Below are 232822 nucleotides of genomic sequence, written 5' to 3' on the forward strand. Positions count from 1 at the left end.
AAGAGGCACAGAGAACTCCCTTCAGACGTAACTTGAATCGATCTTCGGCACGACATATCATAGTAAAACAGGCAAAATACAAGGATAAAGAGAAAATTCTGAAAGCAGCTAGGGATAAACATGCTCTAACATATAAAGGGCGATGGATAAGACTACTGACCGATCTCTCTACTGAAACTTGGCAGGCCAGAAAGGAATGGCAGGAAATCTTCAATTCAATGAACAGAAAAAATACACAGCCGAGAATTCTCTATCCAGCAAATCTGTCATTTAGAATACAAGGAGAGATAAAGGTCTTCCCAAACAAACAAAAACTGAAGAAATTCATCACCACTAAACCAGCCCTACAAGAGATCCTAAGGGATTTCCTGTGAGACAAAGTGCCAGAGACATCACTACAAGCATGAAACCTACAGACATCACAATGACTCTAAACCCATACCTTTCTATAATAACACTGAATGTAAATGGACTAAATGTGCAAACCAAAAGACATAGGGTATCAGAATGGATAAAAAAAACAAGACCCACCTGTTTGCTGTCTACAAGAGACTCATTTTAGACCTGAGGACACCTTCAGATTGAAAGTTAGGGGATGGAGAACTATTTACCATGCTACTGGAAGTCAAAACAAAGCTGGAGTAGCCAAACTTATATCAGACAAATTAGACTTTAAATTGAAGGCTGTAACAAGAGATGAAGAAGGGCATTATATAATAATTACAGTGTCTATCCATCAAGAACTAACAATTATAAATGTCTATGTGCTGACTATGGGAGCCCCCAAATATATAAAACAATTACTCACAAACATAAGCAACCTTATTGACAAGAATGTGGTAATTGCAGGGGACTTTAATACCCCACTTACCACAATGGATAGATCATCTAGACACATGGTCAATAAAGAAACAAGGCCCCGGAATGATACATTGGATCAGATGAACTTGACAGATATATTTAGAACTCTGCATCCCAAAGCAACAGAATATACTTTCTTCTCGAGTGCACATGGAACATTCTCCAAGATAGATCACATACTGGGTCACAAAACAGCCCTTCATAAGTATACAAGAATTGAAATCATACCATGCATACTTTCAGACCACAATGCTATGAAGCTTGAAATCAGCCACAGGAAAAACTCTGGAAAACCTCCAAAAGCATGGAGGTTAAAGAACATCCTACTAAAGAATGAATGGATCAACCAGGCAATTAGAGAAGAAATTAAAAAATATATGGAAACAAATGAAAATGAAAATACAATAATCCAAATGCTTTGGGATGCAGTGACGGTAGTCCTGAGAGGAAAATACATTGCAATCCAGGCCTATCTCAAGAAACAAGAAAAATCCCAAATACAAAATTTAACAGCACACCTAAAGGAAATAGAAGCAGGACAGCAAAGACACCCGAAACTGTGCAGAAGAAGAGAAATAATAAAGATCAGAGCAGAAATAAACAATATAGAATCTAAAAAAACTGTAGAGCAGATCAACGAAACCAAGAGTTGGCTTTTTGAAAAAAATAAACAAAATTGATAAACCTCTAGCCAGGCTTCTCAAAAAGAAAAGGGAGAGGACCCAAATAGATAAAATCATGAATGAAAATGGAATTATTACAACCAATCCCTCAGAAATACAAGCAATTATAGGCAATACTATGAAAAATTATACGCCAACAAACTCGACAACCTGGAAGAAATGGACAAATTCCTAAACACCCACACACTTCCAAAACTTAAACAGGAGGAAATAGAAAGCTTGAACAGACCCATAACCAGCGAATAAATTGAATCCGTTTTCAAAAATCTCCCAACAAATAAGAGTCCAGGACCAGATGGCCTCCCTGGGGAATTCTACCAAACATTTAAAGCAGAGGTAATACCTATCCTTCTCAAGCTGTTCCAACAAAAAGAAAGGGAAGGAAAACTTCCAGACTCATTCTCTGAAGCCAGTATTACTTTGATTCCTAAACCAGAGAGAGACCAGGTAAAAAAAGAGAAGTATAGGCCAATATCCCTGATGAATATGGATGCAAAAATTCCCAATAAGATACTAGCAAATTGAATTCAACAGCATATAAAAAGAAGTATTCACCATGATCAAGTGGGATTCATTCATGGGATGCAGGTCTGGTTCAACACTCGCAAATCAATCAACATGATACATCACATTAATAAAAGAAAAGATAAGAACCATATGATCCTGTCAATCGATGCAGAAAAAGCATTTGACAAAATTCAGCATCCTTTCTTAATAAAAACCCTCGAGAAAGTCGGGATAGAAGGAACATATTAAACATCATAAAAGCGATTTATGAAAAGCCCACAGATACTATAATCCTCAATGGGGAAAAACTGAGAGCTTTTTCCCTGAGATCAGGAACATGACAGGGATGTCCACTCTCACCGCTGCTGTTTAACATAGTGTTGGAAGTGCTAGCATCAGCAATCAGACAACAAAAGGAAATCAAAGGCATCAAAATTGGCAAAGATGAAGTTAAGCTTTCACTTTTTACAGATGACATGATATTATACATGGAAAATCCAATAGACTCTACCAAGAGTCTGTTAGAACTGATACATGAATTCAGCAAAGTTGCAGGATACAAAATCAAAGTACAGAAATCAGTTGCCTTCTTATACACTAATAATGAAACAACAGAAAGACAAATAAAGAAACTTATCTCATTCACATTTGCACCAACAAGCTTAAAATACCTAGGAATAAATCTAACTAAAGATGTAAAAGATCTATATGCTGAAAACTATAGAAAGCTTATGAAGGAAATTGAAGAAGATATAAAGAAATGGAAAAACATCCCATGCTCATGTAATGGAAGAATAAATATTGATAAAATGTCAATACTACCAAAAGCTATCTACACATTCAATGCAATCCCAATCAAAATTGCACCAGCATTCTTCTCGAAGCTAGAACAAGCAATCCTAAAATTCATATGGAACCACAAAAGGCCCCGAATAGCCAAAGTAATTTTGAAGAAGAAGACCAAAGCAGGAGGCATCACAATCCCAGACTTCAGCCTCTACTACAAAGCTGTCATCATCAAGACAGCATGGTATTGGCACAAAAACAGACACATAAACCAATGGAATAGAATAGAAACCCCAGAATTAGACCCACAAAAGTATGGCCAACTCATCTTTGACAAAGCAGGAAAGAATATCCAATGGAAAAAAAGACAGTCTCTTTAACAAATGGTGATGGGAGAACTGGACAGCAACATGCAGAAGAATGAAACTAGACCACTTTCTCACACCATTCACAAAAATAAACTCAAAATGGATCAAGGACCTGAATGTGAGACAGGAAACCATCAAAACCCTAGAGGAGAAAGCAGGAAAAGACCTCTCTGACCTCAGCCACAGCAATTTCTTACTTGACACATCTCCAAAGGCAAGGGAATTAAAAGCAAAAATGAACTATTGGGACCTCATGAAGATAAAAAGCTTCCGCACAGCAAAGGAAACAATCAACAAAACTAAAAGGCAACCAACGGAATGGGAAAAGATATTTGCAAATGACATATCGGACAAAGGGCTAGTATCCAAAATCTATAAAGAGCTCACCAAGCTCCACACCTGAAAAACAAATAATCCAGTGAAGAAATGGGCAGAAAACATGAATAGACACTTCTCTCAAGAAGGCATCCAGATGGCGAACAGGCACATGAAAAGATGCTCAACGTCGCTCCTCATCAGGGAAATACAAATCAAAACCACACTCAGATACTACCTCACACCTTTCAGAGTGGCTAAAATGAACAAATCAGGAGACTATAGATGCTGGAGAGGATGTGGAGAAACGGGAACCCTCTTGCACTGTTGGTGGGAATGCAAACTGGTGCAGCCGCTCTGGAAAACAGTGTGGAGCTTCTTCAAAAAAATTAAAAATAGATGTACCCTATGACCCAGCAATAGCACTGCTAGGAATTTACCCAAGGGATACAGGAGTACTGATGCATAGGGGCACTTGTACCCCAATGCTTATAGCAGCACTCTCAACAATAGTCAAATTATGGAAAGAGCCTAAATGTCCATCAACGGATGTATGGATAAAAAAAAATGTGGTTTATATACACAATGGAGTAGTACGTGGCAATGAGAAAGAATGAAATATGGCCCTTTGTAGCAACGTGGATGGAACTGGAGAGTGTTATGCTAAGTGAAATAAGTCATACAGAGAAAGACAGATACCATATGTTTTCACTCTTATGTGGAATCTGAGAAACTTAACAGAAGACCATGAAAGAGGGGAAGGAAAAAAAAAGGTTAGAGAGGGAGGGAGCCAAAACATAAGAGACCCTGAAAAACTGAGAACAAACTGAGGGTTGATAGGGGAGTGGGAGGGAGGGAAGGGTGGGTGATAGGTATTGAGGAAGGCACCTGTTGGAATGAGCACTGGATGTTGTATGGAAACCAATTTGACAATAAATTTCATATTTAAAAATAAAAAATAATAATAAAAAATAAAAAAAAATATTTAAAAAAAGAACCGGAGTTAAAGAACTCAATAAATGAAATAAAAAATGTACCCAACAGAATAGACAGACTAGAGGAATAAAAAGAACAGATCAGTTACCTGAAGGACAGGGGTACTGGAAAGCAACCAATCTGAACAGAAAAAGAATTTTAAAAATTAGAGTAGGTTAAGGGAGCTCAGCAACATCATCAAGCATAAAAACATTTGTATTATAGGAATCCAAGAAGGAGAAGAAAGAGAAAAAGGACAGAGAATTTATCTGAAGAAATGACAGCTGAAAACTTCCCTAATTAGGAAAACAAACCAACAAACATCCAGTCTTGCAATCAAGACTACTCTATCCAGCAAGGTTATCATTCAGAATAGGAGATAGGAAAGATAAAGAATTTTCCAGACAACCAAAAGTTAAAGGAATTCATTACCATTAGACCAGCCTTACAAGAAACATTAAAGCGAATTCTCTGAATGGAAACAAAAGCCTATAATCAGAAGTAAGAAAATTAGAAAAGAAAAAAAAGATTCACAGATACATACAAACATAATAAATGTGTGGATTAATCGTGTATAAAACCAGTACAGAGATTAAAGCACAAAAGCAGTAAAATCAATTTTATCTATAAAAATCAGTCAAGGGATTCACAAAATAAAAGGATGTAAGGTATGACATCATATACATAAAATATGGTTGGAGAGGAAGTAAAAATTTAGTGCTTTAAGAATGGGTTCAGACTTAAGCGATCATCATCCTGAAGTAGGCTGCTACATGCATAGGATGTTACATATAAACGTCAAGGTAACCGTAAATCAAAAACCTGTAATATATATGCAAAAAATAAAGATACAGGAACATGCTGATTAAAAGTGAAGGGATGGATATTATGCAAATGAAAGCAAAAAGAAAGCTAGTTACCAATACTTACATTGGACGAAACAGACTTTGAACAAACACTGTAACAAGACACAAAGGATACTACCAAATCATAAAAGTGACAATTCAACAAGAAGTTATAATAATTGTAAATATGCACCGAACATGAAAGCATCCAAATACATAAAACAAGTATTAATAGACATTACCAAGGAAGAAATTGATAGCAAAACAATAATGGTAGGGAACATTAACATCCCACTAGATCAATGGATATTTCATCCACACATAAAATCAATAAGGAAATAGTGGGTTTGAATGACACATTGGACCAGATAGACCTAATAGACATACTCAGAACATTCCATCCCAAAACAACAGAATATATATTATTTTCAAGTGCACATGGAACATTCTCCAAAATAGACCACATGTTAGGCCACAAAACATGTCCAACAAATCCAAAAAGGTTGCAATCATATTGTGCATCTTTTCTGACCACAATGGTATGGAAACTAAAAATCAAACACAAGAAAAAAGTCTGGAAAGAATGCAAAGACAAGGAGGTTAAATAACATGCCACTAAATAATAAATGGGCCAACCAAGAAATCAAAGAATAAATAATAAAATACATGAGACAAATGAAAATGAAAACACATGATCCAAAATATTTGGATGCAGCAAAAACTGTTCTAAGAGGGAAGATTATAGGGGCACCTGGATGGCTCAGGCAGTTAAGCATCCGACTTCAGCTCAGATCATGATCTCATGGTTTGTGAGTTCAAGCCCCACATTGGGCTCTGAGCTCACAGCTCACAGCTCAGAGCCTAGAGCCTGCTTTGGATTCTGTGTCTCCTTCTCTCTCTGCCCCTCCCCTGCTTGTTCTCTCTCTCTCTCTCAAAAATAAACTATAAAAAAAGATGGAAGATTATAGTAATACAGGCCTACTTTAAGAAGCAGGAAAAGGGCACCTTGTTGGCTCAATTGGTTGAATGTCTGACTTTGTGAGTTTGAGCCCTTTATCCAGCAGGCTCACTGCTGTTTGAGCACAGAACCCACTTGGGATTCTCTGTCCCCTTCAATCTCTGCCCCTCCCATGCTCTCACTCTCTCAAAAATAAATACAACATTTTTAAAAAGCAGGAAAAATCTCAAACAGCTTAAACTTATGCCAAAAGGAACTAGAAAAAGAATAAACAAAGCCCAAAACCAGTAGAAGGAAGAAAATAATAAAGATTAAAATACAAACAAATTAAATAGAAACAAACAAACAATGAAAAAAAAAGCCCAATAGATATCAATAAAACCAAGGGCAGCTTTCTTGAGTAGACCAACAAAATTGATAAACTTTTAGCCAGATTCATAAAAGTTAAAAAAAAAGTACTCAAACAAAATCGGAAATGAAAGAGATGGGGCGCCTGGGTGGCTCAGTGAGTTAAGCATCTGACTCTTGATTTTGGCTCAGATAATGATCTCACGGTTCACGAGATTGAGTCCCACATTGGGCTCTGTACTGACAGTATAGAGACTCCTTGGGATTCTCTCTCTCTCTGCCCCTCCTCCACTCCAGCATGCACGCTCTCTCTCAAAATAAATAAATAAACTTAAAAAAAAGAAATAAAAGAGGAGAAATAATAATCACCACCACAGAAATACAAAAGGTTATAAGAGAATATTATAAAAATTATATGTCAACAAATTGGACAACCTAGGAAAAATGGATAAATTCCTAGAAATACATAACCTTGCAAAAATGAATCAGGAAGAAATATAAAATGGAAATAGACTAATGAAATTGAGTGATTAATCAAAAAATTGCCAACAGACAGAAGTCCTAGACCAGATGGCTTCACAGTTGAATTCTACCAAACATTTAAAGAAGAGTTAATAAATATTGTTTTCACACTGCTCCAAAAAATAGAAGAGGAAGGAAAACTTCCAAATTTATTCTGACACCAGAATGACCCTGATATCAAAACCAGATACAAAAAAAGGAGAACTATAGACCAATATTTCTGATGAACATAGATACAAAAATCCTGAACAAAATATTAACAAACTGAATCCAACAATATATTTAAAAAAAAAATCATTCACCATGATCAAGTGGGATTTATTCCAGGGATGCAAAGGCGATTCAATATTTGCAAATCAATCAACATGATACATCACATCAACAAGATAAATGATAAAAATCACACGACCATTTCAATAGATACAGGAAAAGCTTTTTACAAAATACCATATCCATTCATGATTAAAAAAAAAAACACTTCAACAAAGTAGGTTTAGAGAGAACATACTTCAACATAATAAAAGCCTTATATGAAAAACTCACAGCTAATATCAGATTGAATGGTGAAAAACTGAGAACTGTTCCTCTAAGATCAGGAAGACAAGGATGTCCACTCTCACCACTTTTATTCAACATAGTACTGGAAGTCCTAATCACAGCAATCAGACAAAAAAAAAAAAGAAATAAAAAGTAGTTGGTAAGGAAGAAGTAAAACTTTCACTACTTGCAGATCACATAATATATATATATATATAAAACCCTAAAGACTCCACCCAAAAACTATTAAAATTGGCAAATTAATTCAGTAAAGTTACAGGATACAAAATTAATATACAGAAATCTATTGCATTTTTATACACTAAGAATGAAGTAGCGGAAAGAGCAATTAAAAAAAACGTCCCATTTACAATTGTAACAAAAAGGATAAAAAACCTAGGAATAAATTTAATCAATAGGGTGAAAGATCTATGCTCTGAAAACTATAAAACACTGATGAAAGAAACTGAAGATGACACAAACAAATGGAGAGATATTCTATGCCCATGGATTGGGAGAACAGATATTGTTAAAATGTCTATACTACCCAAAGCAATCCACAGATTTAATGCAATCCCTATCAAAATACCAACTGCATTTTTCACAGAAGTAGAACGAATAATTTTAAAATTTGTATGGAAACACATAAGACCCCAAATAGCCAAAGTAATTATGAGAAAGAAGAACAAAGCTGGAGGTATCACAATCCCAGATTTCAAGATATACAACAAAGCTGTAGTCATCAAAACAGCATGATACTGACAAGAGCACTAAAAGAAACACATAGATCAATATAACAGAATAGAGACCTTGGGGCGCCTAGGTGGCTCAGTCGGTTAAGCATCCGACTTCAGCTCAGGTCACGATCTCACGGTCCGTGAGTTTGAGCCCCACGTCAGGCTCTGGGCTGATGGCTCGGAGCCTGGAGCCTGCTTCCCATTCTGTGTCTCCCTCTCTCTCTGCCCCGCCCCCGTTCATGCTCTGTCTCTGTCTCAAAAATAAATAAAACGTTAAAAAAAAGTTAAAAAAAAACAGGATAGAGACCCCAGAAATAAACAATTATATAGTCAATTAATCTTCAACAAAGCAGGAAATAATATCCAATGAGAAAAAGACACTCACAAATGGTGTTGGGAAAACTGGACACCAACATGCAAAAGCATAAACAAACCAAAAAAAAAAAAACACCTGAAAATATAAAAACTGGACCACTTTTTTACACCATACACAAAAATAAATTCAAAATGGATTAAATACCTAAATATGAGATCTGAAACCATAAAGTTCCTAGAAGAAAACACAGGCAATAATCTCTTTGACATCAGCAGTACTAACATTTTTCTAGGTATGTCCCTTTTGGGAAGTTAAACAAAAGTAAAATTAAACCATTGGGACGGCATCAAAATAAAAGGCTTCTGAACAGTGAAGGAAACCATCAGCAAAAGAAAAAGACCACCTACTGAATGGAAAAGATATTTGCAAGTGATACATCTGGTAAGTGGTTCATATCCAAAATATATGAAGAACTTGTACAACTCAACACCAAACCCATAAATAATCCAATTAAGAAATGAATAAAGCACATGAATTAGATATTTTTCCAAAGAAGACATACAAATGGCCAGCATACACTTGAAAGATGCTCGACATCACTCATCATCAGGATAATACAAATCAACCACAATGAGATGTCACCATCTCATTGGCTAAAACATAAGAATGGCTAAAAACATAAGAATGGCTAAAACATAAGAATGGCTAAAAACATAAGAAACAACAAATGTTGGTGAGAATTTGGATAAAAAGTCACCACCGTTCACTGTTGGTGGGAACGCAACATGGTGCAGCCACTGTGAAAAACAGTATAGAGGTTTCTCAAGAAACTAAAAATAGAATTACCATATGATCCAGTAATTCCACCACTGGTTATTTAACCAAAGAAAATGAAAATATTAATTCAAAAAGATGTACACACCCCTGTGTTTATAGTAACAGTATCTCTAATAGCCAAGATATGGAAGCAACCCAAGTGTCCCTCCATAGATGAATGGGTAAAGAAGTGGTATATGTATACAATGGAATACTATTTTCAGCCTTAAAAAATAATGAGCTCTTGCCATTTGCAAAAACATGAATGGAGCTAGAGAGTATAATGCTAAGAAAAGAGTCAGAGAAAGACAAAGACCTTATTATTTCACTCAGATGTGAAACTTAAGAAACAAAACAAATAACTCCAGGGAAAAAAGAGAGATGGGGCACCTGAGTGGCTCAGTTGGTTAAGCATACAACTCTTGGTTTTGGCTCAGGTCATGGTCTCATGACCAGTGAGACTGACCCCAGTGTTGTGCTCTATGCTGACAGCACACGGAGCTGCTTGGGATTCTCTCTCTCCTTTCCTCTCTGCCCCTCCCCCACTTGCTCTCTTCTCTCGCTCTCTCTTTCAAAATAAATAAAATAAACTTTAAAAAAGAGAGATAGAGAGAACCCAAGAACCAGACCCTTAACTATAGAGAACAAACTGATGGTTACCAGAGGGGAGGTGGGTAGGGGGAAAGGGTTAAATAGATGATGGGGATTAAGGAGTACATTTGTCATGATGAGCATCTGGTGTTGCATGCAAGTAATGAATCACTACAATGCATACCTGAAACTAATATAACACTGTATGCTAATTAACTGTAATTAAAATAGAAATTAAAAATAAATAAAAAATAAAACAAAGGAACAAAAGAAGGGAAAACAAAAATAAACTTTTAAATATAGAGAACGAACTTGTTGCTATAGGGGAGGTGGGCAGGGACATGGGTGAAACAGATAAAGGAGATTAAGAGTACACTCATCTTCATGAGCACTGAGTATTGTATAGAATTGTTGAATCAATATGTTTATATCTGAAATTAATATAACACTGTATGTTAATTATACTTGAATAAAAAGAATTCCAACTGGCTGTTTGGGAAATTTGATAGTACATTATTTTCAGCCACCCATGTGACTATAGATAGACTGAGGTCAAAACCCAGTTAACTAAAACAAAAGCTCTGTGGACAAAAAAAGTTCTCAGAAAATATGTCAACATACTCCCCCATCACCGTTTTTTCTTTTCTAATTCAGTTCCTGAATCCTCTAAGGGTCAGCTCAATTTTCAACACTTTCCTGAATTCTTCCTTATCCATCAAAATTAGTAATGATTATACTAGGCTATCTTATACTTGATTTTATTAAACATCTATATGTTGAGGGCAAATCAAGACACTCCAAGGTAACTAAAACCCTCAAATTTATTCAAATTAATAGCCTTTAAATATGAATTTAGGATTTACCTTGGAGGGAGGAATCCTGATTTTTTTAATGTTCATAAATGTAAAAACCTTTCATTTTCAGAGTAGAGGATTTATTACATGTATAATATATGAGCTCATTTGGATTATATTTCATTCTACATTTTTCTCATCAATCACAACGGACTCACATTCCTCACAGTCAAAAAAATTGAAAGTAATGTACAGAAATATAGTGCCAAATTCTTTTACAAAATACGTGGGGTTTTTTTCTGTCTTTAGTGTTAGCAAAACATTTCCAAACTGTCTATGGTTTTTGCTAGAGTTTTCCTATGCAGTATCTTGAATAAGAAATCTTTGGGAAGCATATTAAAGAGTTAAACTTTTTTGTATTCTTTTTTTGTACCCTTGGATTTATCATTCATTTTATAAAACTTCAGCTTCCATGACTGCTGATATCAGGTGACTGTCAACTGATTGGCGCAGAGTTGGTAGCATGGCCTGCAGTTGCCCTCTGAACCTTGAATATCACTTGTTCAGATGGGTAATGTTTAAGGGCAGTGTTTATTTTGAAGTGTTTAGTTGTAGAGGCTGAATGTATCACGAGGAAGGGTTGCATAAGGAGTCATATGGGGAACTCCAAAGTTAGTTTGGCTGCCAGGACATCTAGCCCCTCCCTCTAACTCTTTTAAAAACGTGAATTCCTGCTGTGCCTTATGAATTGATCCAACTAACGACTTTGAAGCTCTCAAAATAACAAGTGGGTGAGGTGAGTGGTAACTGATTCAAAATCATCCTTATGTGACACCTACCCTCAGGTCCTAATATAATCCTCTAGGAGCAGTTAATTGAAAAATCCATGATATATGTCATTATGTAACCATCCCTACTGTTTAAAACTCATTATCTGAGCATATTAACAGAATATTCAGCTATAATAGGCATTTGGTATGGATCTGTAGGTTTCATAAGGACTTTTCATGAATCTATAATGCTTCTTCCCTATCTTAGATTTCTTCCTTTCTGTAATAACACATCTCCATTCTCTGCCTCATGGCAAGAGTCATGTTTTTCAGTAAGCCGTATATTGAGGTACTTCCTAATATATATCTTTCAACAATTTCAAATATTATCTTTTTGTTTCTTGGTTACATTAGTATTTTTCAAAAACTAAACTTTTATATACTCACACTATGCACTTAGTAACTTTATTAAAACCAATAGTGCATTCTATTCTGAGCTGATTCATTGGCAGCAAAGATTTGACAGAAATATACCGCATAGTACAGTATCACTTTCACCTGAATCCAGATTGACCCAGTGCATTTATATTAAGAGTTATTCACTGAAAGCAATGGAGCTGAGCCCAAATTAACAATGCTCCCTTGCTTTCTAAGAAGTCTCATCATAAAACTTCTTTGAAATCGGGGGCCTCTTTTATCTCCTACCTCCCTATAATGGTATGCACACTGTCTTTTAACCCAAGAAACTTGAATACCTTTTCTTGTTCTCATGGAGTATTTCTGAAATATATTGCGCAGTAGAGGTCTGGTCAAAAAACAGGTGATTGTTGCAAATAATAGTTAACATAAAAGAAAGAAATTGAAAATGCCTTTTGTTGCTATTATGATTTTTTTGGTAAGGCTCTTACAAATCTGACAGGTCTACCGTCTCACTCGTGTGTCACAGTCCAATGGCTGAGATGATATTGTAGGACTAACATTATGGGGGGAAATGTAATAACTTAGAGTTGTTATGGTTGTGTGGGTTATACCAAGCTGCTCACCACTTGATCCTCATACTCCCTTGTGGCAGGGAGCACACATTACTGGTTGAAAGGAGATATATGATTGGAGAATGATCAGAGAAATAAGTTCTCTACAAAAAATACCCAGTTTACATAATGTGAAAATCAATCACTTAGACCTAATTAGCATCATATTTGAATGAAATTAAGTGACAGAGTTGCCTATATTTATTAAGTACTCTCATATGTATAGCAAGAAGCTCTTAACAACAGGCAAAAATATAGCCAAACAATATACTGAAGAGTCAGAGAATCATTTGACTATTTTAACTGAAAATGTCTTTAAATATCATCTTGTCCTAATATGTTAACCGGTCTTTTGTTCATGTGAAATCAAAGAATAAATAAATTCATGGCTGATCAAGGTGAGAAGAGTGAGCACTGTTTTAGGGCAGTTCTCTATTTTATGGTTTTTTGTTTTTTTGTTTTTTTGTTTTTTTGTTTTTTTTGAGAGAGAGAGAGAGCACCGGGGAGGGGCAGAGAGAGAAAGAGACACAGAATCAAAGGCAGGTTCCACACTCTGAGCTGTCAGCACAGAGCTTGACGTGGAGCTCGAACTCATGAACCATGAGATCACGACCTGAGCCAAAATCAGATGCTAACTGACTGAGCCACCCATGAGCCCCAGGGCAGTTCTCTTTTTTAACAATGACTTCTTCATTGAAAGTGTCACATATCATTGCTTAAAAGAGATTTTTTTAAAAATACGTATTGAATTTTAAAGTCAATAATAAGAAATATCAAATCTTATTAATTCATGGTTACAAAAAATATTGCATTATAATGGCCACAGATGTAACTTGTATTAAAATTACTTTCTTCATTTTTCAGGCTTCAATAAGCATTACCAAAATTAATTGTAATTAATTTTAACCCAATCTAAATGTAGAGGCTTAGGAAATCTTAGTATTGTGTTTGATATATTAAGAGTCTCAAAACCTGATTGCAGTTTTCTATATATAGATAAATATATTATATCTTGTTATTCCTCTCAAGTCTAACAGAAACAAAATATGGTCCCTTGGCTAGAGACTTTTGGATTCTGATGATGGTTAGGCAACCAACCTGAGTCTGACCAAACTTTAAATAAGCAATCCTGCAAGAAGAGACTTCATAAAATAGAAAGTAATGTGAGAGATTCCAATATTACTATAAATTAGGAGCAGTTGGTCCCAATGTATAATGGACCCGAACAGCATTGGCCAGCAAAGAGGAAATGATAACTTCGACCAGAGACAAACAGAGAGCCCAGCACAGTTGGCAGTCTTGGTTTTGCCTGTCCAGTATTCCTTCCAACTTCTTTGGTATGCAATACTACCATCTTGTTTGGAGGTTTATTTTCTTTCCACTGAGTGTGGTCTTGGTATGATGTCAGTTAAGGGGATTTGACTTAATCTGGCCAAAGGGGAGAAGAAGGCACAGACCAATCTAGACCAACTCCACATACACAATAACTCTCAAGAATTTCACTCTGTTAAGTAATTGAGCTCAGAGTTGCAAGGGTAAAAAAAGATATGGAGCTGATTCTTTCCAACTGTGAGCAAACAATCCACTAGGCAGTTCCACTGCCTCTAGCCTCAAAATTGCTTTTTCTATGACTTGATTCGATAGCTTTTAGTCTGTGTGTGACATACAGCTGTATTCTTCCAATAAATATATCTGTATCATTATTACAATTAGCTCAAATAAGTTTCTATTACTTTTATCCGACTAGTCTAAGTGTTTCGCTGAGGAGCTGGCTGAGTCCAGTACTGGCCTCCAAGTAGAGGGAAGGGCTGCTGATAGCCAATGTCAGTGTTCCAAGAACCATATCAAAGTGATGAAACCAAGTCAATCTTGGTTCTGTCAAGTCTCAACTTCTTCAAAGAAGTTCACTCCAGGAAAAAATGCACATTGAGAAGAGAACAAGTAGGAGGATCCACACTTTTATATGAGATGTATTGCCCTTACAGAAATATCAATCTCTTCAAAATAGTAGGCCTGGCAGAAACAAAGATGCTGCAAACAGGCCTCCTAGCCAGAGGACAAGACTGGCAGAATATTAGTGATGCCATGGGCTGAAGTTTAACACAAGGGATTAAAGAAGAGGCTAGAGATGGTGTCTAGATTAGGTGGGCCCTCCTAATCATCAGGGGTCATGTTGGCATAGCTACCCTAGATCTAGATTAACAGGACTGATTCCAAACTCTGTTTACTGGGACCAAAGTAGTCAACAAAGCCTTTTGCTCTAGTCAGAAATGGCCCAAGGGCAAAGCTGTACCAGCTCTTCTATCTGGGATGACAAGGCAGGGCTGGGTTAGAAGAGGATAAAGATGGTTTGGTAAGAGTGGAGAAAGTCCATGATAAACTGTGCTTTGAGCTGGAAAACAAAACGTTTAAATATGTAATCTAACACACTTCTTGCTGTTTCCCAAAATACTACCCCCCTGCATTTGAACTCTTCTCTTTTCTTGGGATGTCCTTTCTTTCATTCTTACATGGTAAGATTTTATTTTTTATTTTTTTGTATAATAGATCCAGCTCAAATGCTATCCTATCTTCCAGGGAGAATTCTTGGCTCTAGAAATAAGCTTATGGTATTTTTACATAATTCTAATTTGAATTATTTATTCCTCCTACAGGAAGGCATGGACGATTTCTAATTAATACATGGATTTGTGCACTGTGCCCTGCACATCACAGGCATACAGAACATAGTTGTTGAATGAATGAATGCCAAGTTCATGAAAGATGTAACTCCCTCTCTGGCTGAAATTATTTATATCTCTCTTTAATGTTTTAAGTATTCATGAGAAATGTTTCAGCTAGAAATTAAACTCCATTAGCATTGGAGGCACTGTGTGCCCTCCTTTACACACAAAATTAACTTTATTACTTATGGAGAAGAAATCTCTCCAAAATAAGGAGAAAGTGATAGGAATAAAGTGGAATAAAAATAAAGAAGAATAGAGGGAAAACAAAGTGTATGTTTCACAACCCAGCTGTGGAATGTATTTCCATTTTTCTTGGGTCTTCCTGGGATATAGGTGGAATAGAACAACAAGGCACTTTAGTTTGTATTTGGAAAATATGCATAAGAATATCAGTTGCAATGAAAAAGAAAATGTGCTTAAATACTCCAGAACCAGCTATGGGGGAGGGGGAATCTAGATTCTCTGTGGTTGATGATCATTCTCTGCTTCCTTCAGATAGCTCTTTATTCCAGATCAAAGGCTTGAAAAGTATCATTTCTTCTCTAATACCCGAAATCCCAGCTTTCGGTTTCCAGCATCATCAGCATTATCTTCTTAGGAAATAGTTCTTCCTCAAGGATGAAGAATAATGAGTACCTTGTAATATACATACCTGAAAGTATTCCATTTAGAATTCCTTGTTTCCAAAATACAAAATAAAGAATGCTTTTAAAAGGAGTGATTGAAGCATCATTTAACTTTTTTCTTTCCTCTCCATACAGAACCAGATTTACTCAATGTAAGTGAATTTAAAAATGCAATTTTAAAATAACCATGACAGCCTATTTGCTGCTAATATGTATATGAATTCAAGAAACAATAAATAATCAAGAGATCATTTGTTTCATAAAATTTCAGATAAATTTGTTTTTAGCAATTTAGAGTTCTGAAAAATATATCAGTGTATAAAGCACATTCGTGCATCTCCCAAAAGAGTGGCCTTTTGAAAGAAATCAAACCTTGTTTCCTTTTACAGGGATAATCAGGAAGATGTCCAAACAATTGTTTTCAGTGAGCTTATGAACTTTTAGAAGGTTAAAGTCTCTATTCCTAGTTCTTTGGGGATTCTTCCTATGTCTTTCACAAGCCTGATACAAGCTTCACTCATCACATGTGTTGGCAGTTTACAAGACTACTGTGCCTGCCAGAAACTAAGCCTACATTTTCACTCATCTTGAAGAGTTTGGCATTAAAAAAAAGCCACTTACTTTTTCTATCAAATGATACTGCTCATTTATAAAAGTGAGAGGTCTGATTCCAAAATCATAGCAATTTGAAGGATCTCTCTTTTCAAATATCAGGACCTCAAAGCATAAATGCTACAAATTAGAACTTATACAGTGACAGATAAAACTTCCTGCAAAACTGTCTTTTTAAAATTAAAACCATGATAATTATGTAACACTAAGCACAAAGGAATGTTCATTTCCAAAATGCACAAAGGAAAGCACAAAGAAATGTTCATTTCTCTAAATGTAACCTGACTCATGTAAAATTTTTGAAGAAAGGAATGATCCTAATTAGCAGAGGGTCATCCTAATGATACAGTGAATTTTTTCTCTAATTTACTTCTTGGATTTTTATTGTGTCCCTTTAGAAATGCAATACCACCACAAATCTTCAAATGCCCCAAATTCCATGGAGATACATGATACAATCAAAATCCTGCTTCCCCATAAATGGAGAACAACAAGGTTCCCAGTGCACTGCAAATATCTTCAAACTCTCTCCTCAGAAAAACCCCTCTCTCTCTCTTCCAAAGCTTTTTTCTTTTTAGCCTTCAAAACCAGTGTTGATTCATTAGAGTCTATATTAAAACTGAGAGTCTCTGGCCTGGCTATCTATAGCAGTGTAGATGTCTAGGCCATTGTTAGATGAGGGGAGAAGGTCCAACCATCTCTCTCCATGGTACGTAGATTGAAAAAAAGTGCCTTCCTTCCAGAAAGCTAGGAAATGTTTTCCAATCCTTAATTACTTTTCCACATCCCCTTATTCTGGAGACCAGTGCAGAATATAATCTCCAGCCGCCCTGGAGCTGGATGAATCAATTATTCTAGGGATCTTCCCATTCTGGGAATGGAGAGAAATGGATTCAGCAGAAGGGTCTGCCTCTTCCACTTCAGACAGTGAAACCATGACCAGTTATAATCAATTTCATGGTTTTACTTTACTGACCATCACTGCAGAACACCCTTCAAGGGAAGGGAATAAAAGGAAAAAAAGGCAGGCAGTCATGGCTAGAAGGGGAGGGTTTTCCATCTCCTTTGCTTTATAAGGCAGGAGAGTCTCAAGGATTCTTTGAGCAGAGGAATCCAGCAGAGGAGTAAGGTAACAACAATAATGTGAAAGGGAGCGTGTCAGCTAAAGAGAGCCTGTTCCACAACCTGCGAGGTCATTCCACCTGCTGTAAAATCACAGGGATTGCATACTGTTTGTACAATGTGACACAGTAAGTTGTCAAAATCACCTGAAAAGGTACTTAATTCCACCCCTAATTCTTATGTCCCTTCAGTTTTGATCAAAATTGAAATGAGCTCATTTGAATAAGCGTGCTTTCCATATGGTGGTTTATACAAAGCACAAGTATGTTTATAAACTTTTAAATTTTGTCAAAAGGAAAAATATAAAATAACTCAACAGTCTCTGTGATTTTGTGAGCTAGTTATAAAAATAGAAGTTGATTTTTATGTCTTATGTACTTGACACAAATTAAAATGATACAGCAGGAGTCCAGCATCTAAGCCTAGAGTTTTCCCCATCTTTCTCACCAATGTCCTTCTCCTCCCACTGGCCCACTGCCCCTCTCTTCACTCAGCCTCTGATACCCCAAATCCAGTGTTTCTCAAGCTTTAGAAATGTAGTTATCTCCTTCAATGGAAAAAATAATCTTTGAGGATTTCTGGTGTTGACAAATTCTTCTTTATTATTATGTTTGTTAAATATGTATAAACACAAAACTAAGTATAAACTCCTTATGCTTAGAGCTTATGTTTGGAACATTAAGTCTACAACCAAAACAAATTTACCAATGTATACAAACAAAATTTAAAAATCAATAAAATTCAATTAACATCAATTAAGTGAGACAGATGATGCTATTATGTTGCAACTAAACGTAAATACGATATTTAACTGCCTCTGCACACATCTGTCATCTTTGTTCTGAATGCTTACAGTATTTTCTGATATCTTTCAAGTGTTCTAAGACTTTTCTATTAAAACTATTGTAAAGCCTTAAATTGTCATGTGATGCCATTTGGCCTTTACCTGGTATGAAATGCATCATTTATGTATTAAGTTTCGCCTCTACTCTTTCCATAGTATCGCACATTTTAAGTGCCACTTTCCTTAAACTCATTCTTAGACACGAATGCACACAGGCTCTCCATGGGGGCAATTTTGTCCTCTAGGGGATATATGGCAACATCTGGAGGCATTTTGGGTGGTCAGCTGGGAAGAGGGAGTACTGGCATCTAGGAGGTAGAATGCAAGGATTCTTCTAAACATCCTAAAAGCACAGGTCATGTCCCCACAAGTAAGAACCATCTAATCCAAATGTCAGTAACATGGGGGTTGAAAACTCAGGTAAAGCAAGTGTCAGCTGTTAAAATCCTTTCTCAGGACTTGGTTATAAGTGGTCCTGTGGATAATCCAAAACATGCTTATGTCAATTAATTTTATATTTTTATTTAAAATTTAAAAATCAGGGGGTCCTGGGTGACTTAGTCAGTTGAGTGTAGCACTCTTGATTTCAGCTCAGGTCATGATCCCAGGGTCGTGGGATCAAGCCCCATGTTGGGCTCCATGCTGCTTAAGATTCTCTCTCTAAAATAAAATTTAAAAAAATAAAAAAATTAAATTAAAAAAAATTTTTAAAGACTATTCCTTCCGAAAAATTTCTGAACTCTCCATCTGTTTGATGAAAACTAAAACTGCAATAACTTAGAGCTTCCATTCTGAAGAAGTTAATTTTCTTATATTATATTACAAAATTCCCACCAAGCTTTTGGATTTCTGAATCTTGATCTATTTATTTTATAGCCTGAATATTTATACACATGTAGAATTACTCTTGAATGTCAGTAAATTACATCACCAGAAAAACATTTGCTGGCCCATAATTGACCACAACACCATACAAAAGACACACAAAATTTACTTCAGAATCAATACTATATTATAACCAAAGATCTGGATATACATTCCTACAAAGGGATGATGGGTATGAGAAAGTTTGCTAAGTATAATTATAGATCAGTCTAAAAATGAGATAGCATTTTAGAATTCTAATACCATCTTCAGTCTATCAAAAAAGTATTTATTGGATACCTGTTATGTGGAATGGTCTTTCTACAGTTTAATCTTAGGTCAAGTACAATGTATGTTTTCCCTTCGAACCAATATCCAAGTTTAATGGGTTCCAGCCAGTATGCCTGGAAAATAAATTCTTGCCACGGATAAAGAAACCAGAATGCTTTTGAAGCCAAATTTTTGTTTGTTGTAACAGTAAGTTTCAACACAGTGCACCTTTCAGTTCCTTTTCAATCTCTTCTAGGCAGTTGCTGCAGATCGTGGAACATGTTCAGCATGTGCAAGGGCATATCCACCCTTCTCTAAGAGGCAGTATTAAGACATCAGCCTAGGAACTTCCTCTGACTCTGTATTGTCCTGACAACTGTGACTCCTGGACGTTATCTATCCTCCCATTTCCTCATTTGCACAAAACAGATAAGAAAATGTTTTCATTAGTATTTTGACGACTAAATGAGGTAATATGGAGACAGCTGAAAACAATACTTGACACTTGATAAACTCTCAGTAAATGTTAGCTGTAATTATTTCTTTGAATTATAATAAGAGACAAAAAGTTTATAAAAATAGCAGAAGATTGCTAAAGGCTAATTTTTTATTTTAATTTTTAAAAAAAATTTTAAGTTTATTTATTTTTGAGATAGCACATGTGCATGAGCAGGGAAGCGGTAGAGAGAGACAGAGAAAATCCCAAGCAGGCTCCGTGCCATCAGCGCAGAGCCCAACATGAAGATTGATCCCAAGACCATGAGATCATGACCTGAGCAAAATCAAGAGCTGGAAACTCAACCTGAGCCACCCAGGTACCCCTTAACACCTCTGGATGTTTGAAATGAGAAGCATTATTCTGCCTGAAGTAAACCATTCTCTTAATTCCTTCCAGGCATTCGTTCCACTAAAAATGTGACCATTTAGTATTTGTGAGTCCAATTATTATTTTTTCATCAATTCAAACAAATAAACATTTACTGAGCACCTCCTATGTTCCAGGGCAGATGGAGTCCAGTGTGGAGTTTCAAAGATGAATAAGGCAGAGGTTCTTCACTCCAGAAGTTAATGAGCTAAAGTAAAACTGATATTGGCACAGAACCAAATATCACAAAAAAAATTGTTTCAGCCTGCTACCTGCTTCACAGGCTTGTTTAAAAATGTGTTAGTGATCAGCCCAAACTCAATGATAATGCGGAAAAAACAAAGAGCAAAAGAACTGTATTTGCCTTCCTTTTGTTTGTCAAGAATTCTCTTTATGAAGACAGATGTTGATTACAGATGTGAGGAAATCATTCCAAGCTTCTATGTGCACTGATAGAAAACTCAAACACTCATGTGCACACACACAGACTCACACACACAACACATAACGAACAGACTTTTCCTTTTAATCTCATATGAGGTTCAATAAAATACTAAGCAAAGCTTCACCTCAGTATGTACTCCACTGAAATAGGTGATGGATACATCAGCCCCAAGAGAGATAAAACAGAAAAGAGAACTGAAATTACAAGGACTGCATTACACTCTTGCCGTTTGCCTGATTCCCCACAGAGTTGTGGATGAGGCTTGATCTGCAAGCACTCTGTATATTTTTGGTCTTACCTAGCTTCTGTAAAGTTCCTAGGCTTTGCCTGTTAAGAATCTCAAAAGCAATAGCATTGTGAAAGAGCGAAAATAATAAAGCAGAGTTCTGTGTGGAAGATGAGGAGCTTAAGAGTTAACTAAAAAAACAACAACAAAATCCACACGTAATGATCCTATTGTAATATTCCCTGGGGGAGTATTTCTACCTGCAGCTTTCAAATCACTGTCCTTGTTTCTGCCATATTTATAACAATAACAGTAAAAAAGTCATGTGACTTTTGGGAAAAAAGAAACAATTTAGGATCATGTCACAGATTAATAATGACAGATCATCCACATTTCAGCATCATTTGGTTCTATAATAGGAAATCAGCTCTAACATCTTGTATCCGTCAAGAACTGTGAAAGCTCAGATTTCTACCATACTTGCAAGCTTCCAAGTTAGTGTACCACAATATCATAGGCATAGTTTCACAACACTATACTCCTAATCCAGAAAGAAAAGCACACTTCGTTAGTCAAGCCCTAGCTGTAGCCAGAGCATCATCACTTTTGCTGCAGGTCTCTGAGCCTCAATTGCCATGGGCCACCGCAAAACAGGCCAAGGAACACCTGTACGCAGGGGGCGGTACTCACAGGAAAGGAACTCGAGGTTAGCAAGCCCAAATCTTTTCTAATGGGCAGTCCGCCTGCTTTAATTTTGCCCCAGAGGCAGACATGATCTTCATCACAGTGGAGATGAAACCATCTGCCCTTTGCTCTCTAGTGAGAAATTTCCCTTCCTTTCTTCCTAGAGGGTTTGCTATAAAAACACCCTTAAACAGATAGTCTAAGATGAGGCAGGCAGTGCCTTAGTTTGTAAAACATGTAGCAATGCCAAAGACCCACAGAGAATTACTGAAATACAAAAATATAAAACATCAAAACCCCAAAAGAGCTAATGACTATAGTTTGCGTTTTTGGGGTCAATGTAACTACTGAACCATGCTGATTCCCAGTGTCTCATTAATTTAAATCCAGAAAAGGGTTGACAGATACTTCCTTTTTTTTCCAGATCTTGACTTAGAGCATCAGGGATTTCATATCCACTACATTGGATTTGTTGTTGGGAGTAAGGGCTTTAATTCATTTCATATTCCTTCCCACCCCAATGATAACACTAGAATGGAAATAGCTTTGGCCAAAAAGCATATATATATAAAGCCATTTGGGTATAGAATTTTTGTGTGTGGGTGAGAGAGAGAGAGAGAGAAAGAATGAAAGCTCTGGAATACCAAAAACTATCAGAACTCATTTCTCCTCCCCAACTCAGAGAGGCTACCTTACTTTCCACACAATCCACACAGCAATAATTATTGTATTTCTATCATGCTAAACTCCACTACAGAATACGTGCTGAATGTCATGCAATACAGAGCTAATCAAGGCAAGATTTCAAAGATTCCTTTTTAGAAAAATTAAATGGACTTCCAATCCATAATTAACTATCGCCCCTACTAGACAACCGGGACTTCATTTTATCTTTGTATTTCAAATCCCTCACAAAGATGTTGAAAATGTAAGCACTCAAGGAAGTGCTATTAAATAAGATGAAATTTAAAAGATGCCCTGTCAGTATTCACACGACTACATCGAAATAAGTTCAAGGGACTCAATATATTAACAAAAACGTTTTTTCACCTGGACTAACAGTTGCACTATTGAGATAGATCTCACATGTAGTTGTTTTGACCCTACTAAATGAAGCAGAGGAGGTTAATACTGTGTAGAAGTGGCAGTGATCCAAAAATTGGAAATTCATCTCCAGCCATCCAAAAGCTACCATAGCAGGTGGTTAGGGAGAATATAGCAAGTATACACACACCTTAACACAAGTTAGAAGAAGAGAACTACAATAAAGAATACATGTTTATATAAAATATCAACTTCATTCTAAATCAGGCTAAATTCGCAAATACTTACTTCATAAACTTTGTTAAAAATTAAGGGTTGAATTTCCACTCCCTAATGGCTAACTGAATGCAAAACCTTACTTATTTCCCCTCCTAAAATTTTCAAGATAACAGAAAAACATAGCAGTCAGGTCATGTAACAAGGAACTGGAGCCACAGTAGTCAGAGTATAATTTCAATCTACTGTTATTCTTTTTCAAGGCTGCCATTTGAAAGGTTCTAGCTACTTGACTATCAGAAACACAACAGTATTCTGACAAAATTAAAAATCTCTCTGCTCTTCAGCCCAGATCTGAGAATATTTTTTTACAGTAAGTTGGAAATTTCAGGGTGTCAAAAGATACAGAAGATACAAGCCCAAAGAATTTATACTATACCTTTATTTCCTTTCCAAGGCAATGCCAAGGGATATTCCAAATCGATTCTTGCTCTTTCCATCCTTCTCCCAAGGTTGTGAGTTGTCAATCAGCATTATCTAGGACCATCAATTCACTTAGCTCGGGGGGGGGGGGGGTCATAAGGACAACAGAGAGGTGTACCAACCTCCTAGGCAGGCTCTGTGGTCAAGTTTGGTGACTGTCTTAAAAATAGAAAGTTATTTCCAAATGTTTTTGTTACCTCTCTGGCAAAGACTGTACGATCTGGGTGACAATTCAATTATAACCTTCTTAAATCATTTCAGGTAGGTTCACAGGTCTCACCTTATTTAGAGCACTGAGAGGAAATATCATTTCTGATCTATGGTAGAAATTAAATTGGAATCTGCCATCATTTCTACACAAAGGAACGCTCCTCAGAGAAATTTTGAAAACATTACACACTATACCCCCTTGTTACAGTACGCAGAATAATTCTACCCATGGAAAGATACACACCAGGCTTTAACTAGGAAAAATAGTTTGGCAAACTCATTTGTCTCCCATGAGAAAGATGAATCGACATGTCATCTTGGTAAAGAGCCCAGAGCTTTTTCCAAAGGTCTCCTACAGAGCTGCAGAGCGTTATGAACGTGACACAGGACACTGGTCCACAGAATACAGTAAAGGAGAAAGAGTTCTCCGTCCCTATTCCAGCTGGCCAGTCCAGGCCCTAATACTTCATGACTGTACCATCTCAATAGCCTCCAAACTAGTCTGATATCCTTCAAATCGTTCTTCACATGCTAATAGCCTCCCACACGGCTGGCAACATTTTATTTCTAAAAATGTAGTTCTAAGAACATTATTCATCAACTCAGAATTTTCTCAACTTCTCACCACCCTTAGGATGAGTGTAAACTCCTTAGAATGATTCCTTTACGCTCTGATATGAAGGTCTAATTCGCCCCTCTAGTTCCATTCTCCTTCATTTCCCCTCCGCCCAAGCCCATCAAGCTGAACTACTCACCTTTCTTCATTCCTTCAAGTCTCCACTCCTTTTCCAATATTCCTCTCTATTTGGAAATCATGTGCTACAGAGAATTTATCAAGATACGTGACTCTGTGCTGCACAATGAGACTGGAATGCGAGTACAAGTAAATCAGGTATTTGTATGTCGCCAGGGCTGGGTATTGACAAAGCAGGACTATGAAAAGTTTACAAGAGTGAGGGCACATGATATGGTCTCTAGAATAGTCTGGGTTGAATAGAGAGACAGGTGAGATCTACAAATGGCTGCAGGACTAGGAGTAAGGCAGTGAAACAACTGATGGTCAAGGGAAAGGAGCTAACAGTTTCCATTGTAGAAATAAAAGAACAAAGACATGAAATCTCTGAAGTTGAGCAGCTCTGCATGATGGCAAATTGCAAATGTTGAGTGGCAAGTACAGACAATAAACAGAACTCCAAGATTTTTTAATTGGGAAGGTCAAGGGCTATGAGGCTAGGGTTTCAAAAAGCTTATACAGATGAAATCAGCCAAGTGAAGGCAGAAGATGAAGGAAAAAGGAAAATCTTGTTTTCACTGCCACAATTCTTCTCCAGATGGGTTGTCCTCTGAAGGAGGGGAAGAAGATGTCACTGAAAAGGCATATAAACCATCATACAACTAGATGGCATGGGCCTCAGCTCACTGAACAACCTAAAATCAAACTAAAATACATCTCATTTAACTCCTTGAAATAAAATAGAACTTAAGATAATGAACATTTAAAAACAATTCCTCAAAAAAGTACTCAAAGAGTTTATTTGTATTTTTATAGTTTATTGAAAAAAGGAAGATAGATTTTTTTCTAAGCAAACAAACACTCAAAAGGCACATGTCCTGGACCAAATGCACACAGTAGAGAGAACTGAAGTTTAATTATAACCATGTAAAACCTCCCAGAGTAAAAATATTGTAATCCACGTTAAGATAACTAAACATTTCACTTCCTGACAAGATTTAAAGTGTAGTAATAAAAATGGCTTGCTAGATTCCAGAAGAGAAAAGAGAATCCTGCCCCTGATGTTCAACCAGTTTTTCCCCAGGAACTCTGTTACCAGAAGAGGCACTGCTGACACGGAGCACTACTTCCTGCTTGGCTGTACCAACCCACAGAGATGTGAATAGATTTTTTTTTTAAGTTTATTTATTTTTGAGAGAGTGAGAGAGCAGGAGAGGGGTAGAGAGAGAGGGAGAGAGAGAATCCCAGGCAGGCTCTGCACCATCAGCTTGGAGCCCGACTCAGGGCTCAAACCCATGAACTGTGAGATCATGACCTAAGGCAAAATCAAGAGTTGGACACTGAACTGACTGAGCCACCCAGGCGCTCTGACATGAATAAATTTTTATTACACATATAATAGATACCCTGAAAATAGTCTAGGTTGTCTATCAAAGAAAAGAAATTTGTCATAAACCATCTGTTACGAGAAAGAAGAATGTTATTTCAGTAGACACCTTAAAAGTGGATGTACCTTTCAAATCAACATTCAAGTGTGCACATGGTAACCATATTTTATTCCTATGGTTGTTTGCCTTTATCTTAAAAAGAGAATAATATTGATTGAGAAATCAGAAAGTATAACAAATATATTTTAAAAATCTAAATTTAGCTATATATAGTCAAACTCAGAGACGGTTATTAAATAATCAACCAACCTTTACAAGGTACTCCCCATTAACTGAATCACTGTAATGTGTTGGAGATATTCATGAACACTGGAAAGTAACATATCTTTCAAGTTGAACATTCTCAAAATCTGAAAGAGAAAGGAAAAAAGGCCATTACAAAATGTACTGGTGATGTCAGAAAATGGAAAATAAAACAATAGCATCAATTTGGTGACTTAACATTTTCAAAACCAGGTTTTATGTAATATGGTGATGTTCTAAGTGACCACCTAATGTTAGAAAATGTGCTGTTCCTGGGGCACTTGAGTGGCTCACTCAACTAAGCGTTGGACTCTGGGTGTTAGCCCAGGTTGATCTCATGATTCATGAGATCAAGCCCCACGTCGGGCTCTATGCTGGCAGCGCAGAGCCTGCTTGGGATTCTCTTTGTCTCTGTCTCTGCCCCACCCCTGCTCATGCTGTCTCTGTCTCTCCCAAAATAAATAAATAAACATAAAAAAGAAAGAAAGAAAGAAAATGTGCTGTTCCCGCTTACCATTATGTAGTCACTAATAAGTTAAAAAAACTATGGTATTCTCATATGATTTCTCCATCAATAAATTGCTGTTTAGGGTGCTATATAATTAGAAAGATATTTTAAATATGGCATATAAAGAAGTATCAACTTGGTGTTTTTATTCCTATTCACTCACATACTTTTTATTTGTAGCCTAAGAAATACTATGATTATCCACAGATGATTAAGGTCCCCTTTGTGCCTTCTGGCGCTGTGAGACATATCTCACTGATGCTTCACAATAACCGGTAGAGAAATACATGAGACATAACCTCAAAAGAAATCATGGCAAAAAGCAATGCCTCCACCACTCATAAGCAGTGAAATTGAGGGCAAGTGTCTTAACCTCTCTGAGCCGCTATTACCTCCTTTCTAATGCCTACCTCCTAAAGCTGTAAGCAATCAGTGAGATAGTTTGTCAAAACTTGAGTGCAGTGTCTGACTTTGAGAAAGTGCTCAATAAGTCACAGTTTGTATTACCATTATTATATAAAACCAGTAAGTAAGACAGGATAGGCAGAAAAGGAGATAAAATGTAACGCATCAAAACTGAGTGTCAGCAATAGAAGTGAGAAGCATTGCAGGAGCCCATAGTAGAGAGACAAGACAGGAACAAGGCAGTTTCCCAGAGATGCTTTCCTTGAGATCTTGCTGCTTGGTTTGGATTCAAAGACAGAGCTCACAAAAGAGACAAGAGACAAAGAGTACAGCAGGCATGACAGAGGGCCTGTGGCACACGCAAATGTTAGGAACTACCTCGGTGTAGCCAGAAGGATGCTCTTGGGGAAGATAAGGGGACCTTCAATTGAAGTTTAATGCAGGAATAATATTGGAGAAGATATAAATACCAAAGCAAGGAGTTTAGATATACTCGGCAAATAAGAACTGAACAAAGTTCTCTAAAGCCTGAATTTTTATAGGGATGTATTTATGTACACTGATAAGTTAATTGAAGTACATTGTCAAAAAGTACCTCCTGAGCTTTCTCAGATTGGGCCTTTATTTAAAAAGTCAAAAATAGGGCGCAGTGCGGCGGTCAGTGGCTGCGGTGATACGTTCTCCACGTCCCATAGTGTGGCCCGAGAGCAGGAAAGATGGTGCTGGATCTGGATTTGTTTCGGGTAGATAAAGGAGGGGACCCAGCCCTCATCCGAGAGACGCAGGAGAAGCGCTTCAAGGACCCGGGACTAGTAGATCAGCTGGTGAAGGCAGACGGCGAGTGGCGACGATGCCGATTTCGGGCAGACAACTTGAACAAGCTGAAGAACCTATGCAGCAAGACAATTGGGGAGAAAATGAAGAAAAAAGAGCCAGTGGGGGATGAGTCCATTCCGGAGGATGTATTAAATCTTGATGACCTCACTGCAGACACTTTAGCTAACCTGAAAGTCTCACAAATCAAAAAAGTCCGGCTCCTCATCGATGAAGCCATCCTAAAATGTGATGCCAAGCGGGTAAGGTTGGAGGCAGAGCGGTTTGAGAACCTCCGAGAGATAGGGAACCTTCTGCATCCCTCTGTGCCCATCAGCAATGATGAGGATGCAGACAACAAAGTCGAGAGGATCTGGGGTGACTGTACGGTCAGGAAGAAGTACTCTCACGTGGACCTGGTGGTGATGGTAGATGGCTTTGAAGGCGAAAAGGGGGCCGTGGTGGCTGGAAGTCGAGGGTACTTCCTGAAGGGGGTCCTGGTATTCCTGGAACAGGCGCTCATCCAGTATGCCCTTCGCACTTTGGGGAGTCGGGGCTACACTCCCATTTATACTCCCTTTTTCATGAGGAAGGAGGTCATGCAGGAAGTGGCACAGCTCAGCCAGTTTGACGAAGAACTGTATAAGGTGATTGGCAAAGGCAGTGAAAAGTCAGATGACAACTCCTATGATGAGAAATACCTGATTGCCACATCAGAGCAGCCTATAGCTGCTCTGCACCGGGACGAGTGGCTGCGGCCCGAGGATCTGCCAATCAAGTATGCCGGCCTGTCCACCTGCTTTCGCCAGGAGGTGGGCTCCCATGGCCGAGACACCCGCGGCATCTTTCGAGTCCATCAGTTTGAGAAGATTGAACAGTTTGTCTACTCGTCACCACACGACAACAAGTCATGGGAGATGTTTGAAGAGATGATTGCTACCGCAGAGGACTTCTACCAGTCTTTGGGGATCCCTTACCACATTGTGAATATTGTCTCAGGTTCTTTGAATCATGCTGCCAGTAAGAAGCTTGACCTGGAGGCCTGGTTTCCGGGCTCCGGAGCCTTCCGTGAGTTAGTCTCCTGTTCTAACTGCACAGACTATCAGGCTCGCCGGCTCCGAATCCGATATGGGCAAACCAAGAAGATGATGGACAAGGTAGAGTTTGTCCACATGCTCAATGCCACAATGTGCGCCACCACTCGCACCATCTGCGCCATCCTGGAGAACTACCAGACAGAGAAGGGCATTGTTGTGCCTGAGAAATTGAAGGAGTTCATGCCGCCAGGTCTCCAAGAACTGATCCCTTTTGTGAAGCCTGCCCCCATTGACCAGGAGCCATCAAAGAAGCAGAAGAAGCAGCATGAGGGCAGCAAAAAGAAAGGGGCAGCAAGAGATGTCCCCCTAGAAAGCCGGCTGCAGAACATGGAGGTCACTGATTCTTGAACATTCCTTCCTCCCGGTTTGTCAGGCTTTCGTTTCTGTCAGCTGGGATCTCAGAACCTGCCCACGGGCAGGGAAGCCAAGCACCCACTCGTCCCCGCCCCATCTGACTGCATTGCTAAAAGGGGAACAGTCTGCCGTGTACAATACAACGTTCCTGTCTCTTTGCATGGGCATAGGATCCAATCACTGATGACTGATGAAACCATGTAATAAAGCATCTCTGGGGAAGGCTAAAAAAAAAAAAAAAAAAAAAAAAAAAAAAAAAAAAAAAAAAGTCAAAAATATAAAATTAAGCTTATCTTTCCTGGCTCCTGAAACAGCAGTTAATGTGATCCACAAAACCTAGTACTCAAAACATGGTTTTTACATTTTAAATGAATATTGTTATTGATGGTAATGGAAAATAAGGATGTGTGCATAAAATTTCATCTTATAACCCCAAGCATTACGTTGTCCAATAGTTTAACCTTTCCCTACTGTAGCAGCCGTCAAGGAGGAGCAAAATGAATGATTAGAATTCATCTCCTCTCTCTTCTACCATTGGACATGCTAATGAGCATAAGAATTAGCAAAAAGCAGGAATGATGGGCCAGAGGTGAAAGCAGTAAATGACAAAAAAGCAAGTCACAAAAATGAAGAATCACTCTCTAAGTAATATAAAGTTGATTATGCGGTATTATGGATAATTACCCTTCAAAAGCACTTTAACAATGAAAATCATTTACAAACAGCTATCACTTGCATACTCCTAAAGGGCTCACATCCTAATTGCCCCTAACTGCACTTGTTATTGCTAAACTAATGCATGTACAACGTGGGGCCGGGGTCTTTCTTTCATGTCAAGGATAACACCGGGGTACATGAAAGCCCATCCAGTGTTCAATACTGCGAGGCACTAAGGAGTTAAGTGGATAATCATACAGGCACAGGAGCCAGATTGCCTGGGTCAAAGCCTGACCCCACCTCTAAGGAGCTTTTTGATCTCAGGCAAGTGTTCTTAACTACTCTGTGCCTGAGTTTCTCAGCTTTGAAATATGTGTTATAACAGTGCTGTCTAATAAAGCATACATAAGTCCATACATACAAGACACTTGCAAGAGTATCAAGAACATGATAAAAGTCAACAGAAGTTAACTAATAATTAGCTGTGTAAACAAAATGATAAAGAATTTCCAGAACGGAAGGAATTACGTCTACATATGACAAGTGGTGGGAGTCAAGGAAGGCTTCAAAAGGAAGATACTAGTTAGACCTGAAGTCTTGGTATGAAGGAAAATGGAGAAAGGACAATTTAGAAAGAGAACAAACAAGACTGAGGAACATGGAGGCACCTGGTGGACTCCAATGGTGGGAAGAAGACCTGTCTTCTAGAAGTGGTGGGAAGTGAAGCCAAAATCTTGGACATTAGGATACACACTGGTAAGGAGGTTCTAAAGCTTGTTAAGGTTAGGAAAGACTTGGCTAGACATAAGATTTAGAAGGAACTCAGCAGTGTGGTAGGGTCCCCCAGCCTAAGGAGAGAGAATAAAAGGGAGAGAAAACTTCAAGGTAACCTGGCTATGTGCCAATGTGACAACATCCCTCATGACCTGTAAACTGAGACTACTTAATCAGACTACATGCTTGTGTGTGTTACCATATATGGAAGACAAAGAAATAGAAAATGTATAAAAAACTATGCCACATGACATTCAGGGCTCAGTTCTTCGGGTACTAACCCAACTGAGCGATGCTGGCATGAATAAAGTTGCTTCCTGGAAATTAAAAGGCCTCAGTGTCATGACTCTGGGTGAGAATCCTGCTACAGCAGCAGCCGAAAGGCTTCTTGAGCTAACGGTGAGATAACCCAGATTCACTGAAAGATAGTATACTGTAAGGCTATCACTGCAGATTATTTAAATCCTAAATCCATCAGCCACTGCACATATACATATATGTATATATGTATGTATGTATGTATGTGTGTGTGTGTATATAATATATAATCTTTAACAAAACTTTGTGTAACTACTTGCCGTCATATGGTGCATATACTCGAGATCAACAAATTTAAATGATCTGCTCAAACAAACACAGCTAGTAAGAGGCAGAACTGAGTCTTCAAACATCCATGTCTATTGGGTGCCAGGGCCCTCGTTCTTTCCACAACATCTAGCTCCCTTCCCAGTCTGTTCAATGGCATTAATCTAACACAGCCAACAGTAAGGACCTATACATGGCTATAAGCAATGTAGACGAACAGTGGATGGTTGCTTCCCAATGTCTTGACCATGAGCTATGAAAGGGGAAGGTAGCAAATGTAATTCTCAATTCCCTAGCATGAGTAATCAGCCTCTGAGTGGAAGAAAGATATTTTATGAGAAAGGTGACAGACTTAGTTTAAATATGTGGTGAATTTGAAGTGCCTTTGAGACATCCACTTGGAAAGATTCAGTTGGCAGGTAGAAAGAGAGCTTGAAGCTTCCCAGCAAGGCTAGGCTGCAGACAGACTTAGGAGATATCAAGGATTGGGTGATAGATGGTAATAAGAAAAAGAGAGATTTGTACAGTGGAAACATGTAAAGAAATAAGAAAATGAGAAAGAAGATCTTTTGTTTGTGATACTGGCTTAAATCATTAGTCCTTGAGAAACCAATAATTTTAAGCCCTGTAATAGTTACTCCACTCTGCCAAACTATTGAAATGTGATAACACTTATTAATGACACACATTTTTCAGCTCTTGTCAAATGCATTAATGCAGTCAAATGCATTAAAAGCATGCAAAGCATTGTTTAACTTTACCGAGCACCCCCTTACAGAAGTCATTAACCATCAAAATCTCTCTACAAGAAAAAGGCAAGAATTGCAATAACAGCTATAGATTAAAATTTGTGACTCGAACTAGGAGCTCAGCAAAATTATTGATAAAGCTGAACACAGACTCAGCTCTTCTGATTTACACTCCAGAGTATTAGTCAGTGGAGTGACTGCATCTGTTGTTATAATGTGCATCTGTCCCTCCTTGGGACTGAATTGAAACTAAATCAGTTCACACTGTTGTCTTAATAACTCTAAAATTATAATTGCTATTTAATCACTACTAAATTGGGCTTGGCCTTGATTTCTTGGCAAGTTTTATTTCATTAGTAATATATTGAGTTTCTTTCTCTATTTTTTCCTATCTTCTTGCCAAACATCTCTTTCTAAAATGATAATATGCAAAGTCTCATTTTTTAAATAAAATTATAACCACAGTGTAAGGCAAATACGATTACAGATAAGTATCCTTTTCCATTAATAAAAAAGAATGCTACCATTAAGCATCATAAAAATATGACAAGTCCAGAAAATCTTTCTCAAGCACAAATTTCCTTTTACATGGCAGATCAACTTCACTAATACACAATACGTAAACTATGAAACTGAAATACGTCTCACATTTGTGTTTAAATTAGATCAAATTTCATCCCTAAAAACACATTATGTTGATACCAGCTTCCTTGGTAATTACATTCTTGAATCCAGTTCAGAGAAAGTGTCTCCAATAGTCTAATAAAGAAAAATAAAAATTGTGACTTGATTGTGCTTTTTTGATACCTACTTAGGAATAGTTAGAATGATGCATGCACGAAGTTAAGAGGTATTTTAATAGCATTAAAACATAAAGAATTAAATTGTATGCTTGACTGAATCACTGTAACTTCTTGCCCTTGGTTTTCTCAACTATAAAATGAAACAGCTAATCTTAAATTATTTTGAAGTCTTTTCTAGTTCTAATATTTTAAGATGAAGTGACAGTACCAAGGGCTAAGTGTAAGAGAACCTCTAGACCAAATTTCCCATGGCACTCAAGACCCCTCCCAAATGAGCAGAGCAACAAAGTAAACACAGGGGATTATTATATAAGGGCAGCCTGATGCCAACTCACAACCCTCCCACCCAACAAGATGGCTGGTCCCAACCTTCTCTGATAGAGACATTTTAGAGCTAAATGGCTCATACTCTTGATTCTTTTAGTTTCAATAACTATTACATGTATTCATTGACAAGTCTGGAACCAGAACAAGTATTTGTCAACCAAGGGACATCGTTAAAGCATACCTTCATAATTAGGAAAGGTAAAGAACATTTTGTTTTCTTTCCTATAATCCAAGATAACCTAAAATAAATGTCATAATATTCCTTCCACTACGCATATTTTGGATTTCATCACACCAAAACTAGACCCACGGCTGTAGTTTAAAAGTTTTAGTATGTTTCCCATGAGGATGCAGGAGTTCTGCTATTAAGACTTTCCTTTCAAGGTCACTGACACATGCAACTGAAGCACTTGGGAGATAATCCTATGTTTGATTTAAGAGACAGAAGTTGAACTAAAATAAGCATATTGAGAAGCACTAGATGCTAAATTATTCGCTCAGGTTCTGTAACTAGAAAACTGGAATTAGCTTGTGCCTTGGGCACTAGTACATTAAAGTTTTAATATAAAAAGTTCTGCTTATGACTTTGCCCTGATGACTTCTTGTCACTTGTATGCCAAAAAAAAAAAGCCATATGGAAAAGCACATCAGGGCATGGGCAATAAGTAATTAACTGCTCCTCACTTAAAATCTTTTATCATACAAGGCAGAAACTGTCTCCTAATGACATTAACTTACTTAAAATGAATAATACATGGCAAAAAATGGGTCCCTGAAGTTCAGAAAGGGGATTTGACTCTCTTTTAGTGCATTGTACAGACAAGGCAAGGGCAATTCTCATTAAAGTGTTGAGCATATACTCATAGACCAATGAGGCACAGAATAATTACACATACCTCCCAAAAGACAAAGAACATTAATAATGTTACCTCATACACACCTCAAGGATCAGGACTGAAGGAAGTGATTACAGCATAAAGCGATTGTTTCTAAATGTTCCTGCAAGGGATCTGATTAAATTTTCATGATATTCTAAGAGATTCTTCCTTTCATATATCTTGAAAAGATGCAGAGTATATAATGAGTTTAGAGGAGAAATAATTTTTATTCTTTTCTAGGTTAAATTATTCATTGATTTATTAAATATCTAATATATTTATTTCATCCTTAAATATCTCATCTATTTATTTAAATAACATCAAGATCATTCTTTTCATGGGCAACTAGTAAACAAAACCAAACTTAATAATTTCAATGATAGGCTAAACTGTTTTCTTTGAGCAAATTTTAAACATCTTGGGCAAGGTTTCAAGGATGTCCACAATGACAGTGTTTTATAATGCCACTGTAATGTTTTAGTATATCTAAGCAGTTTACAACGTAACTCTATTTTTTATTGAGGTCTTGAACAATTACTCAGTAGTTAAAACAGAACATATATGAAAAGCAGCCATTTATCACAAATTCATAAACATTTTAACAGGAAAAATATGATTTCTGCTTTTAGAAAGTTATACTCTTTTAGTATAAAAATAAATGCACATAAAAAAATAAAAGGAAACTGTCTACAAGAATGTTTTTAAGGGCGCCTGGGTGGCGCAGTCGGTTGAGCGTCCGACTTCAGCCAGGTCACGATCTCGCGGTCCGTGAGTTCGAGCCCCCGTCAGGCTCTGGGCTGATGGCTCGGAGCCTGGAGCCTGTTTCCAATTCTGTGTCTCCCTCTCTCTCTGCCCCTCCCCCGTTCATGCTCTGTCTCTCTCTGTCCCAAAAATAAATAAAAAACGTTGAAAAAAAAATTTAAAAAAGAATGTTTTTAATAAAATTCAAATTTTTAATGAAAACATTTCTTAGGTATTCTTTGTCATTTACTCAGTTTTTCAAAGTGGATCATCTGATTTTGCCATGATAACAGTAATACATTTTTAGTCAATAATCTCAATGAGATAGCTAAAACTTCAAAATATAACTTTATTACTTTTTTTTATGAAATCAAAAGTGAATAAGACATAAATTTCTCACACAATCTCTGGAAGGCAAAGACCTTCCACAGTTTTACACAGCAATTATACCGGTAAGGATATTTAACATCCATTTGTAATAGGAATGGACATATTTTTGAAGAGATAAGATTTTTATTTTTATTAAAAAATACATTTTTAAATAGGAGGGAAGGACTCTAATTTAAGTAAATACATAGATAGATATAAGCATATGTGTTTGTGTCTGTGCATGTTGCGGGTTTTAAAGCTAGTTCTGAAAGCTTTTTCCACGAATGGTTGAATTAAATTACTTTTTATTAAATTACTTTCAGGGTTTTTTCCCCAATTGAGAGACCAAAAGAAAGGATTACTAGGCCAAATGCAGAAAAATTGCTTTAGAGAATACTGTAAACTGCAGGTCAAGGCATACATAGTCATCTAACCATACTTCCTGCTAACTTAACCTCATGTAAAAACTACGCTCAATCCAGGAGTAAAGACTTGCTCTCAGCTTCATACTATGCAATGCTTCAAGGACAGTTAAAGCCAGGTGGTTTATGGACTATACAAATTAATGATATACACAGATAGAATGTTTTGTCCTGAAGAATGGAATCCTAGTACATTCCATTCTTCAGATATGTGGTGATAGAGAAGGGAAGAGCAGCTTATTAATATCACATAGCACCCAGGTTAATAGCTATTGGTTCCTCATCATCAAAAACTACCATCAGAAATTCTAATACCTACTTATGGAACTGTTTCTTAATATCAAAAACAAAACAGAAAGAATGGTTGTGCTCTCTTATTATCGGGTATATTACTGTTTGAGTTTAAAATATTGAAACATGGTAAACAACTCACTGAACACCAGTAAGTAAAAGGAAGCCCTGGTTAGTTATTAAAAAGAGATATGCCAAATGTTTATGTGTGATCATATTCCCCCATTCCAAATTGGCAATGTTTTAGTAGCGACTGGGAAATGATAAATGATAATTGTTTCCTTTTGAGCATCTGGACATATATCACATCCAGGTTTGGTTCATTATGGCTGAGTTTAGCACACATAGCTCATGCATTTTCTCATTTATCTGAAAAAAGGTACAGAATGAGGCTTCAGTCATCGGAATCAACAGCTTTGGGGTTAGATAAGTAATTTCAATTTGAAATTAGATCAATGAAATTCCTGAAAAGGTCTCACTCTTATAATCTTAGTTGTACAGATACCTGTACCAGTGCTGAAATACTGATCTATTTCTAGAGACAGCTAGCCTTCAGCTAAGATAGTCTTCTCTCTCTGTACAAAAAGCATATCAGCTATATATTTACTCAGCTTTGAACTCTAGGTGAAGTCATTTTACTGAATTATCACCAGGGAGTTAACCCAAAAAAGTATAGTTTTCTGGGTTTTACCCTGAGAGATTCCGATTCAGCAGATGTGGGACTGGATCCAAGAATTTGCTTTTAGTAAGTCTTCAAGTTGCTGGCAGCTTGGAAAGCATGCTCTGAGAAACATTTACATAAAAGACTGGAAGCAAATCTTTATGACTCTTAACAGTATCAATCTATATTGTTCAAACAATTGCTCAGATTAAGAGTCACTGGAGTATATTAAAATTATGAAAAACTTGTGTGGAAAGCATAATCTATCCGATGTTTACTCTCACACGGATTCAGAGTCTTCGTGCCTTCTTTTTCCTCTCTCTTCTTACACGCTCAGACACAAACACACATATACACACAATTTTTTAGATTGATCGGATGACTGATTGATTGTTCCATTTAAAATTTTAAAAACCATAAATCACAACTTTCAAAATTTGAAGTGTAAAAGGAGCACCTGGCTCTGGAAGTATTGGAACATCTGACTTCCTTCAACTAAAGTGTGACCTAGAAAATGTAAACTGTGAAAATATGCTTTGGAAACTAGGAGAGAGTAGTCATCAAATATGAAAACTTCAGAGGGCCATTATTAGTTAATGAGAGGATAAAATAAAGAATTTTATGTAAAAAATGACTAAGAGAAATGAATAAATTCATAGAAACAAAATTTACAAAGATTGGCTTAAGAAAATAGAAAAACTGAATAGTCCTATTGTAGATAATTGCACACTTTTTCACAAAGAAAGCTTCAAGCACAAAAGACATTGTCAATTAACGCTAAGAGACATTTAAGAAGAAATGAGGCCTATCTCATATAATCACTTTCAGAACAGAATAAGAGAACACTTAGGTTTATAATAGCATAACTTTGATGGCAATCACTGAAAGTCACATCAAGAAAATAAATTTATAGGCAAATCTTGCCCAAGAACATAGGTACAAACATCTTAAATAGTGTATTAGCAAAATGAACACAGCAGGATATAAAATGTGAAAAAAAAAAATAAAACCCTGACATTGCATTTATTTCAGGAATAAAATCATTTGCACTTAACACTTAAAAATCAATTTATCAATTTATTTCATAACATTAACATTCTAAAGAGAAAAAAATACATAATTATCCCAACTTAATACCCATATGTGTCAAAAATAAATAAAATTAAGAGAAGAAGGACAATTAATATACTAATCAGAATCTTTTTAGAAAATCTATGTTGCACTGAAAGGTGAAATATTGAAAGCTTTCCCATGTGAAATTGGGAATAAGTGTGATTATACCTCTTTCTAGCTTGTAGTTAAGATCTTGACAGTGCAACAATATAAGAAAAATAAATGATTAGAAAAGGAGTAAATAGTTATTTGCATATAGAGCCAATAGATGATTGTGCACACAGAAAATTTAAAAGAATTCACAGAACTATTATAATTAATATGTAAATTTATCATGGATGTGGATTAAGTCAATGTTCAAAAATCAATTGCATTTCTGAATAACAATAAACAATGAAAATTTTTAAAAATTAAATGTTACTTTTACTACAGCATCAAAAATAACAAATACTTGGGAAGAAATCTAACAAAAGATTGTGGGGAATAAGCTTAGAAATTCCCTGACCCTGCACTGATGGGTTAAAAAGGCATAAAGAATTACAAAGCCATAGCATGTTCACACCCAAGTTTGGGTAAACAAGATTAGGTAAATAGATGTAGAGAGGGTGGGGCCGAGGCCCCAATACAAAGGTACATGAAGTAAATAAGATTAGGTATTCAGGGCAGATACTCTCCCCTCTCAATTTAGTACTATAGCAGAAAGCTGCTTTTGCAGGAAGGAAGGACCAAATTAGGTAAACAGGAAAACAGGGCTATAAACTGCTGCAAGGTGAAGTTGCCCAGAATGGAGCTAATTAACAAAAGAAAGGTGCCTTGTAGACCCTGAGGTTACACACTCTGTCTTATCCCCTAGGCTGGCTAAGTTAAACAGACATGGCGCCCTCTTGTCTGCCGTTAACATCCATCTGTCCCGCGCCAGGATTTTGGTTTCTATTGACCCAAACCCCTAACATGGTATATCTTCAAAACTCCCTTTCCCTCAGCCCATGAGTTCATGTTACAGATTCATTGTCTCTTTGTGCATGCCCATCATATTTGTAAGCCTTCGGATCTTAATAAATATGGAGCAGGAAGGACCCTTATTCGGGGCTCTTATCTTTTCCCGAACATTAGCCGTCTCTCGCATTTTAATCCTGTGTCCCGATTTCTTGCTAGACAAGAAAGAACTTTAGACCCAGAATCTATGACAAAAGATGTGCCAGATCTCTATAAAATATTATGGAGAATAATTAAAGAAAATCTAAATAGGGGTGCTTGGGTGGCTCTGTCGGTTAAGTGTCTGACTTCGGCTCAGGTCATGATCTCACCGCTTATGAGTTTGAGCCCCACTTTGGGCTCTGTACTGATAGCTCGGAGCCTGAAGCCTGCTTCAGATTCTGTGTCTCCCTCTCTCTCAGTCCCTGCCCCACTCATGCTCTGACTCTCTCTCTTTCTCTCAAAGATAAACATTAAAAAACAAAAAAACCTTTTAAGAGAGAGAGAGAGAGAGAGAGAGAGAGAGAGAGAGAGAAAGAAAGAAAGAAAGAAAGAAAGAAAGAAAGAAAGAAAGAAAGAAAGAAAGAAAGAAAGAAAGAAAGAAGAAAGAAAACCTAAATAAATGGAGGAATATAACATATTAGTGGATTCAGACTTAATATCCTGAAGATTTTTATTTGCTACAAATTGAGGTACAGTTTAAATTCTGTCCCGTTAAAACTCCCAATAATTTTTTGTGTGTGTGGAAACTGAAGAGTTTATTTTGAATTATATATTAATATGCAAAGAACCACAAGTAGCTTTCCAGGATTTCTCAACCAGATTTCCATGAGAGGATTAAACCCTAATGACCTAAAACTTCCATTTCATGATTTAACTTCTCTTCTATGCTTTAAGAATGGTGCCATAATTGAAAGAATTGAGAAAAATTATCATTCTGGTTTTTTTACATTTTCAGTTCAGATGAAGAACATTAGTTGAGAAAGCCTAGCAGAAAATTTTGAAGAAACAGAACACAGAATGCTATCACTAGATAATAAGATTAGTTCTGAAACTGCAGTAATTAAGTCAGTTGGGTATTGCAACAAGAGATAAACAGACTAATAGAAGAAAATTTTCAGGAACAAGTCTAGATATTTATGTCCCTTAATGTATAACAAAGACGCCAGTGCAGAGCAGTAGAAAAGGATGAGCTTTCAATGAACGCTGCTGTGTTAACTGAATGTCTACCTATGTCTGTGCATCTATGTCTATAAACAGACAGACAGATGAAGCAGAGAGAGACATGGATGGTTAGCAGGAGGGAGAAGATAGATAATTTTACCCCTACTTTTTCTATTAACCAAAATCAATTCTACGTGGCATACAGATCTAAATTTAGAAGATACAATAACACTTCCAGTAAGTAACGTTAAGAAAAAACCTTCATTAACTTAGGATAGACACAGAGTTTTAAACAGAACTCAGAACTAGCATGAATAAAAATTTTAATAAATTAAGCTATATTAAAATTAGGAACCCATGTTCATCAAATACCATAAAAAGTATGAAAATACAAGCCACTGAGAAGATATTTACAACACCTATAACTGCAGAAGGATCCTGTTAACATATGCAAAGATGTGTATTCATCCTCTTCAAGAAAGGACTCATTCAGTTATTAAGAGTGTGGTTAGCTGAGAGCCTCCAGCTATTAACACCTTTAGAGTCTCCAACTTTTGAGCCAAGGCCCCCCTATTTTCAGGATGACAGTGACCAAGGAAGTAACAGCCCAGGCTACGTTCTTCATGGTGAGGCCCCTAGCTACTGCCATGCCTTTACAATAACCTTTCTGCATTTTTAACTCTTTATCAGTGTCTGCTTCCCTCAAACACAAACTGACAGATTCATGTACAAAACACACACACACACACACACACACACACACAAACACACACACACACACAAACTTCTAATAATCAACAGGAAAAGGACAAGTCATTTTTAATGGGCAAAGACATGAATAGGTACTTCACAAAATATAATATCCAAAAAAAGATGTTCAACCTCATTACTCCTCGGCAAGTGGAAATTAAAACCACACTGATTTACCATTACATACCTACCAGAATGGCTAAAGTTTCAAAGACTGAAAGAACCAAGGGTCAGTGACCGTCACTTTGGAAAATTCTCTGGCAATATAAGCTAAAACAGAAAATACACACATCCTATGACTTAGCAACTTCACTCTTAGGTATATACCTGAAAGATGTGTGTGTGTGTGTGTGCATGTGTACATAACAAAAGACATAGGTTGTGCATATGAAAATGCTCTTCATAAAAACAAAAAGATTTAAATGAATAAATAATTTGTACTACACTTATCCAACAGAACACCTTACAGCAATGAAAAAAAAGTACTACTACATGCAACAACATAAATGAATATCACAATGTTAAACAAAAGAAGCCACACTTGGAGCATGTGGGTGGCTCAGTTGGTTAAGTGTCCAACTTCGGCTCAAGTCATGATCTCATAGTTTGTCAATTCAAGCCCCATAGTTTGTCAATTCAAACTCTGCACGGATAGCTCCGAGTCTGGAGCATACTTAGGATCCTCTGTTCCTCTCTCTGCCCCTCCCCTGCTTGTGTGTGTGTGTGCTCTCTTTCTCTCTCTCAAAAATAAACATTTTTTTTAAAAAAGAAATATTCAACAACAAAAAAAGAAGTTACACTTAAAATAATCATGTTATGCCATTTCATTTATATAAATGAAATCAGGAAAAACTAATCAATGTGATATAAGTCAAGGTAGTGGCTACCTTTAAGAGATATGGGAATGAGGACAAGATCTTTTGGGGTGTTAATTTTCTTTTGCCTGATCTGAGGGGTAGTTAAATGGATATGTTCACTTTATAAATATCCTTTGAACTATATGTTCATGATTTGTATAATTTACTGAATATATTATATACCTAAAATTTAAAAAATATTTTTAAAAGATTAGAATGTTTTTGAAACTATTTAAAAATTTTTTGAGGTTCATTTAGACTTGACTCTAATTAATTCAGCCCCTTCTTGTATTAACATTGCAGCCTATATGAATGAACATTATTACTTCATACTATTATGACTATGAGGTAGTTACATTCATAAGTATGGACCATGAAAATCAGTTTAATAGCTTTGCAGTCATATCACACATTGTGGATGTTTACAATATAGCTGCGTAAGGAAGTACTCGAGAAACCCCATAATGATGGGGTTATGTCAAAGGGACAACAGGTACCAAGTGGAAAAGCCCCCAGTGGCCAAAGTTAAAGCAATTTGAAAATGAAATAAACAAAGTAGTATTATATTACAATCAAATGCATAAAACAAATATCCTGGATTCATACTGACAAAAATATATTATTTTAAAAAATAAGTAGAACAGAATAAATATCCCATACATAAAAATTCTAAATAATTTGTGTAGATACTCTGCTCCCAAGAAGATGGAATATAATTCTCCACTCCTTCATTGTGTGTACATAATGATTTGCTTCCAAAAAATACAGTATGAGAAGGGGTGGAAGGATGGGAAAGTAACTTCACAGTGAAGATACCTAAGAAACACTACCTCAGTCAGATGAACAAGGTTACCATCAACAGTGATAAATCATGTAAGTAGTATGTGCCCTTAATACAGTTTGATGAGAACTGCATTTTACCTTTGTGGTTTTCCAATCAAAAATCAATAAACCCAGTTTAATGAGATCAAAGAAATCCCAATCAGGAAACTTCAGTAAAATATCTGACCAATACTCTTCAAAACTGTCAACATCATCAAAACCAAGAAAAGTCTAAGAAACTGTCAAATTCACAAGGAGCTTAAGGATATATGACAGTGTAATGTTTTACCCTGAATCACCAGAAAGGCATTAAAAAAGATTAAGAAAATCTGAATAAAGTAGGGACTCTAATTAATAATAATGTATCAGGGCACCTGGGTGGCTCAGTCTTTGAGTGTGTCTGACTCTTGCTTTTGGCTGGGATCATGATCTTATGGTTCCAAAGATCAAGCCTCACGTCAGGCTGCACACTGATAGCATGGAGCCTGCTCGGGATTCTCACTCTCCCTCTCTCTCTGCCCCTCCCCTGCTCGCTTGCATGCTCTTTCTCTCTCTCTATCTCAAAATATATAAACTTAAAAAAATAATTTATCAATATTGGATAATTGTGACAAATGTTCCATACTAATGTAAGATGCTAATAACAGGGGAACTGGGTGTTGGGACTATGGAAACTCTGTACTCTCTTTGCAATTTTTCTGTATATCGAAGACTAGTCTAAGATACAAGTTTATGTGAAAAGAATGAATGTGATTAGAAAACTAGTTTGACATGTGAAATTATTTCTAAAGGAAAAAATGGCAACTTACACATATTAGTAAAAGTTTTTTCTCGTATCTTTATTGGTTTGGACTAATTCTCAGTGCTTCCAAATAGTGTCTATTCCTTCATGGTCATCGTCCTCAGTACTCATCCATGGAGACATTTAATTTTCTTTTATGGGATTTTGATTAGCATGAGTAGTATAAGGAATCAAAAAGATCTGGAATTCAGTGCCACCTTTGACACCAGCAATAAATGTGACTCAATAACCTCCTTATGTCCTCATATTTCTCATTTGTAAAACTGTGATCTAAACTACATTTTGTTAAATGCTAATATTTCTACGTATTAAAAATACTCTGTACATACTGTCTTTAGTAATGACTAATGAAATCACATCTTATCTACAAAATCTTCTATAGTTTATAGTAGGCATAACAAGCTATTAATAATCCCTGATGGTGGAAAAACAAGAAAAATAAATGAAATAGAAAATATAAAATGAGTCTACTGCCTAATAGATTTTGTTGAGCCTCTCAGGAATTCAATTATTGCCAAATTTTCTAAAGATTCTATAAACAAGGGCTCAGTCAGTTAAGTGTTCAACTCTTGGTTTCACCCAGGTCATGATCTCACAGTTCCGTGGGTTTGAGCCCCACATCAGGCTATGTGCTGGCAGTGTGGATCCTGCTTGGGATTCTCTCTCTCTCCCTCTCTCTCTGTCCCTCCTTCACTCACACTGTCTCTGTGTCTCTCAAAATAAATAAACTTTAAAAAATTAAAATTAAAAAATAAAGATTCTGTAAACAACTTGAAAATCTAGGAGTAATTTCCTTATTTATACCATTTATTGATGCACTATGTATTCTAATATAGTATCATACATAGCAAAGCTGCGGAGATTTGAATGAAGTTTGCAAAGATTGCCTCAATCCTGTTCCATAGCTTTTTAAACCAGAGATTTCATAAATACTGAAAAATATTTTTGATGAGACTCTTGTCTTCATTAATACTATGCTATACATCTTAACGTAAGCAAATTAACATAAATAAAAATAAATGAAGTATTTTTCCTTCCAAGTAGGTAGGAATAACCTGACATTATAAATAATAAACCTGAAATAAAGGGTAGACACATGTATTTTTGAAGTTGGCAGTCATATCTCAGTAGGCCACTGGAAATGTTTCAATTCCTTAGAGATTAAGGAAGAAACTGTTTGTCAGATATAAATGAAAATATTGAACATTATATGTGCAAGATACCTCAACATTCTCTTACCACTGCAGTTCTCCTGCCAAGAATCCTAGAAGATATATACACTTCACTCCCATTAGCATAAATTAAACTCCCAGGCTATGGAGCAAATACCTTATTAATGTCAGAGTTGGGGTGCCTGGGTGGCTCAGTTGGGTAAGCATCCTACTCTTGATTTTGGCTCAGGGAACGATCTCATGGTTCTTGAGATCGAGCCCTGAGTCAGGCTCCGGGCTGTTACCATGGAGCTTGCTTGGGATTCTCTCTCTCCCTCTCTCTCTGCCCCTTCCCTGCTCATGCTTTCTTTCTCAAAGTAAAAAATAAATAAATAAATAAATAAACCTTAAAAAAGAAGAAGAAGAAATGACAGACTGGTTGAAGATAAAAAAAAACCCAAGTAAAATAAATTTTGAAAATCAGTAAGCCTAACAACATAAACAGCTGAATGTCCCAGGTTGGGAGAAAGTGGTGTTGAATTATGGAATCTTTCTAAAAAGGTCTCTGAGTTACCATGTCATCACTCAAGAAAGATATAATCAGAGATGTGATATTTAAGAAGCCATGATTTTCCAAAGAGTCAAGGACAGCTTGACATTCTAGACCAAGGAAAAATATGTGCACATATAAGGTATACTCTAGAAAATCCATGCAGTCCCAGATTGATAGATCAAGGCTGGGATAGTGGTCTTTGAATTTCTTGTAAGTAGTGGGTATAGTATGGGTGGAAGGTTATTCATGTGGTTAACCTTGGCTTCCAGGCTTGCTAGCAAAAGAATGAACATAAGAAAAGAGCTGTTAAAATGTGAGAAAATGAACAACTCAATACTGAATCTGAGAGTAAACACATCAAGTTGAGGTTTGGTGGAAGTTAAGGAAATAAAAGAATACTACCTTTAACAAAAGGGAAGTTTTCCTTTCTGTCATTTAAAAGATATCTAGAAATAAATAGTACAAGTCTGATTCCACCGAATCAGGGAGTCAGTCGCCTTTTATCTTGTCATTCAGTTATTTTCAGCTCATACTTTAATTCTCATAGTACAAAATGGCAGCTGGAGCTCCAGATATCACATTTGTTGTCAGGCCAACTAGAAGGAGGAAACAGGGTAATCCCTTCCCTCAACTCACTTCAAGGACACTTTTACTCAAAATGTTGCTTACATATTATTAACCAGAAAAGACTTAGTCACTTGGATAAGATCAGCTGTAAAAGAAGCTGGAAAGTACAGTATTTGTTTCCAGATAGTTATGCTTACCACTATTTGTGGGTTCTATCCTTAAGGTGGAAAGAGAAAGAACATCAGCGATAGGTAACTAGCCTCTCTGCCATGGTTCTTCCAGCATTTAACATTTCAGAGGTTAGAGACATTCTGGATGATAATAATGTCCAAGAGTATTATTTTGTTCAAGTGGAGAGAATATAAAAGATACTGATACTGAGGAACTTGGAAATACTTGAGGTGCAGAAGTTGGATACATTATGCACATGCACACGAATCACTCAGAACAATAGAATATTCAAAGAATAAATACTGAACCAGATTCAAAACCTTCACTGGATTTTGGGGAAAAGTGGGACTCTATGAACAATTATATAATCAGAGTGTGTGATTTTTCATAGGAAGAGTATTTTTGTAACAAGATGGGAGAATCATGATATAGAGTTCCTAGACTTCTAACCACATCCCTCCAAGCCAGGAGATGCAGAAGATAAGGATGCATGAGAAGCTTTGAGCAACAATGAGAGTGAGTCCCACAGATTTTGGGCTCAACCACAACTTTGTCATTCACTAGTTTTGTGATTACTGGCAAGGTATAAAAGCACCTTGTTTCCTCATTTATGAACTGGGAATGATTCCTACCTCAAAAGAATATGGTAAAGATTAAACAATATGATATTAAAACAATGCTGAACTCCTAGTAGATTCTCAAAAAAATTTAGCCACATGTTCTCCTCCATCCAAGAGTCCACAATATTTCTGAAGCAGTTGTTTTTGTTTTTCAGGTTACAGTCTTTTCTACAAAAACTTAGGACAGAATATAAGAACACCATGGACTGAAAATGCATAAATAACCTTTAATTATGAAGGTTCGTATTAGACTTAATTTATGATAAATGCGGACCCTCTGTTAGGTCATAAATTCAGCCACTTATTTCTCTCAGTACCCTCTATTAGACATTAGGAGAGAGAGGGTGCTGTGAGTCTCAATGCCATGTAGGGAGAATAAGCAAATATCCTCCCAGGGTGCCACTTTGCTAAAAGCCTGCCATATGTCCATGACGCACTGAAGCATTAACAGCACATTTCATTTTATATCCCCACTTGACAAGCACAACTTAAAGCGAGGAAGAGCTTGCACTACATGTGCTTGTCTAATTCCCATTACTGCTAATTATGTGCACACAGCGGGAAGACCACATCTCTTCAGACTAAGGTTTACTTTTCAGGGGAGAGATTATGAAAAGTCAGTAAACTTTCAAAGTCGTGAATGATTTATGACATTTATTGGCACTTTATATGCCTGTGGATATTTAATTCGATGACCTTAATTGTTATTTAGTGGTGATCACATACTCTTTAAAAAAATAGTATTTTCTTTATTTTAATTTTTTTTTATAACGTTATTTTTAATCTGTTGCCTGGTAAGACCTAGTGAAATCTGTCTTCATCAAGAACCCTGGCCATGCCATTTTCTGATTGCCAAGTAGAAAAATTATCTCAGGACTAAGAGGTACTGGTGAAAGGAATGAAATACATAAAAATAAAAACCTTTATCTTTTTATTTGAATATTACTAGAGTATGCCATTTTTAAATGAGTTAAGGAAATTTTATACCAGTTTTCCACGTGATTTCCTATTTTAATCTTTCTAATTATACAAGGAAGTATTTATGAAATACTTTGATAATAGCACAATATATGATGTTATAGAACACACTACTAACATTCTTCTCTGTGCAGTTGCCCGCAGGATAATTACAATGCAAAGAAAACTTTAAATCTCACAACTTTTCAGCCTTTTACCCTGGCTTATGTATTTTTAAAGTGTTTATAAACCATCAGAGAGAAAGTATAATTTGATAAAATGAAACACTGACAAAGCTACAAAGCCTTACCGTCACTACAATAAACCAAATTCGGCATACTCTTTCATCAAGATCTGCCTACATTTTAGAGAAATCTATTTTATTATGAAACATCTAATAGTCAAATAAAATCCATTCCTACATAATAATGCAGAGAGCGAAATAAGCCAAAATCCACTGCTTGGACATATATGGAGTTTAAACTTAACTTCTTCATCCCTAGTTGAGGGAACACATCACTTTATTTTTATCCAAGTCCTGATTCAACTCCAGATCTCTGAAAATTGCTTAATGTTAATATGCTTTTTGGCAAATGATCTTTCAGCAGATTTTGTTTGTGGAACTTCTTAAGATTTCATATCATATTTTGAGCCTCTCCTTTTAAAATTATATCTTCAGGAGTGTTTGAAGCATTTTTACAGAAGGCAAACTCTATGTCTGTCAAGTGTTGCCTTTAAAGTAAATTTTCATAAAGGTGTATCTTCAATCAAGTGAAGCATGATCATTACACTGAGCTCACAGAGAAGGTAAAAAAAGTGTCAAAGAGGGAAGAGGAGAGATACAGGCTCAACTTCATGCACGGTAAGGACTAGACAACTTTTCTTTGTAATCTTGCCCTATCCTCTTCAAATTATACATTATTTCATCTGCGTCATCTTAAAAATGGAAAGATAAAAAATGCATGATTTATATTATTCAGATGGTTTAAGTCTTTCCACTGCTGTCAACACACGACAGAATGGAAATCTCCATTTAAAAGCAGGTCTATTATGAATATAAAACTGATCCAAAATTTCAATTAATTATAGCAGCTGTATTTTTTCTTTGAAAGATTCAAAAGATACACTCTTTTTTCCTAATCTTAGAGGAAAAGTTTTGTGATTCACCACTGAGTATGATGTTACCTGCAGTTTTGTTGTGCTGAGGTATAATCTCTGTAACCACACTTTGAAGAGAATTTTTATCACCAATGGATGTTGAATTTTGCCAAATGCATTTTCTGCATCTGTTAAGATGAAATGATTTTTGTTGATGTGATGCATCACAATGATTGATTTGCAAATATTGAACCATCTTTGCATCCTACAATAAATCCCACATTGGTGGTGAATGATCCTTCTAATATATTGTTGAATGTGGTTTGCTAATACTTTGTCGAGAATTTTTGCATTTATGTTTATAGGAGATACTGGCCTGTGGTTTTCTTTTTTTGTGGTATCTTTCTGGTTTTGGTATCAGGGTAACACTGGTCTCATTGAATTTATTTGGAATCTCTCCCTCTTTTTCTATTTTTTGGAGTAGTTTGAAGAGATAGGCATTTACTCTTCTTCAAATGTTTGATAGAATTCACCTGAGTGTCCATCAATACCAAATGGATAAGGAAAATGAGGGGCATCATGGAGCTGTAAAAAGAAAGAGATCCTGGGGTGCCTGGGTGGCTCAGTTGGTTAAGCATCCAACTTCGGCTCAGGTCATGATCTCACAGTCAGTGAGTTCGAGCCCTGCGTTAGGCTTTGTGCTGACAGCTCGGAGCCTGGAGCTTGCTTGAGATTCTGTGTCTCCCTCTCTCTGACCCTCCCCCATTTATGCTCTGCCTCTCTCTGTCTCAAAAATAAATAAACGTTAAAAAAAAATTAAAAAAAAAAAAAACAAGAAAGAGATCCTGCCATTTGCAACAACATGGATGGACCTGAGTGGTATTATGCTAAGTGAAATAAGTCAACTGTGGAAGACAAATATCCTATGAATTCACTCATGTGTGGAATCTAAAAAAGAATGAATAAACAAACAAAAAGCAGAAAGAGACCTACAAACACAGAGAACAAACTGATCGTTGGTAGAGGGGAGAGAGTAGGGAGATGGGGAAAATGAATAAAGAGGAGTGGCAGATACTGTCTTCCAGTTATGGAACAAATAAATCACAGGAATAAAAGGCACAGCATAGGGAGTACAGTCAATGATAGTAGCACTGTATGGTGACAGATGGTAACTACACTTGCACTGCATAATGTATATACTTGTGAAATTACTACTTGTACACCTGAAATTAGTGTAAATTGTGATCAATTATACTAAGAAGAAGAAGAAGAAGAAGAAGAAGAAGAAGAAGAAGAAGAACCACCACCACCACCACCACCACCACCACCACCACCACCACCACCACTCTTCAGTACCCAAGAGAGCATCTCTGATTATTTGGCCTCATACATCTACCCCAAATGAGTTCCAGAAGCTGCTTCAAGGTAAAACTATCGTCATTTATTCTTCCAGGACACAAAGACATATGCTGGAAAGGAGAAAATATCCAACTTTCCTCCCCTTCAAACATTCTGCCCATCGCCAAATGATCAGAATCAAGTCTACTTTCTGGACCAGCTTTCTCCCATCCAGCAACTAAGAGGCGATTCACTAAGCAACTTCTATTAAAGATAAAATGTGAACTCAGATTGAGTGAAGATATTCACTCTGTCCATACTGTAGAGTGGGCAGAATAAGACTGCTAAGAATGAACAAATAAAAATCAATTGTGGACTAGCAAGACATTCTTTGTAAATTGTATACGTGCAAAATAAGTTGTTTTTTTTTTTTAAAGAATTGGAATTATTTCAACCTAGCTGGTTATTCTAGGCAGGAATAGGATTAGTTGATCTTTTCTTCTTTTTAAATTAATTAGATAAACACTGGGAAATTGATTGGGGTTACAAATCAAGCTTCTGGAAAGAGAATAAAGAGGCCACTGTAAATGTGCATGAAAATGTCTCATTAAAGGTATAGTCAAGTTACCTGGCTCCAGCCGGGCCCTTTGATTCACACTATTGAACCAGCTGCCAAGCATCTCCCTGGAGGGTAGCCATTAGAATGCTGGCTACATGGCAGAAATTACAATACAGCCTTCCTTGCATGTTTCTTCCCTACTTTTCAACAGTGGTAAAGTATTATCAGTAGTGAGAAACAAGGGGTGGGGGGGTGGGGTGGGGTGGGAGGGAGAGAAGTTAAAAAATGAATACGATTTCTAGACTAAAAAAATTCCTATTCTTTTCAAATAAGGGCAATAACAGAAAAAAACATTTTTTTTCTGTATTTGTATGAAAGATTTGTCACATGAATTTACCCATCATTTCTGCCTATTAGATGTTAATATTTTCCTTCAAAATAAGCAGTTACTAGTTTAAGTTCACAAATCACATTAAGTTCATAAATCACATAAACTAGTGATCACATAAATCACTAGTTTAAGCTCATAAATCACTAGTTAAGTTCATAAAAAGAGTAAAAATTTACTCTTTTTTAGCATGTCCTCTAATTTTGACATTTGACATTGGCCCCAAACAACCATCCGGATGCAAAGTCATGATGTCACTTTTGCTACTTCATTCACCCTTCCATCTAACCCTATCCCTCCTTCCGTTTTACCACTGGAGTTGTTCTCGCTCAGACTGCTCTCAGTTCCAGTAACAGCCTCTACCCAGCTTTTCTAATGCTGATTCCTTCCTGCACAAAGGCATAGTGCAAATTCCTGAGAGAGTCTTCTTCCTGTGGCCTGTTTTTGGTTATATCCCCTGCTCAAGTGGCTTAAATAATTCCTGAAAGCCTCCTTTAGGCCAAGTGCCTTGGTAAGTATTCAAGGAAGGCACTCAAGTCCACACTCTGATCTAACCCGACTTCTCCCATACTTTTCCCCACTGGTCTCCCTTCAAATAATCCTAGGATCCAACAATTAGATGGCTCTCTTGGATCTGCCCTGCAAACCCCTCCTTCTCTCGCCAAGTCCACCAAATCCACTGCCCAACAGGCGTCTTTCCCTATGGTTAGCCTCCTCGACAATGTTGGAAGCAAATCCCTTGCCAGTTTCATAAGGCCTCCTTCAGATCTCAAATTCCATCTCCTCAAGAAAGGTTTTGTTGACAACACATAAGAGGTTAGGACCTCAGTTTTATACACTTCTGACATCTGTTTCTCCGTTAATTCTTATAGCACGTATCATTAATTAAATATTTACATAATTACTTGAGTTATTCTGTTTCTGCTACAAGACAGTGAGTGACCTGAAAGCAAAGAGTGATATCTGTTTTTAATTCTGTACTCCCAGCACCGGGGGATGTAGTGATCATGCCCTCTTGCCACCTATGTGCAATTTTCTGTCCCTGTCCTAGAATTGCTCTCAGACTGTGTGTGCACTGCAGCAATGTGTCATGATGATGTGTGTATGCATCTTATCTGGAGCCTTCAGGCTTTATTCACCCTTTGTCTCCCTGACAGCACCTTGCACAAATCTTTGCAGTGTTCAGTAAATGTGTAACGTAGTTGAGTCGAAAAATAATTAAATGAAGGCTTTGTTTTGAAGGGTTTAGTGGGAGGCTTTTTGTTTGTTTGTTTGTAAAACCTACAAGTAAAAATTGACCTTTGGAAAATTGGGATTATTGGCTCTGACTTCCGATCGTGTAAAGTCTTGTCTAAAGGAGAATAAATAAAGTTTATACTTTCTGCCATTAAAGAGGTCTTAAACCTTGACCCTTTAATCACTTTAGATAGATTCATTTTTATGTTTACCATGTTTACACTACAAGAAGAATTTATTTCACATCTGTATGATACAAATTCCTCTCAAAGTCTTTTAAACTTTTTCACATGTATGCATATTCAACAACTGCGTACAGAAATATCAGTGTGCTAAAAGGTCAATTGTTTTAGCAACATGAAATATTTGCTACGTCCATGAGTCTCCCCATGTCAAAACCATTCAACCAGCTTTTCTTGAGAGTGAATGTGTCAGCAGCTCTAGCATTTCCACAGCAGCTCCAGAATTTCTATCAACAAATTGAGCAATATAGTTATAGCTATATAGTATCACTGGAGGACTTGTCTTTAAGGTGTAATTTCATAATAAATGTGCTATTTCTATTAAAATTCTATGTCCACTTGGAGTGGCCTGGATGGAAGCTAATGTAGATTATGGGGAACATATTCCCACACTAACAACTGATGGCACCACTGGCCAGGTCAAATAAAACCTAGTATTACTATAGTTACAATTTTTCATGTTGCTTTAGAAACAAAAATTTTCCTTTCTCTTTTCAAACTTTCTCTTTCCTTTCTCTTTCCAAACTTAATTGAGGAATAACTGACAAATATAATCATAGATACTTGAAGTAGACCTTGTGAGGGGTGCCTGGGTGGCTCAAAGGTTAAGCATTTGACTTTGGCTCAGGTCATGATCTCATCATTAGTGAGTTTGAGCCCCATGTCAGGCTCTGTGCTGACAGCTCAGAGCCTCAAGCCTGCTTCGGATTCTGTGTCTCCTTCTCTGACCCTCCCCTGCTCACACTCTGTCTGTTGGTCTCTCTCTCTCTAAAAAATAAACATTAAAAAAAATTTAAAGTGGACAATGTGATGATTTGATATACATATACATTGCAAAATGATTACCAAGATCAAGATAACGAACACATCCATCACCTCACATATCTTTTTTTATTTTTGTGTGGTAAGAATGTTTAAGATCTACTCTCAGCAACTTTTAAGTGTACAATACTGTGTTTTAAACTAGTTACCATGCTGTACATTAGATCTTCAGAACTTATTATCCTTATAACTGGAACTTTGTACTCTTTAATCTACATCTTCCCATTTAGCTCCCTGGCAACCACCATTCTATTCTTGGTTTTTCTATGAAATCAGCAGGAGGTTTTGGGGGCGGGGGGGGTTGTTTGTTTGTTTGTTTGTTTTTAGATTACACACACAATCTACTATTTATCTTTCTCTGTCTAGCTTATTTTACTTAGCAGAATGCCTTCCAAGTTCTTTCTTCTTTTTATGGCATACTAATATTCCTGTGTGTGTGTGTGTGTGTGTGTGTGTGTGTGTACTTATAGTCTTTATCCGTTCATTTAGGTTGTATCAATATCTTGACTATTGTGAATCATGCTGCAATAAATATGGGTGTGCAGATATTTCTTCAAGATAAATGACTTCATTTTCTCCAGATGTAACCATTTTTCATTCTTCCACAGTCAACAATCTTGCAAAGGGGGTAGTATATTTACTGAGGAAACAGGTGCTCTATTACTTTGAGTAAAAAATGCTAATTTATGCAAAGTTCAAATTTAAAATAATTTTTATTAGCAATAGTTGTTCAAGTCCCCTCAGCATATGAAACAGGATTTACTGCAGACAACGACTTTCTCTTACAAATGAATCAGTCTACTTATTTATTTGGAGAAGTGCTTTCCCAATCTGCATCAAGAAATATCATAGAGTAAGTCATCCTGTAAAATATATGGCTTCTGTCATTCCTACCCACCTAATAAAAACTTGTATAAGAGAAAAAGGAAACTTAACCAAAGCTGTCTGCATCTGCTAACAAAAGCTGAACCAAAATGAGGGAGAGAGAAGCAGGCAGAGATGGAGTCCGTGTCCCGCCCATGCTGATTATATTTCTGCTCCTGCCATCCTTCATTACAATCAGACTGCCCAGAGCAGTGTTTTCCAATTAGGGCATGTGAGTTACAATGAAGATAATTTTTAAAGTTTATTTATTTTGAGAGAGAGAGCATGCAAATGGGGGAGGGACAGAGAGAGAGAATCCCAAGCAGGCTCTGCAATGTCAGTGGAGAGTTGATGCAGGGCTTGAACTAATGAATTGGAGGATCATGACCTGAGCCAAAGTCAGATGCTTAACTGACTGAGCCACCTAGGCAGCCCTTTAGATACTTTTTTTTTAATTCCATGTGTTTATTTTACTAACAATCTAAGATTTTATACATAAGCACATTCTGGATATCTGTCAGTACTTCAGTGTAGCTTCATCATTTCAGTACCCATGTATCTGTCTTTCCTACCATACCGAAACCCAACAGTTCACCAATTTGCTGAAGCTCATGACAAAAAGCACAGATATGAGGTAAATATAAAAATAATATTTTCACTCTGCACGAATGTTCGATGGATATCAATAAACACTCTCAAAACAATGGTTATATAACTGTTTCCATGAAGACAAGTGAAGGGACTTTTGAGTTATCCCTGAGCGAGCAAAGGGAAGGTAAAAGATAGGCCAAACTTAAAAGAACCTGCCTTGTGGCAGCCGGTTTCATATTTATATTTTGAGCACTGATTCAGTTTTAGCAAACAACATCATCTGTCATAGTAAAACAATGTTTTTAAATAAAAATTTCTGTTCTCTTTTCATTTTGTTTGCATTGATTGAAAAGATTATTTTGGAGATTATGGGGGGAAAGGCTGGATGGAGATTATGAGGAACCACCCTCCACCACCAGCTACCAATTGACAGCACCACTAGGAAAGAAAAACAGGAACACAGTATTACTGTACCATCAACATGTAATTTTTTATGTTGTTTTAAATCAAGACACAAAAATCAGTCATTATTTTTTTACTCTTCTCCATTCAACAACCTCATAAAAAGGAGTAGTATACCCAACAATAAGCCAAAAATCTTGAACCCTTAAAAATATTGAAAATAAAGAAGAAGAAAAATAATTTTAAACTACATTGAGGGATATGATCATTTTTGTTTTCATTTAAAAGGTGCCATGAACTTCTCAACTTTGAGAATCAAGGCTCTTACCTACCCAGCATCTTTTGTCCTAACTTTAGTAATAGCATCCCATTCATGCCTTGGAAGACCACTCCTCTGTTCCACATGGTTGAAGTAGAAGAATGAATCATGCTGCTGCTTTGTCCCTTATCCAACATACGGGCACATGACTCACATTAGTGAAATCAGATTCTCCCTCCCAGGATTGTGACTATGAGATGGAGATATATAAAGGTATCAAATGGATAGAACTGAGTTACTTCCAAGGAACATGACTACGAGCCCTTGTTACTGAGATCAATGGAACTCTAGTAGGTTTCTCTTCTTTCCTGGAAACGTGTTGTTGAACTTACTATCCTGTATCATGAGTAATACATTGTCCTTCCTATAAATTCCTTTTCTTTTTTTAAATTTAACCAAATTCAGTTTCTACTGGTCACCTAGAATCCTAACTGATGCATTCATCTAAACAAAACTAATCCACATTCACACAAACATCAAAGAAAAAAACTAAAATAGCACTCAAGAGTTTACAGAAGGATAGAGAAGAGAAAAGCAAGACTGTACATAGTATTTTCTTCCTTTTTCTGACTAGCTCCAAATTAACTTATTAATAAATTTTAAAGTTGGCATGCATTTGGCTCTATAATGTATCACACACAACTAAACATCTCTTGAAAGCAAGAACTAAATCTTATTCATGTGCTGTTTCTAACATCTTATAAAATACCTGGCATACATAGTAGAGTCAACAAATATGTTTGAATATATTTCATATGTCAATACACAAAGAGGGTTTTTTTGAAGTTTATTTACTTTCAGAGAGATAGAGAGAAAGAGTGGAGGAGGGGCAGAGAGAGAGAGAGAGAGAGAGAGAGAAACCCAAGCAGGCTCCCCGCTGTCAGTGCAGAGCCAGATGCAGGGCTCGAACTCACAAACTATGAGATCATGACCTGAGCAAAAAACCAAGAGTCAGATGCTTAACCACCTGAGCCACCCAGGCACCCACAAAGAGTTTTTAAAATTCATCGAGTTTAGGGCGCCTGGGTGGCGCAGTCGGTTAAGTGTCCGACTTCAGCCAGGTCACGATCTCGCGGTTCGTGAGTTCGAGCCCCGCATCAGGCTCTGGGCTGATGGCTCGGAGCCTGGAGCCTGTTTCCGATTCTGTGTCTCCCTCTCTCTCTGCCCCTGCCCTGTTCATGCTCTGTCTCTCTCTGTCCCAAAAATAAAATAAACGTTGAAAAAAAAATTAAAAAAAAATAAAATTCATCGAGTTTATTGTAAAGAGAGGGACAGGTCACTTTTGCAGTTATTTGGAGAATGACCTTTAGAAAGGTAATTATTAGTACCACAAGCATCCTTCACTCTACAGTAAATTCCTTTAAGTCAGAAAATGTTTTTTATCTTTGTATCTCCAGAGTCCTAAAAGCATCTGGTATATAAGTATCACTCAGTAATGGTTTAGTAAATTAATTTATATTAAAATTAGAAATATCACTCAGGAGCATTCATGATATAAATTAATGTGACTTGAATTTGAAGACGCTTTTTATGTCCTACTCTAGTTCACGCCTAAGTCTCTATCAAACTATCTGTATTACTTACCAAATTTCCTCCTTAAGGCTATCAAGTAGGCTACATAGCAGCACCGATTATTCCAAATTCTCTAATAATTCACTAGGTCTGTTGAGGTCTAAAGCGAGAACCATGGAACAATGAATATTAATTTAATCGGTAGTACGGATTCTGTCAGGAGTACTGCCATTCTCAACAACTTGATTAATATATTCTAAGTCCTTTTTGCTGAAGCACACTATATAGAAATCACTTTAATGCATGCAAAACCTCTGTGACCTAGCTTGTTCTTTCTCAGAGCTTCAAACACCAGTTAGCTTTACCTTTACTTATAGTCCACCCTTATTTCACCTTTCCAATCCAAATTTTTGTTAGACACTCAGCAGAGTTAAGGCTTGGTCTTATGTAGGTTATATCTCACTTAAAAATGGATTTTGGTAAGAAGAGTCTAAAGGAAGTGGTCTCCAAATTTGAACAAAGATGTGATAAGCATACTGTACATCAGGGAAATCACTACACTCCTTGGAGCTGTGGGATTTGAAATCCACAATAGAAAATGAAATAACTCCTTGCCTGAGATATTTAATTATCAAAACAAAGCAAAAGACAACAGTATGGTCAATGAATCTTCAACCAAGGAGGCAAGAATATGCAGTGGGAAAAAGTCTCCTCAACAAATAGTGTTGGGAAAACTGGACCACTTTATATACCATATACAAAAATAAACTTGAAATGGATTAAGGACATAAATGTAAGACCTAAACCATAAAAATCCTAGAAGAGAGCTCAGGCAGTAATTTCACAGACATTGGCCATAACAACATCTTACTGGATATGTCTCCTGAGGCAAGGGAAACAAAAGCAAAACTAAACTATTGGGACTAGTTCAAAATAAAAAGCTTGTGCATAGCAAAAAACAAACAAACAAACAAACAAAAACAAAACAAAAGAAAACAGCCACCAAAATTAAAAGACAACCCAGTTAATGGGAAAAGATAGTTGCAAATGACATATCCAAGAAAGCATTCGTGTCCAAAACATGTAAAGAATTTACACAACTCAACATCAAAAAAAAAAAAAAAAATCTAATAATCCAATTAAAATGGGCAGAAGAGGGGCGCCTGGGTGGCGCAGTCGGTTAAGCGTCCGATTTCAGCCAGGTCACGATCTCGCGGTCTGTGAGTTCGAGCCCCGCGTCAGGCTCTGGGCTGATGGCTCGGAGCCTAGAGCCTGTTTCCGATTCTGTGTCTCCCTCTCTCTCTGCCCCTCCCCCATTCATGCTCTGTCTCTCTCTGTCCCAAAAATAAATTAAAACGTTGAAAAAAAATTTTTTTAAATGGGCAGAAGACATGAACAGACATTTCTCCAAAAAAGACATACAGATGGCCAAAAGACACATGAAAAGATGTTTAACATCACTCATCATCAGGGAAATGCAAATCAAAACCACAATGAGATATCACTTCACACCCATCAAAATGGCTAAAATTAAAAACTGAAGAAACAACAAGTGTTGGCGAGAATGTGGAGTAAAAGGAACCCTCTTGTACTGTTGGTGGGAATGCAAACTGGTACAGCTACTCTGGAAGACAGTATGGACGTTCCTCAAAAAATTAAAAATACAACTACCATATGATCCAGTAATTGCAGAAATGGGTATTTACCAAAAGAATAAAAAAATATTAATTCAAAGTGATATATGCACTCCTATGTTTAATGCAGCATTATTTACAATAGCCAAATTATGGAAGTAGCCCAAGTGTCCATCAGATGAACATATAAAGAAGATGTGATATATATGTGGTATATGTGTATGTGCTGTGTGTGTGTATATGCATGCACACAGACAACACACAGAGACACAGGGTTATCATTTAGCCATAAAACAAGAATGAAATCTTGCCGTTTGCCACAATATGGGTGGATCTAGAGAGTATAATGCTAAGCAAAATAAGCCAGTCACAGAAAGACAAATACTATATGATTTCACTCATATGTGGAATTTAAGAAACATAACAAATGAACAAAGGGGAGAAAAGAGAGACAAAGCAAAAACAGACTCTTAACTACAGAGAACAAACAGGTGGTTATCAAAGGGGAAGTGGGTGGGGGGATGGATGAAGAAGGTGAAAGGGATTAAGAGTACACTTACCTTGATGAGCACTGACTGATATATGGAACTCCTGAATTAGTGTATTGTACACCTGAAATTAATAGAACACTGTATGCTAACTATACTAGAATTAACATTTTTAAAAAAATAAAATTTTAAAACTTTGTTATAATCCTCTCTCTCTGTCATTAACTAGCTTTATGTCCTTGATCAAGTTATTTATTCCTTCCAAACTTCAGCTGCCATGTTTATCCATCTATCCACACCTATACTTTGAGAAAGAACTTTTTTTTCTTTGACCATATCATGCTCTCTCTTATCTTCATACTTTTGTACATGTTAGAAATGTTCTTTCCTCATGATCTCCTTATTTGCTGCAAATCAAGTTTACTTTGTGCAGCAGAAAGAAAGAAAGAAAGAAAGAAAGAAAGAAAGAAAGAAAGAAAGAAAGAAAGAAAAGGAAAGAAGGAAGAAAGGAAGGAAGGGAAGGGAAAGAAAAAACAAAAGAATTCTTGCCTCCTGTTAACTGCCCAACTTTTTATTTATCAGCATATACTCAATCATTACCTCTTCCTAGAAGCATCCAAACTGCTCTAGTGTACCCTCTCTGTGCTCCTATAGCATCCTGGGCGTGTCTCTCCCATAACTCTCATCACACTATGTCATTACTGTTCTTGCTGATCTATACATCTCTTCTCTTGGCCTAAGAGCTCTTTGTACAGGTTGTGTCTTATTCCTAATGCTACTCTTATTACTTAATATAGTCCTGTGCATATTAAGAGCTCAATAAGTGAACTAATGAATGGATGGACAGATGAATAAAAAAAGATTCTGTTCTAATACTGGTGTTTATGACAACCAAATGGCATATTTGGTAAATATTATTCTACAGATACAAAAACCTCTGGAATAATGCTTAATCTCATTAAAATACAAACTGTACATGAAGGAAGGAAATCTAGCTACATCCTTTCCTGCTAAAAGAGGACTACACGGTGGAATCTATTGTTTTTATGGTCCATAGATCAGCTTAATTGCAACGCAGGTATTTATATAAACACAATAATGCTATTTATAGTCAAGTCACTATAAATGCTTTCTTTTAATGATTTCAGAAGTTAAAGGAGAAAATGAACATCATCATTGACACAGCAGTTTTTATAATTGAGTTTTGAATAATAAATGAATAATGTATAAGAATGTAATATAAAAGAAGTTTAGGAAGTACATGTTTCTCATGATATAAATATATATTATTATATAGAAAATCTCCTAATTTTACTGATAAGATAGTATTTAATATTATATAAGAAAAAAAATGCCAGTGTTAATAATATCACTAAGCTCATTTCAAAACATATTTTAATACAATTTCGTTTCAAGTTTTCTTTACTATCAGTGTAGTGAAATCAAGTATATCTTATTTTAAGCCTAAAAAGAAATCATTAGGCTGGGGCGCAGTCGGTTAAGTGTCTGACTTCAGCCAGGTCACGATCTCATGGTCCGTGAGTTCGAGCCCCGTGTCAGGCTCTGGGCTGATGGCTCAGAGCCTAGAGCCTGTTTCCGATTCTGTGTCTCCCTCTCTCTCTGCCCCTCCCCCATTCATGCTCTGTCTCTCTCTGTCCCAAAAATAAATAAACGTTGAAAAAAAAAATTTTAAAAAGAAATCATTAGGGAGATTTCAAATGTTTGTTAATGGCATAATTTTACTGTAACAAATAAGGCACACCATTCATATTTATGTTTGTTTTTCATTTATATTTTACAACTACAAATGCTTCATGGTCTAAGCCCCAAACTGCACTATTTCTAATAGCTCAAAAACACAAATATCTAGAAACCAAAGCATGTTGACAAGATGCTATTTTATTTTTGACAATTATTTTTAATTGTTGTAAATGGGGAAAAAAAGGAAAACTGCAATTCTGAGAATCTGAATTTCATCTTTTATATAGATGAAATTCAGATTCTCAAAATTGCAGTTTTCCTTTATGATGACCACTGTTCTAAAAGTTCAGTAGATTGTTTATAAATTCCCAAAAGAGTAATACATAAGGAGAAAAAAAGGGAGAAGACGCACAGTCAAAAAGTTTATTTCTTACAATCATTCAGTTTCTCTGGAGGAGCTGAATAATAGTATAGATGCATCAAAAAACCTGTAAAAAGTAGTTGATGCAAAAAAGTATTCAATCACAATTTTTTCCCTGACCTTGTATACTATCCATATTTGTGGTAATTCTCATTTCTTCATATTTGTTTCTTAAAATGTATCAGAAAAAATGAATTGATTTAGGGATTAAATACCATTTTTCTCTAACATGTGGGACACTCAGGGCAACTATAAATTTTAGGAGAGGTAAAAAGGCAGCAAATCTGACTGTACACATGATGTGAAAAGAAAAGGTCAAGAATGAACAGTAGGGGTGCAGTGAGCCATCATTAACTTAGAACACAATATAACTGACCACTACAGAACAAAATACCATTGGGTTGTCATCTGAAAAAACTTGTAGCCCTCAACTTAAAAATAAACACAATTCAACTGACCCCTATAGAACAAAATGCCACTGGGTTGTCATCTGAAAAACTTGTAGCCCTCAATTTAAAAATAAAAAGCTCACTTTTACCTCTTCTAAATAATCAACAAAGAATGTTGGTAAGTTACACAAACTGCATTGTCACCATTTGGCTTTCACAGCGCTGGGGACCTCCAGCCCCCAACAAGGAAGAATCTATTTCCCTGAAAACTGAATGGTTTAGACCCACTGCTAGTGAATTTTCAATATGGTAAAGATCATCTTAACTAGGAACCTCTCTTTAATTACTTATACAAATTTTACACTCTTAAAAATTTTTTTTTCTTCAACGTTTTTTTTTATTTATTTTTTGGAAAGAGAGAGACAGAGCATGAACGGGGGAGGGGCAGAGAGAGAGGGAGACACAGAATCGGAAACAGGCTCCAGGCTCCGAGCCATCAGCCCAGAGCCTGACGCGGGGCTCGAACTCACGGACCGCGAGATCGTGACCTGGCTGAAGTCGGACGCTTAACCGACTGCACCACCCAGGCGCCCCAAATTTTACACTCTTAAATCATGTCATTGGTTTTGGTTTACATTCATTTTCACTATTTATTATTATATTATCATTTAAAGTAATAGGTTTTGTGGAGTGCTTACTCTGTCCCTAGCATTATGCCAAGAACTTTATGGAAATTATCACATTTCAGCTCCACGAGAATCGAATTCAAGAGGTACTCTTATGATCTTCATTTTATAGATGAGAAAACTGAGGCTTAGGAAGGGTTTCTTGGTATGGTTACCAGAAGAATTTAAGCCCTTCCCAGATCTGATTCCTGAACTCATGCTTAGCTACAAATTTAGACTGCTTGAATAAAAAACATGATGATACCACTCAAAATCTCATTTTAATGACTATTGTTGATAAAATATTAATTTTAAGTTAAACAATAAACAGGAAAATGAAATTCCTAAAATGCAGAAAGATGATTGCTTTATTGAGCAAAACTATTGTTAAATCTTGACCCTTTCAGAGTATTACCATCAGCAATTTACACCAGATTCATAAACATCCTGTACCAAAGATCAGAGCAAATTTTTCTATTCAATCTCAGCTTATTCTATAGTAATAGATGCTTTATGGAAGATGGCGGCATAGGATGATGCTGGGCTCGCCTTGTCCTGCTAATCGCTTAGATTCCACCCACAACGGCCTAAACAACCCAGAAAACTGCCAGAAGACTAGTAGAATGGACTCTCTGGAGCCAAGCATAGACAAGAGGCCAACGGAAGAGGGTAGGAAGGGCCAAGAGGCAGTGCATGATACTCCCTGGGCAGTGGAGGGACAGCCCACCCAGCAAGGCAAGCCCCCAAACTCTGGCTTGCAAAAGTGGAGAGGCCAAACTCCATGAGTTCTAACAGCCAGTGAGACTTACCATCTGGAACATTAAAAGTCAACAGCTCTGCACTCGGGAGAGTGGGGAGGGTGAGAGGACACCAGGAGGGAGAGTTGTTGAGCCCCAGAAGACAGAGGTCAGCTCAGCAGGGGAACAAAGGCGCTGGCAAGCGCCATCTCCCTCTCCCATCCCCCAGCCGAAATTCCAAAGGGAACCAGTTCCTGTCACCGAACTTGCTGGCACCGCGCAAAGGCCCAACACTGTGCTTCTGTGGATCCATCCCTCTGACAGGCCTACCTCCCTCCCTCCCTCCCAGTGCTGCAGAGCCCCTCCCGCAAGGGACCACTCATGGTGAAGCAAGCTAAGCCTGCCCTTCCCACCCCTGTGCACCTTGTGGATCCATCATCTAATATGCCAGATCTCATCAAAGCAGCACCAGAAGCCTGGCAGTGCGCAAGTAGCCCAGACAAGGGCCACACCACTCCACAGTGAGTCCTTCCCCTGGGAGAGGGGAAGATAATGTACACACCAGTCTGACTGTGGCCCCAGTGGTGGGCTGCGGGCAGATATCAGGTCTGACTGTGGCCCCGCCCACCAACACAAGTTACTCCCGACAGCACAGGGGAAGTGCCCACAATTTGGAGCCACCACAAGGACTACCCAAAATGACAAAACAGAAGAATTCTCTTCAAAAGAAACTCTAGGAAGCAGCAACAGATAACGAATTGATGAAAAACAATTTAAGCAATATAATGCAAAAAGAATTTAAAATAATAGTCATAAAATTAATAGCTGGGCTAGAAAAAAGCATAGAGGACAGCAAAGAATCTATTGCTACAGAGATCAAGGGACAAAGAAATAGTTATGAGGAGCTAAAAAATGCTATAAATGAGGTGCAAAATAAAATGGAGGCAACCACAGCTCGGATTGAAGAGGCAGAGAAGAGAATAGGTGAATTAGAAGATAAAATTATGGAAAAAGAGGAAGCTGAGAAAAAGAGAGATAAAAAAATCCAGGAGTATAAGGGGAGAATTAGAGAACTAAGTGATGCATTCAAATGAAATAATATCCGTATCATAGGAATTCCAGAAGAAAAAGAGAGAGAGAAAGGGGCTGAAGGTGTACTTGAACAAATCATAGCTAAGAACTTCCCTGATCTGGGGAAGGAAAAAGGCATTGAAATCCAAGAGGCACAGAGAACTCCCTTCAGACGTAACTTGAGTCGATCTTCTGCATAACATATCATAGTGAAACTAGCAAAATACAAGGATAAAGAGAGAATTCTGAAAGCAGCTAGGGATAAACGGGACTTAACATACACAGGTAGACACATAAGGGTAGGAGCAGACCTATCTACTGAAACTTGGCGGGCCAGAAAGGAATGGCAGGAAATCTTCAAAGTGATGAACAGAAAAAATATGCAGCTGAGAATCCTTTATCCATCAAGTCTGTCATTCAGAATAGAAGGAGAGATAAAGGTTTTCCCAAACAAACAAAAACTGAAGGAATTCATCACCACTAAACCAGACCTACAAGACATCCTAAGGGAGATTTTGTGAGTGGAATATTGCAAGGACCACAAAGTACCAGAGACACCACTACAAGCATGAAACCTACAGACATCACAATGACTCTAAACCCATATCTTTCAACAATAACACTGAATGTAAATGGACTAAATGCTCCAACCAAAAGACACAAGGTATAAGAATGGATAAAAAAACAAGACCCATCTATTTGCTGTCTACAAGAGACTCATTTTAGACCTGAGGATACGTTCAGATTGAAAGTGAGGGGATGGAAAACTATCTATCATGCTACTGGAAGTCAAAAGAAAGCTGGAGTAGCCATACTAATATCAGACAAACTAGACTTTAAATTAAAGGCTGTAACAAGAGATGAAGAAGGGCATTATATAATAATCACAGGGTCTATGCATCAGGAAGAGCTAACAATTATAAATGTCTATGCACCAAATTTGATGCACCCAAATGTATAAAACAATTAATCACAAACATAAGTAACCCTATTGATAACAATGTGGTAATTGCAGGGGAATTTAATACTCTACTCACAACAATTAATAGATCATCTAGACAGAGAATCAGTAAAGAAACAATGGCCCTGAATGATACATTGGATCAGATGGACTTGACAGATATATTTAGAAGTCTATATCCCAAAGCAACAGAATATATTTTCTTCTCAAGTGCACATGGAACATTCTCCAAGACAGATCACATACTGGGTCACAAAACAGCCCTTAATAAGTATAAAAGAATTGAGATCATATCATGCACACTTTCAGACCACAATGCTATGAAACTTGAGATCAACCACAGGAAAAACTCTAGAAAACCTCCAAAAGCATGGAGGTTAAAGAACACCCTACTAAAGAATGAATGGGTCAACCAGAAAATTAGAGAAGAAATTAAAAAATATATGGAAACAAATGAAAATGAAAATATAACAATCCAAATGCTTCGGGATGCAGCGAAGGCATGTATTTTCCTGAGAGGAAAATACATTGTTAATCCAGGTCTATCTCACGAAATAAGAAAAATCCCAAATACAAAATCTAACAGCACACCTAAAGGAACTAGAAGCAGAACGGCAAAGACACCCCAAACCCAGCAGAAGAGAAATAATAAAGATCAGAGCAGAAATAAACAATATAGAATCTAAAAAAAATTGTAGAGCAGATCAATGAAACCAAGAGTTGGTTTTTTGAAAAAAGAAACAAAATTGATAAACTTTTAGCCAGGCTTCTCAAAAACAAAGGGAGATGAACCAAATAGATAAAATCATGAATAAATTTGCAATTATTTCAATCAATCCCTCAGAAATACAAGCAATTATCAGAGAATACTATGAAAAATTATATGCAAAACAAACTAGAAAACCTGGAAGAAATGGACAAATTCCTAAGTGCCCACCCACTTACAAAACTCAAACAGGAAGAAACCGAAAACTTGAAAAGACCCATAACCAGCAAAGAAATTGAATCAGTTATCAAAAATCTCCCAACAAATAAGAGTCCAGAACCAGATGGCTTCCCTGGGGAATTCTACCAGACATTAAAGCAGAGGTAATACCTATCCTTCTCAAGCTGTTCCAACAAAAAGAAAGGGAAGGAAAACTTCCAGACTCATTCTATGAAGCCAGCATTACCTTGATTCCTAAACCAGACAGGACCCAGCAAAAAAAGAGAACTACAGGCCAATATCCCTGATGAATATGGATGCAAAAATTCTCAATAAGATACTAGCAAATCGAATTCAACAGCATATAAAAAGAATTATTCACCACGATCAAGTGGGATTCATTCCTGGGCTGCAGGCCTGGTTCAACATTCGCAAATCAATCAATGTGATACATCACACTAATAAAAGAAAAGAATCATATGATCCTGTCAATCGATGCAGATAAAGCATTTGACAGAATTCAGCCTTCTTTCTTAATAAAAAACCTCGGGAAACTCGGGATAGAAGGAACATACTTAAACATCATAAAAGCGATTTATGAAAAGCCCACAGCTAATATCATCCTCAATGGGGAAAAACTGAGAGCTTTCCCCCTGAGATCAGGAACACAACAGGTATGTCCACTCTCACTGCTCTTGTTTAAATAGTGTCAGATTCTAGGATCAGCAATCAGACAACAAAAGGAAATCATAGGCATCAAAATTGGCACAGATGAAGTCAAGCTTTCGCTTTTCGCAGATGACATGATACTATACATGGAAAACCCAACAGACTCCACCAAAAGTCTACTAGAACTGATACATGAATTCAGCAAAGTCACAGGCTACAAAATTAATCTACAGAAGTCAGTTGCATTCTTATACACTAATAATGAAGCAACAGAAAGACAAATAAAGAAACTGATCCCATTCACATTTGCACCAACAAGCTTAAAATACCTAGGAATAAGCCTAACCAAAGATGTAAAAGATCTGTATGCTGAAAACTATAGAAAGCTTATGAAGGAAATTGAAGAAGATATAAAGAAATGGAAAAACATTCCGTGCTCATGTAATGGAAGAATAAATATTGATAAAATGTCAAAACTTCCCAAGCAATCTACACATTCAACGCAATCCCAATCAAAATTACACCAGCATTCTTCTCAAAGCTAGAACAAGCAATCCTAAAATTCATATGGAACCACAAAAGGCCCCGAATAGCCAATGTAATATTGAAGAAGACCAAAGCGGGAGGCATCACAATCCCAGACTTTAGCCTCTACTACAAAGCTGTAATCATCAAGACAGCATGGTATTGGCACAAAAACAGACACATAGACCAATGGAATAGAATAGAGACTCCAGAATTGGACCCACAAAAGTATGGCCAACTCATCTTTGACAAAGCAGGAAAGAATATCCAATGGAAAAAGGACAGTCTCTTTAACAAATGGTGCTGGGAGAACTGGACAGCAACATGCACAAGATTGAAACTAGACCACTTTCTCACACAATTCACAAAAATAAAATCAAAATGGATGAAGGACCTGAATGTGAGACAGGAAACCATCAAAACCCTAGAGGAGAAAGCAGGAAAAAACCTCCCTGACCTCAGCCACAGCAATTTCTTACTTGACACATCTCCAAAGGCAAGGGAATTAAAAGCAAAAATGAACTATTGGGACCTCATGAAGATAAAAAGCTTCTGCACAGCAAAGGAAACAACCAACAAAACTAAAAGGCAACCAACGGAATGGGAAAAGATATTTGCAAATGACATATCAGACAAAGGGCTAGTATCCAAAATCTATAAAGAGCTCACCAAAATCCCCACCCGAAAAACAAATAACCCAGTGAAGAAATGGGCAGAAAACATGATTAGACACTTCTCTGAAGAAGACATCTGGATGGCCAACAGGCACATGAAAAGATGCTCAACGTCACTCCTCATCAGGGAAATACAAATCAAAACCACACTCAGATATCACCTCACGCCAGTCAGACTGGCCAAAATGAACAAATCAGGAGACTATAGATGCTGGAGAGGATGTGGAGAAACAGGAACCCTCTTGCACTGTTGGTGGGAATGCAAATTGGTGCAGCTACTCTGGAAAACAGTGTGGAGGTTCCTCAAAAAATTAAAAGTAGACCTACTCTATGACCCAGCAATAGCACTGCTAGGAATTTACCCAAGGGATACAGGAGTACTGATGCATAGGGGCACTTGTACCCCAATGCTTATAGCAGCACTCTCAACAATAGTCAAATTATGGAAAGAGCCTAAATGTCCATCAACGGATGTATGGATAAAAAAATTGTGGTTTATATACACAATGGAGTACTACGTGGCAATGAGAAAGAATGAAATACGGCCCTTTGTAGCAACATGGATGGAACTGGAGAGTGTGATGCTAAGTGAAATAACCCATAATGAGAAAGACAGATACCATATGGTTTCACTCTTATGTGGATCCTGAGAAACTTAACAGAAACCCATGGGGGAGGGGAAGGAAAAAAAAAAAAAAGAGGTTAGAGTGGAAGAGAGCCAAAGCATAAGAGACTCTTAAAAACTGAGAACAAACTGAGGGTTGATGGGGGTGGGAGGGAGGGGAGGGTGGGTGATGGGCATTGAGGAGGGCACCTTTTGGGATGAGCACTGGGTGTTGTATGGAAACCAATTTGACAATAAACTTCATATATTGAAAAAAAATAAAAAATAAAATTTACATATATATTTTGAAGTAAAAATAAATAAATAAATAAATAAATAAATAAAGATTTTAAAAAATAAAAATAAAAACTGTTTTTTGGCACTATATGCTAAGTATCTTGGATGTAAATTTTAAAAAGTAAATAAAAAAAGAAATAGATGCTTTGCTAAAACGTATAATAATTATTAAACATTAAATGTCTAAATTATAGATACTAATAGATTATTAAGAGCAGAAAAGAGAATCTCATACCCCTCAGGTCAAATCTCAGCAAAAACTTTAACTAGTTTCAAACATTAAACATTACATGGTTCAGCATAGTAATTTCTAAATGTCATTATGTCCAATACGTCCTAAATCTCTTAAATTGTACACAACATTTCCAATGGGCTTCCTTTGATTCTCTAATGTATTGACTTTTTTTAGACAGCTTTACATTGAAAGCATTTTCACTGATCCTCCTGAGGACTTTCAAAATCTATCAAGCTAGTTATTTAGAACCTATCTGATAATTCAACCTCAGTTATTTGTACAATATCTACACATACCTGTACACACAGAAATGGACATTTAAGAAACACCATGAAAATAAGGACCTCATGAAAACCCCAAGAGAATCTGCTATTTACTTATCAAAATCCTAGATGGCCATTTTTTTTCCTTTTGAGAAGCTTTATCTCCGTTTTTTTTTTTTTCCTGATTGTTTCTGCACACAAATAAATAGCAGATAAGATTGTGCGTTCAGGATTTATTCAAAGAAAGTACTCATTTTTGTGGGACTGTTCTTCATTTATCCAGATCATAGTTTCTTAATTTATATTTTAATGTAAAACACCATTTTTTTTAAAAAACAGAAACTTAAAGTAGTTCATCTTAGGGGTACCCGGGTGGCTCAAGTTGGTTGAACTTCGGAGTCTTGATCTCAGCTCAGGTCATGATCTTAACAGTTTGTGAGTTTAAGCCCCACTTTGGGCTCTGTGCTGACAGCATGGAGTCTGCTCGGGATTCTCGCTCCCTTCTCTCCCTGATCCTCCCTTGCTTGGTTCTTTCTCTCTCTTTCTCTCTCAAAAATCAGTATTTTTTTAAAAAATACAAAAAATAAAAAAATATGGTAGTTTAACTATATTTGTCTAAGACTTCCATACACTGAAACCCATGATTCCAAATGGTTGATCCTTTTACCAGATTTTATAGCCTCACAATTGCCAAACACCAGTAGACCTATATGGCACTACAGTTAGAAGTTAGAGATGTGACCAAAGGAACCTCATTCCCTCATAACATAAAAATGTATAATATAACACAGTTGCTCCCCAAATGTGGGGAACTTAACACTGAATACTTGATATGGTTCGGTTAGTACACATTTAAAAAAATTTTTTTTACGTTTATTTGTTTTTGAAAGACAGAGAGACAGAGAACGAGCTGGGAAGGGACAGAGAGAAAGACACAGAATCCAAAGCAGGCTCCAGGCTCCAAGCTGACAGCACAGAGCCTGATGTGGGGCTTGAACTCAGAAACTGCGAGATCATGACCTGAGCTGAAGTTGGATGCTTAACTGACTGAGCCATCCAGGCGCTCCCACATTTTTAATTCTGATGTAATGTACTTACTACATTTTAATATAAAAACATATTACTAATACATCAAAATTGTGATAGTATTGTAAGGACAAAGTAAAACAATACATAAGTTTTGTTTTAGGTCATTTTAACAGACAATAAGGAGGTAAATAATAGGTGGGCATGGCATAAGGACAATACAAAACTTACGAAAATTCTGTAAGAATGACTTAAGTTCGAAAAACAGTAATATAATTGAAAAATAGTTGAAGGTTGGCTATAGTCTCAAAAGAAGCATCAAAATCAGGACATCTTAAATTACCATAACTAATTCATAGTTGTTACTGAAGTTAAAAAAGAGAATAATTTGGTTCCATATTAGTGGGTAATATCTTCAGGCATATCTCAAAGCTAATGTTTTATTCAATGTGACATTACAAGCATTTACTTTTACAAACCAAGCCAAGAAATAAATGTGCTGCATTTTAAATAATGTATAATATTTATAGATTTTCTCCCACTCAGATATGTGCTTTACTCTGTAAAGGACAATAAATACCAAGGGCCTGAAAAGATTTGTAAGTGCTCCTTAAAAGCCTTTCTAGAAATTTATTTGAGCCACAAATATTAGGTACCATGTAAAATAAAGCAAAACTAAGAGTAAAGTAGATTCCATTCCTGACACTGCATTATAGTAAGAATGTGACAAAAAGCAGGTTCCATTTAACAGGTGCAAAGGAAAAGGAGAACAATGTTGTATTTGTAAAAGTCAGATTAGATAAAGTTTTAAATTTTGACCACTCTCTCAAATTGTGTGAAATATGTTTTTTATTTTGTAGGGGAAATTAAATACAATTAATGCTTTTTAAGTTTCTCCATTTTGAGAAAGCCCATGCACGTGTGCGAGTTGGGGAGGGGGAGAGGGGGAGAAGGAGAGAAGGAGAGAGGGAGAGAGGGAGAGAGAGAGAGAGGGAGAGAGGGAGAGAGGGAGAGAGGGAGAGAGGGAGAGAGGGAGAGAGGGAGAGAGGGAGAGAGGGAGAGAGGGAGAGACAGAGAGAGAAAGAAAGAGAGAGAGAGAGAATCCCAAACAGTGTTCGCGCTATCAGCTCAGTATCCAATGTGGGCTCGATCTTACAAACCATGAGATCATGACCTGAGCCAAAACCAAGAGTTGAATGCTTAACCAGCTGAGCCACCCAGGCACCCCTACAGTCAATTTTTAAAATAAAATTCTTTAAATAATATATGATATATGGCCTTTATTTCTATTTGGGACATAAGCTTCCACTTTGCGCTCTTCTTTTTAGAAGATAATGCCAAACTATAAATACAAATTTAAAATAGACAGTATTAGAGTATTCAAGATACAAGTGCTTCAATACTTTCTGAAAAAGTCAATAGCATGGTAATTCAGAAGCATAAAAGACATATGTGATTCCAAATGTAAAATTCATATAATGTACTCTATGTAAATGATATGTTAAAAAAAAAGTCAGAAATATTATAGGATGATGTGCACTGAGAATTACAGCTCCTGATAATAGTCAGTGCTGACTGAAAATGATTTCATGGAGGTAATCCAAAAATAACAAATTATACTTTGAAAGGCTTTATCAGGGCAGCTGGGTGACTCCATCGGTTATGCGTCCCACTTCGGCTCAGGTCATGATCTCATGGTTTGTGAGTTTGAGCCCCACGTTGGGCTCTGTGCTGACAGCTCAGAGCCTGGAGCCTGCATCGTATTCTGTGTCTCCCTCTTTCTCTCTGCCCCTCCCCAACTTGTACTCTGTCTGTCTCTGTCTCTCAAAAATAAATAAATAAATAAATGTAAAAAAATTATTTAAAGGGTTTGTCATAAAAATTATCACAGACAGTAGCTGGGGGGCGGGGGTGGGAATCAGGGAGCTGAGCCTCAGGAACTCTAGTCAGCTTGTAAGATCAATCAAACGTATGTCCATCGAGATTAATGTACACAGCTTCAGTACAGCAAAGGGATTGGCAAAGTCATTAAGGCTAACTGTAGAGATACACAACATGTACACACAGCAAGCACCATCACAAAACCCTCTCTGGTCTCCACTAGAGGAGGAGCAAGTGGAAGAGACTGTAGACAATAATTCTATTTGCCTTCAATTTTTAAAAGTAGGGTTTGAATCAAGTACTCATTCTTACCACTCTGATATTTTATTGATAAACATTTTTTCCTCCTTTTCACATGGTTCTTTCAATCTGCCTTTTCTTTCCTCTCTCCCTTCCTCCCTTCCTCCCTTCCTTCCTTCCTTCCTTCCTTCCTTCCTTCCTTCCTTCCTTCCTTCCTTCTTTCCTTCCTCACTCTCTCCCTCCCTCCCTTCTTTTCTTCCTTCCTTACTTCCCTCTTTCTCAGTTTCTTTTTTTGTTTCTTTCTGACTAAATCCAGTTGTTTATAATATTATATTGTTCAGGACTATCGTGATCAATGGTCCTTACAGGGCCTCTCTGGTTTTGTATCTCTTGTTATATTGTTTGTATCATTTATTCCCTTCAATCATTCTCTTCTACCAAACATTCAGGTGTTAGCTTCATATAGATTTACCCAAGAAAGGTGATAGCGTCAAATGTGACCATAACTTAGAATTTAAAAGGATGGTGTTCAATTAATCTTTTGTTTTTTACTCCCTATTTACAATCTAAATTCACTCTCTGTCCTCTACATAGCATTCCAAAGTATATATATGGCACATTGGTGGTGTCCAATACCCCAACAGCAATTAATCTTCCTGGGAAATAGAAATTCTAACAATATAAGGTTGTTACTGCTGTGATTAAATTTGTTTAACACAACCTGCTGATTTCAAAATAATATATTTTTTTCTAACGTGTCTACTCCTTAATCCTATAACAAGTTAAAGTCCTTTCATTTCTGAAAATGAGAAAGATATACATAATGAATAAATAAAGCATGTAGTTAATCTTTCACAACTAACCTTTAGCAGAAAAAGACTGTCAAATTATCTTCTTCCCACGCAATTTATCACAGTCTTTTGTTTTCTGAAAAAGTGGAGAGATGTCCTTGAGCCAGAAAGCTTCATAGGACATATTTGATGAGTTCCTAAGGATACATATGAAATGTCAAAGAAATATTGCTACCGGACATTTTAGTACCTTAATGAGATCCTTTAACCCTTCCTTCTACTCTCTAGCTTTCCCTTATGGACTCCGATTGCTTATTACCTTAACAACAGTAGAATATGTTACTAATGTGACTACAAAATCTCTAGACCAAAATTCAAGTTCTTTAGCTTGATGAGAAAGGCATCAAAAATTGCCTTTAACAAAAATTGTCAGTCTTTGCTACCATTTCTTTGTTCTAAGGACCTCTGTATTTTAGGTTAATTGTACTACTACAACATCCCAACTAGAAACGTGAATTTAGAACTACAAGAAAAAAGAATATATATTTGGGAAACGATGAATTTAGATGACTTAACCTCACATAGCTGCTGTGGGGGGTAAATAAAGTACATATGGATAGCGCCTAGCATAGTAGTGCTTAGTAAAAAGTACTAAATTCGTATTAATTTCTCCTCCCATCTCCTCTTCCTTGAAATCCCACTTTGGTCTCTTTCTTATTTTGGATTTCCTCAATGACCAAGTGTCCAAAATCTTAGCCAACTGACAAATCACCTTTTTAACAAAGTCTTCTCATGTCACTATTCTTAAAGAATTTTTACTTGAGTGTAATGACAATATCTCCTGTCAAAACTTCTAAAAAAGTGAGTGATGTAAACACAGTGGAAACTCAAAAATTATTTTTGAATGAACAATTTAAAACTGAAATGGTGAGTTCGGGTGTGAGTTCAGGGATAAAGATCCTTGATTCATTCATGAAGATCCAACATGTTCTGGGTATAATTCAAATAGACTGCGTAAAAATAAACCAAGGTTCTACTGTCGGGGGGGTGAGCACATACACAAAAGTACTTCCAACTACTTGCTGAGAGTTCTCAACTTCAACATTTCATGTTTAAGAGCAAAACAAGTATAGGGGACTGGTCATAAAAATGAAGAATACCTGGTCCCTATACTATGACTCTTTTTCTCCAAAACCTATTATTCTGCAGCTTGAAGCTATTTATTTAGGCTATATCATTGATACTTATTGTCATCTTACGCGACTGACCTGCCAGCCAGCTTTTGGAGCTGCATATTCACATAACTCTGGTGACCGTATGTCCCAGTTTGCCTAGGACACTCATCATTTATAATATGAGGAGCCCCACACTGTCACAGGCAAAATGCAATGTGGGACTCAACATTCCATTACATTCTCCTAGTAAAATATCCTTACAACAGGGTATTATTAATTTTTAATATTTATGTTTTGAATATTTAAGTTTTAACTTAATATTTAATTGTGAAAGTAAGAGAAAGGTAATCTCATAAAATTGTTTTTAATTACAAATAAGACCTCTGCTTTTATCTTACCAATTAGACTACTCATAGTCTTATCAATAATGTTTAAAATTTGACTACCACCCACCATCCTAGTCCTCTTTCCTATAATAGTATAAACACCCCAGTGAGTTTGCCATGAAACCATCCAGGTAACTCCTTGTGTATCATATTTACCTATATACATGTCTAGCGGTAATAAAAAAAAGTATTATCTTTTAACTGAAGGGAGTGGTTACATAAATTGTATCACACTGTCGAACTAATAGTTCAACTTGCTTTTTCCACACAACGTTTTTTTTAATTATTTTTTTCTAAAGTTTATTTATGCATTTTGAGAGAGAGAGAGAGAGAGAGAGAGAGAGAGAGAGAGAGAGAGCACGCAGAGGAGGGGCAGAGAGAGAGGGAGGGAGAGAATCCCAAGCAGGCTCCGCGCTGTCTGCACAGAAACAAAGACAAGGCTCAATCCCACGAATTGTAAGACCATGACCTGAACCAAAATCAAGACTCTAACACTTAACCTACTGAGCCACCCAGGCACGCGTCCACTGAACATTTTGTAAGTGGTTATTGTTGAGGTAAATAAATTGATTAATGAGATAAAGACATGTAGAAAATTATGTTTTTAATTTTTGCATTTGGCCTCATGTTTTTCCAGTTTGATGAACTCTCCAACACATACAATTCATGTGTCTACTCATTTTAATTTTTTCTTGGTTAATTTTGGTTTTCTATATGGCCCTAGAAAATTGTCACTGTCTCTAGATGTCCTAATTTTTTTTCATAAAGTCTGTCATCACCTTTGTACCACTACCTGGTAGCACTGCAAGTAATAACAAGCTGAAGTTATGTGTGCTTTCTGCTTTCTTCATGATGGCATTTACCAAAGGTTCTTTTTATTATTAGTTTCAAAAGAATATTAGTTTCACTGATAAAATCTTCTGAGTTTTTTATGTTTTATTTTTAATATTTCTGCCTTCTTTTCTATTAATTTCAGTACTGAACTCGATGGAGGTATATTTTATTTTTAGTCTTCTTAAAGTTCATTTCATTTACTTTCACTATTTCATTAGTTTTATCATGTATTTAAGTCCTAAATTTTTTGAGTGCTCTGCTTTAGCCACAACCACAAATTGGGATACACACGTGTGTGGGATACACACATATTTGTTCAGTTATGAATACCTTATAATAGCCATCTCCATTTCCCCTTGGACACAAACATCATTTAGAATTGTGTTCTTATCTTCTAGTCATGTACTTTCCTGATTATTGATATCTAATTGCACTGTATTGTGATCAGGAAATGTGATCTGCAGGAAAACAATTCTTCCTGTTTGTTAAGATTTCTTCCAAGGTTAAACATAAATTATTTGAAGACTATTTTTACATGTTTGAAAAAATACATATTCTATATTTTGAGAATAGGAAATTCATGCAATTCTATTAGATCAACCCTAGCATTTAAAGTTGTAATTTTCAACAATCTTAATTTATTTTAATCTTTTAAGCTATTTTTCCAAGTGATAAATATTAAAAGTTCCAGTATGGGGGCAGCTGGGTGGCTCAGTTAAGTGTATGACTCATGGGTTCAGCTCAGGTCATTATCTCACAGTTCTGAGTTTGAGCCCTATGTCAGGCTCTGCACTGACAGTGTGGAGCCTGCTTGAGATTCTCTCTCTCTCCCTCTCTCTCCTCATCCCCTGCTCACTCATGCATGCATGTTATCTCTCTCTCAAAAATAAATTTTTTAAAAAATTAAATATTTTTAAAAATAGTTCCCACTATGATTGTAGATTTTATATTTTTCAAATTGTGTAATAAATTCCAAGCAGATTTTTGTTCTTCATGATGAACTGTTCTTATGATGGGGAAACAGTCCTCTATGTTCCTCTGCTTATTTAGTGTTGTCATGAACATGTGTATAAATGTCTCTTACTGGATTTACCTGGATTTAAAGGGTTTTAAATTAATTTGAACTCCTATTTTTTTTAATAAGTATATTTAACATATTCACATTCATTGTGGTTACTCCTATGTTTGTATTTTTTACTGTATCATTTTATATTTTAATTTTTACTTCACTTTTTGTTTTTTCTTCTTTTGTGCCTTTTGTTGGGGGGGGGGAGGTCTTATGTCTTTTTGTTCTTTTTTCCCCTATTGGTTTTACATTATACACTCTGTTTTCTTCTAGTCATTAGGAAATTGCCATCACTTGCACTTATTTTTAATAGCATCTAGAGTTCATCAATATTCTCCACTTTAACAGAACATTAATATGCTATATCGTATTCCTTCTCTCTACTTGCTTCTGTTGCTCAATGTCCCATGTTGATATGGTTTGGAATTTTCTTTTCATATTGTTTTTAAGCATTTTAAAGGTTCTATACTTAGAGTTAGCAAAGCTTCTTAATTTATTTTCTCCCTGCTGATTTTTGAATTTCACTAATAGCTCATTCATTTTTATTTTACTGGAACAATCCTTTAGTAATTCTTTCTAAGGATGCTTTATTTTTGAAATCAAGCTATTTTGGTTTTGTCATAATAATTTGGAATTTATTGGAACCTATAGAAATATTTTGGAACTTACAGTAATCTATAGGAATAATTTACAAGTTTAATCATTTACTTTTAGTTATATACTTACCAATATAAGTACAACTTTATAAAATATATTTGGTCCCATACTTTTATAGAAAGTTGCCTTTGACTACCACTGCTACTCACTATGAATAATTAGGAAATTTTAATACTGCTAATTTTTCTCTCCTCATTTTCTTCTCTATCACCTAACTTGGACTAGTTATATAACTAACTTCTTCAAGTGTTTATCTTCAAAGTTTCTGAAATAATACTCTGTACTTATTACTTTACCTATTAGTTCAGACATGACCTAAAACTAAAAGTCAGTTTTCTTACATCACCAAAATCCATTCTGACTTTTAAAAGCTCTAATTCTAATTGCATTTGTTCCATACTTTTCGTTAAAGAACTACAGAATGCTCATTGGTAAAGCTTCAGATGTCAAAGCCTCTATTGTCTGTGGCAAGTATGGGGCATTCAATTGAAATTTACTTAGAGACAAGAAGTCTGTAAGTGTATATACTACTTAAATCCTGAACTGTTTTTTTTCAAAGTTTTTCGGGGTCAATTACCTTTTAAAAAACTCTGCCTTCTCAGATATAGTGTGTATTACCAATCTAACGGCATTTAATTGTATGACATATCAATTTCACAGTTTTCATAACATAGGATTCTAGGACAAGGGAGAGAAAAAGCCTAGGATGTGCTAGAATAACTATGTTGCAGAAGTGTCTAAAATTAAGATCACCACTGGGGAACCTGGGTGGCTTTGTTGGTGAAGCATCCGACCTCGACTCAGGTCAAGATCTCATGGTTCACGAGTTTGAGCCCGCAAGTTTGAGTCTCCTGTCGGGCTCTGTGCTGACAGCTCAGAGCTTGACTTGCTTCAGAATCTGTGTCTTCCTCTCTCTCTGCCCCTCCCACCCTTGTGCTGTCTCTCTGTCTCTCAAAAAACAAAAACAAAAACAAAAACCAAAGACCACTCAAATTGTATCTGTCAGTTTTGTACAGGAAACAAATTATTCTGAACCCAAAATAAATTTTCAAAAAGAAATGTAAATTGGAAATCACAGTAAGAATAATAATACTGAAAAAAATAGACATTGAAAAAATAACAGTTATGGGAAGGGTTGGATTTTAAGATAGCAAAAGGTGGGGAAGATTTCAGAAGTAGTATGAAAGGGTTAACAGGGTTAACAACTGTCGCATATAGGGAGGAGGGGGAATAAAGGAATTAAAATCATTCCAAGTATCCATTGCAACTACTAAAATTGTTCATTATCTTTACTATTTGTCAGTCTACAAGACTAATGCATGCTGGTTATAAAATATTTAAGTGTAATAGAACTTTGTAACATAGAAAGAAGTCTTCCATGATCCAAGCCCAAAGAAAACAAATTAGATTTTTTAAAAGCATACACACACTTTATCAATGTTTTTTTTTTTAATTTGTTTTGTGTTTCTGTCTGTTTTTAGGCATTTACAACATTTAATAGTTTGAGATTCCTTTTGACAAAACAAGGGCATAGATGGGACACAATATGTTTAATTGGCCCCTTATTAGGCAACAATTTCTTGTTTCCAATTTTTCACAATTTGCAAATGAGAGTATGATGAATATTCTCAAATGATATGAGTGTTCTGTAAATGTATGTGTACATTTAAGTGTACCCATAGTCCTCAAAATAAGATTGCCAAATCAGAGGGTATAAAAAGTTTGCATTTTAATGCATATCACTAAATTTCTCTAAAAATTACTAGAACACTAGAATATTAAACTATTAAAAGCAGTGGCCTTTCTCCCACATTGTCCTCAACACTGGATAAGAAATTAAATATATTGATTTTAAGAGTTGTTACAACATTCTATTAAAAACACTCTTTCCTATCCCCTCAGGACAGCACAAAGAATAGAACTGTACTAAAAATACCAGTATTGACAGGAGACAGGTGCATGGCTGGCTCAGTTGGTGGAGCATGGGACTCCTGATCTTGGAGTAGTGAGTTCGAGCCCCACGTTGAATGTAGATATTATATTTAAATACAATCGTTTTTTAAATTTTTTAAATGTTTATTTTTTGAGGGAGAGAGAAAGTGAGACAGACAGAACACGAGTAGGGGAGGGGCAGAGAGAAAGGGAGACCCGCAATCTGAAGCAGGCTCCAGGCTCTGAGCTGTCATGAGAGCACAGAACCTGCTGCAGGGCTCGAACCCAGGGACCACAAGACCGTGACCTAAGCCGAAGTCAGACATTCAACCGACGGAGGCACCCAGGTGCCCCTAAAAATAAATGTTTTTGAAAAACAATACTGACAGGAGACAGACACAAATGCAAATGAGAATCCTAAAATCCAAACTAAGGAAATGGTAAAGGGTCATAATGAAAACAGTAATCCACATGGTTTTTAAAATAATCTTTTAACATGCATCAATTCTTTGCAGTTTTTCTCCAAAATAAAGAACTTTGCCTGTGAAATACTGATCAACCAGAAAATAATTATTTCCAACTCAAGCACAACTGTTACAGAGGATGTAGTAACAAATTTATCTGATGTCAATGACAATAAAAGTTAAGGGCATCTTCTGAGTTTAGACTACCTTTTTAACTACCTTTTTAAATTTGTTCAAAGTCAGAACCAACTGTGTGCTCTACATTAATCCATCATTTTAAGCTTTGCTATTTCCTCTAACAATATAATCATGTATGGTATTACTACTGGGATAAGAACTCTTCTGATGTTGCATTTTCTTTTATTTTAATAGGAAGGAGTAATTAAAGAGAAATAAAAATAGACTCAACTTACACAACTAAATTGAAAACACCACTTATCTGAGTCCTTCAAACACTCATTTAATCAATATGTGTTTTTAATGGTAACAGTTACATGCTTACTAAGAGAGCTTAATTAAGAAGTACAATGATGAAATTAGAAAGGTACTAAGGAAGCCATCTGGACATTTAGTCTTTCAACCTATAGACTATCTGTATTCCTTTTATGTTTTAAAATGCATCTAGGAATAATTTGGTGAGCCAATATAGCAATACCAGATGTACTCTGCAAACTGATTATGAAGCAGATGGTTTTATGATCACACTTGTGTTTTAAAAGGTGTTATTCTATTATGTAAGGTTTGCATTCACAATGCATGCTTCTTGTTTAGCATTGTGGATGGTGTCATTCTGTCAGAGTATCTCACACATTTCTCTTCCCCTGCATCTGTTCAGTAAGTAGGCTGACTGAGTCTCATACCAGGAGGGATAAATTATCCAATTACATTGCTGGGAGGACAGTATATTACACAGTCCTAATTTCCTTATTAACATCATGACATCAATATAACTTCTACTAGAGGCAACCATGGAAAAATCAACACAGATGTCTAAAAGCCAAGTCAGGTTGTGTCCAGTTTATTAAATGCCTGATCCATGTAACCAAACAAGATTTGACATGAATATTTTATTCTTAGCGGTCTCTTTCTGCTATATACCATATAGTTTTGCTTAAACAAGCTTGTAGATAAAGCATACTCTGTAAGTAATTCTATTTTGAGAGACTATCATCATAATTATTCTAGGCATACTAACCTAATAATAAAAAGTATTAGCCTTTACTTAGCCATAATAGAAAATAAATATGGCTACAAGTATAAGCATGCCTTTCTGGCACCAAATTTCAGTTTTGTCGTTTCTTTAGAACATAGTGAAATGTAAGAAAAACATGCTAAGGAAAAGCCTGACTTGTCTACAAACTCAGTCTGCGTCCTGACATCCTTGCCTGATTTGTTAAGGGAACTTAATTCTGGACTTGAGAGATCCAGTGGAATTTATTCTATTATCTTCATTACTGGATTAGTGTTACTATAGAAGAAACCTTCATTCATTCAACTAGCATTTATTTACCACCTACAAAACACTCCTGAGCTAGCCACTACAGACACAAATATAAGTGGATCATGTGTATGCCCTCAAGGAGATCAGAGTCCAGTGGCAAAGTAGAATGCAGATTATTCATGAGTGTCAGAGAGAATTACTATTTTTGTAACAAATATTAAACTGTAGTTAATGGTGTTCATAATGAGATATTAAACAGGAAGTATACTGATGTCTATAATTTACTTTAAAATACCCTTAAGGGGCACCTGGGTGGCTCAGTCGGTTAAGCGTCTGACTTTGCCTCAGGTCATGATCTCACAGTTCATGAGTTTGAGCCCCGTGTTGGGCTCTGTGCTGACAGCTCAGAGCCTGGAGCCTGCTTTGGATTCTGTGTCTCCCTCTCTCTCTGCCTCTCCTCCACTCATACTGTCTCTGTCTCTCTCTCTCAAAAATAAACATTTAAAAAAATTAAAATACACCTAAAAGAAGAATTAAATACACCTAAAATACCTTCTAAAAGAAGATGAATTAAGAATGGATAGAGGGATGGAAAGCGAAACACATAGGTATGTTCTATAACAAATATAGTAACATATTAATGATATGATCTAGGTAGTGATTATGCAGGTATTTACTGTAAAATTATTTCAACGTTTTTGTATGTTTGAACTTTCCATAACAAAATGCTGGAAAGGAAAAGAAAGCAGGATGCTTACAAGTGAAATTATGGAGGAAGGAGTGCAGTTGCTAGTTATGGCTAGTTTAGAGTAAAAACATGAGAGAGGTTGGCTGTTTTAGGGTGAAAATAGGGTAAATAAATGAAAATCAAGGAATTGAGAAACCAGGGCATGGAACTGGAAAATTCATTTACTTAAATCTTTGTAGATACTGAAATCATCAAAATTTTGTATTTGTTGTACTACAGAAAGGTATAGTTAACCACTGTTTAAACCTTCAAGGAATGGGAAATTGGCCAATAATGAGTGACACAGTCTGATGGGAAGCTTCAGTGCTAGATGCTTTTAGGAGGGAGAGAGGGTCAATGTTCTAGATACAAGAGAAAGGAACAATAAGGGAATTCATTCCAATTTCCGGCTCAGGGGCACAAGGGCCAGAGGAGAAAAATTAGCCACTACTTGAGAAAGTTACATGAAAAAGAGTGTAGGGTACAACCAAGTCCTGGCTAGAGGACAAAGGTAAAGGAAATGTTTAATAAAGAGTTTGGGGGCACCTGGGTGGCTCAGTCAGCTGAGCGTCTGACTTCGGCTCAGGTCATGATCTCGCAGCTTCTGAGTTTGAGCCCTGCATCGGGCTCTGTGCTGAGAGCTCAGACCCTGGAGCCTGCTTCAGCTTCTGTGTCTCCCTCTCTCTCTGCCCCAACCCACTCGCATTCTGTCTCTATCTCTCTCAAAAATAAAGAGACAATAAAAAAAATTAAAAAAATGAATTTGAAGGGGCGCCTGGGTGGCTCAGTCAGTTGAGCATCCAACTTCGGCTCAGGTCATGATCTCATGGTTCATGAGCTCGAGCCCTGTGTCGGGCTCTGTGCTGACAGGTCAGAGCCTGGAGCCTGCTTTGGATTCCATGTATCCCCCTCTCTCTCTGTCCCTCCCCTGCTCCCACTCTGTCTTGTCCTCTCAAAAACAGACATTAAAAATTTTTTAAAAAAAGAGTTTGAAGGATATTTTGATAAGGACAAATCACAAGTTCCAGAGGGTATGCTAGCAGAATTTAGAAAATGAAATTGGGAATAGGGGTAAAAAATAAAGTCAAATGAGCCATGAGTCCAAATAAGGATGAGTCCAGATCTTCTGGTGGGGGACAAAATACACAGGAATCAAAAGTGTGATGGGTCTCAGAGACCAACTGGGTGATGAAGTTCTGAAAGATGGAAGGGGAATAAGAGTCGGGGATATCTTGCCAAAAGCATGCAGAAAGAGTAGATATTTATCAGGTAAACAGGCAGGGAAGGGATTTCCAAGCAGTGGGAATAGACTGAGCAAATGCTCAGAGGCTCTTAACAGTAGAATGTTTCAGGGATTACAGGTAGTTGAACACTTGTGGTGTATAAAGCGCAAAGGTGAGAGTTCTAATGGTTGAAGCTATACACAGAAGCAGGGTGTTATATGCCATGTAGGGTTTAAAACTTATCCTGTAAGAGGTGTGGAACCATTGAAGAATGTATAACCTTGTAACAAAGATTACCTTGGACACAGTATGGCCTGAATTGGATGATGCCACTCTAGAAACAAAAAGTCCAGCTAAGAGGATTGTTCCTACAGCAGGTGATAAATGATTAATGCCTCAGCTATAAATGTGGCAGTAGGGATGGAGAAGCATGGAGAGATATGAGATGTCTTTAGGAAAAACGACCAAGCTTCAGGGGGAAAAAAAAAGCTACAGCAATTTATGCAAAAAGCAAGATAATGGGAAAAATTCATGACAGACTCAGGTATCTGGGATGATCATGGAGCCAGTAATACACAACAAGTAATGGATATTGGGGGGATTTAAAGGAAGTGAGAAGGCTTTGATTAGGGAAAGTATAATAAATTGCTTTTGTAACATGAGCTTGAATGCAAATGTGAATGTGTATGGTAACATTTGGGTTACAGAATCAGAACGTGAACAAGGATTGGTAAATAGCTTTTAGCAGTTTTCAACACTGAACTAAAATACTGAATTGATCATTTGCTGCCTGTCCACTACTAGCCCAAACATTACAATCAAAGAACACAAATCAGTATGAGAGAAGCATGAAAAACAAGGGAGACTTATAGGATTAATTATTATGAGAGATTTTCACTTGAAAAATATAACATTCAATAAGTTAAAATAAGGAAATAGGTAAAAAAGTGTAGTTCTGATCTGAACATTTTTGATTTAGTAATGCTTTTTTATGTCTTTATTCATTTGAGAGATACAGAGACAGTGTGAGGAGCAGAGGGGCAGAGAGAGAGGGAGAGAGAGAGAATACCAAGTAGTCTCCATACCACCAGACGTACAGTCTGATATGGGACTCAAGCTCATGAACTGTGAAATCATGACCTGAGCTGAAACCAAAAGTCAGTCACTTAACTGACTAAGCCACCCCGGCGCTCAAGTTTAGTAATACTTTTAAGAGCCATAACATTTTAATTATGAGCCTATTACTATTAGATCTTGATATATTATGGAGGCAACAAAATGGGAAGCATGGTCTTCACTTAGAATGGCTGCAGAGTTGAATCAAAGAAAGCTTAATGTTATTCCAATACCTTTGCTTGTATCAACCTAGAAATTCACACATTCCCTATATCCCACAAGCAGTGATGACCTTATTTTTTGGCTGTCACACCAGAATGGTGCTATTCTGAAAACCTCAGTGCAAAGCCAATGAAAAATGGACTTAAACTCTAGTAAATACATTAAATATGTATGACCATTGGAAAATCTGTCTCTTCAATTAAAAGTTTAGCATCACTTCATACATGCATTTAAAAAAATTTTTGGCAACAAGTTCCAATATTCTGAGGGCATAAAATATCTTCGATAGTAGATCCAAGTAGAAATCAGTTTTTATTAAGAATATACAACCATACATTGTAATTAATTCCTATATTTAAAAATATGATGAAGATTTCTTGTGTTAAAAATGATAACATGAAAATTTAAAGTCCACTTCCTGAAAAGTGAAAAAAATTGTCACATTTATCTGAAACAGAAAGGCCATGTCTTTGCTGTGGAAACTGCCTTGCAAAAATCTTCATAAGGTGAAATTCATATCTAAAACCATAGCTTTACACTTCTTTTTTGACATAAAATTATTAAACATGGGTGATTCATCATTCTTCCAAATTCATGAGTCCATTTTTCCCATTTCTGTTTAAATAACAGTATGCTAGACTAGATAGATAATCTAGTACACTGTCAAAATTATAACCAAAACTGACATTTCTTAAACTACTCTGTCATTACTTGGATTTGACATATTAGAAGGAATAAGAAACATTTGGAGTTCTCCCATGAAATACAACTTCTTTTCAGACTTTTTCATGATTTCTGATTACATACTTTTGTTCTACCCATTCAACCTTGCAGATCTGTCTCCACTGACATGGCACACTATTTACACTACTGCTCTTTTGGCCGCTCTTACATTTGCAACCTGAGGGCAGGGGAGGTTTCTTTCATTTATTAGTATTTCTTACATTGATGATTGCACATATGCTAAGTAAGATATAATTCTGCTTAGCTACAACCAATATAATAAAACTCAGACAACTGGAAGAATTGTAGTGTTTAGAGTCTGGCTGTAGCCCTGCAGTGGTACTGCTGAATCTCTACTTTGAAAATAGAGAAGGTAGCTTTTAACATGGCAGGCTGATGATGCTGACAAGCAGTTGCTATCCTTCCATCTAACATTTCTGACAAGAGGTATTGTTCATGATTGTTTAATTTAACCACTATTAGAATTAACGGCCTTTTTAAAAAAATTTTTTTTAATGTTTATTTATTTTTGAGAGAGACAGAGACAGAATGCGAGTGGGTTAGGGGCAGAGAGAGAGAGGGAGACACAGAATCAGAAGCAGGCTCCAAGCTGTCAGCACAGAGCCTGACGCAGGGCTTGAACTCACAACGTGTGAGATCATGACCTGAGCCGAAGTCGGATGCTCAACTGACTGAGCCACCCAGGTGCACCTAGAATTAATGGTCTTTTTATCATCCACATAGCAAAACTGAAACAACTCCATTTAAAACTGGGTTCTATTCTAATAAAGATATATACAGAATTTAAATCAGCAAATAATCAAATATATATAATCAACCACATCCCCAAAATCTGAAACAAATTAGGTCACCCCAGAATAAATTAAACACTGAGCACTTCAGTATTTTAAGAATTTCTTCCTTTCACATCTTTCTGTTCAAGTCTTGTGTAAATGGCTCAATGAAAATAACCTTTGGATTCTCCAACTCTTTTAAAGCAATTATCTTAGGCCCTTTGACTTTACAATTGATCTTGATCTCTCTGAATCCTACAGCCTATTGTCTCTAATGTTTTTTCCTTTGCCTCCAGTTTTCAGCCCAGCAATTACTTACAGAATTTAGTAAAAGAACTTGGTTTTCCTGTTTTGTTTTGAACTTTTCAGTGTCTTAAAATACAATTGGTTCTCCCTCTCTGAGTCTTTCTATACTAGTTCACTCTGGGCAATTAATATGTCTGATCAAACTGCAGCCTAACTGCAGCCTCTCCTAGCAACCTGACTGGTCTGTGAATCTCCACCTCAAGATAACTCGGAGCCCTCTGCGAAAAAACCCTATTTTTTCCTTAGGATTTTCATTCCTGTTACTTTTCTGCTAGGAAAGATAGGAAGGGAGGAAGGAAGGAAGGAAGGAAGGAAGGAAGGAAGGAAGGAAGGAAGGAAGGAAGGAAAGAAGAGAGGAAGAAAGAAAGAAAGGAAAAACCATCAAGGAGCAGTAACATTTCAATTTGTCTGACTGTACCTAGGAAAAGAGAAAGTTGCTGAGCAGCTTACATGTACCTTCTTATATCACATGACCTACCCTTACTTATTCCCTGACCACCTGGTCAACAGAGCAGGATTAAGAACCCAGATAGGTAGATTTTTTTTTCCCCCAAGGTTGGTGCTTACTTTTTTTTTTTTTTTTAATTTTTTTTTTCAACGTTTATTTTTTGGGACAGAGAGAGACAGAGCATGAATGGGGGAGGGGCAGAGAGAGAGGGAGACACAGAATCGGAAACAGGCTCCAGGCTCTGAGCCGTCAGCCCAGAGCCCGACGCGGGGCTCGAACTCACGGACCGCGAGACCGTGACCTGGTTGAAGTCGGACGCTTAACCGACTGCGCCACCCAGGCACCCAGGTGCTTACTTTCTAAAAGGGTATTAAAACAAACAAAAAACAGAAAACTCCTTAGTCAACTTTTTTATTATGCTAGCAAACCAATTCATTTTTAAAACTGATAAAGGCTATCAAGTATTTATCCCACCTCTTCTACACGATCATATCCTAAGATAACAAAATAGTTGAGAAGGAAAAGTTTCTCTTTATAGAAGCAGGATACTGCCTAAATAAATACCAAATAATGCACTTAAATTATCACCATTTTGAACCATTAAGAAATTAATAGAGCTAGATAATGATCAAAATAGGTACTAATTTCACAGAGGAGTCAAATACCCATGTCTTCGAATGGAAGTACACAATCTTACTGATGAAGTGTTTTTATTTTCAAGAGTTAGAGTCCCATTCAGCCTCCAGATCTAAGCACCAAATCATAAGAAACATAAGGGTTAGAGGACAAATTAAATACCATGACACCATGGTATCTATGAATTATTTTAGTTCTTAAAATAAGACAATAAAATAATTTTAAAATGCAAATACTCATAAAATACATCCTGTTGTGCAGAAGAAGTATAATTAATACTGACATTGAGAACACTAAAAAAAAAAAAAAGGCGGGGAGGACATTCATCTCTCAACCTTGAGAGAATAATAGGGTCTGGGATTACTCTCTGTTGTAAACAACTTGAAAACTGAATAAAATATATAGAATTTCATATGTAACTTATATATAACTTTCATATATTAGGTAACAGGCAGCACAGGGCTGTAATCCCTGAAAGAAAGCAAACAAATGAATATAGATCTATTTATGGTGTTTTTCTAACCTGATCTTTAATAGTTTGAAACAACACTTTGCTTAATCAAAACGTAGGATACCCTCCAGCTGTAGAACACAAAAATATAAGCATTTTTATAGGACAGATATATACTAAACAACAAGAAAAATGACTGGGAAGGAAAGTAATACATGAGTAGATAAGTGAACAGAATTTTTAAAAATATGATTATCGGGGCACCTGGGTGGCTCAGTCAGTAAGCTTCTGACTCTTGATTTCAGCTCAGGTCATGATCTCACAGGTTTGTGGGATGAAGCCCCACATTGCGCTCTGTGCTGGCAGCTCAGAGCCTGCTTGGGATTTTCTCTCTCTCCCTCTCTCTGCCCCTCCCCCGCTTGTGTGCAGTCACATGCACTCTCTCCCTTTCAAAATAAATAAGCATTTACCATTATCATTACATCAGACAAAATCAGGTTCACCTTATTGTTATATAAAACCCAAATTTACAAGGGCTCAAACACCTAAGTTTTGTTTTTCATTTCACTCAAGGAAAAGTCCAGATTTGGTATAACCATTCAATGAAGTAGTTAGGGACCTATATTCCTTCCAAATTTTGAGCTCACCATTATGTATGTGGCCTTCAACTGTATATTTTTAAATACTGCTGGAGCCCTGCCATTATGTCAACATTCCAGCCAGTGGTAAGGAGGAAGAACAGGAGGTACATTCACTTCAACATAAAGTGTACCTACAACTTACATTTATATCCTTTTGGTCAGAGATATTGGTAAAGGAGGCTAAAACAGAGTCTGTATTCTGGATGGTTAAGTATATTTTTAGCTGTCCTACCTTAAAATCAATCAATGATTGTTTTGCAGTATCAGATGAGGAAAACAGGTAATGGAAGGAACTCTCAATCTCTGCCACAATTATAGAATTACCAATCTAGAGACTGGGAACTAGAAAGCTAACTAGACTGAAACTAGAAAGCTCAGCAATCAATATTTCCAAGCATGAAAAAAAGTAAGACCAACTAAAGATAAGGTACGGGGGAATGCAATAGTGAATAAAGAGGTTAGTGGCCCAGGAGCTAAGTCTATGCATGCTGAACCCCTCAAAGACCTACTTTGATCTTTCACTGGATAAGATTTATGCTTTTAAACAGAAGAAATGACAAGTAGGAAACACCTTAAATTACCCTTGATATATAATTCCTTTAGATTAATTAGAACAAAATGACGGTATTCCACTTCATGCAAGATGTGTGGGATGTACTTCAAAAGCATTTGGTGTACAGGGACACCTTTTATCTGATGGAATTAAGACAGTCTACATAGAGCATCCACCCACTACCCTAGTTCTACAGGTAAGGATCCTGAGATTCAGGAAAATGAAATGACTAACTCAGGGCCAGAGAGCTAATAAGTTTTAATACTAGTACAACTGACCCTTGAACAACATGGTTTACAATGGGAGGGTATACTTACACACAAATTTTATTCAATAAATATAGCACAGTGCTATAAAAGTAATTTTTTTCCCCAATGATTTTCTGAAAATTTTCTCTCATTTACTTTATTCTAGAAATACAGTATATAATACACATAATGTACAAATATGTGTTAACCAACTATTATTAGTAAGCCGTCCAGTCAACAGGCTATTAGTAGGTAAGTTTCTGGGGATCAATTTCATAAGTGGATTTTGAATGTGTAGGGGTTTGTGTCCCTACACCTACCATGTTATCAAGGATCAACTGTACTAGATATAGAAACGTTTTTATTTCCATTACATGGATCTTAAATCTAGCTAAATATTGTCTTGGCAAAATCTAGTTATTCATCAAATTTTAGCTTGCTCAACCTTGAAAATATCTCACTCAGTACATCAATTTAGAATTCTTATATTCAGGATCTATGCAACATTGAGTCAAAAAGCCAGTTTAACCTACAGTCATTCTGTATTACCTAAATTCTACATTTTTTTAAGGATTTTATGTGTATGTGTTTTGTTTGTTTTTTTTGAGAGAGAGAGCATGTGAGCGAGGAGAAGGGCAGAGGAAGTGAGAGCGAGAGAGAGAGAGAGAGAAAGAGAGAGAGAGAGAGAGAGAGAGAATCTTAAGTTCCATGTGAGCGAGGAGAAGGGCAGAGGAAGTGAGAGCGAGAGAGAGAGAGAAAGAGAGAGAGAGAGAGAGAGAGAGAGAGAGAGAGAGAGAGAGATTGAGAATCTTAAGCAAGTTCCATGCCCAGCACTGAACCTAATGCAGGGCTCAATCACACAACCCTGGGATCATGGCCTAAACCAAAATCAAGAAGTCAGACGCTCATCTGACTGAGCCACCCAGGCACCCCGAGGATTCATTTAATCCATTGCTCAATCTGCCATTATGGTCACACTGATGCAACTTTTTATTCATCTTTTACTATTAATAATAGTCTTGGGTATTCAGAAAGTCTGACTCTTTTCTGTTTAAAATATTCTGAATACAACCAGGTACTCAGTCTCAGCCTGCACTGCTACATAACTCTGGGGGACAAAAATCACACAACAGTCTTTATTAATAGCCTGGGTATTTTGCTAGATGCTAGAGAGTAAAATAGGTAGCCAAACTACCGCTGACACCTGCTGACACTGAGCTTAGAGTTTAGTAAGGAGACAGATACTAAACAAGCACACTATTGGCCATATAATTTTGAAAGTTATTTAAAGAAGATAACAGGTCCAGTGAAAGCACACAATAAAGACTTTCAACAAAAGTTTACTGAATAAATTTTGGGACATAGATCATACAGCGCGACTGTTAGGACTGGTATGAAGTGAGATGGTAAAGTTAAGATGTAACACATTGTCAAGGACCTTAAATGGAAGCTAGGTGCTTATACTATGCATAACAAAATGTATAAACAAAATGAGCCATTAAAGGTTATAAAGTAGAGGAACTACATAATCTTATTTTTTTTTAATGTTTTTAACATTTATTCATTTTTTGATAGAGAGACAGAGCGTGAGTGGGGGAGGGGCAGAGAGAGAGGGAGACACAGAATCCAAAGCAGACTCCAGGCTCCGAACTGACAGCACACAGCCCGACGCGGGGCTTGAACTCACGGACCGTGAGATCGTGACCTGAGCTGAAGCTGGACGCTCAACTGACTGAGCCACCCAAGCGCCGCTACATAATCTTATTTTTGTTTTGGAAAGAACACTGATAATAGCGAGTGACATGCTTATGCTTGGCTGTAAAACTAAAATCAGGAAGACAGGTTTGCTGGCAATTACAAGAGTTCAGGTGAGAAGTAAAAAGGGCCTTAATGTAACAGTGACACAACGGGAGCAGGAATGAATTGGAAAGACATCTCACAGATACTTCTGAGAGATGGGTGGCTAATAATCTACTAAAATATCAGGGATAAGAACATAAGAGATTATAGTTAACCAAATGTTTCTTGTTTAGATGACTGAGACTGTGCCAGTAAATAAGACAGAACAAAGAGGTACTGTAAAAAAAAAAAAAAAAATTCAGAGAAGTAAAAAAGCAGCTCCTGATAAGGTGACCTGCTCTGAAACTCACAGGTTGGATTGTTACTACACATCCATCTCATATTTACAGCGAAGCTATGATCTGCTCGTGGATGCTAACAATCTCACCAAACATGAACATCAAACAAAGCAACGCTGAAACCATAACTAAGACAAAAAGATAATCATCATGAAACCTACAAAATACCAAATATTCCCCTCCCTCAGCCAAAATGAGTGACTACTACTTATTTACCAAATGCAGTTTTATCCTCACTCCCTTCCAATACATAAAATTTACTGAGATACCTAATCATAGATTTTCCCTCTGCTTTCTGAAAATACCCAATATACAGCTATTCCTTGCTTCCTTAGATCTTCTCCAAAATTACTCAGACTAAATAGAAATCCTGTAAGTTCTAACATCCACTCAGTGAGACATCCTACACTTCACTATGTTGTACATTCTTCCACATTGCAACAAGTAATAGTCCCAACTTTTCAAACCATAAGTGTGCTTCACTGGCCTTTGACTTGAGATCACTGACACAGCAATGAGCCTAATACTGAATATACAATCTTGAAGAAATTCTGGGTGTATGAGACAGCTGGATATTGAGTTTTAGAGTTCAGATAAAAAGAAGGATCAGGGGCGCCTGGGTGGCGCAGTCGGTTAAGCGTCCGACTTCAGCCAGGTCACCATCTCGCGGTCCGTGGGTTCGAGCCCCGCGTCGGGCTCTGGGCTGATAGCTCAGAGCCTGGAGCCTGTTTCCGATTCTGTGTCTCCCTCTCTCTCTGCCCCTCCCCCATTCATGCTCTGTCTCTGTCCCAAAAATAAATAAAAAACATTGAAAAAAAATTTAAAAAAAAAAAAAAAAGAAGGATCAGATATATACGCATATTGGGGACTTACAACTTTTATGACAATATTTCCCAAAGTGGTATACAAAGTTTCGGTAGATTTAATAACTACAACACAATATGACTTATGCTCCAATGAGACTGGAAAGAACTAATTTAAACATGATTGGGAGGGTTCTTTACATTAGAATTATCATAGGATTTACTTTACATTATGAATGTTACTTTATATTATGAATCATACAAATTCTAAATGTATTTCATTAGAGAACCATTTTCCTAGCCAGATCTATCAATGTGAAGTTTTATGCCAAATGTAATTTGGGAAATGTTTCAAAAGAAAGTTGAAATATTCAGGGTAGATGAGCTCCCTCAATGAGTAAAAATACACCAAAAAGGAAAAAAAACAAGAATATAATCTGTTGTAAAACGCAGGCATCGTTAACAGTCAATTTATATAAACTTTAATAAATTATATTAGAAACAAAGGCAAAAGAGACCCAAAAATAAAAAATGGATAACATTCCTAATTTTTTTACTACATCATACTATCATCTATATTCCTGAGCTTATGACTGATTGATCTTCATTGTGGATTCCATAAAAATAGTGTGTTACTGCAAATCTCTTCTGATCTCCACCCCACTCAGGGACATCTCCTTAGCAGCTTGAAAGAGGTAACAGTGGGGGAGCACTTACACTTCGAATAAGAGCAAATACCACATATCAGGTCTTGCTTAACTGTTTTATTGATTGACCCTAAGCCTTATGACAACAAAGGAGAAAATTTTAACAACACAGATTAAGTTTAAAAGTTTGCTTTGTCTACGTCATCCACTGTGGATAGTGCAATGTTCTTCCTGTAATCAAAAACCATAGCCAATTCAGTGAGAAGTGCTCTTGTCATTTATGAACAAATGAAGTTTCAACATATATCTTCACTACTTTCACTTTCATCTACTCACTAATGTAAATAAAAATACCAATCAATATTCATGTCAGAATTATGCTCATTCCTCAACTGAAACCATACTTTTTAACTACATTAATATACTACACACCTGAAAATTTATTACTGGATATTGGTCTGTCAGAGCATTCAATGATAATATTATTTTTATTTTCAAGCTTGAACTTCTCTGCATATTTATCAAAAACTTTATACAAAATTGATCTTCATATATTCGTGTTTAATAGATAATATAGCCATATTTGTCCATTTCTCTTCATTTATAGCTCAAGAACACTTTCAGTTAATTTTAATGTTGATGTTTCTTTCACAAGAAGCGACGTGTACCTATATGCTACTAGTCTAAGTCTTAAACCTTAGAAAATATTTGGCAGTGAATCATTATAATCTCATTCACAATAAATTCCAGAAACTGTAATATTATCCGTGTCTCTGTTTCTTCAGGATGTATGCTAAATGGTTCCAGTTAAAAATATTTCCACTAAAATATTTTCACATTAAAATTCATCATAAACTTCTGGTTTATCATAATACTGGTTACAACTACACATTTTTTTCTTCTGCAAAAATCAGAGAAACTGGCTGAAGGATAACGAAACTTATTTAATCCACTGTTTCAAAGCAAGCGTCCATTTTTAGTGAAAACCCTCGAGGCATTCACCTATTGCTCTTCTGCTCTGCTAATGGCGATGTAATACCAGCATCTTCTGTTGTTTCTTCTCCCGTTCTCTGAAATTTGATTCTTTTTTCTATGTGAATGTCCGTTCTCTTACCTTTTTTCACTTGTTGGTGCTGCAGGTTCGTATCACTTTCCACATTTCCTGTATGCCTCTTTTCAAGAAATGATTTTAAAGCTTGGCATTTCATGGTACAACATTCAAGGATGATTCCAGCTTTCTGCAAATTTTTTAATCTGATACACCTCATCTAAAACTTCACATCAGAAAAAAAAATAGAGAACTACAAAATTCACAGCTATTATTCTATCATTTACTCCAAACAGCTATTAAATGTGGGAATATATAGTATCACAGAGACTGCAAATCAGCTGTGTTGAAAAGTGTGCTCAGCTGATTCCAGACAATCACAAACTTACTACCGAATAGGTATCTGAGACTATGTGTATCAGAGGCCAATTACATACCTGGCAGTTCTCCAACTTACTTTCATATAAGATATGTTTATTAAAGTTAATAAAAGTGTGGTAATTTTGAAGCTTACATGTACATTTTTTTAAACTTGATAGTAAAACTGTGGTAATTATTTAGAACAGACAAAATATTTGTTCAGTGAGGAGAGTTTTATCACTTTTTTTTTTTTTAGCATTTCTAGTGCATGGTGATAATAGAAGCAGGTTGACTTTAGTCAGGATTGTAAATAATTTTAAATTTTCTCCAGAAAAATTCTTGCCCCTTCCCTCATTTCTTGCATCCAGAGCTGACCTCTCCCATACCCTGGCCCTTGCTTGGAACTTCCCTGCGCTCTAAACTAGTTGTTACAGACATGAACACAGGCAGATCTCAAGTCCAGCACTATCACCAGTGGGGCTGGGTAATTCTCTTGAATCAATAGTATTCACATGACCAAGGTAAGGTATGAAAAAGTCTAGCATGAAGCAACCTCTACATAGTCCATCTATTTGGCAAGGCTTCTAGCTTAGACAATGATAAATGTGAGAAGACAAAGAGGAAGGGGGTCACTGGCTGAGCCAACACATTCAGGTGAGTCAATCCCGGCAACAGAAAGGGGTGATATCTCATACTGTGAACAATCAAAAGTATAATGAGCACCTGGGAGGTCACTGGTAACAGTGACAAACACAGTTTCAGTGCAGTGGTAACAGGGATTCAAACAGCAGGGCTTTGAGGAACAGCTGAAAAGTGAAGAAGCAGAGACAGCACTTTAGAGAATCTTGAGTAGGAGTTGGGGAAAATAACAGAGCTTCTTTCTCTAACCCTAATCCTCACCAGAAACAAAACTGGTATTCCTTCAAAGAGAGGCTAAATGACCAGCTAAAGGCAACTCCCCAGCCTATACACTTTATCACTCTCTCGGCCTCAATGGACAAGTGACCGAAATATCTGCTACAAATAAAAAATGTTTTCTCTGAACAGGCTTTTACACCATTCACTTTATTCTGTCCCAAATTTCCATCTCATTGTTTAAATATAACTACAGCAAAATATCCTTTAAATATTACTCAGTCACTTACAAATGTATAAATCCTCAGGTATTTCGAGACCTGCTTCTCCCAGTCTATTAAGATTCATAAAGTATGATTTTTGCCTTAAAAGATTTTGCTTCACTTTTTACAAATTTCAGTAACTTTAAGAGAACTATCATTTTAAGGGGTGTGTTGGGGAAATACACTTAAGAAATTTAAAAGGTTTTAATTTCTATGCCTAACAATGTTTTTAAAAACTTTAAGAAAGTGTGACAAATCCTTTGTATTACTTCATGAAATACAATGTCTTTTGCCACCTTGCTTTTATATGACTAATTTCCTTTGCTGAGAATTCTCTCCCTATTCTATAGCTGCCTATTTAAGGGCCACCCTTCTTTCAAAATAGAGCTCAAAACCTATCTCCTCTAGGAAGACTTCTAATCAAATTGTTCTCTCACTTCCCTGTAATAGTCTTTATATGGCACTCAATATAGTTGGTCTTGGCATTGGAATTATTAAAGTCATTATTCCATAAGTCCATGGTAAACATGGAGAGCACAACGACTTAATCATTTATCTCCTATTGAAACCAGTACACCGGTTTGCACAATAGATGCTCCACAATGTAGATTAAAATGAACCACAGCCATAAATTTAAAGTGAATATACAGGGCTTTAATAATGTTTTCTCAACTTAAATCATTATAGGCTTTGTTGCATAATCTTGAGCTTATCTTGGGTTAACTGGAAACTAATTAAAAAAAACAAATCATATATAGGAAGGGATTTATAGTTTATAAAGTGTATTCAGTCTTTACTGAACAATCAATAAATAATTAGATGAATGGGAAAGAATGGCATGGTAGTCATAAATTATAAATGTAGTTTATACATTCATATCATGGAGTTGTTATAAAACTGCCACCAATGATTTTATGTCAAGAGACTTGGATTGCCCTCTTATTACCTCTCTGACCTCAGGAATATTTGTTATTCATAAGACACGACTCCCTCTTACGTACTATGCCTATCTTACAAAGTTTCTGTCAAGATGAAATGAGATAATGGAAAATAATAGCAGTTTAAATTATTGAGAGGTAAATATTCATTAAGAAACTACACTGTGTTTTTGCTTAATCATCACAACAATCCTATGAGGCTGATTATCATTCTCATTTTTATAAGGGAAACTTGGCACAGAGAGCTTACATAACTTGCTCAAGGGCATACAGTTATTAAAAAATGGAATTAAACTTTGTTGTCAGATAGTCTGACTCCAGAGCTAAACCTCTTAGCCAAAATACTAAATTGCTAACTCAGTGTCAGCTCATTCCCTGAGATTTTGTAAAATTTGATTATGTAACATTAACCAATTTTTTTTCAAATTTTAGTATCTAAAATTCCTAAAATACAAACTTTTCTTTAGATTTCCCACAGATATAATAACAAATCTATTCAAAACACTCCATAAAAATTAAAATAAAATCTAGGCAAAAAGCAATCTGTTAGAGGATTAATTTAGTAAACACATTGGCCTAGGAACTTGCGAATTACCTGCTTTCTATATACTAACCAATTACGCTCTTCAGTGTGTGTGTGTGTGTGTGTGTGTGTGTGTGTGTGTGTGTGTATTTATATATACATACACATAAAGTTGAATCTTAAAAAAAAACATTAGCAGTTCACCTAGAGGGTTGGTTGTTGTTGGCAACTCACTTCAAATCAAAAATTAAAGACTGAGCAGTTAATCTTAGTCATTAAAGAAATACAAAATCTGATAGATTCAACTGTTTTCTTTCTAATTTAAAAAATGTTGTCATAAGCCATTTACTTAGATTGCTTTCTATACATTTCCAAAATTTTTAAAGGTTTTACTTATTTATTTTAAGAGAGAGAAAGCATGAGCAAGGGAGGGGCAGAGAGATAGGAGGGAGCAAGAATCCCAAGCAGGCCGCACACTGCCAACATAGAGCCCAAAACCTGAGCCAAAGTCTGATACATTTAACTGACTGAGCCACCCAGGTGCCCCTACCTTTCCAAATTTCAATTGTAGTGTCAAATTTGGAGAACAACACTGCCATCCAGGGATAGAGAACTCAAAGTGCAGAGCCATAAAACCAAAAACTTAATGCAGTAGTTAACAGTTGGCACTGAAACACCCAGCTATACTACAATCTGCTGTGAGTGAATTACTAACTGTGCAAATGTAATTTGAGTACAAAATCATCAGATTATAAAGATTATAAATTACACCACATTTTTAAAAAGTGAAAGGATTCCCCAAAACTTCTCTTTTACCCACTCATTCAAGAAAGAGAAAGGTGGAGCATTACAATCACCTTGTTAGTACCAGCCCATAACTTTCTTTTTTTAAAGCACTTCACTAAGGTAAGATTAATCTACAAAAAACTGTACACAATTAACACACTCAATAACTTTGGAGGTAAGCACAGTATATACCATGAAGCCATAACCACACTCTATTCCATTAGCATATTCATCATCTCCAAAAGTTTATCCTGCCCTCTTTAATGCTTATTTTTTTTTGAGGATAAAACATTCAGCATAAGAACTATCCTCATAGCAATTCTTAAGTATATGATATTGTTAACTATAGGCATTATGCTTCATAGATATCTCTAGGACTTATTCATCTTATATAATGAAATTCTGTACCCTTTGACTAATACCTGTCCATCCACATTTCCCTCACTCCAACCCCTTGCAAATGCCATTCCAGTCCTTTCTTCTTTGAATATGACTGCTTTCAATTCATAATGTACATATTTAATGTTGTATTTGTCCCTCTGTGTCTGGCTTATTTCACTTAGCAAATGTCCTAATATCAATTGTTACCCAATATCTAATAATAGAAACAGAGAGCAATGGGCACGTTAGATAAGGAAAAGATTGCCTTAAAATTTTTTTTAAAAGTCTTTAGAGAAAGCATGAGTCAGGGACAGGAGCAGAGAGAGAGAGAGAGAGAGAGAGAGAGAGAGAGAGAGAATCTCAAGCAGGCTACTGCTCACAGCAGAGCCAGATGCAGGGCTCGATCCCACTATCCTGAGATCATGACCTGAGCCAAAATCAAGCATCAGATGCCTAACTGACTGAGTCACCCAGGTGCCTGGAAGAGATTACTTTTTAGGTAATTTTCTTTTCTCAAAGAAAGTGGCCTCAATTGTGTCCTCTACCCCTACTCCAACCTATACATTGAAGCTAAAATCCCCAAAATGTTGGTATTTAAAGATAAAGTCTTTAGGGAGGTAACTAAGATGAAATGAAGTCATAAAGGTAGAGCCTGAATCCAACAGAATTGGTATTCTTAAAAGAAAAGCAAGAAATACCACAAAAGTCTCTCTCCAGGTGTGTCCATTCGAATGGCCACATGAGGACAAAACAAGAAGCGGCCACTGCAAGCCAAGAAGAGAACTTCAACCAGAAACAAACATGATGCCACCTTGATCTTGGACTTGTACCCTCCTAACTCTAAGAAAATAATTTCTGTTGTTTGAGCCACCCCATATGTGTTATTTTGTTACGGCAACCCACATAGACAAAAGTAGTGTGATTTGACAAACTCTTGAGAAACCTAAAAATGGAAAACTTGATTCCCATTGAACATGTTGTTGGATCCTTACTTCCACTAATTGGAACACTGTAATAAAGAGGTAAGAGGGTCTCACAGTAGTTGCTTTTAATGATAATAGAATTGTTCTTTCATGTATCTGGCAGCATTTAACTGATCAGGTCAACACTTCAGGAATAAAAGGAAGAGGTGTTTTCATGTGTTGCTTTCCAGAGACACTTGTACCCTGATTAATACAAATACATTGTTATTACTAGAGGAAATGCATGTAGCTTAAAAGAGCAGATTAGCAGAATCATCTTTGCAAAGAATCAAGATAATTTTTGAGATTGTACCATCAAAAGGGGGAAATGGTTTGACTTGTTAGCGATGTATCAGGGACAATGGAAAACTACTAGTAGTTTAAAATGAGCATCTAAGGTTGCTAAAAGCTTATAATGTATGAGAATAGTTTTTACAGAAGAAATTTCAAGTCAGACTATTGTAAGTAATATAAAAAATGAGGTGCTGATGAAAAAAATTAACTTCTGTTGGGAGTTACGGAAAGGATTCTTTAAAAGGACAGATGGAACTTAATCCAGTCTTGAAAAGTAGCCATTGAGAAAGCAGATCTGGCATGTGGAAAGGCAAAGGAGAGAGCCTGGGCCAAGAAAAGGTAGAAAACAAACCTTGAACCTGAGAAGACTGAAGTGTTGGACAAGAGGAGTCATCCAGAGAAAACACTACAGGGCCTTTAAGAACTACAGACAAACTTCATATTAAGAATACATTTTCTGAATTATTATGGAATCATAAAAACACCTTGTCCCAAGTTAAAATACATATTTTCCATAAAGCTCTACACTTATCTTTAAGATGCCCTTTCCTATGTACTTATGTATGGAGTGCCTACTACCTACCTAGGTTGAAGAAGCGATTACATTCCAGGAGTTCAGCTTTAATAAAGAGAAACAGATGACTAAGGAGACAATTACAATTTAGTGTATGGCTTATTAATGGCAAAACTACCTTTCCCAACATTATTCAAAGAGGAAGTCAACCATCAATGATTTGTGCCCAAATCACACAATAAACTAAAGAAAAAAAAAAAAACACAATACAAGTCTGAGTTAATGTAATTTGAATACAGAATCATCAGTTAAGAGCACGGACTCTGGACACAGCTGTCTTTTTTGGACAGAGGCGCCTAAGGAGGCCTAGCTTAAATGTTCTTTCATCAGTCTTGAAATTGTCAATTTTTATCTGTGAATTTGAGTTTTGTAAGTGAAGTCCAGTGTGACAATGAAACATATCTCAAGGGTTTAGTCCTGGGTCATTGTTGGTCTTGCCTCCCACATATTCCAGTTGGATTCTCTGGCTTCCCACTTTCCTGCCTCTGCTCAGCAACTGCTGCCATCTTGTTACAAAACATGCATCCTACCCTGAGTCCTGGGGTACGGGTCCCAGGCACCTGTAAAGGTCTGCACTAGATTCACCAATATGCCTGTGCTTGACAGAACACTACATTACATACCAAATAAAAACAAAGGACAGGTCAAGAAACACCATGCAAGACATGAAAAAAAAAAGAAAAAGAAAAACACCTTTTTCCTACTTTTTCAATGAGGGGTCTTACATTTTCATTTTGCAGTGGGCTCCGCAGATTTATGTAACCATTCCCTCAGTCCTGTGGCAGTGGTTGGCCCCAGCTAGGAAACTATGGGTAAGACTTGGCTCCTCCGAAGTCAGTTTCCACATCTGTAAAATAAGAATAGTTCCTATCTCATCGCATGTCTGTATTTTGGAGATAATTCATGTAAAGCTTTTGCCCCTGGCTCTGACCCATTTTAATGATCAATATTACCAGGTGTTAAGTATTAATTCAAAGATTATCTAATTCAGATACTCCTTAATGTCTCTTCAACCTGCAGGCAAATACTTCAAACAGTCATTCCGTTAGGCAGTTGCAAACGTGCTTTTAAAGTTTTCCTCAAATGTTCAATTATTTGTTTCCTTTTCTAAAGGGAAAAATCTATTTAAATCTACTTAAACAGCTATTACTATATTATATTAGTATTAAATCTATTTAAACGTTCGTTACCTAAATTCAAACCTTATTACAGTGTGCAGAAAAAATAGGTTCACGCTTCAGCTATAGTATGAGCCTGGGGGGCGGGGGGGGGGGCGTTGGGGAGAGCTGCATCTAATTAGGGCTCCTTGTGAGAAGCGCAAGAATGTTCACAAACCCCAGATAAAAAAAATTCGGTGCAAAAATTGGTCACTCAACTGTTCCTTTCACAAAACATCTTTTCACCCCCCACTGGGACACAAAAACAAGGTCTTTAACAGCCGAGCCAAGTCTACCAACAAATATAATAAAATAAATAAGCATCTTTAAAAACTTCCGAATTTGCCAACAGTTAGAGCCTCCTGTGAGCCACCTGCGCAGGCTCGGTTTCCATAGGAACGTGCAGTTCCGGCGCGTAGCCCTTCACTCCGGAAGTCGTTCTCACTCACTTCCGTTCTGTCCCTGAAAGCGTCAATCTCCTTTCTCCTCAAGCGTCGTCGCGGAAGGTTGGTCGGTGAGTTTTGGGCCACAGAGCGTGCCGTAGAGGGGCGTGGCGACGCAACAGCGATTTGATTCGCAGAGTTCACGTGCTGGTCGCAGCGCTTCTTGAACCCACCATGGCTCAACAGGGGAGTCTAAACCTCAATAACGAGGTAGGCGCCGAGGTCTGGGAACTTGTGGGACTGCCCTTTAGTACCCTCCCTCCCCCCACGAACGGCTCTTTGGGTCTTTCTGACAGGCGCGTGGTCTCCTGGGGGCGAGGGTAAGGAGTGCGGCTGAAGGAGCCGCTGGATGGGCCCAGGCAGGTTTACCGGAACTCGGAGCCTGGTCACAGTAACTTCCCTTCACGGTTCCGAGGTGGCTGAAGCAAGAGACCTGTCTCTTGCCCTTGGGCCCCATGAATTTTTATCTCTGAGACGTTGGGAGTATCATTTAATCTTTATGGTAACTGTCCGCGTTTGTAAAACGAAGCTCTGATCCTACTTTCTTCGCAAGGATGTTGTGAGCAATTAATTGGAATATGGGAAGTGTTTGCACGGTGCTGGACAGCTAATAAACTCTCATTAAGCGTTACCTGCCTTTTATCGGGTGCTGAAAGTGAAGGCGGGAGGTTAAGAACTATAGCTTATACTAAGAGATTGCTGATCTACAGTGAGATCGTGTCGTTTGTAAGGAGGTACACTCAATACCATGTTTCTTATTGCAACTACTGTCCCATTTCTCTCCTTTCATTTACAGCAAAAATTTTAAAAAGAGTTGTTTATACTTGCTGTCGCTAACTCCCCTTCTCTCGTTCTCTCTTAAATTCACTCTGAAACCAGGTATTTGCTCTTATCACTGCTAACGTATCGTGTCTGTGTCACTAGGCTACCATTTCTAGCGCTATCCCCTTTCCAGTTTCTGGTTCTATTTAAGGAATCATAAGACATCTGAAGATTTAAAGTAAGCTGGAGAAGCAAGAATCAAATGAGGACCTCCCAGCTAATGCAAAGGAGGTTTTTTATCCTGTATTCAGTGGCTCTGTGTTTGCTATGAGCATGATCTACTGTTCACCTTGCACAGTTGTGTGTAGACATACTTTCTATTTTCAGGCAACCTGTAGGTTGCAACTCAGATAGGAAAGGGTAAGCAGCACCCGCCTATGGTATAGAATAATGCCCAGAAAGACAAGTAGTGCAGAAAAATTTCCAAAGAAGGCTAAATGAAGTGATTATTCTTTGTCTTTAAGGATCTTAGACTGGCATTGCAGTCAGTGATTCACTGAAGGGAAAAAGGCATTCCAGGCAAAAGGACTGGTGTAAACCAAAACGAGATGGTAGTAGGGACCCCCTTGGGTAGTGTAGGGCTAGGTAACTCTCCATTGATGAGAACGTGTGGATGAAGTAGGAAATTAAACTAAAATATATTACATACTGCCCTACTTCCAGGTTAATGAGTCTAGATTTTACTTGGCAGTGGAGTACAGATACATTGAAGGGGGAAATCCTGAAGATCTTAGCATATATTTGTAAACATACATTATAATTTAAAATAAATGGGAGGGAAAATTTACAAAGGGAAAAACAAGCATAGAGTTGTCCATATAAAAATGAGAAATATCTTTGGGGCGCCTGGGTGGCGTAGTCGGTTAAGCGTCCGACTTCAGCCAGGTCACGATCTCGCGGTCCGTGAGTTCGAGCCCCGTGTCAGGCTCTGGGCTGATGGCTCAGAGCCTGGAGCCTGTTTCCGATCCTGTGTCTCCCTCTCTCTCTGCCCCTCCCCCGTTCATGCTCTGTCTCTCTCTGTCCCAAAAATAAATAAACGTTGAAAAAAAAATTTAAATAAAAAAAAATGAGAAATATCCTGAAATTTAAGAAAGACAGCCAATTACAAAATATATGTATATATAGCAAATATGACAGATAAATGGCTAATGTCATTACTGTTAAATAGTAGTTAGGAGAAACCATCTCATAGAAAATTGGTAAGAGAAATGAAATAACTCCTCCAAGGAAGAAATGTATCAGAAAAAGAGTTCACTATCTTAATCCATTACTTTTTCGTTACCGTCCCATACCAGTTCAAGTTATATCTCTGACCAGAACTGCTTACTAGCCTTCCAACTATTTTCCTTGATTCTTCTCTCCCTCTAGTCTGATCTCCATAGTGCAGCTAGAGTGAGTGCTCGCTTCAAAATAGAAATCTAATCCCATGACTCCCTTGCTTACAGCCTATTTGATGGCTTCCTGTTGCTTTTGGTAAAAATCTGCCTAAACAAGACCAGTCCCCTCTCCCCCTTCTAGTACACCACTGCCTCCCACCCCTCACCCCACTTCAGCCTCACTGGCCTTCCTCTACTAGGAAGCGTCGCACTCTTACTCCTCCTTTGGGCGTATTCTCCCTTGTACCCAAAACTCCTTTTCTTCTCATTAGTCCGTTTCGTATTTCTACTTTACTTGTTATTTTGTCAGGAAAACTGACTTTGACTTTATCCTTTTATCCCTTCTATAAGCATTTGTAACTGCATTTACTTTTTAGCTCTTATAATAGTTGCTTAGGGTATATGTGTCTGAATGTGAGAGAGGTTTCTTATTTCCTCCATTTATCTGGAAGCTTTTTGCTCACCATCATATCTTCACTACCCATCTGTTCAGTGAGTAACTCGAGCCATCATTTTTATGATTCTTAATAACTTAGATTAGCTCTCCCTAACTGAGATTTAGGAATTCAGGGATCCAATAACTGCCTGAAATTATGTGTAAATTGGTGTTTATATGTGTGTCTCGGGGGGGGGGGGGGGATGTCCACATGTTTCAACAGATTCTCTCTCTCTCTCTCTCTCTTTTTTAACTTTACTTATTTTGAGAGAGAGAAGGTGCGAGCAGGGGAATGACAGAGAGGGGCAGAGAGAATCCCAAGCAGGCTCAATGCTGTCAGCCTGGAGCCTGACACAGAAATGAATCCCATGAGCTGTGGGATCATAACCTAAGCCAAAACCAAGAGTCAGACGGTTAACTGACTGAGCCACCCACACACCCCAGATTCTCAAATGTTTACAAATCTCTGGTATTATTTTTGTGATATTGATACTCATTATCTGTGCAAAATTTTTAAGGCTTTTTCTTTTAATAAATTATGTGGCCATCTAATTTATAGCATGGTTAATTTTCCAAAATATCTTTTGTGAAAATAAAAAGCCTGCCTGCACAGGCACCTATTGTACTGACTTTCATTGTCTTCTACCCTTAATGTTTTTATTCATTTCAAAAATTTTCCAAGGAGAATAGCTGACATTTATAGACGACTTCCTGATTCTCAGTTCTTAAAATAATGTTTATTCTTCTTAAGTATGTAAAATCTTCCCTTTTTAATGTTACCTCTATTTTTCTTTTAAAAAATCACTTTATACTTCACTTTATGATTATTTATTACATGTTTTATCTTGACCTGTACTTTATGTGGAGACTATCTAACTGACTTATAGCAGCTTCCCTGACTTTAAGCATAGTACCTAGTTTGTACAGTTAACAATGAGTAAATGGTGTTGGGCAGAGGACAGTATGGATAGCTCAACCTGAGGTACTTCATGTTCACATGAACGATGGAAATCTCCTAACTGTAGACTTTTTTTTTCTCCCTCTCCAATGAAGTGGAGAAAGGATGCACAATTGGAAACAACAATGCCCTAGCATGTAGTAAGTACACAATTTGCAAAACTAGTGCTGGATTTGCTCCAGTCATCTCTTTCTTTAGGCAGCAGTGACATGCACAATCAGAATTAGGAGGTGAAACAATCTCATTATGAACTTTAATTCCATAGGGGGCCAAGGGCCTTTATGTGAAACAGACATTATTTTGTTTCTGATAGCACATTACCAAGAAGCTCATTAGAAAATTGCTTTCTACCTCCTCTTAGATCCTAAACGTGAAACAGAATTGCCAGAGAACAAAGTGATTTGTCTCCATGTATTGTAAAAGATAAAAATGTCAAGAGCATGTTTGTATGTGCTTTTGAAGTTGCAAAGCTTCTATTTCATAATTGAGTGTGTAGTCCTTTTTAATATTTTTTACTGAAATAGTAAATGAGGGTCTGTCCAAAAGAAGGAACTGTTTTCTGTTCTGTTGTTAAACTATTCTGAGAAGTTGTGCTAGGTGGCAGCATATGCTCAATGATTAAGTTATAATCACCAAGTATTCTAGAATTTTTAAATTGTTGCTTGTCAAAAATAAAAAAGTATAATTCAACAGTAAATTATCCAAGCGGCCAAATTAGAAGTCCTCTGTATAATTAATACCATAATAACTAATAATAAGTTATCATATCATAATTAATTGTATCAAATATGAAATTGTTCAGTCATATGGAAAATGACATAACAAATGTCTCTATAATCTCATTCTTGTGTTTAGCAAGTGTCAATGTTTTGCCATATTCTAATGCTTAATTCCACTCACCTTCTCTGTTTCAGAAGTAATTATTATTCTTTCAGTGTTATTTTATTATCTATATGTTTAATTTAGTAGCATATTTACCAGCATGTATTATGTTACGTGTACCCACAGTGTTTATGTTGTATATTTTTATACTTTACGTGTGTTACTGTATTAATGCAGTGTCATACCACATGTATTGTTCTAAAAATTACTTTTCATCACTTTCAGAGTTTACTCCTAATTATACTTGCATATGTCCTGCGTTTAGAATACCACATTGTTTGTGCTTTACTTATTTGCATTATTTTATGTCTAATGTAGCATTTTATAGGAAGGCTGCTGTGAACGGTCCTGTGCGTAGCCATTTCCTATTGTTGGAGATGTATCCTCTGGATAGATTTCCTAGAAATAGCATTTTTATCAGATGTTGCCAGAGTTCCCTCCAGAAGGAGTACACCAGTTTGTAGTCCTCTATCAATAGCACGTGAGAGTGCCTATTTCCTAACAGCCTCATGGACATGATGTGCCATGATTGTGTGTGTGTGTCACGGTCTGATAGATGGGTAATGAAACACAGGTATGCTCAGATTTTTCTTAGCACTGCAAGCTCCCTTAGAGCAATACAAGGTCTAAGGAGCAATTGTTTTCTAATAACTATGGGATTTTGTTATAGGTTAATTTAATTGCATGACAAAGTCAATGAATTACCAAAAGATGCTGGCTAGTAGTCTGGTTCTCAGATAGCTAACAAGGGTCAATTCACAGTAGTATTTTTATCTTGGGACCGTAGTTTGCTCTCAGCTTTATATATCAGAAACTTGGTATCCTTGTCACCCCAAAAGTATAGCTCACTCTTTCAAAAGCAAATTCACATTAACCATAGCTTATAAGAGTCTGTATAAGTGAGAAAGCTAGTTTATTAAATGTATCTAATGTAGGACAGTAATGCTTACATTGCAAAAGATTCTTTCACTGCTGACCTCCACTGGCTGCACACAGTTCATTGTTGGGCTCTGATACATGTGTCCCCATAATTCAGTTATTCCAGTACAAATTGTATTACTCGTCTCTGAACTGGGAAATCTTCTTTGGAATCTTGAATTAGACACTGCTAGCTTTTGCTCTTTGTGGCTCCCTTTCCTGTGTTTATGTTGATTCTTCCCCATATGCCCACATGTCTTTCCTCAAGCAGGTGTATTAGCTTTCCACTTAATTTAGTTATGATCTTATTTTTGTACTGTCTACCTAAGAGTTGACCCAAGTTATGTTAATGTGTTAAGATTTTACCAGGTAAACTGAGAGCATCCATATGCCTAAGTTCTCATTGACACCTCACTTTGAGTATATGCATCAGATATGTGTGTGTGTGTGTGTGTGTGTGTGTGTGTGTGTGTGTGTCCTTTTCTTCTGCTCTTACAAATTAAATACATTCTTTTGCTGCTTGGAAGCCCTCAGCTTGGATTTGGCAGTCTTGCTGGTCATGACCTACAGATTTGTCCTTCAGTTTCTTTCTTCAAGCTCTTTCCTTTTACTTTTTCTCCTTTTTATTTCTTCTTTGTCAACACGTTTCATTTCCATTATTATGCCTCTGTTTTCTCCTCGCTGTCTTTACTTCTCTTTCCTTCCTTCCCTCCCAGACAGTATCATACTTATTTCACATTTCTAAAAGTGATAGTTCTGTTTGCTTTCGGTTGGGAAACCCAAGAACATTGCCCTTAAGTAGTGCATTGGCCTTCTGACAGTATTGAATGTTTTAGGACTATTTGTTGACTTGTGGGTTTTCTGTCAACCAACTTCATAATTCCTAGGTGCAAATGAATTTTGCATTTGTAACTAATTTGCATGGTACCTGTTTGTCACTTTTGCAAAAATAAAGTTAAGGGCTTGAAGAAAGTGAAGTGCTTGAGGCAAGCAGTTGTGAGAAAAATAAAATTATAATTCCATTGTTACATAAAATGAATGTACTTAGTTTTCTAATATAGTAATGACATTTTTTTATAGCTTGCACAGAAATCCTGGAAAAGTCAATACGTTAGAGAAGCATTTTTTGGTTTTGACGTGAAGCTGCTTACGTAAAGCATTCCCTTTTCATTTAGAATTCCCTAATGCAGTAATGACAAACATAGTGCTTCTTAAATTGGAGTTTTAAAATTGGAATCTAGCTTTCCCATGATCGGAACATAACTGAGGACCAACTCTGCTCACTGTAGTTTCTTAGTCACGTGTGACTCACAGCAGATAGCAAAAGAGCATATAATCACTTCATGCAACTTCAGGGTGCAGCAATTAGAAACAGTTATTAATATATTCTAATGCATAATTTGTCACTCACTATCGATTTATAAAGGACTTTCAAAAAAAAAATGTATCCTAAACTCCTACTTTGCTGTGTATGAAATGTAAGCTTTTCTCACTTAAACCTGGTCTAAATGGCTTTTTATTTGTACAAGTAAATTTTTTTTTCTCAATCTAACTTCAAAATAAATTCCAAAGAGGTTAGCATATCTAGTGGGAGAAAAACCTGATTACTCTGCACTTTGTTAATATATTATACATATGAAACAGTGAATGAACAAGTGAGTATTGTAGACTTTCTGGTCATTTATTTAACACATGTTTATTGAAAACTTACACTATACCATCACTATGTTAGGTGTTTAGATGTAATGTTGACTAAAACCAGACACTTGATCCTTATGGAATTTATAACCTACTGGGAAGAAGACACATTAGATTGTAATCGGATTACTAGTAAAATATTAAACTTAAAATAATGGTTATGATAAGTTCTAGTAGCACTCTTTAAGTGTTTATATAGGCGTATTTTGACCCACTTAAGAAAGCCAGAAAAGATTTTACTGAGAAATGACAGTTGAGCCAAAATCAGAAGGATAAGAAAGAGCATGCCTACCAGAGGAAACAGCAAGTGTAAAGGCTTGGTAATAGGTGGGAGCATGGTGAGGACCAAGGAATAAAAGAAAGCCCGTGTGCCATCCTAAGATAAATTGGGAACCACCGAAGAGAATAAAGTAAAGGTCTGTCATCAGATCTCTGTGTTAAAAAATGTATTCTAAGTTGTGGATAACTGATTGGAGAGAGGCAGGAATGGATGTAGAGAAACCAGTTAGCAGTAACTCAGCCAGGAGAGCTAGGAGGTCAAGATAGGGGAAAAAGCAGTACAGTTTGAGATATAATTAGGAGATAAAATTAACCCAACTTGGTAACAGATTCATTGTGAGGGATTTAGAAAAGAGAACTACTTATAACGAGCCCGGGGTTTATAATTGAACAAAAGGATTGTTCTTTTCCATGAAATATGAAACAACAAAAAGAATCCATTTGGGGGTGAAGAACATGAGTTTAAATGTAAGTTGTAGATGAGTTTAAGCATGCTTAAAAGGAACTGTCAAGTAGAGAGTTGAACGCTTAGGTCTGGAGCTAAAAGAAATCTGAGCTGAAGGCAGAAATTACTGAGTCACCGTTGTTTAGTTGGCAAATTACAATATACATAGGTAAGATCACTTAGGGCTAACAAGTATATTGTGAAAAGAAGAATTGGTTTAGGATTGTCCTTTGAACTTTATGACTGGTTTAAAGTGGATGAGCCTTCAAAGAAGACCAAGGTGGAGTGGCTAGAGATGATGGAGGAAACCCAGGAGAGTATTCTGTTATGGAAAGCAAGGGGAAAGTGTTCCAAGAAGGAGAAAGTGGTCAACAGTGTCAAATGCTTCTGAGACTTCAAGTGAAATGAAGCCTGAAACATTCCGTTGGATTTGAGGGACTTTTAAAAATCATCGGTATCTTTTGTGACAGCTCTTAGTGGAATAATGGGGATGGAAATCCAACTGAAATTATGTGATATTCAGAAGTGGAGATAGGGAGTTTGAACCTGTCTGAAAGCTTGGCTCTGAGGCATTTGTAGAGAGAAGGTACTCCTAGTGATCTGCATAGTGAGGATGTTTTGTCTGTCTTGTCTCTAGTGAAAATGAGTCAAGCTTGAATAAAAATTAATAGAAACAAAACAATTAATGGAAACATCCATGTAAGAGATTGACAGAGTTAGAGTAAAGGGACAGTCTATAGTAAAGGTTCTAAGAAGGCAGAAAAGATGAGATCCAAAACACAACTAGAACATTACCATCAGATGCTGTGTAGGGGAATTTCTTACATTGTAACTTTATGAATAGAGGATAATTTGCATTCATGGTGGTAGGTGGTAGAAAGATGATGGATCCCATCTGATGTTCGTCTTCTCTAGGAAATTGGAAAAGAGAGAGGAAGAGGAAGGTCTCTTGTTTTAGAGAGCAAAGGTTTAAAATAGTCATTGTGGAAGGAATTAGTCAGAAACGTAGGATAGGAGTTAAGAGTATTGGGCCCATTTCAGTTTAGTTGTGATGAATTTAAAGTAGATAGAATGTATTTCCCAGCTATTGGGGTGCTGTGATAAAGAACTCAGGATATTGTTTTCATCCAGGATTAACTAGAGGGATTGCTAAAAGGAGGGATAGGGGAGTTTCAGGTATTCACAAGTGTTGATGATGCATATGACTTGAATAAAAGGAAAGTTTGAAAGAAGAAGACTAATCATATGAGAGAAAGTATAGGGGTCAGTGAACTGGTGGTTACAATGAAGTCAAAAATGGTTGTAGTGGTTAGACTTGAAAAAGGAAGTTAATAGACATTTTGGTCTTAGTGTGGAGTATTTGAATTAATGGGTGCTGAGATAGAATAGTTTAGGTCATAAAGAGGAAATGAAGAAGTGAGGATATAATAATGGCTAGGTTGTAACATGGACATCCATGTCACCTGGAATGGTGGAAAATGTTAGGGCGGAAATAAATTGTAAGTCGGTTGCCAGTATTTTCAAGGAATAAGCAGGTGAGTTGTATTGAGGGTAAGAGAATAGCCAAATGCAAGAGCCTTGAAGAGACAGGATCATGTTGATGTTGTTATTTCAGTAAGGAGAATTTGAGGGATTGTATGTGCCAGGCATTCTTTCAAGGCCCAGAAAGCATCATGTAAATCCCACAAGGCCCCTGTCCTCTTGGGAGTGCCCAGAGCATTGAAAATGATGGCCGCTTGGGGCGCCAGGGTGGCTCAGTCGGTTAAGCTTCCGACTTCGGCCCAGGTCATGATCTCACAGTTCATGAGTTTGAGCCCCGCGTCCTCTGTGCTGACAGCTCAGAGCCTGGAGCCTGCTTTGGATTCTGTGTCTCATTCTCTCTCTGCCCCTTCCCCACTTGTGCTCTGTTTCTCTCTCTCTTTCAAAAATAAATAAACGTTAAAATTAAAAAAAAAAAAAAAGATGGCCATGTGAATAAATAGAGACAGTTCACTGAAATAGATGCTGCCTACAAAGTTTACTAGGGATGCAAACGTCAGACGGGTTATCTCTGTCTGAAGAAGTCATTGGAAATTTTCTCAGGAAAGATTTTATCTGAACTGAATTTTATTTAGTTCTTAAAGTGGAGAAGGGAAGAAGGGCATTATAAGGAATGATATATGACTCCTAATAATGATAGACGAAATACAAACTCAGAATGATAGCATCGTGTTGTACTAAGTACTGTTATAACATGTAGTTCTTCATTATTAGAATATTTCCACTTCTTGGCTGATCTTTCTGTTGTTTCATTCTTAGAGTTCAACACTCCTCTCTAATAGGATGATTTAAAGCATCTGTCAGTGTGTGTGCGTGTGCGCATGCCCCTTGTGTTTTTCACATCTCTTTTAAAGTTATGCTTGAAATTTGTTACTGGAAACAAATGCAAGGGATGCTGCATAAATAAGGAAAATGTTACCACTTTCACACGTTTGTTTTTGGTAATATGAACACTCAGTAAATTAAATTCCTACCATTATAGGTGAAGCTCTGTTTTAAACCCAAGAGAACCAAGATGAATATGACGCTCTCCCATCTCAGGGAGCTCAAAACACAAGTGCAGTATTAAAATACTAATCACCGAGAATGCTGTGACTTTTTAAAAAATTGTAACTCATTTCTCTTAAGTCCTCAGACACATTTTTAGAATGTTGATTTATTGCTTCAGTGTTGATGGAACAAGTTGGATTTCATCTAACTGTAACTGTGCTTAAAAATTCAGTTAGAGTGACTAGACTTAATCTCTAATATTAAGATTCAAAATAAAGTGTGTTTCTCCTTGAATGAAGAGAATACCTTTCTAATTTTGGTTTCATTCCTCAAAGGTTGTGAAGATGAGAAAAGACGTGAAGAGAATCCGAGTGCTGGTTATCCGAAAACTTGTCAGAAGCGTTGGCAGACTCAAGTCAAAAAAGTTAGTCATTTGAAGTCATGGTCCTATGACTAATGAAATGTCAGAAGTTGTTTTTATTCAGTATTTACAAAATCTGAGGGTGGGACCTGGAGAAATAATTAAGTATCTTACTCATGCAGCACTTTTTTTTATACGGAGAGGGGGTCTGAGTGGGATACAGTGTGCTATGTCAGCACATCCTCACGTGGTCTGGGCCACGTTTGTTTAAGATACATGATGAATTCTGCTGTTCTTGCAGAGCTCTCATTTTGGAAGCCTTTGCAGAGTGAAAGTCCTTCAGAGTTACTTACGTGTTTTGTGTTATTAGAAGTTATTTTAAGATGTTTGATGTCGTTTAATAAATCTGGTAATACCTTGAATCAGTAATAAAAATTTTATAGCACTTTATCCATTGAATTGCTACGTAAGTTGAAATCTTTAGAACCTTGTGGAAGTCTTTATCAAAGCATTGTTTTCCATCAATTTTTAAATATTTTGAAACCTCATTGTCACTAATATTAAAGTAAATGTGTTACTTGCAGTTTTTACTCATTAAGCATGGTCTTCAGATATTTTGCTCCTGCTTAATTTCTTGTTCTTTCTATTATAAATAACCTTTTTCTCTGATATAATCAGGTATTTCTCTTTCTGTATTCCTTTAATTGCAGAGAATAAAATTTTGTTGAATAAAATTGTATCCAAACTTTAATGGTAGCTCATTAGCCTATGTTACGTTAAATGCAGTGTGCTGTTAATCATTTGATTAAAAAATATTATTTCGCCTTTCCTTTAAGGAGTTAAAAGGCATACTGTCTCTCAGTAGTAATAGTCATTAATATAATGCCAGATAATGCTTATAATTTGCCAAAAACTTGGGTTTGTTGATGGAATCGGGGTATGTGTTAGGCAGTGGATGTGCAGGACAATGCAGGATAATAGTGCTTGTTATTTAAAGACTTTTTGTGCTTTTCTAGAAAAAATGAAGACTTATTATGATGTGAGTCTAAAATAAATGCTTTTCCTGGCTGTACATTTTCATGTAATTTTTACAGGGGTACTGAAGATGCACTGTTAAAAAACCAGAGACGGGCACAACGATTGCTTGAAGAAATTCATGCAATGAAGGTCAGGCCTTGTGTGAGTGTGAATATACATGTGTGTTTCCATGTCTCCTCTCAGCCTGCCGTGTGTGTGTGTGTGTGTGTGTGTGTGTGTGTGTGTGTGTGTTGTTATTTGAATGTTATTGCTGTTTGAGACTTATTTTTATGGGTCTGTTTGCTGAAGAATGTAGCACATTTAGAAAATTGTATGTTTAAGCTTACATTTTTCCATGTTTTTTACTGAAGTTGTTAAAGCATTAGAATAATTTGCATCGAAACTCTGCCAAACTAAACTCATCTATGTTTAACAATGCCTCATGCCTAAGATTTTTATTTTTACCCAAACTACACACATCAAGTCCACGTTAAGTTCTAGAATTAAAGCGTTTATGCTGTTTGGTAATGCGGATGGTGATGTTGGTGGCTGACATCATGCTTTGCCTATTGCCAATTCAATAAATTTTTGTGTGGTGGTGTCAGCATTTTATTCAGCTCTGTAGTAACTTGAAATAAAATTAGTGTTGGACCAAAATGATCCGTATTTTTGTTTCTTTCAGCCAGACTCTTCACTAGCATAATTTTTAGGTCTTCTCACTGCTCTTACTTTGTGGAAACTTTCATTTACCAAATGACATACTATTAAATGTCTGGGAGACTGTTTTATTGCAGAACTTAAAAACAACATTTGGTACCAGCAATTATCTTAATTGCAGGGTCATTTTGCATGTATGTTTGACTATTACGTTTTGGTATATCTTCCAAGTTTTGAGATAGATAAAAGAGCAAGAGATTTCTCTAACAGTATTCTAATTGAGTTAGGTCATCAAAGCTTCTCACCATTTTTTCCTTTTGAAGGGATTGTAAAGTGTTTTATAACAAAGTTATCACAGTTAATCTGACTAGAAATAAAGGTAGGACATGATTCTCCTTTAGTGTGAATTATGTTTTTTATGGGTAATTTGATTTATGTTCACAGGTCTACAAAAATCATGGAATTCATTTGATACATCTTTCCTTTCTCGTAGTTTTAATCCCCGTTTTATCAAGACATTCAGTCAAAATATTCTGTATGTGACTCCTAATTATTGTTTGTTTGACTATGGATTACACATCACGTAGGCCTTTCCATAGACCTTTTTTTTTTTTTTTTTTCTGTGAAATTCCTATGAGAAATAAAATCTTTGGAGATTTTTGTTTTGAGTGTAACACTGAGATAGGAAATTATGATTTATCCCTTTTTCTCTTTCACTTTCTCTTAACCAAGGTCCTTACTAAATTACATTCCTTACCTAAATTTTTCCCTGTAATTTCTTCCAAATAGTGATTTTTGCAGTCCTAGATTATTGAGATGCTTTGAACTACTGTATAACTGCTGATTTTATTTTACCCTGGGAAGGATGTTTTGTATACAGTAAGCCTATATGTGGTGTATGAAGTTTGAGATTAAAATATATTCATTAATTTTCCCTTCTGTAGGTCTCAATGATAAATATAGTTTAGTTAATTAAAAAGAAAAGGCCTATTTGGTCTGCATGTGAAAGTTGTTTTCTGTTATTCTTAAACCTTATCAGCAATAGGAAATCAAGCCCAGTGATAATTCAAGTTTATAGGTTTACAAAATTGCTGTGTCATGACCTTGTGTGTTTGTTTGTTTGTTTTCCTAGATTATATAAGACCGCTATGGAATTGTTGGCTCATAGAAAGCTAAAAGTTATCACCTGTATGTTCTTTGTATTTGTAAAATTAATAGTGTATATATTTCTTTGAATTCTTGGTTCTAGTGGTCTAGATTGGTTACTCTGACATCAACTTCTTTCATAATGCTGCTTAAAAACTGGATTACATTTAAATTTAAAAAACCGACTAAAAAGTGTACTAGAAAGACCGTATGCTTTCCTTACATTTGAAATGTTATTTCTCGCTCCAGATTCTTTTACACAATCAGTGTACTTTTCTAAAAGAAGCAAATCATAGAGGACTTTGAAAATTGAAAGGTCATCTGTGATTTCTTAAGGAAATGTTCATCATCTACATGGGAGTATCAAAGAAATAGTTACAAAACAGAAAACTTACAGTCTCAATTAAATTTGGAGAAAAACCTCTACATAATTGTTTTCCCAGATGAATTTTTTCTTTAGCTCCTATACCACTACATTTTTATAGACTTGTTCATGACATATCGTCCTATACTTGCCTTCTATGATAATAGGGTATTTTGTTGCAAGCTGACTTCCTCAAGAAGAAAACCTGAGATATTTTTAGAAATGGGAGTTTGTGTTTTCTGGCCAAGAAAAAAAAAAAAAAAGGCCTGATCTTTATGTTACTTTAAAATCATAGGTTCTAATTTTATAGACTGTAATGTATGAATACCAGGTCTTTGCTGTCTTTGCTAATAGTATTCATACTTTTAAAACTTTGATGTAAGTACTGTCTTCTGAAACAGTTCCTTTTTCTTTGGAAGTTAAAGTAGCTTATTAACTTTTACAGATTTTTGTTAGCTAGCCAGAGAAGGAGATAGTAAAATTAAGACATAACATGCAGCCAACCAAAATGCTCAAGGAATTCCTTCTTAAGTAATAAAGGTAATGACTGGCTTTTACTGAGCATTTAGTATGTGCCAGGTACTGTATTGTGTATTTTATATTCATGATTTAATGAAGTTGACATGATTATTGTCTCAGTCTTACAGAATACAAAACTGAGGCTTAGAGAAATTAAGCAGGTTGACCAAGGTCACACAGCTATTAGGGGATGGGCTTCATAACTATTTTGAAGTGAATGGAGGTAGCTACTTGATGGTGCTGCCTCAGTAAGATAAGAATTTCCTGAAATACATCTAGATTCTGCTCTCCCAGATGAGATAATATAATAAACATGGTAGCTGTCCTCTAGAGGATTAAGGCCCAAAGACATGCAACATGTTTTCCCTTTCCTTGATTCCTCCCAGCTAAATATGTTCAGTTACCTGTGTCTGCGTGTCTTTTCTTACTTGTTCCTCGCTGAGGCTGTTACTCTTCCCTGTGCCAAGTATTCCTGGACACTGAGAACTTGCACGTTCTAGGAGACCTTATCCGGCCTGCTGCCCTTACTTCTCTGTTTTAAAACTTCCTAATTTTGTTTCATCCCCTATTTTTTACATGTTCAGGGCTCTTACTCAAAGCAGCCTTTGAGCTGGCATCAGCTGTTAGGATCGCCTTGTCTCATGCTCCTTCATAGCCTGTTTCTAAGTGGTTGTCATTGTGGACCACAGATAGGAAAAATGGTGTAGATTATGATAATATTTATGTCATATCATTTGAATTTCACCGCAACTCTGTAAATTAGGCATATTCGTATTTCAAAAGACATGTTGAGAAGAGTTCTGGGCTACATACACCCACTCAATTGCAGGCTTATCATCATATATTTTCATGTGTTAAAATTTTGTGATATTTCTGGTTATATTTGCTTTTTAAAAATTGGTGGAGAAATCTCATATACTTAGGTTTTAGTTAAAGTTTTCTTCTGTGAACGCTTAAAAAGAAATTTTGCCATAGGATAAAAGATGCCTTATGTTTCCTGTAAGTATACTGTGTTAACTGTTTTTTATCAAATCAATAGAACAGTTCACTTATTCTAACGTTTTAGTTTTTATTTAAATTCATCTTAGATCATAATTATTTTTGATGGTTTCATCTTTTGCTTATAAGCCAGTACAAAGAATCAATCAGACACATATTAAAGATCTTACCAACCATCCAACTTTACTAATAGTTGCAAGGATATGCAGTCAGAAGGCACATATCTGGAACAAGGAGAGATATCTGGAACTCTGGGCGATTCCCCAAGTCCGTCCTTTCTACGTCAGGCAGGCACTTTCTGGCCCAGAATAGATGAGGTCTTTAAATGAGGAGGTGTAGTTATTACCTCATAGCAGAGAGCATATAGATTTTGAAACTTGTCCCTTCTATTCCCCAGGGTTGTATAGTTTAAGTGATTTTCTCCAGTGGGCCATGCCTCATAAGTCTGTAGATTTTTGAGTTTGTTTACTATAAACATCCTTAACAAAGGACATCCTACTAAGAGCATTCCTCATGTAAAGATTTTCCTCTTAACAAAAATCACTAATCTGTTTACCAGGAGGACCAGTTAACAGTATATTATTAACAAGTACATCAAACTCCTTCACCTACTTTTCTTAGAGTTTCTTTCTGATAAAGTGAATGGATCCCAGGACAACTGCTTTAATTCTTCCCAGATTTGTAATAGTCTTTTTGCTTGCTTTGTTTGTGCTTCCCTCCACCTGTTTGGAGAATGTTTCAAACCTATAGAAAAATTGTGATTGTGCAGTATAATAAGAATAATGCTACATTGTGTCATATCCATGTTTATTGGTGTTAAGTTCTAATCATTTGGTTTGGATGTTGTCTCAGTTTCTCCATTTTAAAGGCACCTTTTTCTGTTTGCAATTATTAAGTAAATTTGTGAAGTTACAAGTTTGAGACAATATGAATACCTTGTAATCTTTCACTCAGTGATAGATGTTCTGTGGCTGAATCAGTCAACGGTTTTTTATTGTTTCTGTTTCTCTGCTGAGATTTTTTTTCTCTGATAAAATTGTAATTCACTGAGGAGAATTTTTACAAATATATGCAGGTATGTATCATTAAGGTTATTGATAATAGCCATTTTTGCCTCTGGAGAATGCAGGTGTTTCTGTTTTTTGGTTCTTCATATGAGGATTTTACCCTGGACATAATAGAGGTCAGATAGTAGAGATTCTGGGTTTGATTGGTTTTCTGCAAAGAGTGGTTGTATTAGTTAATTTTTTTGGTTAGGCTTTAACCACAAACTTTGTTTCTTAGATAGCAGCTCCAGCCTCAGTTCAGGTCTTTTCTGCTTCAGTGACCTGCTTGAAACTGGCTCTTCCACATGTTCCCCTGCCACTGCTCTTGAACCCTAACCATGCAGACTTCAGTTAGCCTTGGTCCGTACTCTGAAGAGTATACTTTGAAGAGAATGTATTTATTTGTAAAGCTTCCCATCTTTACGTTAGCTTAGTCAGCTTCCACTCCCTATCTGTATTTTTGCTTTCATTTACTCCCTATTACCTTTAGGCAGGGTTTTTTCTAGCATGTCCAAGCTCTATGGCTGTTGCTGGGGGAAGTGAGGGACAAGGGAGTTAACTGTACGATCTGTTAGTACCTTAGTCTCCTACCCAGAAATGAAGGTATCCAAAGCTGGAAGTAACTGTAACTAGCTAAGGAAAGAGACCTGAGCACTTCAAGACAATGTAGATTTACATCTTAGAGAGATGAGGAAGAATAAGTCAAAGAGACTGAGAAAGGATAGCCATGGGAGGAGAAAGAACCAAGAGAGTTTGGTATCTGGGAAACCAAAAGGCTCGTTCAAGAAGGGAGTGATCATCTAGGTGTCTTTGTTAGCAGTGGTAGTGGTTGTGTTTTCAAAGTTAGCAGCATCATTTTCGGTGTGCAAACTCCATTATTTGATGATGATTATTGAGGAGTTTTTTAAGTTATAGTTCTTCTGCGGCCTAGCCTACTTTGCAGAACCATGCTGATCGCAACAAAATGGGTTTTGTTCTTACTCCTGCGATCCTGAGTATGCCTTTCCTCCTCCCTGTCCCCATCCTGTTTTGTACCTATAAAAAGATGTCTGACAACTCTGAAGGCTGAATTTGTTTCAAAGCCCTGTTTTTCTTCAGTTCTGAAACCTAGAAGCTGCAGACATTGGTCCAAGCATGGAAGAGGTATAGTGTTTCTCTTTCTCATTTACTTCCCAGATTCTTTGAACATGTGTGCCTTATGATCTTTTATGGCTCCTGGGTCTGCAACAATCCATACTGTGACTTGAAAGTAACTTTCATAAATCTGTACTTTTAATTAGGTTATTTTTCTGTAGTGCATTAAGGAAATCAAGTAATAAATGATTTCTTGAAACCTTTAGGTTAACTTTAAAGATCCCCAATAAAAACTCAGCATGGTATTCGTTCATAAAAGGGAGAGAAGTAACACTCTTCTCCAAAACAGTTTCGCCATCCAGGCACCGATGAGAACAGTTCCACCTGCAGGACTGTTTAATTTTTCTCCTTTATTCCTACTTGTCCCATCATATTTTTGCTTCTTTTTCCCTTGTTTGCTTTTCTTTTTTACTGTAGCTCCTGGTAGTATCTGTTCTGGTGGACACTTTCTTGAATAGACAGCTCATAAAATAGGTGAATAGGGAGACTGAACGAAGTCAGATTCAGTGGCTCTTGCACTAAGGTAAATCTGAAAGGCATCTGTTGCTGGAGAGGACATCAGTCATGAACAAGCAGTCTTATCCTGCTGAGCTGAGTAGGTTTTTTCTTTCGATGCTTCTGCCTACTTTTTCGTTAGAACGTAGTAAGAGTTTTTCCACCCCTGTCCTTAGGCCAAAAGAAAAAAAAGTAAGGATAAATGGATAACTAAAAAATGGAGATCTAAGTTGTAAAGTTCAACTATAATTCATGTGATGAACTTGAACCTCTCTCTAGGCTTCCGTTTTGCAACCATCAAATGAAGAAGATCAAATGGATTAAGCTTTCAAAAAGTCATTTCTTGCTCCCACATTCTTTTCTTTTATATGAATTTGCTTACTCGCAACTTTTACTTTCCTGTCTCTTTCAGGCATGAGCAAGAGTGCCTTTATAGCTTCATACTGAGATAGTATTTAGATTTTGAAGTAGTGTAATAATTGGAATTTCTCTTTTAATTACAGAGCAGCTGTTGACATGTTTTGACATGTTGTCATGGTACTACTTACACCCCTTAGATACCTATTTTACTAAATCAGCAATTCCTTATTTTATATTTTTGGTAGAGTAAGGCCTTTCTAGACATTTGCCCTTTTAACATCTAATTTTTTGTGATGGTAATAATTGTTTTAGATACAATCTTCCTTGTACTTTGGTATTTAAAAAGTGACAGGTGGTGATTCTAAAATTTATTATAGGTCTTTGTTTCTTCAGAAACTAACCCCAGACTGATAGTTTGTTCTCATTGGTCTTGAGGGGAAAGTTGTTTTTGTTTTTTGTTTTTTTTCCACTTTATATTCAGGACCCATCCCTCTTAATTTGCCGTGTCCCTTTTGTCTCTTTCATTACTTACGCCTTTTTTCACCAATAGCTTCAAACTCTCCCTCTTTCTGTTTGTTCCTCAGCTAATAAACTTGTTTAGTCTGTGCCTGAACACCCATCATCCTCCTTTAACTGCCTCTCAGTATCTTCTTTTCCCCTTATTAGAATAACATCTTTGTTCCTACTAGTATAGCCACTGTGACCTTGACCTCCTCAGTTCACATTCCCCTGGTAGCCACTGAGTTTCGCTCCTCCCTGTTCCTCCGTTTCTTTGAGTAGCATTAACTCTTATCTGTATATTGGCGCTCCCCTTCAGTTCTTTCTTTCTTTTTTTTTCCTACTTTTTTAAAATGTTTATTTTTACGAGAGAGAGAGAGAGAGAGAGAGAGAGAGAGAAAGAAAAGAAAGAGAGCGTGCACGCGCACAAGCAGGGGAACGGCAAAGAGAGAGGAAGACACAGAATCTGAAGCAGGCTCCAGGCTCTCAGCTGTTAGCACAGAGCCTGACAAGGGGCAGGAACCCATGAGCCATAAGACCATGTCAGATGCTTAACCAACTGAGCCACCCAGATGCCTCTCCCCTTCAGTTCTTTCTTTAGCTTCTCACACGGCACCCTGTAACCCAGCTGCTTGCAAGTTGAACTACGATCACTATTCTGGACACTATAATCTCTCTTTGATGCAAATCTTTCATATAAGATATGCACGCTTATATTAGCTCCACTTAGGTATTTGTGCATGCACTTGAAATTCAACATTGTACATGACTCACAGAGCTAAGCTACAAAGGCCTTTTGTTAGGATTGTGGAGTTTCTTAAGAAGCCTAAGGGCAAGAACGCAGTTTCTTGCTGGGGACTATAGTCAGAATGTACAGAGCTTTTAGAAACTCAGCTGGTGGAGTGCCTGGGTGGCTCAGTCAGTTAAGCATCCGACTTCAGCTCAGGTCATGATCTTGTGGTTTGCGAATTGGAGCCCTGCATCAGGCTTTGTGCTCACTACTCAGAGCCTGGAGCCAGCTTTAGATTCTGTGTCACCCCTCTCTCTGCCCCTCCCATTGTCATGCTCTGTCTCTCAATAATGAATAAACATTAAAAAAAAAAAAAAAAGGAAACTCAGCTGGTTCTTACACATTTCCTTCTTGCCCCTTTTGCCTCCATTTTTTGCTCGTCTCTGCTTTTCCTCATTTTCCATCCCTTCACCCACTTGTCCCATTGTTCTCCCTCCCCTTCTCTCTGACTCTCCAGACAGCTTTCACTTGTACCATAGAGAAGAGATGGTGGATGACCAGATAGTCTAAAAGATGTCAGTGTATGAATATTGACCCTAACGTTTTATGACTCACCATGACTCTCTTATTCAGGTATTCTCTTCTGTTCCTGATTTTGGTTTTGACACTGTTCATCTAGTTTCCTAACTAAGCCAGAAATCTAGGAACCCTTTTGCATTCCCTTCTCCCTTAGTTACCTGCTGCTCCCAAATCTTGTCCTTTGTCAAATCTGTTGTCTCTTTTAAGTATGTAACCACTTTAGCTTGGGCGCTTATTCTTTCTCACCTTGACTTCCTGCATCTGGTCTCACCTCCTTCAAATCACATTTTTCACTGTGATCAGTGACCTCTCTAAAATGCCGATGTGATCAGGAGTCTCCGGTGTGGCACACAAGGCCCTGTGTGATCTGAACTCTGGCTCTACTTCTCCTCTTCCTCTCACTTCCATGTACCCCATACTTCTTATGCCAGCTCTGCCAAATCCCAGACGTATCAGTCTATTTCATGCCTCCTTGCTGTTGATCAGGTTTTTTATATATTCTCTGTCCTGAATAGACTTATTCTCTTCTTTAACACCTAGTTCTTAGGTTCCTTGCTTTTGGAGACAGTCTCTCATACCACCACTCTGACCCCAGAATTATTCACCACCTCCTCCATACAGCCCCCTTACCTTGTATGTATTTCTTCTGTTGCATAGCAGTGCATTCTCCTTTCATGTCATTCCTACTACTTAGACCTTAAGAAAATTAGTGGTTTAAGGCACCTAGCTGGCTCGCTCAGTTAAGCATCTGACTCTTGATTTCTGCTCAGTTCATGATCTCACAGTTGGTGAGTTGGAGCCCCACGTCAGGCTCTGCACTGACAGCATGGAGCCTGCTTGGTATTCTCTCTCTCCCTCTCTCTGCTCCTCCACCACTTGTGCATTCACACATTCTCTCTCTCAAAAATAAATAAACATTTAAAAAAATAACTATCAGTCCTTAAGGAAAAAAAGAAGAAAATTGGTGGTTTTATTCAGTTCTCTCTGTTCCCACACCTACTAATGTGTGAGGTACATAGTGGATGTTGCCTAGCTAGCTGACTGAGTGAATTTTAAGCATATTTTTTTTACTTTTATTGGCATTATTTAGAATGTCAGGGTTGCTCTGTGTCTTTGTAGACAAGTAGAACACTCACCCATTATTGAGAACAGTCTAAAATCGTAGAGTCGTTTTTAATGTTAAATATCAGCAACAGAAGATGAATAGGTTCTTCATTTCACAGTCACCTTAGCCATTGCTCTTGGACCATTTTCCATCTAATTTAATTTTTTTTAAGCCAAAATTTATATTGCTTCCAAGGCAGTGTAGGATGCCTTGTATACCCAACCTGTGGTATTTGAAATGATAAACAGGAAGTCATAGCGGTATTTTAAAAGATCAGTATATACCGCTTCCCTCACACTCATGGAACAGCGTTTAGAAACAGATCATGACATTGGAATTTCAGTTTGCTTCCTGGCATGTGGTTTCTGCAGCTTTAAGCCAGCTTTCTGAGTAAGTCATATTCCTGAAACCCTTAACAGTATTGCATTATTAAGCTGTGTTGATAGGAAGATAGTGTATCAAGTCTCTGGTGGCCTTAACAGATTTTATTTTTATCTTTTAAGTAAGAGTATTTGTGGCAAATAAAAGTGGTGCCCATCCTCACTTTGAACCTGCTTACTTCTGCTTGAAAACAGAGGATAAGTTAGAGGTTCTTGTTGGCAAAAGTGATGAATATGTGGTTATCATTTACTGAGTCACTCTACACACCTAATTTAAAAAAAAAAACTGATTTTGGAATTGCTTCATTCGAGATCAGCCTAGTTCAAAGGCTCCTGAGTGGATAAACAGGATTTAGGGGTAGGAAGTAAAAAAGGAGTATCCCATGACCTTTTAAAAAATATTTCTTACTTTTGTATTGTTTTTATTTAATTTTTTAAGTTTTGTAATTCTGGAAATTTGAACTTACAACCTTGGCAGAACATTCTTACTAACTGTGAAAGTACCCAAAGCCCTTTTCAACTATTAATTTTAAAAATTTGGACAACCAATAGTACTATCATAATTCCAGTACGAAATAATGTGGTGTTTGAGAAAAGAGGCAAATATTACAACATACTTTGTTGGAAACACACAATGGAAGACAACAGGCCCGAGAGAAAAGCAACAATAAGAAGAGTAAATAACGGGTCTTGCAAAATAGGATTTTCTTTTTTATTTAACTGAACGTCACCTGAAGTTTGGTTAAATGGAGACAAATCACATTCAAACGTTTACACTCCCAACTTGAACACATCTCCAACTTTGCTAGATTTCTATCGCAGTGCAAACCTTGTATTCTTTTTGTTCTTTCCTACGTGTTAGAATAACTGGTATTAGGGTCTTGGCTCCTCAAAGAATTACTATTTTATGATCACAAGAGAAAATATTATTTTAGCTTTTTTTCTTGAATATGAAGAATTTTATTTTGTGTTCTCTACTTGCTAAATTATGTAAGCTGTGTAGTCTTCTAAGAAATAACAGTAATTCTAAGGGAAGTGATTGTTTCAATTGAAAATGCTTCTTTAGAAATTACAATAAAAATATATAGTTTACTTACCCCCCTTTTTTATAAACACTGCCCAAACCCTTTATAGGGTGTTCCATTTTATATACCGGTGAGAAGGAGGAGAGGGAAATATTCACTTTTCTAATTATTGATATCTGTTAAAACTCTGTATTAAAATAGAACTTGTAGGTTTGGGTTTAGTTAACCAATAAAAATTATTCTTCTGTTCATCACAATGTAAGATAGCATCCCAGTTTATTAATGATCATTTACCTTAAGATCCATAAAATTTGTAAATTTTACAATAAATTCTGTATTACGTGCTCAGGTTAGTTAAATAAATTTTGATTGGGAACCTCCTACTGTGTATGTAGATGAATGGATTTCTTCTGTCGGGGGACCTACTGTTCTGTGGGAAACAAGCAATAAGCATAAGTGTCTGTTTAGGATACATACTCTTCCAGTATTGTAACCACAGAGTTGTAGAAGTCCAGAAAGGGATCCGTTAATTTAATTACTTATAGGACTTAGGAAAGACCTTACTGAATGGGGGACACTGAGTTGCAGCTCTAAGAATAGATAGGATTCTGGTTTGGAAAAGGCCATCTAGGTAAAGAGAGCACATTGAGTACAAAGCATACAGGCCTAAAAGTACATGGTGTGATTTGGGACGAGTATTCACTTCTTTTATAGTATTTTGCCAGTTGAATTGCAGCTTTTTCTTTGTATGTCACCTTTTTTGAGGATAAGGCCTTACCCAGTGCTAGTGCACTAATTGGCAAAAAGCAGACATTCAGCCAAGGACTTCTTGAGTGAATTAATGTCCTGGATGGAATATGGGGTGAATGGAGTCACAAACAGTTGATAGTAATCACAATGGTAGATGAAGTTACTTTTTAAAGCTGTTTAGGAAACATGGATGGCCAAAGGTTTTTAAGTAATCATATTTGTTTTCTGGCAAGACCAATCTGAAGGACCACGGAAGATTGATTTAGAGGGAAAAGACATTGAAGACTAGCTAACTAGACAGAAAGCAATGACTGACTTCATTTTTTCCTGTACATTTACTTAACATGTCTTTACAAAGGTCTTATGCCATGTGATTCATTGTTCCTGCTCTGCAAAAATCTTAACCCTGTCAGAGAAAGGATCTGGGACACACAGTTCTAAAAACAGGCTGTAAGTTACAATGAGTGGTTTGAAATTTTTAAAAGAGCAAGAGATTGCTTTTAGCTAGAAGGTTTCCTGGGGAAGTTGACAGTTTAATACAAAATATTAATGTTACTTATTAAACAAATTGATTATTTCCTTAATATTCTTTAATTTGAAGGATAGATAGCAGGATACAATGCAGCAACTTCATATCCCAGACTTACTTATTTCTAGCACAAGGAAGCTCACCTTGAGATGTAAGAGCACCGCTGCTCATAAGCAATGTAATAATAATGTTAGTTACTAGTTGTGGAGCGCCTACCCCGCTCCAGGAGGCACTTTGCTGCAGCCTACATGTAGTATCTCTCGTCTTCGCAGTATCTCTCCAAGGTTCCTCTTGAGCTCCTCCATTTTACTGATGTGGGAACCGGGGTTTAAGGGATAATTGCTCTGCTCAAAGTCACACACCCTTGATGAAACCAGAATTCAATCCAAATCTGTCAGAACTGGTAGTCCATGTGTTAACACTTTACTAACCTAACCCCCTAAAAGTATTAAGTATATAATTTTATCAAGAATAACTAGGTATGGTAGAGAAATGTGCTTGTGCATTATAGTTTGAATGATCAATGTTAATAGAAAGGGGAAAATAAAGATGAGATATCATCATTGACTCTTGGGGGAAAAAGTTTGGATCGGTTCATAATTTGACCTAATTAGAGTAGTTGGGCCTTCCTAAGGATACAGAGTGCCTCAATATCTGTAAAAGGTCTTGTGTGTGATTTTAACATTTAGAAATATTATCTGGAAGCTAAAGACCAAAATAATTCCCTTGAGACCGTGAATTAGTAATGATTCGGTTAAATGGGAAAAAAATTCCCATTTCTTGCCAAATTTGGTATTATAAAAACATTGAATGTAACTCGACTCCAGTATTAATTGGTATAGGCTTTTTAAACTGTTAACACATAATTAAGAAATGAATATGGATTTCATTATCATGTGCCCTTGAAAAAGATTACAGAAACTTGAGGATTCTAGGGAAAATACTTTGAAGGAATTTTATAATAACAAATAGTTTGACTTCATTGGGAGTTTGAAAGATTTTCCCTCATTCTTTTAAACACCACTCTTTTAATACATTCCTATATTCCTTCTAGCACATCTGTATATCTTAGTCATAACTCCGAAATTACAGGAAAATGCTGGCTCAATCACCTCATGTAATTTCTCTAACTAAGTCTTTTTGATGAATTCTCAAGGTGATTCACTGTTGGGGAGGGAAGAGGAGGGTGGAATGTGCTATAGACCTATGTAATTGTCCATTGAGTTTGAGGTTTTCTTTGTTTCTGGTTATGGTTGGGCAAGGAAAACTAGCAAACATATGTAGATGAAATATTTTCGGAGTAAAAAAGCAAATACAGTATGTTCATACCAAGCTGTAATTTTTTCCTCTTTTTCTTTGATGTACTGAGTAATAACACGTACTATCTATAAACCTCTCACTTTTATTGATTATTTTTGTTCTTAACACGTTATCCTGAGAAGACATAAAAATTAAGTGGTTCTAAGTATTTCATTTACTCCTTATAAATTGACGACGATATGTTCTTTTAAACAAAGGAAAAAGAGTAAACCTTTCTTCCCAGTGCCAGCCGTTTTGTTAGAAAAAAATCTCTACAACGAAAAAATCTGTCTATTCGGACTTGTTAGAATGCAGAAGTGCTCTTGGTAGAATCTTCAGGTTGATGTAAATGCTGGACCTTATCTCTGACTATCGCTTTGGACATGTTAGAAGTGAGTAATTTTATGTGTTAGGAAGAGTTTAGATTTTTTTTCTTTTTGTCTTAAAAGATATATCCCATTTTGATTGCTTGGGTTAAACAAGCAATTTTGTCTTGTTTTCTAAAACGTATTTCTGCTGTGAGAGCTAGGACTAGGTAATGACAAGATGGTTGTGGAGTTTCATTTGGCTAAATTATTTGATACTTACTGTTAAGTGAAATGCAAGTCTTAGAAATACTGAATTATATAAATTGTTTTAGCGCTTGCTCCCTGAGATTGTAGTTATTTTTGTATCAGTAATTTTTTTTCCTATCTTGATGAAAATAATTTATAATAGAAAGATGTATGCAGTTTAATTTTGAGAATATGAAGATGTAATTTTAAACATGAAAGTCAACTTGGAACTGAAGTGAGACAGTACTATTTGTAGACATTTAGTAATTCTTTAACTGGCTGCCAGCAGAAAACCTGACACTAGTAAAATTTCCCAGTAGTAAGACTGATTTATTTTATTGTATCACTCTCCTGCTCAGGAGCCTAAATTAGCTTCCTCTGGACTCCCACACCAAGTCTAATTCCTTATAGGTATTAAAAGCTTTTTTGTCACTTGGCCTTTCTCATATTGAGCAGCTTTCTCTTTCATCTCTATTTCTGTCTGCATATAACAGTCACCATTATATTTCCCACATGTACTTGGTGCATTCCTGTTTTTATGACTCTCTAGCTCCGAAAAGGCAACAGTCATCACCACCTCACACACACTCTTAGAAAACTAGAGTGAATCATTGTCACAGCCTTCACCAACCTCACAAACAGTGGTTTGGTTGGGGGAGGCAGGGGATAAATGCATGAAGATTCATGCCTGGGGAAATAATATCATAATGGATGGGAAATATGTACAATTTGAGAACAGTCCCACAGCCATTTGTATCTTTCTATTGTTCCCACCATTGAGAAGTACATTCCTAACCAAAAGTTGCCCTGCTTAACTTCATCTTCATGCACAAAAGTACTTAGCTAAGGAGTTTTTAACAGTGTGGTGCATTGTATCTTCCTTTGTGTTATCAGTTCAGGTCATTTGCATGTTACTTTGAAAATTAAATTGTCTTTTTGGTTGGCTTTTATTAAAAAAATTTTTTTTTAACATTTTTCATTTTTGAGAGACAGAGAGAGACAGAGTGTGAGTCAAGGAGGAGCAGAGAGAGAGGGAGACACAGAACCCAAAGCAGGCCCCAGGCTCTGAGCTGTCAGCACAGAGCCCAACGTGGGGCTCAAACTCACGGACCGCGAGATCGTGCCCTGAGCCGAAGTCAGACACTCAACTAACCAAGCCACCCAGGTGCCCCTATTTTTTTTTAATTGAAGTATAGTTGACATACAACATTCTGTTCATTTCAGGTATACAACATAGAGATTCAACATTTGTACACATTATAAAATGATCACTGTGGTAAATCTAGTTATTTTTTTGTCATCACACAAACTTATTACAAGTTTATTGACTATATTTCCTATGTTATACTTTTCTTCCCTGTGACTTCCTTATTGTATAACGGAAAGTCATAGCTCTTAGTCTCCCTCGCCTATTTCACCCATCCTTCCACTACTCCCCTCCCCTGTGGCAACCAGCAGCTTATTCTCAGGATTGATGATTCTGTTTCTGTTTTGCATGTTCATTTAGCAGGTTTTTTAGATTCCACATATAAGTGAAGTCATATGGTATTTGTCCTTCTTGTTCTGACTTATTTCACGTAGCATGATACCATGTAGGTCCATCCATGTTGTCTCATACACATCACGTCTCCTTTATCCATTTGTCCATCAGTAGATACCTAGGTTGCTTCCATATCTGGTTATTGTAAATGATACTGCAGTGAACTTAGGGTGCATGTGACTTTTCAAATTAGTGTCTTCATTTTCTGAGCAGAATTGCTAGAAGTGGAATTGCTGGATCATGTGGTAGTTCTATTTTTAATTTTTTTTTTTTTTTTTTTTTTTGAGGATGCTGTTTTCCACAGTGGCTGCACCAGTTTACATTTTCACCAAGAGTACATGAGGGTTTCCTTCTCTTCATATCCTCATAAACACTTGTTATTTTATTTATTTATTTATTTATTTATTTATTCATTTATTTTTCTTGATAATAGCTAATCTGACAGGTATGGTGTAGTAGCTCATTGTAGTTTGTCATTTCCCTGATGGTTAATGATTTTGAGCATCTTTTTAATGTACCTATTGGCCATCTATAGGTCTTCTTTGGAAAAAGAACATCTATTCAGGTCCTCTACCTGCTTTTAAATTAGAGGATTGATTTTTTTTTTTTTTTTTTAATATTGAGTTTTAGGAGTTCTAAACCCTTATCATATATGTCATTTGTGAGTGTCCTCTTCCATTTTGTAGGTTGCCTTTTTGTTTTGTTAATGATTTCCCTTGCTAAGCAAAAGCTTTTTGGTTTGCTATAGTCCTTGTTTCTTTATCTTTGCTTTTGTTTTTCTGGCCTATAGGCTGATCCCAAAAAATATTGGTAAAACCATTGTCCAAGAGCTTACTGCCTATGTTTTATTCTAGGGTTTGAGGTCTTAACATTTAGGACTTGAATACATTTTGAGTTTTGGTTTTGTTTTTTTTGGTTTATGGTGGAAGGAAATGGTCCATTTTCATTCTTTTGCATGTACCTGCCCAATTTTCCCAGCATTTATGGAAGAGACTGCCTCTTTCCTATTGTACATTCTTGTGTACTTTGTTATAGATTAACTGACCGTGCAGCATGGGTTTATTTCTGGGCTCTCTATTCTTTTTCCATTGATTAAGTGTTTTTTGTGCCAGAACCATACTATTTTGATTACTATAGCTTTGTAGTATTGTTTGACATCTGGAAGTGTGATACCTCCTGCTTTTTGTTTTTACTCAAGATTGCTTTGGCTACTTGGGGTCTTTTGTGGTTCCATGCAAATTTTAGAAATATTTGTTTTAGTTCTCTGAAATATGCAATTGGTATTTGGATAAGGATTACATGGAATCAGTGAATTGCTTTGGGTAGTATAGACATTTTAACAGTATTAATTCTTCCAGTCATGAGCATGGTATAACTTTCATTTGTGCCATCTTCCATTTTTTTCATCAGTGTCTTATAGTTTTCAGAGAAGGTCTTTCATCTCTTTGGTTGAATTTAATCTTAGATATTTTACTCTTTTGGTGTAATTGGGATTGTTTTGTTAGTTTTTCTTTCTGACAGCTTGTTATTAGTGTGTAGAAATGCAACGGACTTTTTTTTTTTTTAATTTTTTTTTTTCAACGTTTATTTATTTTTGGGACAGAGAGAGACAGAGCATGAACGGACGAGGGGCAGAGAGAGAGGGAGACACAGAATCGGAAACAGGCTCCAGGCTCTGAGCCATCAGCCCAGAGCCCGACGCGGGGCTCGAACTCACGGACCGCGAGATGGTGACCTGGCTGAAGTCGGACGCTTAACCGACTGCGCCACCCAGGCGCCCCAAAATGCAACGGACTTTTTATACGGGCCTACCTCGTTTTATTGTGCTTCACTTTATTGCATTTCACAGATACTGCATCTTTTACTAATTGAAGGTTTGTGGTAACCCTGTGTTGAGCAAGCTTATTGGCACCATTTTCCAATAGCATTTTCTCATTTCACATCTCTGTGCCACATGTTGATAATTTTTGCAATATTTCAAACTTTTTCATTATTATATTTGTTATGGTGATCTGTGTTCAGTGAATATGACTTGCTGAAAGCTCAGATAATGGTTAGCATTTTTTAGCAACATTTTTTTTTAAATTAAGGAATGTACATTGTATTTTAGACATAATACTATTAGACACTTAATAGATCATTTGATTCCCTTTATTGTGATATTAATTCAGTTGTCTAGAACCAGACCCACAATATCTCCAAGGTATGCCCATATTGATTATTGTATTCTACAAGTTTACTGATTTCATTCAGTAGCATTATTTATATCAGACAAAATAGATTTTAAAACAAAGACTGTAAGAAGAGAAAAAAGGGTATTACCAAATGATGAAGGGATCAACCCAACAAGAAGATAGAACACTTGTAAATATTTATGCACCCAACATAGGAGCACCTAAATATATAAAGCAAATATTAACAGACACAAAGGGGGAATTCAACTTTGACAATAATAAGATAATAGTAGGGGACTTTAATAACCCACTTACATCAATGAATAAATCATCCAGATGGAAAATTAATAAGGAAACATTGGCCTAGAATGACACATTAGACCAGATGGACTTAATAGATAAATCAGAACATTCCATCCAAAAACAGAGTTCACATTCTTCACAAGTGCACATTGAACATTCTCCAGTACAGATCGTATGTTAGGCCACAAAGCAAGTCTCAATTAATTCAAGAAAAATCTTATCAAGCATCTTTTTCAACCACAGTGGTATGAAAGTAGAAATCAAATACAAGAAGAAAACTGGAGAAAACGCAAATGTATAGAGACTAAACAACATGCTACTAAACAACAAGTGGGTCAGCCAAGAAGCCAAAGAGGAAATCAAAATACACCTTCAGACAAATGAAAATAGAAACACAATGCTCCAAAATCTATAGGATGCAAGAAAAGCAGTTCTGAGAGGGAAGTTTATAGCAATACAGGCCTACCTCAAGAAACAGGAAAATCTCAAAACAAGCTAACCTTACACTTAAAGTACCTAGAGAAAGAACAAAGCCTAGAGTTAGTCGAAGGAAGGAAATAATAAGGATCAGAGTGGAAGTAAACAAAATAGAGACTTAAAAAAAAAAAAAAAACACAGTAGAAAAGGTTAAAGAAACTAAGAGGTGTTTGTTTTGTTTTGTTTTTTTAATGTTTGCTTATTTTTGAGTGAGAGGCAGAGTGCACATGGGGGAGGAGCAGAGAGAGGGAGGAATACAGAATCTGAAGCAGGCTCCAGGGTCAGAGCTGTCAGCACAGACCCTGACACCGGCTTCACTCTCCTGAACCACAAGATCATGATATGAGCCAAAGTCTAATGCTTAACCAACTGAACCACCCAGGCACCCCAAGAAGTGTTTTCTTTCAAAAGATAAACAAAATGGGTAAGTCGTTACAAAGAGTCCTCAAAAAAAAGGGACAGCCCCCAATAAATAAAATTGAAAATCAAAGAGAAGAAGTTACAGCACATAGCACAGAAATACAAAGATCATAAGACTGTTTTGAATAATTCTGTGCCAACAAATTAGATAACCTATAGGAAATGGATAGATTCCTAGAAACCTACAATCTTCCAACACTGAATCAGGAAGATACTTAATATCTGAACAGACCAGTTGGTAGTAATGAAATGAATCAGTTATCAAAAAAACCCCTACAAACAAAAGTCCTGGAACAGATGGCTTCACAATTCTAAACATTTAAAGAAGAGTTAATTCCTTTTTTCCTCAAACTATTCTAAACAATTGAAGAGAAAGGAACTTTTCCAAAGTCATTCTACAAGTCCAGCATTACCCTGATACCTAGACCAGACAAAGACACTACAAAAAAAAAAACACACAAACTTAACAGGACAGTGTCCCTGATGAACAGAGATGCAAAAATCCTCAATTCAAAATACTAGGAAACTAAATTCAACAGTACAGTGAAAGGATCATACATCATGGTCAAGTGGGATTTATTCAGAGGACGAAAGGGTGGTTCAGTATCTGTAAACCATTCAGCATGATACACTACATAAGTAAAATGAAGAATATGATTATCTCAAGAGATGCAGAAAAAGCATTTGACAAATTCAGCATCCCCTTATGATAAAAACTCTCAGTGAAGAGGGTAAAGAGGAAACGTGCTTGAACATAATGAAGGCCATGTGTGACAAATCCACAGCCAACACACCCAGTGATGAAAGTTTGAAACCTTTCCCTGTAAAATCAGGAACACAACAAGGGTGCCCACATTCACCACTTTTATTAAACAATACTGGAAGTCCTAGCCATGACAGACGAGAAAAAGGAAAGAAGGGCCTCCAAATGGGAAAGGAAAAAATAAAACTCTCATTGTTTATTATTGTCTTATACTACACATGGAAAACGTTGAAGTCCCCAATCTTTGTTTTAAAGTCTGTTTTATCTCATACAAGTTTTGTTCCCCCAGCTTTCTTTTCATTTCTGTTTGTGTAGATTATCTTTTTCCATCCCTTCACTCAGAAGTGAGTCTCTCCTAGGCAGCCATAGGTAGGTGTTATTTTTTTCTTTAACCATTTATTCATCCTCTGTCTTTTGATTGGAGCATTTAGTCTGTTTACATGTAAAATAATTATTGGTAGGAAAATAAATAAATAAAGTAATTATTAATAGGTATGTACTAACAATAATATTGTATTTGGTTGTCTTTTCACACAGTGCCTGATATTCTGCACAATAGAAAACTCAGTAATGTGTTTAAATATTCATATGCATATCTGTTATAAATAGGTTTTTAAAGAGGCTATAGCAAAGAACATTAAATTTTCTTTTTCTTTTTTTTTTTTTTTAATTTATTTATTTTGAGAGACCACATGAGTGGGGAGGGCAGAGAGAGACAGAGAGACAGAGAGAATATTCCAGGCAGGCTCTACATAGCCAGCACAGAGCCCAGCATGGGGCTCAAACTCACTGTGAGATCATTACCTGAGCTGAAATCAAGAGTTGGAGGACTAACATACTGAGTCACCCAGGCACCCCAAACCATTAAATTTTTCTAATCAGAGTGAAGATAAGTCTTTATCAAAGTTGTTTGTGAATTTTCTAGTTTCCTGTTTTTTATCCTTTATCTAACGTTAATGCTTTAGACTTTGTTGTTAGTTAATTTTTCATTTCAGGTTTAAGAATTTGAATTTCAAAATAAATTTGGCAATGTGTTCATAACTTTTAAGATGTGGAAAAATATAATTAAAAAAAACAACAATTAAAGCCATTTATGTCATTTCCTGAAATGTTTAACAAGTTGGATTGATACGTTTTTGTACTCTCATCTGTGTGTTTCATCTTAAAACTGGAAATATTTCCTATATGACTGCTGTGGGGATTAAATAAAATATGCAACATCAGTCTCCCTATCATAGTACTCTTTTAATATTTTTTTAAGATTTTAAAAAAATTTTTTTTAATATTTGAAATTTATTGTCAAATTGGTTTCCATCAACACCCAGTGCTCATCCCAAAAGATGCTGTCTTCAATACCCATCACCTACCCTCCCCTCCCTCCCACCCCCATCAACCCTCAGTTTGTTCTCAGTTTTTAAGAGTCTCTTATGCTTTGTAAGATTTTGAATCTATAGTTTTTTACTCTATATAAATGACAACGAAATGTTTAAATTTTAAAAACTTGTTTTTTGTAGAGAGAGAAAGACAGCATGAGTTGGGGAGAGGGACAGAGGGACAGGTGGGAGAGAGATGTACAACACGGAGACCAATGTGGGGCTCAGTCTCACAATCCCGGGATCATGACTTGAGCCAAAATCAAGAGTCGGATGCTCAACCGCCTGAGCCTGAGCCACCCACGCGCCCTTAGAGAAAATATTTAAGATAGCTGTTGCCTTTAATAGCCTTTTGTAAAGTTATGCTAAAACTATTCAGTGACAGTGTTCTTGAACAGAGATCTCTTAGAAATCCACTATACTACACAGTCCATCATCATTGTCCACGTTGCGTCGTGACTTTAGATCAGAAGCTGAAATCATTCTTATTAATTTAGTTAGTACTGCAGGATTTAAAAAAAAAATTACCTAATATTATTTAGTCCTGTAATTTGCCAGAAAATTTCTCATACTTTTATAATGTCCTATCTGGGCTATTCTTAAGACCAAGGCTCTTTATTTCAGGTCAACAGTAATACATTAGGTCTCTGCTTTTTTATGCCAGATGCTCTGCTACTGTATACAAATATAGGAATTAATATGTTTGCCCTTGAGAAGTGTATAAAGAGAGAGATGGACATATGAACAGAATTTCAGTACAGTGTACAAAACACTCATAGATGTATCAGAGGAGGGCCATTTAATATAGCTTTGCGGATTCAAGGAAGGCTTTCTGTAGCATGAAGCTGAGCCTTTAAAAGGTGACTGACTGACTGTGACTTCACAAGTAATAAAATGTAGATTTAAATTTATATTGCTTTATTCTTAGTTTGAAAAGGTTGTGAAGTACTTAGAGAACCAAGAAATACAGTTTTTAGATTATTTTTCTAGTTTTCTTACAAGAAGTTCTGTGTTAAGTTCGATATTTATAGTCACATCTCAATGTGGGCAAGAGTAAAAATTAACTGGTGGGGTTTTTTTAAATTTTTTTTAAATGTTTTATTTATTTTTGAGAGAGAGAGACAGAGTACGAGTGGGGGAGGGGCAGAAAGAGAGAGAGAGACAGAGTCTGAGGCAGGCCCCAGGCTCTGAGCTGTCAGCACAGAGTCCGACGCGGACTGGAACTCACAAACTGTGAGATTGTGACCTGAGCCAAAGTCGGATGCTTAACCGACTGAGCCACCCAGGCACCCCATTTTTTTTTTGTTATTTAGAAAAATAAGAAGTAGTAAACTTGAATGAAAGACATAGTTATTAAGTGTACTCTCTGCCATAGTTCCTGAATAGGGACATTGTTTGCTGGCAGGACTGGATTGTGCTATATACCCAATAGTGAGATAACAAAGATCTTTCTTTAACAATTCATAATACCTAGCAAGCATGTATAGCTTAAGTATTTTTTTTAGCGTTTACCACATGCCATGTGATTTTCTAGGCTCCTGTGATATATCTGAGGGGGGGAAATTTAGAGTTTCCTAATCTTTCATAACTTCTTTTTTGGGAGAATTGGGGAAGGCAACGTATTTTTTTTCTTCCAAGTTTTTATTTAAATTCCAGTTAATACACAGTGTAATACTAGTTTCATGTTTAGAATTTAGTGATTCAACCCTTACATACAATACCCGGTGCACCTCACCACAAGTGCCCTCCTTAATCCTCATCGCCTGTTTCATCCATCCCCCCACCCACTTCTCCTGTCATAACCATCAGTTGTCTATAGTTAAGGGTATGTGTCTTAGTCCTTGTCTCTTTTTTTTTTCCCCCTATGGTCACTTGCTTTGTTTCTTAAATTCCACATATGAGTGAAATCATATGGTATTTGTCTTTCTCTGACTTATTTCACATAGAATAATACTCTGTTCTCCATTCATGTTGTTGCAAATGGCAAGATTTCATTCTTTTTTATGGCCGACTAATATTCCATTGTGTATATATACTACAACTTTATCCATTCCTCAGTCGATGAACATTTGGACTCTTTCCATAATTTGGCTATTATTGATGCTGCTGTAAACATCAGGGTGCATGTATCCCTTTGAGTCAGTGTTTTTGTATTCTTTGGATAAATACCTAGTAGTGCAATTACTGGATCAAAGGACAATAGGTATTTTTAACTTTTTGAGGAACCTCCATACTGTTTGCCACAGTGACTGCACCAGTTTGCATTCTCACAAGCATTGTAAGAGGGTTCCCCTGTCTCCACATCCTTGCCAATACATGTTGTTTCCCGTGTTGTTAATTTTAGCTATACTGACAGGTGTGAGGTGATATTGTAGTTTTGATTTGTATTTCTCTGATGGTGAGTGATGTCGAGCATCTTTTCATGTGTCTGTTGGCCAAGGGAAGACAACATATTAAGTTAATTATATATCATGCTAGTAGATAATGTGCAATGGAAAAAACAGTAAAGTAGGAAGGATTAGGAGAGATGATGTGAAGTAGCAGTTTGATAAATGAGTCTGGGGTGCAGAAGAGATTTGGATTAGAGATAGTGACTTTGGGGAGTTGTTGACATTTATGTGATATTTCAAGTCAGGAGACTGGATGAAATCACTAAATACTAAATACTAGTGAATAGAAAATTACCAAGCACAGAATCTTGGTCCACTCTTAAGCCAGAGAGGAGAAGGGGAACTAGCAAAGGAGGCTAAGATAGAACAGCCTAGACTGTGGGTCCTCTAAGTCAAATGAAATTAAGGAGAAGGAGGAATTAACGTGTTAAAAGCTGATGATTGTCAAGTAGGGAAAGAGCCAGATGGTACTGATACGCTGAGTAAGAGGAGTACTGAGATCTGTTCATGAGATTGAGCAACATGGAAGCCATTGGTGACTTTCACAAAAATATGCATAGGGGAATAATTGGGGGCAGAAGCCTACTTGCAATGGGATTAAGATAAAATAAAGAGCTTTTGGAGATAACTAGAGTTACAGTTATATGGTTCCCTAAAGGCTAGATTTCCCCAGGATTCTTCTGATAATCACCACCTGTCTCAGTTTAATTTTTAATACGGCATCATGTCACTCCCACATGTGTTCTGTTTTGAACAACAAATTATGCGGTCACTGGGTTTATGATCTCTTGCTGTCATTGTTTTATTTGACACCCAAGTTTGACCAGTAGTATCCCCTCTAAGCTGGCTACGTGACTTTTGAGAGAAAGATTCTCTTTTTGAGAGAATCTGATTAGTTCTTCCTTTTCTGGCATAACAAAATGTTGTAGGGATTATACATTTCATATTTCCAATCTGTAATCAGCCATTTCTCTAAGAAGCCCTGCTTCATTTCAGTGGCATTTAGAAACCAAGAGTTGAAACATGGATAGATTTTAACTGGAGACCAAGGGAGTGTAAAAGGTAGGTGACCGATGGCAGAAAGGCATTCCACAAATAAAAACTGAAAAAGCAGACAGTTACTAAAGATGCTGACACTGGAGGAGGTAAAATTTTTGTAGATGTTATGTAAAGCTGGATGGCCTATGAGACCCTTCATAGTATATAATTGTATATACTATTACTGTATATATTATATATTGTTATATAATAATTATATATACTATATACACTATGTAGTATATATAGTGTATACTATATATTTATACTATATATATAATTATATATACTATAGTATAATTATATATACTATATAGTATATAATAACACATATAGGAAAGATACATGGAAACCAGATAATGAAAGAGTTTGAATATAAGACTAAAGGTCTTTGTCTTTGTTCTGTATTCAGCATTTGACACAATGGGCCTTGGAAGTTGTTGGGCCTGGAGGCTGGAAACCCAGTTAGGCTGTTACAATACACATAATCCATAATGAAATCCTGAACCTATGGGTAGTCAGAACCGTAATTCAACAGAATTACGGGAGAGAAAGCAAAAGGCAGGGAGGGTAGGAACATAACAGAAGCATGACGAAGAGGCCCGCAGTGTCAGATTACTCTAAGCTGTCTCATCTGAGTAGCAGAGGCTGGAGATGCCATTAATTGCAGTCGGGAACACAGGAATAGGTGAAGGAGGAAGATGGAGATATTTTATTTGGAAAAAATCCTTTGGCAGTATGATGACAGAGTATACCTTATTGAAGTTCCATCTGGTAGAAATGTATTTAGGAAACAGTAGAACAATATTTAGGAACAGAGTTTTTTGTTGTCACTGAAGGGTAACCATAATGAGATTTCCATCTGGAAAAGCATGAAGATTTGGATGTCAGTAGCTCTCACGGGTTATTTCAGATTCTCTATTTCAGAGAAATGCATTTCTTTCCTCATTTCCAAATAGACAAAAAAAATCTTTAAGAATTCAGACTTCTCTTGTCACCCTTTAATTCCTTGTGTCCAGTATTAGCCCCTCATAAGCTAAACATACTCCAATTTTAATCACATTTTGGAGAATACAAACATATTTTGTAGTTTATTAAGTTAAAAGCCCAACTTTAATGAGAGCCTCTTGGAATTAAAAATGTCAGCATGGTTACTGCGTCTAAGTTATTTTTGTCTTGACTCAGTCTCCCTCCCCACAGCCTGATACAGAACAGTTTGGATGCAAACATACTTTCTCCCTTGAATGAGAGACAACACTACACTGGTTATCTAGTTTTGAGTCAGTATACTCAGTACTCTGGAGAGAACAAAGACAAGGAGATAGCCAAATAATCAAAATTGGGATTACCTAATTCCAGTTACATTTGCTATTTTGAATATAAGCAAAGCAGTAGCATGCAGCATAGTACGGAATAAAGGAACTGGAATATTCTGGTGAATCTTATTGTTAGTGGATGACTACTTTTAATGTAGGAAACTATTTAGTTGAATGTAATTAGGAAAGAATGAAAACAATTTCTAATATATCACCACTGACAGGATATGGCAAAAAGCAAACTGTGGGGATTCCAGGCTTAGCCCTATTGTAATTCTTTGAATGGATCTCTTAAACTTTCTTGGATTATCATTTCTTCTTAGGCTCATTGATTCACTAGCATTCATAATACTCAAGAGAAGCTGTTATGCTCAGTTACAGATTATTACTGTTCAAGGATATCAATTAAGATCAACAAAAGGAAAAGGCACATGAGGGGAAAGTCCAGAAGACACCAGGCATAAGCTTGCAGCCTGCATCCTCTCCCAGTGTAGTCACATGGTCACACTCCCAGCAATGTTGTGTGACAACACTTGCAAAGAGTTGCCAACCAGGAAACCTCACTTGAGTCATGGTGCCCACATTGTTGGGAGCCAGTCACGTAGGCATGAATTAATCTGCATGACTGTCCTCCTCAACTGCTAAGACTTAAGCCTCCCAGAGCAAAGACATAGCCACCATCAATCACATTGTTAGCATAAACTATCTGATCACATTGGTTCTATGTGTACATATCCAAGCATTCTGAACTCATCCCAAAGAGCTAGTCAGTGGCCAGTCCTGAGGATAAACCTTTCTCAGTTACATGAAGTTTGAGCATCCCAGGTCTGCTGAGTTAGCCCTTTCCTGCATGGGGGTAGAATTATTCATTAGCTTAAGTCTCTTATATTTCCAGTGTTTTAATGAATGGATTGCTAACTACTCTCATATAAATTGTATAGAATTTAATGCTTTATTTAATGTTTAAAATGGTTTGGATAATTCTATTTGAAATCGTAAATAAAAGAAATTATACTGATGCTAGAAAATAAAGCTGGATTGAATGTCTAACAGTAAAAGAAGGTGTGTCTTGCACAAGTCAACACAGAGCCCTGCTCCCCTGACGAGTGAACTCCCAAGTGGATAAACTCCAAGATTTTCAAACTTCAGTAATTTTAAGGAAACCTAAGGAAAAGAAACTACTTAAGCCCAGTTTCAGAAGCTAAGTTTAGTTAGTATTTGATTAGTAAATTACTGATCATTTTTGTTTCTCTTGTGTTGGTGATAAATTTAAAGACCTTTTTTTTAAAATGAAAACCCTTTATAGGATTTCTGTACTGTTGAGTAAAATTGCTCAAGTTTTGCTTGTCTAATTTAGTGTGAGTCTTTCTTGCACTCATTTTAAAGTTGTTTAGTGCAGTATTCCGTATTTAGCACCTGCAATATAACTCTGGTATCTTCATTTTCCCATTATTTATCCCTGATCCGTGGTTTTCTAGTTGAGAATGGTTTCATTTGTGGTTTTTTGTCTTCCCTTTTGTCTTTTGTAACGTTTTTACTTTTTTTTTTGTCACTTAATGTGTTAAGCCATACTTATTTGACTCAGAAATGTTCAAAACGTTTTCCTAAATTGAAATATATCTAGGTATTTTTTTCCCTAAGTCTGTAGCATATGACTTTGATACAAAATCAAATTTCCATATGGAGTAATGGATTTTGTTCTTTTGAAATTGTAGAATATTTGAGATGATTATATTCAATCTAAAATAAAGACCTTTTTAAATTTTTTTCTCATCGTTTTTAATGTTTTTATTTATTTTTGAGAAGAGAGAGACAGAGCATGAGCGAGGAAGGGGAGAGAGAAAGAGGGAGACACAGAATCTGAAGCAGGCTTCAGGCTCTGAGCTGTCAGCACAGAGCCCGATACGGAGCTCAAACTCACAAGCCGTGAGATCATGACCTGAGCTGAAGTTGGACGCTTAACCAACTGAGCTACCCAGGTGCCCGGACCTTTTTAAAATTTAAGAGAAATAAATTTCTCTGCAAAAAGACTTTGGAATTTATTTTGTATGAAAGAAAGCTAAGTGTTCCTTTCTGGTTAGTCATTTTATGTAGAATTAACCCCATACACTAGAAACGTTGTAGTGCAAAATTATCATATAAGCCCTGAACTGGTGTGTTTTCTTTTAATTTCTAATGAATATTTTTTTCACCATGTTCATGTGTGGTGCGTGCAGGGACCAGATAACCTTTCAACACCAAGTACATGTAAAATATCCTTGGAATACATTACTTAGCTGCTATGTAAAATATCTGTTGCTGGGTTTAAAAATGGATCTTAGTTTTACAGTTGGTATGAAATCTTTTCTCAGAAAGAATATAAATCTTTTAGCTGGCTTATTAGCTAAGGTAGTTTCCCACCCATTCATAATATGATATGTAGGTTTCAATGAGTCCCTAAGTCATATTTTACCTTCTCCCATTCTCCCAGTTATTTGTTCTTACCTTTGCTTCATAAAGAAAACGCCCACACGTGCAACTGAAACTTTATTCACAAATCCTGAATTGGCCATTTCTATTGATAAGAGATTTTACTGACCTCCTTTAGATTTTCTTTTTTCTCACTAACAAATAGGCATTTTAAATTTCTTTACTCTGGTCCAGTCCTTTCAACAAATGTCTTATACTGGAATCTAGGGGCAAAGATGTGTAAGACACCTTTCTTAACCTGGAAGAACCTTACGCTCTGTGTTTTTCATTCCTTTTTTATATCAGGAAAATGGAAGGCAAAGGTTAATATAAGCATAACTTATTCGGTGACTGATTTGTATAATGCCTAAAACCATTTCGTTTGGACTAGATAGCTTACTACCTGGCCATGTTAAAGTTTGCTTCCTTCTTATGTTCTTGAAGCAGAACTGTTCCCAATAAGCTGGTTAGAATGTACTTTCACTTCTGAATAGTTAGCCAAAAAGCTGGAATTGTCGCATCTCTTTATTGTTCAAGCCTCTAAATATCATTTGTACTTTCAGAGCTCTCTACTTTTTTAACTAAATTAAGGCTTTTTGGAGTTTTATCCCCAAACCTTGCAATTTCACTTGTTTTTCAAACTCTTGTGCGGAGCCATTCATTTATAACAAAGAGAGTAGATGTATTGTCAGGTAAGACACACCACAGCTGAAAATCCTAAAAATTACCCATCATCCAAAGCATTCTTTGAAAATTGTCAATTACTTCAAGTTTTAAATAAATAAATAAATAAATAAATAAATAAATAAATAAATTCCCTATCTTCGCAATTAAAATCACTGATCTAGTGGACCTTAGTGGAATTTGCTATAGCAACTGGCTTTCATAATCCATCTGAAATGTAATTCATTCTTAAAATATGACTAAAATCATATGGCCAAATTATAACCTATTTAGTTTTTCATACAATCCAAGAAAAATGAAAATGTTGTTTAAGACTTCTCACTTTAAAAATGTATTAGAGGGGACTCTTGAATGGCTCGGTCATTTGGGCATCAGACTGTTGATTTCTGCTCAGGTCATGATCTCAGGATTCCTTGGTTCAAGCCCTGTATTGGGCTCTGCACTCCCAGCATGGTGCCTGCTTAGAATTCTTTGTCTCCCTCTCTCTGCCCCTCCCCTGCTTGCACTGTCTTTCCTTCTCTCTGTCTCAAAGTAAATGAACAGTTTTAATAAATAAATAAATAAATAAATAAATAAATAAATAAATAAATAAATGTATATTAGATATTCTGAGTCAGAATGTACATAAATCTAGAATTTAGAGCAATGAGAGACAGTTTGTGAGTTTTGAAAGTTTAACATGAACTTCCCAAGTAAACTCCACAACACACTCTGAGAAGGATGCAAAAAGGTTATGGGTTAAATTTCCTCTTACCATGCTGAAGGGAATACTAACATTTGAGGTGCTGTCTATCCATTTGTGATAATACATCAAGAGTCTTATTTAAAAGGCAGTGCCTGATTTCTTGTGAATAAACATATGGGAAGGGGGGATAACTTCAGAATATAATATTTAATGGTGTTTTTGCATGGTCTAGAAAGACATTGGATTTATTAGTTTCTCCGTGCCTACTTACGATAGCACTAAACCGAAATTTTAGTTTGGGTACAGCATCCCTACCCATATAGGTTTGGTATTTAAACATGATTTAAAAGTTTTATATGGACTATAACTTGGGAGGTAGCATTCCCTATGTTGTCATGTGGTTACATTTAAAACTAAGGCAATAACCAACTTGGCTCCAAGAGTGAGTATTGTCATAAGGAAAGGTTAAGCCATCCATATTGCATCTTAATTTACTTTGGTAATTTCATAACTTGGTATTAAGATACTTAATTCTGGGCATTATTTATGGTACATTGTGCTTGTCCAAATAATACAGTGTAATGAATTACTTTGTAATATGAAGATTGGTAGGAGATAGAAAGTCTGTTAGTTTCCTAGTGCTGCTGTACAAATTATCACAGATTTGATGGCTTAAAACAAGAAGGATATTTTATCCTAGAGTTCTAAAAGTCAGAAGTCTTAAAACAAGGATGTCAGCAGGGCTGTATGCCTTCTGGAGACCCTAAAGAATCATTTTGCTGCCATCTTCAGCTTTTACAAGCCACTTGCCTTCCTGCCCTCATGGCCCCTTCCTCCATCTTCAAGGCATGTTTGGGAAGCCATTCAACCTAGTACAGAATGTGTAAATAATAGGTGCTTATGTTGTAAAACTAGGGGTTTATTATAACCCTAATTTGTGTTTGCGGGTTGTACTATCAAAGATAACAAATGTAAACAGTTGTCCTTCTTCATTCTGAGAATATGCTCCGTACTTTATAGCCAATTTTCAAAGGTGTTATATTCCTAAAAATCTCCCTTAGTTTTGATTGCAGCATTTGTTAAGTTTATTGTCCACTATGTGTCTGGGGCCTTTGATATTTTGCAAAACAATGGATAAGATAAAAAGCAGGTACTCTGGTTCTTGCTGTTTGAGTAATAAACTGTCCTTTGTTTCTGGCCCAGGAGTTTTGTGTCTACTGGTGTCATCCATCAGACTATGCCAGGCTAACCTGTTAACTTTCAAGGAGGGTAAATTCTCAGACCCTTCACAGATCTTGATAATGGCTGTTGTTTATAATTAGCTCAAAAAATGCCCAGTCTTTTTTAGTGGCAACATTTCTTTAAATATATTCAACATTGTTAAATTCAGATCAACTTCAGTCTGTACTTCTCTTTTAAGTGTATTGTGTTTATTTTGAACCTTCGTAACATTTTCCCTGTAGTAGTTCTGAAAGACCACAGAAGTTGCCAAAATTACCTACTGGGATTGCTCAGCACCTCACATTTATTAAAAAACACACTTTTTTTGTGTGTTGAAAAGTACATTAAACACAGCTTATAGAAATCATTACTGCTTCATTTAAAACTAGAAGGTTCTTACACAGTAGAAGGTTCTGATGATATTCAAATGGTCATATGACATTGGAAACCATGAAATACGGTTTGCTTTTGTGTTAGTTTTCACATGAATGCTTTTAAATATGGTGAAGATCTTTTGGATTACATCATAGAAGCAATAAAATAAGTAGTGATCTAGTAGAAGCACTAATTAATTGGTCTTACCACAAACTACCGGACCTTGGACAAATCACATGATTTAATTGGGTCTTCTTTTCCATTTGATAAAGAATTGAACAAAGATAATTTGGGTTCCTTTTAGTTTAGCATTTGTTCATTTATTTTCATACCTTATTTTTATTTATATAGTCGTTTTAACAATAAAAACCACTTTAGGAGTGCCTGTGTGGCTCAGTTGGTTAAGCATCTGACTTCGGCTCAGGTCACAGTCTCACGGTTCATCATTTCAAGACTCGCTTCGAGTGAACTCGAGCCGCACTTCAGGTTCTGCGCTGACAGACTGGAACCTGCATGGGATTCTCTATCTCTCTCCCTCTCTCTCTTTGCCCCTTGCTTATTACTCTTTCACTCATGCCCTCTCTCAAAACTAAATACATTTTTAAAAGATTCAGGAATCCTCATTTTATTAAAAAAAAAAAAAAAGAATAAAAACTACTTCCCATAAATTCCAAAATATAGTGTTTCCTTGTTAATTTTCAGAAACCCTGAAATTTCTGTTTATATTTTCCCTTTCTCAAGAGTTGTTTGAGGATTTTGTTGTTTTTTAAAAAATCATGGTAGGAGAGCTTTTTTGTTTATAGGTTGATTTTCTTTATTCCTACTTTTTCATTGTGATCAGGGAGTATTGTTCATATTTTGCTTGATAATACTTTACTTTGACTTAATATTTGATCAGTCGTTTAATGTTCCATGTATGCTTGAGAAGGTATGATTTGTATTATAAGAGCTTAATGTTCGTAACAAATCCATAAGACAGATAGATATACCTTATTAGGTTAAGACTTTCTAATGCCTTTTTCCTCTTATTTTGAGATCTGTTGAATGGAGAGTTGTGTGAAAGTCTTCTGTTAGTAATGTATTTCTATTTCTCCATATCCTGTAGTTTTCTGTTTGTCTTGTTTCATTTTTTCTTTTTTTTTTAATTTTTTTTTAACGTTTATTTATTTTTGAGACAGAGAGAGACAGAGCATGAACAGATGAGGGTCAGAGAGAGAGGGAGACACAGAATCGGAAACAGGCTCCAGGCTCTGAGCTGTCAGCACAGAGCCCGACGTGGGGCTCGAAATCATGGACCGTGAGATCATGACCTGAGCCAAAGTTAGGCACTTAACCGACTGAGCCACCCAGGCGCCCCAACATTTTTTGTCTTTATCTAAATTATTTTTTATCTGATACATGATCTCAACTCTTGTTTTCTAATTGTTTCTATTTGCCTCATGTATCTTTGCAAATTCCTTTATTTTTAGCGTTTTTGAATAACATTTTTGTGTGTCTCATATAAATGGCATAGACTTAGGTTTTGCTTTTTGATCTAGTCTGGACATCTTTTCCTTCTAGTAGGTACATTAAACTAATTCACATTAAAATATACTCCTTGTGTTCTCAACTCTGTCATATAATATTGTACTTTCTAATTATTGGGTATTCTATGTTGTATTTGTCTAGATGTCTCTTTTTGCAATGTTTAAGAAGTTTGTGGTACGGGCGCCTGGGTGGCTCAGTCGGTTGAGCGGCCGACTTCAGCTCAGGTCATGATCTCGCGGTCTGTGAGTTCGAGCCCCACGTCGGGCTCTGTGCTGACAGCTCAGAGCCTGGAGCCTGTTTCGGATTCTGTGTCTCCCTCTCTCTGACCCTCCCCCATTCATGCTCTGTCTCTCTCTGTCTCAAAAATAAATAAACGTTAAAAAAAAAAGTTAAAAAAAAAGAAGTTTGTGGTATTTAGAAAGATACATATTTTTGTTACATGGTTTATTTATCTTTGTATTTACATATTTTATATAATGCCCTTACTTTCCCATTTTCTTATGTAATATTTTACTTTCCAGTCCATTTTAAACCCTGTCCTTTGACTCCTGCATATTACCTAAACAGTAGTCAATGAGTGATCTTATTCTACTCTCCCTTTCTCTCCTATTTTTTCAGCTGCATTTTCGTTTTACTTAGATTATGTCAAGTTTACCTTCAATTCTTTATCCTGTGCCCCCATATTTGTTTTCATTATAGCTCGGCAAATAGATACTCATCATCAGTCCTTTTACCAAAGTTATCTCTTGTTGGCCAAAGCTTTTCCTCTTGAAGATTCCTCTGGAGAGGAGAGGCAGATGTGTGCAACATTCTCTGAATTTTTGCAGGTTCAAAACTTTTTCCTGTAGACTTGATACTTGTAGAGCAGCTTGACTAGGTATAAAATCCTTGGCTTGAACCTGCTTACCTTGAAAATGCTTCTCTGAACTCGCTTTGAATATTATTCTTGATAACAACCTTTATTTTCTTACTCTTAAACTAAATTGTTATTTTTGCCTCCAGTCTCTGAAGATTTTTTCTTTGTTTTTAATTTCTAATGGCTTTACAAAGATAGGTTGCATTATTGATCATTGTAACTCATTTTAGCTTTTCTGTTTTTTAAGTTTTCTATTGTTGGTTTTCCCAAACAATATTTCTAGAAAACAAAGTTTTCTATTGTTTGTTTTCCCAAACAAAATGTTTTCTGTTTTTAAGTTTTCTATTGTTTGTTTTCTATTGTTTGTTTTTTTTTAGAATCACAATTTTAAGTATTGGTTTCTTTCATTGTTTTGTTTTTCATCTTCAGAGATAACAATTATAGATATGTGGGATCCTCCTTTGCTATTTTCTTTATCTCATTTTCATTTTCTTGGTAGTTTTCTTGACTTTCTTCAAAAATTATTTTTCTTTTTTTAATGTTTATTTATTTTTGAGACAGAGCATGAGAAGGAGCGGGGCACAGAGAGAGGGGGCAGAGGCTCCGAAGGGAGCTGTGCACAGACAGCAGAAAGCCCGATGAAGGCCTTGAACTTACAAACTGTGAGATCACGACTTGAGTTGAAGTCGGGCACTCAACCAACTGAGCCTCCCAGGTTTTGGTTTTTGTTTTTGTTTTTAAGTTTATTTTTTTATTTTGACAGAGAGAGAGAGCATTCAAGCAGGGAAAGCGCAGAGGGAGGGGGGAAGCGGGCACTATGCTATCAGCTCACAGCCAGCATCAGGCCCGAGCTCATTGAAACTGTGAGATTATGACCTGAGCTGAAATCAAGGGTTGGATGACGCTCAACCAGCTGCACCACCTAACTGCCCCAGTTGATTTTCTTCAAGATGCTTTATTGAATTTTTCTTTGAATCTGTTCTCCATCTCTGAGATGTTTTATTTTTCTTTTCTTTCATTTTATTTCCTAAACTTTGTCAGCTGTTCATGTATTTCTTTGTTCTACCTGTTTCTGTTCTTACTGTCTTAATTTCTAATTTTGCATATTTTTTGTATAAATCCAAATGCTTGTTTGAGACTCCCTAATACAGTTTGGAGGGTATTTACAGTTTTTGTTTGTTTCATAATTTTAGGAGAGAATCTATGAAATAAAATGTTTTTATTTACATTTTCTGTTTTCTTCTTTCCTTAATTTTATATGAATTTAATTTTTTTTGAAATCCTAGCCATCTGGATCCACCATATATCATTTTTTTTAATGAATGTTGATAAGGAGGAATTAGTTTACCTGTCTTTTGTTTTGTCTCCAAAGGGCCCTATATTTCTCTCTTTCTTCCTTTACCTTCATCATTATATCTGAAAGGAGGAACAAAGCCCCTATTTATCTGGTTCTATGCCTGCTTCTTGAGGCCCCTGCCTTCAGAACCACTTATTTCAAGCACTCCCTTGTAGCCATTGCTATGAATTACCAAGTCTCAGTCTTGTATCCATTTTGACTCTCTGTAGTAGTTTTTGTTTTCTAGTGGTGCTTTTTGTCTGTAATTCATGTATGTCCTTCACTCACGTTTTTTTTTCTCCCAGAGTCTTCTTAATCTTGTATTCCCTGGCTTTTTGTGTGCACAAGATTGTGATGCAGTGAGTGCTCTGTTGAATTTGGTTTTAAGTTTCTCAACTTGATGTTTTAAAGTTTCCGTTATCCTGTATCTCCTAATAATGAAGAAGGCATGGTTCTTGTCGTCCTTGTTGAATTTATTCTTTAGGAGGGAGTATGTGGATGGTTTGAGATTTAGGCAACATCATTCCCTTCTGGAAGCATTATGTTCATATTTGCAATAAAATTTAACTGATTCACTCTTTAGAATGACTTTTTCACTTACAGAGTAGAAAAAAGTACTTATAGCCAGCCATTGACAAAAGCAGGGCAAGTCTTAAGATTTGGATTTTTTTTTTTTTTTTTTTTAGCTGTACTGTAAATAATTTTACTGACTTTAAACTACCTCGGGGAAGCTAATCTTTCATATTAATTCATCAGTTCCTAAAGATGTATTATATATACATACACACACACACACACACACACACACTTAAAAGAGTCTTTTCTTTTTATGCTGTTTATATAGATTTTTTAAATATTTATATTAGTGTACAGTCATATTAGTGTATATACAATAAGAATGAATATTCTCAGAAACCGTGCTTTCTGATCTTTATGACATTGGATCATAATTATCAATATTTAATTTTTTTTCCATTCTCCTCTTCCCAAAAACATAGTTTTACACAGCTCTTTAATATAGAATATGTGGACATTTTTCAGGAGATACACAAGTCAGTACATACAAGGATATCATTCTGCTCCTATTTATTAAAAGATAAAAATCAGAAAAGTTTGGTTAAACAAATAAGGACAGTGATGTAAGAGAATGGGGGAAAAAAAAGGATAAACATTGGCCCTGTCATTAGATGATAAAGCTAGCTCACAAAATGCTATGGTTCTATTTTTATTTAAAATATAATTTAAATCATTTTCGTGTAATAGTACCTACACAATTTTTACCATATCACACACGTCTACCTCACTGTCAGTCAATGTTGTTTTAAAACTAACTAGCTAATTTTTTATTTAGCTGTCTTCTCAACAATATTATGAAAAAAAAAATATGCAAATGTTCCCTGTATTTTTTTCCTGCACAATAGAATAACTTGATAGCTGTTAAGAGAAACTTCATTTTTGTATGGTCTAAAGTCACCCTTTGTTACTTAGTGAAATGTATGTCAAACTTAAATTCTCTTAAAGAAGCATGTGCAAGAGTGTGTAATAGAATTGTAACCATGTAAATAAACAGTGCTAGTAATTTTACTTATTTTTTCTCTGCTTTTCTGTTTTTCAATTTTCTAAAATTAGCTCTTTGCATAATCTAAAAGTATTGTGTAGGTTAGATTTTTTAATAAATAATTAAAATTAAGTATTTCTCTATAAAGATTTACATTTTGATATAAAATGATATAATTGCCAATGTCCTGAAATGTCATTGAAATAAGTAATTTCTTTGAATCTTGAAATCTTAAATTAACATTTTGAATTATTTTTATCTTATTTCAGTTAAAGAGTTTTTATCATGGTAGAGATTTCTTGGCACATTGAATTTTCTGGCTTCCTTGGAATCTGAGTGTAATTATCTTAGGAGGATTAGCTCTTAAATTCCTTTTTCTGTGGTTTTTCAGAGTATGATAATTTATTACTATGATAGGAGTTATTCTCGTTTAAAAACTAAGAACTTATTTAATATCAAATTTCTTAAAAGCAAAACATGGGAAGGAATGTACCTCATAATAATTAGTAATGAATGATGCTTTAAAATTAGACTCATAACTAAAATTTATTTTTTTTATAGGAATTGAAACCTGATATAGTAACTAAATCTGCTCTCGGTGATGATATCAACTTCGAAAAAATCTGCAAAAAGGTATATCTATAATTGGTTGACTTTCTTTTTCTTGTCACCCTTTTCCTTGAAAACTTACCAACCAGCTAGTTACTATTAATGTATGATGATTTTTCCCCACTTGAGCTCCAGTATTGCCACTAAAAAAATATTGTATGGTAATTTATGAATACTGCTTTGCTTGTAACATCACACCTTCAAAGTCCTTAAAGGTATGTTGAACTTAAAATGTGCCATTTATGTGAGACAACAATTAGTCTCTTATTCTTACTAATGAGTACAAAGAGTATTTTTATTTTTTTCCAAGTAATTTTTGTTACTAATTTATTTAATCAACATATTTACTGCTCTTTGAAAGATTATTTTTACCCCTGTTTTTACAAATGAGGAAACGGAAGATCAGAAAGCATGGAGTGAGCTGAGTCAAGGAGACCACTGTTACGTGGCACAGTTAGGACTGCAAACCAGTTCTGCACCATACTATCCCCCCCCCCCTTTCTCTTTCCCTTCCTGTTTCCCCTTTTTCATTTCCACTCACTCTGTAGTGTCTACATATAAGAGTTCCAACCTGAAAACAGATTTTGGATTAATTGATGTTTTTGTGTTTTTCTATTTTCACTTTCATTGGCATTTGTTCTAACCCATGTTGCTTCTTGTTTCGTGCATTTGTGTTCATTTTGCTCTTTTTCTAGTTTCTTAATGTGGAAACTTCAGGCCCTGATTTTAGACCTTTCCTCTTCTGTAACAGAAGCACATAGTGCTATAAAGTTACCTCTAAGCACTCTTTTACCTGCACCCTTAAATTTGGTATGTTGTATTCTCGTCTTTGAGTTCAAAGAACTCAATTTTTCAAAGAACTTAATTTTCCTTTGAAACTTCATCTTTGACTTGTGGTTTAATTCTAAGTGTATTGTTTAGTTTCTGAGCAATTAGGGGATCTTCTAGGTATCTTTTCATTACTGTTCCCTTTATGATCCATGAGCACATTTTCTCTGATTTTTATTTGTGTTATGGTTCAGAACGTGGCTTATTTTGGTGAATATTTCCTGTGCATTTGAAAACGATATGTTTTCTCTTGGGATCAGTGTCCTAAAAATGTCAGGTAGGTCACATTAGTTGTTGGTGTTGTTCGGGTGATTTCTTTCTTTACTGATTTTCTGCCTATTTGTTTTATTGAGTACCAAGAGACACGTGTTGGAATCTCCAACTATGAATGTCAGTTTGCCCACTGATTTTTCTACAATTGGTATGAGACATGTCAAATTTTAAAGCATTTTTTAAAAAACTGTTTATTTATTTTGAGAGGGAGAGAGTGCACACACAGATGGGGTAGGGACAGAGAGAGAGAGACAGAGAGAGAGGGAGAGGGAATCCCAAGCAGGCTCCATGCTCAGCACAGAGCACTACACAGGGCTTGATCCCATGACCATGAGATCATGACCTAAGCCAAAATCAAGAGCTGGACTGAGCCACCCAGGCATCCCTGAATTTTAAAGCATTTTAAGATGGTAAGAACATAAAAGAGTTTTGTTTGTTTGAAGGGAGGGAGAGTTTGTTGTTGTTGTCATTGTCCAACATTAACCAAAAAAAAAAAAAAACCACTTAAGTCTTGAATGTGGTTTTACAACAGCCTCTCTATTTTGTAGCAGCATAATTTTACAGTAATTTTTCATAGCATTTTATTCATGAAGAGAAGGAAAAAATATGATCCTATTATGGTTTTAAACTGTAGTTTGGTCTGTATCTCAGGCATAATGGTGACATACATGTTAAATAGAATAGTGGTAACTGTAAAAATATCATAGAATATATTTTTGTTTTGAGAGTTTAAAAAAATAATCTTTTAAGATTTTACTGAAATAAATTTTTCGAACTTTCTGGATGCTAAATTTAAATTCTAGAAGTATTTCATTAATGTTTCACTTACGGTGAGACTAAAAAGCAATGTAGTATCCTAATAATAATAAGTTTCCATTTAAACTCTTAACAGTAAAACTTGGCAGTATTTGAAAATACCCATGATAAAAAAATCCAATGTTTGTATTTTTTTTTTTTTTAAATCTTCCTAGCCTGATTGTTTTCACTTTGGAAGGTTAATATTAGTACATGTGTCATGTACATTTTTTAGGAGTGCCTGGGTGGCTCGGTAAGTTAAGCGTCCGATTTTTTATTTCTGCTAGGTCATGATCTCATGGTTTGCTGGATCAAGCCCCATATCAGGCTCTGCACTGACAGCACGGTGCCTGCTTGAGATTCTCTCTCTCTCTCTCTCTCTCTCTCTCTCTCTCTCTCTCTCTCTCTGCCTACACCTGCTCGTGCATGTGCGCGTTTTCTCAAAAAATAAACATTTTTTTTAAAGCACATCCGTTTTTTAGAGTATCTTCTACGTACAACCCTTTGTTCAGCCTTTCCATTGTGTGAAATGTCTTTTGTCCAAAAAATGGGGAAACAAATGTCTATGTTAGCTTATCATTGTTACTTTGTATAAGTAAAGTAATTTGCATAGGACCATATTTGTAGTCATGAGATTTTTAATAGCAGTTCAGATAAAAAGTTTAGGATCTCACTGTGAAGTGTCAAGTGAAACCTGGTTATATTTTTGCCCTGTTAGTACCTTCCTCCAAACAAAGGAAGGGAGGAAGGGAAGGTAGAGAGGAAGGGAGGAAAAATTGTTTTATTTCATCAAAGTTCTTGATGGAATCCTGCAGGGATTTAAAGCCAAGGGAGACTGCCGTGCTTAAGAAACCATTTCAGATTCCTCCCAAGCTATTTGATTTCACCTGTTCTGTTAGTATTTTATTTCATTTGTGATGTTCTTCCACTCGATTTGGTTCTTGTGTATGAAAATTTGCTAATTTTCTTTAAAATGAGGCAGATAGCAGTGTTGTGGAGGGAGGACTGATTGTTCTTCAGTGTGTCATAGAAAAACTGCTCAGTGGAAGATAACCTCACAGAAATGAAGTCTGTTACATAGAGCTCTGCACATTTGAGGCTGTCTGATGAGCAGAGCAGAGCAAACTAATGTGTGTAATATCTTACAACTTGCACAGTTCTTCCATATACAGTCTTATCTCAGTTAATCTTGCAACAGTGATCTCATGTGGAAAGCATTCAGGTGTGTATATGTGCATACACATGGGTTTGTGTGTGTGTGTGTAGTCGTAATAGTGAAATGCAGAAAAGGGGTGGAAAGGTTAAGTAGGCAGTTAATATGTATATGATGAAATTTTAAAGCTAGAGAGTTGAAGGATGATAATTCTGACATTTCCAGACAGCTGGTGCCAGAATTTCAGGAGCTTCTCAATTAAAAACATCTGTTGCTTGCAAAGCCATCAGCCGGGCAGTGTGGAATATAGGAAGGGAATAGGAGACACAGAGTATTTTCTAGAGGAATATGTCATCTTCTGGGGAGTAAAAGATAGTTATAGTAAACAACTACAGGATAAGGGGAAGCAAATTAATATCTGTTAACATCTACTAGTTGCCTGACTCATTAGATGCTTTTTATACATTAGCTTTCTCTGGGAAGATGATAATAATTCCATTTAACAAATGAGACACAGGGGCCCAGAAAGGTCAAAAATACACCTATAGTCGGTCATTAGAAGATGGCAGGTCCAAGGTCTAAACCCTGGTCCTGCCCAAAAAACAGAAGTTTAGAAGAAAATGCTGGAATGGGTCCCCTGTCGGTCAGACTACATTTTGGAAACGTGGTGTCCTAGGTTTTATACAACCTGAACAAATCTAGAAAGGTCTCCCGTTGCCTTAAGTGTGGACTCAGAGCCTTAGGTTGCCACAGTTCTTCTGAATCAGCTGAAAGGACTGGTTCATATTACCTCCCTAGATATTTTTAATAAATACAAACATTCATATATCTTTAGGTAAAACCTAGAATTGAAATTAAGTCTAATTAATGTCAGAAACATACCAGCATTCTACTTCTGCCACTGCATTAAGAGTCCCTTTGTTCTAGGCAGCATTTCACAGGAATGAACAGTGCATGTAAGAGAGCTTTTTCATTTTTAGACTGTTGTTTATATTCACATGTACATTCTCAAAATTCCTTTCAGAATTGAACACCAAATGCTTGTGTTCATAATAAATACCCAGATGCCAAAATAAAATTTTTCCATAAAAAGATGAGGTGTTTTCCCTTTTTTTATGTAATTTATTTGAAATGGAAGAAACTGGAGGTGTGTGAAAACCACAGTTTCCTGAGAATTTTCCATGGCAAATGTTGTGTCAGTGTTAAATAAGGAAAGCTGTGGTGCCTTCACACATCCTCTAATATTGTGAAGGCTTTTTTCATGCAGGTGTAAAATCTGTTCATAGAGAATACTTAGCATTTTAAGCTTCACAATAAATAAGTTCATTTAAATTTAAGGTATATGACTGAATTTCTTCTATAAACCACCATAACATTTTTCATCTCTCCAAGGAGGTTTATCACATTCACTTATTTTGTACATTATTGTCTTAACCTTTGAAATTAGGGCAAGATTGTGAGCCTCGGAAGAGGATGTTTGTGTCCTTAATGTGTAAGTCCGTGCTTTCACATATTGAGGCATGTTTATATAAATGTAAGTAACAGTAAATATAAAGAGGGAAAACGTAAGTGAGGCAGAAAGGTGACCAGTAACAAAAGTAAAAAAGTAACAAAAAGTAACAAAAGCAAAAAAAGTAAAGGATTTGAAGGGTCTCATGGCAGCTTCTGCCCAGCTTGTGAGCTCTTATACCTCGCCCAGTGTCCTCAGCAGAATGGAGACCTGGCGGCTTGCAGCGGAGACCCAGGGCACTGCCAGCGCCACGAATCTGCACCCACTCAGTTCACAAGCCTCTTTGTTCATAATTACGTTTGATTCCTTTCCAGAAAGCTTGGAGGGGGCTTGCAGGGGAGTCACAGAATGAGAGAAAAGTCATCTCACATACTTTAGAAGAAAACTGATAGAGAATACTAGACTGAGTTCAGAAACTGGACTGTGAGTTTAGCTTCTTCCCAACTTGCTGGGTAATCTTGAAATCAAGTCAGGACTGTTTAGTCTAATTATTGGGTAAAATCATTGGTCTGTATTCCCTTTACCTCTTGTTAAAATTTGAATTCAAAAAATGCATTGAATGAATTCAAATTGCTGTATTAAGAATAAACTTCAAAAGAAGTTTAAAATGTTAAATTTGGCATTGTTTCCTTAGGAGAAGTAAAGTTTATTTAAATGGTTGTTTTCGCTTATAAAATGTGATATTTTTAACTAAGACTTTTTTTAAATCAAATATTTTAAGAAATACATGTGTCACATTTTTTATTGGTCTAACTGAAATCCTTAGTATTGATAAAGCATGTAAGTATTTATATGCCATTAACAGTTTTTCGGTTTGCCCTTTTTCCCAGTTAGAATTCTACTCCCCAAATCATAAGCTACTCAGATTTTCAAATTAGTAACAGACCATCAAGAACAGATCTAAATTAATTAAAAACAACTGGCCACTAAATGTAAGGAAGTTTGAAGGAGTAGATGTACCTTAAGAAGTTCTGTACAATGCATTCTTTTTACAAAGATTGCTGGTCGGCAAAGGGAAGAAGCTTAAATTTCTAGGAGTTTCTGCATTCTGGCTACTGTTGATTTGCCATTAGTTTCATGGCTTTAGACAGGGCACTGACTATCTCTGGCTCTGCTTTTGTTTTGTTTTGTTTTGTTTTGTTTTGTTTGTGTTTGTTTGTTGTGTTTTTTCATTTCTCTAATAAACTCTTCCAGATCAAACATTCTGGTAATGCATTTTCAACCCCCTCCAAAGTCCTTTTTGTGTCAGATCTAAAAATGACGGGGCTGATCCTCTCAGTGTTCAATTTCATTTTGCCAGAAAAATGAAATGTTTTGTGCACCTTCACATACTCACCAAGATTTTCATGAAATTTCTACACTGTATTATCTCTTGATGTTTAAGTATTCTTAAATAGCTTTGACATTTTTTCAGATTTCAGTATAACAGGAGTACTTTGTTCTCTAAGATATTTGGCGGTGGTGTTAAGTAGCTGACCTTATCAAAATTGCCAATTTATAAAAATTAGAAGTAATAAGGACATGTTGAAATGTATATTTGCAGATATCATAGTGCACAAAGTAGGTTTGTCACATTAACTACAAGACAGTGTTATTGGTAAATAGATTTCCAGCTAAATGAATGAGAATTTGAGAAACTATTTCTTTTCTTTTTGCCTACAGATGCTGATATAGTAACTTTAAATATTTTGGTAATTTTTTTTTATTTTTTGTTTCTAGTTTTATTGAGATATAATTGACATGTAGCAAACATTGTGTATGTTTAAGTTCTACAACTTGATGGTTTGATACACATATATATTGTGAAAGATCACCATAATAAGGCTAATTAATTAACACATCTGTCACCTTATATAATTAAAATTTTTTTGTGTGGTGAAAACATTTAAGATTTACTCTTTCAGAAACTTGCAAGTATATAATAGAGTATAGTTATGTATAATCACCTGGTGAGTATTAGATCTCTAGATGTTATTCATCTTTTTACTGGAGGTTTGTACCCTTTGACCGAAGTCTCCCCCTCCACCACTTTTCCTGCACCACTAACACCAGTCTCTGGCAACCAACAATCTGGTCTTGTCTCTGTGAGTTTGGGTATTTTTAAATTCCAAGTCCTACTATGCAGTATTTGTCTTTCTCTGTCTGATTTATTTCACTCATTGTAATGCCTACCAGGTTCATCCACATTGTTGCAAATGGAAGAACTTTCTTCTTTCTCATGGCTAAATAATATTCCGTTGTGTATATATATGTGTATATATATGTGTATACTTACATATATGTGTATATATATGTGTATACTTACATATATATGTATATAGACACCACATTTTCTTTATTCACTCCATTTATCAGTGGACTCCTGGTTGTTCCCATGTATTGTCTATCATGAATAATACTTCAGTGAACACAGCATCTCTCTGAGATAACTGAACTTCATTTGCTTCTATTTTTAATTTGTTTAGGAGCCTCCTCTGTTTTCCCTAGTGTCTGTACTAGTTTCATTCTCACCAGCAGTGTGCCAGGGTTCCCTTTTCTCCTCATGCTCACCAACACTTGTTAGCTCTTGTTTTTTTGATACTAGCCATTCTGACAGGTATGAGATGATCTCTCATCAGGCTTTTGGGTGATTTGCATTTCCCCAGAGATTAGTAATGTTGAGCTTCCTTTCATGTACCTGTTGGCCATTTCTTACTTGGAAAAGTATCTGTTCAAGTCCTCTGCCCATTTTTTAATCAGATTTTATTTTTATTTGGTTTTATTTATTTGCTGTTGAGTTGTATAAGTTCCTTCCATATTTTGGATTTTAACTCCTCATCTGAGATATGGTTTGCAAATATTTTCTCCCATTCTGTAGATTGCCTTTTCACTTGGTTGACTGTTTCTTATGTTTTGCAGCAAGTTTGTAGTTTGATCTTACCCCACTAGTTTATTTTTGCTTTTGGTGCTTGTGCCGTTGGTATCACATCCAAAAAAAGTTATTGCCACAACCACTGTCATGGAATTTTTTTCCCTATGTGTTCTTCTAGGAGTTTTACAGTTTCACTTCTCACATTTCAGTCTTCTTAGTCCAGTTTAAGTTAATTTTTGTGAGTGGTAAGATAGGGGTCTCGTTTCATTCTTTGGCATATGAATATCCAGTTTTTCTAATACCATTTATTTAAAAGACTGTCTTTTCTCCTGTCATGTATTCTTGACTCCCTCATCAAATAGCAGTTTACTGTACATGCAAATGTTTATTTCTGGGTTCTCCTTTCTATTCCATTAGCCTATGGGTCTGTTTTTATTTTAATACCACACTATTTTATTACTAAAAGTTGGTACTATAGTCTGAGATTAGGAAGCATAATGCCTCCAGCTTTGTTCTTCTTTCTCAAGATTGCTCTGGCTATTCAGGGTCTTTTGTGGTTTCATACAAATTGTAGGATTTTTTTTTATTTCTATGAAAAATGCCATTGGCATTTTTATAGGGATTGCATTGAATTTATAGGTAGTTTTGGAACTGCGGATATTTTAACAATACTAATTTTTCCAATCTATAATTACAGATACCTTTACAATTATTTGCAACCTCTTTGATTTGTTATTAAAGTCTTGTGAGTTTTAAGTGTAAAGATCTTTCACTTCCTTTGTTGTATTTATTCCTAAGTATTTTATCATTTTTTATGATACTGTAAATAGGATTGTTTTCTTTATTTTCCTTTTAGCTATTTCATAGAAATGCAACTGATTCTTGTACATTGCCTGGATAAGTCCTTCAAACACGGTAGACTTCAAACTGCCATCATCTTGCACTTACTAATGTACTCATAAGTTTGTATTACTAAGGGAAAAAAAGCTTTATATTGGTCCATTAACAATGAAGAGTAAATTTAAAATAAAGACATTTAAGACTGACAACTCTACGGGACACACTAGTGAAATGTATTCACTTGTTTTATGAGATGTTTATCGAATCCAGCCTGTTACCAGTTACCGATCCAAGCACTATGTCTGTAGCAATGAGGAAAACAAAGCCCCTGCCTCACAGATAGGAAAATACCTGCACTGACATGCGGTGCTAAGTGATGTGAAGTAAATAAAGAATTATGGCAAGTGTTGTGTTAGTTCAGATAACATTTGAGCAGATACATGAATAATAGGAGATGATCAGCCATGTATATATTTGGGAGTATACCATTCCAGGTAGAGAAGAGCTTATAGTGGAATAGCCTAAGCATCAGAAGGCAGTAAAGCTTGAAGAAGAAGAGATAAGGACATACCATGATCTGGTTACCTTTTAAAAACTCCCTGTGATGCTATATGGAAAATCAGGTGTAGGGGAGCAGGTGACCAGGTTTGAGGATATTTCGTTGGTGCTGCAGGTGAGAGGTGTTGGTGAATTGGTCAAAAGTCTTAACAGCAGAAGTGGTGAGAAATGACTGGCCCTGAATCTATTTTGCATTTGGAACTATAGGATTTGCTAAAGGAATAATTGTGAGCTCTGAAGGAAGGAGAAATGTGATAGAAGAATTCTTAAAGTTTTAGTTCTGAACAACCAGCAAAATTGAAATTACATATAATAAGATAGGAAAGCCTGAAGAAGTAGGTTTGGGAAGGATATCAAAGAATTCTCTTTTAATATGTCAAGCAGGAGGTTGATACAGGAGCCTCAATCTCAAGTGAGAGTAGCAGTTAGAAATTTGGAAGTTGTCAGCCTACAGATGATTTTCAAAGAAATTATCCCAAATCATTGGTTTTTCTAAATTCATAAATATATTAACTGTTATATATAATCAGCTTCCATTCAGGCATCATCAAGTTTATGAAGTGTTGGCTATCAGCCAAGCACTGGTAGAACATTCTGAGAGTACAGTAGAGATATTGAGACATTCAAAATACAGATATTTAACATCAGATAATTTCTGTATCTCTGTTAACTGGAATTTCAAACATTACAATATTTTGAATCACCCAGCTTAGTACTAATATGTTATTTGGTTCTTTCATATTTATTTAGTCTATTTTTAACTAGATTTTTTAAGCTCTTTGAAAGCAGGAGCTTTCCACCCCCACCCCCCACCCCCACCCCCATCACACAGGATGCCTACCACAGTTCTGGAAATATACTAAGACCACAAAGAATATTTGTTAATGGATGACATGATAATTTTTTTAAGTTTATTTGTTTTGAGAAAGAGAGTATGAGTGGAGGAGGGGCAGAGAGAGAGAGAATCCCAAACAGGCTCTGCACTGGCAACACAGAACCTAACCCTGGGCTCGATCTCACAGACCATGAGATCATGACCTGAGCCAAAAGCAAGAGTCTGCTGCTTAACCAGCTGAGCCACCAAGGTGTTCCTGATTAGATGATTTAATTGTTCAGGGCAGTATTATTTTTGTCACCATGAGCTTTATTTTTTCTTCATCATGGATTATACAAGTGATTTATCTAATGAGAATACTGACAAATTCCTGTTACCTGGCTCTTCGTTTTAAAAAAATTACAATACTTTTGGGATGAGCACTGGGTGATGTATGGAAACCAATTTGACAATAAATTTCATATATTGAAAAAAATAAAAAAATAAAAAAATAAATACGATAGATTTTCTTTTACTCACTTCTTAATAGTACTATCTGGCTTTTATTCCCATGTTTATTATTTCAATTTGCAGCCTGATTCTACTGCAACTGAAAGAGCAATTGCTAGGCTAGCAGTGCATCCTCTTCTGAAGAAAAAAATAGATGTGCTAAAAGGTATGAATTAAATGACTTTTAAGCCATGTACCTAAATGCACTTGGGTATATGATTCTGAATAAATGGCTATTGATTTATTTATTCTATGTTTTTTTTTTTTTCATTTTGAGGACCTTTTATAAATATCTCCTTCAAATATTTTTTTAAATGTGGTAAGGTGCCTGATATGGAAGTTATCTGATGTCTAATGAAAAATTAAATCTGTATTTTTTCCTAAATTCTAATATATAAATATGTATGTATTTATATATATAATATATATTCATGGTAAATTTTAATACAACTGGTTTGCTAAATATTAATGTAATTCATAATATTACTTTTGATGTGGCCACGTACTCACATAATTTTCATTATTATAAAATGCGTTGAAAGAATTAAATGTTGTCACAGATTAGAAGATATTTATTTTTATGTCTGAAAACACGATTTATAATGTGCCACAACCATATCAACACAATTTTGCTAAAGAAATTGAAGTGGCCATTTTATTTTTCTTATTTGTATTCACTGAAGTTTCCACTATTTTTCATGATTCCAAGGCCTGAAAGGATGGTTAATTTTAGAGTTTTAAATTGAATATCTCTGAGCATTTCTCAGTTTGGTTTTTAAAGTCACTAGAGTTCTTCTGTGGGTTCAGATCTATCATATATATTTGCATATATATATTTGCATATATAATTGCAGTTGTCCTCTTAAGTATTTCCAAATAGTTGAAGAAATACTGTACTGAAACAGTTATGTTTTATTATCTGTTTTAATGCTGAAACAAGTCATGTGCTATTTCTTTTGCAGCTGCTGTCAAAGCTTTTAAAGATGCAAGACAAAATGTTGTTGAAATTAACTCATCAAAGAATGCTTCAGTAGAAAATCATTCCAAGGACACTTTGTGTTCAAATGATGATGCCAGTAAGTTACAGCATGAAGGAACTATTGTCAGTGAGCAAAAAGAGAAAGAAGCCAAAATATTGGCAAAGAAACCAAGAAATTCAAAAGAAAAAATAACCAAGATGGAACATGGACCCAATGCTGTAGACATTCCAGATTCTCCATCAAAGCCTTCTGAAAGGGATTCTGTAGTTCCGTCTGAACCGCGGAAGACACCTGCTGACCCAAAAATGAAAACAATAAGTAAAACTAAAAAAAGTAAAGGGTCCAATAGCTCCCTTGGTGATAACAGTGATGGAGAAGAATTACAGGAAGAAGAAAAGGAGTATTTTGATGATAGCACAGAAGAAAGGTTTTACAAACAGTCTTCAATGTCTGAGGATAGTGACAGTGGTGATGACTTCTTCATTGGGAAAGTCAGACGGACACGAAAGAAGGAAAGTAGTTGCCATTCTTCAGTTAAGGAACAAAACCCCCCCAAAAAAGTGTTACCTGAAGAAGATCTACTTGAAACCCATCAGAATATAAGAAAAGACAAAAACCCGCCAAGTATAGAATCAAGGAAGTTTGAGTCAGTGTTTTTCCATTCTTTATCTGGATCTAAAATCTCCAGAAGGTAAGAGTATTTTTTCTATCCTAAAATAATTATTAGTTCTTAATTTTTTTAAAGAAAAGAAATATCTGCACATCCTAACTACGACAGAATCTCTCCCATACATACATGTAGTTTATACAACACATCCTTTGTTTAGACTTGGCCCTTTTGAATGTTATATTCAGATCATATTTACAAATACACATATGGAAGGGTGCCTGGGTGACTCAGTTGGCTGAGCATCTGACTCAATTTCAACTCAGGTCATGATCTCACGCATGGCTCTGGGTTCAAGCCCCACTTGGGCTCTGCGCTGACTGTTGGAGCCTGCTTGAGATTCTCTGTCTCTTTGCCTCTCTCTGCCCTGCTTTGTCCTCTCTCTCTCAAAATAAATAAATAAGCTTTAAAATAAAAGGGGACATCTTAAAATAAAAATTTTTTAAAATACCTAAATGGAGTGCCACATTTATCCTGTAGCCAGGTAATTTGTCCAGCTAATTTAAGTTTATCCCTTAGATGACCAAAATCTTCAAACTTTGAATTTGCTTTTGATGAAAACCTTTTGAAAATATCTCACATATCTTTCTCTTTAAATAGAACTTTCTGAAAAGAACAGTGGGCTTTGGGGCGCCTGGGTGGCCAGTTAAGCATCCAACTTCGGCTCAGGTCATGATCTCACAGTTTGTGGGTCGAGCCCTGTGTCGGGCTCTGGGCTGACAGCTCAGAGCCTGGAGGCTGTTTCCGATTCTGTGTCTCCCTCTCTCTCTGCCCCTCCCCTGTTCACGCTCTGTCTCTGTCTCAAAAATAAATAAACATTAAAAAAAAAAAAACTAAAAAAAAAAAAAAAAAAGAACAGTGGGCTATGTTTTTGACAACCCAGAGCCATCATTATTTTAAACATCAGTCCTTTTCTTATGAAATGCTTGCTCTCACTGAGCTTCTCCGGACTCCTGTGTATTTGGTAATGTTGCTGCCTCTGTCCCTGCTATTCACCACCAGTTTCCACAGCTCTCCTGTGATAAGTCAGTAAGTTTAATTTCATTTGTAATTCTAATCTGGTAGGAGATAGCTTCACACGGTTAGATTATTTCTTCAGTAACAGCTATTTTCTTCAGAAAATTGTTTTTGTAAAGTCAAGGATAATTTTTAATAGAACAGAAACTTGTGATGTTAACATTTTCCAGGGAAGTAAGTGTAGAAAGACACACAACCATATTTGGAACCTTAAAATTAATTAAAATCGTTTTTATGTGTCCCAAACCTGCCTCACAAGGCTCCATTTCTTTTCTCACTTGAGAATAACATACCGTTATCCCTTCCATCTCTCACAAAATGTAAATCTTAATTGTTGTTACATGTGACTCTTTCCTGCTTTATGAAGACTTTAGAAATTTTTTGTCTGGATGGTCTTCAAGAGTGGAGACAGTACATATGTAACCAAGATAGGATATTTTATGACCAGAAGTCCCTGTAAGGAAGTGGGGTGAGAAGGAAATTCACACGTTTCTGTTGTAATATTGGTTGTAAATACTGATTGTAAAATCAAACTTTGATACAGCTAAAGCTTGTGGGGGAAGTTATCATTTTTTTAAAGATTGTTGGGGGGATGAGGGAGTGCGATAGTCCTTTGAGTTTTATCCCTAGCTTATTTTATTTTATCTTTGTAAAGTTATTTATCTTTTTAAAGTCCTAATGGTCTTTTCTTCTTTTGGAAATTACAGAGAACAGGCTCCAAAAAGCAAAACCCCAGGTATGTATTACTGGCTTCCTGCCCTTTCTATATAGTTAACTGATGCTTTTCCAGAATGGAAGGATAAAAACTCCGGTTGCTTAATAGTCTGAATGAATTATGTACCCACAGAAAGGGGAACAGAACATTTTCTAATTATCAGTGTGATTTTTAAATTGTAATTGGTTTTTTTGTTGTTGTTGTTATTACCTATCTGTGCCAGGAGGAAAGGTGTAAATAAAACTTACCAGGACACATTGGCTCTATTTGATTTCTCTTGAACTGAGTTATCATATACGTTATGTCTTAGCACCATACTATTAAATATTCAGTAACAAGTATGTTACTTTCTGGGTTAAGAGTAAAAGTATTTTCACATTAATTCATAACAAGTCAAATTAAATATATTTGGGTAGTCTCACTTCTATACATAATCCCCGACTCTCACTGGCTTAAAATAATGAAAATCTGTTTTTCACTCACATCACAGTCCACTGTGAATTGACAGTTTCATAGAGTAATTCAAGGATCAGGCTCCTTTCATCTTGTGGCTCCTTTCTCCTGCAGTTTCCGTTTGGCCAGCAGAAGGGAAGAAGTACATGGAGAATTGTGCAGGAGGTTTTCATGGGCCAGGCCAGAAAGTGGCAGGAATCAGTAACACTCATAATTCATTAGCCAGAATTCAATTATATGGTGCCATTTAGCCACAGGGGAGCTAAGAAACGTTGTCTAATTGTGTGGTTAGGAGGAAAAAAGAAAGTGGAATTTCTTAAACACGTAACTGTCTGCTACTGACCATCCTTCCCTCACCAGATGTGAGAGATTCCATTTCACTGCCCCTCCCCCAAACAGAGCACACTTCTCTCCTTCCCAGGGAATCCACCTCAGAGTCCCAGCCCAGCATCATCCATCCCCTGGATGAGGCGGTACTTTCCATCTGGTTTCCTGGATGGGACTGCCCCAAGCTTGGTGGCCTGGCCACTTAAACACAGACTGCCCGTCCCCAGCTCATAACCAAATATTTAGTGGCAGATCAGGGACAAGGTAACCACAATATAAACTTCCAGTCAGTTAAGAGAGAATTGGGAGGCACATAACATGTCTACCACTACTGAGCAAAAATTGTAAAGGAGCTGGAGGAACTTCCTTGTCCATTGTTCTTCCTGGCTTCTGACTGTCTTCTTGGGAGGTTTTTGTTCTATGGCCACACCTGAAGCAGACATTTGGTATAATTTCCTTGGGGGCTGCACCAAGTGACTGGTAAAAACATATGGTCCTGGAGACCGTTCAGAGTCTTTAACATTCAAGAGAGTTTTTTCAGCCTAGACTTAGGGTTTCTGTCACAACACAGGTCCCTCCAAAACTTAGTGGATTTCTGACTTCTTCATTTCCCGTTAGTCCATCCATGAGCTAGTCACCACACCACCAATTTTTTCCTAGAGCAAGTTGTCAAACTTGCTTTCTTTATGTTTGAGGGTATTTTTTTCCCCACCCCAAGCATCATTCCATGTGTCTGCTGTGTTGAGACTCTCAGGTTTGGTTGAGAAGGCCATACTCTACTCTTAACTTTGCTCTGGGGCTGAATCTCCAGAGGCCTTTACTGCTTAAAATCTTAGTCTCCCGTCTTACTTTCAAAGTCCAAAGGCTTTTCTTAACCTTAAGTTAGTTCCCAGATATCTGGATTCTCTGTTGCTTTCAGTTTCTGTCTGTGAGCTGGCCAGTTCTTTCCTGGACGCTGCTCTTTTTTGTAGTCTGTTGCCAAAGAGCCATCAGTACACTAATTCTTTTATTCTTTCCCACCACCTACCCTGGTGTTGGGAACTCCATAGGCATACAGGCTGCCTCCCAGGTTCTCACTTGGCAACAGTGAGAATGGCCACAGTTCTGCCCCTTTCATTGGCACGGGAGATGTGCCCACTTTTCAGCCTCGGGTATCCATTTCCTTACCACCTACCACTGAACGGCCGATCCACTGCCAACTGTACATGTTGTTGTGATGGCTGCATCCTCCTTCCGAGTGGCACTTTGCTCCTATTCGTAGTAGACTGCCTGCTGTAGCAAGCAGCCACCAAATCGTGGTGATTGAATTCTCATTCGTCACAGCCTATGTGCTCTTTGCAGCCTCCTTCCATCTCGTGCCTCTGGGATTTCTCTGTGCTCTCTGGGAGCAGAGAGAGAGAGAGAGAGAGATTAAAGGATCGAATGTGAGGTTTTTCTGATCAGACCTTTTGTTCACATGTCTTTGGCTATAACTCAGCTTCATGGCCTCATCTAGCTGTGGTCAGGATGGGGAATGTATCCTGGCTGTGCACCCAGGAGGAAAAGAAAAGTAGGTCTGGCAGACACTTGGCATCTGCCTCATTCACCTTATATTCAGACACAGAGTAACTGTAAACTGCAGGCACCCCCCACATTTTCCCAGTGAGGAGACCCAAGTGGAAGGGCTTTTGTTTTTTCGCTTAGCTTATATATTTATAGAATTTAAATTATAATGTGTTTACACCTACAAATATACTTTACCTAATTATCTAAAATATATATTAGTTTAGAAGACTGCCTTATTTAAATCTCATTTTTTATGAAGCAGTTTCTTTTAACATTTAAACTCTTTGTTCTTCATCACTAGAGCCACTCTGAGTATTATATCAGATTTCTAGACCACATGTGATTTGTGTAGCATGCAGGACGTTTTGAATTCTGTGTACAATAAATGTTTTGGAAATGTTGTCCCAAACTGTGTGCGTTTGTTTGTGTAATGTTACGACATTTACTTTTTAAGGAGATCTTGAGAACGCTTTTGACAGTGAATGATGTCTAAGTTGCAGTGGAGAAATTACACTTCCCACGTACTACTTAAAATCTCTGTTACGTTTTTGTCTCCCTTTCCCCCACCCTCATTCTATAAACATGCATTAATTCATGTCTTTTCTGGCTGATGTGTTTCTCACAAACACTACTTTCTTGTTCAAAATAATGTAGTTTTGGGGCGCCTGGGTGGCTCAGTCGGTTAAGCGGCCGACTTCGGCTCAGGTCACGATCTCGCGGTCCGTGAGTTGGAGCCCCGCGTCGGGCTCTGGGCTGATGGCTCAGAGCCTGGAGCCTGCTTCTGATTCTGTGTCTCCCTCTCTCTCTGCCCCTCCCCCGTTCATGCTCTGTCTCTCTCTGTCTCAAAAATAAATAAAACGTTAAAAAAAAAAATTTAAAAAAAATAACGTAGTTTTAAGTATCTTATAATTTAAGAGGATATAAGGACTAGAAGCAACTTGCCACCCTTGTATCTGGTGGATAATTTTATGATTGAAAAAGAGCTTTGTCTTAAATTGGAGTGAATTTAGTAATTTATCTCATAATAATTTTATGTTCAGTAACAAGGCAGTGGAATCAATCAGTAGCCCTTTAAAAATTCATCTCTCCTCCCATCACCATGGTCAGACCGAGTATTTTAGTAAATATATGTGAATTTTCTGGCTACATCATACACAGATATCCTAAACTAATGATGTTCCTTTGAAAATATAAGATGCTCTTTTCTTTTTTTTCTTTTTCTTTTTTTTTTCTTGGCCTTCCATGTTGTCTGTATTGTTTCCTTTCTTAAACTGTTTCCTCAGTGCAAATAAGACAGCACAACATACATGAGGAGATACACAATAAACATCTGTTTAAAATATTAGAAGGCATGTGTCCCGAAATTGCCTATTCATATGTATATTACAATTTCAAACTATTCCTGTTAGACTTAGATTTTAAATTGTGATATATACCATTGAAGTAAAATTAAATTCCTTCTTTAAACGCTGATGTGAAAAAATGAAATGTCTTTCTCTTGTATGGTCTTTAGGCATTTAGTTTTCACTATTTTTGGTTTCTCCTCCCAGGTTTTCAGCAAAATGAACTTCAGCTCAAGAATCCGTTTAATAAGAGTGCACAGAGAGGACTTGAAAATACAAAACAGCAGTCACAGCTGCCTCTTCATCCTTCATGGGAAGCAAGCAGGAGGCGGAAAGAACAGCAGTCTAAAATTGCTGTGTTTCAGGGGAAAAAAATTACATTTGATGATTGATTAGGACTTCTTTCTGTGAACCAGCCTGTTATTAAAGTTATGTTTACATAAGCCGTGCACAAATCAAGTACATACTTAAATTGTTTCTTAATAATATACCTGCACTCTTCCCTCTGTGCAAGAATTCTGAGATCACAACTCTCTCGGTCTTGGTCATGTGCACTTATCATGAAGTGAATATGACAAGTGTAGCTCTTGTTTCTTGCCTTGAAAATGAATGTTTAGGAGATATATTTTACAGTGGAAAATATGAGGAAATTATAGTTATTTAAAATAGATCATCTTTCCTAAGAGTTATTCTTAGCAAAACTAAGTTAACTTTTATTATGGGTATGAAGACAATAAATTATAAAAATAAATGTTAATTTTTATTATACTTTTAATGATTTGTGATCTCTTTGACTTTTAAAATAAGCTCCCAGTTTTTGATTTCTGAATTTTATCTCTAGTTTTTAGGAAACATATGTGTTTAAGTGTAGCAACACGACCAAAAAATTGGTTATATATGTCACTGCATAGAAATACTTGTTTATATCAAGAATGTATAACATGTAGTTACTTTAATGTGCTTTTATAGAAACATTTTTTTTTGTGGAATCATGGATGGGAATTTATTTATAAGGACAAATCCTGAAGGAGGTATGATTGAAGGAGCATTTCCAGAGAACTGAATGAGGTTATGAGATGCCTCACAGGGGAAGGGCCTATTTTTGCTATACAGTACTGTTATTTCAAAGGAAGACAGGATTTTGAAACTCCTTTCAAATGTTTCACTTTGGCTTCTCTGGAAGAAATTAAAGGTTCTTGGTTAACTAACTAAAGATAAGGAAATTCCATGTTGCTGTTAATGGCAGGAAAAGGCCTCTGGTTAGCAGAAATTCATAAGCTCTGGAGAGTCATTTCTGTCATTTTCAAGAGCTTAAGAATTTAGATAACTAAAGCAATGGAATTCAAGAGAGTATACAGAAAGAAAATTGTTTTTTGCTGTTGAATGCAAAATTTACTTTCCCTGCTTTAAAATTTTTATTTTGACATGTCAATTATATAAAATTAAAATTAATTTCCATTGAAATTTTAATTATGAAAAATTATTACAGGAAAGGTGAAAGAAAGATGTGTCCATGCCTACCCAGGTTTAGCCAAATTGTGACTTGGAGAGTACTGTCCTCCAGACCACCAAGTCTGTCCTAGACTTCTTATCCTACTGCAAGGAATTAGGGCCCAGCTACAGGGTTAGAGGGAAGAGCCCACACAAGACATGAGACCACTGTCACTTCTCATACTTCTGACACCTCTGCAGGTTTGGAGGTGGGGGTTGTGGGGGAAGGGTTCCCCAAACACCCTTAGGTTCAAAAATTTGCTACAAAACTCCCAGAACTAACTGAAACCTACACACACACACACACACACACACACACACACACACACACACACACTGAAACCTATTCAGAGTTACTGTTTATTACAGGGAAAGGGTACAAATTAGAACCTCTCAAAGGAAGAGATGGATAGGACCATGTCTGTGAGGGTTCTAACTAACACAAACTTCTGTTGTCCTCAGGACACTTTACCATCCTGGCATCAGTGTGCTTAGAGTTTGGCCAGTGTTAGAAGCTAACTCAAGTTTTGGTGTCCAGAATTTTTGTGGTGGCTGCAATATGTAAGCATGATCAGTTGATTGCCCAAATGATTGTAGCTAGCTGCTGCCCTAAACAAAGAGACTTCTATCAGGTATTCCTCAGATTACCTCCAAGAAGCCAGTGGCAAAGGCAATTCTCTCTTTGGGCAAAGCCAAATTCTTTACTGCACAATATTCTTCACCCAGGTTCTCCAAACAGTAACATTACCACATTTGCTTTATCCGTGGCTCTCCTCCTCCTTCTCCTCCTCCTCCTCCTCCTCCTCCTCCTCCTCCTCCTCCTCCTCTTCCTCCTCCTCTTCCTCCTCTTCTCCCCCCCTCTCTTTGCCATTGTTTTTGTTATAATATTTCATTTGTCTTCTTATCATGCTCAGGTTTTTCTCTACTTCCTTGAACACATGGGACGTTAATAGCTGTTTTAATGATCTTGTCTGCAGTGGCTCTCAGTTTTGGGGAGTTTTACCCTTCGGAACATTTCGCAACATCTGCAGATATTTTGTGTTACATCTAGTGAATATAGGCCGGGGATGCTAGTGAACATTCTACTTTGTATACAGCAAGAAATTATCCATCCCAAAATGTCAGCAGTGCCAAGATTGAGAAACCTTGGCCTAGGGTTCATTTGGCTCCACTCCAGAGGCATTCCCATTCTGAGCATCCTGCCTGATGCTTTGTCTTTTATTTAGCAAGTCCTTTTGTTATATCTGGTGAGATGAGAACACAAACTACTCCTGGCCCTTTGTAGGTTGTTTCACAAACTCCTTTCTGGTGAATTTTTTCCTGGCCTTGGCAGATTCCTCATACATTGCACAGATCAGTCTTAAGCCATAGGCTTGACAGGGTCCTGCAAAGATCTCCAGAGCACTTGTTTTCTGTTCATCTCCTTCCTCTCTAGTATTTTGCTTCAAATTCTAGTCACAGTAGTCTATGTAAACTCCGAACTCTGTCTCCTCAGTAAGGCCACTGAGCTATTCTAGGGTTCCTTCCCTCAGCAGTGTAGTTTGAAACTCCATGCAGTGAGCTAAAGCGCTCAACTCGTTTGTTTTCTTTCTCTGAGTTATTACTATATTGTACTGCCTTTTGTCCATTGTCTGAAAACCTAAGTTTTATATATTTTATCCAGTCTTCTAGTCATTTAATGTAGAATGGCCAGTCTGATTCCTATTACTATATAATCGTCAGCATTCGAAATCCATTGTTTATTTTGATGCTCAAATTGTCCTTAATTTGGCCAGTCGGAGCCTACTCAGGCTGTCTTGTGTCCTTTTGCTATCTAACAGTGAGAAATATGGTTCTCCTTATCCACAGTATATTATTTTCTCAACCCTAGAATACACAGAAGTTAGTTTCAAAATTGCTAACTGATGCCTCTGCAAAATACAAGTCTACTAGCCAAAGTTCAGTATAGTTTTAGAGTTCTTTTTTCTTTAGCTCAAGGACAAATGGTCTCAAAACGAAGTTTGAAAGTTACCCGAAATGATGTCAGCAAAAATGGTGGAGTAAAGACATACCGAAATTCTCTCCCTAAAAAGCAGTGAGAAAACTATATTGTCAGAATCAACCTGTTCTGAACTATGGAGTTAGCCACAGGTTGACTGCAATCCAGGGAGTATTTTTCAGGAAAGGATGCATCTTGATAGGAACAGTGATCTTTGTGACATTTTAACTTGCCCTATTTTCAACTTCTCACTCCTCAGATCCTTGATAGTTTTGAGAACCAGCAGCTCACAATCATAGTGAAAACCAGCACCCTGGCAGCCACTAGAGGAAGAAGAACAGGGTTGGACCTGCTTCAAAGATACATTCACTGAGAACTGTCATTATTTGACCAGTGTGGTTATCCACTGGAAGACCCCACTTGCAAGTCTGTCTTGACCAAGAACTTGCTCAGTGTGAAAAGCCTTTTCTCCTGATGTCACTTTTCAAAAACTATCAGAGGTAATTGTTTAACATCACATCTGCCTAAGGCAGTGAATAACAGTTGAGGCAAATGCGTTTATCAAAAAGCTTAAAAGGAAATCTGGAGAATTCAGTATCCTTAGGGACTTTGATAAGTTTTGACATTTCTTGGAATTAAGCAAGTCATGTGCATGCATAGGGCTGTGTCTGTGTTCAGGAAAGAGCTGAGAAGGTGCTAAGCTCTTAACTTCTAGCTGACCTTGAGGTTCTATTCAAGCAGGAAATGAAGGCTCAGGTGGAATTGTCCACTTCCTGGCTAAGTGCTGAAGGTGTGCCCCCGTACACACACACACAGAGCCTCTCAGCAAAATTGGAGAAGTGTTGATTCCAGGCATTGAAGGAAATCTCTGTCCAGTTATTAGTGTACCACTAAACTAATGAAGCAGAAACTTCAGTGGCCACACACAACAAAGAATCCAGACTTGACAGTTTCACAAAAGTATACTAAACGGCAACAAAAAACAGGAACAACAAGCCCTAGGGAGAGAGGAATGTCTGAGTTTTAGATTTGCACCATTAAAGTACTTAAAATGACCAGTTTTCTAAAATACTAGAAGACCTGCAGAAACAAAGTATGTCCCATATACGGAGAAATAAAAGCAAACAAACTGCCCCCCAAGAGGCCCAGACTTCAGAATTATTCAACAAAGACGTTAAATAAACCATTTTGAGAAGATGTACAAAGAACCGAAGGAAACAATGTTTAAAAAACTAAAATAAAATCTGAGAACACAGTCTCACCATATAGAGAATATCAACAATGAGATAGAAATTATAAGAGAAAAAAAAATTAGGAATTGAAAAGTACAGTAAATGATACAGATAATTCAACATAAGTGGCCAATAGCAGATTGGAGCAGGCAGAAGAAATATTTGGTGAAGCTAAAGATTTGTCAATTTTTTCCTATTTAAAAAAAAAAAAAAAACAATGAACATATTCAGAGATGTGTGGAATACCATCAAGTGTACCAACATAAGCATAATGAGAGTCTCATGTGAACTGCCTTTTCACTAATAGCTGTAGACCTTAAAAGAATTGAAAACTGTTCAAACAAAAAGTAAAACATGAATGTTCATAAAACATTATTCATAATAGCCAGAAAGAAACAACCCAAAAACCATCAACAGATGACTGGATAACAATAGTAGTGTGTGTATATATATATACACACACACACATATACACCATGGAATACTGCTCAGCCATAGAAAGGAATGAAGTATTGATATATACCTCGACTTGAATGAACTTTGAAAACATTGGGTTAAGAAAGAAGCCAAACAAAAACATGGTTCCACTTACATGAAATATCCAAAATAGGTAAATCCATAGGGACCAAAGTTAATTAGTGATTACAAAGGGCTAGGGGAGGGAGGAGTAGTGACTGAATGACCGCTAATGGATATGGAGGCATTCTTTTTTGGATTGGTGAATGTGTTCTGCAATTGGATGGTGGTGTTGGTTGCACAATTTTGTGAATATACAAAAATCCACTGAATTATGTGCTTTAAGAGAATGAATATACGGTATGTGAATTATATTTAATTTTTAGAGTAATAACAGTAAAAGTGACCTGGGTTAGTGCATTTTTCATGCCTTCCTTCCATGTAGTAAGTACATCATTTGAAATGAACTTTAGTTCACATGTTTCTGATGTATTTTCCTTAAAGGATTTTTCTTCCATCCTTGGTAATTTTACTTTATTTTTTCTTCATGTGTGTGAAACATGAACATTGTTCCATAAGTCAGAGGTGCACAAAATGGTATACTCTGAGAGGTGGTGGCAACTCCTCTTTCCAATTGTTTCTTTTCTTTTTACCCAATTCCCACCCATCCCCTCTAGATAATCCATCTCATTAGTCCCTGGTGTATCCTTTCTGTGTTTCTCTTTGCACAGATGAATAAATGTGTATGTATTTATTTCTCCTTTTTTAATGCAGAAGTTAACACTCCTAGAAGATTTTATAAACTACCTTTTTCATTTAAAAATATATCCTGAAGGATAGCTGGGTAGCTCAGTTCATTGAGCCTCCAACTCTTGATTTAGGCTCAGGTCATGATCCCAAGGTCGTGGGACTGAGCCCCACGTTGGGTTTGCGCTGAGCACGGAGCCTGCTTAAGATTCTCTCTCCCCCTCTGCCCCTCTCCCCTACTCACACTCTTTTTTCTAAAATAAAAATAAATAAAATAATTAAAATGTATCCTGGAAATCACTGCAAATTTGTCCATAAAGATTTTCCTTATTTAAAACAAAGAACAACAACAAAAAGAAACTTTCTAGTACCCCATTAGGTAGACGTCAATTTATTCAACCACTCATCTATGTTTGGGTGTACAAGTTATTTTCCCTGTCTTGCAGTTACAAAAAATATTGCAAAGAAAATACAAACAACGGTATATATTTTCATATTATTGGAGTTCTCTCTTTGGGATTTATTCCTAGAGTGGAAATGTTATGTCAGAAGGTAAGTGCATATGTAGTTTTGTTTAAAAATTGCCAATTTTCCAACATGAAGGTTGTGCTTCAGTACAAGTAGAGGCCTGTTTCTTCACAACTTCTCCATTGTGGTTTTACTATGTATTTTCTTATGGGTATAGTTGGATACTTTTTTCAAAATTGTTAAATACTTTCTACATCAGGTTTTGTGAATTTTTTTCATGTCTTGCCCTTTTTTCTACTAGTGAGTTTTGTTTTTGACTTTTCCCCATAATTTTTAAGATTTATTTATATATTACATACACTAGCCCTTTATCTCTTAATGGGTATTGCAAGTATTTTTTCCCAGTTTGTTAACTCTTCTGATTTTGTGTTATTTACTTTGCTATCATGTTTTATTTTGTCACTTACTGTATGTAGTCAGATATTTCAGTTTCTCCTTTTATTTCATTTTTGCATATGAGCTTGAAATCATAGAAAATCTTTCCCTATTGTTTGCTTCCTACTTGATCTGACGTCAGTGTTGCTATCCCTGCTTTTTTAGTGTTCCCATTTTCCTGGAATACATTTGTCCATCCCTTTATTTTTAGCCTTTCTGAATCATTCTGTTTTAGGTGTGTTTCTTCAGTACAGTATATAGTTAGGTCTTCATGAGCTAAGCTCAAAATCTTAACACTTAATAGGCAAATTCAACCCATGCACATTTGTTGATAAGGCAAATACGTTTGCTTTCAATTCTGTCATCTTATACTGTAATTATCATACTTATTATTTTACTTTCTCTTCAAACTGTACTTTCTATTAAAAAATTAGTTTTGTGTTTAGCAAGATTAATATTTCTGTTCTAGTGGTTATACCTTAATGCCCATCGTCACATTTTTTTATTCACTGTGTTGCCCATGTTCTATTTCACTGTCTAAATTACCTTTAATGAGCTTATTCTAACTTCCCTCATCTCATCTCCATTCACCTCCCATTTCTGGTTGCATTATTTTTACTTAATTGGAACCTACAATGCATGACATAGAGCATTATCGTATAACATTATTCTGCTTCTGAGATTAGTTTTAATCTTAGATTTTCAAAGAAGTGCTAGAGTTTTCCAAGTCATTTTTTGTTTGGATGGGCTTTATTCTCTAGTAGATTCCTCAAGAAAGGACTCATGGAAAGAATTCTTCGAGTTCTTGATGTTCGAAATTTTTTGTGGTTTTCATATCTTAAAGGATTATGGGTGGATCCACTGATTCTGCAGCTTCTTTGTGGCAGCAAAACTCTTCTTGCATCTTTGGTGAGTCTTGTTTGGAAGACTTTTTTTGCCCCACCCCGATGTAGGATATCTATCTCGTAGTCTGGGCACACGTTAGCTTCCTTACTCTTACCAGAGATACGGGTTTTTTTCTTTCTTTTTCATTTACCGTTCCCCAACCCACGGTGAGTTTTTACCTGCACCCTCTTGACAGTATCTGATGACCTTACAGTGACCTATAGTGACAAGCTTTTTTCAGTAGGGAGCAAGAGTCCTTGTGGGCATTTGTGTCCTGCTGCAGTACCCTCTCCTTTCAGGCTTGTACCATCAATGAAAACTTTTTCTCCACTCTGTTCCCCATCTGAATCCTGAGTGCCCAGTGTAGGCCCATGGAATCCCCATATTCTGCAAATGTATTAACATACGTAAATAGAGGTCTTTTTTCCTCTAGTACTTTTTATAGGTTTATGTTCTATTTAGCCTTTATTTTGTCTGGAACTTACCCCTACATATTCTGATAGATTGGTATGCTCCTTAATCAAATCAATTAGTACGCAACCAACCTGTATTTCTCAGCATCGCTTGAAGTTAGGTTGAGGTCCTGTGACTTAAGAATTGCTTAGTGGAATGCGTGTGGAAATTTTGTAAACCACTTCCAGGTCCAGCCCATAAACTCCTCTTCTGTCCTCCATTCTTCTTGTGTCCACCCGCTGGATGTCAATTCCCAGCGAGACACTAGAAGACACCATTTTTAAAATGAAGGAATAGCCATCAGCCTAGGAACCTAAGTAGCTATGAGAATTCTAGTCCTCTACTTATTCCTCCACTTAGGCCAATTGATTTAAGTTATATAACAAACACCTATCGTGTTCAATCAGCGAAAATTAGAGATTTCAATAGAGATTTTGATAGAACAAGTATCATTACTCTCAGAAATGGGTGGTGGAAGGAGGATGCTACTGTAAAAATAAATCCAAAGTACTGTACATGGCATTGCCCCCACAGACAAGACGAAAACTAATATCCAGTATTAGAAAATGAGGTTTGTGTAATGCAATGACAAAACAGTTTTTAGAAAGGTCATTTACAATTACTTGGAATTTGAACCTGAGCCCTTGACCCCATAGCTCTAGGGAAAGGCTAGAAAATGTAATGTTGACTTTTATGACCTGCATTTATCAGTGTGATAGAAAACAAGAGATGGGATGTGACAGTAGCCTGTTAGCTTGCAAGGAAAGAAAAACAAAAAGTAATAGGATGAAAAAGCCATTGCTTCTAGTCCCAAAGGACAAGAGATTATGCACAAAAATCCATTAAGACTTCTGGCTACAGCACAGATCTGAGTAACAGTGGCATTTCCTCCTAAGGATGATAGCTTTAAGACGGGGCAGAGGAGGGGGAAAGTAAGTCAACCTTGAGAATTATATTTAGGAAAGAGCTTTGAAAGTGCTATGGGCTTATGCAGCTGAATAGATCCCCTTTCTCTCAAAAACAATAACCTGCTTATTTGTAATGCCAAAAAAAAAAAAAATTGCAAGCCTGGACTTGACCAGCTTTCGGATGTTCTGTCATTAAAAGTATTTTAGGGCTCCTACACTTGCTCAGGGAAGATATGGGTTACAAAAGTTTAAAGGCCTCCAAGGAGAGTCAGTCCCTATCATGTATCTCAAATGTGCTAATAGACAAAAAACCTGCTAAAGAGTAGATTCAGAGCTATGAAGAATGTTGAACAAGTAGCTCCTCCCAGGTAGCCAAGTTGAAATCAAGGATAGGTTCTTAATGCTGGAATAGGGGGAGCTAAAAATTCCTGCCAGAAGTTTTTTGTAACTACTATAGACCAGTGCCTTCTGTGTGTCTCTGCTATACCTTATACCAGATGCAGTTTTTATTACAAATTTATCCTTGTTTCATCATAGTATGTTGGGCCAGGTGGCAGTAAAGACATTTCTGTAACTGTGTTGTTGGTGCAAGTATCACTGAAGATCAAGGAGCCATATCCAGAGCTGATGGAAAGAACCATGCCATCATTCAGAGATGTTGCACTTGAAGCTGTTTGCAGTAACTGGATAGAACTTTGGGTTGTCTCCCTTGAAAAAAGAAAAAGAAAGAAAGAAATGTGTTCCAGTTGTGGTAGAGGATACTTGGTAACCAGAAAGATGTACTGTGTCCAACCTAAGTGCTCACTTCATCTACTTCTTTTCCTTAGGTACCTGGCTAACTTCCATTTGCCAGCCTCCTTGAAGTGAGACAAATGTTGGCCAATGGAATGTGGGTAAAAATTATTACATGATGTTCACCTCCCCACAAAATGTTCCAGGCAGTCTTCCACATTTCTTCCCTTGTTTTCCAGCAGGGTGCTGACATCCTGGGCACCCTTGCAGGATCGCTTTTGAAGATGAAGTTTCCATCAGCCAGGATCTTTGCATGACTGCATGGAAGAGAACCTGAACTTCATCCAGCCACCTATTGAACTTCACATGAGCAAGAAGTGAGTGAGTATTTGGTTAAGTCATTGAGATGTAGGATGTTTATCTGTTACTCAGCTAGGGTTATTTTGATACATGTATAATAAGTGGTGGTGATCTAACTATTCTGTTTTTCTAATATGAATATGAATTCTATTTTTTGAGTAGTTGGGCCATCCTTTCACTACTCATTTGAAATGTCACCTTATAATTACAGAACTGCTCCTAGCTCCTAGCTCTCTTTTATCTATCTCTCTGATCCAGTATTACACCCTAAATTATTATAGCTGAATGGATAAAGAATTTGTGGTATATATACACCGGAATATTACTCACCCATAAAAAGGAATGAAATCTTGCCATTTGCAACGACGTGGATGGAGCTAGAGAGTATTATGCTAAGCAAAATAAGTTAGAGAAAGACAAATAGCATATGATTTCAGTCATAGGTGGAATTTAAGAAACAAGACAAATGATCGTAGGGGGAAAAAGAGAGACACAAACCAAGAAACAGATTCTTAACTAGAGGGAACAAACTGAAGGTTACCAAGGGGGCGGTGGGTGGGGGGATGGGTGAAATAGGCAATGGGGATTAAGGAGTGCACTTGTGATGAGCGCCTGGTGTTACCGTAGGTAAGTGTTGAATCACTGAATTCTGCACCTGAAACTAATAATTACACTGCATGTTAACTAACTGCAATTTAAATAGAAACTTTAAAAAAAAATCAAAATCAAAAAAAGCATTACTACAATAAATATTTTAAAAATTATTATAGCTTTATATTTTCCCTAGATACTCAATACCCTGGTTTAATCATTGATCTTTTTTTCTTAAAATTTTCTTAGCTGTTCTTAGGCTTTTCTTTACAAACAGATTTTAAAAGTAGCTAGTAAATTTTATTTTCAAAAATTATGTTGGAATATTAATTTTGATTACTCTGAGAAATTGTGACTTGGGAAGTACACAGGTTCTCTTTATTCTCTAGTTGCATAAAATGATAGGTCTGTTTCCATGAATGGGCCTAAATTCTAGACTTGTAGAAGAAATGATACATACAGGAACATGTTCAGTAGCCTAAGTATGACGTCATCGTGCAGAAATTAAGTAGCCTTAAGTCAGACACTGGAATGTTGTTTGTACTTTGAACATGTGTTTCTCTTCAAGGGAAAACTTGTTTTGAAAGAAAGTCATTCTCCATGTTGTTTTCAGGATTAAATTAAAAGGATGTTTTTTAGTAAAGACAGCCAAAACTTAGAGGGTGATTGAAGGAAGGAAGGTTATTTGTGTTTATTTTTAAACTAAGCATGGTATAAAAATTCAGTGTTTAGCTTAACTCCCCCTATCATGGACCAAAGTTCATAGTCCTCACATATACCAACAACAACCAACTTATTTGTGTCTTAAATAGATGTGGACTAGTTCTGAATTTTGTATTTTCATTGTTGGCACCAGTTGTGAAGAAGGAGAGGTTTTTTCAGGCCCTATCAAATTTTTAAGATTTTGAAGTGCTATAATTGCACAATTAATGCATAGGATTTACTTTATTTGGTGCTTGCATTTGTTTTCTCCACTTTGAGATTGGTCCATCCCTCAGTATTTCAGGTCTCTGCTCAGATGTCATTCTGTCAGGGAGAGCTTCTCTGACCTGCCTTTGAAAACATCAACTGGTTATTCCATCCTCCTCACTTGATTTTTCTTCTTTGACTTCCACCACGTTAAAGCTATGCTTATATAGCTGTCAGCCTCCCCACCTTTGTGAGTGCAAAGACTTTGTTTTCTAATCTGTCATGTTCCATACTTGACCAGTGCTTAGTATATAGTAGGTGCTCAGTTAGAGATTTGCCTTTTCAATACATATGCTATAAATATATGAATAAATACTAGTTTGAATAAATAATCATGGCTATATACAAGTTTTCTCAGTTTATTAATGACTCCTGTAATTGACTAGCTGCAGCTCCCAGTTAGGAATCTATTAGAGGAACCCGAGTAAGAGGAACCCGAGATAGGATGGCTTGGACTTGGGCAGTAACAATGGGGAACGAAAATGGGAGAGAAGTTAATGTCTGATTATAGAGGAGAAGGTATGAATTAATCTATGAAAAGTATGAGAATAACTGAAGTCAGAAACCAGTATGAATTCTGGGCAGCCTTAGGAGCCCGTTTGACGTCCATTGTCATTAATTTGAAGTCAGAGAAATTAGCACAGCCCTTTGAATCTTCATTTCTGTGACCTGTTTTTTGGCCATAATTATTTGCGCCTGGTAGTATTTTTGTTTCTGACTTGTAGGAGCTCTCCATATGTTCGGGAAATAAGCCCTTTGTCTATCATGATTTGCAAAAAAACAAAAACAAAAACAAAAAAACAAAATTCATCTTATCGTTTGTCTCTTGACTTTGATTTTTTCCCAAAAAGTATATGATTTTACTCATGTTTTAAATTTTATTCATGTTATAAATGGTTTATTCATGTTGTAAATTCTTTAACCTTCTAACTGGTTATGGTGGGTGTATGGGAAGACTATGAATTTCTGTATATCATTAGTTTCCTCAGCCACCTTATCGAACTCTCACCGTTTTTCATAGTTATCCCATCATTTCGCTTCCATTTTTCCAGGCTCAGAATTATATCATTTTAAGATAGTGATCATTTACTTGCTCTTAGTTTTTGTAACACTCTTTCTCTTGCCTAACTGGAATGTCCGGTACTTCGAGGACAACATAAAATAATAGCCCTGAGAGTGGACCTCCTCTCTGTTCCCGACATTAATGGGAATACTTCTGGTACTGTCTATTTAGATGCAGGTAGATATGTCTTAAGGTGTGAAGAACCATTCCTCTTACTTAGGTGTATTTTTGTAAATCAAGAATAGATGTTGAATTTTATCAAACACCTTTCAAGCCATTTATGAAAATGTTCTATGTGATTTTAGTGGATAGAATAAGTCTGAAAAAAATATTTCAGCCTGGTGCATTTTGACAACTTTCCCTATGTTTTCTATGTTAATTTTTTTAGATTTTCACCTGAACTCAATTTATATATACATTTTTTTAAGTAACCATTTTATTCATGACATATTTTATTTACAGAGCTAAACAGTGTAATCTCTGATTTTTAAAATGACCTCTGCACATTTGGGGTAATTCACCATCAGCCTTTAAAAATAGAATGGCCAGTTATTTTACCAATAAATTGGCTTTCTTTAGAAATAGCAGAAGAATTGCACTTTGGCACATGCAAACTATGGCAAACCATAGGCAAGTCCAGAGATCAAAGGAAAGGAATGTTACTTTATAGAGAAAAGGAGAAAATTGGGAGGCGCCACTTTGTACACAAGTCCATTGGAGGGAAGTGAGAATTCAGGAGGGTGATGGCTTCTCATTGACTCAGTTGCAGTACTTTCTTATTGTCTGAACCTGTTGCTGGTTGAGGAGAAATCCTTCCTCTCTCCTGCTGGAGCAGTACTGGAGGCTTCTTCCTGTGGGGAACCCAAGGGGGTGAGAGCTCCCCCTTCTGTCCTCCGATGGCACCTTAAATGAGGTTTCTTCTTTGACTCAGTTTCACAATTCTTTTGTCTTATTTTGCATATCTGCTTTATACTTTCTAGATTAATGGTGTACATAAGTAAGATACATAGTTTTCTCTTTGTGCTCTTTTCACCATATCCCACAGACTCTGATACATCACGATTTCTCTGCTACTGGTTTTCTCTCTCCTGTTTTTCAGTTGCTTTTCAAATGTGTGTGTTTTTGTTTTGTTTGTTTTGTTTTGTTTTGTTTTGTTTTCCCCATTTTCCTTCTCTGCTATTTTGGAATTTCTTTTGGTAACTACTCTTTAACTTTTAAAGTGAATCTTTTCTTAAAATCTAAATTAATTTCATTAAGCCTACCAGAACAACACATGGGCCTCATAGATTTAGTCCACTTTTTTTTATCTTGCATGTATTTGTGTCAAATATTTTAGCCCTGCCTTTTTATTTTTAGCTAGAATTAGACAATATCAATATTGCTTTATTCAGTGTTTATGTAGATCTCCTCACATTCTTAGCATTTTCTTTGTTCATCATTTTTCTTCATTTCCAATGTTATTTCTAGTATTATTAACTACTTTCTTAAGTACATATTTTTCAGCCTTGTACAAGTGAGGATCTATCACTATAAGCTTTCTAACTTTTTGTCTGTCAAAATAATGTCTTTATTTTAATCTCTTTCTCAACGATAGTCTAGTAGAGGAACTGATCTTGGCTAGTTATCTTCTTCCGCTACTATGAAAATATATCATTTGTTTTCTGACGTAGTTTCTATTGAGAAGATGGCTGCCAATCACATTGTCATCCCTTTTAGGCAATTTTATGTGTCAGTGATTCTTTGATAATATGAAATATTTGTATCTTTTAATAGAGGCTATCTTTATAATCGTAATTTTATATGCTCTACCCAGTACTCTGTTGCTTTAGAGCAGGTGTCAACAAACGTTTTTGGCCGCTTTGGGGCTTATCTCTGACAGCTACCTGACTTTGCTGTTGTAGCACAAAAGCAGCCATACATAATATGTAAACAAATGGCTGCATTTCATTAAATTTTATCTGCCAGAACAGGTGGTGGTATGCCTGAGTTAGCCCCTGGTTCTTGTATTTCGACCCATGCTTTTGACAGTCTGTTCTGAATAATGATTACATTAATATATTTCTTCCTCCTTTCAGCATCCTTTCCTCCACTGCTGGATATGAGTTTAGGGTTTGTTTATCTTTATGTTAATAAATCTCAGAATAGACAGATGGATGTATTTATCAGTTTTAAATTACATATTTTAACCCACACTATGAAAATATAAAGAAGTAGCAAACGCATCTTTTCTTTCCCATCCCTTCTCAACCTTAGTTAATTGTGCCATTTTAACCATAAGGTTTAGAGCATTTACATTCTGTTCTGTCACCCTATCTTTGTCAGTCAGGTGACTTGTTGAAGGTCACATAGCAAGTAAGTGGTTGAAGCCAGGATACTAGGGTAACTTGGATAGCCTGTGTTGTTAACTACATCATGCTGCCATGTTTTTTCTGAAGCTTCGCTAATCTTGATACCTAACAAAAATTATGGGGGGTTGAGAGGAGCCAAATCATCTATAAATGTGAATGTGAAAATGTCAAACCTGCAAACCAAGTTCTCTATATTTTTTAAAGTTGTTCAACATTATCATGGTTAATTCAATTCAAATGTTATTGAATTTAATTAAAAACATCACTCCAGTAAGACCAATAAAAAAATATTTTTTCATCCCGGTAAAAAACTGGAGGACTCACTATAATCTATCCCATTTCTAAGCAAAGCACTTAAAAATTTAGGAATAGAGGATAACTCATCAACATGAAAACAGGTATCTTAGACTGATAGGCAATATTGTATTTAATGAAGAAATATTAAAAGTTAGAAACATAACAAGGATGGCTATTATTATATTGTTACTACATTTCTATTTAACATTGTACTGAAAGCTGAAGCCAGTACAGTTTGGAATAAAAGAAATATGATAGGTGCAGCTAACTTGAAAGGAAGAAATAGAATTAATATTGGTTTTTACTACTGCCTCATGTATAGTATTTTATTCAGTTCCAATGTGACTGTGGTTACACTAAGAGTTTGGTATGGTTTGTTGTTTTAATGCCCTCATCTTCATACGAAGGATCCAAGTTCCCTTATTCCTTTTCTTCAGGAGAACCCACGGCTGGCCAGGATTACTGAGTGACAGGTTATTCGTAGGGGAAAAATCAGAAAATCTTTCATTTTGTCCCTGAACCTCTGCAACTTTTTGTTCTTCTTCCTTCTGACTATTTCCTTCTCCATGTTGACTTCCACTCTACCCTCCTTCTGACTCTTTTTTCCCCTTCCAGTTTTATCTGTCCTTTTGGGGACAGAGAAAACAGCCCCCCAAGTGTGCCTGAAAGAACTCATCTGGCACTTTAGGGCTAAGGTTTGTTTTGAATCTTGGCTGCTGAGTGAATATGAATTGGGAGTAGAGAAATGACCCATTAAGTGTAAATGAGAGAGAAAAAAGGATAAGAAATACTCTGAACAGAACAAAATAAACACTAAGACGTAGTTCTGCCCCATTTGCAAATAGGAGTCTCTACATAGCACGTAGGGTTCTTCGACAAGCACTCAGTGAGTGTTAGCTATTCTTGCAAAATTCATCTGGCTGCCAATTCTTCTAACCATTATCAATATTTTAGTTACTTTTCTTATAATTAAAATTTTTTGGAGAAAGTATATTTCAATCCATCTAGCTTAGGACCAAGAACTCACTACCCTTTGGTAAAGAACACCATGATTATCAAGGCCATGTGGGGGAGGTATTATTACCCCAGAAGGAATTAAGGTGCTCATTTCTTTTAAAAGCAAGAACACACACACACACACACACACACACACACACACACACACAAGCAGAAACACAAGGTGTTAACCATGAAAGAGTAACTTCCAGTGCAAGTCTAATAAGAGAGCATGCATATACATGAATCTATAAAGAAGGTGTTTACCTTAAGCAGTAGAGAAGTAAAACTCCTGTGTGTTCAGAGCACAAGTACTTTACTCTTGCAGAGAGAAGAGGTGTAAGGGGAATGGACATTTGTCTAGCTTGGCTAGAAGGGAAATGCACATAAATGGTAGGGTATACAACCGATGAAGTGGGGAATTGGGGCCAGATAAAGGCAGGTCTTGAATGTTGTTAGGGTTCTTGAGATTTAGTTAACAGGAAATTGAGAAACCAAATTTAAAACTGAAAAGTCTGAGGAAGAAGAAAGCTATGGACTTGTGTAGAGATTTAAAGCATGTAATATATCCACCTTGCCAAGTGTCCTTAGCTTTCTTGCATTTCCAGTAACTGACCTCTTTGAAAATGTTCTAGGTCAAAGTTTTCCCATGATATTTCAGATCAACAGATCATTTGTGTAAGGTTAAAATTACACTTGACAATAATGGGGGAAAAATACACACGCACGATAAAAACAGCTCCAAAAACAACGTTTTGGCTTTCCTTGTGAAAGAGCACAGCACCTTAAATGTCTTTCATAAGGTTCCAAAATTATCTCAAATTACAAAAAGGAGGGGGGAAAAAAAGGTCAGTTATCAAGTTTCATGTTAAATGTTATTTAATTTAATAAAGTACGTTAATGAAAGGAACAAGTAGTTCATTTCAAATGAGAGACCATACATGCCATTATGGAATTCTCTCAGCTCTTCAGAAAAAGTCACTGATTCTGGTCATTTGATAATAGATCTAGCAGTGATCATTAATGGCTGCTAAAATGAGTGCGTGAAAACATGGCGGGGAATTTTACAGTGGATGCATCAGACAACACTGAATCCCCAGATCATTCTTACCATCACAAAAAGAGAGACAGCCGGGGACATCCTGGGCTTCCTCATGGGATGCAGTTGTGTGGGGCACACTACCACCTGTCAAGTCTTCTTGCTCCCCCAGATCAAACCCAGCCCCTATCTGGTCACTCCTCCAGAATTTTTATAGGATATACAAAGAACAAAGGAGTGGATTAAATGACACCACCAGGATACAGTCGACAAAATCTAGAATGTAGAAAATTCTGAGAGAATAGGTATCCTATAAAAATTCCTATTTTTTTCATACATATTAATAGCAAGACAAAGGAAAAATGATAAAAAAAAAAAGATGTTTAAAAAGAGAGAGAGAGACTAAAAACAGATTATAATCAAATTCAATGTGTGGTCCTTCTTTGATCCTGATTTAAATAAACCAACTCAAAAAAAAAAAAAAAGAAAGAAACAAGTCATGAGACAGTGTTTGAAGTTTGAATACTAACTCGATTTTTCATGATATTAGAGAACTGTGAGAAATGGGTATTTTTTATTAATGGCAACGAACTTAAATGATTTCCATTAAAACAGGATGGACATATTAATTTTGAGTAAAGGTCCAAAATATTCTGATAGGGTAAAGTCCAAGTCTTGGATTTTTTTTTTCCTTGCATTTTCAAATGAGACCAGTGTCTGAGGTTAAAGTACTCACACTGGCCTCTTGTTGATCACTGAGAAAGAATCCCTGAGGACCCCCTGTAGCTAAATTGTGAAATCCTGTGCATGAGGAGAGAGAAAAGGAGAATATGTCATTTTTTTCCACAGAATATTCTCCTGAGAAAATTGGGGAGGTGGGGGTAGGGAATAAAGCTATGTGTGCCTCACGCCTGATAAGCCTTCTCAAACTCTGAAACAATAACAGGATAACTCCCTGTGGACTAAAAAGCATCCCTGGTCAGCCTGGACCTTGGACACAATCTTGGCTTGGTAGGGAATTTTCCAGAGAGCAGGTTGCCTAAATTAGGGAAGAAGCCACACCATGTGTGTGTTTTTGTTCCCATCCCTCTGACCTCATCTCCTTAGATCTCTGATCTGCAAAGCAAATGTAGCTGAACTACCGATGCTCTTGGAATCAGGTTCAGAAACCTCTGGGATGAGTTGTCACACCTTTGCACCACCCCCACCTCTCCAGCATCAACCACACATCAGTTTTTCTATATCCTGGATTAAAAAGAATGAATGGGGTGAATATTGAGAGATAGATGAGCATAGGTGACTGCTAGTTACTGTCACCCAAGGCTCTCAATACCACTGCAGTTATTCCAGAACACTGGTATGTTGTCGCGCTTTTTTCTGAATTTTCCCTCTGACTTTTTTCCACCACTGAACTGTACCCATGCTACAGGGACTGTAAATGTGTTAAAAGCACAATGTAACTAATAGAAATAAAGAGTGCAATGCCCTCTCCCCAAGGTACTGCTTCCAGAGACAGCCTCTCACTGATGCTCAATGATTAACAAGAAAATAGAAGGATGGGAGAGGGGTCATTGGAAATGGGTAGCACCTGGGGGAGCAAAACCTTAAAAGAATGGCTTTTCCTCTTCTTCTTTTCCTGTTTTATCTTTGACTCCACCCTCCTTTTTGCAACTCCACTGTGTTTGGATGGGAAGGAACTAAAGTCTTCTCACTTGTAAGGATAAGCCTCCCTCCTGAAATGTCCTACTAAAACTTCATGAAACACAGAAGGTGGGGTGAAAGTGAACAGGTTGTTTAGACCTGCCAGTAGGGGAGGAAGGGCAGTGTTGAAACGGAGAGCAGGACAGCACTGTTTCCTTCTGGAGGAAAAATCAGCCCTTAGATACTGATCATATGGGATTGTCTTCGCAGAAATCAGTTGAATGACTAGCTGGAAGAAAAGGTCATGAGTTGGACCATATAGATGTTGATTTTGTTAATCTTTTTGTTAGACATAAATAGGGTGGCTTGCTGGCTCCCAGTAAACTTCTCATTGACAGTACCCATAATAATTCACCCCTGCCTCTGGAGCAATCATTTTCTTTTCCCTCACTTTCCTTTCACACCCACGCATAAAGCCAAAATGCAGTCATGTGCTTGGATGGGAGCAGCCGGTCTCTTGCCTGACGATTCATCCTTGACTTTGGTGATTGAATAAGAAAGAGCACTTGACTCAACCTAGACCTGTCATAATATTCACATGACTGAGTCTGAGCTTAGGAAATACCTTCCCTAGATTTTCAAACTTGAGCTACAGGTTATCGATATTTTCTTTCTGATCAGCGAGCCAGGTAGTTGTGCACCCAGATTTGTATCTGTAGGCAAGAAGGTTTCCATCCTCATGAAGAAACTAAAACCGAGAGCCTGAAGTTGACATATAAATAAACAGAGAATAGGCAGTAAGAATGTGGCCTTGATGGTGTTTGATTTCCTGATAACAGCTGCTCCTTCAGCAAACCCTAACTTTGCTTTTCCTCTTTTTGGTTATATGAGCCTATGAATTCCTTTTTGGACTAAGCAAGTTGGAGATCTGTTTCTGTTACCAGAAACCAAAGGGCACTAAAACAAAAATGAAGTGATCACAACTACCAGATTGTTTATTTATCCATGAATGTTACCTCCAGCAGCACTCTAGCTATAGATTCTCATAAAAGGGTTTTTTTTTTTCCTAATACCATCCCTCTAAAAAGATAATGTCATTGTAATAACTAAAAATGGTTGACTTGGATGTTTGCTGTGGTATAATTCACTAGTTTGCAAATAACTCGTTGGTAACATTGGCTCCAGATATCTGCATTCGTTAAATAAAGATAAGTGCAATGAAGATCCAATATTATTTGAACCATTTGCAAAAAGGAGTTGTTTCTGACCCGTCTCTACCATTATATTTGTCCTTAGTCCTTGGTACATACAGCTGTCATGACCACTGTGTTGACTTGGTCTGTAAAGGTACTGAAAACTAGCAGTGTTCTAACAGTCCATTTTCTTGGTCATTGTATTGACGGTTCATTCACCTTTTGGTTTGTGAGTTTTCTCTGTCTCTCTCTCTCTCCAGATTTGGTGCCTGTTACCCATAGTTAAGCAGTGAATTATTGGCAGCAAATTATAAATATGCATATATGCTTCCAAGTCATTCATTCCCAATCCTGTTTTTCCCTGTCCTTGTTGAGAAATATTAAGATTTACTTGAAATTTACTTAAATGATGCTATCACATATGAAATTATTTCAACTATACAAAATGAATGAACCATGAAGAAAATGATTAATTCGCCCTGAATGCTATAAACAACTGATATCTGGGAGAGGAGAAATTTTAATGAGGAGTATCTAAAGCATTCAAATTATTGGACAGATAGGAAAGATATATGTTTCCTTCTAAAATAGAACATGGTTTAGAGACTGAAATAATGATCTCAACTGAAAGGATCCTATTTAACCATTAGGTTTTTAGAAAGCAAGGCAAGCAATGAATTTGTGGGTTTTAAGTGTTTCTGTGTCCCACAGTCCAAATACTATCACTATCATATATTTGTTTTTTGTTTTTGTTTTTGTTTTTTATTATTATATGAAATTTATTGTCAAATTCATTTCCATACAACACCCAGTACTCATCCCAAAAGATGCCCTCTTCAATTTGTTTTAATAAATTAATAAATTATCTCATTTTTATGAACTGGTAATTACTTAGTATGTCATATGCCAGAGTTGTCCAAGATAAATGGCTTAACAGAATAACAAGTGCTATTTAAAAAAAAAACAAAAAACAAAACTTTTGTGGCAAAACAAATGTGAGAAATACTGGATAACACAGACAAATTGATTTCTTTACTGCAGGATCTCTGAGACTCTTTAATATGCTAATATGTATTGGGAATCTCCACCATAGAGATAACATCTCCCATATCTATTTTTCTATGTGATTCTTTCTGAGTAACAGTATCTTGCAAAATTAGAATTCTTCTATACATGCTTTAATTGGTTATTCCACCTCTCTGTTAATCCTCTACTAATACCTGTGGCAAGGATTAGAAATATTAATAAATGAGTGTCATAAGACAGGCACCTTTTCTAACACAAGGAAAGGTCCACTCTCCCCTGTCTTTGTTTCATGAGCTTTTGGTTGAATGAAGAGTACTCAAAACACTGACCACTGACAAGATAAGAGAAATCATATTTTTATTAATAATGAAAGTGTGTTCAGATACTTTGCATTGAGCAAGCAAGGGAAGCATGAAATTTGTGGTGTCACTGAGAACAGACTACTCAGGTCTGCAACCTGCTGGCCACAAGCCTACATCCATGTTACCTGCAAGAGCTCATTAAAGGTGAATTGTGAGTTGATTTTGCAAATTGTCCCCCCAAAGCACTTGTCCACACTTTGGTGCCTGTTTGTCCTTCCAGGTTATCAGCTCCCAGGCTAATCTGATATACCTTTAGATAAGACATCTGTGATAGCAATGATTCTCTTTATATAAATAATTTGTAGCTTGAGTTGGATAAGTCCCCTAGCAGTATATATATGCTCATGTATATTTCTTATAAATCAGAGTGTGGTTGTTCTCTTAATGCCTGCTGTGCATCCTTAGAGAGGTTAGGATCAATTCATGTCCAAGTTTCTTTTTAAAACATCAGCTACATTTTTATCCATCAGAAACAAGTTTCAAGCCATGTGAGCTCGTTAAACAATTTGTTAATACAAAAGGCAACTAAGCAAAACCACCAGCCATAGTCATGGTTTTAAGATTTTAACCTAAAATGAAAATCATATCATTTATTTGTATTTAACAACAAATGACCACTATAGACACTTGAAATCATTTATTCAAGGCATTTTTACATAATCTTGCAATCATAGTATAGGCATATAATAAAAGAATGTGAGAATGTAAAGAAGAATATAAAGCCAGTGTCTGGGCATTTAAAATAAAAGCTCTTTAAAAAAGTTACAGATGTTTTACAAATAGGATTCCTTAAAAATTTGGAAGAAACTAAAACTTCATCAAAAACATTACAATACCAAATCACATGTCATTTAGTTCATAGCAAGCAGTTATATATTAATTAAATGTTTCTATCTTGTGAGCTAAGACTTAATACATTTTACATTCAAGTTGAAATATTTCAGCACCATTTTGGTTTGAAGGATAAATGAAATGCTTTAAGTGTTCAAAAGTGGCCCAGGCCTTTGGGTAGTTGGGAATGAGATAGAGCTGTTGATTGAATATGCTGATTGTGAATATGAATTCTGAACATAAAAAATCCAGAAAAGGGGCATTTTTACTTATCATCTACTATACAGTTAATATCAAAACAAGGTATTTTTAAATTGTATTTTCACACAGTTTGATAAAGATGAATTCTCAGTGCCATGATCATTTTAGTGGACTGCATTTCCTTCAGAATCTGAATATTACGAATGTTTATAAGTGTGATTATCCTATGAGATTTCAGAGAGAAAAAAATTGTTCATTATTACAAACAAAACATAGCGAATAATTAGATGATAGAAATTGTGGGTAAAATTACTATGTAAAAATATAAAGATTTCCTGGAAACAGGCAATGGATTCTTGTGGATACTTGTGGATTCGTATGTTATAGTACTGTTGGGAGACTGAATCCTAGCCTCAAAGGTCAAGACATCTTTAATGCAGACTGCAGTCTAAATAATTATGAGGCTACTAACATGGCATATGGAAGGAGTCAATAAATTATTTTCTTATTTAGTCCTTTTTTTCAGAGTCTTTATTAGTTTAAAAGCCAATCTCTTTCCAGCACTCCACATTCTTGGGATTATTTCTATCTCCTTTTTAAAAAATATTTTATTTGGAGTTTGGTAAGGCTGGATTATGTTTTTTGTTTAAATTTTATTAATGAATAACTTTGACCAGCTAATCACTATATGTGAATTTTTGTGGTTATTCAGATACGAGATCCCTTGAGGTTCAAAAATATTGAGTGTTAAATCAATACTTATGAGTTATTCGGGAGTGTTTAAGGGTAATGGGAGGAAGGAATATTTACATAAGGAATAAGCAAGAAAGTTTAGCCTCCTAATTGAAACTTTTTTTTCTCAAAATCAACCAAATAGTAGGCTTTATATTTAAGAGGCAGACATTTCAAGGATTGAAAACATAGTTTTAATTATTAGTAACACATACATGCATATAGCTATTTATTTTAACTTATTTTTTTAAAATAAAATATGGTCATGAAAAACAATAGTGCTAAAAAAAGAAAAATTTCAGACATGTACTTATAGTTGTTAAAAATGAAATAAAGTGGACCTAAAGGGAGATAATGACATTTTTAATACTTCTTGAGGTTAGGAGACAGTTGTTGTTTTTTAATATCCCAAGGCCTAGCATGTAAGCACCTGGCATGTAATTAGGCCCTTGAATGATGATGGATGGACAGACAGATGGAAAGCTCCATGAATGATAGTAAATGTCTTCTCATATGTGTCCAAAGGCCATGCTATAATTTTTACAAGGATAAGAATCTCAATGGCCTTGATCTGTAGATGCCAGTCTGGCTCAGTATTAATACTGACAGTAGTTTTGTTGTGTTTTTTTTTATGCAAGTATATTAAAATATCTCTATTAGAAAAGATAATAATTTGAAAGGATCACTCTACAGTCTTAAAACTAAAAAACGCAACATAAGGCAAAGAGGTACATCAAAGAAGCTATTCCGTAGCTCAGATACTAGCTCAGTAAAAGTTCTGGGTCTCTATCAAGCCGCATTCTCTGTTGGTAAGCGTGTGCCCTGGTAGAGGAGGATCACATCGGCGCCTGGACGATGGTCCATCTCTAGCCCCTCTTGCCACGCTAGGCACTAGTGAATAGGGAACGATTCTTAGTAGTTGGTGTTGACTTTACGAGTCTATGACGTATGATATACGTGACATAACAGTGAGGGATGCCACCTCACTTTTAAATTCTACCAAACATGTCCTGGCACTGGAAATCCCTTGCTTGAGATTTGAATACTGGTTCACGTAGGAAGACTTCTGCCTGAGCACCACTAACTTAAAAGTGTCATTTGATTTCTCTCTGCACCTTTTGGATCTAGGGGGGAAAAAAAGGAATCTTCCAAATTTTGTTGTGGCACATGGTTTCACAGTTTGAAAATAAAATCACAGCTGTCTCATGGTGCAGCACAGCCCTTCGTTGTATAGAAAGTATTCTCTTTCCCTTATTCACCAACCCCTCAAGTATGTAGTGTTACATGCTTTGCTAATTTGGTTTACACTTCAGACACACAGGAAAAAAAAATGTATGATTGATTCCTGGATGACCTGATAATGTTCCTATATCCAGATATGATGTTTTCTCTTCTGGATAATTAAAAAAAATTTTTTTTAGCATTCTTCATTTTAAAGCATTCTTCATTTTCTACATTTAAAAAATGTAGAAAAGTTGAAAATCCTAAGATGTTTTTCATCAATTTTTTTTTAAAGTATTTGAGAGACAGTTGTGGTTTTGGGGACTTGTTTGTATGATTTTTATGTCAACAAGGAAAATATTTTTAGCTAACAGGTCCATATACTTAAATGCATACATAGTATCTCTGAATGTATCACATCTATCATCAGAATGACTTTCCATTCACACAGTCGTCCTCCGTATACCAGTCCCCAGAATGGTGATTCTAAGAATGCCACTTAAAAGGTCTCTGCCCATAGGAAAAATAAAGAATTGAGGCAGGAACAGTGAATGTCAGACAGGAATTGGGCATCTCAGTTACTTAATTTGTTCCAAAACAAAGCTGACTTAAGTCAGAATGAAATGGTACACTTAAACAGAAAGACAGGAGTTTACTAATTTTAAAATGTAAACATAAATTTTATATAGGGATGTAACTATCTGAATACATATGTTGTCATTTCTCTGCTATATAATAATATTTCTTGACACCAATGGTAATATGTTTGGTCCTTCCTCAGCACCAGATGTGTCCATATCTATTCGCACAGTAGGAACCTCCTTTCTAAACGGATCTATGCTAAGACATATACAAGCCAGTTATTGCTATGGTTTACTGAAGTTTCAGCACTTAAGAAAATTCTCAGTTCATAGTAATTTTGGCTCATTCACTGAAATGTTATTTTCCCTTTTACACTGTAATTTCTGAAGGAGCCTAAGAAATTTGGATTTCCTTGAAAGGGCCACGTGTACATCTACAGAATGGAAACACTGTGTTCATTCGCAAGGTAATACAAATAATAATATTAAAAATGTCCCAAATAATGCCAATTTAAATGTCCAAAATCCAGTTATGTGCTTGGGTGTAAAAGAGTCCAAAAAAAAATTCTTTTGTTGTTTTCTGTTCTGTCTTTGAAAATATATAAGTCCTACTGAAGTTAATCTATTTTTTCCCACTTGAGAACACCAGGCACTGATTTATCCATTGGGAGTTTTGGCTTGCTTTCTAATACCTAGATTAAGAAAACAAAATAAGACAAGTTATTAACTTGATAATATTATGAATGAGTACAGTAGACACGTTTAAAGTTGACCCTTTAAAAAAAAAATCTGTAGCAATTTCTCTCCACCTAAGCAACAGTCACCTTATGAAGTTACCCATGAATACACTCTTTTAATACTGATTTGAAGGAGGTGACTTTGTTAGTAGCTTTGTTAATAGACAGCGTATGTCTGGTATCTACAGACTTGATGTGTAGAGGTAAAAGAAACAGCCTCTAAAAGAACGGAGAGTAAAGCAGGCCTTATGGGACCAGAAGCCCTGCCCAGATGAGTTCACTCCAGGGAGCAAGTACAGTATGTCCACCTAGACGCAGGGTCTTGGCCTCTGCACTGTCCCACGTTACTCTTCTCTCAGCCCAGTTTTGGATGTAGAATGATGCATTCATAGGCAGATACAGGGTCAAAGCCAATCAATGAAATACAGTATTTATACTATGATCACAGATCCCCACATAAAGAAAATAAGCAGTCTTAAGTCACAGACCGTCAATTTCCAGGTACTAAGTTTTGTGAGTGGAGAACTTAATCACAGTATCATGAAACTGAACTGGGCCACAGTCACTGGGTCCATACATTTTGTTTACAGTGAGGACAATGAGGGAGAGAGGCTATATCAAAGGCATACCCTGTCTTACTGGGTAGTTTTTACCCACCAGTGGAATACTCTCCAGTGTTTGATTAGCATGAAAAACAATCAGTGAACCGAGAGATGATATGTCTTTAAAGAGTTAAAAACGGTAGGGATTCCGGGGTGGTGGCTCAGTCAGTTAAGTGTCTGACTCTTGATTTTCATTCAGGTCATGATCTCATGGTTCATGAGATTGAGCCCACATCAGACTCTGTGCTTGGGATTCTCTCTGCCCCTCCCTGCTTGTGAATGTGCATGCATGCATGAACTCTCTCTCCCAGTCTCACTCACTCTCTCTCTCTCTCAAAATAAATAAACATTTTTAAAAAATTATTTTTTTAAAAGTTAAAAAAGTACTATAACATTACGAAGGGAATCAGGTGCAGTGCCACTTACAAGCCACCAGACTGACCCCATGGCTTTAGGCAAGTTACACTCCTTGATCAAGGAACTTCAAAGACTCCCCATGGCCTTCAGAATGAAGTTCAAACTTTCTGGCTTCCTCTTCAGTGATCCCTTTGATCTGGTCCCAATTTAGCATCCTTTTAGCCCAGTTCTTAACCCCATGAAACACATGCCTTAGCCACACAAGAAGACTTGGTTTTCCAAATCTGTCCTACAGTTTCTTCCTGCCATGGGGGGGACCAGTGATATTCACTCCTCTTGACATGCCCTTCCCCAACTGTCCCCTGCAGCTCAGTCCTCGTCAACCTTCAAGGCCTAGTTCAAATTCTTTCCTAAAGCCAGTCCTGAATCTCAGCTAGAGAAGATGGCTCCTTCCTCTGAATGCTTATCCCTAGCAAGGGAGACCAGAAGCAAAAGTCCTAACAAAGGAGGCAGGCATCATTCATCTGAAGGCAAGGCTTCCTCTCTCGAGTCACGGTCTCTGCACATCTCCCATTATTATCCACCCCTCGAGAAGTACCATCTTGTTATCTGATTACATATCACTGTAGATCATTTCACCTTCTCATATTTCCATCTATCTGATCAATACTACTTATTAAAATTTTACCTCAACCAGTTTTGCAATTTAGTTACAGTCAATGACAACTGGTTTTAAAAAAGAAAGAAAGAAAGAAAGAAAGAAAGAAAGAAAGAAAGAAAGAAAGAAAGAAAGAAAGAAAGAAAGAAAGAAAGAAAGAAAGAAGGAAAAATAAAACAACTCTGTGCTGGAGCAATATAAAGGTTTTTTATTTGTTTCAAACACCTGGCGATAACCAATTCAATAGATTCTACTGATGAAAATCAAGACACACTCTGTGCTACAACAGTCACATCTCCAGACCCATTCTTAGCACAAGGTCAGCCTTTGTACCTGCAAAGTCACCTGGCTTGTAGCAGAGATCCTTCTGTTTCCCTGCATTTTATTTTACCCCTTGTGGAATTTTCAGAGTGTAGCTCTCCTATAGTTCTATGTGTCTTTCTCTGAGCCTCTCAATTCCACATCCTAAATTCCCTGAAAAAGAGGGTCATTTCTCTACTATCCAAGCATTGAATGAGAGGCTACTTGGTGGCAGGTTTGTACCTGGGTACATATAGTGATGGACAAGAGACTGCATCCCAGCCATGACGGGACAGATAGGAGACAGACATTACACAGCAGATTCACATGTAAAGTAATTGAGAATTCCTGTCATACAGTTCCAAGGGCACACAGTAAAGGGTTAGAAACCGTATTTATCTTTGCATTAGTCTTTAATAGCTAGTTTAGGACCTCAGTGAATCCACAGTGCAAAAGCAAGAATGCCAACAAATAGAGAATGAGTGAATAAGGAATCATAAAAATTGAGAGAAATTAATCTATGCATTTTACACTATTTTAGTTTAGCTTAAATTACACTGATGTGGGGGCACCTGGGTGGCTCAGTCGGTTAAGCATCCGACTTTGGCTCAGGTCATGATCACACAGTTCATGAGTGAGTTCAAGCACTGCATTGGGCTCTGTGCTGACATCTCAGACCTGGAGCCTGCTTCAGATTCTGTGTCTCCCTCTCTCTCTGCCCCTACCCCAGTGCTCTGTCTCTCTCTCAAAAATAAGCATTTTTTTTTCTTTTAATTACACTGATGTGCTAAGGATTTTCAGTTATCCTTTGATGAACTCCATACAATATGGGCCATATGCCCAGCCAGGTTTTCTGCACCGTGGGCATGTTCCCAAGAATACATTTGATTATCTTTTCTCGGTGCCGTCCTTGTGCCGTCCTAGGCTGCATGTATCTGTAAAGCCGTGGTGCCGTTTGTAAAGCACAGGCTCGGCTCCCTTACAGAATAAGGAAGGGGCTCCCTCTCAGGTGAATACAGCCTGAGCCATAGCACACGGCCCACAGCATGGAACGTGGGCTGCTCTGAACCCCACACCTCCTCTGGCCAGGAGCCCAGGTGTGGGGGAAAGCCTGCACAACTGGGTTTGGGTAGGTCTGGGAAATCCCACAAAGCACAGATTTACGTGGGGCCAACCAACCACTGTCCTGGGCTGTGTATCAAGGAGAAAGGGGTATTAAGTGTGAGTTTCCAGTGCAGCTCTGTGACACGTTTCCACAGTGGCCCAGTGGCACTGGTGCCTCTCCCAGCTGGACACTTTCAGTATCATTCCAACGGTGTTTGTATTACTGGGAATGTAGCACTCCCAGGTCGCACAGGTGATGGTTCGGGTCCTTAAGCCAGTACCGCCAGAGCAGGCAGGGCTTAAGGGATCGCGTAGGGCAGAGACCAGCAGGCCAAACTCCCTAACCTTCCTTCAGTTACTTTCATCACAGCACCACCCCTGTTAATATTTATGTGCTGGGAGTCCCTCTGAGCTTGCATTCAAAGAAGAGTTTCGGGGCTAGGAAAAGTATGCAGGAACTTCCACACACGCCTCCCTTCCTAGGATATTTCTCTAGTACTTGTGGTTTTAGAACTCAAATTTGTAAAATCTTGGTTTTGTACAGAACAGGCGGTCTGACCTCTTCGGTGGAGTGCTTTAAGGCAGTGATTTCCAAAATGTACTTTAAAGAACTCTAAGAATTTCTTCAGGGCTGCTTCATGGACTCTGGTGAAGATTGAGGAAATCCAACTGTTTGGGATCCCCCAAGGTCACCCACACTGCATACGGCCTGTTTTACATATTCATCCGCCCCAGGGGCTTTGCGGGTAAACAGTCTGTTCTGTGTGTATATCCTGTCCTGCACACTCAGCTTTAGGATGATAAAAACCAGAGGACATCTGCCCTCCCCCTTCTCCACCATCATTAAAGGAAGATCAACCCTAATCACGGGATAGCACAGACTGCTTTCCAGGCAAGCTGCGGTAGTAGTAGAAAGAGACACATGTATAATGCCTGTCACTGAGCTAAAACGCTTTGAGAACAGAATCAACTAAGCTAGGCAGTTAGGACTCACGGTGAAATTGTGCAGCCCGAGGCATACGCATGGTGTCCCGTGTAGCGGATTTCACAGCGCACGACATTGTTAGAATAGTCTGATTCCGGCACCAGGTAGCTGGGGTTCACGCTGACCTAGGCAATGTAAATATCATCCGTGTTTCAGATTTCATCAGCAGTGTTTGCTGGTTAATAGCTTCCTATTTCCACAAGGCTACAACAAGGAAATGCATCAACTTCATCAAGCAGGGCGGGGGGTTAAAAAGTGAGGCAAGTGGTAAAACTCTGGAGAAGTTACAGAAGGCGGCCATATATTTTTCACTGAAGTTCTTAAAATAACTTTTTCATATACGTATGTTGGTTTAGAAATATTTCCGTATGCCTAGGTGGCTCAGTTGGTTAAGGGTCAGACTTTGGGGCTCAGGGTTCCAGCCCCATGTTGGGTTCTGTCCTGACAGCTCAGAGGCTGGAGGCTGCTTTGGATTCTGTCTCCCACTCCCCTGCTCACTCGCTTTTGCTCCCTCTCTCTCTCGCTCTCTTGCTCTCTCTCAAAAATAAACATTTAAAAAAAGAAATATTTTGGGGTGCCTGGGTGGCTCAGTTGATTAATCGTCCAACTCTTGATTTCCACTTAGGTCATGGTCTCACAGTTTGTGAGTTTGAGTCCCACATCAGGCTCTGTGCTGATAGTGTGGAGCCTGCTTGGGACTGACTCTCTCTCTCTCTCTCTCTCTCTCTCTCTCTCTCTCTCTCTCCCCCTCTCCCTCTCCCCCCTCCCTCCCTCCCCCTCTCTCCCTCTGTCTCTCTCTGCCCCTACCAGACTGTCTCTCTCTGTCTCTCTCTCAAATAAACTTAAAAAAAAAAAAAAAACAAACAAAACAAAACACTTTTTAAAGAAATATTCCTATGAGATATATAATTGCTTGCAGGGTTGTGATTATTTAACATTGGATTCAGAAGGGGAGGTCCATTGAGTTGCAATCAAAATAAATTGCAGGTTTCTATTTTCAAAGGTCTCTCTACCTTTAGAATGTAGTTTCCAGGCTTTACATCTGTAATATCAATCCATTGGCAGTCTATGTCTGCGTTATAGGTATCATAGCAGCCAGGACTCAACCCCTAGAAGAAAGAAAATTTAAAGATTTTTTAAAAAGATGGTATAAGGTTAGAACATGTTAAAGGATGTGTTTAGTAGTTGCAAATTAAATTTTAAATGAGTACTTACAAGAGTTTGACATAAAGCTATACTTCTATCACATTTCCTTTGAGAAGTATATATTACCCAGCCTTATAGAACCTCCAGCTAAAAAAACACAGGACTAATATAAGTAGTAGTACATCTAGCTTCTTGCACGTGTCATCAGTTACCAGTGATAAATACACTCTAAGTGACAGGACAGGCCTCCACCAAAATTCTAGAATATCACCAGTTCAGCGATAAAGGCCATGTAATAATCCCCTTAACTCACACATCCTCAGCTCAACTAGCCTTTCCAGTCTCTGTTGGAATTACCCTCCTTCACTCTGAGTGCCCGGATTTTATAGTGTTTGTGCTCTCATGCTCTACATTATAATTGTACTGTATAACAATATATCTCACTAGAGATTAGAAGCTCCTTTAGGGTGGTGTCTATGTTGCATTTTTGAGTAGCTAACATTTATGAAGTATGTATCATGTGCCAGGACCAATCTAAAACATGTTACATCTATAAATTCAATGTTCACAACGACAGGAGGACAGGAGCTGTTATTATCCCCACTTTACAGATGAGGAACATGAGGCACTGTAAGGTCAGTTAAGTCACTCAAGGGTATATAGCTGGTAAGTGGCTGAGATGGTTTTGAGTTTAGGCATTCAGGAGTCCAGGATCCCTATTCTTAGCCAGCACATTATTCATTCTCTCTCTCTTTCTGTCTCTCTCTCTCCCTCCCTCTCTCTCACATTGTCACTGAAATATTTTATTAAATTAAAGGGATGAATGTATGCCTCAATGAATGAATACCACATCACTCGAGTTGCTAAGATATTCACTTCAATGAGGAAATGAGTGCCTTCTACAGGCCTGGAGGAGGAGAATTCCAATAAGATACAGTCCTTGCTCTCCAGAATGTTACAGTCTAGGGAAATCTGTTCAAATTGGAGTCCATAGGTATATTCTGGATGCAATTAGCCCCTTCTTGAGAAGATTTAACTGTTGTATTTTCATCCGAATACTAAAGTAAATTTTAAAGCATATGTTGGAATCATTTTAACTCACTGTTGCCACTGAATTTCAGCACCCAAAATTTCTTTGGTGCTTAAGATCACCTTGTTACCAAAAGAGCTTTAAGAGCTCTGAAACTGGTACATCAGCTGGCAGAATTTAAGTGATTAACTTTGATTATTTGAACTAGCACACCAAGAACAGGAATTTTTAAGGCCATTAAAAAAACAAACAAACAGGCATTTCACATATTCAAAGTCAAACTGTAAACACAAATGAAATGTAGAACCTTAGCCAACATTGTCTAAATTCGCCGTTTGGTTTTAGCAAAAGAGAACCATTGGTTACATTAAATTAATGAAGTTAATTTAACTGTTTCTAGTTTCATGTGTGTTGAACATGTAAATTTATTATCTAAGAACTTACGAGTTAGACCAAAGTATAGATATAAGGAAGTTATATCTATTTTTATGTTTGGGTACATTTAAACTACATTAAAATACAACTAGTCTAAGTTATCATTGGGGCTTTGTCAGAATTTTTTTCCCCCTTTAAATAAAGTCTGTGTTGAAGAAACATCAGTCTAGTGAAAAACACGAATACAAAAATCACTTGTAATACAAGACCTGGTGAACAGTGTTTAAACAGGATATTCAACATGGAAAGTAACTGATAAGAAAGCTACCATAAATAATGAAATGGGGTCACCCCAAGGAGTTGGAAGACTAGAAGTCTTATAAATACCTACAGACCTAAATTCAGATATTTCTTTTTTTTTTTAATTTTTTTTCAACGTTTATTTATTTTTGGGACAGAGAGAGACAGAGCATGAACGGGGGAGGGGCAGAGAGAGAGGGAGACACAGAATCGGAAACAGGCTCCAGGCTCTGAGCCGTCAGCCCAGAGCCTGACGCGGGGCTCGAACTCACGGACCGCGAGATCGTGACCTGGCTGAAGTCGGATGCTTTACCGACTGCGCCACCCAGGCGCCCCCTAAATTCAGATATTTCGACAGAGAGCTTTCCAGAGTGCCTCTTTTCCTACATGGAGGGAATAAACTCCAGGTGCCGTGCACAGGCAGGTGGCTACTGTGGGGCCGGAGATTGCCGAATGAAAAGGGAACCTCTCTGCCCACATATGTGTAATGTGTGGGTAGGTTACATCTTTTATTTGAACAATAAGTGCTGCCTCCAGGGCATGTAGAATTGAACCTTTTGCCCCCTCCAATTGCTATGGTGTTTTAAGCTCAGAGAAAGAAGCAGTGGTGACATTTAGGTCACCAAAAAGCTTCCTGCCACAGCCCTAGAATTTACTCCCCAAGATCCCAGCTGCTCATCCCCTTGTGCCCTGCCTGATGTACATTCACTACTCCTTGCCAAGATTCGGGCTAGAGTAAAATTATAATGTCCTTTTACAAATGAGGGCTTCTTATGGAAATACTGGCCTGGCTTTTAACTGACACACATTTTCCCGTTATAAGGCATACACACTGCTGAGGTCAGCACTATTTTTAAAAATCCATCCAAGGGACATCTGACATCAATTATACTGTAGGTTTAAATATATATGCGTGGAGAAAGAAACTGTGTCCTTCTATTCTTATTTTCATGCTTAAAAGAGACTGATTTTGAGGAGCTTTTCAAGAAACAGGTTTCTCTTTGTTGGCAAGCCCCAATCACCATTCTGTCGCTAACTTAATAGGTGGAGGGAGGAATGGTTTTGAAGGGGAGAACACAGAGGTGTCTTTTCCACAGTTACTTACCAAGCCAGTTACAGAATACAGAATGAGTGCAGATACTGGAAACCATTTGGCTTTTTTCAGAGGCTAAACCACTACTTTTCATCGTGGAGCATAGCGATTATGCACATTGACCTTCTGTGATGAGGAAATGCTTTAAGAATAATTCAGATCACCAAGCCACCAGTTTCCTTTTCCCAATTATTTTCCATCCTGACCGGATGACCCCCTGTGGGTTCCCGATTTCAGGCAGCCAACCTACCTGTGTGTGGGCAGTACATGCAAATCGCCTGTGGTAGCCATAGTCACAGGAGGTGTCCTCAAGACAGAAACTCGCTTTGTGGCCTTCAGCCACCCTCCTCTGGGTACTGGCATCGAGTAGGTCATAGTGGCTGAATTCATCCATGCTGTGGTAATGTCTGATGTCCCACACGACACAGAGACAGAACATACAGAGAAAGCCATGAGGATTTTAGACGAATTCCCCACTGCCTCCCACACTTGTTTTCTCATTAAAATTGAGATCAAGTTTGGGGTGCCTGGGTGGCTTAGTGGGTTGAGCATCCGACTCTGATCTCACATTTTGTGAGCCCCATGTCAGGATCTGCACTGACAGTGCAGAGCCTGCTTGGGATTCTCTCTCTCTCTCTCTCTCTCTCTCTCTCTCTCTCTCTCAGTAAATAAACTTAAAAAAAGAAACTTATAGAAATTGAAATAAAGTTTACCTTTTTTTTTTAATGTTTATTTTCGAGAGAGAGAGAGACAGAGTGGGAGCGGGTGGGAGGGGCAGAGAGAGACAGAGACAGAATCTGGAGCAGGCTCCAGGCTCTGAGCTGTCAGCACAGAGCCTGACGTGGGGCTCGAACCCACGAACCATGAGATCATGACCTGAGCTGAAGTCCAACACTTAACTGACTGAGCCACCCAGGCACCCCAAGATCAAGTTTATCTTAAAGCCAGATTCATGCTCCTTTCCCTCCCCACCCCAGGGACAGCGATCTAACTTTGCTTTTAGGAAAAACAGACTTATTTTGAGCATTTTGCTTTCCTATTATACCCTGTTTCATCTTTGAATATTTAATAGAAATAGACATTAAACTATCTGTGTTTAAGTAGGCCTTGCCATATGCTCTCTAGTATATTTCTTTTGGCTGCCAGTACTCATGTTTCATTCCAAATAAAAGAAGAGCACTCTTGGGAGGTTTCTGTGAGTTTTTAAAAAAGTGAGTTCTCACGTATTTAAACCTTTACTCAAATACAAAGGAGAAATAATGGTGTGTTTTCCCCACCACTGTTATTTAACTAGTGTAAACTTTTATTTATAAGTAAAATAATTCTCCTTGATCAGAAAATTGGGTGTTCATATCTGTTTTTCTCATCTTGTTAAGGGAAAGGTGCTGAGCTGTTTATCTTCTCACAGAAGGAAAGAACAAGAAAAAAAAAACACGTTCAAATTGCAGAAGGTTTAAGGGGCATCCTTCAGGATTTCCTGTCATTAAATACCTGGGCAAGTTACCAAGGCGAATTATAGAATTGCCTAATGTAAGGATCTTTAAATTCAGGACAGAACTGGCATTTACCCTCGGTTTGATACAGGCCTTGTAAAACAGAGGTCAGTCCTTGTCACCTCATGGAGTATATCATCTCTTTCTTTGCAATTGGCATATAAATCCTTCTACTAACAACTTGCGGTCTTTCTGAAATGTTATCTCACTGTAGATGATCTTGGCTGTTGTTAACAAGTTTTTTGTTGTTGTTGTTATTGTTGTTTTTAGAAATCTTACCTGTAGTATGTTGGAATAAAATTCTCATGAAGCCCACTGTTGTATCCTATAGCAGTTTTAATCAGCTGGACTTAGAGTTTCCATTTTAAAAGATAAAAGGATCTTGTAGCTAATGTATTTTCTTAAATACAGATTCCCTTGATGAGGTCACATTACACAGAGAAAATTCTAAATGTAAAATACCCAACAGCAGTGTTCTCCCTCTTCTATAAAAACTAAACCTTGGCATTTTTCACCTCCAGGACCACCTGAAAAAGGAAAAAACAACTCACAAGTACCCAGGAGGCCCGTCCACTTACTGGTGACAGGAGGCCCGCCCACTTACTGGTGACAGGAGGCCCATCCACTTACTGGTGACAGCTGTGCCACTCCCAGGAGTATCTTGGTCGGCTTGGTAAGAAATCTGACGTCCCTTGGTTTTTCACTCTTTGGGGGAATCGCAGCAACACCCTGTGATCATAATCTCTGACATCTGCCCGGTATGCTGAGCTGTGATTTTGAAAAAGGAAGCACTTTAATTTCCACAGGATATTAACTCAAGACAAAGTACAAGCAAAACCTTTCCAGTCTATAATGGCGACTGCCTCCCACCACCCACTAGACTGTCAGTTGCAAAAGCCCAGCACATTTTGCTTATTTTGTTTACTGCTGAATCCCCGGGTCCCAGAATGGTGCCTGGCAAGTGGCCCGATCTCAGTTGTGAATGTTTGTGGAATGAGTAAATGCATGACAACTAGGGACATCTGCAGTTAAAAAGTGAAAAAAAAAGTAACAAAATCAGCATTAAATGTGTATGCGCGATCAGTAAATTCTGTATTTGTAATCAGTTCTTGTTGAACCACATGAATGAGTAGAAATGATTGCAAATTAAAAAAAAAAAAAAGAAAGAAAAAAAAAAGAAAAAAGTATGCCCTTATTAAGAACTTTGAATTTTGGGGTACCTGGGTGGCTAAGTAGGTTAAGCGTCCGACTTTTGGTTTCTGCTCAGCTCGTGATCTCATGGTTCTTAAGTTCAAGCCCCACATCAGGCTCTATGCTGACCCCACCGAGCCTGCTTGGGATTTTCTCTCTCCCTCTCTCTCTACCCCTCCCCTGCTTGTTCTCTTTCTCAAAATAAATAAATAAACTTAAAAAAAATTTTTTTAAAGAACTTTGAATTTAACATTGTTTCTTCTTAAAGTGAGGAAATAATTCTAAAAGCATACACCCAGATTAGATAAATAATTTTGTAACTTTGCTATCTGCAAAACAATGGCATGACTGTAATAATATCATAGGGAGAGCAGCGGAGTAAGTGATGCGAGACTCAGGAATGAAAATGGTAACTTTGGCTTTCTTCTCTTCCTTCCCCCTGACAGTTACAGAGGGTCAAAGTGGGAGAAAGATCCAGCTGAACAGATCAACATTACTTTGCTCCTTCTAATATATGTTGTGTGGATATATATTCAAATACTACTGAATATTTTCACTTTGCACTTGAACAGTTTTTTAATGAGACCTATCAAAACATCGTTTGCTCCCTCTGCTGGTTTCCCAGCGGCAAAGTCAGAGGATTCCATTCCCCAAATTGCTATGATTTTATTTTAGGACGGATTCAAAAACAAAGCTCTTGCTTGGGCTTATTCTGGCTGAAGTAATACCAAAACAACGAAGCTAAACTGTGGCCTTAAACAAAAGAAGAAAACCAAGCTTTGCTCTGAGGGCTGCCACACTGGCAAGTTAGTCCTCGGTTTTTTAAGGGGATATTAACAAGCTCTTCCATTACAATATTTTTTTCCACGTTATTGTACAGTTCTTTAGCTCCAAAGTATGAGGATCTTGGAAAAAGATCATGAGATCCCAACTCTCCACCGTAAGGGTTTGCTCCACCTCCCTGATTTGTGGCAGAGTTTGAAAGACAGAAGAACCCACAGACATCTTCAAAATGTTAAACACTCTCCATCCAGGTCAGCATGCCCAGCAGACCACATTCCACATTCCACTTGCCCCATTGCCCAACTCTTGTCTTCATGGAACAAGAGCTGTGGGAACCAGGCACTCGAGCAGCGCCTGAACCAAGACGGGTGCATGTAGCCAGGCCGAGGAGATCCTTGTCGGTACCTGGCCAAGCAGTTTTCCTCCGCGGCGCATCTCAGGTTGTACATGGACATCTTCTGCACGTACGTGGAAGCCTGGATGTAGTATGGGTCTGGCACCAGGTCCGGGAGACCTAAACGTCACCAGGCGATTGGGGGGGGGGGGGCGGGGGAGAGGTAGCATTGAGACAACCCAGCCCCCCACCGCCACCCCCTGGCTTTGGCTTTGGGTCCCTCCATGTCCCTTACCCTTCACCCTTCACCCTTCACCCAACCGGGCTGCGGGTAGCAGGAGAACGGGACGCCCTGGGCTGCAAAGCAAAGTGGAAAGAAAGCAGGAGGGGCCGGGAGTGCGGTTTGCACCAGATTCCAGGGCTGCCTCTGCAGGCGCAGGGGGAGGGATCGGATCTGCGGGACTCAGGCCTGCCGCGCCCAGGCAGCCACGTCGGGGAGCCAGAATTGGGGAAGGGGTGCCCGGCTGCTTCGGGCGACTTGGGGGTGCTTACCGTACTGGAAGTAGCCAGTACCGTATCCGGGCCGGTACCTGCTCCCAGGTCGGGGCCTTTCGTACGTGTCGTAGTAGTTGTAATAAGGGTTGTCGTCGGTGTACTTGTAGGGGTTGTAGGGGTCGTCGCCCACCATGCCGTCTACGCGGCTAGGCGGCCGCAGGTTACTGAGCGCCGGGCGCTCTCCTGGCTCCGTCCCATTGCCGTCGCGCGAGTCCCCAGCGTCGCGGGCCCCGGACGGCGAGTAGCCGGCTTGGAACCAGTGGCGAGCGGCCGGTCGGGGTCGGCCGGTGGCCCCCGACGAGCCCGGGGTCCGCTCCCGTGCTGCCGCCGTGCGGTTGCGAAGCAGCAGGATGGGCGTGCGCGGCTGCGGGACGGCGGCGTTGGCAGCGCCCGGGGCGGTGGCGCCCGGGTCCCTTCGGCGCTGCGGCTGGTACTGCGAGCCCAGGCTCAGCAGGCTGAACACCTGCCCGTTGTTCTCCCATTGGATCCGCTGGCGCCAGGCGGCCGGGGCCGCCGGCGGCTGGCGAGGGGGCTGTTGCTGGCCGGCGGCCGGCTGGGCGCAGCGCAGGAGCGCGCAGAGCTGCAGCGGCCCGAGCACGAGCGCGGTCCAGGCGAAGCGCATCGCTCCCTTTGCCCGATTGTCCCCACTCCGGGAGGACGTAGCTCGGAGACCAGAAAAACGGGGCCCAAACGTGAGAGAGAGGGACAACTCTCCAACCGGGGAGGCGGGCGCAGCGCGGGTAACTCAGTCCCCAGCAAGCGACGCCAAGGGTGGGCTGCAGACCCTCGTCCGGTACAGGCGGCTGCCGGGACGTGGCACCCGCCCGGCTCCTCTTTCCCAGTCCTTCTTTCTGGAAGGCGACGGGGAGCGGCGCGGCGGCCCCGGCGAGCGGGCAGCGTCTGGAGTGAAGGAAGGAGGAGAGATTTTAAACTTTCTGGCACGTTTGCAAAGTTACACAAGCAGTTCTGGCCCGGCAGCCCCTCCGCTATTTGTTCACGTAATGCGATTGGAAACGTGCGAGGCGGACAGCTCCTCGCCTCTGCCCCTCCCTCCCCGTCCTGTCCTCCTCCCCCCAGACACGTTGCACAGGCAGCGTTAAGGGGAAAGAACAAAACGGAACACACATCCTGAGACACACTCGGCTTAATCTGGGGCGAACATGCAGGAATTTCAAAAGACTCAGACAGGCGAAGGCAGCCAGGCCGTGGGGCGACGCCAAAATATGCACGAAGAAAAATGCTATTAGGTCACCAGCCCTGGAGAGGCGGGAAGTCGGGAGGTGGGGAGGGTGCTGGGGGCGAGAGAGTCGGGGAAGAGGGGGCGGGGAGGGACGATTGTGACTAACGTTTATCCATAAGGAGTTAACCAGACAAATTTCCCAATGCATACTCACTCGCTTTTATGGGAAGCGCCCTCGGCAAATAAACCCTGAGATATCAGGTTTTGTTTTTCTGTGTGTAGGTAATATGAGAAATGGGTTACAAATTTGTTTCCTACAGTGAATATTTTAATAACCAAAAGTGAAATTTTGCAGGGAACCAAGCCATCTAACGCTGAAGGGATGAATAAACCTGTCTCTTTTTCAAAATGCGGCCTGATTTGTACTGTGAGTGGGAGTGAAGAACCATCCTTCTTCTGGACAGTGTCTCCCAGGATATTTCAGCAAAGCGAGCTATAGCACTCAGAAGGCAGCTTCAAAGAAGCATTTTATCTGACTTTTCTCCTTGTACGACTATTTAGGAGGATTGACTTTGGAATTTATAATTAAATTACTGTTTGTTAAATGCTGAAAAGTCCCATAAAATACCCTATGGTGTTTGTTTGATCTTCCAGTGTAAACAAAGGGGGTGCTGAAGAAACAGGCTTGGGGTTCAGATTCTGGTAAGGACAAGGGAGTAGGAGTGGCCAGGCAAGAATGGGTGGAAGATGGGTTGGAGGTAAGTAATGCACACTGGAAAGAGATGTTTCATGGAGCAGTTATTCACATAGGAGGAAGGGTTTAGGTAGTGTTGGAAGCATTCAATGAAAAAAAAAAAATCTTTAACCAGCCTGATTGAAAGCTGTGACTCAAAACCAGGCTTTAATAACCTTTTTATTGGTCTCATCATTGAGATGTTGTCTACATATACTTCATTATTCGTCTGTCACTGTTGGTCTCTGTCTCTCTGTATTTAACCACCACATTTAAAAAATTTTTTTAATGTTTATTTATTTTTGAGAGAGAGAGACAGAGCATGAGTCGGGGGGTGGGGGCGGGGAGCAGAGAGAGAGAAAGAGAGAGAGAATGAGAATCTGAAGCAGGCTCCAGGCTCTGAGCTGTCAGCACAGAGCCGGATGCAGGGCTCGAACTCACAAGCCACGAGATCATGACCTGAGTTGAAGTCAGACACTCAACCGACTGAGCCACCCAGGTGCCCCTAATCACCACATTTTGATGATGTGGTGGACAGCTGCTGATTTGAATGCCTACCATCCTTCCTTCCTTCATTTATTTGTTTATTTATTTGTTTATTTATTTTCTGGTAAGAGCAACTGTATTTTCCTTTGGTAAAACTCTCCTACTCAACTGCATGGTGGGACTTACTGAGAATTCATGAGAGTTTTGCCACTTCGAGCAATGGCAGTGAGATCCGAGCTTGGCTCATCAAACCATCTCCCTACAATTGGATTATGAGCAGGGGGACACAAGGGTCAAAAATGTTGGAATTCACCCTTCCCACTACTGGAGAAAGTTTCTATGACTTCTTGCTACACAGACTGCCCTTGAGCTGTTTCAGGCCAGTACCTTCCAAGAACTGATTCTTCAGCTTTTCCTTACATTTTTCCAGTGTGTGTGTGTGTGTGTGTGTGTGTGTGTGTGTGTGTGTGTGGCTGTTATGACATGGTCAGAGTCAATTGCTGTTATCTGCCACTTAAGAACCATGACTGACACTGAAGGGGGTTGTGATTGGTTCTCTCAGATAATCAGATCTCATGACTCTGCACCAAACATGATGGGTTTAGTTCTTTTTGAGTCAGGCTAGATTTGCTCTGCCCATGACTGCACAGCATCCTTGCTTACAAAAGAGTTTCAGATGAACGCTTCCCAGTGGATTGGCAAGTCTATTGCTTATATGATAAAGGCAAAAATGCAAGTGGAAATCCCACTGATGGCAGGTGAACAGTGCCGCATCTCTTTCTGAAAGAGACATTTTGTAGACTTTCTGCAGTGCTTAAACTATTCAATTTCTCCAACCCCCCTAAGAGAAGATGGATTAAAAAGAAGAAACAGGTGTATATAATTTGGATGGACAGGCCGAATGATGGGGGAAGCAGGAAGGGAGAGAGTATAATTTGTAATTATCTCTCATCTGCCCGTGAACAGCTTATTCCTCAGGAAAGAGTCTCGTAACTGCCAGTGGTTGACCACACATCGCTGAGGCAAGATCTTTTCTGTGAGATGTGACCGTCGGATTGGCAGACCAGAGCAGCCCTTAATGGGAGGGTAGACAGCTTATGCTGGATGTTGAGTAAAATACTCTTGTTTCCCATCCTGGTGCTCAAATAAGAAAAGCTGTGTATCTTCGGACAGCTGATTTACTTTCTCTGGCTGTTAGTTATCTGTAGGACTCGAGGGTTAACCCAAATTCTCTCTGAAGTGTTTTTCCTAGCTTTAAAACTGCTGATTTTTGTGTGTCTAAGTAATTCCAGCAACTTTCAATTCATTCAGTATAATGTTGCATTATGATTATTAATATTTCATTAAATTACTCCTTTAGTTGGACTTGAAAACATTGGATGTATTTTATGTGTGAGTTAGAGTCTGCAGACTATCTTCCCTTTTTATAGATTTCCCTTCACTGAAATTCAGTATACATTTTTGTTTTACAAATATTTCTTGGACACACTTATGCTCTGAAGTGTAATATATCATAATGCTGATTTACACTCATGAATACTCAATGAATGTCAACTGATGCACTCATTTGGAGAATTTATAGCTGAATAAGGGTCATCATTTGTTTCAAATTTGCTCTAACAGACATAAAAATTCTTATCAGTACAAGTATAAATAACTAGAGTATAACTAACTAGAACAGTAGTGGCATGCAATCTTTATTTTTGGTATTCAATATTTATTTTTATTTTCTTTAAAATACACACATAGTACTTTAGGGGAGAAGATACATTACCCTTTGTCACCCATCCTAATGAGATGTTTACTTAGTTTTCTCTCTCTTCCACTTTCTCTAAACTCTCTGTGACTTAAGACTCAGCCAGGTGAAAACAAACATATGGCTACCACATGGGGGACAATGTAAAGTGTGTGCAAGCCCTATAGGAGACAATCTAGCCACACATTGTGCTCTCTGTTCAATGACAAAACTATTTATTATTCACAAAATGGGAGAAACCACACTTCTTTCTATACACTGAAATAATAACAATAATGACAATCACAACAACAATAACAACAACAACAATGGTAGCTACATCAAAATACCTTTAGCATTTTAGTTTTGCTAAGAGCCATATCTGATTCCACTTTGACCTTGGTACTTTCTTTTCGTAGACAGTTCTGCATATGGCATATACCATATGCAGAAGAATGTTGAAATGATACTAATCCTCTTTTTCTATTCTAGGCTATCAAAGTCAAGAATTTATTTTTTTAAGATTTCATTTTTAAGTAATCTCTACAAACAACATGGGGCTCAAACTTACAACCCTTCAATCAAGAATCGCTTGTTCTGCAATCAAGTCACTTGCTCTACTGAATGAGCCAGCCAGGTACCCGATCAATATCAAGAATTTAAACAGAAATATTGTTTGGCCCATTGACCAAGAAGTGGAATTTGCCCTAAAGCTATGTACACCATGTTTGTTAACTGTATTTATAGTTCTGGGATAATTCATATAAATGGAAAGTAGAATTATGCAAGAAGCCCAAACCATATAACAGTGCTGTTGAATGACCAAGGCCAGAACACTAATGCTATAGTCAAAGAACTCAGGCTGAGCATTAATTCTTTTGTTTGGGGCTCAGGAAGCTCATATCAAACTTGTTCTTTGGTAAAGACGAATGCGCTTATGTGCTTTGGGGCCACATCCCTGGGAAGCACCACAGGGAATCAAATAAAGAAGGTAGGAATTTGGAGGTGTGAAGGGGAAAACAAGGAAAGAGGGAAGTATGCCGTCAACACAAGGTGGGTCTTGAGAGGTGAATAAGAGGCACATTTTTTTTTTAAATATTTATCAACTAATAATTCACAAGTATCTGATTTTTTTTTAATTTTTTTTTCAATGTTTATTTATTTTGGGGACAGAGAGAGACAGAGCATGAATGGGGGGGGGGGGGGGGGGCAGAGGGAGACACAGAATCGGAAACAGGCTCCAGGCTCTGAGCCATCAGCCCAGAGCCCGACGCAGGGCTCGAACTCCCGGACCGCGAGATCGTGACCTGGCTGAAGTCGGACGCTTAACCGACTGCGCCACCCAGGCGCCCCAAGAGGCACATTTTTAACAAGTAGTTCAGAAAGGGTAACGAGTGAAATCAAGAGCTAGAAATCATTTGACCTGGAGTAAAATGGAAGAGAGTGAGTTCGCCTTAAAATTCACAGTGTGCTTGTGTTCTCTCCTCATTCTTGTCTTATGCCACATTACCACCTCCAGGTACTCACCCAAATATAAAAAGTAGACAGTTGGTACACACTTATCTGTGTGTCAAGGCGGAACTGAAAAAAAAATCTGTAAACAGACTGAGTAGAAGAATTCCAGAAATTATGAATTTTAAATATATCTTGTTTGGTTACCCATCCCCTTGGGCCACCTAGGGAATGGAAATGTGGAACTTAACCCTAGGGAATGGAAAAGTATTTCATTCTAGTGTCTTTCTGCATATTCATATGTGATTAAGTAAATAATGGTAGTCTTTAGAACAAAATGGAAAAACGAGAAGAGATGAACTTATGATAGGAGAATGGCTCTTTGAAATTCACTGAACCAGAGTTCACAGTAGTTTGGTTATATTGACCACAAAAATGAGGGGTCAGCCAGTTGGCAAAACTGCCCACGAGTGAAGTCCAAGTGATTTTACTGGGTCTGATGGACTGTCCAATGGCAAAGAAGCAACTCTTCGTCTCACCATGCAGTGTACTAGGCTCATTTCTGTTTCTAACAGAGAGCCCACCGATCTCCTCAGTCCACGTCCTGGTCTATTAGCTGCCCCTCAGCTCTTTCTGCATTCTACCGTCCTAGAACCCTGGAAGTTATTGAATTTCGTATAACCTGGGTGTGATCCTCTGAGAGGGTGGGTTAGAAGTTGGGAGGACGTTTATGCTTAACTCGGGCATCTCTTTCTTTGCCCATCACATGCAATGATTGCAGCCGACCATGAGTCATCTCTCTGTTTTAACTTAACTCTAGGGCCCAGAAGAACAAGACAACAAATTACTAACAACCTAATACAAATTATATGGAGGGTTTTTTTTTCCTCCCCTGCAAAGAAATAGATCTCAGAACATTTGAAAGTGTTATGCATGTTTGGAGTAGAGGCAGAGTGGAAGGAAGATTTGGTGAGGCTATGAAGGAAAAAACCTGTTTCCTGATTGTACTTGACATCAGTTTTGAGAATCATAGTTCTTTCTTTTTTTGTTATTATTAGAATACTCATTTAAACTATCTACTTCTCTTGATGATACAGCACCTTAAGCACAGAATCAAAGCTTTATATGTAATGGTTCTTAAAGCAGTGGGAGTCTCTTAAAGCACACCCAGTTAGTTACAGTTAGGACATTGTTGTAAACATGGTTTTTTTTGCCTTCTACCTATTTTATTTTTGTACCTTTCTGCTGTTTCATGGATCATAGTAATTTCTTCCAGAAGGTAGCTGATAAAAAGAGAAAAACTGAAATTCATAAAGTCTTTGGGAGTAGTGTCTCCTACAGGTCATCTAATGGCCCTGGATAGTTTTTCCACTCCTCTGGACAGTTTGACCACTCAAAGACCACTCTTTGAGGAGTGGTGAAACTGTCAGTTTATGGGACATGTGTATGGGAACCAGATAGGTTTTTCTACACTGAGCCATCTTTTATTGTCCCTGGTCTATGTAAGTTTTTGCAAGTAATTAGTACAGGGGCCTGTAACAGTGGCATATTGAAAAATATTAAATGTAGATAGTAAATATCAAGTGAAAAATCTTAAATGAATATATACATCAAAACGATCCGCAGCTAAGGAATCGCCAGTGCTAGAATGATTGAGTTGACTACCCAGGGCCTTTCCACACTTGCTAAATTGTTCCCTAGCAGAGGAAGGAAATAATAAGGAAATATGCAATAATAAGAAAAATAAGCACCCTCTCTAAAAGGACAATACCTGTCTTCTCATTAATAAGACACATTTCTATTTCTTGTCATTAACTACGTTTTTGGCACAATGCATAATGCTTAAGGGCATTACCTCATTTTATCCTCACAACACCCCAGTGAAAGTAGTTGTTAATACTTTGATTTAATGGATAAAGGGCTGAATCTTAGAGAGATTAAGTAACGTGCTCCATTAAAAACTGACAGAGCTGGACCTTGAACCCAGCTCTATCCTATGATACACATTATATGAAACTCTTACCATGTGAGGTACAAAGGAGGTAAGTATCAATTTTTTTGGGATTTTCAGTGTGTTAATTATTGGAGAAATTAGGCTTATTGAAGGTTACACGATAAGGAGATTGTGGGCAGGCCAACTAAATGAGTAGATGAGCAGTGACTACTTACCTAGTGCCTGTAGTTAAATGGCTTTGGAATAGGTGTGACATACAAGTCAACTGGAAGGTGGCACATAGTAGAAGGAAGCTAGGTGATGGAGACCGACAGTCCCTGGAGAAACTCTTACCTCTACTATTTACTAGTAAGTAGTTCTTGGACGAATTACTTTGTTCTGAGACTTAAGTTACTCCACCAGAAATAAAGATAGTAAGTCCTACCTTGCAGGATTGTTGTGGGGATTAAATGTAAGTGTATGGCAGAGATTCTAGCTTATAGCAGGCACTAAGTACATAATGACCATTGTTACTACTTGGTACTTGGGTATTCAACTTGAAAAGTCAACAAAGACTATTTGTATATAGACAATCATGCTAAAAGGCTTTCTATATATATAGAAACAGAAACAGTCTTTACTTTCTAAAGTGCCCATTTTGTTACTTCGGGGCACGAACATTCCTTGAAAAAATAAATTTTATTGAGATATAATTTAAATAAATTAAAATGTATAATTTTTAAGTGTATACTTTGAAGAATTTTCACAAATGGTATGCCTTTGAAATTGGCACCACAGTCAATACACAGGTTATTCCTTATTATTTCACAAAGTCCCCGTGAGCCCACTCCACCCTTGCCCCAGGAAACCACAGTTCTGATTTATTTTTTCCACTTAGACTAGTTTTATCTCCTCTGGAAGTACATATGGTTGGGAATTATACAGGGGGTACCATTTTGTGTCTGTTCCTTTGCTCAGCATGTCTGTTAATTCATACATATGTTGCTCAATCAGAGGTTCATTTGTTTTTCTTAGTGAGTAGTATTTCATGCTATGAACATACAATGATTTGTTTCCCAGATCGGTATTATGAATTAAGCTGATATGAGTATTCATCTACAAATAATTCTGTGGATGTATTTTTCATTTCTTTGTGATAAATACTTAAGGGCAGAATTGCTGCAGCTTTAGAGTAGGTACATGTTTAATTTTAATTTTTTTATGTTCCTTCTGAGGAGTAAGAGTGTTTTATATATTCTGGATACAGACTTATGTGAGACGTATGTATTACAAATATTTTCTCTGTCTGTGGCTTACCTATTCATTTTCTTAATTATGTCTTTTGAAGAACAGGAGTTTGTAATTTTGATAAAATCTGGTTTACCAGTTTGTTTCTTTTGTGGTTAGTGCTTTTTATATCCTGTCAAAGAAATCTTTTTCCAGCCCAAGTTCACAAGATTTTCTTCCATGTTTTCTTCTAAAAGCTTTATGAGTTAACTTTATCTGTAGGTCTGTGAGCCATTTAGAAATATTTGGGTGATATAGTATGAGATAGGAGTTGAGGTTTATTTGTTTCCACATGGATATCCAGTTGATACAGCATTATTTTTTGAAAAGACTATTCTTTCTCTAAGAGGCCCCTTGACACCGATTTCAAAAATCAATTTGCCTTAAATGTGTAGATCTCTTTCTGGACTTCTTACTATTTTTCACTGATGTATTTACTTATTCTTATGCTAGTACCACACTGTCTTGATTATCATAGATAGTAAGTCTTGCAATTAAGTAGTGAAAGTCCTCCAATTTTATCATTTTTTTCTAAAAATATTCTGAGTGTTGTAGGTTCTTTGCATTTCTACTTGCACTTCAGAAACAGCCTGTCAGTTTCCACCTAAAATACTGCTGAAATTTTGACTGAGGTTGCATTGAATCTATAGATCAGTTTGGGGACCATTTATATTTAAATAACATGAGTTTTCCAGCGCTGCCTGGGTGGCTTGTTTGGTTGAGCATCCAACTCTTGATTTCAGCTCAGGTCATGATCTCACAGTTTCATGAGTTCAAGTTTTTGCATCAGTCTCTTCACATTGATAGTGTGCGTGGAGCCTGTTTGGGATTCTCCCTCTCTTCCTCTCTCTCTGCCCCTCCCCCAATTATGCTCTCTGTGTCTCTCTCTCTCAAAATAAATAAATAAAATTTCCAATCCATGAACATGGTATATCACTCCACTTATTCAGGTCTTCTTTAATTTCTTTCAGCACTGTTTTGTAATGTTCAGTATAAAAGCTACATGTCTTTTGTTTTAAATTTATTCCTAAGTATTTTATGTGTGTTGAGGTTATTGTAACTGAAAATATTTAAATTTAATTTTCTTGTTGTTTGTTGCTAGTTTATAGTAATACAACTGATTTTATAAGTTGATTTTTTAACTTCTTAAAAACTTTTCTTCTTTAAGATTTAGGGAGCAGAGTAACAAGAGACTGCAGAAGAGGTGTGATGGATGTAAATAAGAGAAAGAAAATATCAGGAAATACCCAGAATGATTCTATATAGGCCATTTTAGGAAATAGGTAATGAAAAAAACAATTCCATATCAGTTAACTTTTGCTATATAACAAACCAACCCAAAACATTGTGCTTAAAAGAATGCACATACTGTTATTTCACAATCTTTGAGTTAGCTGAGTGTTTCTTCTGCTATTTTCACATGAAGTCACTCATATTCAGTTATATCTTTTTCTCAGAGATATATATGATACATACTTTATTCTGTCTGTGAATGAATCATTTTATTGGGGAAAATAATTTTGACCATAAAAAAATCTATTGAAAAGAACATGAATAATTCATTTCACATAATCAGAATATTGAAAATGGCCAGACGTTTTCAAAAATATTCATTTGTTCTTTCATCTAAAATATTAATACTTCAAATAGTTATGGTAATTCATTAAAAGATGTGCCCCTGTCCACATCACCAATTGTCTCTCTCTTAGGCAATAACTTCCTAACCAATTTTCCCATATTCACCCATGCCCACCATTCACATATTCCATACAGCAGCCAGGATGATTTTATTACAAACACACTTCTGACCATATCATTCCTGTCATTACAATGGTTTAGGAGAATCTCACACCCCTTAAGATAAAGTGGAAACCCCATGCCTTATGGACCCTACTCTTGCCTACCTCTCGGGTTCAAGGGTACCACCACCCCCTTCTCCTCACAGTGCTATGTCCTTTACACCTGCTACTATTTGTTGCAATTTCCAGGCCAAACTGCCCTTTTTCCAACAGGACCTTTTTTACATAAACCACACTTCCCTCTTCTTTTTTGCTAACCAGCCTCATCAATTCCTTCAAGTCTCAATTCAGAATTTGTTTCTGGAGACTTTCCCTTAACCTCTAGACAATGTCAGTTCCTTATCTTTTGCACATATATAGTATACTGCCCTTCTTTGTAAAGCTGGCCTCACCTGTAATTACATGTTCAGTGTCTGTCTTCCCAACTGAACTATCATTTCCATAAGGATATAAATTTCATCAATATATTCATCCAAGCTGTTTATTTTCATCTGTAGGAATGATGACTTTATGTATTGTGTATGGACCAAGTACAATATCTGTTCTCAATACATGTTAGTAAGCATTAATCATAAGAATACTTTGTCTCAGCTTGGTATGGTTTCAACAAACATGTATTACACTCCCAGAATCAGCGTACCAAATGAAAAATCCCTTCAGTTGTCTCAGCATGGGAACTTGTGTTTTCTCACTTGGGAGAGAAATGGGCATAATTTAACCAGACTAGTAGAGCATCTGCTCCAGAGGTCTTGGGCTGAAGCAATTGGAAGCTTAATCTCACTAAAATGACAGGGTCTTGGCGGAGGTGAATGGGAAATCTTGCCCAATACTTGACCACACCAAGCTGACTTTAGTCAAGCTGTCACATTTACATGTACCAATACCTACATGTTTCTTAACTTAAAAAGGGTAAGGGTAACTTAATTGTAAACAAAGCAGTTCTATAATAAAGAATTTTAGCCTTATCCTATTTAAATTTTCATTTATAAATTGAATAATTCATTCAACTGAACTGTTATTCACATCTTCTTAGGACTTTGGATATTTTGTGCAGTGCCCTTTATTGAGAATGGTGTTTAGGCAGCTCAACAATAACTATGTGATGAATTGTAAATGAGATGAGAAGAAACTTGAAGATGATCTAACAGTAAACTGCAAAGCTTATGTGGCAAAATACATTCATGAGCATTGAGATAGGGTTCCTAAAAATGCTGTGACTTGTCCTGGGAAATAACAAAGCCCTGCTAAGAGCAGTTCCAGCTGCATTCCAAATGGTGATATTTTCATATGTGAAGTGCTAAATGATCATTTAGTGATCTTTCAAGCAAACCACAGAGGAAATCCACAAATTACTACAGCAGAATTTGTGTTGACACTTATGTACACAATCAAATAGGCTTTTCTCTAAGTGTCTCCATTAAAGGCTTGCTTTCAAAATGGAAAAATATTGCCTAGAAGTAGCTATAGGAACAAAGAGTAAACAGAAACAGAAATTACTGCTTTTTTTTTTATCAATACATTTTTACTGTGCTATAACCTTGTACTAATAATCAGTTTTAGGGCACCTGAGTGGCTCAGTCAGTTAATCGTCTGATTTCAGCACAAGTCATGATCTCATGGTTCGTGGGTTCGAGCCCTGCACCAGGCTCTGTGCTGACAGCTCAGAGCCTACAGCATGTTTTAGATTCTGTGTCTCCATCTCTTTCTGCATCTCTCTTTCTCTCTCTCTCTCTCTCTCTCTCTCTCTCTCTCTTTTAAAAATAAACCTTAAAAAAAACAATAATCAGTTTAAATAAGTGATTAGTGAGAATGAATTGACAGAATTTGCTCATTTCTGTATCGATAAATGGGTATTATTATTAAGTCATTTATTTCTGGAAGGAAATAATATACTTTGCTGATGATACTAAGGGACCACTAAATAAAATACTGCTACAATGTGCTGCATTATTCTGAATCACCTCTAACAAAAAGATTTTTCTGTCATGCTGGTACTCTAAATTAATTTCTGAGAACAGAGATCTGTATTAAATATTCAATGTTTATTTCGTATTGGCTAGAGATTGAGACTGTGTGATGTCTAAAGAGAAAACTATAAGAAAACTGTCTATGTCTTAAGAATGTACCCCCTATTTTGACATTTTCCTTGGAGATTGACTAAAGTTTCTAATTGCTTAATTGCTATTAGGATGATTGACTATTGTTTATTGAATTGACATCCTGCTGAGTTGGCATGGAGCCCAAGTTCTATTTGAGTCACGTGTTAAGGACCACTTTTTAGAATTTTGAGGCTAGTATATAATAATTACTAGAACTACATACTTCCCCATGCCTGCCATACTATTAACAGAATGGTTATAAATGAGAAAATGGTCCCAAAAAAGTGCCAGTAGTTTTTAGAGTAATACTGAAAGCCAGTGAAATGTGGAGACGTACTGGGCAAAATGTCAATTTTGGGGACAGGATGCTCTCATGTAGAACTAGATTTATGTAGAGTTGTAGTGAGGGGATCTCTGAGCTTGGTTTTTAATCCATTCTAAACAGACTCTCGGTTGCTTGGTATTTGTCTCAACTTTTTGTAACAATTTTTCCTAAAAGAAAAGAAGACAATAGCAGACATGCTTTTATTATTTAAATGTTTCTACTCCCCTTCTGAAAATTTCCTGTCCTCAGAACATGGCTTCCACTGGGACAGTTGAAGTCAAACAGCTTCTGGATTTACTGATGCAGGCTACTTACTACTAGGAATTTGAGAAATTCTTGGGAGGTGTCTCACCAGGAACCCAAGAAGTGGAATTTTAGGTGTGGCTAGCAAATGACTTAAAACTGCTTTAGTAGACCTCCTTGCAGACAGAAAAATGTTTTCTATAGGTCTTGTGGGCTTGAAGCGACACAATACTTTCCTTTCCATAGTGGACTTCCTCACTGCTCAGGAATGAGTGTATGGCAGGATGGAGTGTTGCTGGAGGTCATATGTCAAGTTCCTAACTGTGAGTGGGGAGAAACTGCTCTTGCGTTCCTACAGAAAACCACTGAAATGAGTCATCCTCTAGGGGGCAATAGAGTCTGATATAGGCTCATAATTGCCAGGATCAAGTTCCTGAGGGAAGGACTGATTAGGAAGAATTGTTAAACAGTCTTAGACTGGAGAATACATTAAGCAGGCTTCATGTTTACTATAGTCACTCAGAATCTCCTTGAATGTTTGTGGTTAGTGAAGTAGACCATGAGCTGAGTGTAGCTGCCCTACAAGAGCATTACACATGAAGGAGGCTAAACCCCAGATCTAGGGAGGACTTCAAGAGAAAGGGATGAGGCAAGGCTGACTCAGCCTCGTTAGGTGCGTTGGTTTATTTAAAGTGAGGTTTCTAACCATATCTTACTAGAGGAGTGCCAGGTTGGGAAGGTCCTCCTCATTTAACAGCAGTATAATTTTTCAGCTACCCAATTCCCTACAGTTGATAGTACCTAGAATAGGAGAAAAAGTGCTCTGGACCACTTCTGATTCCCCAAAACTTTGATGGCTCCTCATGGTCCCATACTGCCTCACTTCTGCTGGTGCAGGTTATCTAGTGGTCACATGCCCGTGTAATAGAAAGAATTCTGTGAAATCACCTTTATCCTCGTGTTACTGAAAATAAGGACACTGGGTGGGCGTTAAAATCCAACTGCTGATGCATCTACTTTCCAGTTTTATAGGAGAAACTTAAATGGACACAGGCGTGCTACACTTTCCTCAGCACATGGTAGTAACCTGTCTGACCCAAGCAAAGAAGAAAACCAGGTTGGCGTGTGATGCCTGGTGGTGGTGAGTTGTACAAACACATATGGCATTCTCCTCTTGGTAGTGGGAATAAAGATCTAAGTGGGCCAAAGGTAACAGAGAAAATAGAAGAGTGTACTTGGCAAATATCCAGAGACTCCCTCATCACTTTGTTCTCTTCCAAGGAGAAAAAAAAGTCTTACTGGTTGCATCTCATTTTCTATGCAGAGTTTGAGTGATGGGATGATTCTTATGAGAAAAATAGTCAAAGCACAGGACAAGAGTAAACATGACAGAGGGAAAGTCATGCAGCAGGGACAGTCTGTCTATGCAGCTCGAGCTGTTGGTTATACACTGGGTGCAGGGTCCCTCTCCTCCAGAGGAGGAAGATGAGAGAGAGGATAGCAGTGGAAAGACCATGCTGAGGGGCTGAGATGAAATTTATAAAGAGATGAGGAGTAAGAAAACTATCCATTAAAAAGAATGTTAAGTCATGTGGCTTGTATTAACAACACACTATCTGTTTGTAGGCATTTTCCCCCACCAAGAGACTTACTGAAGATTCCAACTGCTTTTATTTACTATTTGAAAATAGGCCATTTGGGGACAGGGACTCAATTACATTTAGATTATAATTAAATAACATACTGATTTAGAATACTATTATCTACTTATTTGCCAAAATTACTTCTTCTAGCTCTCTCTTCACTTTATGTTTTGATAATAATACACTTTCCTAAGTAGCAATAGATCTGAGAAATATTTTAGAAATGTATTTTTAAATCAATAAAAAAATAAAGTTCCAGCCGGGTATTACCAGGCTGCCTGCCAAGTACAGTAATTGTTACTTGTGGAATTTTCTTAGAATGGCCAAGGCATTTGACTCAATAACTAAAACTCTGGAGCGAGTAGCTGGGTGGAGACATTCGTCTGTTGGAAAGTTGGTGGGTAGGTCAAGCCCATATGCTGGAAGAAGAGATTTATGGATTCACTCAGCACATCCAAGAAAAGGAGTATATGTTTTCTGCAAATTGGACATTGAATTTCACTCACCTATTGCTATTAGTTCCCCTTTTCTCTTAACCATTTCTTTGCCTTTTTTTCCTCTACTCCTCTTTTTGGTTGTTATTCTCTATACTAGAACAATACACTGTTTATTAACTTATACTCTTTTAGATGTGTAAGTACAAAGACCACAGTTAGGTCAAGTTAAGAAGGGTAAGTCAATTATTTAAGAACACACATGGACCGGGACTAACCCCAGAGCTGTGAGGAACTCGAGAAATGCAGAGGAATGGAGGCAGTGACAAGGACCGTAGGCATCACTGCTAAACCACGTGATACGGGCTACACAGTTCTCAGTCACAGTGTCCAAGTCTGAGCTTTGACCTTTTTCTCTCTGAATTTCCTCGTTGCCCTTTCCAATTTGGCAGCGTGTGGACCAAACCTGGGGAAAGGCAGACTATAAAGGTAAGCACCTCAGCAGCAAATGGTATATACCCTGAGCTCCAAAGGTCATTTCAAAAAGTTCACTTGTGAATGGGCTCTTTTATCTCCAAAGTACTCGTTGGCATGTGCCCAAGTGTAGAGAACAATTAAAGAACAATTTTAAATTTTAAATAGTTTTACAGGATTGCACCTTTTTGAGGTTCTGAATGTGGTTAGAATACCTTTTCCTCCCCCTGGGTATTTCAGTCTATTGAACATCTTTGTGAACAATTCATTTTTGCTTTTATTTTTAATTTTTTTAAAGTTTCTTCCTTTATTTTGAGAGAAAGAGAACATGCATGTGTCCACATGATCAGGGTAAGGAAGAGATAGAGGGAGACAAAGAATGCCACGCAGGCTCCACACTGTTAGCACAGAGCCTGATGTGGGGCTTGATCTCACAAACTATATGATCATGATCTGAGCCCAAATCAAGAGTTGGATGTTCAGTGGATGGAGTCACCCAGGCACCCCTCATTTTTGCTTTTAAGAGTCAAACCATTAACGTAAGCAACTAAGAAGTACAAAGTCTTTCTCTGACTAATCCATACTTAAAAAAATTCTAAACCATGTAATGTGGTTGTGGGTCTCTCATCAGAGAATTTGTACATATGTGGCACCACTTGCCCAGGGACCTCGGTCTTTATAGGGGCTTCAGGGCACCTCTGGGTTCTCATCCATTCTATTTTTCCCTTGCACATAATCCACTTTAATATCCATTATTTTGGAAAATTGTTATATGTAAACAGGATATTATCTGGCTTCTTTGTCAGTTAATGTAAATAAAAAGATCAATACATTTTCTAGGACACAGGTAAAACAAAAAATGCTCAAGGAAATAGGAGTCCTCCCTTACATCCGTGGTATCTGAAATATTTCCTTACCTCCTCCATTGAGACATAGGAAGCCTACCCTCAAAACTACTTTAAATAAATGTAAACATTATTTAAAAGGATGTTTGTAGAACCTTTCAGTTCATAAATCCCTAGAAGTTAATTTACTTTGCTTAGAATTCAGCCCTTGACCACATCAGGAAGAAAGCTCAAGAAGTAGTTTAGGCTCAACCCAATGGCAGTTAGCTGGGAAAAAACATGGTGCTTAAGCCGATGCTAGGCTCAGAATGCAGCTTATTAACATTTTGTAACTGCGAGGCATCCAAGAACTACATTTATTCCAAATCCAAGAAGAAACGAGGTCATCTGTTTCAGGCTTGTTAGAATTTTGCTTGGGGATTTTGTCAGGGGTGCGGTTCCCCCATCGTGAGCCTTCCTGAACCGCTGAGGTAGGAAAGCTAACATCTACACCTTTCAGAGCCCCCTGAAGCTGGGGTTCGAGAATTTGTGCAGTCAGATGGGCTGCACAAAACCCGACACTGGGGCAAGGCAGGGTTTCTCCCTTTTCCGTTTCTGCTGAGTTTGCTGGCAAGAGTGATGATGTGGTCACGGGATCGATTCTGTAGCTTTATGGGTCTAGGGCTAGTAGAGAGCCCAGGAGGGGCAAGATGGCTCTGGAGCCGACAATACTTTCCAGATCCCTGGACTGCTGCTAAGGTACGTGTTCCCAGAGCAAAAGCTCCAGGGACGGCTTCCAGATTCCCAGCTTTTCTAAATGTGGTCTAGGTAACGGCGCCTTTGGCGAGCCAGTGTTACAGAATCATTCTGAAATTATTGCTGGAGGCCAGGCTAGCATCCAATTCTCCATCTCTTTCAAGGATTTTATAAAGACCGAACTCCCTGCTTTAAGTTACATCCTGCTTAAAATGGAGAGTTTTCTGTTATCTCTGACTGTATCCTGATTGACAATAGCAGTGGAGGCAATAGGTTAGATATCTAGCCAATTTGGGGCTCACGGAAATGAGGACTGACTTAACCATGAAATGATGGAATAATAATAATCCACAGCACCTGGAATAAAGCGCCTACAGAGAATATAGCTTTCATAACCGAGTGATAAGGGCCATGGCACAGTATGACATGAGGAATAGGGGTTAAACTGGCTACTGAAAAGTGCACTGGCAAGATTAAAGAAATGAGAAATTGAGGGCTTTAAATTTTCCACTCAGTATGGCTAGAGAGCCAGGGATTTTTTTAGCCTTAAACAAATTTTCTTTTTGTGGTTGTTGGTACAGAAATCAATCACAGAGTCTGACCCTACAGCCTGTCAAATTACTCCATAGGTTGAATTCAAAGACTTGCCAGATTTCTTATGTTAAAATGCATCGTTTGAGGGGCGCCTGGGTGGCGCAGTCGGTAAAGCGTCCGACTTCAGCCAGGTCACGATCTCGCGGTCCGGGAGTTCGAGCCCCGCGTCAGGCTCTGGGCTGATGGCTCAGAGCCTGGAGCCTGTTTCTGATTCTGTGTCTCCCTCTCTCTCTGCCCCTCCCCCGTTCATGCTCTGTCTCTCTCTGTCCCAAAAATAAATAAAAAACGTTGAAAAAAAATTTAAAAAAATAAATAAATAAAAAAATAAAATAAAATGCATCGTTTGAGAGGTGGCTGGCTGGCTCAGTTGGTTAAGCATCCTACTTCAGCTCGGGTCATGATCTCACGGTTCGTGGGTTCAAGCCCTATGCCAGGCTCTGTGCTGACAGCCCAGAGCCTGGAGCCTGCTTCAGATTCTGTGTCTCCTTGCTCTCTGCCCCTCCCCTGCTTGTGCTCTCTCTCTGTCTCTCTTCCAAAAATAAATAAACATTAAAAAATTTTAAAAATACATTGTTTGGGAAGAGTAAGTTTCTAATATCCCAAACTAAAGCCCCTGACCTTCCCATGACAGCAGGTACAGCTCCTTCTACCTAGTGTACTAGTCTTTCAGTGCTTTAAAAGCCTGTCATGACCTTTGCTGATGTAGTCACCCTTCCTGGGGATGCTAATTTGCCTCATGACCCATCCTATGTACACCACCATAAGTAGAATCTAATCTCAGATACCAGAGGGTGCCAGTGACAAAGCCACACCTTAGAAACAAATGCTTTGCACTTCCAAACCCTGAAAATCTTACTAAAGACCTAAAGAAATGTGCTGATGCTCACAAGATTTAGAGAACTCGCCAGGAACCTCACTGCACAGAAGGATCTGGCCTGGTAGAAGAAAGAAATGGCTTATTGAAGACAGTGCTTCTGGTGCTAGATGGAGCTCAACTTCTTGTGAGTTGGGGTCTACATAGAAGAGGAGGTGTCTTCCCACCAGTGCCCAATGTATGTGCGGTCTAGGCAGGAAGGGGGGTTACTATTCATGGTATGTTGAGGACAATCTTGCCAAATTGTTGCTTTCTGTCTCAGTATGACTGGGGCATGGAAAGCTCTGATTGGCCAGGTCTAATTGTCAGCCTCCGGTAGCAAACATGAAGTCCACTCAAAACACAGGGTTTGAGAATTGGGAAGATGGTCGTTCTCCAAAGGAATATGTGGATATGATTGCTAGAAGAAGGGAAAGCAACTGTTGTGTCATCTGGGAAGCTATTGCCCCATGTATACCACCTAGTGCCTGAAAACCTATCACAAGCCACTCATAACTAATATATTTAAGCTTTGTCCCTTTTAAAAATGGTGAGCACATTCTAACTTAGGGTCTTATCATCATTGTACAGATCCAAGGTTAAGTTGTCTGTCTAGACTAGTAGACATGAGACTTTATAGAGAGGTGTCTGGCCACTTTAAAGGAAAAGAAGTAAATCACGCACATGCTATGAAATTCAAAAGAATATTCAAGGAATATTCAATATTCAGTATTCACTATATTCAATATTCAATATATTCAATATTCAAGGAATATATGATGAGAAACAAATTTCCCTTACACCCCGGCCTTTCAAGATACCGGTTTATCTGCCACTCTGGTGACCCGGGGCCTGGGCTCCGTCCTCCTAGGGGGCATACCCCCACAGCTGGCTGTCTCTCTCGTTTCCATCCCAGGGGCAAACCCAAGGTGGAGGGCAGAGCTGGAGTGAGCACAGCAGAACAGAAGGTGGTGAATTCCCTTTCTTGGAGTAGCTTGTGTGAAGAAAACAGGTGGACAGCCTGGTGAGAGGGAATGCCAGATCCCATCCTTCCCCACGGCTAAGCCGCCCTCAGGCCAGCCCTGGCTGGGAGCCCACCACTTCCTCCATGTCCATAAAGAGCTCCAGAGACATGCAGGAAAAGCCTCTCTCCTGCATCTGCTTGGACACACCAGCTCTCTAACCACAGAGAGGCCACTTACAGACACTTCCTCCAGATACCTGGTAAGGGCTGGGCTCCAATTGCCATAACCCGTGAGAGAGGGAAGGAGCCGGGGCCGGGGGCAGGGGGCTAGTCTGTCATGGCTTGAAGCCCCAGAATTCTATCTTTTGTCTTTTCATCCTCTGAATATTTTCCCCAAGGCTCAGCTGGTCTTGAACACGCCTGCCAAGGAGTGACTCGGGCAGCCAGTAACCACATGAAAAACCTTGCCTGTTGTTTTGACACTCGTGGCTCTTGGGAAGATGGCAACTGTTGGAAAGGATTGTATGCACTTCTGAGATTTTATGTACCTAATCTTTTAAAAATAGGCCCTGGGTTTGCTAAAGCGGATAATGTCACCTAGTTTGAACTTGATGAAAGCATAGAAAAGCAATTTAAACACTTGTATGGTTCTCCAAGCATAAGCACATGGACAGATTTTTGAGAGGATCTGCTGAAACCTCCTGAAATTTGTATTTCATCACAGATAAATGTGCATTGTTGTTTCAAGAACTTGATTATTAGATCATCAGGGCTGTAACTAACAACAAGAGTTTTACCTGCGCTTAAAAGTGAAATAAATAAATTAATAAGTAGGCAAAAATGCCTTAATAGTAATAAGATCTCTCAGAAAATGGATATTGTGGTATTGTGTACTCAAACTAGTAATACAAGTATACTTTTTATCATAAGAATTCATAGTCCTTTCTGGATTTTTATGAGGTGCCCTATACAGGTAATTTGCTTTGCAATCTCTTTCTGCCCTAAATTGAAAAAATTAGGAATTAGGAAAGCAGGTACTGATGCGATTAATAGAAAATAGCATCTATGGTTCAATTTCATAGAATAATTTATGCAGTTAAGGGGAAGTGAGGGGTATTGGAGACAGCAATGTCGAGAAGTCAGACACAGCTGGTGCCATTTCTGCCTCTGCTGCTAATTGCTGTGTACTTTGGGACAGTTACTTAACATCTCTGAGCCTTTCAGTCTTGTCTTCTATAAAATGGAGACAATAAAAACTACTTTGGAAGATAATCGAGGGGACAGTGACACATAGCAGCCACTCCTTAAGGGCATTGTTTATTATCATTAATAACAGGGAAGATAATTGTCAACCAAGAGCCAAATGTACTTTCTTTGAGTGTTAAATAATTAGATTCCTAAACTGGAGTTGGTTCCAGTTGCTATAATTGAAATTAAGCCATCACGACTTTGGATTACAGACATTTCTTTATATCCAGTAGGACACAAATAGTTGGGAATTTCTAGGTAATTTTATAATATGAAATCAGTGCGTGGTGTGTGGAAATATTACCCCCAGAGTTGGACACATTGTGGGTCCCTGAGCAAGTCTTTCAGCTACACTCTGCCACAGTGTTATTATTTCTCAAATGTTGGAGATGGGGAGCTACTTTCAGGCTAAAATTAAAAGACATCATGGTTTTGTTTTGGAAAAATCGATTCATCAATATGTTTTTTTTCCATGGCTATAAAAAGTATTTGAAAACGAAACAAAATAAAGTAGTAAAAAATCTTGGTATGTATTTTTTCCTTGGATAATGAGGCTCTCATTCAAGTGCTCTTGGAAAAGATTATTTTGTGCTCTGGTCAAGGTGGCCTACTTTTTTTGTGTGTTGAAGGGCTTTGCAATTAGAAGTTATTTGTATTTTCCCAGGGAGTGTCCACTTTGGGAAGAAAGAAAATTATATGCCTGAAGAATATGGTTGGCCAATTTATTGTTGTTTATGTCTGTGCTAGACCTAAAAGGAAATACATAGAATTCAAGTTTCTTTCTTTCTTTCTTTCTTTCTTTCTTTTTTTTTTTTTTGGCATGGGAAAGGGTGGTACAAATATAGTGTCACATTTTGTTTTATGGTAGAATATGACTTCCCCTGTTTTAACGTGTTTAGAGGTGAGTTCTTTGAACTCACAGTCTAAACCAAGCCACACATGTGTGTGTAAGAAATGGGAGGGAGAATGAATCAGAAGTGCTTCGGTACAGGAAGGTTTTAATAAGTATGTTCTCCCTCTTCTGAAAGATTGCTTAAATACATTTTAATTTGTCTAATGTGTTCATTTTGGGGGGGGGGGAATTGTCAATACAAATAAATTCTTCCCTCTGAAATTATTTTTTACTCATAGGGACTTCTTTCTGTGCCCTGTACTGGAAAATCAGTTATCTCGGCCACCTGGTACATTATATAGCACAGGACTGTCATCAAGAAGAAGGTGTGACTGCAATTATCCTGAGATCGAAAGGCGTTTGCAACGGACACATGAAATAAATTGATTTGTAAAGTACAGGTAGTAGAGTCCACGAGGAATCTGTTGTGGACAGGATTTTTTCATTCATTAGTGCTAGGTGCCCTCTCCTGGTCAGTGAGAGTAATGTTCAGGAGCTAATTTCTAGATTCTGCTTTGCTAGGCAGCATGAGGTGCCTCCGCACAGGTACTCCATGCCGGGCTTCCTATGTGAGGAAAGAAACCTGAAGGTAAGTGACCTCATTCCGTTCCACGTCCTCGCCCTTTTGATCATCAGACGGTGTTTGCTTAGCTGTGTGTGGTAGGGTAATATTTTCGTTTGTTACCTGCTAATCTCTTCTCTTTTTCTCATGACTTCACCATCAATCGGAGAGCATCCCGAATATGGCCTGTTTGTACGTGACAAGAATGACAGGTGGAACAGGAAGCCAGCCTTGGGCAGTGAACACCTTCCCCACTGTCGCTGATACCACCACCTTTGTATAATAAGCCTCAGGAGCTTCAAACCCGGGGGGGGGGGGGGCAGTGAGGGGGGCATTCCAATGCCATTGTGTGTTAATCTTCAGTATCTGTGAAATCAGCTGAATTTTACTCATTTTACCCTAGTTTTTGGCATGAAATCACGTGAGATCTATAACTGCAAAAGCCTATCTTCATAAGCCTGTTTAAAAACCATGATTGAATTATGGTCTCTCGTATCTCAACAGGAAAACACAATTTTCGATCACAGAGATTAGCATACATACCAGGGTGAATGCACATGTCCTGTAGTCTACACTCTAGTCTAGGATAGAATTGAACTTCCAATCTCTTCTGAAAGGATGAGGTAAGTGTATTCCCCCAGACAAAGAACAGGCTCGCTCCCTGTTTGTTAAAACAAAGTAGTGGATTCTCCAAGTTCACTGTTCTTTGGCTGTGATGCAAATCCACTGTATGCATTGAATCCAGTGAGCATATTGGGTCATACTGGGGGGACGTGGGGACAAGGGAGCCAGTGTAAATATGCTGAACCTCATGCTGCTTGCTGTGCAATGAGTCATAGCGTCCTGTGTTTCTGATTCAGGATCTCAAGTCTTCAGCCAGCGCTCATGAAATATAACAACAGGCTCATTTGTTAGTTTGTAAGTGGGGTAAAATCAAATCGCTGACCTGACAATAGTTTCCTCCCCAAGTTGTTAATATTTTTATATTGTACCATTCTACAGTTAGTATTTTGCTGACCAATTCCAGAAGCCGATTGATTTATCAGTTTATCCCACTGTGATGAGAAGCTATCCTTGAAAATTAATTTTGAAGTAATGTGAAAATATGTTAATGTTATAAAAAGTGTATTTCCTCTTAGAAAGCAAAATTTGGGGAAAATTTTAAGAAAGCATTCTGTACACCTTGTTCTTCCAAACAGGAAAATAGATAAAATCCAGCACAGATTTGATAAATGTCTGTTTCTCACACTAAGATTCTGAAAATGTATCTGTTCATTTACCACAGATAACCCTAGTGCCCACCGCACTGTTACTGTTACAAAGGAGGTCCTCCATTAATGTTTGTTTAATGAATTTATGAACAGAAATACTCTAGAGGCGCCTGGGTGGCTCAGTTGGTTGAGTGTCCAACCTTGGCTCAGGTCATGATCTCACAGTTTGTGAGTTTGAGACCTGCATTGGGCTCTGTGCTGACAGCTCAGAGCCTGGAGCCTGCTTCAGATTCTGTGTCTCCCTCTCTCCCTGCCCCTCCCCTGCTCATGCTATCACTCTCTCTCAAAATAAACAAACATTAAAAAAAAATTTTTAAAGACATAGTCTAAATTTTGTTAATTCTGTGATAATAAGCCCAAGATAATTTTTTTCAGTCACCATAAAAATGACTACCATAAGTAAATTACAAATAATGATGGGTATGGTTATGGGAAAGGACTCATTATTTTAAGATGGATTTTATTTTAACTGAATACATACTGTTCCAATGATCTTTTCTTTTCCATTAAGAAAATGAATTAGAAGCATAAGTATAATTATGCCTAAAGTTAAAACCAGAAAATGGAAGAGAAAAAAAATCTTTCTATTATGGAAAATTTTAAACATCAATAAAAGTAGAGAGAATAATAGGATGAACTCTCAGGCACCCACCATCCAGCTTCAGCACTTACCAAACATGCCAATCTCAATTCATCTGGAGACCCCGCACTCTGTCCCTGGATTATTTTGAAAGCAATTCATGAGTGCATATCACTTTATCTACACATTCTTGAGAACAAACGCACTTGTTAATGAAAAATATAAAATATGCCAGAAAGGATAGATGATTGTCATGAACTTAATATTTCTAGTCAAAGCAAAGCATGAGCAACAATGGGATTTCACCCTAAAAAGTACTATTACATTTTTGGTATGACCAGCTCTAACTTCTACTCAAGCAGGGAGAAATTTTTTTTAACGTTTTTAATTTTATTTTTGAGAGAGAGAGAATGCGAGCAGGAGAGAGGTAGAGAGAGAGAGAAACACAGAATCCAAAGCAGGCTCTAGGCACTGTGCTGTCAGTTGAGAGCCCAAAACGGGGCTCAAACTCAGGAACTGTGAGATCATGACCTGAACCGAAGTCAGACAGTAGACTGAGCCACCCAGGTGCCCCAAGAAATTTTAAAGTTCTCCTTGCTCTTTTTTCCCCTCTAATTTTGTATCACTGAATTTAAGATATATTGATGATTTCACTAGATCCACATATTAACCCAAATGAAAGCACTTCAATTTTAATAAAGCTTTCCATCAGAAGTAAGAATATTTTCCAGTTACCACCACTTTTAGGGTAAAATTGTTAATATTTGACCTCGGTGAAGGAAAATCCTAACATAATTATTTTTGTCTACTAAAACAGCCACACTGACTTGTTTTTTAAAAAAACTCCTGTTGTTATAATTTGTCAAAAGAAACAATTTTGGGAAGTGATGTTGGTGTGTGTATGTATTTGCGTGCTTATGTAAACACACAGTGAAAATGCCTTAGAATTGTAAGATAATGCTATAGTTTGTTAGCTTATGTTCAGTCAGCACACATAAGTTTGGCCATACTTGGTAAAATATTAAGATACTTATAGGAGACTAGCTGCATTTCTAAACCTCCTACGTTCCTGCTACATCAGGCTTTTGGATCTCCCATGATCCAGTAACTAAAAGGTTAGAATGTAGCCCCATTGAGAACCTGCATGACCCTGTTCTAGCATTAGGCACTTCCATGATCTGATTGCCTCAGTGCTTGTAAATATTTTGAAAACCTGCTCAAGTTTAGAAGATGATATAGAACTGATCCAGGGAGTAGATAGAAATGTGGAACAAACTGTGGCAGGAAAAGAAGGCAAGTCCCAGAAAAGCAGGTTGGAGATAACTAGAAAGCCTGACTAAGAGCTTCCTATGTGCATTACAAAAAAAAAAAAAAAAAAAAAAAAAAAAAAAGGAACTTTTTACTTCAATGTGAGAAGACCAGAAATAGATTATAGATAGAGGTAATAATTAAAAAATTCACAGGAGGATTGTATAAAGAGTGCTAGCTGACTTTTCTTCTCTTCTCTTTTCTTTTTTCTTTTCTTTTCTTCCCTCCCTTCCTTTCTTCCTTCCTCCCTGCCCTGCCTCCTTCCCTTCCCTTCCTTTCCCTTCCCTTCCCTTCCCTTCCCTTCCCTTCCCTTCCCTTCCTTTCCTTTCTTTTCCTTTTTTTTTTTTTTTTTTTTGTAGAGAGAGAACATCTTAAATAGGCTCCATGCCCAGCACGGAGCCCAACACAGAGCCCAATGCAGAGCTCAATCTCACAACGGTGAGATCTTGACCTGAGCTGAAATCAAGAGTTTGATGTTTAGCAAACCGAGCTACCCAGGTGCCCAAGCTCAGTTAACTTTGTTGATAAAAGATGCTGCTGGTAGGCACTGTAAAACAAAGGAAAGAAAAGAAAAAAAAATTTGCTTATGTAATGCAATATAAATTTGCCAAGAATGGTTTTGTAAGAAACTTTATTAGCTTATGACTACTTCATCCACTTGCCATGCTAACCAATATTTTACCTTCCTCTCTGGACAGCACCCTTACTGGTGCTCACAGCTTTTGCTGAATGTTCATGGACATCAGGCTCTTCTCCAGGCTATCAAGCTCTTACCAGTTGAGGTAAATGCCTACCCGTATATAACAGCTGTATTCTTTCTCCAGTCTGGTTTTGTCAGCTGTATTTACAACTTTTATAAATTATTACATAAATTAGTAAAATTGATGGAAGATGTATTTACAACTTTAACTTATAAGTTACTATATAAGTTAATAAAATAAGATAGTTGTTCCCAAGAAAATTAAGTTGAAAGCTTTTAAAACACTTGATGGAGGTGAGTCACTAAAAACTGCTTTTGCATTACATGTGGACAATTAGTGTAAAAAATTGGGATGGGGAGAAAGATTGTACAGTCAGATTGCTTTACAAGCAATCTTCAAACTCTCAACGTTAAAGAAATAAAAATTAGAAACTATAGGTAATGCATGCTGAAGAGGCTTATTTAAAAAAAACAGCATGTATTCAATCATTTGACCTAATGGCTACACATCAAAAGATTGTGCATAAGTGTACATGCATTTGCATAATAGTGAATAAACGTCTATTTTTAAATTGAAAAAGAAAGTTAAAGATAAGCCCAATTTTTTGTGAATAAGTGCTTGAACTGAATTTTTAAGTTAATAACCAACTATCAATTCAGATTACATCAGGATTTCTACTGTATGTGACAGAACCAACTAGAAGTTAAAAGTATGAGTTTTGTTATAGTCATAAATGTTCTATATAGAACTATTTATAAGACTAACAGAAGGGACTAGAGACTCCTATAAACGTTGTGTCTCCCGCGTACACTATTCGTGTTTGAAGAGGAGTCGGAACAAGAGTCTAATGTTTCATCCTCTCCTG

The 232822-nt window shown here is 37.2% G+C and overlaps 3 protein-coding genes and 2 long non-coding RNA genes across 8 annotated transcripts; 3 read left to right on the forward strand and 2 right to left on the reverse strand.

The window, feature by feature from the left end:
• Positions 1-26427: 26427 nt before the first annotated feature.
• Positions 26428-101095, reverse strand: LOC109499965. Of its 3 annotated transcripts, XR_006598338.1 has the most exons (5): positions 100731-101029; positions 100266-100387; positions 34434-34550; positions 33012-33122; positions 26428-26528 (listed from the first exon to the last, which is right to left on the reverse strand). It is a non-coding gene; the product is annotated as an uncharacterized LOC109499965 (long non-coding RNA). The 3 variants fall into 3 exon arrangements; XR_006598337.1 differs by lacking the exons at positions 33012-33122; positions 34434-34550 and having other exon boundaries at positions 100731-101094; XR_002157578.3 differs by lacking the exons at positions 26428-26528; positions 33012-33122; positions 34434-34550 and adding an exon at positions 92659-94770 and having other exon boundaries at positions 100731-101095.
• LOC101092731 (serine--tRNA ligase, cytoplasmic-like) lies at positions 27972-29816 on the forward strand. The gene has a single exon (XM_011281791.4). The coding sequence runs from the start codon at positions 28051-28053 to the stop codon at positions 29590-29592; it is 1542 nt and encodes a 513-aa protein (XP_011280093.2). The 5' UTR covers positions 27972-28050; the 3' UTR covers positions 29593-29816.
• Positions 101096-101166: 71 nt separating the features above from the next.
• Positions 101167-168077, forward strand: SRFBP1 (serum response factor binding protein 1). The gene is made up of 8 exons (XM_006927549.5): positions 101167-101350; positions 111819-111907; positions 112939-113011; positions 150076-150147; positions 160340-160421; positions 161218-161926; positions 163627-163655; positions 167510-168077. Exons 1-8 carry the CDS (start codon positions 101315-101317, stop codon positions 167692-167694), a joined length of 1275 nt encoding a protein of 424 aa, XP_006927611.1. The 5' UTR covers positions 101167-101314; the 3' UTR covers positions 167695-168077.
• Positions 168078-189594: 21517 nt separating this feature from the next.
• LOX (lysyl oxidase) lies at positions 189595-206351 on the reverse strand. 2 transcript variants are annotated; one of them, XM_023254614.2, is made up of 7 exons: positions 205579-206351; positions 205098-205206; positions 203349-203486; positions 201476-201632; positions 198295-198390; positions 197291-197406; positions 189595-193230 (listed from the first exon to the last, which is right to left on the reverse strand). In XM_023254614.2, the coding sequence occupies exons 1-7, from the start codon at positions 206201-206203 to the stop codon at positions 193224-193226; spliced, it is 1248 nt and encodes a 415-aa protein (XP_023110382.1). In that variant the 5' UTR covers positions 206204-206351; the 3' UTR covers positions 189595-193223. The 2 variants fall into 2 exon arrangements, with proteins under 2 accessions (XP_023110382.1, XP_023110384.1); XM_023254616.2 differs by lacking the exon at positions 189595-193230 and having other exon boundaries at positions 197287-197406.
• A 1557-nt stretch (positions 206352-207908) lies between these two features.
• Positions 207909-228439, forward strand: LOC109499977. Its single transcript, XR_002742565.2, has 5 exons — positions 207909-210352; positions 215556-215670; positions 219878-219994; positions 225348-225655; positions 225794-228439. It is a non-coding gene; the product is annotated as an uncharacterized LOC109499977 (long non-coding RNA).
• The last annotated feature ends 4383 nt before the right edge of the window (positions 228440-232822 follow it).

The sequence above is a fragment of the Felis catus genome, chromosome A1 (genome assembly GCF_018350175.1).
Source record: "Felis catus isolate Fca126 chromosome A1, F.catus_Fca126_mat1.0, whole genome shotgun sequence".
In the NCBI taxonomy this organism is placed as follows: Eukaryota; Metazoa; Chordata; class Mammalia; order Carnivora; family Felidae; genus Felis; species Felis catus.

Excerpts from the sequence above, each read along its gene's own strand:
- LOC101092731 (XM_011281791.4), top strand. The coding sequence starts at position 28,051 with ATGGTGCTGGATCTGGATTTGTTTCGGGTAGATAAAGGAGGGGACCCA.
- SRFBP1 (XM_006927549.5), top strand. The coding sequence starts at position 101,315 with ATGGCTCAACAGGGGAGTCTAAACCTCAATAACGAG. Across the intron at positions 101,351-111,818 it reads GTCTAAACCTCAATAACGAG|GTTGTGAAGATGAGAAAAGA; the intron begins GTAGGCGCCGAG and ends CATTCCTCAAAG. Across the intron at positions 160,422-161,217 it reads AAAAATAGATGTGCTAAAAG|CTGCTGTCAAAGCTTTTAAA; the intron begins GTATGAATTAAA and ends TTTCTTTTGCAG.
- LOX (XM_023254614.2), bottom strand. The coding sequence starts at position 206,203 with ATGCGCTTCGCCTGGACCGCGCTCGTGCTCGGGCCGCTGCAGCTCTGC. Across the intron at positions 203,487-205,097 it reads GAGGAAAACTGCTTGGCCAG|CTCAGCATACCGGGCAGATG; the intron begins GTACCGACAAGG and ends TCAAAATCACAG. Across the intron at positions 197,407-198,294 it reads CTGGAAACTACATTCTAAAG|GTCAGCGTGAACCCCAGCTA; the intron begins GTAGAGAGACCT and ends TACATTGCCTAG.